Source organism: Pogona vitticeps, chromosome 4 (genome assembly GCF_051106095.1).
Source record: "Pogona vitticeps strain Pit_001003342236 chromosome 4, PviZW2.1, whole genome shotgun sequence".
Classification (NCBI taxonomy): Eukaryota; Metazoa; Chordata; class Lepidosauria; order Squamata; family Agamidae; genus Pogona; species Pogona vitticeps.
Window position 1 is genome coordinate 209,542,685 of NC_135786.1, and position 269,816 is coordinate 209,812,500.

At 40.0% G+C, this 269,816-nt stretch overlaps 1 protein-coding gene, 1 long non-coding RNA gene and 1 other non-coding gene across 5 annotated transcripts; 2 read left to right on the top strand and 1 right to left on the bottom strand.

Moving 5' to 3' along the window:
* Window positions 1–14,633: 14,633 nt before the first annotated feature.
* MMP16 (matrix metallopeptidase 16) lies at window positions 14,634–234,360 on the bottom strand. 3 transcript variants are annotated; one of them, XM_020804978.3, is made up of 11 exons: window positions 234,087–234,353; window positions 130,636–130,784; window positions 123,684–123,698; window positions 119,468–119,590; window positions 104,918–105,222; window positions 86,317–86,478; window positions 76,739–76,953; window positions 45,951–46,089; window positions 35,665–35,815; window positions 23,651–23,766; window positions 14,634–18,968 (listed from the first exon to the last, which is right to left on the bottom strand). In XM_020804978.3, the coding sequence occupies exons 1-11, from the start codon at window positions 234,219–234,221 to the stop codon at window positions 18,634–18,636; spliced, it is 1,845 nt and encodes a 614-aa protein (XP_020660637.2). In that variant the 5' UTR covers window positions 234,222–234,353; the 3' UTR covers window positions 14,634–18,633. The 3 variants fall into 3 exon arrangements, with proteins under 3 accessions (XP_020660637.2, XP_020660638.2, XP_078249708.1); XM_020804979.3 differs by lacking the exon at window positions 123,684–123,698; XM_078393582.1 differs by lacking the exons at window positions 123,684–123,698; window positions 130,636–130,784 and having other exon boundaries at window positions 234,087–234,360.
* LOC140707160 (U1 spliceosomal RNA) lies at window positions 133,599–133,765 on the top strand. Its single transcript, XR_012087111.2, has one exon. It is a non-coding gene; the product is annotated as a U1 spliceosomal RNA (small nuclear RNA).
* Window positions 234,361–235,142: 782 nt separating the features above from the next.
* On the top strand, window positions 235,143–239,686 carry LOC144589268 (uncharacterized). Its single transcript, XR_013545304.1, has 2 exons — window positions 235,143–235,412; window positions 239,600–239,686. It is a non-coding gene; the product is annotated as an uncharacterized LOC144589268 (long non-coding RNA).
* The last annotated feature ends 30,130 nt before the right edge of the window (window positions 239,687–269,816 follow it).

The following is a 269,816-nucleotide window of genomic DNA, read 5'->3' on the forward strand; positions in this document are numbered from 1 at the left end:
TCAAGGACAAGGCTGGTCCAAGCTGTTGTTGTTATTTGCTGAAGTGACAGTGGGACCCCCTCAAACATTGCACAAGAAAAGAAAATACATCACCCACTGAAAATAGGTGAAGAGCTAAAACACAGATTTGCATCAGATGCTCCTCTTCTCATCACTAATGCATAAGAGTAAATACAAATTTTGAAGTAAATATGGTATCTTGAAAAACTGTGGTCAAATGTGCCTTCTCAGTCTAAAAAACAGAAAAAGAATATACTGTCCCATAGCTCTCTGGGCAGTTTACAGTGTAATTATTCAGGCTAGATATTGCCCCCCTCACCAGTGACCTGGGTACTCAATTTACCGACCTTGGAAGGATGGAAAGCCTGAGTCAACCTGGGATTGAAAACAAGTCATGAGCAGAGTTTTGGCTGTGGCACTGCAATTTAACCAGTGCGCCTCAAGGTTGTCTAGTGCTATCAGGTGTTCAGTGCTGAAGGTCAGTTTCAGTGCCCCTGTTTTCCCTTCTTAACCTGAACATTACCATGATTGCTAAGATTTGATTATGTTGGCTGAGATTGATTTAAATTTTAAAACTGTAAGGTGTTGCAATCCATGATGCCTTGCCTCTCTTCTGGACACAGTCAATAACAAGTTAAAAGTTATTTTAGTAGTGAAAGGGTAACACATTGTGCAAATGGGCTCTCCAAACTACTGGAAGCAGAATCTCAGGCCCAAGCCAATAGTTAATACATAATGCACAGTTTAGTATGACCTAACGGATCAAAGAAATAATTACATCTTTAGAACTCCACATTTCTTACTCTACTCAGCTACTGAAACTGAAATGAAATTATTTTAATTAACATTTAAATGAGGTTATATTTCTCAGTTTGGATACCATCCCCACCCTGAGGCTGTTAGGTTACTGTTCCTCTTACTTTTTTTTTTATAACTCCTTTGAACAACATTAGCTAATATTTTTCATTATAGACACTGCTAAGGTAAACTATATATCGCAAAATATATGGCTTTCCTTCTTATCGTGTGGTTTCAGAAACAGTTCTCAGGACTATGGTACCAGGTATGCTCTTAGAGCACACACACAGATTCATGCATGTTTGAAGACACACCCATGAAGGATATCTGAACTATGGTAATAGTGCGTCTTGACACAGATTGGACTGAGTAAATCATACACTCACAGAGCTACTAAGAAGGGGGATTTTTACTGAATAATTAAAACATGGCACAAATTCACAATGAATTATATCACCAAAAGGGGAGAATAAAGGCTCAAAAGAAGCAAACTCATATGGCTAAAAGGTCACAAAGGAAGGATCTCTCTCTCTCTCTCTCTCTCTCACTCACTCTCACACACTCACACACACACACACAGAGGAAGGTATGGGGTTGATAGGTGAGCCACCAATGTGTGGGGAAAACACTCGGAGGAAACAGGTAAAGAGTGACCTCTCTTTAGTCTTGTTGGACTCTCTTGCAGCTAGGATGTGTTGGAACTCCAGTTGGTATAAACAGCTGGAGGGTTCAGGCAGATATAGACATAGAAAGAAGATTTACCTTAGCACCTCTCCCCACTGCTGCCAAACCTGAACAACTAATATGGCTGCTGTATGTCTTTTATGTGGTTTCTTGTCAGGCTGACTAGTGATCTGGCCCCTTGTTAGTCATGTCTCCTGTCTTGCTTTATCCTTATTTTCCTACCTGGCTAAACCTGGGACAATGGACATAGAATGGGTTGCTTGACTAAACAGGAAGACGAAAACAGGCAGACCATTATGGAATGCTTGTTTTCCCAGACCTCCAGACAATCGTTTTAGCATAAAAATAAATGAAAGTGATTTAATTTATCTAGCCTCCCTACAGGAGGGCTATTCTGAGACAACTCCTTGAACTGAGGCATTCATGCCTTCTATGTAATTTTGATTGGAGTCATTTAGACCTACATTGCTGTCATTTTCTCTTGGGGCCTTAGCTCACCTGGGGACCTGAGGCTATTTCTTCACCACTATTTTTAACCTAGACTTGTCTTGACAAGTATTTTAGTTGTTTAGTTTTAGTATTTTAGCACATATACATTTAGGCAGGCTAGACATTGCCCCTGTGAGTCTCTACAGGGGTGTTGCACAAACCTGGTGAGTTTGCTAACAACTCCAATGGAATATGTACATGAAGATGGGGGGAGGGGAATCAGTGTTATGCTTTCCTAATTTCAACACTCTCCCAATGCTTGGTTAGTGTAATTTGATTCAGATTCTGAACCCTTTTGCTCATATTCCCCTCATTTTCATTTCCACAATCAGCAGGCCCAGAAACAGTTCTGTCCCCCTTCCCAACCCTTGCTTATACCCACCTGTATGGTGTAACAAGAGCCCAGTTTGTGACACTCCAGTGGTATACTCCATGGTCTCAGGATTTTGCCCTAAAATATCAGGGAATGAGATACTGCTGAGAGTAGCAATCCTCTGTGGTACAGAACTGATCATAAGCATTTGCTTGAAATTTTCCAGTAAATTAATATGAAGATTAATGGACATAGCACAGGACAAGGTGGCATATTGAAATCCCGTCAGTATTTTTTCAAGATGCATTCAGTATCCTTTCAGGACACAGTGGTGTAATTACTCTGCTGTCACTTGTTGAAAGAGGTATTTAAAGAAATAGAATCAACAAATAAATATATATGCAACCAGTATACAGTATGCCCAAAATGATTTGTCTTCCAAACCAAGACAAGTTGTGGTCCTAGAAATCAGTATGAATGCATATATTACATGATAGTTTCAATGGTTTTTAAACTGCCTTGTGATTTTGGTCCAAATGAGACTTGGGCAAATGACTTAAATATGCTTTTATGTAAAGCTCAGGGAGTAGGCCTTGAATCAGCACATTCCCAAGACAGCCTTTTACTGGAATGTCCCATTCCACCTACTTCTCAAATTTGTTCTTTTTCTGTTGGATATTTAAAAGAGGTTCTAGTGTTCCACTATAACAGCCCACATTTACAAAGTTCTCATAAGGCTGAGCTGAATTTGATCTTGAATCTCCAGAATCTACATCTCTTGGCTTACAATGTTTTATCATGGTCAGCACTGCTGAACAAGCTCTTAACATACACAGAATGTGTGGTTATATCCAAGGTAATCTAATTTGCCTTAATGAAGGATGTTTTAACAAAGCACTATACAGTACTTGAAATAGGGCCAACCTATTTAAAAAACTGACCCACAAAGTCCCACCCTCCTTTCTCAATCTAAATTTTTGTTTAATTCATCATGTTTACCACTTTGGTACTAGAGGAATGGTACTACTGTAAATGTACTGATTTTTTTCCATTTAGCTTAGATGTGTTGATTCTTATGTATAAATTGTTTACACTCTTATTTCATTAAACCATTGCTGAATGAAGCTATCAGATCATCTTAAAGTTCATTTAAGTGTATTGTCTTCTTTCACTTGCGGGTAGGCATGTGAAGTAACCCCTCTACATCACCACTGAAGAGTATATCCAAGTAATTCAACATGGTAGGATAATATGGACACTTTCAGCATGGAAGTTCCTTGCTGAAACAAGCTAGTAGCCTCCAGTAGCTAGGAAACACAGTGAAGCCACTGTATCTTTGGCGGCAATCCTGTTTGCACAGCTAGAGACATGGAAGGTTGATAGTGTCATCAACAATGATGACGTTACTGGTGGCAGCAATTTTTAGTAATTAAAGTCTTCCTCCTCCAGTTCCATGGCTACCACAGGTTTCACATGATAAAGAGATTGCACAGGTGCCATGGGACTGAAATCACAAACATTTAATTTCCTTAAAAATCCCCCTTGCTGATGACATCATCAGCCCTTTATGGGCATAGCTACACAAATAGGATTTCAGCCTTTGTCTTTTAGAAATCCCCTTAATTTTTCTTTACCAGCATTTTTTTTTAAATGTACTTTGGACAATATATCTCTTCTGGGCTAGGAAAGCCCTTACAATGCAATATCACTCAGTCTCATCCCATCTTTCTATCTGTTTACCTTCTGTTGCCTTTCCAGACCAGAAATTGGCTCCTGACAGGTTCCTAACACATTCCATATCCCTGAGGAGCTACATTAAATTCTTGTCTGATTATCTTCTCTTCTGGGGGCCAGGCAGTTAAAAAAGGACAATCATTTCATAAAAGTTCAGTTGCTTTTATCTATTATCTCAGATTACCTCAAATGCCAACAGGGGCAAACTGTGGCATGGGGCCTGCCTGGGTCTCCCAGGCTCTTCTGTCTTTCTGACCATCATGAGAAAAATCCAGCAACAAAGGTGAAATTGTCATTCATAGATGCTCTTAAGAGTGGCAACTCGCATCTTAAATGAGTCACACAGTTCCTGTACACTACTTAACACTAAAATAATTTCTCGTCTTTCAAAACCAGAAACAAACCTCTGCCCAATTCTAATAGAGTTCTTTTTGTTTGTTTGGGGGATATTTTTTGAAATCTATGTGGGTTTGGAGAATATTGGCTCCTGGCCCATCAGAGTAGTTCTCCCTTCCCTTGATGGATTTTATATAGGGAAAAAATGATACATGGAATGAGAAAACAATGCGGCAGGAGTGGAGACTTTCGCTTTAGTAGGGATTCTGATATCCTGGGTAAATTCATTTGTTGTATTTCTGAGCTTTTTGCCATTTTTGACACCAGGATTCTAGGACAAACAACTTCCACCCCTCAGCAGTTCACCTTCGGGACAACTGTTATTCGTGAGAACACTAGAGAATATCTTGTTTGAAGATTTTATCTCAGCTGCCTGTCTGCTTCCTTATCTGCTTCCCATTCTGTTTGCTAGAGGTGGAAACGAGGTCTGAAAATCTGCTTCATCAGTGTTGTGCTCAGATAGTTCTGGTACTTTATTTCAAGATTTCCAGTTACCAAGATGGGTGTATGTGTGTTTCATAGCGTTATCCAGAAGGAAGAGTTAGAATAGTACAAGAGAGGGTGCAAAATCTTTTGAGACTACAAATAAATTCCTCGCCAGTTGGGCATAAAACACAAGTTTATAAGTTTCTCAAAGGGAGTCTGTATAAGACAGGAGCCCTGTGAGGACATTTGTATATTTCTCCATGGAATCTGACATCATTTTGTGTGTGTCTGTGTGGATGAGATTGTAGCCAAATAAAGCACAATTTGTTTTTTACACTGCAGTAATACCCTTGCTCAAGGATGTTATTTTGGGAAAGTTGTTTGTGTGTCTTAATGAGTTAAAGTGAGCCTTAAGCCAACTGTGTCAGTAGTAGCTTTTGGCCAGCAAGCACAACATTTTGCGGCTGCGTTCAATAAAGTTGAGTGGAGTAAAAAGATAGTTGAACATTGTCAAAAGTAGGTTCTATAATTCTAAAGAAGGAAAAAGATTCCTGCTATCCAAAGAGCATTCCTTGGTATCTGTAATCCTGTTGCAAGATTCTTCTACTGATTTATCTTTACTTCTTATTCAAATTCTCTTGCAAATCAATTAATGCTATGACTGAAAGTCTGGAAATGTCCATAGATGTAACACCTGAGGACATCTGTGTCATTTGGAAATCAACATTAATTTACAAGTAAGTGCAAGAAACATGGGACAGCATAAATCAATTTACTTACATGTCCAAGTATAGACACTGATCTTTCTACCTGAGATGTTAAGAGTCTGTCACCAGCAACCCTGATACGGAGAACAATTCTTCTGACATCCACTTGCAGAGCGGAATAGTGCATATTTATTCTGAAGTGTATGAACAGCTAAATTATAAATTGTGAAAAGATGTGTCTCAATATGCACAAACATCGTTGAAGAACTGATTTCTTCCCCTGAAAACCTGCTTTGGAGGTTTGGGGGGAACGTTGCAGAGGGAGATTCTCCCTTTCCTATTCCATTGAATGAAGCCTCCCATCCATGGAATGATATTACCTGAATATCACCTTATCATGTGCAGTGAAAATTACCACTTGCGAGCATGGCAGAGGTTCATCTGTAAGCATCACACCCACACACATCCACAAGCTCAGAGAGGTGAGGGCCAAAAGTAATGGCTTGTGGATTAAATGGTGTCCATCTGTCTGCCACACATTCAATAAAATCACCATCACTTTACGAAACTTTCTTTTTGCTCTCTTATTTATTGACAGGTTTGTTTTTGTTTTTGTTTTTTTAATTACAACACAGTGAAATGATGGTAAGTACATAAGATAGTATAAAAAAAGCCATTTTAACCCTTCCCTTGGTTAAGACACTTACAGCAGACAAGAACTGCCCTACCCCAACCCCCCTCCTCAAATGAAAGCAAAACAAAAATAAATAGTAATTAATAAATAGAAAACAAATCACTGCTCAGCCCTTAACTCTTTGATTGCCAGGACAAGAACCAAAAAGACGATTCTAGCATGTGACATTTTTATTTTGTGGTTAAAGGTTGCCGCAGCAGTCAAAGGGTTATTATACTATTGTAAACATAAGTATTTTGTTGAAAAAAAGAGTTCTGTCATGTAAATGATCTACAGCAATGAGATTAATATCATGACCCCTTGACCTTTAATTATGCAATGTTATAAGGAGTTAAACGATAATAGCTTGGTGAGCTGGTACATATATAATTAACCCATTCTCATTTAACAGTGTACTATGAGGCCTTACTTTTCTACTAAAAAGAATGCATGTATAATAAAACACTGTTAAATGCACTGATCAAGAAAAAAAAAAGTCTATGAAAAAAAATCTGTCTAAGCACCACAATATTTGCCTGATTATATCTGACGGTCATTATACACTTTAGCACCATTTAGTCAGCCTTGCTTTTGCACACAAACAAGCATTGTGTTTGTCCATAGAAATTACTTGAAATAATAAAATGCCACTTATTTAAAAATACTAATGCAGAGAATGTTGTGAGAGTTGTACAGTAACATAAAATGTAAGAAAAATACGTAGTGTAAAAGAAATAAGCTCTATGAAAACAGGTAAATGTTCTTGTCGCATTGCTTGCACGAAGCACTGCAATTCAAGCTCCGGAATAAAATATGTATGGGCACGAGTGGGAAAAGCACAGTTGTATGTCGAACTCACACTGTGGGACCACCATTTCAACTCCTGTTTGTGATAAAAATTATTATTCCTGTGGAATCATTTAGAAATAGTATTGCAACCCATGGTGGGGGTTACATACGTACCTCTAACTCCCTTTAGTTTCCATTTTGCCATGATTATGGGGTGCCATACAAGAAAAAGAAATTTGCAGGTGCCATATGGCTAAAGGCCCTTGTATTAATTCAGACGTGGGCAAAGCTGAGTGTAAATATTGTACATAGATAGGTTTAATGGGACCACCTTAATCCAAATGGAACAAGAAATTAGTTTCCCACAATTTATTGTATTGATTCATGACAACCATTAGCACAAAGCAGATATTAGAACTCTGTTTTGCAGTCCATGTTAAATATATTTTCATTTAAGCAGGTACAATCTTAAACATTGTAGTGTACCCCAAATGCAATTCATATACTATTGATGCAACCATGTGTCCAGAATGGTTCTTGATTGCATGTTGCACCTAACGGCCTAACACAATATTTCCTGGAAATATATGTAACAACAAAAAAGGAGAGGGGAAATATGTGTTTAGAGAAAGTCGATAGTGAGGAGGTGATGTGGGAGGGGAGAAAAAAAATCAGTCAGGTGAAAGGGAGCTTAACATCCTTCCATGTGCACTTATCCTCCAATCAAAATGAACCTCTGTTCTGACATATCCACCTTCAGACCTCAAATTTGTGGCTGTAAAGTTAACATGCATTTGGGACTACCCAGGGAAGAGGAATGACTATTATCTCTCCTTCAATTTACCCTTCCATTTTTAAACTCTTAAAAAAATGGCCATCAGTATCTTGTCCTTGTTTTTTGCTTGCAAAGTTAGGGTTGGTTCTCAAACGTGGAAGAAAGGAAATATCCTACTTCTCCAAAGTCCAGCTACAAAAATAAAGCGGTGAGTGGTGGAGTAAAAAACAGGTTTCTCGTCAATTCCTAGAAACAGTGAACACTGAAAAGCAAGAAGTCAACCGGAGATCAGAATACAAATCAATGCCTGGATCATTAATGGACAACTCAATGGAACAAACCAAATTTTGGTTGTGAGATGGGGGGAAAGGTCTGAAGCTAAAGCAGTATTTCATTTTAAAGAATGGGTCGTAGAAAACCTTTCTGAAGCGCACTGGAAAATATGCCCATGACCCTGAAATTCTTAAATACTGTACTCGAGTCAAGAAAAGCAATAAATAGGACACTTCCAGACAGCTTCCTTACACCCTGAACAGACATATTCCCTATCATAAACAGCTAATCTTTGAAAATTTGCAGAGGACTGAAGATTGCATACAGATGCTGTAAACTCACTATTGGCCATACAAAGACATTATGCAGTTGCAGGAGGCCTGGCAGAAATACTGATAAAATAGCAAAAGGGAAATGTCTCAGCAGCATAGAGAGCTCATTATACTACCCCAAGAATTTTACCTGCCAGGTGGAAAAGAAAAAGATAATCCCAGGCTTGACTGTATGTCTAAGTGATCCCACTTGCATGTGAACTCCAAGATGATGAAGCTGTGGAAGGCCCCCAAATGCTATCTGTGGAAAACTTTACAAACTAGCACAACATTTGGGAAGCAAAACGGGAACGGTGTGTATTTCATGACAAACATGAAAGTCAAATGAATGTGCAATGAATGCTATAATTGTTAGAACACAGGCTCCATCCAGGACACTGCTCCCTATAAAGTGGTACCACACGGTCAGTGCCTTCAAGATCACATGTGGGAAGGGGGAGAAATCAACCAAGTTACCATACTCTTATCACCAAGTTACCATAGTTAATGGTTTCTGGTGATACCATTTTTCTTTCCTTTATTTGGGTGTGAATATTGGGGCATGAAAGCTTGAAGATCTAATTTGGAGGCTTGATATTAAAAGGCAGGGTAGGCACTCAACTAATCTGTAAATGGGAAGGATTAAAATCTAGTTACACACTTCCAGTGGCCACAGAAAGTGCACAGCAAATTAGCAGCTTTAAGGTGTCTCATAAACTGGATTAAATGCATGTCGATGGAGGAATTTTTGTGCAGTGAGTTCCACTCCTCTTTGGTGGTCAGTTTCAGGAGTAAAGCAACACTTCTCCTCCCAAAAATCTATGAACAAATACAGGCTTTTGCTTCACTTCTGCTAGTTGAGATGATTGGATTCTCAAGCATTGATTCCCACTTAATTGGTTTACGAACTGGTCCGCAGCATGACTTGAAAAAACCTACACAATTCTCACCGGGGGTACAACGTCTGTGTTGCAATTTCAGTTGGTTGTCTAACAATCAGGGAAAGAATAACAGGTATACAAGTAACTGCATATCCATATCCAATAAAAGAAGAATTTACTGGAGATAAATTGTGATAGTATTAAACAATGACAAAAATGTAGACATGCTTACTTTTTGCTGACCTTTCTCATAAGGACAAAATGAAATAATTGTTAATTAAAAAATATATTTTCAGGCATGCTTTCCAATCCAAACATATCAAGTTGGTGGCTTTTTTATTTTATTTTTTAGCACGATGGTCAGTGTGGTTCTGAATGGAATTCTAGCCCTGTCAAAAACAACAAAGCATAGGAAACTATAATAAACTACTTCTATGAACGATTGCCTCGGACCTAATAACAGATACAAAGTTTTTCTGTTTGCTTTTTTGTTTGCATACACCCCACAGGCTGCTATGACAAGCAGCTATTCAAAATAGGGGGGGGGGTTCCACTGAATGTGCATGTTCATGTGGCTGACAGACTTATGTCCAAAACAGAATCATTCAACATGATTTGAAATAATAACACAGGAAATTCTTTGGCTTCACGCTAGCTTTGCACAAAGATCATTTTGGAGCACGGTAGCAATTACTTAAATGCATATTGATGCACTAAAATGCTATGTGTTAATGTTTTGCCTGCAGGAGCCTCCTTGCTCTAAAGATTTTTTTCAGGCAAATTTTCCATCTTGGTTTCTGTACAAATTATGTGGCCCATTACTGACCACTGTGTTGTGGTCATGCAATTTTACAGTTTGACAAGCAGCGGCATAATGCAGCCAAATCTCCTGGGGACTTTCTGATTAGCAAGATCAATGTCATCATGCATGCCATTCTCCCACAACCCCAGGTTTCCCTGCTCCTTCTAAGCTTAAATTCAGTTCTGAAGTAGCTGAGGGAGAAGTGATTTTTCCCCACAAAAAAGCCATATTGTTACAATTGATCTCTGTTATAACACAAAATGTTTGGGGTTAGTTTGGTCTTGAATGGGCAACTAAGATCTGTTTACTTTATAAAAGATCTACTGTTGATATGCAGGGATCCATCTACCTAACTTTTGGGTTTCTCCTTATAGGGTATGCTGTCTATGTTATGATGAGCACATCCACCTCCAAATTCGCCACATCCCTGTCTACAAGTAAAAAGTATAAGGCCAAAGGGATGACATGAGGATGTTTCCAATTGTCCTGCTGAATACACCTATATTCCCACCTTCCCCAACATCTTGATTTCCAAAGAGATATACAGTAAGACATAAAGGAGTAGCACTAGCAGGCCATTCATGAAATATTTTTCTTCCTATAAGGGATAACACAAAATGCCACCCTGACTGTGTATTAATCTGGTCTTGTTATTAGAGTCAATGATTATATTGTTGTGTTTGGTTGAGTTGGATAAACACTGGCTATATTAACCTAGTGAATTTACAACTTGAACATCAACTGATGACCATAAATGCAATTTTTTTCAAGGTGCAACTCGCATACCTAATTAGCTCTCATTCATAAGACATAAGACATAAGACATAAGAAATTTATTTGTCATTGCGCTCACAAGTGGGTGCAACGAAATGAGGTGCTCTTCCCCAAGGTAAAACTGGACAACACTACAAAAAAAAAAGTTAAAATATACACAACTTTCACCATCCAAATATAGATACCCCGTTTTCTCTCAGCAATTAAAATTCCATCAAAAACCTATGGCCCCGCATTTAAACTCAATACTGCAATTCAAAAAGGGCCTGAATTAAGGGTGCACCATGTGGGCTTCATGTGGCCCTACTAAGCAACTCTTGCAGGTCCCCAGCATCCCAGACCTCCCATATATTTCAAATAATTTTAAAAATAGAAAAAGTTTTCTTGCTCAAAATGTCCCCCTGTGTATCTAGGGTATGGGGATACTCTCATTTTTTTAAAAAAAAATCTGGCTGCTAGAGGGCACAGGGAGACTTTTCCATTTTTAAAAACATTTTTAAAAACTAAATTTGTTTTTCAATTAGCATAAACTCATCACAGGTCTTCAAAACATAACCACTGCAATAAAAGAAAAATTACCCATTCCAGCCAAATTCAATTGCTGCTCCACTCCCAGCTAGAGCAGAACCATTGGGGGGGGGGGGATGGGCTTAAATAAATATTCATATACCATCCAGCAATTATTCCCTTTATCTGCTCTAGTTGGCATAAGCAATTGGATTTAAGAGAAAAACAGGATTTTAAATTTTTATTTAGGTATTGAAACTGATACATAATAATAGGCTGAAGCTACAGGAAGCCAGATTTAGGCTGAATATCAGGAAAAACGTCTTAACTGTTGGAGCAGCATGGCAATGGAACCAGTTACCTCAGAAGGTGGTGAGTGCTCCAACACTGGAGCCATTCAAGAGAAATCTGGACAACCCTCTGTCAGATCTGCTTTGACATGAATTCCTGCATTGCGCAGGGAATTGGACTAAATAGCCTTATAACTCAATTATTCTATGATTCTATGATGTTTTAATACCATCAGCACCCAGGCATCAGGAAATAGGCAGGGGTATTCAACATTGGAAAGATGCTCATGTTGTGCTTTCCAGTTCTTAGACACAGGGTTAGGAAACCATTGCCAATGAGGCTGTTGCAGAGAAAATGAATCAAAACCCACCAACAATTTTATTAAGATTGCAGTCCTCTGTACTTTCAGTCTGGAATAAGCTCCATTGAATTGAGTGGATCTTCTAGATAAAAATACTATTTATATGATAACATATTTGGGGTGGATAGATCAAGAGAAAAAATACATAGGCTTGGAGAACACCAAGTAATTTAGTGACACAACACTGATGTGAGCAGCTGGTTAGTCATCTCCACAACTGCATAGAGGGTCTCAGTACTAACTTTAAAGGGTAAGTGTGCTTCATATATAGCTGTTCTATTTTAATTGCATTTTATGCTTCTTATACCATACTCCTGACTCCAAAATGGAACCAAGAAGTAATAAAATGCACATTATATTTCACATGAAAAAAGGCTCCTTCGGAGCAAGATCATATTCTTTCTCCTCCAGTCTGTCAAATACTTCCAGAGGTATTTACATACAATTCTATTTTTTTCCTAATAAATTCCACCCTATTACAGCTTATGGCAAATAATATTGTGCTATTTATCAATTTACACAACAAATCTAAATTATCTTGATAGATTGGCCACTGCACTGCATTGACCCAGCAGTGTGGATCGTGACAGTAATAATAAAGGTTTAATTAAAAAAAATTCTATCTACTGTTCCCATGTACAGTATTGCATATATAAACCCATTGTTTCCAATGTCTGCTTCATGCATCTGATGACGTAGGCTATTTTATAACACTGATTCTACTGTAAATTTGATAGCTTTTCAGGAGGACAGAACTCTGTTTCTTTTTTTAAAAAAAATCTAAAAATGATAGCCAGAATTCTACAGGCTAGTTACACTGGTATAAGTGCAAAGGTGTAAACTGCTGCTACAAATTGTTGCTATTCAACAAGTTACCATTTGTATTCCTTTTTATTTGATAGTTGCATGGCTTGGTGTGTAATGAGGAGTACAAGTATGAACTAGTGGCAATTTGATACTGTGATTTACAACTCTGCACTTATACCAGCACAAATGATCTATATATATGATTCTGGCTGGTATATAGTACTACATATGGAAAGGTCCCATTTATTCAAAATGCAATGTTTTTTAAAATTTCTTTTTACAAATACGAATATTGGAAATCCTGTTAAGGATCTCACCTAAAGCTCTCTGGTACAAGCAGATACTGTTATGTGGGGGTTTTTTAATGAATGGGTGGACTTTGGAACAAGGGCTAATTGCTTATAAATTTTACCCCAACATGACTTTAAAAAATCACGATATAATATTTGAGCTTTTGAAGATAAACACACACACATTTTTATGTTTAAGCTGAACATATGGGATACAGGATCCCAGGGGAAACTACCACATGACTTATTTCATAAAATAGAAAATTGCAATAGAAACACTGGCGCATCTTGTCATATGTGGCAAAAGTATGCCCAACCTTTTTTTTTCAAATCACTTTCTGTATATAATATATAATGCACTTTTAAATATATCAACTAATAAGTATCCATGTAATAATGATGTTTCTTTTATCAAGCACTATGCATCATCACACTTACCTTCTTTATAATTACTTTATGTTAACTGTTCTGAATATAAACACTTGTGTCTCCTTACAAAAAGAGCAAATGTCAACATGCTCGGATCCTTCACCACCTTCCAAGACGTTTTTTGTACTGGAAATCTGTGCTGCCATGAGACAGACTTTGAAAGGGAAGTATAAACTTTTCAAGTGAATGAAGAAATAAAAACAAATTAATGCCACATCCTCACAGTAATATGGAAGTCAAAGTGAAGATCTAATATGCAGTGAATGTTGAGATTCATTTATCACCTTTGTAAATGTCCAAAAATAGCTACCTGTTTTCCCACTTTTCAGATATACAGGGGTGGCTCGCATTATGAGTGCTCCGTTTTACGATGAAATCGCTTTACGTTGAAGGTTTTGTGATCACAAAAACCATCGCAAAACAATTTTTCCTATGGGGGAATTTCGCTTTGCGATGATCGGTTCCCTGCTTCGGGAACTGATTCTTGCAAAGCAATGATTTTCGGCCAGCTGATTGGCAGTTTCAAAATGGCCACCGAGTGAAAAAAAAAGCTCCCCGCTATTTTCTGGGATGGATTCCTCGCTGCGCAGGCAGTGAAAATGGCCACACTATGGAGGATCTTCGCTGGATGGTGAGTTTCAAGCCCCTAGGAATGCATTAATTGGGTTTTAATGCATTTCTATGGGCTTTTTAATTTTGCATTATGACGTTTTTGTAAGACAGCAATTTCGCTGGAACGAATTAACATCGTAATGTGAGGCACTACTGTATGTCATGAATAAAGTAAATGATGTTCCCCATTCGCTAATAGTTTACCTGAGTTTTTGGACATTTACAAAATGTGTCTAGGATTGTCATAATTTACATGTAAGTCAGCGTTTATCTTATTTTGGACTCTCTGAGTAACATAAATCTTACAGGTTGGATGTAATCTTAGTCATACTTAAGAATAGATCAACTGATCTTAGTGGTCTAAGTATGATTAAGTCCAGATCCAACTCATTGGCTAGAGTAAAACACAGCTAAAGCAGATTAATTAAATTTATCTAACTTTCATTTATCAAAGAATAATATTAGGGCAACGGGAGGGGAGCATTGCTTATAGCAGAATATACTTCCTAGATTTTTGTCTGAAAAAAATGATAGCTATAGCCATGTTTTAAGGTGAAGAAAAATGAAGAATTCCCAAATGATTCTATGTTCACAGATGTAGTAAGCTGCTGTATGTGTGTACTAATGGAAATGTATATACGAAGGTAATGTATTGATCTCATACCGGTGCAACTTTTAGCATACTCCATACAGTACCTCTGAGAGGCTTCAAAACATTGTTTGCATTGCATATGTGCTATTAAGCAATCCATGACTTCTAATCTTTGTTATCCATCCATATATCTGTTTATGCTTGAAAGAAACCCAGCCCCCTGCAATGCTGTATAGCATGCCTCACACAGTTATAAAATAAACCCTCAGTTCAAAATAAAACAAAACCCCAAATCATGTTTAATTGAATAAAAAGGCATACTAATCTTCATGCTATGCTCAATATAAATATAAATTCAAGGCAGTCGAGCTATTCATTACCAAAAAAATTAATATATGTATATATACTTACACTCTCTAAAAAATGATTCAGTAATGTGGATTAGGAAATCAGTAAGAAACTGTCTTGAGTCTAGTATAAAAAAAACTTTGACAGAAAGCCAATGAAGGCTGTTTTCAAGTATTTTTGCACATTTGTGTGTTTTTGAACATCACTATTTATAGCGAGTCATTTGTAGCAAGGGCAGGTTTTATACAGAAAATTGCACCAAAATTAAATAGAAATTTGCTTCCACTGCAGTTCATTTTTAGAGCGTGCATGTATACATAGCAACTTTTCCATTCTGCTACAAATACTAGGCACATTCCATTGGGAAATTCTCCTACAGCTCCCCCTAACTAATTAAATGCGAGCTGAGGAAGAAGGATGCCACACGCCTGCTATTTACCTCCATCCAACTTGGGAGGGGGACTTCCCAGTGCATTGAGCCCACTGTCTTCTCTAACAAAACATAGGCGACTATTTGGTCACCACATGAAATCGGCCTTTTGTTGTAGTTGTGAAAGCCTAGGCCGAATCCACATGGAACAGCAACACCGTATTTCCCATTGAGCTTGTGCCAGTTTGCATGTTAAAGGTCAAAGAGCAAAGACATCAAAAACAGTACACATAAGGTAATTCAGACAGCAAAGGGTTATTTTCCCCACAGAAGACAATGTTTAACTTAGTAATGACAATCAACAGATCAATAAAGTTCAAGGCAAGCTGTTCATTGTTTCAAAAGCTACTCCCCTGGAATCCTAGCTTTCATAAAAAGCCAGGTTTCTGACGTCTGGGGTGTATTTCTTTTTGAACACCTTTAATAAATTCACAGCCCAGTGACTGTAAAAAGCCTGTCACTGCAAGAAGCAGCTCCTAAAATCAATAGAAGAGGTCTGTCAGTTGCTGACTTTTCTCTAGGAAAAAATATTGATACATAACCTGCTCTGCAGGTCACATGAAAATGACAATACTGCTGTTAGCAAAAAGTTACATATGATGACACAATGCTTTGGTGGTCCCTTGCTTCTGTCAGTGACTGAATGCACAGCTAAATGCCAGAGGTTTCATTGACCCTTTGAGAACTAAGGCAAGTACCCAAATGGCAATACTTTGGGGACTGCAAGAACAGCACCTCTGCAGAATCAGAGTTGTTGCTTTCAAGTTCTCACGGAAACTGCTAATTACACCATTGTGTACCCATGTTCCAAAGGCAAATGCAATAACCACACTCAAAGCTTAATTAGAAGACAAAAAAAATTAAACAGTCTAGCAGAGCAAAATTTTAAAAATTAAGCCAATTCCTGGACAAAGGAGCTCCATCAATCCCATCATCAAACCCCAAGCTCTTGCTTCTTTCAGGCTGGAGAAAAAACAAATAAATGTTTTCGTGAGTGTTGAAAGTTGTACGACAGAATCGTCATCTCCCAGGGCATACGCACTCATTCCTTTTGTTCTGCTGTCATTTCTAGTAAACAGCTTCTGCAGTGCAACAAACAACTGCAAAACCGGTGAACAGAGACAATGTACTCCATAGGCAACGGAGCTTTCCAGATCATACTACTCTTTGATTTGCTGAAAAACACAACTGTCTGTCTCCAGTCTTAGCTGTTGCCAAGTCTTCAGGGCCAGGCAGTGTGGCTGGCAAATATACTGTGAATGCTCAGATAAGCACAGTACAAATAAAAATTCATGTGCATGCTGATAAACAGGGAGACACCCAAAGTGAATGCTGCCATGTTTGTTTGCATTCACTGATTTTTAAAAACAAACAAAAATATCACTGAGCACACATACTGCAAACAGCACAAGGGAAGTCGGTGTTTGTTGATGGGAGACTGGGAACTGATAGTGCATGAGGTCAATTGTGATGGGAGAAAAAGAGCAGCTGAGTCAGGGAAGGGCTGCTGGCATGAATTGGCACAAACCCACTGAGTATATGGAGGCTAAGCTATAAAACTGTACCCACTTAAAATCTGAACACAGTGAATTACTAGAAACTAGCCAGCAAATATATATCTTCAGTCACCTATAATGCAATCAATGCTTAACATTTTGCTCATTGTTATTCCAGATTTGTAGTGGGCCAACACACTTTCCCAGGCAGACCTATCAACTTTAACCACAACTATTCCATATACCTGCAAAACTACATGACTGATGGAGCACTGGTTACAGCTGCCATTTTGTTACGGTACGGTGTAGTGTCATAAGTGAGGCAGCCACAACTAGTGCATGCTCAGCCAAGAGAAGCAGCAGAGAGGGGTACAGAAGAAGGCAGTGATGCTGAGATGGAGGGAGCAAGAGGCTCTGCAGATCTGATATGGTTTTTCAGCCACCAATGGAATAGTAGCCCTTTTCTCAAATCACAAGATAAACTTCAGAAACTAAAACCTGTGCATTCCTGTCATTTTAGGCCAGCCCATATGAGCCGTCTGAGACCTGAAAAAACTGATCCCGTAGTTCTCAAAGGGTCACCCATAAAGTAAATTATACTAGCATTTTGTATACCTTCAACATTGCCACTTTAGTTGACTGCACTGTACTTAGGAACTTGCTGCTTTCAGCAAAACATTTCAAAATAAATGTTCCTGACAGACCTGTGGAAGGCCTGGGGCTTTTCGCCTGGTACAGCTCAGGGTGAAAATAAACAAAAGGAGGAGGCAAGAAACCAACAAAAAGTTAAACCAATCAATAAAAAAGATACTATCTGAATATAGTAATGAATATAAATGTGTTAAAACATTGAGGACATAGTCAGAACAGCTGTATAAAACACAAAATGAATGTTATCATTAAGGCTGTTACTATATTGCAGATATTTTGGCCCCTTGTTTGTTGGAAAATGGCTGTCCAAACAGTCTGAATTCCTGTGTGTCATCCTGTTCTCCCACTTGACAAAAATTGTGTGTAGGAGTATAGGACTTATATATCCATAGCTGACAGAAAGCAATCCTCTTTGGAGACAAAGCTGTTTTGGGTCTTCACACTTCCTGAAAGTTCCATTACGATTGTTGTGTTAAAGTTGTATCTTTTCACTTTTAAAAAAATTGATTACATCTTTCTTTTCTTCTTCTTTTTTTTTAAAACCTCGCGCAAAACTCTTTCAAAGGGGAGCAGGCTTTAAAGGGGACAGAAACAGCCCCAACAGAGACACTAGAGTGTCTTGCCCACATGACTGTTGTTGTTTCCTTGTTCCATTTCCTCTTCTTGATGAAAATCCTAATAGTTTTGCATTGGGTATTGAGCGTGCAGAAGAAAGGCTAGAACCGAATGGCAAAGAAAGACGAAGGACTGAAGGGACGGCAGATATCGTGTATGATGGAAGCTTCCCACTGGAGTGAATTCTCACTCATGTGCAGGGCAGGCAGCCTCCCGGGGTTTTAAATATCAGCCCTGGTTGAGGCAGACAGGTGCCTGCTTCTAGGTAGGAAACTGCATAACAGCTCTTTTGTTGATTCTCAAGTTACCACAAACTCCCGGGAGAGGGAGAGGAAGAAGAAGAAGAAGAAGAAGGGGGAAAAAAACCCAAAACCCTACATCACACCCACTCTTGCATAGAGCGTTTGCAGTACAGTATGTGGCGGGGTGTTCCTTTCCTCTTGAACTGGAACACAGTGTAAACCAAGACGAGGAGGCACAGGGCCAGAATGCAAGGAATGACAATGGCTATGGCTTTCACAGTACTAGCTGTGTTGTCCAATTTGATGACAATGTCTACGTCATCTTGAGGGCTGTGTCGGTCTTTGTCCCGGTCTGCTGGCCCATCACAACCCATAAAATCCTTGAGGATGGATCTGGGATATCCAGGTTCCACCCTGAGCATCTGGTTGTTGAATTTCCAGTATTCTTTGCCTTTATAGAAATACGTGAAGCCTGGGAAACAAAAAGGTAATTATTTTAATGAGTTATAATTAAGTTACTTCTAATGTAAACAAAATGATATGGAAAGTATGAAAATTTAGAACTAATTGGGAGAATTAAAAGTCAGGTGTCTGAACTAACACTGTGCCTTCCAATCTTGTCAAGGAGCCAGTCAACAGCTGCCCTCATCCTGAATCTATACCATAAAATCAGGATTAGAGATGGGCATGAAATAAACCGTGAACCAAAAAAACCCAACAAACCAACCTGGTTTGTTTCATGCTCCAGTCCAGGGATGCCAAAGCAAAACAAAATGCCAAACTTTTTTCCCTTTAGAGTTTTCTTTGCTTCGGTGAAAGGGGATGCTTGCTCAACCTCTTTCCACTGCCCATACCACCTCCACCTATCTGCTCCTGCTGCTGCTGCTCCCAACATAGGTGCCATCGTCAGAGGCAGCAGACTTGGCTTCCCTGCCAGGAGCCTGCCGCTGCCTCTGAGTATGTGCCTGCAGTGGCAGCAGGAGCAGGTAGGGACTTCTCCAGGCGTGAATCAGAGAAACAAACTGTGAATCAGTTCATTTTTCCAGGGGTTCGTGGTTAGCCTGAACAAAACACATTATGAACCGCTGTTTTTCCAGTTTGTGTCCCTCTCTAACCAGGATGAGTTGTTACAAAGCTCCTGCCCCATCATAATACAATTTTCCACAGAAGGGAATGCATTATAACTTCTAATACATACAATACTAGAAACCACATAGTTTACGTGTCTTGATAACAACAACAAAGTCTAGTCCGTCCAGCCAGAGTGAAGGGGAAATACATCCCATCTTCTAGACGAGAAGATTTTCTGCAGAGGTGGGTGGCAATTGGTATCAGTACTGACAACAATTCCGAGAAGCTATGTTGTCCATCTTTGATGTTGCACTCCCCACATTACAGGATATATTCCACCCCCAACTTTTTAGGGCACTTAGAAATTTCCATCCAAATGTTGGTCCCAACTATAGTAGATCTTGGTAACTGAACACTTATGTAAACAAACATTGTCCTTTTTCTTCCACTGGCAGACAAAGAACTTTCTTAGGTAGACTTTTAATTGATTTGGACAAGTAAGTATTATTTGGAATGTTGTATACCTTTTTACTCTACTGATCTGAGGTCTGTGTGTTTTTAAGGGCAGTTTTTTAGTATTCTTATCTGTTCAATTGCTCTGAATATATTATCTTCACTACATAATATTCCATTATGTTTTTATTTATGTCTTGATATTGTTTAAATTGTGAGTCAGCTTGAGTTCCTCTAATGGGGGAAAAGCAGCATATTAAATCAATCAATCAATCCCACAGATTCAATGAGTCTAATACAGTTGGAAGCAGCAATTAGGTCTAGGGCAGAAATTTGTGCATATTCGAAGTGCAGACAAAGGAACACAAGCATATTAAAGCAATCCTTATGTAAATGAAATCCTGCGGTCATAATCAAACGTCTGCTTTGCATTTTTAAGTCCAATAAAATTTCAGCAGACCAAAGTGTGTTGTGCACAAACAACCTTTTGTAATTCTCTGCCGATTCTGTCTATTCTCATGGTATGTTACGTTACGTTATGTTATGGCATTGTGGTAGCGGCAGTGGTGGCTGATGCAGTGATAGTAACAGGGGAGCAGCTTTTTGAAGGTGAATAAATTTGAGGACTAATTCTGCCAATTGACCTCTTCAGGGGATAAATTTCTGTCATGGCACCAGAGTGAATAATAATTTTGGTTGAATTATCCTCTATGTGTCTAAATTTTATTGAAGAAACAAGGCAAATATATTTAGAAACACAGAAAGATTTAAGGTTTTCAACTGACTCATGAACGGGATTACAAATTAAGCTCAATCTGAATCTCGTTTGCTCAAAGACCTCCTGCCAAACACAGAAACATTGGTCAATTATGACAAATTACAGCAGTGTTGGGCCTTATCAAAATTGCTCCCTTCTCTCTCTTGAACTGAGTGACTCTATTCTGTGTTATTTCGATGCCTTTGAGAGGAAACACTGAGTGACAGGCTGTGTGGATGGCAAACAGGTGTACACAGCTTCCTCTCTCTCTCTCTGTCCTGAAGGGAGCCAGAATTTGATCATTCAAATGCAATCCAGGGTAATTACAAGTTGTGCCTAATTGCAGAAATGCTGCCTCCCTGCCAAAACTCTCAAGTGTTTTACCGTTCCAGCTGAACAGTGGCACTGATCCAGCATGAAACAAACTTTCGCAACAGGGTAAACTACTTCCCACTGTTTCTGAACTGAACACAAGCAGCAGGAACATCTTCCATCTTCATCATCTTTTCCTTTGCCTCTAGGAGTATTCCCAATCTTTAGGAAAAATTCTGGGCTTCATTTGAGAGGCCAGAGTTACTAGCTGGGAAGGACAGCCCAGATACTAGCTTCAGTGACTTAACACACACAAAATAAACTTTCATATTTGAATGGAACAGAGGATAATTTTTTTTATTAGTATTCCTTTCCTATTCAAAATGCAAACATCAGTCTTACTGTTACAGATTTAGGATGTGGATCCAATGGGCTGAAAACTCACCATCCAGTGAAGATCCTCCATAGGGGCGGCGAGGAATCTGTCCTAAATCACAGTGGGGAGCCATTTTGTGCACCCAGTGACTATTTTTAAACCCGACAATCAGCTCTTTTTGGATCGTTATAATGCAAAAATCGGTTCCAGAGGCAGGGAACCGATCATCGTGAAGTGGATTTTTCCCATTTAAACCATCATTTTGCAATCGCTTTTGCGATCACAAAAACCTAATTGTTAAGTGATTTCTTCGTTAAGCGAGGCAATCGTTAAGCGAGGTGCCACTGTATTTTAATAGTTAGGAAATCTAGCCCTGTGCAAGATATTTGCCCATACTGGTTCTCTAGTATGAATAATTTTTAGAGGCACAAAAAGATCTGGGAATTTAGATTCATAGCTCCCCTTTGTGGTGTTTAGATCTAGCCACCCAAATGTCACCACCCCCCTGCAAAAGGAATGAAGCAGCTAAAAAGATTAGTGCTACATTAATAAAAGATGTTGTCCAATTGGAAGCAGCTCCTCTGAAATTTCTCTCCTAAAGCAATCTGGTACAATTTCAAGTCAAGTCTTCATCTAAACAATGGAAGAGAAATGGTTTCAGGCAAAATTTAATCAGGGTTTTCTGAAAGTGGGTTGCTGTGTTTCTTATTTGTCCCCTTGTTTGTTTCATTGTCTCTTGATACAATCACCATATCAGCCATGCAGCGATCTTGGCTTTCAGGAAAATATTACAGCACTATTCCTGCAGTCTTCAGCAGGTGAGTTCAGTACAGTAAAGTACTCATTTTTCCTTCTCAAAGGAGTGCCCATATGATTTCTTAATATATAGCTTTGAAGAAATATCACCACAAAGCCAAAAACTGATGCTGGTTTTAATGTTTTTGCTAGCCCATACCTCATCTTCTTTTTACAAATCTGTATAGTTCACTTTCACCCAAGAATGAGGATGTAACAAATATTTGCAATATTCATCATTCTCAGCAAAAAATAAAAATAAAAAATGCTGTCTCGACATACTGGAACATCCTGCCAAAAACAGTCAACCACGGTGAGATTGTTTTGTATTCCTGCAAAAGACTGAAAATACCAAGGCTTTTTTCCCCTTCACCTGCATTTTCATCAACACTAGCCAAAAAAATATAAAAAAATAAAACCAGGGTGGTTTTTTTTCCTTTTGCAAAAAATAAACTTTGCATTTTGGGCAAAATACTTTAAAAAAGAAAAAGTATGGTTTTTGCACAAAAATCATTTTGGGACTTTTTCACAAAGTCCCAAAATGCAGGGAGTGGAGAAAGATACATGTAGCCTTGTTTAGCAGGGACAAAAGTGTTCCATTTTTTCATTCTAACCAGCAAGAATGAATTAACTGAAGACTGACATCCCTACCCCAAAACCATTTCACACAATTAAAGAGAATTAATTTTTTAAAAAATCATCCCCAAAATACAGATTTATAAAAAGAACTATGGTTGTATCTGGCCATGAAGAAAACTAGCATTTTATGGGGATATATATGTGAATATTATGTTGTTTTTCAAGCTAAAATGCACAATTCAGGAAAGAACTTATGTTGATGGATGAAACAGGCCTCAAACAAGGAAGTGATTAAACATATCCCTGAGAAGAGCATGCACTGTGCAGCAATTTGTTATTGGAGCCAAAGGAAGGAATAGAAGCTCTCAGGAAGGGGGAAATGTCTCATATTTTTTATAGGGAAATGAAAATAGGATCACACTAGAGACATGTCATGAGGGAGAGAAAGGAAGAAAAGCTAGAGGCACATAGCAATTGACATTTTTATACCTTTATTTTGCTCTGAAAGGCACAAAAAATGTAAAGACCAGACTATCAAATTGCCATCCCTCCAAAGGCAACCACTGATGTGCCCACCATGATAATCCTTTAGAAGTTTTTGGACTTTCCAACGCCCACCATCATCATCTGGCATAGCCAACAGTGAAAGGTAACAGGGTAATGAACATTCAGATAGCAAAGCATACACTGCATATATGAGAAATTCAGGAAAAAGAGGAAGAAAGATAAAGGAGGAAAATGCAAGCGTGTACAACAGCAAGTGGCTTTGTTTTTCTGGAGACAACCATATTATTCACAATACACGACATACCATTTTCTTTGTGGACAAAGGCTCCCTGAGGTGATTCTGGGATACCTTTCCAGATTGTGATGGGTTTTGGGTAACCAGTATCCATAGTTCTTCTGTCTTCGCTATATCTCCAGTACCTAGGACAGAAAAATATAAGGTCATAATCTGCATTTATAAACAACTTCTTTTTTAATCAGAAAAGAAGCACTATGTCAAATGAATAAATTAAGAGAACTAGATTTTGTTTTTAACTGACAATATACTCCCAGGTAACAAAGACATTTAATCTGCTTGTTGGCTGGATGGCTGTTCTTAGTGTCCAAGAGATAAAAGCTCCATCTATCTTGAGACTCAAATCAGCAAGTGCCTTTTGCATAATCAGAACAATTCTAATACCTTGGAGTTCTACATAGTCAAGCAAGGAGATGTATTATATCTATGTATAGTAACCTTTCCATCAAGGTTTCACTCACACATGAGCCAATAAGCTCTGAGTTTAGTGCGCACATCTACTCGTGAGCAAGACCTATGGAAGAAAATGGAATTTATCTCTGGGTAAATTCGCACAACACTGATTGTAATTGTATTAAAACATCACTTAACCTCCTGGTGGCACTGCGGGCTAAACCGCAGAAGCCTGTGCTGCAGGGTCAGAAGACCAAGCAGTCGTAAGATCGAATCCACGCAACGGAGTGAGAACCCGTCGCTTGTCCCAGCTCCCGCCAACCTAGCGGTTCGAAAGCATGTAAAAATGTGAGTAGATAAATAGGGACCACTTCGGTGGGAAGGTAACAGCGTTCCGTGTCTAAGTCGCACTGGCCATGTGACCACGGAAGATTGTCTCCGGACAAAACACTGGCTCTATGGCTTGGAAACGGGGATGAGCACCACACCGTAGAGTCAAACATGACTGGACAAAAATTGTCAAGGGGAACCTTTACCTTTACCTTAACTTCCTGGAAATGAAAACTTCCTGGAAATGTTGTGGTTGTGTCTTGATACAAATATGAACCATGATTTAATGCATATGGTCTACTATTCCAAGAAGATGCCTAGATTCCCACCATGACTGTGTCTCCTCAGGTATGACTCACGAAGAAGACTAGAAGTTTTCTCTCCAATTTATCTAAATTTCTCTCCAATTTATCTAAATTTGTTTAGGTATAGCTTAGTATGTCACCCCAACCCTAAACTATGCGATTTTAACTATGTTTGACAAAAACAAGCCAACACCATAAACTGTGTTTCAAATTATCTTGTTACAGTTAAGACCGAGCACATTTTGTCTAGGTTCAGATGACACAGCGGCTGAAATTCTGTTTCCTGAAGTTATGCTGCATAAAGTTGCTGACATCATCAGCCATGGGGGGGAGGCTTTAATTTCCAAAAAGCTGCTGCTAGTGGGATGATTTTACTGGTGGCAGTGGTTTTTTGAAATTACAGGTTTGCCTGATCCCACAGTCCACAGTAGTTTCCCCACAATGAAAGGGATCCAAAGGTATTCCAGGGCCCTAAATTCCAAATTGCTAGCTGAAGAAGAGCCTTAAACCAACATGTATGTTGCAGCTTTTTTCATCTAAGAAGCTTGCCTGGCCTCTACACTATCAGCCATGTGAATTTGGGACATTAAAAACAGCACATAAGTTTGGAACTTCCCACAAGAACTTGATGCACAGCCTGTTACAGTGAGCAAAGGACAGAAGGGACCCCCTCACCAATGCAGAAGTATATCGGATACCTTGCAGTTGTGGACAGGTATATATTGGAAGCACAAAATGAAGCATCCACAACAGAATCAAAGAATATGAGAGACACTGCAGACTAAAACAACCAGAAAAATCTGCGGTAGCTGAACATGCCCTAAAACAAACTGGACATGAAATTCTATTTCAAAATACTAAAATACTGGACAACACCAGCAATCATTACATCAGACTGCACAGGGAAGCCATTGAAATCCACAAGCACCAGCAAAACTTCAACAAAAAAGAGTAAAGTTTGAAACTCAACAAAACTTGGCTCCCGGCTCTCAAAAATACAGCATGCAAAAGGTCAAAGAACTCTGCCCAGCCACAAGGACAGGGGATCACTACACACAAAAGACCAGTTAATGACACCCATCAATCACAGTGACAGATAATCTCTCCTCTTTATCACAACATCTCTCCTCTTAATCACCCATTGACAGAAAAAGACAAAAGCCCATCTCACAGCCATAAATACTCCACTCCCAAGTCAACTACACCAGAGCACAGAGTGCTGTCCTCTGAAGATGCCGGCCACAGAGACTGGCGAAACGTTAGGAAGAACAACCTTCAGAACACGGCCAAAGAGCCCGAAAAACCCACAACAACCAATACCCTCTTTCATTATTTTTACAATAACATAAATTACTGTAGATGAAAAAAAGGGCTTGATTAGCAATTAGATATCCATATTTCCCACAACATAGGTAGCAACAGCATTATAGATAGGCTAATCCATATACTGTTCCTAAATTTGACTCAGATATTCTGCTCTTAGTACATTACGCAAAGGACAACAAGTAATAACACAAGCTTTATCACTTATTTTAAGCCACATAGGCAACTAGGCTCAGAACATGACTTATTTCTATATCTCATATCTACTATGACTGAAGGCATCAGATTTAACAAAGATTTAACTATGACAATTTAACAAATTCTTTAAATAATAAGGTCGAACAAAGGGAGTGGAGGACAGATTCCTGTGCAATTGTATTGTTTTAGATAATGGAATAGCTATTCTATTCATCTGTAGGGAGACATCACGTCAATCAGTTCAGTCTCAAAAATCCATTAGTGAACTCTAAAATAAGTGTACAGTTCACTATATCTAAAGAAGCTGATAGCACCAATTTGGTGTTAAGAGAACTATAAATATTTGTGAAACTGGAGCTACTGTTCCTGTTTTTCTTCATGCAGAAACAAGACAGAAGGACTATAATCTAGAATGTGGAAGGATGGGGAGGTTACTAGTTGGAGGTTATAAAGATGCTCTGAACTAAATCTACACACCCTGTTAGAACTCTACATTGGTGATGAGCCGTATGTATTGGTGACAACATCACAGATAATGTATTGAATATGAAAGGCGAACATACTGTAATTTGAAAGGTAATGGGAGATGATGGGCAAACACCATGGTCTCTATTTATGCTGAACCAAGAAATATGGAAGATTCAGAAAAATGAAGGGCATATGAACAGCTTCACATCACAGGCACAAGCAACAGGCACAAATTATATGGGAGATCAGCAGAAACATACAGCTGGGACTGTCTCCTGAAAGTAACACTAAACAAAACTGTACATCCCATTTACTTCCATGGGATTCATTCAAGATATCTCCTTAGTGGCTTCTGTCAAGTACAAAAATCAACACAGATTAACTCAGTATAATTTTGCACATGCTATTTATATACTTCCTCTTGAATAATGTCTGCATTCTCATTGTGATTTCTCAAGTATACTTGTCATTGAAAATAACTGCAGTATCTTTTCATGGTCTTTGTAGTGAGACTATTTTCCTCTTTTGACTTTGACATAACCTTTTGCCTGTCTCTCTCATGTCTTCCAGCCTTGATGTTAATAAAGAAGTGACAATGGGCTGTCCTCAGTCCAGAAAGAAAACTGTAATAGGCTTATACATGCAATTAAAGTCAGCGGGAGAATTCAACTATAACATTACATTAAGAAAAAGAAAAAGGTGATATAAACAGTATGTACTGAGAAGCTTTGTGGAATATAGGCTTATTTTTTCTGGCGGTCAATATCCTGTAATAGCTCAATTATCTCTGCAAGGCTCATGTACTTCGATCTTCTCCTTACATACTGCATTGCATTTATGTCCTGCTGAGCTTCATTATGCTTATTATGGTTCTAAGTAGCAACCCTTATGACACCAGAATTTTTTTTTACTGGAGGTTATATATATGGGAGTATGTGTGTGTGTTTTGCTAAATACAATATGTTTGTCAAATGAAGATTATAGAAGGCGCAAATCACAAATGCATAGATGGAATGTCTCCTACTGAAATGATCCCTGGAAACCGCAGGTTGAAAATTGTTACCCAGGAATAAACTTAAAATAACAAACCTTCTAATCCAAAGGAGTAAAATTATAGGACAGGTTTTTGTTCACAGTGGGAGTTGATTGTGAGGTGGAAGAGAAAAAATGTGGAATGTAGAAATTATAAACATGTGTCTATAATTGGGCATTAGAGTGGATATGGAAGTTTGTATTCAGTGAGTCATGTAAAACAGAGGCAATATAATAGATAAAACATTTCCTGATCACATAGTCTAAACAGCCTATCAGAGAAAGCAGTCTTTGTTATAGTTGTTTTCCAGCAGTTATTTTTATTTTATGCATTCCTGCACATGCTCAGTTGTTTACTTTGGAAGTTTCCATGTCAGAGCTCATAAAAGAGTAATTTGATTATTTGGCAAAACCCACTTTACAGGTATACTATGTGTGAGTGACTTTCCGCTTTCAAAAGCAATAATATTTTATTCTTTTATTACTGAGATTCACTTCTGTCAACATGAACTGGGCTGAAGGGCTATCCTTCCCCAACAATTGCAATATGCTTGACATTAAATATACATTTCGGTTGTCAGGATGTTGTCTACATCCTTTTCCAAGGACAGTACAGAGACACAAATACTCAATTTGAAAAATTGGTTCTGGAGCTCTTCATTATATCATAAGGAAACATTAGCAGCACAATGGGGAGTGTGACCGATAATTACACAAGATCTGTGGTACTGCCACTGCCTATGGTGAGTGTGACAAACCCAGACCTACTGGGATCTATCACACAGTTACTAAGCTGCCACCAACCATTCCCTATAATAAGTCACACAGACCAGGGATGGATTTTTAAACAACAAAAGAATAAGGTTTATTTTAAATACAAACAGGGTAAATAAAACAATCAGGTGAATAAAATAAAGTAACGTGGCTTATTCTCACACACACAAGCATACAGTTTGGTTCACCTAGAACCTTTAACTTAAAGCACAGACCCTGAACCCATCAGTTCTGGCTAACCCACAGACACCTGAACTTATCAGGTTGGTACTCTGACACACAGTAGTACCCTGTCAGACACCCAGACTCCCACAACAGCTTCTTCTTCCCCAGCTGCTGCTTCGTCCCAACCCAGCGTCTCACAGTCTGTCTCAGCATCTACTCTTCACCACACAGGCATCACATATTTATACAGTACAGCCCCTCCTCCTGATGTCCCGCCTTCCACTCCCCATAGGATGGAACTTTCCCTCCAAACCCATGACAGACAGGTAACATCAGTGCTGTTATGTAACACCTCCCCTCTTTATAAGTTGTTTTGTAGGGGGAAAGCTAAGGTGCTTTTCACCAAAAAAACAACCTGTATAAAACATACAACAACAGTTATACATACCCTATAATACTTACATATACTTACACTCCAAGTTAAACATAGCAAATAGGCATTTCAAACATTTACCATATGCATTACATCAATTTTACCTTTATTAATACAAACCAATTTAAAACCAGGTACATTTTAACTTTTTGTCTTCATTATATACATATAGTCCATGTTCTTTCGCCGTCTTCAGTCTTCAGGTCTTCTTGATAAGGCGTCAGCAACACAGTTCACTGACCCTCTGACCACCTTCACTTCAAAGTCATAGTCCTGTAAGTTCAAAGCCCACCTCATAAGTTTGCTATTGTGGGTTTTCATCGTCTTTAACCATTGCAATGGTGAATGGTCAGTACACAGAACAAAATGTCTTCCCCAGATGTAAGGCTTGGCCTTCTGGATCGCGTAGACTATGGCCAAACACTCCTTCTCCACGGTTGCCAAATGTCTCTCACCTTTTTGAAGTTTCCTACTCAGGTAGGACACTGGATGCTGGTCACCATTCTCATCCTCCTGGCACAGAACTGCTCCTACCCCGCTGTTAGACGCATCGGTGTAGATGATGAACTCCCGGTCGAAGTCTGGAGCACGCAGGACAGGATAGTTGATTAACGCCTCCTTCAACCTCTGGAACGCCGCCTCACAGTCGCTGGTCCACGGGATGCGGTCATCAGCCTTCTTCCTCGTCAGATCGGTCAGCGGAGCCGCAATCTCGCTAAACCTCGGGATGAACTTTCTGTAGTAGCCCACCAACCCAAGAAATGATTTGACTTTTTTCTTGGTGTTGGGTCTAGGCCAATCACGAACAGCTTCTATTTTGGCCTTCAGGGGTTTTATCATTCCTCCCCCTACCATGTGACCCAAGTATTTTATTTCTGGGCTACCCAGCTGACACTTGCTGGCCTTTACTGTTAGCCCTGCTGCACTTAACCTCTGCAGCACTAACTCCAGGTGTATCAGGTGATCTTCCCAGGTATTACTGAAGATCCCTATGTCATCAATGTAGGCCACTGTAAAGTCACTGAGCCCTGCCAAGGTCTGGTCCATCAGCCTTTGGAATGTGGCTGGTGCATTTCTGAGACCAAAGCTCAGGACTCGAAATTCATAGAGACCAAAAGGGCTGCAAAAGGCAGTCTTTTCTTGATCCCTGGGATCAATTCTTAATTGCCAATATCCCTTTACCAGGTCCAATGATGAGATGAACCGACAACCCCCTATGGTTTCAATCAGGTTGTCTAGCCTGGGCATTGGGTAGGCATCAGGAGTGGTTACACGGTTTAATTTCCTGTAATCAACACAAAACCTAATGCTCCCATCAGGCTTGTCCACAAGGACTATCGGAGAGGACCAAGGACTAGAAGAGGGGACGATTATGTTCTCCCTTAGCATCTCGTCCAGCTCCTTCCGCACCTTGTCCCTATAGGGTCCCGTTACTCGGTATGGGGATACTGCCTGCGGGGGTGCATCCCCTGTGTGGATCCGATGCATCACTCCCTTCACTATCCCCGGCTTGTTGGAAAACACCTGTTGATATTTGCTAAGCAGCATTTTTAGTTCTTGCTGCTGGTCTTGGGTGAGTGCAGGACTGATCTTTACCTCCTCTGGGTTGTATTTTACTTCCCCTCTACCCTCCCAGAAGGGCAATTCCGCTTCCTCACTCTCAGCTGCTTTTATCGCGAATAAAACCCTCTGTTCCCCTCTGTAGTAGGGTTTTAGGGCATTCACATGAACCACCCTCCTTGCTTGGTTCTCCTCCTGCTCTATTAGGTAGTTCAGGTCTGACATCTTGGAAATGACCCTATATGGTCCTGCCCATTTGAGCTGCAGCTTATTCTCTCTGCAGGGCCTAAGCCAAAGCACTTCCTCCCCTGGGTCAAAGTGCCTCTCTCTAGCTTTGCGGTCATACCATGTTTTCTGTTTGATCTTCTGCGCTTGCAGGTTTTCTGCTGCCAGCTCTAGATTTCGCTTTAGGTCATTCATCAAGGTGTCTATGTAAGTCACAACGTCTTGTGGGTCATCCTGGGTGATCTGCTCCCAATTTTGTTTGATCAAATCAAGGGGCCCTTTCACCCTTCTCCCAAATAAAAGTTCGAATGGACTGAACCCGGTAGTGGCTTGTGGCACTGATCGATAAGCAAACAAAAGGGATTGCAGCTTCTGGTCCCAATTGTTTGGATTCTCTGCCAAGTAAGCCCTTATCATGCGCATCAGAGTCCCATTGAACTTCTCAGTTAACCCATTACTTTCCGGATGATAGGCAGTGGTTTCCTTGTGCTTAATTCCACAGATTTGCCATAAGCGTTTCATGAGCTTTGACGTGAACGATGTGCCCAAATCTGTGATTATCTCTGAGGCAAATCCCATCCTGGACATGTACCCCACCAAAGCATCGGCCACTGTGTTAGTTTCGATGTTTGTCAAGGGTATGGCTTCAGGATACCTTGTGGCATGGTCCACAATTGTTAGTATGAACCTATTCCCCCTCTTTGTGGCCTTGGGCAAAGGTCCCACAATATCCACCCCTATGCATTTGAACGGAGTGTCAATCACAGGCAAAGGGCACAACTTTGCTTTGGTCCTGTCGCGGTTATTCCCCTGCCTTTGACACACATCACATTGTTTACAGAACTCCCTGATCTGCTTCCCTATGTCAGGCCAGTAGAAATTCTGTGTGATTCTCTGCTGTGTTTTGTTCACTCCTAAGTGTGCAGCAAACATGTCAGAGTGACCCCTTTGTAAGATCATGGGGCGATACTTTTCAGGTACCACTAGCTGACTCCTGATCCCATCTCCCCCTTTTGAGATATTCCTTAGGGTCTCTCTATACAGAATCCCTTTTTTCTCCAGAAATCTCACTGGGGTTTCAGGTGCTAGCTGGGCGTCAGTCACCTGTTCAAAACACTTTTGGAGAGTGGCGTCTGCCTTCTGCTCCTGTCCAAATCTGCTGTCTGTGGTTAAGGTTTCCACCACAGCTTCTGAACTCCCCTCTGCTTCCGTCTCTGGCTCATCATTACCCCCCTGAACTGTCCCTGTGGTGGCTTGTGAGCGTGTAATCACTAGCACCCGTTTCACATGTTCAGCCAGGTCATTTCCCACGAGCACGGCTGCTGGCAGAGTCGATGAAATTGCTAGGCGCCAAGCTCCCCTCCAGCCTTGAAAGTTGACAGGTACCTCAGCTACTGGCAGAGAGATTACCTGCCCCTCAATCCCTGCCACCTTCATGCTCTCATTTGGGATTATAAACTCCCTAGGGATGATATCTGGATGGCACAGGGTTACCTGGGAACAAGTGTCCCGCAGCCCCCTATACTGACGGTCAAGTATTCCTACGTCCACCCCTGCTGTCTCAAACAACTGAGAATCTGTTTTTATCAGCAAGCAGCGCTTTACCTCTATAAGAGGACCATTTTCCTCAGCCTGATCAGCATAGGTAGCTGTTCCAGACTGAGTAGCTATGGCAACAGGCTCCCTCTGTGACACTGAGCCTTGCTCTTTCTGGACACAGAACACAGCTTTTGGCTTGGTCCCACTAGAATTCTGAGGCACCATTCCTTTTAGCTGCTTCAATTTCTCACACTCTGAGATCAGATGACCCTTTCCCTGACAGAAATAGCATTTTCTGGTGTATTTTGATTCTCTCTCCTCTTGTTTGGGTTTTCCCTCCAAATTCTGAGGGCTTGGTTTCATGTCTGAGGGCTTCCCTTCACCATGGGCCCCTCCCCCTTGCTGGCTTTTCCCTGGTCCCTGAGAGTACTTGCTGTAGGCTTCTTTGGGTTTACCCACAGATTTCCCCTCACCCAAGGGCTTTCTTATTTGGGAGATAAAATCCGCGATTTCTGCGGCTGCTGCCACAGATTTCGGTTTCCTTTCCCTCACCTGGAATTTCAATTCCCCATGCAGGACTGAATAGAACTGTTCCAGGGCTATCAAGTCTTTAAGCTGTTCATAGGTCTCTGTTCCCTCCTGCGACAGCCATTTCTCAAGCAGCCTCACCAATTGGGCCCCCACTTGGGTAAAAGTCTGTTCTGGCTTCTTGGTGAGGGACCTGAACCTTTGTCTCAGCTGCTCTGCATTTATCCCATGTCTTGCGAACACCAGTTTTTTAAACTCTGCAAAATCTTTCATCCGTTCCTCAGGCATCTCGGCATAAACCTCAGCCAGGCTACCACTGATTAAAGAACGCATGATGGTCATCTTCTCAGTTTCCCTCACTGAGAAGTCCACAAACGCTCTTTCCACTAAGGAAAAGAACACCTCAGGACAATCTCCCTTGTGGTACACAGGGAATTTCTTCAGGTCAGCTTTAGACAGTTGGCCTCCCTCAGAATCCCTATTGTTATTATTGTTCTGGTTCATCAGTTCCAGTTTTCTTAATTCAAACGCCATTTTCTCTCTCTCCAATCTTTCTTCTCTTTCCAATCTCTCTATTTCAAATTGCCTTTGTTTCTCTCTTTCCCTTTGCTCCATTTCAAATTGCCTTTCCCTTTCCTCCCTTCTTTCTCTCTCTAATCTTTCCTCCATTTCCCTCACCCTCAGCTCATGCTGTTGGGCTAGGAGTATTTTTCTGAGTTCTGGGTCCTGCTCTCCTGTGCTGTCACCTTGCACTGAGCCAAATTCCTCCTCAGAACCTTGGTCAATCTGGGGGTCTTTCACTTCACTCATTTCTGCTACTTGGCTTCGAGTCAAGGGCATAACCCCCCCCTCAGAACAGGCTGCTTTAAAAAGTCAAGCCTCAAAATAAAACGACCACTTTTTTCCTTTTTGCCTCAGAACCAGCTCTCCCCAGAGATTGCTGCTGTTCTTCAGCACTAAATTTGCAACAGTATCGAGTCAGAGCCTACCCCCCTCTGCTGGGCCTCTCAGCTGGCAAGCTAGCTCACTGTTGCTACGCAGTTTTGCCTCAGCGTTTTCCCGCCAAAATCAGGCTGCCTCAGAGCACCTTAATCTAAGTCTCCCCAGTTGGCACGTTCTTCTACTAGTGCACCTCCCCGTGAGGTACACCTAGAAGATTACCTACGCGCCTCAGACTGTCCCTGACTAGACCCCCCTTGCTCTGGGCACACTTGCCAAGGCTTTGCTGGACCGCTGGACAACTGGACCAGTCGTATCCCACACGCTGGACACCAATCAATGTGACAAACCCAGACCTACTGGGATCTATCACACAGTTACTAAGCTGCCACCAACCATTCCCTATAATAAGTCACACAGACCAGGGATGGATTTTTAAACAACAAAAGAATAAGGTTTATTTTAAATACAAACAGGGTAAATAAAACAATCAGGTGAATAAAATAAAGTAACGTGGCTTATTCTCACACACACAAGCATACAGTTTGGTTCACCTAGAACCTTTAACTTAAAGCACAGACCCTGAACCCATCAGTTCTGGCTAACCCACAGACACCTGAACTTATCAGGTTGGTACTCTGACACACAGTAGTACCCTGTCAGACACCCAGACTCCCACAACAGCTTCTTCTTCCCCAGCTGCTGCTTCGTCCCAACCCAGCGTCTCACAGTCTGTCTCAGCATCTACTCTTCACCACACAGGCATCACATATTTATACAGTACAGCCCCTCCTCCTGATGTCCCGCCTTCCACTCCCCATAGGATGGAACTTTCCCTCCAAACCCATGACAGACAGGTAACATCAGTGCTGTTATGTAACAGTGAGCACTGTGAGAGGCCAGGATATCTCTCTGTGCTATAGTTGAGAGTGGCAAGTCTGTCTACACACCCAAGGCTCAATCCCTGGATTGCAGAGACACACAAACATGGAACTGTGAGTTCCTATGATGCACTGATTTACATATCAGGGAATTAAAAATCTCAAGGAAAAGGTAAATATTCAGATTTCTAATGTACAGTTATCCAGTGACAATGAAGTAAATAAAAAGAGCCATTCCACACTTCGGACCTTTCAAAGCAAGTGACAGTGTAGTCTGAGCTACAACTTGATTCAAGGGCTAGAATGTTCACATACAGCTTTCACTTGAGTGTGAGACTACCCTTAGCACATGCCTACTGTGAAATATCTCAGTTATTTCAGCAGAACAATTCAGCAGAACAAGAATTTTGTCAGAGGTATGGGGGGGAATAGAGGAGTAAAGCAATTGAACAGGTAGCGCTAAAGAACGTGCACCACTTTTTACCACAGCCTGTTTGTTAGGCTGGTGTAAGCCCTCTGATAATTTAATTTCCAAGAGCTATGAGGTTTAACCAATACATAACAAAAACACAGTACAAAGAGCTGCTTCCCACAGCAACTCTAAGGGCAAGTTAATATTAGTGTTAGCACAGCCGTCACTCTCTATTTTACTTATCACTGCTGTTTATTAAGTAAAGAAAAAAAAAGGCTACACAAATGCACCTACAGCTTTGAACATCTGTTGTATATAACATAGTAGACTTACATTAGTTGGCCTTAATGTGAGCAGAGAGACATACACAAAGCACTGAAATAGCAATAAAAAATCACACAGAATGTTGAATGTTCCACATGAGCTGCATTGTCATGGAGCCAACTGAAGACAAAGGAACATAACCAGTCGTTGCAGTCAGGTTATTTCATCTGGGCAAAATATACTAATGCACTAACCTGTCTCCTTTGAAGAAGTAGGTTTTTCCGACATCTTCCCACCAAATGGCTGAATCAATACCATGGGGTGGAATCCCACCACCCAATGTTATCAGATCGTGTGGATACCCTGGTTGGAGAGTAGTGTCCTTGAAGACCCAAAACTTGTTACCTGAGAAAGGAAAAACAAAATTAAGTGAAAAGATCTGTATTAGCTTGCTAAACAGCTGTCAAACAGAGTGAGCTTGCTTAGCTCATGACTACAACTGAGCAGAATGCAACTTATTAACCATGGATAGTTGCTTGATGAAGGTAACAGCAGGAGGCGCCAAGGCATGATCCATGGCCACTGGGCTACATGTCAATTGGGAAGTCATGGATTGTTCAGAACTGCTGTGCTTGGAAAACCACAGTATATTAAGGAGTCCCTTGGTTTGAGAAACTTTATCTGTAGTAATTAAGGATGGGATTTTTTTGGACTACAAATCCCATAAATCTCTATTCTGGAAGTTCTACCTAATAGATAGAGACATTACAGACATCTAAATGTGGCTTACCTGGGAGAAGGGCTAGGTCACCCAAAGCTGCTTGTTCCTGCTTGGATGCTAGCTGGGACTTTTCTTTCTGAATAGGAAGTTAGGCCTAGCTTGTCTAGAAAGCCTTCCATTTTGGGTCAGGTGAGCTATATTTCGATATCTGTATAATGTCTGTCTGTCATTTCTGCCAGAATGGAGAATTGTGGGATTTATAATAATTTTTTTAAATATATATATTTAAAATATATATATCTCCCATTTTTAATAGTAAGCTCAGAAAATGCTGTTGACTTAAATACTCAGATTTACAACAGTAGCAATTCTCTGCTGATGCAGCAAGATGATATGTGATACATTTGTGACATATACATCATTTTGAATCTTCTGGGCATGGAAAACAATAGTTATTCATATGCAAGATTTTTGCAGATTGCAGGCTGAGGGAAGTAAGGAAATTAATGGGTATGAGATATGTTGACAATCTCGACAAAATGCTACGTAACATAATGCAATCTCTCTCATCTGTCCTATATCATCATTATTAATCCGCTCACCCAGCCATTAAAAAAGAGAGGCCACATTCAAAATTCATTTCTAAATACTAACATGATGGCTTTCACTATCTCTACAAAATAGCTCTAAGGTGATGCCAGTGCAACCAAGCAATATAACGCTACAGTGTGGAATGCTCCTGTTCAGAGTTCCAGGAATGACTTCCTCCATGATACTCCATTTGTTCCCTCCCAACTCCATCTTGAGTTTCCAATCCCCCCTCCCACACAGTGCCTCAGCATTCTACACCCAATGAACATGGTCAGTCCCCCACTGGACTGGTTTCAGAGTTTCCTGGACTTCTGCACCATTTTGTTGAGTTGTCCTGCTTCATGAGTTGTCAAAAGCTGATGACTCAGGAAGCACGAAGCTGCCCCCATGAACTGATAAAGCACGAATTTATTTGTTGATTCATGGGGGGTTATTAAAAATAACCCTGACCCCACCATGCTGCCGCCCCATGCCCCCCATGCTACTGTCACTGACACAACCCCCGCCGATGTTCCCCTGCCAGCCCCACCGATGCCCCCACTGTAACCACCGCCGTCGCCACCATCACCGTCTCCAGCTGGCCTCCACAGTCACGGCCTGTTGAAAGGGAAACTGACTGCCCTTTGCAAAGATGGTGGCTGCTGCTTCATTTAGGGCAGGGAAGCTGCAGCTCCCATATTTCCAAAGGGCAGCCTGGACTCCCTTAAGACAAGCTAAGGTAGGGAGAGGAAGGGGGCAATAGGCTGTAGGGGTGAGTGGCTGCCTATCATCCTACCAATCAAGCTGTTTGGCGGGCCGGTAGGTAGAATGGGAAAGCCATAGGAAGAGCTAGCCTTCCCTCTCTTTCTATGGGGGAATGAATAAAAATAGGCCAATATTCGTCCCTCCCTTCCTATTTGTTGGGGTCTCTGGAACCCACGATTATGAAGGGATGAATATTTAACAAATCAGTGATTTCTGACGAATATCGCAATCCATTTTTAAATTTGTCCCCATGTCTATTCTGCACTTATATAAACCTTAGGATTCACTGAAACCTCCCTCTTGTGCAAAAATGGTGCTGCTCTGTCTACATATCAGACAGGCGCTCAATGAATTAGTGTGTTTTCATGATGTAGTATGTGTTCATGAAGCGTATATCACAAAGAAACCCACTCAGGCATAGATTCTACAGTCATAATCTGTAGGTATACCAAAGTATGTTGGCCAAACGGGGCTCTTGTTCTGGAACATTAGAGCTTAGGAAGTCATAAAGCTATGCTTTTTAGAAGCCTGATAAAGGGACCTTCCATGTTCCAGATATTCTGCTGACTCTTAGGAAGCATACTGACCACCAGGACCTGTATGTTCAACTCTGTCTGCCAGTTGTTCTTCAGTGTTTCAGTTAAAATTCTTACTTAGCTTTCCAGGCCAATATGTCACAGGCACAGTATACATGTACATATACACAAATCAGAAGTCCTTCTGGGCAGACTTATTATGGCAGGGAGGTAACAGATCACCAGCAGGGCTGCTGAAGCTCACTGGATTTCACACTTAGGGAAAACTCTCTGAATTATCATAGATACATTCGGCTTTCTGTAAGCCCTTGTTCTTCTCTTGCCTCATTTAAAAAAAAAATCTTCTCCTCATTTTCTGTATCGGCAATATTACTTGCTGCTCAGCCATATGCTGTCAGTAAATTTTAGCTTTGAGAATGAAACTGTCAAGCAGCAGGATGAGAAGTGCTGAAAGTTATGGTAGGAGTACTGAGAATTTTACAACAACTTTCTTTTTGCTGCATGTGGTTTGGCACCGGTTTTAACACTGCAGATATCGTTGACAGTTAGCTTTTAGCACTGCTTATATTCCTTGTCAACTTAGAATCACTTTACAGTCTGTATCTCTGCTACTTAAAAGACAACAACACACATTTACACATCTCCCACATCTTATATATGTTGAAATCTTCCCCCCATAAGCTTATAGGGTAAAACATTAAGTCTCGCTAATGTGAAGGCTCTTCTGGTCTTTGTTGTCATTGTGCTAGTCAAATATGCAGATATGCAGAAAGGCATTATTAGTAACAACACTGTATTTGCCTGATTGGCTCATATGCTCTTGAAGTTCTATGTCCCAGGTTCTTTCTTTGAGTGCTGCTTTAGCACCAACATGCCCCATCGCCAAGAGAACGTTGGTGGAAAAACCCATTTGCCTTACTTCTTTTGTGAGTTGGAGTTTCCAGTCTGATTGAAAGGAATCAAAAAGTGACATCTGTGCCAAGCCTTCAGAAGAGAAGATAAGCTTTAGTGAGTAATTAAACATAAGGACGTTGGTATGTGCTCTTATGGTGATTAGGTCAGCCTCCAAAGGAAGGGCTACATTAGGTGTACAGGGGGGTACACGCAAAATAGATCTCAAAAATTTAGTTTGAACTATCTCAAGAGGACCAAGGTCAAATAAAGCAAACAACTGGCACCCATAGAGCATTTGAGCAACAACTTTAGCCTTGAAAACCTGAACGGCTGAGGGGATATGGTGACCCCCTTTAGTGTGAAAAAAAATCTTGTTAATGCTGCTGCACTTTTATGATTATCCAGTGCTGCATGCTTTATGCGAGGGGCTCAGGAAACTGAGGCATGAAAGATTATGCCCAAGTATTTGTAGCTGGAAACCTGCTCTATGGGATGACCACTGATAACCCAATTGTGCTTCACTTTTTCTCTACTGACCACCAGAACTTTGGTCTTCTGGTAATTACTTACTGCTCTCTATTACCTTCATGCAGGAAAATCAGCCTGGGACAAATGAAATGATGTTGCAATCTTTTAAAAGGCCGTTCATGTTCTCTATCACCTACCAGCAGCACCTCCATTCATTCTGACCTCTAAGACAGAAGGTTAAGTACACAGGAAAGAAAAAACCAAGATATTTGTTTTATTTTCAGCTACACTTTCAACCAGGTTGTTGACACTATTGGGATTTCTCACTCAAATTTCAATGCATAGTATGAGGTACAAGAATAAATACCACATTTGTACAATCAAAAGCCTTCCAAGCTTTTGAATGAAGTCAAGCCACAATTTCATAGGAAAAAGATATATTTGAAAGTAGGTATAAAACTTGTATCTGTTTAAGAGCTAAGATACAAAGTAAATTTATTGTAACATAAAAGACATTACCTAAAATTAATCTGTTCTACAATAGGAAATGTATTAAATACCATATTCAAACAATGTCCTGGTTGACTTGCTGTAGATTTCAGTTGCTGTGGGACTCAAAACAGGAGTTCTGTTGCAGACCATTATTCTTGGGCCACTGAGTTGCTGTGGAAACATCCCCAATGGAATATTTCACTGCAGAGCCAATAGGAAGCATTTTGTACAGTGGACCCTCGACTTACGGAATTAAATCCATATTAGAACGGTGGCTGCAGGTCGAAAAGTCTGTAGGTTGAGTCTCCATTGACCTACAATGCATTGAAAACCGATTAATCCTGAACCGGCCATTTTTGTTCCGTTTTTGTTCCATTTTGGTTTTTTTTTTTCCAGTCTGTAAGTCGATTCTTCGGCTGCAAGTCGAACCCTAAATGCTGCAGCCAGAGACGTCTGTAGCTTGAAAAGTCTGTAAGTGCAGCCGTCTGTAAGTCGAGGGTCCACTGTAGTCTAGAAAATCACGGGAGACCAAAGCTGCTTGTCAGGGAAAGGGTTGGAGATCAAGCCCTTTAGTTCCATACAAACTTCTAGATTTCTACCATCCCCTCAATCTGAGGAAATGTTACTGAGAAAGGTTAACAGTCCTTCCTGCTGTTAACAGACTACTTGCTTTCATACCTATATTAATTATGTGCCCTTGATTCCAACCCCCTGACAAGAAGTGGACCCTGTAGGTATCCTGGTGCACTAGTTGCTTCTTCATGGAATTTTGCTGCCTCAACAGTTTCTTATCCCATAGGATGGGGTTGGTGTTACATGCAAGGAGGTGTGAAAAAAACTGTTATTAAAACTCTGGTATTAGGCAAGAGATGAAAATTGCCCAATGTTTCAGATGTATTCACAGAAATCTGAAAATCTGGGTTTTCAGCAACAATAGTTTTATGTTGTACTTCATGGTGATCTACCACAGAAGACCTGTCTCAGCTAACTGTTTCCGATGGCGCTGAGAGAGCAACACTATTACAACTATGGGATGATCCTAGACATTTATTACTTAGCTTTGTTGGCTGACCCCTGACATATTTTGTAGTTTTTATAAGAAGGAATACATTATTTATGTAATAATACTGATGCTTGTTTAAACGTTGCTTAAGGGTTTGATGTAGCAACATTCTCCTGACAAGGGATTATAAGACAGTGTGCTTCTGGGAGGTGTAAAATAACTAGATAAACCTAAAAGAAAAATGGATCCACAGATTTATGTTACTCTGAAATTTGATTACATAGTAATAAACATGATTGAATTCCGTTTTCTCATATAGTATTATAAACATACAAGAAAAAAAGATATATGATTTCACACAGAATTTAAAATGTGATAATACTGTTGCAATGTGTATCTGCCACTTCTTAAAATAGATGCAAATGTCACAAAAGCAATATACCTGGTACAAAATTAGGCAGTGGTACACTCCATACATGATTATTGGGATGCAAATTTCATTGAGTTTAGTAGAGATTATTGCTAAGTAAGTGTTGATACGCCCAAAGTTGTTACCTATGCCAAGTGCTGTTCAAGAAAGGCCAGTCTTCTGCAGAAACATACATGGAACAGGGCTGCAAGGGAAGGGGTGAAATATCTGCCTGCCACAGTAACGGACAGTGCCTGGCAGGGGTTGTGGTTCTTCTGGATTCCAGGTCTCAAGGATGACAAGGTTCATGGGGAAGCATTTGCATCTTGTTTTCCTACAACCTGGTCTTTACTGAAGGGAAAAGGTGCTCTCCTTTCCTTCCCAGTTGCTCCCAGACAGCCTTGTCATGCATGCCAGATGAGGCTTGTCAGAGTGCTCTGGAGGCTGCGAAGAGGGCGCGGAAGCCCTTTTCCCGGAAGGCCTGGGTCAGGCGCTCCACCTGTCAGCTCCTCCAGGCTCGAGCAGGCCGCCATGGCAAAGCTGCCTCCCCTCCGCTCAAGGCCGGGCTCGCCCAAGTGGTGGGCGTGTGATGTACGAGCGCGAGGGGCATGTCACACTTGTGCGCAAGCTTGACGTGCCCCTCCGCAAGCATGAACACACCCACCTGCGAGCGTGACACTCCTACCATGAGTGCGGGGGTGCCCCTGCCCCCCAACCGGTCCATGCACGGAGCCCGCACGCCCCAACCAGTCCCTGGTCCGAAAAAGGTTGGGGACTGCTGGTTTAGAGCACTTCCACAACAGCTACATATCTGTTGTGCAAAGCATTCTGATTGCTAGAAAAATTAGAAAGCAGGACATAACTACAATTTACCACTGAACTATTTACATCAAAACTCTCCAAGCACTGTAGCAAAGAGAAAGGCAACCCAGCCAAGCTACTCAAGGAACAGATTACATTTATGAAGTGTTCTTTCACCACATGCTTGAACAAGTCCTACTTTAAAGGAATATGGGAAGCTGGCAATATCAGACCTCTACACACCTACAGAATGAAAACATTTTTTAACTACTGCTATTATAAATAGTTGAATTTTTTTATCCTGTAGGTATGTAGAAGTTTGATATTGCCATTTCTGTGTGTTCTCTAATTAGAAAACCCTGGAAAGGGTTGGCATAAGTTGGAATTGTCTTGATGGCACACACATACATTATAAATAGACTTCAAGGAAACAGAAGAAAAAAGAAAGAAAAAAAATACTCATGCTGTATTTGTCTTCCCAGCATGTGACTGTAGTGTGTCTTTTTACAAGGGCTTCTCTCCCAAATCAAAATATCTTCTCATTTTCAGAGTAACATTTCTTGCTAGATAAGCTTTAGTGGTTGTACTAATTGCCAAGGACATTTCTGTAACTGAACCACAAATAACTCACTTAAGCCCTATTTGGGTGTTACTCCATCAAGTGAACAAAGAAGTCGTTTCCCAGGGTTCTCATATATTGAGTCTGTGGATGAGTATGAGGTAAAGGTAAAGGTTCCCCTTGACATTTAGTCCAGTCGTGTCTGACTCTAGGGCGCGGTGCTCATCCCCGCCTCCAAGCCATAGAGCCAGCGTTTTTGTCTGAAGACAATCTTCCGTGGTCACATGGCCAGTGCGACTTAAACATGGAACGCTGTTACCTTCCCACCGAGGTGGTCCCTATTTATCTATTCACATTTTTATATGCTTTCGAACTGCTAGGTTTGCAGGAGCTGGGACAAGAGACGGGGGCTCACTCCATTGCGTGGATTCCATCTTACGACTGCTGGTATTTGACCTTGCAGCACAGAGACTTTTGCGGTTTAACCCGCAGCACCACCATGCCCCTAAGTATGAGCATGAACTTCTCCTCATATTCCTCTGCAGCCTCAGCTCTTTTCATGTGGAGAATGCAAGCAGGCACATGCAAGCAGGCACTCACGTGTTCTCAAGATGGATACAAATTAAGTACTGGGTGAATATAGCTTATATTAAGCAATGATCCACTTACACACGTACTGAGTAGAAAAAGGTAGTAGCCCATACAAGATCTCAGTTAAGTATGACCAGTTGTTACTTGATTCTACCACTGTGACTGCATCTCACCTAGAACCCTCACCATTACATAATGCCCTAGTTGAATATTGTCAAGCAAGGAGCTACTAGGATGGAAGGCAACAAAAAGAGAAGTGTGTGTTCTAGCTCCCTGTCAAGGAGGGACTGTAGGGAATCCACCTCCCAATGTCTAGCTTTGCAGCCAGATGCCTAAACCACTGACCTATCCAGCAGTTCTTCCATCTCTCATCCTAATGTTGTATTGCCTATCATCAAAAATCTTTAAGCTACAATGAACCAATCATTAGAATCCACATAGTTTAAATACCAAGTTTTAATGCAATCCCTTATTGTTGTCAATGTACAGTAAATAGTTTTTCTAACAAGACTGCTTTATAAATAATTATATCCCAAATAGGATTTCACTCCTAATGAACAGGTTATAATGGTAAACTAGTATTTATTCAACACACTGTATAAATTTCACATTAAGTTCAAATTAGATGCATATTTAAGGCTTCAATTTTAGGCAACATCTGATAGCTAGTGTAAAGAAAAATTACTTCAGGGTGGGGGACTGGAATGCCACTAAAAATAGTGAATTTCAGATGCCATATTGTCTGGGTTTTATGCAATTTTTAATTATGAAGGATATTTGCATGAAAAAAGAACTTTATTAATACATAATTCATTTCCCACCTGGAATTTCTAATGTCAACATGTTTGGAGAGAATAAATTGTTATATAGCACAAATTACATGGGAAGGAAGGCAAACACCTGATGTTCAAAATAGGTAACTCTGATTAAAAACACAGCAGACTGAAATATTAACATAGTAAGGCTGTGCATGAACTCATCTCCCACATTCATTGAACTTTACCCTCTAGACACTAGGTTCTTAACCTGTGATCCATGGACCCCCAAGGGACTGTGATGTCTTCACAGAGGGTCTGCGAGGGCTTGAAGAAATGTTATGATCTTTTGCAGTTAAAAGGGAGAGACAGAGACAGAGAGAGAGAGAGAAGAGGAAGGAAGGAAGGAAGGAAGGAAGGAAGGAAGGAAGGAAGGAAGGAAGGAAGGAAGGAAGGAAGGAAGGAAGGAAGGGAAAGGAAAGGAAAGGAAAGGAAAGGAAAAAGGAAAGGAAAGGAAATATTTTAATTTCCCTTGCTTGATTGTATGGGATTTGATTTTCTAACCTATCACCTCCTTTAAAAACAAACAAAAGTAAAAATTTAGGTGGATAAAGGTTCCCTTGACATTTTTAGTCCAGTTGTGTCCAACTTTAGGGCATGGTGCTCATCCCGTTTTCAAGCCATAGAGCCAGTGCTTGTCCGAAGACAGTTTCTATTGTCACGTGGCCAGCGTGACGAGGGAATGCCATTTTACCTTCCCACCTATTTATCTACTTGCATTTACATGCTTTAGAACTTCTAGGTTGGCAGGAGCTGGGACAAGCGATGAGAGCTCACTCCGTCGCGTGGATTTGATCTTACGACTGCTTGTCTTCTGACCCTGCAGCACCGGCTTCAGCGGTTTAGCCCTGACCAAGTGGCCAGGGACAGCAATCATTTTTCACCATGCCATGCCCTTGTGAAAGGGAATACCTCATCAAGTAGTGATATTCCCAGCATCATACTTAAAATGTTTTTAAAATGTGAGCCAGCCCAGTTGCTAAGCATAGAGCCTGCCTTTATTTAAAGTGTGAGCAGGTGGTTTTGCACTATTGGTCATTTTCAGTTTTGAAACTGGAAAAAATAGTCTGCCATGGGCATCAAAAGGTCCCACAAGAAATGTCACAAAGTGGCTAGTTGTGCCCCCAGAGGATATGACTAGTTAATTCTGCCCCCTCAAAATCTGGGGTTAGGAAAACATAGGTAGGAAGTGGTAGTTACCACTGGAAGCTACTTGCCCCTGTTTTACAGGGAGGGCAGATCGGTTATTGTGTGACTTTGTTATATTATCAAATATTTCCTCGCCACAATTTAAATGCCCACCATCCAATTTTCATTTTTTTTCATTCCTCCCTTGAAACCTTTGCATGTTCAGCACAGCTGAACTTTGAATTAGCCCAATATTACATGTTATATGATTTTTTAAAAAGCCTGTGACACAATACTGTGCATATTTACTCGTAAGTCATTTACAGGTCTGTGTCTTCAAAAGGTGCATTTCTTAGTATCATTTCCCCAATATTTATAAAACTGTCTACTGGCTACAATGCTCTATTTCTTCATGGAGAAAAGGACATTAATTGTGTATACCTTCTAGCACTTTGTTTGTGTTAGTAATTAATCAACTGCTTTCTATCCTAATGGAAATTTTTGAACCTTCAAGAGCAGCACCATGGTGAAAGCACTGGCGCTAGATAATTGGGCCCAGAGGTTACTCACAGCATTACTCCATATCTTCAGAAACTCCTCTTCAAACACTGCACCCTGGAAATTTCCTGGCAAATCAGTTGATCTACTATTAAATAAACAGACCACGGGCTGGAAATAGTTCATGGTGTTTGGCTGGTATTTCAGCTCAATGACTATCCAGAATGGGCACAAAATGTAATAGTTTTACAAGTTTCTTTACTGATTTCTTCCTTATTTAAATGTCTTACCTTTAAAGAATACGAAGTTCCCATCACTGTTTTCATAAACAGCATCAATACTTGGAGGTAGTCCCCTCCAGAAGTAGGTAATCTGCATGGGGTATCCATCCATCACTCTGTTGTTTCTGACACGCCAAAACCACTGATCCTGGAAACACACAAATTCACATGGTATTACATTTGGAGGTTTCCTATTGAGAAACGTTTTGAAGGTACAAAACACTATTTGGTCTCATGGTTGGACAACAGCATATTGTAATTCTTTATTACACTGTATATTGCATATTTTAAATTAGTGCAGGCATATAGATTTAATAAAGGCAAGTTGCAGACATAGCATGCCCAAAGTCATCACAAATTTGAATGCAATCAATCCTGGTTTGTATTAATAATGATATTGAAAATTAGGGATACAAAGAATACTTGCTAAATTCCTCACTGATTTAAGCTGTCTTGAATTGCTGAGACACCTTGATGTGAAATGTTCAAGCCCTTGGGATTCACTGTCACTGGCCATGCTTTGGTCCTCATATTTTGAACCAAATATATAGAAAAATGTGGCTCCCTAATTATATATCTCCAGCCTACAATGCAGAGAAATGACATAGCAATGTAAAATAATATACAGTGGTGCCCTGCACCACGACGATAATCCGTTCCCCTGAAATCGCTGTTAAGCGAAAACATCGTCCAGTGAAAACAGTTTCCCCACTGGAGTGCATTGAAACCCATTTAATGCGTCCCAATGGGGAAATTACCTCATTGTCCAGCGAAGATCGCCCATTGGGGAAGCCATTTTCTGAGTGCCGATCAGCTGTTAAAATGAGTCCAGAAAACACAGGGCAGCCATTTTGCGGAGCCGGAAAACATTGTCATCTTGCGAACAAATGGTTCGCAAAGCACGGACCTAATCATTGTCAAATGAAAATCCCCCATAGGAAACATCGTTTTGCGATCGCTATAGCAATCACAGAAAAGTCACCGTCCTGCAGATTCATCATACAGTGGGGTCATCGTCTAGCAAGGTACCACTGTATGGGTATTTTGATATACATCATGTTCCAGAAAGAAAATTAATCAAAAAGTGAAGATTTATGGCACCTTTAAGACTAATTTTAGTTTGAGCTTTTATCGACTACAATCCACTATACCCAATATAGAAGTAGTGGATTATAATCCATGAATGCTCATGCTATAATAAATGCATTAGTCTTAAAAGTGTCTCAAGACTCTGAAGTGTTTGTATATTTGGCTTTTTCTGTACAAGCTGAAACCAACCCAGCTAACTCTTGGAAAAGGACTTTTCAAATTGACTTGCATTTTATCTCAAATGAGTCAACTTGCCTCTTGTGATTTAGAGCATTTAAATATCTTGAGTTGTGTTAGTAAACTGACACTATGATCTCAACTGAGATCTGACTGGAAAGGTGGTATATCAGATTATTTTCCAAAATTTGCTGTAGTAAATTCCACACTGGATTCTGTCATGTCGATCTTGCATAATGGGTGGTTATGATAATCCACAGCACACATACACACTGAAAAAGCAGTTTCCCTTGGATGTTTTAATTTAAATAAATATAGCAATACTTCTAAATGCTGCTCTCTTAGATGCTTCTATATGACAGAATGATTAATCTTTTTATTGCCTGTTGAAATCAGTCATAACTACAATAAACAAAACCCAAAACACAATTTGAAAGTGAAACTTTTCATATTTCTTTGATAGCCCAGTTTTCTAACAGAAAATTAGACAGGCAGTCTAATATAGTGTGTGTGTGTGTGGGGGGGTGGAGTGGAGTCGAGTGCAGCTGGCCACAATGGAGGTACAAAACCCCTCTGTGGAATTCCATTATTCTCACTGAAAATGCTTTCTCTTTCCTTAAGAAAAAGTGAAAAGAATCCACATTTTGGTTAGGTGATGTCTGCTGACCGATAGAATTTTTATTCTTCCCAAGTGGAAACAAAAGAGTCAGCACAGTTCTCGTTATTCACAAACAAATGTCACAGTGCTTTTTCGGGGTTTCTTTGCCTGTTGAAAAATCACCTTTGCATATTCATGAAGAAATACCAACAATCAAGTAGTTCATCTTTGTAAGATAAAAAGAGCAAGAGAGAAAGAGAGGACGCTGTTTCCAAGATTTACAACAGTATCTTAAATCCAGCTAAATGTCTTCCACCTAAAACTAGGAAGACATTTCTTTTATATGGCTATTCTCTCCTTTGGTTTATTGCCATTTATCTTAGGTCTCCTTCTTTACTAAGTTACAGCAGCAGATTTAAAAAAGCACTTGACTTTGACAAAATATGCCAGGCCCTATTTAAGACAAAATCATTATATACTGTACTGTGTTTCATTCTTCTGCAAATTACTGCATTGTCTGATATCATTTTCAGAGACAACACAGGAACTTGCTTTATAATACAACAGGTCATTGCTGAATATGGTTCAGTGTATTTCTGCACAAGAGATATAGGATACATTTGTGCAGTTCACATCTTAATATGACCCACATTACTAATAATGACACTACCCAAACTATTATTTTTCAGCTTGTATCCTTTGAATTTTGAGATTTCTATGAGATTCTCTTATATGTGTGCATATTAGGGAAAACTGAACTGCTGGATAGCTCAGTGGTTTTAAGTATCTGGCTGCGGAGCCAGAGATTGGGACTTTGATTCCCCACTGTGCCTCATTGACAGGGCAGGACTCGATGATCCATAGGTTCACTTCCAGCTCTGCAGTTCTAAAATGATGATGAACGGCACACAAAAATGTATAGAGTGGAAAAATGGACAGCGATAATTTTCAGACCTCAAAGGTTTCCCAGTCCCCTGTTAAAGGCTTTGTAAAGCTTTTCAGGTTGAAAGGGATTCTCAGGGAGACTCAGAATGTGGGGTGTGTGTGTGTGTGTGTGTGTGTGTGTGTGTGTGTGTGTGTGTGTGTGTGTGTGTGTGTGTGTGTGTGTGTGTGTGTGTGTGTGTGTGTGTGTGTGTGTGTGTGTGTGTGTGTGAGAGAGAGAGAGAGAGAGAGAGAGAGAGAGAGAGAGAGAGAGAGAGAGACTGACAGCGAGAAAGAGAGAGAATAGGAGACTTTTAACTAAAGATTAAAATCTGTGGCTGAGGCCATCAGCCTTACACATTCATAGCTAGGTGAAGAGGATTCCAGTCATTTTACGTATCTTGCATACCTAAGATATTTGTAAAAAGATGCAAATTTGTAAAGAGATGCAAACTGAGCAAAGGACTTCAGTTTTCAATGAAAGGCCAGTATCTCTGGTAAGAAGGCAGCAACACAGGCCAACTGCACTTCTGGACTATAGAAATATTTCAGATTCCAGATAATTAGCATCAGGATTATAATCACAATTTCTCATCCACTTTGATGGATCTATATCTAGGTATGCCTCTGTATTGAAGGGAAAGGTAGTCAATTATAACTGTGTTATACACAGTTCTTCATGGGCTTCTCCTAATGTATCCCTTTTTGTACATGTACTGTATCTCTGAGGTATGCATTTAATGCAATGTATTCAGGAGGAACACATACAAAAATATGTATGAATTTGCACTTCAGAATTCAATAAGTGAAATAGACAGATTAATTCATTTTCAGCCATAACTCTTCAGATTTTCAGACAGGTCCTTCTAAAATGCAAGAAATGTGAACTTCTCTAGTGATATGATGAAGTGGACCTCAGCCTTCTGGATACAGAGTATGCACTCTCCCACTGAGCTCCCTTCCTAAAGATACTCAGCATTTTTATCTCCAACACCTAGGAGCTCTAGAAGAAGAGTGATAATAAGTTTTGAAAGTTCTTCAAACGTTAAGCCATTTATAAAATTTTCAGGAAATGAATTTTAGAGCATCTATGATGGGAAACGAGAAGAATGTCCAGGATTCTCAAGCTACAGACAACATTTTGTGAGTAGAGCTCAATTTATAGTGAAATATCCAGTTATGTGAGGAATTTCCTCTTCAAAGAATGATCTTGTCAGCCAAGTATATAAAAACCCAGCAATCTTCCTTCCACTGAACAATCATATTACATTTCTACATAGCACAGCTAATTGACTACCTTTCCCTTCGATACAGAGGCATACCTAGATATAGATCCATCAAGCTGGACGAGAAATTGTGATTATAATCCTGATCCTAACTATCTGGAATCTGAAATATTTCTATAGTCCAGAAGTGCAGTTGGCCTGCGTTGCTGCCTTCTTACCAGAGATGCCGGCCTTTCATCGAAAACTGAAGTCCTGTGCTGAGTTTGAACTCTCCTCTTCTGTTAGGTAAAATGAAACTTAACTTACTCGCATTCTGACATAATGACATCTGATTTGGGTCAGGGATGGAAAATGGCACATAGTCATGACAACAGGCCATGGTGTGCTACACATTATCAAGGAGAAGGGGAAAGCCGCATTAGATAAGCTCCTTTTTCATCTCTTGTAACAGAACATTGGGGGATATGAAAGGAGCCTCCCTGAAGAATGTGAGGACTGTGAAAGCACTTGAGTATCTCCTGGGCAATGGCAGCACCCTGTCAGCTGATCCTTTCCTTATGGAAACATCACTGGATTGTTTCTAACTCTAATGAAGGAGAAGATCACAAACTTATGTTCTTAAATGTGACTTATTAGTGACAGAAGCAGTGAAAAGGCAAGGAATTATTACAATTCTGAGTAGTGGTACCTCTGTTCTTTCTTTCTTTCTTTCGAGAAAAAGATGCCACACTTAAGAAAGTTGAATAAAACAATAATTAGGATTAATCACCTTCACTTCCAGGATGAGAAGAGAGCAATGGGAAAAATGAAATTCTCTTACAGAAACAAATATCTAGAAAAAACTAACTGAAGCATATTTCTCAAAGTCAGCACAAATGTCAGCAACCTAAAACTTTATTTAAGGGCAAAAGATGAGGCAAAGGACCTGGCCAAGAGTTAGACTTGTTGAAAACAAGCATTAGGAACCATTCTTTCAGTCTGACAGTAATAGATGCTTCAAACTGTTTTTCAGACTAGGGTTTTTAAGGCATCATCAATCAAAGGAGGACTAGGTGCTCCGTTGGGAAAAATGATGTAAAGATATGTCTCACAGGGCAAATGCCATTTTGTCATCCCTAAAGTTGGGGGTGTGGGTGAAAGAAAAAGATTAGTAAAAAAAAATTCTATTTGAAAATCTACTAGAAAGAAAATAGTTGGTATTGGCCATGTAACTGACAGATCTTTCCTATCTTTATTAGACCAGAATCTTCCTCAGTAAATTTCTGATTATGAAGAAGCAAGGGAGTCTATAATAGTCAGTTGAATGTTCAATTCATTAAAAGACTGTGAAAAAAAATCTGTTCTGTCAGTTTTGAATTAACTTATGTCTTTAGCATGCATGGAAAAGTTAGCTCTTTCAAGGCAAAATAGTGCTTTGTTTAAAATGAATCATAGAATAATTGAGTTGGAAGGGACCTATAAGATCATCGAGTCCAACCCCTGCTCAATGCAGGAATCCAAACTAAAGCATATCTGGCAGATGGTGGCCCAATTTTTCTCTTGAATGCTTCCAGTGTTGGAATGCTCACTACCTCCCAAGATAATTGGTTCCATTGTTCTACTGCTCAAACAGTTCAGGATTTTTTTTTTCTGATATTCAGCTGAAATCTGGCTTCCTACTACAGCTTGTGCCCATTATTATTGTGTCCTGCACTCTGAGTTAATTGAGAACAGATCCTGCCCATCCTCTGTATGATTACTTTCCAAGTACCGTATTTGCCGGCGTACAAGACGGCTTTTTTGGCCCAAAAACATGCCTCCAAGGGGGGATCATCTTATATGCTGGGTGCACTTCATTTGGGCCAGGAAGGAGCTGCTGCTGCCGCCGCCGCCGTTAAGTGAGTGATGAGGGACCGCACTGGCTGGGGCGGAAGGCAGGCAGGCAGGCAGTCGGTCCGGATGGAGGGAGGGAAGCAGAGCCAGCCATGCCTGAGCGGCCAGAGCCTGCCGCCGGGCTGCCTGCAGCCCCGCACCGCTGAGCCAGCGGCGCGCTCGCTCACCCACCACCCGCCCGCTTCCTCCTCCTCCTCCTCCTCCTGCCGCTGCCCACCGAGCCTCTTCCCCTCTTCCTTGCCCTCCTCCCTGCCGGCCATGAACTTCCAGGGTGGGCCCGGGCAGAGTGCCTGGCAGCTGCCACCGGCGCCACAGCAGAGCCGTCCACTCAATATTTTGAATGGAAATGTTGGGGGGGGGGGTCATCTTATACGGCCAGTCACCTTGTACACCGCCAAATACGGTATTTGAAAAGTACTATCATATCACTCCTCAGGCTTATTCAGTAAATAGTCAGTGAACAAGGAACTGCAAAACAATCCAAGTCTGAATAAACAGGGTTGTACAGTACAATTTAATTCTCTTGTATATGGAAGTCATATATCTTGTGGTTAACCAACCTGGGTGATGCCCATCAGGCAAAATAGGAACACCAATTTTGAGTTCATACAATGCAACTACACAGTGAATTCTTGGCCCTCAGATTGTGCTCAGTCCTCTGTTCCACCACCATTTTAAGACCACTGTCTGTACCCTAAACATACCTAGGGATAAATGTAATTGTTGGTCTTAACTAAAGCAGACCACTCCCCTCCCAAGTTAATCAAAATTTATTTATTCAATGGGCCCACTTTGGCTAGGTTTAGCTCCAGGTCTGAACAACCAGAATACATAGATCCTTTTATATTTTATCAGACTAAAAATACAAAGAACAGTAAAGAAAAATAACTAAAGAAAACTTTATAAAATGAAACCACACAAACAATACAATAATACATAATATGGTTCCCAAGATTGGGAACCACTGTTCTTCATCACTCTCTATGACAGGACTTGGCTCTCCCCAAAGCATTATTTTAAGATCATTAGTTTGATTTTAGGCACCCGGTATGGTGTAGTGGACAGAGTGACAGACTAGGACTCAGGAGACCTGGGTTTAAACTCCTGCACAGCCGTGAAAACTAGAGGGAGGATGACACTGGAAGAAGCATTCTTGAAACATCTCACTTATATTGAAACCACTTTTATAACAATCCAAATTCGCAATGCATCACTAAGGCATATGCTTTACAATAGCTTATATTTTTTCTACTTTTTTTTTTTAAAAAAAGTAAGAATGTTATTTTGTCCTTTCATTTGATTTAGGGGTAAAAACCTGCCACTTAGTACCTATTGTGCTATACAAATAATGTGTTTGTCCCTAGATTATTCCTATACCTCCTGACGTGGCTTCAAATAAACCATATGGAGAGGAAAAAAGTAACAAAGAGGCAAGCTAAAGGTTGGCATGTCCAAAAATATAGCTGGCACAAAGAGCCCCATATCCTAAAATGTGTAGTTAGTGAAGTCCCTAACATCCATGCTGGCAGCTCTGTTTTTTTAAAAAACCTATCTAACTACTTGTTACCTGTTGGGAAGCTACCTAATCTATCTTTCTGACATCCACCAATTCTGAATATAAGCCTCTGTACAGCAGAAAATCATAGAATTTGTGTGTTCCACTAAGCACTAAGTGGTTGTTGTTGTTTAGTCATTAAGTCGAGTCCGATTCTTCATGACACCATGGACCAGAGCACGCCAGGCTCTTCTGTCTTCTGCCGCGTCCTGGAGTTTGGTCAAATTTATGTTGGTAGCTTTGATGACACTGTCCAACCATCTCGTGCTCTGTTGTTCCCTTCTCCTCTTGCCTTCACACTTTCCCAACATCAAATCCTTTTCCAGAGAGTCTTCTCTTCTCATGTGATGGCCAAAGTATTAGAGCCTCAGCTTCAGGATCTGTCCTTCCAGTGAGCACTCAGGGTTGATTTCCTTCAAAATGGATAGGTTTGCTCTCCTTGCAGTCCAGGGGACTCTCAAGAGCCTCCTCCAGCACCACAATTCAAAAACATCAATTCTTCGGCGGTCAGCCTTCTTTATGGCCCAGCTCTCACTTCCATACATTAATGTTGGAAAAACCATAGCTTTGATGATGCAGAGCTTTGTCGGCAGCGGTGATGTCTCTGCTTTTTAAGATGCTGTCTAGGTTTGCCACCGCTTTCCTCCCAAGAAGCAGGCGTGGCTGGTGTCTCCATCTGCAGTGATCACGGAGCCCAAGAAAGTAAAATCTGTCACTATCTCCATATTTTCCCCTTCTATTTGCCAGGAGGTGATGGGGCCAGTGTCTATGAGTTTAGTTTTCTTCATGTTGAGCTTCAGACCATTTTTGGCGCTTTCAACTTTCACCCTCATTAAAAGGTTCTTTAAATCCTCCTCACATTCTGCCATCAGAGTGGTATCATCTGCATATCAGAGGTTGTTGATATTTCTTCCGGCAATTTTAATTCCGGCTTGGGATTCATCTAGTACCTGAATCCAATTTTATCATGCCAGGTATTTCTTTTTTTAATCACCACTGACAAAAAGATTTGTTCAAATGTTCTGGCAGCACGACCCTGAAAGCCTCTAATTTTCTATTCAAGGCACTGCATATACATCAGTGAGAGTGCTGCGGGAGAGACTTCACACTAATATAATGCTTCAAAGACCGGGTCTCTCATACATTTTCAAGAATAAAAACAGAGGGCAATTTTGCACAGCAGTTCTGTTTTGATGTGTGTATAGAGTATTTATTTTATTGTGACAATCTCTATTTTAGAAGCACTGCAAAAGACGCTGTTATATTTAATCTATCCTTTCTGACCTTAAACACTAAGAGCTGTGCCAAAATATATAATCATATAATGCTTCAAAGAGTCTTAATTTTCCCCCTCTCCTTTGCACTGAAAAGTAAGGACAAGCATATAGATTATGTTAGCAATGTGGAAGTCAGAAAGGATTTCAGGCAAACAAGTCTCCATGTTGCAGATACATTTGTGTTTTTGAATAAAAGTCCCACAACTGCTGGGATCTGGGAGATGTAGTCTAAAAAACAAACAATTCCCATCTCTGATACATATATCTATGAATCCAGTGATTGGCTTCTACATGTAGCTTGATAGCTGTATGAAGATGATGGATTAGTAAGATCTGGATTCAAATCCCACTCTGCCTGTAAGATTTTTGACCTCACAGAAATCTGAAATCTTCATTTTGTGATTGTGAGGAAAATATGATTACAAATATGGTTGCATATGTTTTTTGTGGAGTTGCTCGCCAAGTGGTAAAAGACATCTATCTGTCACAAGGATATAATAGATATTTGGAAATTTTGTAAACGCGAAGGCTTTCACGGCCGGAATCCAATGGTTGTTGTGGGTTTTTTGGGCTCTTTGGCCGTGTTCTGAAGGTTGTTCTTCCTTACATTTCACCAGTCTCTGTGGCCAGCATCTCCAGAGGACAGCAGAGCACAGAGTTCTGTCCTCTGAAGATGCCAGCCACAGAGACTGTCGAAACGTGAGGAAGAACAACCTTCAGAACACGGCCAAAGAGCCCGAAAAACCCACAACAACCTTTGGAAATTTTCTTGTCCTCAATGAAAAAAGGTCCTAAGATACCCCATCAAAAGAGCTTTCAACCACTGCAAAGTGTTTTGTTCCCTGACAAGAATGTAAAAACTAGCAGCAAAAATAGCGAAACTGTATTTTCCACAAAAAACAAAGTATTTTTCACAAAAAACTGTTGTATTTTGGCCTACATATCAAATTATAACTATATATACATAGCCAAATGCAATGGATTTTGTGCAATAGGCAGCATTTTTGTACAAAATATATTTGGATGAAAAACATTGCCTTAAATTTTTTTGCAAAAACTCCCAAAATAACAAACATACACATATATTCTTGCACTATAGTCCCAAGTGGAGAATATTTTCAATTTTTAAAATTCTAATCCAAGGGGACAAAGTAAGCAGAGATCATTATCTCTGTGTCATTTGTTTGTTGAGGTGTTTGAATTTAGGGTGCTATATTTTGTGACTGGTTACCAGAAGGCAAATAGGACCTTAATTTGGAAGTATGATGACTGGGGTGTATACCTCTGAGAAAACCTTGCTGTGTTGGTAAGCATGGATTAATTGTAGGGGATAACCATAACATATAATTTGATCTTGAGTCTAAACTGCAGATGCTGTGGCTACAACACAAGGCCTAATTTTGGATTTATTTATTTTTTGCTTTTTTCTCTCCATCTTTTTTGCTTTTTGGTACAAAACAGATCATTTCATGAACAGTTCCAAAGAACTCAAAAGCTTGCACATTTCTTGTGGCATTTCGTCTGGACTCAGTAAAGTTACTCCCCAGTCACAGATGTTGAACATCTTACCTCATGGATCAGTTTGTTTTCTACCTCACAGAGCCACTGAGAGTCAGAAATGACTGAGAGACTGAAGTGATATGATTATTTCACATCAAATTCTAGATTCAGGTTTGAGTCTGTCACAATTCATGGCACAGCTCTAACTAGTGATGATCAATGATGACTAGATGAACTGCTACTAAGGCACTTGAAGCTGTGCTGAATCGAAACCCACCCCAGCCAAGGAGTGTTGGACATTACTTAGGCATTCCTGTCCCTAACATAATTTTGTGCAAGCACAGTGATTGCAAATCTGGGCTGGGATTGTATTGGGATTACTCAGCTCCTCCCCTTCTTTGCCACTCTGTTGGCTCTTCTGCCAGCTAATCTTAGCCAACACAGCAATGGTGCTGGCAGTTCCATCTGTGCTTGGCATGTGTGAGATCTGTCAGCAAAAAAGACACCCCCCCCAACTGTAGGATCAGTAACTGTAGATTTACTTATCTGCTGTCTGAAAATATTAAATAAAAATGGATTCCTGCACGGAGCAGTGGGCTGGACTCGATGGCCTTTTAGGCACCTTCCAACTCAATTATTCTATGATTCTCCTATGGTGTATTTCAAGTGTTGCACAAAGGCCATTGCAACATACATCAGATAAAACAATATAAAACGGTATAAACAATATAATATACTGCATTAAAATATAGTACAATAAAATATTAAAAGCCATTTAGAATGAGGTTGATTTCTATTACAGCACAAAATTTTGACATCTAAGGAGAGGACAAAGACAGATGGAAAACATTAACCAATGCCAGCAGCAAGCACCTATCGTGGGGGGACTAACCCCAAAGATTTAGTTACAGTGGTGCCTCGCTTAACGATTGCCTCATTTAGCGATGAATCCGCATAACGATGTGTTTTTTAGAAAATAATATGCATCGCATAACGATGTTTCCTATGGGCGATTTTCGCTTAGCGAAGTTTGGGACCATGCTTCGCATAACGAATGCGATTTTAGGTCCCCTGCTTCACTTAACGATGTTTCTTTTTTCAATTAAAAAAGTGTCTTAGAAGGGTCAAAAACGGTTCTAAATGCTTGGATTCGTTAGAGGACCCCTTAAGTCATGTGCAAACCTGATTTGGCTTTGATCTGACTTTTCGTTAATTTGTTGTGAATTTCTTTTTTTGGCCCATAGGAACCAATGGACCTGTCAAAATCTGACAGCTCTATGCTTTCCTATGGGGGAGAAAACAATTCACAAAAAATTAACGAAAGTTCAGATCAAAGCCAAATCAGGTTTGCACACGACTTAGGGGGTCCTCTAACGAACCCAAGAATTTAGAACAGTTGCTGAGTCTTCATTAATTTTTTGTGAATTTTTTCTTCCCCCATAGGAAATAATGGAGCTGTCAGATTTTGACAGCTGTCAAAAGTTGGGGGAAAAAAATTCACCATTAATTAACGAAAAGTCAGATCAAAGCCAAATTAACTTTTGCATCCGTTTTAGAGGGTGCAGAAGCTAATCCAAGCATTTAAAACCATTTTTGACCCTTTTATGACACACTTAATTTTGCAAAAATTGACTTCGCAAAGCCCTTGAAATGTATTGAGTCAGCTTCAATACAGTCCAATGGAGGATACATTGTTTCGCTTAGCGATGTTTCCTATGGGTTTTTTCGCTTAGCAACGGCAATCCGTTCCAATTGGAACGGATTAACCAGTTCCCAATGCATTCCTATGGGAAATGGTGTTTCGCATAGCGATGGTTTCACATAGCGATGTTTTTTTTGGAACCAATTAACATCGCTATGCGAGGCACCACTGTACTTAAGTACTGACTTGATTGGTAGAGGCGAGGGATAGAGATTTCATTTTTATCAATATAGAGATAAGAGTGCCATTCGTGACAAATTTGTCTCTGTTGGAAAGTAGAATCTTGAGTTTTTCTTGTTCAGAATTACTAGAGTGTTTTTGTAAAATAGGGTTAAGGATTCTTTCGCGATAGGTGTCTAATAATGGACAACAGAGCACTACATGTGCCAAATTCTCCACTGATTTTTTATCAGAAGAGCAAACTCGCTCGTGATACGGAATTTGTGTATACCAATTGGCTAGTGGTAACATATCAAAACATGCCGGGATAAAAGCTTTTCCTATGGTGTATTTACCAGAAGTGGCCAGTAGAAGGAGAAAGAGACCATGCTCTGCATACCCTGTTTACCTGAAAATAAGACCTAACCTGAAAATAAATCCTGGTATGATTTTTCAGGGTGTTCGTAATATAAGCCCTACCCCCAAAAGAAGCCTCAGTTAAGTGAAACCCTGCCCTCCATTATTGTGCAATAACCAGAGGAAGATGACACTACTGTATTTGAATAAATGTAGATTGTTGTACATGAAAAAAATAATAATAAAACATCCCCTGAATATAAGCCCAATGCATTTTTGGAGCAAAAATTAATATAAGACCCTGTCTTGTTTTGGGGGAAACACAGTAGCATTCCCTGTTTCCACGTTTTTCAGCATCCATGGGAGGAAATGGCTTGGGATCAAACAGATACTATGATCCTACTGTAATGCTTTGGTCTTAAGCCATGTTACACTCATTTCTAATAAATGCAAGCTTTATCATTCATAATCTCTGAAAGATCTCCTGCAATTTTGGGGTCTGCTTCACTACCATGGCTAGTTTCAAGTAAAGGGGAAATCTAATCTATTATCTCCCTCTGACCACTGCAGATCAATACAATATTCTTTATGTCTATCAAAGCTTGGTGCTGTACTCACTTTCTGTTAATTGAATACCCATTTAATATGCTGACACATTTGCTCACAAAATATGAAATCCACAACCACTGACTCTCTTGCCACTGTCTCTGTGAAATGCATCATATTTTAATTCCACTTCAATTTAAAATATCAAAGACACAGAGGTACAGAATATAGGGTAGGTCTTCTTAGCACAAATAATTTACAACAAAACAACAACAAGAAGAAAAAGCCCACACAACTGAACTCTGAAAAACATAGGTATTCAAAGGTAATGAAATACAAGTGCATGTTTTAGGAAGATGTTATTAAAAGTACTGTATGTCAGTTCCCCCAAAAAATGAGAAAAAGAAAAACCAGTGGAGTAGACATCTCCACAAACAATATGTGTTATGTCTGAAACATTTGAGTTCTTTCTAATTACAACTAATCAACCTTGTACTAGGTCAACACGAAGGTCATGCAAGACCACCATGATGTTTGTTGATCTGACATGCAGCAAGATGAGTTGTAGTAAGTACTTGCCAAAATGCATTCTTGGAAAAAAGAAATAAAACCTTGACTCCCACTACTTTCAATCACCTATTTAACATATAAAATCACAGAATTGTACAGCTAGAAGGATGTGTCACTGGAGACAAAGACCAAAATCATTTACCACCTTGTATTTCTGACCATGTATGGGTGTGGAAGCTGGACAGTTAAGAAAGCTGACAGGAAAAAAATTATTAATTTAAAATGTGGTGCTGGAGCACAGTTTTGCAGATATTGCCAGAAATAACTTTATCTGGGAAAGCTGTGCTCAATAGGACAGGTTCCTTTCTGTTATTGTTTTTTAATTCACTTTTCTGCCTATGCCTGAGAGAGGCTAAAATAAATGACTTCCCCAAAGCCAGAAAGAATTCAACTATTCAGTGTAGATTCAATTCTTTTAAAAATCTCTTGTTTATCAATGGAGGATATTGGGATCTACATTCCATGATTTAAAACTCCATGAAATGATCCAATATTGCTGAACAATATTCTGCCTGTGTTCCCAGCAGAAAAAAGCTTTACATAGAAAAGGGCAGCGTGAATGTTGACAACACCAATGGTAGCATTCAAGACGGTCCACTCACTTGCGCTCACTACCATTCACAAAGTGGCACCAAGCAAGGGAGAATCTCAGAAACTGATTCCTGAGTCCAAAATCCATGCAAAGAATTGGGAGGTGGCTTGATATTCAATGGATAATTAAAAGCCATAAAAGGCCTACAGAAGACATTTATAATGGAGGGATTAACAAAGAGGGACATAACACAGCTGTATGGATTTTGAGACTCTTCCAAGTAGCATGGCCATTACAATGAGTGCCTGAACATCAACGTTTATCACTATGCCACTGTATGTATGTGGTGGGTTTGTCCACTTATTCAGGTGTTCTGGATTTAAATCAAGAGAGGCACTTAAAGGAAGACTGCTGACAAATTGAATAGGGATCTACCAACAATATATAATGAAGTGGTTTCCAATTTGCTACCAGCAGTTACATCTGATATACTTGTTTATAAATATCAGGCAAAAACAAAAGAAAAAGAAAATAAAGAACAAAGAAGACAAAAACATTGTGGCACCTTAAAGACTAACTGATATGGTTCAATGTGAGTTTTCGTGGACAATCCACTTTCTTGTCTGATGGGATTATGGCCAATAAAGCATGTTACACTTTGTGACTGATTGACTTATTGATTGACTGACTGATTGATTTGTCTCATTTCTATGAAAGCTCTTCCCTGGTGCAAGGCCTTATGGCCGCTCCTAAATCTCTCTCTATCTCAACATGTATGTTGATTTACCTCTATCTCTAGATATGTTTGTTAACATTTGTGTGGCATTTGTTATAATTACTTGGAATACATGTATATTTGCATCAATGGACATATTTTTTTTAAAAAAAATGAAGCAGAGAAATATAGTACCTGGCCATTCCTCCTATTTCCTTTGAAGACTAATCTTATACAGTAATTCATGGTACATTTCCGCATCTGTGAGCTGTAGATTTTAGGGCAGTGCTTCCAAACCTTGAGTTCCCAGGTGTTCTTGAACTACAGCTCCCAGAAAACCTGACCAGCACAGCTAGTAGTGAAGGCTTCCCAGAGTTTCAGTCCAAGAACACTTGGGGAACCATGATGGGGTTACCCTTGTTTTAAGGTTTCATAGATGCTCCACAGTGTTAAGCAGAAACTTTGCTTACAAAGTAGAGCCTTCGTAAATGCTATGAACATAAACTTATGAACCACTCTCACATTACAACATTCGAACAAATAACAGAGTAGAAAGTGATAAGGAGTCCTGAGGTTGGGTTTCAGAAAGGAAATTCTTGCGCTCTACCTCTGACCTACATGTCACACTGTTTCTCTTGCTGGCTGTGTCAGTGCCTTCTCATTTCCATCTTGCAGTGAACATTCATGGAAACCTGGAATATGCTGCTTATATATAACTGTACCTATGAACTAAGCCTAGGATTCAGTGAAGTATAGGATTAATAGGACTGCAGTGAGAGGGGGGTGTCATTTGCAGCCAAGCATGTTGGACAGTGCAAATTGTGCTTTTTAAAAAAAAACTATCTTATGCAATTAATCAAGCTTATGTTTTGTCAAACTGTGTTAATCTTCCATGATCGCCAAAAGCTTTAAACAGAAAAAATCCAGTTATCGGAACATTTGCTGCAAATTATGTAAGGGGTACTCTAATAAATTATTTTTCATTCAACAGACCTTTCCCATCTTCTGCAGAATATGATTAATTAACATAAGTATGGAAAACACCTCTTTTGCTGCAAACATTGCAGCTGTATATAAATACTCTTTGCACAAATATCTACATGGCCATATACATTGTTCAAATGTAAATGAAGCAGGAACTAGGGAAAGGTTCTGAAGAGAATGGAAGCAAAACTATTTAAAGACATTGTTGCAATGTTTGCAATATTTCAAAATATAACAAGACAAGCATAGCAGCTCAACACTCGTTAAAGGCCACTACGAATCCCTTGCCCCATCCACCACCCTAGCCACACAAAAGCCTCATGGCATCAGACATTGCACAGAAAAGAATATAGTACTAAATGCATTTTTGTGAGAAAAGGCAAATTAAACAGAATGATTTACATTATATAAAATAGCAGAGGTTACCCCAAAATAAGACCTAACCTGAAAATATGCCCTAGTATAATATTTCAGGATGCTCATAATATAAACCCTACCCCCAAAATAAGCCCCAGTTAAGTGAAACCCAACCCTCAATCATTGTGCATCAACCAGAAGATGACATGACATCCCCTGAAAATAAGCCCCAATGCGTTTTTTGGAGCAAAAATTTATATAAGACCCTGTCTTATTTTTGGGGAAACATGGTAACATAAGAAAATGAAATGAGTTGAAACAGAATAATGGTCTATGGTCCACCATTTGCTCCTATGGAGCCTATCCAGATGCATAGAAGAAGGCCACACACAGGAGAGAAATGATTTAGAAGCTTTTCTTTCAAACAGAGGTTGGCTGCTTGTAAAGAATTAGATAGATAGCCAAAAACCGGAAGTTCAAATCTCACTGTGCCTCCAGGACTGTCTGTGTGGCCTTGGGCAAGCTGCATAAAAGAAGGAAATGGTAAATAATTTCTGAGTACTTTGTACTTAGAAAACCCTGAGAAGTGTCACTGCAAGTTGGAATCAACTTGATGGCATGCTATTTTTGTTACTAAAGCACCAAGAAGACAACTTCCAGACATGAATTCAAGGAGCTAGCCCCTTTGAATTAAAAATAATAATCCAGTGCCCACTATGTTACAAAATAAAGGCTCTTATTTCATTGAAATTGTTAGTTAAAAACTAAGCCAGGTTTTCCGCCTTTGAGTTATATCAGTCAACTCCCACAAGGAGCAGTCTGTACACAGTACTGTCCAATTTAACATGAGAGGCAATGATTTGAAACCACCCTGAGTGTGAAAAGTGGAAGGATCGTATCGAGTCCCAGAAGTACTTTGATACAGGGCACATTGGAATCTGGATGCTTATGCAAACAAGGCTTTGAGCATAAGGCATAAACCCTATTCTGAGGGGATACTGTGTGTATACTACGTAGTTTCTTTTTTCTCTGCTTGGTCATGATGCACAATTCTCTTACATCACTGAATCAAGAATCGTTGATTCTGTCTCTGCATCACTGGCACTGAAGAAACAGGGTGGCCACTTACGCATTGCCAAGAAGTGGTGCAAATGATGAGAATGATTTGCATAAAATTGCAGGTGCTAATTTACATGAATAGATACAAAAATGAGAAATGATTTTACACACGCTTTCCCACTTTTCTGGAGAAGACTGTGATCACAGAAACAGTTGCCTGTTGAATCTGCTGTTCGGATGCTCATCATTGATGGGTGATATTGAGGTGCTTCTTTATCTTTAAGCCAGACATGAACTGGACAATCCTTCAAGCAAAATAAACCTTCAAAAGAAAAAATATCCTCTGGAAGCCCTTCAAATGGTGTCCAGCCATCCCTAAAAGAGGGCATTTGGCTACCCTGGTTATAAACCTCAATCTGAAAAGAAAATTAATTCATAAATACTAGGTAAGGGCAAATCCCTCTCAGACTGTATCTGCATGCTGCTTATTGAATGATTCAACTCAAAGGCTACTGTTTTGATGACAGTGGTCTTGGCATTTGCTGCTTACTACTTGTCTCAACCAAAGTCTGGAGATGGCACTGGTCCTGGGCATTGTGGGGAAAAACTAATGACTGCCAGGTGGTAGCAACACAATCTCCACAATACCTCCAAAAGACCTCTTGCTGCTTATATTTTAGGCTGCCGTAGAAATAGCAAAATATAGTACTGTATAAGTCTGATTTCACTACCACCAAAGGGAAATATCCCACAGAATCTTAGAAAAATGTCTGTATTCTCCAAAATCACCCCCCCAGTTCTGCACCCTAAGTTTATTCTTCTAATTAATAATAATTAATATAATTATGTACCATTAAGTCAGTTCTGACTTACATTGACTCCTTCCAGGGTCTTCTAGATATATGGTAATCAGAAGTAGTTTATCATTCCCTTCTTCTCGGAAAGCCATAGGACTTTACAGCTTGCCCAAGGCTACACAGGTTGGCTCTTCTCCTACAAAACACACTGTGGAATCGAACTCAATACCGAACTCACTGAGCTATGCAGCCCCATACAATCACTCTGTTACCCACTGAAATTTTGATTGAAATATTTCATTGGAGAACTTGAGACTCAGCTCTTATTCCTGGTAATACCTAGCTATGACTTGGAAACTGTTACGTAACTGAACTAAACCACTCCAGAAGAAGCAAGAAAATATGGCGGTTGCCCATGTAATTTTTAAAGTTAACTTGTAGAGGCTTCAAGGTTCCCCTTGACAATTTTTTTTTGTCCAGTCGTGTCGGACTCTAGGGGGCGGCACTCATCCCGCTCTTCAAGCCATAGAGCCAGCGTTTGTCCGAAGACAATCTTTCCGTGGTCACATGGCCAGTGTGATTTAGACACGGAACGCTGTAGAGTGTAGAGGCTACACTCACTATAAATTTTCTTTCCTTTTTATATCATATACTTAGCATGAAGACTTCATGCAAAAGCAATGGAGGAAACAGTCTCAAAAATTATTTATATCTGGCACAGTGTTTCCAAAGGCAATCCCTATTGTTTCTCAAAATGTCTACCTAAATTAGTTGAAAGGCTATCGTTTTGTAACGACAAGATTTTTTAAAATTAAGCCTTATGCTTCAAATGTTCTTGCAATTATTCCCCTTGGTTCTATTATAATGCTTTGCTAATACTATAAGATAACACTTGTTTGTGGTAAAACAACACAATACAAAACAAAAAATACAAAACCTGAAGAGATGTCTCAGTATTCTTTCAGATTACTCCTTGCTGTGAATTTTTGTAATTATTTTTGCCAATAATGTACTTTTTTTTTGTTCTCCAGCGAACAGAAAAATTTTAATCAGTTCATGCAGCACACAGATTTGAAAGCAACCTTTCCCTTAGCCCCCTCAGGCAACTTGATTCCAAAGAATATAGAATCTTTCTTGTGAGATCTACATTTGATCTGTATATAAACAATTTTGACTAACTAATTACAGAAGCCTTTGGGATGCAGGAAAACCACCACAGAATAAATTATTTGTGAACCCTTTGATCTGTACTAGGCTTCTGTATAATGACAGTGTGAGAAGATAATATTTTTAAAAAGATTTCTTGTCCCTTAATGATGGAGAGATTAATGGTTGAAACTCTTTACTGTGCGCATCACCATTCCATGATGGTAATATTTACTTTAATTCAATTCAAAGCTTCCTATCCCACCCCCACCTCTTTCAGGCTAAGAGGCTTTCTAGGACTTCTTTTTGACCTGAGGAAGTTTTGGTGTCCCCTGTTGGGCTTGGGATTGCCAGGGCTGATCCAGTGGCATGGTTTGGGAGTAGCTCTGTAGCAGACAAAAAAGCTCTACAGAGAACCATTAAAATTGCCCAGAATATCATCGGGCTCCAGCTACCAACCCTGGATGACATCTTCACATCCCGCTGTCTGAGGAAGTCACACAGCATTCTGAGAGACTCTTCCCATCCTGCTTATAATTTTTTTTTACTGTTACCGTCTGGCAGAAGATATAGAACAATTAAGACTCGGACCACACGTTTTCTAAATAGTTTTTATCCCAGAGCTATAATTGCAATTAATAATGAGCTTAAAGACCACCAGTAGTGAATAATTAGTTGGACTGTGCTACTTGGCCTGTGGTGTAGATGTTTGTATTTTTAGTGGGGGACTTTTAGTGCGTGGGGAGTGTTTGGGGAATTTTATGTGTGTGCATGTGTCTGGTCTCTGGATGTCTGTGAATTTTGTTGTATGGGTATACTGTGTATATACTTACAATGACAATAAATTATTATTATTATTATTATTATTATTATTATTATTATTATTATTATTATTATTATTATTATTATTATTATTATTATTTGGGGGTATTAAAGTCTCCCTTCACTTTCCCAAGGCTCTCAAAGACTTCCCTTGGCTGAACAGGATCCTTAGGGAGCCTCAGAAACTAAAGGAAGGAAGAGAAGCTTTCAAATGAATTCATATTTTTCCATGTATAAGACACCACCATGTATAAAACGTCCCCCCATTTTTCTAACCTAAAATTAAGTAATCAATATTTAAAACATAAAACAGAACAAATTTAATTTAGTAACTAGGTAACATTTACATACCAGTACTGTCACATTATGCATCACACTTTAACTTTATTCAGCCTCTGGGCTCAGAACGATCAGACATTAGGAGTCCCTGTTGCATCTGAGCACAGTTGCAATTGGTTTGTTTAGTATCAGCTGAAGTCAGTTACATAAAGCTCATAATTGGAGGAAGCCAAGCCTTCTGACTGTAGGAAGCCAAGCCTCATGATTGAAGGAAGCCTGTTTGCAGAGGCAAGGTATAGCCCGTTTTCTTCTCTCCTCAGCTTATTTCCGTGTATAAGATGACTCTTAATTTTCTGTCTAACCATTTTTGGAAAAACTAGTGTCTTATACATGGAACAAATACAGTAAATATTACTGTTGTGAGATTATGACCCTAATTCTGCAATGTAAAGCTGCACTACAGGATTCCAGATATTAAATAAGGGATTAGGAACAACATACACCTCAAGAGCACAACCCCCTTCTCTACTGATTGTGGTTTGTGCCCACCAATTCATTAAATATGGTCAATGCAAACCTGATCTGTATACCTGATAACTATTTCAATTCTTCTGCAGATCTGTTGCTCATGGCTCAGAATGGTATATTACGCTTTCTAGCACCTATGTGCAGCCTCTGGAGAATGTCATTTGGGGCCTAGCTTTCACCACTATATGGATGATACCCAGTTTTATTAATCCTTGTCTACTGACATCAAGGAAGCGGTGGAAATCCTGAATCAGCATCTGGATGCTGTGTGGTGAACAAGTTAACATTCAGTGCAGACAAGAAAACTGTTATTTTGGTCAACCAAAAGTCTGATCAGATATGGGGATTACAAGTTGTTCTGGATGGGGTTGTATTCTTCTTTACCAGGTTCCCAGTTGTTTACCAATCAAGCACTTTATCTGGAAAATCAAGTGGCTGCTTTGACCAAGAGTGATGGTTTTGACCAGAAGCGCTTTTGCCCAGTTTCAGATGTTCTTATCCCTTGGAGAGACAGTTTTGGCCACAGTGAACCTATATTAACTCCCAATTAACTAATATAACACATTCTACTGAAAATGTGCCAGCTGCCTTTGGATAATGCTTGAATGTTACAGCTAGTGGAAAGTGAAACAGCCAGGTAATCGTGTTATAAACAGATGCTTTTGTTTTATGTGCCATAAAGTTGTTTCAGACCTACAGTTGTTGTATGAATTAATGACCATACTTTAGAGCCCATATAACACTTGCTGTAACTCAACGGTACATACTGCAGACAAAATGTACTGGCTTCCAATTTGTTCCGATCTCAACTCAATGTGTTGGTGAGGATCTATAAATGCCCCAAATGGTCTGAGCCATTTCTTCTAATGTCTGTCTGCCCATAGCTTGAGGATCTCAACAGAGTTCCTTTTGCACAAGATGTGAAGTTAAGTGGGACATCAGATGGGAAATTCTCCATAGCAGCATCCTAAATGTGGAACTTCCTCAAGGGAAGTTAATTTGGTTCCATCTTTGTCGATGAGGAGTCAGGTTTACATTGTTCCAAAAGGATTTGACTACTAGAACTGTTTCTTAAAACTATTTTTAAAAAGAATGTTCCAGATCTGCTTTTAAAAATGTATGAAACCAGTTTTCAAAATGTTTAAATCCACTTCCAGTAATTTCATTATAACTCATATGGGATCCGTGTCAGACAGCAGAAAATAAATAAAATCCTTTGCCTAAATAAATGTGGTAGATAAATAATAGCAAACTAAGATAACCAGTGTGGTGTGGTGTAGTAGGTAGAGTGTTGGACCCTCTCAGACTCCCTCTGTCATTATTTATTTCTCATAAAATGGTACTGTTTTCCCCAAAATAAGACCTAACCTGAAAATAAGCCCTAGTATGATTTTTCAAGAGTCTCGTAATATAAGCCCTACCCACAAAATAAGCCCCAGTAAAGTGAAACCTCACCCTTCACCACTGTGCAGCAACCAGAAGATGACATGACTGTGTTTGAATAAATGTAGATAGTTGTACATGGAAAAAAAAATCCCCTAAAAATAAGTCCTAATGCATTTTTGGAGCAAAAATTAATACAAGACCCTGTCTTATTTTAAGGGAAACAACGTATCTCTAATGGGTACAATATTCACTCAAACATGACATGCATCTACACTTTCTTTTAGCTCTTCAAGGAGTTTTAGATTAGTACTTTTATTAATTATTCACTGAATAATATTACCCAGAATGCAAGAGAGTTCTTCTGTTGAAGGATGAGTTTCTATCAACAGCATTTGGTGGCAGCTTCCCCTCTGTATTTTGCAATCCTCTGAAGCTTGGTTTTAAGTGGTACAGAAGGCTGTAGAGGGGGATGTCGGAAAGTCCTGTAATGCCCACAGTTGAGTGCGAGCTTACTATTAGATTTTGTGAGCTATTTCTAAAGAGTAAACCCAAAATAGGTTGTGCACTTGGATGAGTGACTAAGAAAAAGAAGTATTTAAGTAAAATATTTTGCCTTCCACCTTCTTCAGTTGCTCTGGTAAAAGTATGCTGTTTCCCAGATAAGCAGTTATAAAAACCAGAGAATGGGATATTCCAGATCAGTTAGTAATGTTATACATTGTCCTTTATGTCCAAGCCATGAGGTGTTAAGGTAGTCAATTTTCCATTCCAGAAGGTTTCCCTCTTAATAAATAAATAAATAAATAAATAAATAAATAAATAAATAAATAAATAAATAAATAAATATTAAAAAGACAAAGTGTGATGCTTAAAGCACTCTCTGGATGGTTTACAGTTTTTAAATTATACAGGCTACACATTGCCGCTGCTACCACCACCCGTCAGCAAGCTGGGTACTCATTTTGCCAACCTTGGGAGGATTAAAGGCTGAGATATCGAACGCTGACCATAAGCAGAGTTTCGGCTGCAATACTACAGTTTAACCACTGTGCCACAAGGCTTACAAACCCAAAACATATTCCTATATTATTTATTTATTTTGTGTACTTGTATACTGCCCGATTGGTGACAAGAACTACTCTGGGCAGTTTACAATCACAGAGAAAATGCAACCAATAAACATAAATCTAACAACAAATCAACAGGAAACAACAGAACAAAAGAAAAAGAAAAAAAAACCCCTAAAATCTAATCCAGTAAAACCTAACCTAAAACCCTAAAAAGATGGTGAGACTGACTTAGATACTTTGTGACTCAAGAGAGGATTCCCTTAAAAGCTTTTTAAAACAGCATTTAAGGCCAGGAGTTAGGAGGCCTGGCAAAGCTCTAACAGGAGCCCATTCCAAAAGGATTGTGTCACAACCAAAAAGGCTTGATTTGTTGTAGAGGTCTTCTTCGCCTCTTGCGGTGTGGCAACCTGTAAGGACCAAGGTGTCTGAGGACTGAGTAGCACAGGCTGAAGTTCTTTGGGAAAGAAACTCCAGCAGGGTCCCAAACTGTTAAGGGTTTTATAGGTAAGAACCAAAACCTTAAACTTCACCTGGAATGGAACCAGTTTTGTTGTAAAGAATCTAGGGAATGTGAAGAAATGTTGGCAATGCTGCTTCTTGTCATGACAGATGTTTTCAACACAGCAGCACAGACTGATGATGATTCTCCAGCCTTTGAAAGAAATCTCACCTCTAGCCCTAGAGCAGGAGGGTCCAAGCTTTCCCCATCCCTTCTGTGTTTGCACAATTTTCACAATTTGTCAGTAGTGTTCTTTCCCTTCGTAAGGTTCACACACAACAAGCACAAAACAACAGGATGACTATTCAAACAGATGTGGAAAACTTGCCGAATGCTGCTACCGCTTCTTTTTCTTAATAATCCATGTGCAAAAATGGACATGTACAAATTCTTTCTCTAAGCACTATATCCTTCCTCCTCCACACATCTCAATCTTGCAGCAGGAATATAAAAAAAGTGCTCTTTTGCTTAATACAGAAGAACAAACCAGTTTACAACTAACATCCTGAAAAAGATCCCACATATTTTTTACATAGTGTATACAGTAACTCTCTTTTTGGTTATACATTAGCAGATCCAGCTGCTCCATTGAATTACTATTACAAAATAAAGATTACTCATTATTTCTTTCCTATAGGGATGCATACAGTATGTTCTGGATAACTTGGACCTCCTGCTCTGCCTCTTCACACAACTGAACAATAAAAATGTCCTTTTCCACTATTGGAACCTGATTATTTTATTTTCTCTTTTCACAGAAGAGCCTGCAAAAATTTCTCAGGCCATAATATTTGGTAGGCCAATGTTAACAGGGCCTTGAAGACCCAAAGCAGGTATAATTAAAACGACAAAGAACTTTAGAAAAGTAAATAAATATTACCTAGGATGCAGCAATCGTGCAATACACTGCTGCTTCACTCCTCACACCACACCTCTCTCCATTTTCCACCTTTAATTCCTGACTCCCTTGCTCCTATGTAGTGAAGTTACTAACCCACTAATGAAAAAATGGCATATTTATCAAAACCGATTAATGTCAAATGACTTTACTTATTTCCAGTGAGTCTCCCTCCCTTTCTCCCTCTTTAATAGGGCTGTTGCTGTAAATGCTGGGTTCTGAAATGGATTTTTAATTGCATGCTTAAGATTTTCATAGGAAAGATAGTGCTATATTAAACTAATGGGAAGAGGTAGTGACAGCTACCATTTCACTGCAATAAAGTCAACTTTGGCACGTCTTCTGCTGCAGAAAAAGACATTATGGTTTTTCCAGTTGCTGGAAAAGCTCTGCACCAGCTTTCAAATGTCTTGACAAAAAACTCCCATTGCTCACAACCAAAATGAGTTGAGGCTGGCATACACTACATATACCCATGGCATATTATATATAATATACACATATACACGATATATACCAATGGTAAGGCTGGAATACACTATAACTTTCAATGCACTTCAACTCTGAGAAATTTCAATATAGTAAGTAGAAAACAGTGCTTACGGAATAAAGAAATCCAAGACTATTTATACATATGTTTTTCCATCTAACATGGAAACATCGCTCCTTTCTTATTAGCTAAATGAATCTTGGACTGACTGGGTCCAATGCTCTACAACTCCTAAATGTATAGAATTCTGAACTGCAAGCTTAGGCATCCAATTCAGAGCATATCTGCTACTAGTATTTTGGCAAGTTCCCTCACAAAGCTATTTGCAATATAGTTCACAATTCTATGCACCTTAAATAAAGAAGTATCCTGAGATTGTCTACCTCTTTGGGGTCCTAAGCCTTAAAAGTCATACTTCAACTCTTAGGCTAGACCCCTACCCTTCTTGTCTAATAGTTCAAGCAGCACTTTGTAGTCAAGCAAGTTCATGTGAGATATGGAATCTGGGATTCATCACCCAGGGCTGAAATCCTCATGCACCCATTGAATCCAATGAGTTTCTGTGAACAAGTAATTCCTTCAGCTGATAGCACCAGGAAGAGTTTTTAAGATAAAGAAATGCACATGTATGCCACCCTAAATCTAGAGATATAAATCTTTGCTGAATTTGTTCTCATGTGAAAGAATTAGAAGCCACCACATTTTTCTCCTCATATTGTGAGATATTGTACTGAGATTTTTTTCGGTATTGACCCAATTTCTTCATTTATCAGAATTATTTTGATGCAATTTTAGTAATTTGCATTATTGCACAAAATTATCATTGTTACTGCCTTGTTGCATGAAATGAAAAATCAGGAGTACTGAATGGTTTGTATGTGTCTTTTTGATGTACCACCCTGTCTGTGCTTGTTGTAAATGCATGCACATGTGTATGTAAACACTTCATAAAAGGAAAAGACACTAGTTCTGCACAGATTTCTTATGAAGGTTGCAGAACCCTTGACCCAAAAAAAAAAAAAAACCCCACATACTTTGTCTTATTCTTGTACTTGAGGTAAGAAATATAACATTTCTTCTTATATCATTGACCCTTATGTGATTACAATTTTTTTACAGTCTGTCTCACTGAGAACAAATAATTTTTATGAGAATTCTTCATAACCTGTATATGGAAGAATGATGGGCTATAGCTATAATAGATAAGCACCTAAAGTAGGATTGTTTTATTACAGTGTGAGAAAAAAGTAATGCTTTTGATGTGTGTGTATACATAAGCCACAGACTTACCGACCCAAAATATATGTATTTGTGTGTTTGTCTGCACATACACCTGCTGTAAACCAAGTTGTATTTCAGAGATTTAAAATGCTTTTAAATCAAAACTTTTTTAGCATTATAACTTACGAGGGAATTTTCAATGGTTGCTTAGTGTAGTAAATTGCATCAGAATAGGCCCATTGACTCAATGGGGATTTGGTAAGTCAACCTCTTCCATACATTTCATTGATTCAAGTGGGCCTACTGTAACTGTGGTTTGCTTCAGCATAGTTGCAGCAGTCCCATTTGAATCAATGGAATTTACAGAGGAGTTGACTCATTAAATCCCCATTGATTCAGTGGGGCTACTCAAATGCAATTCACTGTAATACCGAACAGGATTTCTGCTAATGTTTAGAATAAGTTGCATAGAAAAGGTTTTGTTTGGTAAAACACTGGCTTTTTGAAAAAGAGGGGGAGGGAATATCTTCTACAAAAGGCAGGTGAAGTTTTTACTCTTAAAATACTGTCTTACCTTTTGAAAATATGAAAGAATCACAAAAATACAATTATCAAAGACGAAACACGCAGTGTGTACTACATTAACCATTTTAGGCTACCTATAAATAAATCTCACTGAATTCAATGAAGCTTAATTTTGAGTAGACATATATTTGATTGCACTGAAACACATCAGTGAAACTACCTCAATGTCAACACAACAGGCTTTACTTCATAATTAAAACACAGAACCTAGTAAATGATGTCTTATAATGACATCACTAGCTTAAGCTGAGAGTAAGACTACCATTAGTGATGCACTGAATAATGTAGCCGTGTGAAAAGCAAATTAGGACATATTCCATTGTTCAAAAGATGGATGATGCAACAAAGTATGGGTATTTTAATATCCTGCTTAATGTCGACTTAGAAAATGAGATTATTCCTTAACCTTTCTTGTATTATTAGAAAGATGAATGGCCATGGATCCTTACAGAAAAAGTCATACTAATACTTAAGCAGTTGATTTGAAGAACCAGAACTTTTCCAGGGGAAAGGGTTTGCTCTCTTTTTTTAAAAAAAATCAAATTTTACAGCAAGCAAATGTTTTTAATGGGCTCTGGTTTAATGTTTGAAAAGACTTACCTAGAAACTATGTATTTTTAAAGGGTGAATACAGGAAATGATGTCACACATTCTATTAAATAGCAATATTAGGTAATGCTCAGTTACTGAAGTTTAATAAACTTTAAAGTGCCTGTGTTTCAAGCACTACTTTAATAGTGAAATTTCCAGTTTTCCTCTACAGCTTTTACTACTGCAGTTCCACATTATGAGGAGTAGCAGAATCATCTGAGTGTTTCAATCTTCTTTCTATTGGCTCCAACATTCTCTTTTCATTGGTTACTAAGAGGGTTGATTCCATGTATGAGGACCCTAGGCAAAATACACTATAGTGCTACCCTTCTTATTGGTGGCCCTGGGAGGCTTCCTTGCAGCAGTGATGGCTGCCAGGAAGCCCTCCAGGGGTTCCCGGAGGTTTGCCATTTTTGTTTCTCACTACATGTCATAGTGCAGCTGAAGACCTAGAACCAGAAGGGTTAACTGAGGCTGAGGAGAATACTGAGCAATCAGAAACACCTGAATCGCCTCCAGATTCTCCCTCCCCAGCAGACAAGCTTTGGGTCAGGCTTCGGGGAAGACTTATGGCAAAAAGGTCAGAGGATCGCTCGAAGGCTGTCCACAGAAACATACGTTCAACTAGCCCTGAGTACCAACAGGATGGAAAGGTTTCCAGCAGCTCAAGGGGCTGTTTTACTATAAAAACAGCTCCTAGTCAGCTAGAATTTCATGGAAGCAACAAGTCAAAACCTCTGGCTGGCATCCACGCTCCTACAACCCTGAACCGTGTTTCCTGAACTCCTGACTCAGGACTCGGACTTTGGACTACGTTGTGTAGTACTCATATGGTTAGTCCAAAAAACAATAAAAGGGGGAGGAGTGCAAATGCCAATGGTGATCCTTATCAGACTTCTAGGTCCTAGAGGATTGCCCAAGGATGCCGGCACTGTTTACCAGATTCACAGTGGAAACTTAAGACAATTTCAGTACCTCATTTTGTGCAGTGTTAACACTCCCAGTGCAATGTTGGGAAAAACTATGGAGAAGAAGCAATTGAGCTTGAAACATAATGTACTGGCTTATATTTAGACTACAATTACAGTCATCATCATCCGAGAGAGATACTTTTGTTCATGCAAACATTAACAAAGCAGATTTCTGTCTCCAATACATGGAATATAACAATGTTCATAACGGAGAGACATACCTTCCCTATGAAAGAAAAGAAAATGAGCAATTTGTGGACTGAATAGGGATGACTTGTCCCCCAATTTTTGGTCAGGAGCTACTTATGATTTCATATACTTTGTGAATAATAAATTTTGTAATGGGAAATACATTTTTCAGAATAACTCTTACAGAAAGTGTAATTGTTGATTACTACTGTTTAAGTGAATAGACCTAGAAGATTATCCAGTATGTGAAGATGCAGTGAATTCAGTGTGAAAAGAACTGCTGGAACAAGAATCTTTTTGAATGGGGTCCTGTTTGTATAAACTATCTGCATCAGTAACCAGACAAGCCATCCATCAAATCAACTTTATAGTATGTATAACATATGAAATCACATGTCAAGTGTATTAACACTTATGGAATGTATCTATTAAAAAAATTAAAACCCCTTAACCTTTCTATTTCAAACATCCATATATTGAGGAATGGCTATTCCCATCATATCTCACTACAGGCAAGGCTGGCTAGGGAAGAGGGCTACTGAATTTCAACATCTGGAAGACCACAAACTCTACTGTATGTACAATAAGAATAAAAACACCAGATAGGTAAAAGCTGCTTTGAAAAAGCAGGAAACCTCACACAATATAACAAAAGTAGCACAATAAGGTCCACAGCACATGGTTTATCTGCAATTGTATGAATGTCACAGTGAATGTTCATATGTTATGCATGCTGATAGTTACATGTTGAAAATTCCAGACAAAGTTAACTAGTGCACATGAGTGTACATCTAGTTCTCCATAAGTGAGTGCCAACATTCACTTTGCTTCACACTTTCACTGTTCCTATACAGTGGTACATTGACTTACGAAGGCCTCTGTTAATGTAATTTTCGGTTTATGAATGAAAATCCATTGAAAATAATGCCTCAGTTTATGAATTTGTTTCACAATACTAAGCAAGTTTCCCCAGGATGCCTTGCACCTGGGAAGTTTATAGCACCGCCCTGTGTACGTATTCCTATGGAAAACCGCATTTCAGTTTGCAAATTTTTCGCAATATGAACGTCCCAGAGAATGCATTAAATTCGTAAACTGAGGTACCATTGTATATACAAACGCATATATAGATGTTCCTTGACTGTGAAACCTCCTCTGTTCAGAACAGAACATATTCCTGGTATGCACACAGAATTGTTTCCTTCCTCCTTCCTATACGCACGTAAGATTTGGGTTACAGACAAGCAATAGACTACTGAAAGCAGGCTATTAAAAGGGCACTGGACACACTAGACAACTATTAAAATATATTCATCTGCTTATCCTGACCCACATCCAACTTGCCCAAATGTATCTCTTTAAAACTGATAAATCAATTTAAAATATTCACTGAAGACACTGTTATAACACATTTTGGAAAGCATACAAAATGATGTACCAGATTACTATTCCATTTCATTAAATAGAATTGCTTTGATGTTTTTGGTCATCAGCTTCTTCTGAAGTCCTCCCACCAAGGAGGAGGGGGTAGGGTTGGGAGAAGACATTGTAGTCTGCATGATGTGTGCAGTACAGATGCATATCCTAACAAAACGATGACTGAACCAAGCAAACAACAGCAACAACAAAAAGCCCTCAACACCTGCAAAGGGACTCTTATAACACAAGCCGTCTCCTCTCAAAAATGCATCAAGGCAACCACTGCATGATGACAAATGCCCTACATAAAAGGACTGATCTAATTATAAAGTTAAATTACAGGGTCCTTATAAAGAAAACACAATAACAGCAATGAGCCTGGAAGTGGCTAAGTTCCCAACAAAATCATCCTTATTAGCTTCTATTCATGACTTGAATTATGCCCTTTTATCTCTGCAACACATCCAGCATTTACTTACTGTTAAATTTTTGAAGCACTGCAACTTTCTGACATTAATTTATTCCCAAAATAGAAGACTCTAGACTCTCCTTTTTAGTCATTTAAGCCGTTCAGATGTTTATTTTCTAGTTTCTTTCTTGAACTTTAAAGCAGCGAGAAAGCTCAATAGAGGCATGATGGCTGAGAACCGGTTTCTGAAAAAGCAGAGATGTAGCCTCTTGATCTAACAATAAAAATAGCAGTCTCCTACCTTGAAAACAAACATTTCCCTGCGAAGAATGGCTAGAGTGTTAAAATTTCCATCGCAGATGTTGGGTTTGGCTCCAGGGTAGGAAGGCTTGTCTCCGGTTGGTGGCCGGGGAGGCTTAGGTTTGTCATTCTTCTGTGGGTCTACTGCAGGGACAGAGCGATGAGGGGGCACTGTTGGCAGAGGTTTTGTTGGTGGTGAGATTTTGTCAGGTGGACCTGTGACAAACAACAATATGCCAATAAATTAATGTATAGGAGACTGTGCAGCATTTAGGTTATGTGACTGTAATCTAAATTGTGTAACAGCAGCAAAAAAATATGCATCAAAAGGACAATTTTCCATTGCTAAGCTGCTAGGTTAAAGCCACTGGTGTGGGTCCCAAAAATGCTTAAAAGGTGTTTAAGTACTGGAATGGAGATGCTCAAACATTAATCTATAGTTAAAGCTTAACTTAATTAATCATGCAGATTAGTTGATTAAAGCTACAGCCCAACAACATTTTCTGGCTTTCTTGGTCTTTCTAAAAATAATTGACTAGACTTCTTGATTGCAGAAATAAGTCTTAAGTCACTGTGGCCTGCACAATAATAATAATAATAATTAAAAAATGCTGATGCCAATGTATTTTGTTTTTTTACCAGCTGTGAAACTGTTAAACTGCAATCAATTGTTAGCTTCAATATCACACAACTCAGACTGGATTAATTATGACTAATCAAATTTTAAAAATAATTTCAAAGAGGCAACATGTGCAAATTTGGGATACTGAATTTTTACAACTCTGATCTGCTGTTAAGTCGCCAGTAGCTCTAGTTATTTTATGGTTTCAGTTTAAAAGAAGCCAAGTTACCCTTATGATTTGCCACCGCTTTTATTAGGAAACATCTGTAAAAGTGTGCTAGCTATATAAAGAAAACTCTGGCCAAGAAAACCAGAAAATGGAATGGAAGTGAGGGATGAAATGATGAAATTATAAGGAGACTAGAATGTACTCATTCATTTAAAGTAGTTTTGTGTCATTCTTTAACAAAACTGCATGGATGGCTTACAATAAAATATTAAATAAGAGAACCAAAGGACTTTGGTAAGTCATATGAAACAGTAGATGTTTCTGAAAATGGAGACAAAATAAAGAGTCTCTTGTAGCAACTCATATATAAAAATTCCTTGTATCTAATTTTTTAATCATTTGTTTTGTCTTCTATCAAAGAATTATATTATCCAAATTTTCACATTTCATACAAATAACTAAGTTTTGCTTAAAAGCTCCTTGCAGGCATACATTCAATGACACTGTTGTGTCTGATGACTGTAAGTGAAATCCTTGGGGCAGATCTATCTCAGCTTATGTGACACTGTTCGGAGAGCCTGCTTTCTCCCTTCCTATTGTGTCCTTTCTATTGTTTTCCATCTGGAAGCTCATCACACATCCTTACATCCCCCAGAGGAAATTCCTGGAACAATGTTGTTTCTCTGGTTGAATTTTGCTCCAGTTCACAACGCTATGTGCCATATTTGTCAAATACCGAGGAAAAATCTAGGATCTATGATTTTCCCACCTCTAGTGGCTGTGGTGGCGCTGTGGGCTAAACCGCAGAAGCCTGTGCTGCAGGGTCAGAAGACCAAGCAGTCGTAAGATCAAATCCACGCGATGGAGTAAGCACCCGTTGCTTGTCCCAGCTCCCGCCAACCTAGCGGTTCGAAAGCATGCAAATGCGAGTAGATAAATAGGTACCATCTCGGTGGGAAGGTAAACAGCGTTCCGTGTCTAAATCACACTGGCTATGTGACCACGGAAAGATTGTCTTCAGACAAACGCTGGCTCTATGGCTTGAAGAGCGGGATGAGCGCCGCCCCCTAGAGTCGGACACGACTGGACAAAAATTGTCAAGGGGAACCTTTACCTTTACCTTACCTAGTGGCTGCCAAAATCTCCAGTGTCCTCCATTTGCTTTTTAACATTCTAAATATGTAGATTTATGTATAATTATAAGTAATTAGCTGCTAAGGAAGGGCTTTTAATGGAAGAACTATTATCTTTTTAGTTTTTCAAATGTACTTTTTAAATGGATTTTACTTTGCAGTTAAAACATGTAGTATGTTTAGTTGTTTATGAAATACTGTAATTTATCATATTTTTAAGTTATTTAATTATATCAGGAAAACACAAAGAAAAATAAAACAATAAAGAAGATAAAACCATTGTAGTACCTTAAAGACTCTTATATTTTAATGTGACCTTTTCAGACATTCTTAGTATGACTGACTGACTGACACACTAATTGTGCCTGTGGGAGTGGACAGGAATATGGTACTATTATGGAAGTTCATGAAATGATGTGTGCTATAGAGGAACCATGGAGAATTCTATGTAGAGATATTTTTCCCTCTCTCAGCCAAAGCACTGAAATGTGGGCCCAAATGAAACAGAAGGGAAGAAAACTGAGAATGGGGAAAAATGTAACTCATAGAAAACACAATTCAGTTACACTTAGCTTGTGAAAAGGCAAACATCAGACTATGGAATACACCAATTTTTGTTTGCCAGTTGGGGCCCTCTGCAAAATGGCTAGTGGTGGTGAGCCACATATTCTTTAAGGAATTAAGGAACAAGGATGCTTCTGAGGCAAAAAGTTCAGACCAAGAATTTATTTTCAGTACAGGAACTGAGCTCCCAGTCCTTGAGAAAGACAGGCAGGCAGACAGATCAATTCTTGGTTCACCCAAGCTTCCTTCCAGTTCCACATCTGAATTCCGAAGTTGTTGTTGTTTTGTTTGTTTTTTTTCCTTTTATTTTTTTATTTTTTATTTTTACTGGTGATGGTTGTGGTGATATCGGGATCAGAATCCTTTGCTAATTTAATGCAAATCACTCAGAGACCTCTTAGTTCAGAGCCTGGAAAGTTACTTTTAAGAACAATGACTATAAAGACATGCTGAAGCTATGTGCAGCTGAGTAGTGGTAGGATGACTGAGGATGTAGCTATTGCTCCAATGAAAACACTGGCAACTACTGGGAGATTTTGAGCAAGGCAAGCGTCTTTCCTCATCAACAGCAAAAAAATATCTTGCATTGTGGATTAAAACCTTGTGTTTTGTGCAAAATACAACCCATTTCCTTTATTAATGTTGCTTTCTGTGGAAAAAAAAACACTTCCATAATGTTTTTTAGAAACATTCCAAAATGGAAAAAGGGTGCAAAACCCATTGTAATCACACTTGTCAGGGAGGAATGTGGAAATGTTGCTCTCACTGTAAAAATGAAATAAGTGAAGATTTAAATCTCGCAGAATGATATCCTGGCCTCTGAGGCGCTTCCTACTGCTCATCAGTTAGGGATGACTTCACAGCATGTCATTATATCCATTCTTCTTAAAAGCAGATTTCCAGGCTCTGCAGCAGATACTGATCTGTATCATGACCAGCCTTGGCTTAATGGTTTTAAACACTATTTATAGGTTCATGGAGGACAGGTGTATCAGTGGCTTTTAAATGTGTTAGCCAAATAAATTGAAGGTTCTGCACTGGCAGCTACAAGGGTGAAACATTTTCTTTACTTCCTGTTTTTTTGTTTTCTGGAAGCAAATGCCAGGTTACTGTTAGAAACACTGACATGCATGTATTTATGTGTACACATATATACATTTATATCCAGCATCAGCTTTAAATGTCAGCTAAGTAATCTATAGCTCAGAACACTTAAATACAGTAAAAACAAGCCCAATCCTTATATTTCATGTTTCACTTAATTGTTACAATTTTGGGTCCTGCTGTGCTGTCTCTTAGCTCTGACATAGCTTATGACGGAAGTTCCAAATATTTTTGGCCTCACAAGCTCTCATTTTCTGACCATTGGCCATAGCTCCTCTTGCTTGGAGGGGCCATCAGGACTCTCAGTGCCACCAGGAGCAGGACTTTCACCTCCCTCTCAGTCATCCCGTCTCCTCTCTCTCCCTCCATATTCCCAAAAGCCTACCCCCTTCTAGATTCTGACACAAGAAACTCCTGAGGCTACCCAGAGAGTACTTCCACTGGGGACCATAAAGATTTGGACAGGAGAAGCAGGCACACAGTCTTCACATCCTGTTCCGGTTAGACACAGAGCTATGAATGTGATAGAGGAACTGTTTATAGAGTAATGAACAGCTCCTCTATTCCTTTCATAGCTCTATGTTTCATAGCTCTATTTTCCCATGGCACCTCTGTCTGGGTTTCATGGTGCCACTTGGAACCATGACACACAATATGGGAATCCCTGGCTTATGATCTTAGGCTATCTTAACCTGGCACTACACAGGCATGAAGGTTGTGGGTGAAGTCTACAAAGCAGCACCAAACTGTTGGGCTTCTATCCTTTCAGCTTTATTTACAGAAATTAATGAGAGTGGTTGTTCCCCCCCCCCACAATGGAACATCACTATAGTGGTCCCTATGCACAAAAAAGGTGAACCAAGCAATCCAGCCAATTTTCATCATTTTGATGATGACATCCATCATAGGCATCCTTCAGTCTTGAGAGACTATGGTAACATGCTCTGAATTGAGGAGTGTCCCCTCCAGAGCATGAAGCCTGGGTAAAGTAATATAGAGGATAGGCTGCTACCCAAGCAGCAGATTCCCCCCTCTCCACGTTGCTGAAATGGTCCAATGGAAAGGCAAGAGCCAATACGACTGGTTCCGGCAACGTTGCAGGAGTTGGCAGAACGACACGAACTGCCTCCGGGACTCCAGCTCCGGATTTTGCCTCTAGGTTAACTCCTGAAGCCTTTTCCATGAATGGACATAGCCACAAGGCGGTGGAGGTTTGAAATTGGAGTTTTCCTTTTCCTAGATGGGCTGCCTTCCATGGCTGACGAGCCCCACCTACCCGGCTGATGACATCCACATCATCAAAAATATATACTAAATATCTGGCAAAATTTTTAACTTCTTGGCTTGAGTCTAGTGACATGATTGCAGAAAAGCAGGCAGGCTTTCAATGTAATCACTTAACAACAGATCACTGCTTTGTTTTGTCTCACTTATTATATAAGTATGTAAAACTAAAACATAAGTGTCTATATGTAGCATTTATTGATTTCACAGCAGCTTTTGATTCTACAAGCCAAGATCGTCTCTGGGGTAAATTAAGCAAAACCTCTATAGACAAAAGATAGTTGATGTTGATCCAAAAGCTACATTCTGATACTAAGATTCAGGTCAGGATGGGTACCTCAGGTTTGTTATCAGGTATAATATCAACTACACGAGGTGTCCGTCAAGGATGTTTGTTAGCTCCAGCTCTGTTTAATATTTACGTCAACTCATTAATTACTGAGTTGAGCAACAATGATAACTATGTACCTCCCAAACTGTTATCCAGAAAATTAACAGTACTTATGTATGCTAATGACACTATTTTATTATCACAGATACAACAAGGGGTTAGGAGGCTGCTGAAAGCTTTTAATCAACTAGCAGCACAAGAAAAACTGAAAATTAATTATGGAAAAACTAAAATACTAGTATTTGCCAATAGATTTAAAAATCATGTATGGCCGATTGATGGCCACCCTACAGAGTAAGTGAAGTCCTTTAAATATTAAGGACTAAACTTCTCCTCAACTGGCTCCTGGAAAAACCACATACAGAATAGCAATAAAACTGCCACCAACACTATTAACTCACTATTAAGGTTCTGTTGGGACAGAGGTAGCAGGCAGTTCCCACCTGCTCTTAAAAATCTACGAGGCCAAAGTTATATCACAGATAGGCTATTTCTGCCTGTCTGTCAAAATGTGCACCCTGGTATGCTAAGTTACCTATTCAAACACCTCACCCAGAGTATTTAACTAATATAGCACATTTTAAATGGAGAAACACTTTTACAGTGTTATATTGCCAGTCTATGAGTTCTGCAGTGGTTGAAAGACATTCCCACCGATTCCCTTGGAGGAAAGAGTTTGCCCATGTGGGATTAATGCATTTGAAGATCTAACCCACTATTTATTTGACTGCCCAATGTATAAAGATCAGAGTGTAGCTTTGTTCCAAGAGTTAGGTCTCACATTTGATAGATCTGGTGCATATTTGATAAATTTTCTATTGGGGGATAAAGTGCCATACATTTTGGAAAAGGCAACCGGCTTTGCTTTTAGAGGAAGTTCTGTGGTTATAATGATCATGTTTTAACTGAGGATTGAACTGTTTCACGTGATAATGTTGTGTTTAGATGGTTTTATTTGTATGCTATATTTGATATTTTATCCTATTCAAACTTCTTTTGTAATAGCTACAGCTATACACAAATAAACTTGCTTTACTTAAACATGCATGTGCATGCACACCAGCATCCACATAGAGAGATAATGTGAGAAGAAGCTGTTACATCACAGAAAAAAGAGAAGTGGAGAAATGCAGACACACAGGACAAACATACTCTGTGTGTGTGTGTGTGTGTGTGTGTGTGTGTGTGTGTGTGTGTGAGAGAGAGAGAGAGAGAGAGAGAGAGAGAGAGAGAGAGAGAGAGAGAGAGAGAGAGATTTAAAGAAAGATCCTTCCTTTGTGCCCTTTTAGCCATATGGGTTTGCTTCTTTTGAGCCTTTATTCTCCCCTTTTGGTGATATACCCGTATTTTTCGCTCCATAAGACGCACCTTTCCATAAGACGCACAAATTTTTTAGGAGAAGAAAACAGGAAAATATTATCTGTTTTCTTCGCTCCATAAGATGCATAGACTTTCCACCCCCCTGTTTTGTGGGGAAAAAGTGCATCTTATGGTGCGAAAAATACGGTAATTCATTGTGAATCTGTGCCATGTTTTAATTATTCAGTAAAAATTCCCCTTCTTACTAGCTCTGTGAGTGTATGATTTACTCAGTCCAATCTGTGTCAAGACGCACTATCAGATATCTTTCATGGGTGTGTCTTCAAACATGCATGAATTTGTGTGTGTGTGCTCTAAGAGCATACCTGGTACCATAGTCCTGATAACTGTTTCTGAAACCACCCGGTAAGAAGGAGAGCCATATATTTTGCGATATATAGTGAGAGTTATTTACAATGTCACACAGCGAGCTATGCAAGAAGTCTTCTTCTCGACATCTAAGCCATATTTAGACAATTCATCTGAACTGATGGATGAGGATGTAGGGATGGACATAAATCCTATGCTTTGTGTATCCACTCTATTCTGATGTCATGAAGATCTACACAGTTTTAATACAAAGATATGCAATACAGCCTGTAAGCATCATTATCTGAATACTCTTATAATGTTTCTCAAGAGTCCTGAAAAAGCAGAATTCCCAGTCATGATGAATGCACTTACAATCTCTTTCACAGACCACTGTATTAAACATGCAAAGGTCACTTTGACTTCCAAATGGCATTGTGTCCACTAGTTTTCTGTACACAATGAACATTTTTGAATGGTAAACTTAATCACATTAGCTTAGACTAACGAGGTACAATATGTTGACAGACTGAACACTTATCTACAAAAAATAGTAACAAGTGCTTTTAGTTCACAATTGTTGTTTAAAGTGACATCTACAATTTATAGTTACTGGGGGGGGGGGGAGCCTATAAAACCTCTCCACCTGAGGAATGTTCCACCCAAAAATTTCCAACAGCAGATGATATCTGGTTAAAAAATGCTAAATCCAAACAAAAAAATTTTCACATGCTGTTTGCTAGTGATGTCATGCCTAGCTTCCCAAGGGCAATAAAACTCATCAAAGTCAAGCTTACAGCTGCTAGAAACTAGTATTTAGTATAAAGGCAAAACAATCTTGTCTAGCCCTTCTGTCTAGACTACCAACTTATGAGGTCATGAGAAACACCTCCTTCCTAACCACACAGGATGAACCCAACTGTTTAATTTCCTCTGTAGAGCAGCCTGGGTGAGATAACACTTGCAATATGCAACAGAGCTGCAAATGGCTTACTATGTTATCTCGTATCAGCGCCCTTGATTGCCAACACTCTGTGCATCCATTATATCAACAAATAAAGGAAACACAAGTGTGGCCATGAAAATAGTAAGAAGCACTGCATCCTTGCCCAAGCAGCTTGTAAACTAAATACAAAGAAAAACAGAAGAAAAAAGAACCCAAAGGAACGATAAGCAAGAAGGAATGGTAGTCTCCAGTGTGCAAATAAAAGTCTGCTTAAATTCAAGGTTAAACATGGAATTTAAACAGTTCTGTGTTTAGATCAAACTTGAAAACATTATAATTCAATGATCTGCAGAATAGCGGAAATTAAAAAAAATCTTAAGAAGAAAAGGCAAACAGAAATGGATATGACTCATCTTAGATGATCTTGGAGCACAAACCTGCCTGCCCAAAGATGTATACAGCCTCCAATTGCTCCTACCCAGCCAGAAAGAAACACAGGGTTCAACATGGAACCAATATGGCTGTCACATACGCAGACAGGTCCATGCATTCCCTCCCATTCCTCTGTCTTTTTCCCACATACATCTGTCTCATGTTCCCTAAGCATAATCTACAGAGTAGTGAAGCCCTGGATGCCGAAGCTGCTAATCACAGCTCTGCACATGATCTAAACATTAAGGAAAGTCTGAATCTTTTGGGCTAAATTCAAAGGCTTCCATATGCAAAGGATTTTGTATGGTTTGTAGGTGTACTGATATAGTGGTATCAGCTCAGAGCAAATATCATATTCTACTTAGATTTATCTGGTACTGCTGGCATCTACTAAGAGGTGAGAGAGATCAAGGCATGTGTGTGTAGGGCTCTTGCATAAGTGTAGGTCAGAAGCAAGCTATTTATTAAAGCAGTATAATGGAAAGGAAGCAGAGAAGATCTGGAAAGTTGCCAGAAAGAAGACTGCACTTGCCTCAATATAAAGCAACTCCCTAAAACATGAATGAATCAGACACAGGTAATAGGACAGAAGAAGGAAGAGGAGGAGAGACAAAGAAAAAGGGAAGAGAACCATTGTTCCTATTCAATCTTAATTTCAATTAATTTAAGAGAAGCATTTGGTCAAATATGAGAGTCCTTGGCCTAGTCATTGTAAAAAATCAATGATCACTGTTCTACTAAAATTACCAAATGCAGAAAGGAAACTACAGATGCAGCTATACGTTGCAGTCATGTGTCTTGTGACAATTTCAGTATGTAACTACAAGGAATGGTTCATCTTTGTCACTTGGCATGTGTTTTCACAGCTGAGCAGAGATCTGAACTCAGGTCTCTTGAGTCACAGTTTCACACTCCACACGTTAAACCAAATTGTCCTCTTCAAAGCATCTACACATGCAGTGTTTTGGGGGTGGGGTGGTTTTTTTTCCTTTTCTTTTCCTGGAACAAGCAAATTTATACATGCACAAGGACACGTGCAACCTTCAGTGCACAGGCTGTCATTCAGTGGTCTTTAGAGCACTTCTGTGGAAGGGGAGGTTTTGTGCAGCCCCAGAAAGCCTTTGGAATCCCTTCCTTAAAACAAAAACAAAAAATAATAAAATAGCCCAGACGAAACAAGTATGCCTCCAGAGAGTGTCAAGGGAACTCTACACTGAATTGTCTTTTCATTAGACAGATAAAATAGATATATTTAAAATAGCATACCATATATCTTTTGGATCCCCTGTAAATCATCATTAGGTAGTTTGAAGTTGTCGGTTTCCATGTACTGGTAAAAAGGAGCCATGATGGCAGTAGGGTCATTGGAATGCTCCAAGCCTAGGGCATGTCCCAGTTCATGAACTGCAACTAAAAACAAATCATTTCCTGGTGGGAAGGAAGAAAAAGGAACATTTTATAATTGTATTACCATTATTTGACACCAAAAACCATTAAAGTGACTTTAAGTCATAGTTGGACAATATTTAATCAAAATTTTAACAACATTTTTGGGCTGGTCTGTGCATGCCAAGACTACCAGCTCACAACTCCAAGGCTTTCAAAGGAATCCTAGATTATCTACAGTTTTCTGTTGTTGTTGGTGGTGGTGGGAAGCAAAACTACATGAAGTGCAAGTTTAAAGAAGCTTGGGTTAATTCCTCCCAAAGCTCAAGATTTCTTTTTCCTACAGTTGTAGAAGCAGTTTTCAAAGGCTTCCCCGAGGTCTTCATATTTGATAATACATTTAGCATCATAAAACTCACAGAGAAATACACATATGCTTTTGCATATGCTTTTATTTACAAAGAGGGAAGAAGGCACAGCATATAATATGTGAACCTAACATGTCTTTGCAAAACAGCTCTGTGTTTAACAATCTGTAAAAACCTAGTAACGAAAGAAGAATTTGCCTTATACCAGGTGAGATCTTCAGAGATAATAGCTGCATTTTAATATTTTCCAGCTTGACCAGGAGTTGCAGGTACAGTACTGAACTTGCAACCTCCACTCAGTTCAAAGTATATCTCTGCTACTAAGCTATTTCTTGCCACAATCCATGTACTACTTCCACCTTCCTTGCACAACCTGTTTCTCTAATCCACCGGTTCTATTTCTTATTTCTTCTTGCTTCCACCATCATTCATTTCTTACTTGGAGTAGGCAGATCTAGAACATGTGGCAACCATAATCAATGGTATCAGTGGCAATAAATCAAACATGCAAATTGGTTAATAACTTGCACTGCACATTAAAAATACAATGGGCCAAATCATCTTGCACAGCTACTCAAATGATGTATGCATATTGTCCCAGATAAAGAAACAATCATAGATATTATTAGTTTCATGTTAAGTCTTACAACTGTAAGTAACAATGTATAATATCTGCAGTAATTTCTTAACATGGAGTAATTCACCTCCCAAAGTAATACCATTTGTACTACACCAGCATAATTATGTAAGAGGATTTGAGCCACTGACTAGAAAAATTCTTCAAGTGTGAAAGAATTGCTTCATTTTGTCTTCCTGTCTTGTTTCGATTTCTTAACAACAAACTAAAATAATAATCTTTGGCCTTTGAATTTCATTGAAATTCTCATACTCAAGAGGTGAGATTTAGCATTACTCCCACCCACTGCAGTCACTTAAATCAGTAATACATATGTTAAGTGGGAATTTACAAGCCCCATTCATTTCAATAGGTTTACTCTAACTGGGATTGACAATGAATTTAGCCCAAAAATTTTTCTAATGAAACATTGGAGAAGTGTTAGAAGGGCTGGGAGTCAAGCTCGTTGCATTCTTCAAAAATATTAAAATCCTATATGGGCTTGATCCATAATTCTGTCTGAAATTGTCCACCATATGGTTGGGGATATAAGAATGGGAATGAGTAGTGACTATTGAGTAATGGCAATGAATGAAGATCTGGTTGAATATGGATGGGTTGTCTTTCAATTGACCTATTTTAAAAGTAGCTCCCCATGAAACATGAAAGTGGGTGGTCCTCGCCTGACCAGATAGGCAGGATATTAAATAAATAAATAAATAAATAAATAAATAAATAAATAAATAAATAAATAAATAAATAAATAAATAAATAAATGAAACCAGCCAATTCCTCCTTATCATTTTAACTCAAATGGCCATCAACCATTTGAGTTAAGAAAAAAGTTTTTCTTTTCTGTTTATTAAAGGAAAAATAGGGAAGTTACAAATAAGTCAGAAGAATCTACTATTATGCTGAGGTAAAAAATCAATGAGAGCACGGAATAAAGGGGTACATCATCTTTCTAAAACACACCAACCACTCCTTTAAATCTATGTTCAAATATCTAGTTCTATTTTGCTCATAAAGAGTAAATTGGTTTACCAGATCAGTAATATCCCCCAAAATAAAAAAATAACAACCATCTATGAGAGGAAAGAAAATATTATTTATGAACCAATAAGTATTTGTACTACCCACAAGAAATGAATAGTTTAATTTTTCAAATCTTTCTTTTTAAAAAAGGGACTTTTTTATGCTAAATGGTTTACAAACTGCTACCTTTGCCAACAGTGAATGGTCATCCTCACAAGATGCTTTTACGTGAACTAAGGTATTTTCCTTACAAATTCCCCTCCCCTAGAATCTAAGCAGGACTTGCAAAATTCTAACAGTGGGCACATTATATTTTTGTACTGCAAAATGTACAAAATGTACTGTTGTAGTACAACATGCACAAAACTTTGTACATGTTGTGCTGCAACAGGTACAAAGCAGAGGGAGAAGACTTTACTGCACATATTTAATGACTGAGTTTACCAGTATATCCTTTAAAAGATGCTTTCCAGATACTGAATAGCTGAAGTTGCGTTTTACTTTTCAATTCTGTTTTATCTTATGAAACATTCTCTCAAAGCCCTATTTCATCTAAGAGTTCAAGGTTGTTTTTCCAAGTTATGTCTGAGAGCATATGGGTACACACTAAATTGATTGAGTGTTCACAATGATGAGAAAGTCAGTCAAGGGGAATTTCAATAAAAACCTGAATTGACATGTCCTTGCTTGGGAGTTTAGCTGGTCCGTTTCCTCCTGGAGCATCGTCTCAGAGCTATTTCATTGTCTAAATGAATCTACATAAAAGGCTTATATATAAGTCAAGCTTCTTCTACTTTACTTTGGTTCTGTCAACTGTAGATCTGAACAGTGCAAGTATTACCAGTTAATCTGGACCAAAGGAAAAGTATCATTTTCAGAGCCAAACCTTGGCTGAAATCCAGTAGTAAAATGCAACTAGATTCGTTGAATCAGTGAGGATTTTGTGAGTCAACTTTTCTATAAATTTCACTGATTCAATGGGCCTACACTAGTTACAACTGGATTTCAGTTTAAACACTAGAAGATAACATTCCTTAAGTGAGGATTGCGTATGGTTGTCACAATATGAGTTCTTCTTTCCTCCCAGAGATTGCAAATCAGCCAGTTTTTTTGCTATTTGTCTTTAGACTGCTATGTTCTCCTTTCATAAGCCTAACTTCTCTGACCCAACACTCTGTCTCAGTCACATCTTGGGATGAAGATGAGTGATTTCAGTTCAAAGGACAGGTTACCTGTAAGGTATTATTTGGCTTAGTCTACTTCATGTTGGTCACTATCACTCCACAGAGCATTTTTTACACCATGGTGGTCTTATTAAAATTTGGGGGTGGGACACTCCCCTGCCCTGGTCATAACCTGCTTGTGCCACACAGTGATAGCAGGCCAAAAATCTAATTAATTATGGGTTGATTGGTTATGATTGTAATAAATAAAAGTAAGGGAATATATGAACATTAACTTTTTAGTGACACTGCAGGCTGGGAGATTCCGGCAACCACAACATCAGTAACAACAACAATAGAGTAACTTTTCCATGCCCTAGTTCAGTGGAGGCAAACCTTTTTCAGCTCGAGTGCCCAAAATGAAGGGGTGGGGAAGAAATCAGTGGCTGCTGTGCCGCCCGGAAGACCAGAACCAGAACAGGAAGTGGCAGTTTCAGGGGGAATCATGGGGATGGACAGGAAGTTAAAGGGGGAATCATGGGGATGGACAGGAAGTTAAAGGACCCAGAACAGAAAGAGAAAGGGGGAATCCCAGCTGCAGCCACTTCAAAAGGTTCATTTCCACAAGGGTGGGTGGGTGAGCCACTCACTCGTGTGCCAGAAGAATGGGCTTCACTTGCCAGATGTGGCATGCGTGCCATAGGTTCGCCATCACTGCCTAGTTTACAGCAGAGAAAAACTCCATGGCTGGGCAGCCCAGACACTATCCACAAGAATGAGGACTTTCCTAGAAACGATGCTGGGTCGACTCTATCCAGACTCACAAGCTTACTTGCATCACTGCCATAACAGATATCAAGGAAGTGAATGCAGGACGTTAAAGCATCTCTAGCCTGGAGTCCTTCTCTCTCTTGTTATGTCTCAATGCCACATATGATACATCCACAACTGAGATGCTTGCTTCCCCCAGGAGATTCATTTCTGAGATTCCGCTGGTTCAGGTTCCTGCAGCACAGCTCGGGACCGCTGTGTCAACTGAACTGGCAGCAATGTGAAATTTACCAGAAGCTGATCTCTGCAGTTCAATAGAGGTTGGGGTTTTCATAAATTTCTCCTGGCTCACCATCCCAACGAGAAAAAGGACTGAGTTCAGCCTGCATAGATTTCAAGTGCATTTCATATGAGCTCTGTATTTCTATCACACTTGGAAACCAATTCAAGGATGATTAATAAATTGGGCCATGCATAAACTATGGAATTTAACCAACTTTTTAAGTTGGGGAGACTGCTGAAAAGGGCAGCTAAATAGATTGATATACAGTGGTGCCTTGCTTAACGACGATAATCCGTTCCAGAAAAATTGCCGTTAAGCGAATACATCGTAAAGCAAAAATACTCATCTATAACATGGAAAGATTACATATGCAAATATTCTAGCTCAGTGTCCGTGTGCACACGCACATACATTTGCTGCAGTTCTTAATTCCAACAGAACGAAGACAGGGGATATACAAGACTCTTAGATTGTTTTAAAATATGCATTAGTCAGGTGCCTGCAATAAAAGCATAATTTTGCCCTGAAAGCCAGGGTAGTTAACCTTGATTTTATTCTACTTTTGCTATCGACATGAATTGAATATTAAAAAATGAAGTGCATTGAAAACATGGAGGATTTTCACGCTGACATTTTCACTGTAAGACCCATTTGTACCTCAGCTGTGGGAACATCACAGGAGAGAGATGATTAGCTTTTATGCCCTGTGTTTTATAAGCCATTTGACAAGGCACAGAAATTGCCCTTCCCCAGATTGTTTACAAGGATTTGCCTCTAGTTAAATGTACTGATCTGTAACCTTCCTAGTTGCTTTCACATCCCTAATGTTGACTCATTCAATCTAATTTAATCCTTGATTAAATCAGATTAGCTAGATTTAGTGATTTACGGAGCAAATAGTTGAAAATAGATAAAGTACATCTGTGTAAGAGTCTAGGAGGGGCTCCTACAATTCTGAGATAAAAATTAGATGGTCAAAAAGAAGCAGTAACTCTGAAAAGGACACAGTCACTTGAAATTATTGAAGGAATCCAATTAACAATAGGAATATGATCTAATACTGTAATTGTGGAAACAGATACATTTTGATATCCCGAATCTTTTTCTCTCCGTATAGAAAATAGAAACAGAATATTGTTCTGTAATTTATCTCTGTGATTTATACTTTTATTACTAGACTTGCTATTTAAAGTGGTATTCAAAAACAAAGTCAATCTGTGGTGTGGTATTTTAATCTGATACAAATTACAAAACTGTACGAGTATCAGATTATGTATTTCTAGTGAAAATTCTGTACGATTATTTTGTTATTCTTGTTGTTTCCATGTTCATTCAATAAATATTTGTTTTTAAAAAGAAAAATACATTATGAAAACATCTTGTTTATGCATGTGTTTTCCCCCTTAAATATGTTTAACATTTCTGAAATGAGTATTCTGTACAGGGAGCCTTAAATCAGTGTTTTATTGGTAATTTTTTGTCCACATTTAGGATTTTAAGTTTTTACCTATCAATATTTTAAGGCAATAATTTATCACAAAAAGCCATCTGAAATCATATTGCAATATGGCTAAAGTTCATCAGTAAAATTTTTAAACACTTTAAAGATATACACATAAAAAAAAACAAAATGGATATGGAAAGGGAGAAATGGGAATAAGTAACAAGAAGCAATAAGACTGGTACACAATAAAAAGTTTTCTAATATAAACATATATTGCATACCTGCAATAGCATAATGAAAGAACAAATGGTAACAGTAGTAGTTTCACAGGCACTGAGTCTGGGTTGTTTTACTATTCTTTAAACATTGTCTCATCTGTGACAAATAATGAAATTAATAGAAACCAGTGCTGAAAAGTCTGTTCAAGCAGACTGACCACCCACAGAACCAAACACTTGAGCTGGGATTTTATGTTAAGCCATATTGTGGCAATGTAACTCAAGCCAAACCTATTATTTCCCCCTGTCCTTAGATTAGAGTTTTGGCTGTAGCAAAAAGAATACTGTACACAAATTTGCTAGAGTGGATCTAATGTTAATCCATCAAAATAATGTTAATAAAATAACACAATGGTTCATTATAACCTACTATGATGATACAACAATATTCTACCTTAAATCTAATATTAGGCAGGCAGATGTGTTAAATTAGGTTTGCCACTTCTTTCAATTGCAGGCTCCTTTGAATGCTTAGATATTAGAAATCTGGGCTTTAATCTCTGAGCGTTCAACCAGATTAGAAGTGTTGAATTAGGGTTGTTACCTCTTTTGATTGCACACTCCTTGCCATTAACACCTATACTCTATTGGTGTGTAATAAAAATGGATATAGAGATGTATTGCAATTCACTTTGAAAAGTTCTGCCTTTTGCATAAAAGCACAAAAGGATTTCAGTCATTCCCTCTCTTCAGTGTGAAGCCTTCACTAGAATAAACAGTAGGGATCAAAATAATTCTTTGTTTTATCCTCATGTGCAAGGAGAAGGAATAGCAAAATTCTTCCACATCCAACGAGAGAAAAAGGTATTTTAGGATGCTCTCAACAGGAAAAGAGAATGATAAAAGTTGTTTTTGCAAATTAAGCAAAATTGAACCAATACTGCATATAGTATTTAAATGCAACTTGTGCAAAATCCTGATGGCTTCTGCTTTGTTGCACAGACTTTTAAAAAACAGAAGCATAGGAAGGATTATTTTCATCTTCTTTTAACAATTAGCCAATCATTCTAAAATGTTTACACATATGTTTCCTTTGCTTTTCAAAGTGAGAAGGCAGGAGATTTGCACACGCTCTGAAGAGCATGATGAGAAAAATAGTGTTCCTTGTCTCCTTTTCAGCTGATGTTGAGGAATCTAATAAAATTTAAAATTTCCCCACTGAGGAAAAAGCAATGAGAACAAAGAATCTAGTGAGTATTATTTCTCTTCCAAAGCTAACAGTGGATTTGTGGAGGGAAGTGACTTTTTCCATAAGTATTGTAGTGTGTGTGGAGACTGGGATTATTCTGTTTTTCCTAAATGCTATAATCCCATTCCAGCTCATTCTCTTATGCCGACTATTTAAACTGGAACAGCATGTTAATTGTGCATGTAAAACTGGTGTTAGTTCTAACAAGCTTTTGGACAGGCGCAGAGGAATAGAGAACAACTGGTAAGAGGGCTACCAGTTCTATAGAACTAGACAGGGTGAGATGATGCACTGAAATTGAGCTACAGGCAGGAAATGTTTGCTTTAACAGACAGAGAAGCCAGGTTTGCCTAAAGCAACTTGCTCATCTTAACCATGGGGGAAAGATGTTTCTTTCACATAACAGAGGCAGAAGTGTGGTAAAATGTGGGGTAGAAAAGGATCAGCTGTATAGATACAGATAGAATTTGCTCTCAAGAAGTGGAATGTTATACAAGGAAAAGCATTTAGAAAGGAAATGTGCAGAATAGGTGGAATTACAGACCAAGTAATATGTTATGTTTAATCAACAGTTTAGTCTGGAGGTGGATGGAGGTAACCTTTAAATAGCAGCCACAGGGAGAGACATCACGTCTCCAGGGAAAAATGGGAAAGATTCTAAATCCTACACCTTTCAAAGCACATCATTGCAACAGTATTAGGCTAAGACAGAGTTCAATTTTCCTAGCCTCAGAAGCTGCCATTGTCATCCATGGAAATCTCACTACCACTCCAATGTCACTGGAGATAAAGACGTATGATTTTTATCAGCTCTGCTTCATGGGGCAATGGGATAAGGTGAAACATAAACAATGCAAAACAAACAAAACCCATACCTCATTCAAATCATAGTCATAATCTGGATTCAATAAATAAAACACAAGGCCAAATCGTCTATTGAATACAATGGTTCCTACCTTGGGTAATTCAGGTGTTTTTCTACTGCAATTTCCAGAAACCCTGGCCAGCACAGCTGGTGGTGAAGGCTTCTGGAAATTGAAGTCCAAGAATACCTGGGTTACCCAAGGTTGGGAACCACTAATTTAAGATACTGTATTTGCTGGCGTGTAAGACTATTTTTTTGCCCTGAAAAAACATGCCTCCAAGTGGGGGGAGGTCTTCTTATACGCCGGGCGCACTTCAGTTGAGATAGACATAGCTGCCCATAGTGGCCTTCCGATGCTTGCCTGGTGCCCATAGTAGCCTCCTGATGCCTGCCCACCTCATTCTACATACCGTCCAGTATCGCACAGTATCCAGCACAGCTGCAGCGAGCATCAGCAGCGAGACAGGGGTGCCAGACTTTTCAATGTGACTGGCCCATTCTGCTCAGTAGGAAGCAGCGGCGCTCTGGCCCACCTCTTGTCTATGCAGAGCTCACACATGCGCACTTGCGAACTAATGCCGGTCACAGAGAGATGCAGGGGTGGGCTGGAGACACTGCGGTTACACTGGTGTGTGGAAGGTGTGCGGAAGAGGGGGTAGTCTTATACAGCAAGTATATAACAAACTATATTTTGAGTGGAAATGTTGGGGGGGTCTTATACGTCGGCAAATACGGTAATGCGCAGTTTGGCCCTAAGTGTAGCCCAGGAGAACAGTTTCTCCCTGGTCCACAAGAAAGGTGCCACCCTGTGAATTAGAACCCAGTGAAAGTTCCATAAAGATCTTGATTTGCTGGGCTCAGAACCCTGTCTGAAGTCTTAGGGAAATGCCATGCTTCTCAGGATTTCTTGACAGGGACACTTACTTCAGATTGAGTGGTGGTTGTGGAGGAGGAGAGGGAACTTTGATTCTTGTGTGTAGGGCAGCTTTAAAACCTAGGCATCCATGCTCATCCATTCTCAGACAGCAGCAGGCCTCATGGGCTCACCACAAAGATATTTGTATGTGTGTTGAACTTGCAGAACATCAATGTACTAAAAAGCTAGAGACCTCTCAGTAGCAGTGCAAGGCCCTGGAAAAACTCTTCATGGGCTGCTGGTTAAGTTGTGTTCAGACATCAGTATAGTCTATAAAAAACTTCAGAAAAAAATCCATCCATGTTGTGTCTGCTACAGGTACAGCCACACAGGATGAAAGCATCAGCAGGAGCGCCAGCAACCATAAATGCCTGGAGCTTGGTAGATTTTGTTGTCTGTGCAACTGTCAAAAAAAAAGCTGCCCCCTCCCCAGCTCCAGGCTGCCATGTTACTTGGTTGGATGGTTTCTACCTGGACTTTGGGACCACGTATCCAGACTCCTCTTGTGTCCATTTCCCCTATAAGTTCTCCCAGAAATCGTTATGTAAACCTCTCCAACCCCTATTCTTATCTACTCATCACTGTGACTAAAAGAGTCAACTTCTGATCTCAGATTTTGAAATACCAATTTTTTGTGCAAATATCATTAAAATCATTATGTTGGAAAGCTTCTGGAAGCCATTTCAGTAAATCTACTGCTTAGCAAATGTCTTTGGAAGTTTAATCAAATTTTAAGGTACCAGATAGTTCATTTGTTAAAGTACTACTTGTCCTGGGCCATAAAGATGGGTTTAGGTTAGAAATAAAATAAAAAAAATTAAGGCTATTTCAAGACAATTGTTATCTGAAAATGACTTTCAGGATCTTTCCTTCAGATTCAGTTTTGTTTCCCCACAAAACTTTATTGCCCTTGTTGTTTGGGAATTAATATGAATGCTTTAAAAGCATGAGTAACTCTAACAAGATTTATAAAAACAGCAACAAGAATATATTAAGGTTTTACTGAGCACTCCAAAAAGTTGTTCATCTCTTTTGAGAAACACAGAATTCAAATTGCCTTCATTAGCAGAGCATTATAGTGTGGCAAATGAGCCCAATTCTTTTTCAAGGGGTTTGGTGATTTGCATTTTTGCTAAATAACCAAGCTGTTGTATTTTTACCAGCCTCTGGTAGGCCAGGCAACCTGAAAAGAAGGAACAATTGCTCAGCCAGTTAATCCTCTTGACACTTTGGAGTTCAATTTAGCTTCTAAACAATCTGTCACTGAAGTTCTCAACAGTTTTATCAAAAATGTTAAACGATAGCAGACTCCACAATGACTGTATTCCATCTTACAGAAACCACAGTTTACACAATGAATCTGAAAGAGGAGGAGGAGGGGGACAGAATGGAGGATGAAGTCTGACTCTAAGGAATGACTCATACCTTTAACTCAGTTAACTTATTTTGTTCCACTGTGTCTTTTGGTGGTCTAAGATACTGTCTTCATAAGGCATTTTGGCTTTGAATTTCAGCACCCCTGCTGAAACAAGACATCCTGAATTATACCAAAGACTGCTTGCTGACTGATGACACTGAGTTGTATCTAATAGCAATCCTATTCATCTCTGGAAGGGTTTCTGATCTAACGGGAGGCTTTGCTGATGGAAGGGAGTCAATTTTCTACTATTTTCCGTCCACCAGCAGCAGTTCAATGTCTGCACTTTTCTTAAGAAGCACACAATCCTCCGGATTAGATTTGTAGTAGGTGAGAGGCTGTCCAAGGGAAATGGTGGAAACTCTTTCCCCTCTTCCTCTATTAGTTAATTCTTTGGATGGATCCAAAAGTCCCCTTCTGAACAGAAGGACACCCTGAGTTAATAACATTTTTCAGTGCCAGCATAGAACTGATCTGATTCACAGTCAAAGTTGCTCATTAGACTACCATTGCTGCCTCCAAAATATGGACACCAGACCTAACTTTGTTCACTAAACTGTAGCCCACACCAGATTAAAAATGATTGTCCGCTGTCAAGTCAATTCTGACTTATGATGACCCTAGGTAGAGAGTGCTCAGAAATGGTTTACCACTCCCTTCTTCTGGGACTGCAGCTCACCCAAGGCCACACAAACTGGCTCTTCTGGGGTACACAGCAGGGAATCAAAGTCCAAATCTTTGGCTCCATGGCCAGATACCTAACTCTCTGGCTATCTAGTCAGCTCACACACTCCAAATTACCTGAAAACCAACAATATATTTTACAATCCACCATAATTCTATACCTTGCAAGAAATGGTTGTTGCCTTGCCCTAAAATATTTGCAATATACATTGTGACAATGAGGGGAAAGAAAGTAAGGAAGGGAGGAAAAGCCACAAAAGGTAAAGTACATACAAAATGCTACATGTGTAGAGACGAGGATAACTAGGGGACAGAGCCAAAGTCTTGGAATATTTTTACAAAATAAGACATAATCATAGACTTTTAAAGCTGAAAGGTTTCCTAAGGGTCATCTAGTCCAGTGGTTCTTAACCTTTGTTACTCGGATGTTTTTGAACTGCAACTCTCAGAAACCCCAGCCAGCACAATTGGTGGTGAAGGCTTCTGGGAGTTGCAGTCCAAAACTCCTGAATAACCCAAGGTTAAGAACCAGTGATCTAGTCTAACTCATACCAAATGCAAGAAATACACAGTGTGAGACATTCAACTTTTGTTTAGAAATCTCCAGAGGTTTTGAAAAGCAGTGCCTTCCTCCAACAAACAATTTTTACTATCAGAAAGTTTGTTCTAAATTTAGCTTAAATCTCCTATCTCCCCACTTTCTCTAACATCATCATACTTGACACAGAATTTTTTAACTCATAGTGCTGCACAGAGAGTTTTGTGCCTTTTTATTTGGACCCATAATTTAAAGGTGATCACCGCAGCATCAACTTGGGCCAATATGTTTTCTCTCTTCTGTTTGTTTATTTGGTAATATTTCTATACATCATCTAGGAACAGGGGGAAACTAAACTTTTCTAATGTAAAAAGTTGCTTTAACTGAAGACATGGTTAACTGATGACATCTAGATGATTCTACATAAATCAAACATCACAATATGTTTAGTAGGTTCATTCACATAGATATAAAGAGAAAAAGATAAGATGCACATTTTACTGATTTAAGTGCTTTGATCCATTGTTTTAGAATTTATATGGGTTTCATTGTACTGCAAACATTCTTTGAGAAGTTTTAATATAGCTGTTAGAGTAGGGAGACTAATTTTTCAGATCCCTAGATATGAATATCTACTCATGGCAGTACATCTGCCACACGTCCACTCAGCCCGCCTCTGGACTGACTGGTTCAGTGACCTGTTGTTGCATGCTACTGGGGGTCCTCTTGCTTCAGCAGCATGCCAATCCAGGCAGGAGCTCAGCTGTCCCAGCCCACCTCTCTGGCAGCTGACCACTCTGACAAGGAGGAGGGAAAGGGATTCTCCCTGAGCAGCCAACAAGTGGTTGGCTGCTGAGGTGACAGGCCAGGCTGGTTGAGCTCCTGTCCCGGGGAGGGCTAAGTGGACATGCAGGAGCTGTGCTGCTACATGGAGATATTCAGATCTAGGGATCCAAACTATTTGGGACCCTTCTCTAATAGCTATCTTTGTTAAAATACAGTGGTGCTTAACGAGCACACCGTTTAACGACGAATCCACATAGCGATGCAGATTTTGCGATCGTTTTAACGATTGCATTGCGATGTTTTATATGGCTAAACATCACATTGTGATGATGGGTAAGCGTTTCGCTTACCGATTATCGCACTGCGATGTTTTTTAAACAGCTGATCGGCAGTTCCAAAATGGCCACCACATCCACAAAATGGCCACCCGCAGCATTTTTGCGCCCTGCCCTCGCTTACTGGGCAGCGAAAATGACGGCCGGATGGGGGAATCTTCGCATAGCGGTGAGTTTTCGCCCCATAGGAACGCATTAAACAGAGTTTAATGCGTTCCTATGGGTTTTCCCCCCCGCATAGCGACGAATCCGATTAGCGATGTTAATCCTGGAATGGATTAACGTCGCTATGCGGGGCACCACTGTACTTTTTGAAAGCTACAGGCAAGTAAACAATCAAGTTAGGTATAATTGAGTTAGTGTTTGATGGCCAAAAACCTGTTGCTTGCTATACTAAATTGCACTTGAGTAGGTCCATTGTATCAATGTAACTTATTAAGTCAACCCCTTTGTAAGTTCCATTGATTCTAATGGGCTGACTCTAACTGCAGCTTACGATGCTAAAGTAAGTTGCAACTGTAGTAAAGCCATTTGAATTAGTGTCACTTATGAAGGAGTTAACTCACCAAATCCTCATTAGATCACTGAGCCTAATCTATTATGCTAAGCAACAGGATTTTGACCAGTGAAAATCAGCTGGAATCTGGAAAGAGTGAGGGGGAGACAATGCTACAAAAGCCCTGTTCCGTGCACAGAACTGTGGATACAGCTCATGCAGATTATGTAACCTTCATAGTTAGAGTCAAATAAAACTTTATGTTTTGTGCAAAACCTCTTGTGTTGTATACACCCTACAGAAGAGCCAACCTGTGTAACCTTAGGCAAGACACAAAACCCCAGAAGCTCCATCCCACCCCACCCCCACCCCCGAATAACGGAATGATAAACCACTCCTGAGTAGTCTCTTCCTGAAAACTTGAAAAAAGGGTTTTATCATTTTCCACGAAATCTTGCATTTTGCATTAAAAATCTGCATTATACAAAAAAAGACATGATTTGAATGTAAAATACAAGGGTTTGTGGTTTTTAACACAAAATACAAAGTTCATGTTTAAAAAAAACCTGGAAATTTTCTTGATGCAACTACTGACAGAAAAAGTGGTGGCATTTTCACTGTTGGGCAGAAATGAAAATCTCACAGTAGTTGACCATTCTTTCAAGGGGGTAACCTGATAACCCAAAACACACATTTTGATAAAGAGTGATAACATTTATGAATTTTTGTTTCTTCCTTATTGATTGAAGGCTAATTATGCAAGTCCATCATTTGAAAGCGGGGGAGGGGAATAAAATATGAGAAGGATAAGTGTTACAATAACCGAAGGCAGGACATCAGAGTAATTTCTGGGGAAAAGAAAATGGTACAAATGCCACCTTAATAAAGCACGTGACCTTGTAGAAGGGAAAGAGAGAGAGAGGGAGGGGTGATAGATCATTTTCCTCAGCAGATTGCACACCACCATACTGATTTGAACACTGCCTGGTACTGGGGCAACATCCAGCTTAACACCTAACGCTTTCTAGTCTGTTAATGATATCTCCCTACATAAACTGGCCATCTGTTAAACATTTTTTTTGGTGGTGGTGGGTAATTATACTCAAACGGATAAGTAGCACTAACTGGTCTGTAATTTGTACATGATACATTCAGTCCAGATTCTCAAGCATCAACTTGTATAAATGCAACATAAAGGATAACATTCTGCCATGTGATGATGACTCAGTAATGCCCCTAGTGCCATTAATGTCTGATCTGGAACTTTATGACACCAGCAAATAAAGGCTGAGGGAAGTACTCACCATCTGTGACACTGTGCTGGTATTGCAATGTTTCCAACCCAGCAGAGACTGCAAGTATAGCACACTAAGCATGAATATTTAGAACTGATCAATTACATGTTTAAAAGGTATGAACGTCTAATGTAATACAGCAACTCAAATACTCCATTTTTTTGTGTGTGTGTTGTGATGTCTGCCTCTAATGCAAAAGGGAGATTATTTACTCGTAGGCAGTCCAATATTATTAACTTGTGGTAACAGTCGCTTGTCCCAGCTCCTTGCCAACCTAGCAGTTTGAAAGCATGTAAATGCGAGTAGATAAATAGGTACCACCTCGGATGGAAGGTAACAGCATTCCGTGGCTAGTCGCACTGGCCACGTGACCACAGAAACTGTCTTTGGACAAACACTGGCTCTATGGCTTGGAGACGGGGATGAGCATCACACCCTAGAGTCGGACATGACTGGACTAAATGTCAAGGTGAACCTTTACCTTTAACAGTGGCTTGGTGAGCTGTCACTGCACAGATGCAACCCCTATAATAGGTTATGTGTGGTCAAAAAGCACAGAAAGATGCCTATCTTCGTTGAAAGTGCAATTTTGCCTTATTTCTGTTCTCAAAACCTAGGCTCAGATAAGTGTTGCCACCGTTGGCCCAGCACCTGTAACAGTTGTGCCCTTGAACCTGCCTGGTGAACCTGAACTTCGATTAAAAGTATTTAGCCTCAGAATACCAATCTTTACAGCAAAGCAGCAATATATACATAAATACATCTGTTTGCACACTTTATCTTTAGCGAGCACATGAAAGGAATCACACTGCTGGGGGCATTTTGCATGCTTCTCCAGTTAGATTTTCAATTAAAATGCTATCCTGTAACATATCCCTTCTGGTTCTTGGATTATTGAATGTTTCCTGCAATGCAAAGCTGAGATTTAAAGCTTGAAATGCACAGTAAACCACGAGCAACAGAGTTCATTTTGCTGTCAGGAAGGGAGGATTTCATTTGACAGAAGTGAGGCTGCTATAAGTTCCTGTGATAGTTAAGATCAATAAACTGCTGTCTTATTGAGCCTGCTACACTGAAAAAAAAATTGTACCATTTATACATGTTGCCACACTCCACTTATCCTACCTAATGTCTGATTAAATCCTTGTTTCAGACATTTAAATACAAACATTGATCAACAAGAGGCTGAGTGTTTAGAGAATTCTGCCCAAGGGAAATAAATTAAAAAATAAAGGAAGAGTATCTACACTCATTCCCAAGCCAGTCAATAACTTTCAATTGCCAGTATTCCATGGCTTAAATGCAAAGGGGAGGGACAATCATGTAAGCATCCCTACATGGCTCCTTCCCTCTACCCAAAACATGATTCTTCTTCCACAGTTTGCAAGACTGGTAGTGGAACGGGAAGACTGTCTTAGCTGGTAAGGGGGGATGCTGTTGCATTTGTTGTTTTGTTCCATGTTTAGGCAACAGGATACTGGCCAATATAGTAGTCAAAATCCTGTCGCTTAGTACAGTAAATCACACTGGAGTAGGCCCATTGAATCAAGGGAGGTTTCATGAGTCAACTCCTCCGTAAATTCCATTGACTGTGTTCTCTAACTGCGACTTACTTTAACATAGTTAAGTTGGACTTAGAGCAGGCTCATTTCAATCAATAGAACTTATAGCATCAGGATTTTGACCACTCTGTGTGCTTTTGAAACCTTAATTACATTTTTAGCTATTTCTTGTTGAGGGACCATCCAATTTCAGCCCAGAATATTGTTTCTTCTTGAAACAGATTATAAAGTTTTTCTCAGCCCACTGATTCAGCCTTGGACTGTATTATCCAAGACCAATTTTAAACTTAAACTTCATGTAGCAAGGTAATCTGGTTAATTAATGGATCACCAAGCCTTAACATGATGAGCTCACATAACTCATCAGACTGGTATTGAATACACCTACTTTCTAAAACACTTCGGAAGCACTTTCAATATGAACTCCTAAAAGAACACAATTACCTAACCTTAACCTTGGATAATGTTATATGCAAATATTTCAAAGGAATGTTCATGATGTTAAAAAATGCAATGTAGAAAGCTCTCAGAGACTGAAACTGTTTAACACATAGAACCAATTAACATATCCCAGAGACATTTAACCACTGAGACTTTTTAAAGAAAGAAAACAGAACAAGTAAACAGACTTATCCAAGGGGCAGAACTACCACCATAGATTCTGTTTGTCTAACCCTATCTGCCTTTATAAATCAGCTAGCACCTCCTAACATACAGGCAGAATCTTGGCATTGTCACAACACACTTTTTTCCCCCTGGAAAAATAAGAGTTTGCTAAAAAGGCCTCTTTTTTTGCCCTCTAAGGCAGTGGTCCCCAACCTTGGGCCTCCAGATGTTCTTGGACTTCAACTCCCAGAAATACTGGCCAGCAGAGGTGGTGGTGAAGGCTTCTGGGAGTTGTAGTCTAAGAACATCTGGAGGTCCAAGGTTGGGGACCACTGCTCTAAGGGGCATCAAGATAATTATTTCATATATTGACCCTATCCACCATGCCTCTCCCTCCCCCGAAGTCTCGCAAAATTTAAGTGAATGTTTTCTTATTAAAGAAATTATTATTTTTTCTTATTATTATTCAAGAAAAGTGTAATGCTGTTAAGTTCTTCTTCCGTTGTTTCTTTTGGTTATAACTGCTTGATTTTATATTGCTTGTGATGTTTCTAATCGTTGTACTCTACTGAATATCCCACTGGAAGATTTCAGAAAAAATGGCAATGAACAAATCATATGAGTAAATACAGTGATGCCTCACAAGACGAGCGCCCCGTTTATCGACGAAATCGCGTTACGACGAAGTTTTTGCGATTGCAAAAGCGATTGCAAAATGATGTTTACTATGGAGGAATTTCGCTTTGCGATGATCGGTTCCCTGCTTCGGGAACCGATTCTCACAAAATGACGATTTTCGGACAGCTGATTGGCGGTTTTAAAATGGCCGCCGGGTTAAAAAAATGGCTCCCCACTCTTTTCTGGGACAGATTCCTCACTCCACAGGCAGCGAAAATGGCCGCGCTATGGAGGATCTTCGCTGGACGGTGAGTTTCAAGCCCACAGGAACGCATTAATCGGGTTTTAATGCCTTTCTATGGGCTTTTTAATTTTGCTTTACGATGTTTTCATTCTACAGCGATTTCGCTGGAACGAATTAACATTGTAATGCGAGGCACCACTGTAATTGTTCCTTGTTTCTGTCTCATGGGGTCTTCAAGCCAGCTATGAGAAATGCCATCTTGACTGCACCCTTAAATGGTACTCTGCATGTAGAGGCCTCTCTACGATACATTCGTATGAACCCAAGCTTCCACAGTGATTGCACATCATCTTGTGTTAATTTAGGTCTACAGCAGATATCCAAAATTCTACTATCAGCGCAGAAAAGTGCTACTAGTTGGTTGCCCAGTACAACTGAGTAACCTGTCGCTTTATCAAGTTTATGATCACTACAAAAACAACTGCTTTCATTCACCCACTTTTTGTGGGCCAGTTACTTACGTTGGATGCTATTCATTCATTAATGGAACATGTCTGTGACATTGTTACCAAATATGCATAAAAGAATAATTACAAGAAACACCTTGAAGCCTAGGTTTATAGCCATATGGCAACAATTAACACAGGATATGTGTTACAGAAGTATCCATCCCACACCAATAATAATTGACATTCTAATTTAAAAAAAAGTCCTACCAGAGCTGATTCTTTCTGCTATCTTTCTGCTATCCTACAGTGCATACTTAAAATTATAGCCATTTGAACAACGCCTTTTATAATGTTTTTTACACTTCATTTAAAAGTTAAATCTAGGTGTCCCACGTCTTGTGGTTCAAGAAGCTATTCTGGTGCATTGGCAGCACATGTAAATACAGCATAATCTTATGGTCTTATAAATGCACCATACGTTAAAAGAGAAACAGAGGCTGCTTAAAGAGAACAGTGTGCTTACCATCATGATTAGGGTTTCCCAAAGTCCATGGTTCATCAGAATCAAAATGAGTGTCTCCTCCAATTCCTGGCCCCGGAAAATACGCATGAGCCAAAAATCCTCCCTCCCCATCAAAGGGAGAACTGTCTCCATGAAAACCTGATGCAAAAATGATAGTGATATCCACATCCCGTTTGCCATTCTCTAGTTCAATGTAAGGAACTTCCTCAAACGTCAAAGGAGTTACATTCTGCCACACGTCAAAGGCACGGCGAATTGCTTTACGGGTTTCAGCATCTCCTACTTTGGGAGTGACGTTCTTTATGCTGCAAAGACATGCACACAAAGAAAATTAAATAAATAAGATGATGTTGCTTATATCAGCTTTAATAACACAAATAACTGCATAGTTATTCTTTCAGCTGATCAGAGAAGGACATGTAAGGAGCCTCCCCAAAGAATATAAGGACTGTGAACGTACTGGGGCATCCCCTGCACCTTCTACATAGATCACATTTTGAGCACCTAGGGCAGTGGTGCTGAAACATTTTGCTTCACAGCTCCCTTTACTTACTGATCATGGGCCACAGCTCCCTCTGCTAGGAGATGCCATCAGGGGTCTCTCTCCCACCAAGGGCAGGATCTTGATCCCCCCACAAGCATCCCATCTTCTCCCCCAACCGCAAATATCCCCAAGGGCCCACCTCCTTCCACGTCTTGTTGCAGAAAACCCACGAGGCCACCAGGCAAACACTTCTATCATGGAAATGGACAGGCAAGCATTTGACTTCTCCTTCCAGTTCCTGTTTAACATGGAGCTATGAAGGCTATAGGGAAGGTTTTTATAGAGCTGTGAACGGTTCCTCTATAGCAGTGGTCTCCAACCTTGAGCCTCCAGATGTTCTTGGACTTCAACTCCCAGAAAACCTGGCCAGCAGAGGTGATGGTGAAGGCTTCTGGGAGATGTAGTCCAAGAATATCTGAAGGCCCAAGGTTGGAGACCACTGCTCTATAGCCTTCATAGCTTCATGTTCCATCCATTTTCTCCTGGCTCCCCTGGCTGGGTTTCATGGCACCTCATTGAGCTGCGGCGAACAGTTTGGGAACCCCTGACCTAGAGTATTAGAATAATGTGAATGATTAAGCAGTAGACATATAAATCCTTTCTTCTCATTGTCACATGTGAGAACTAAGGAAATGCAATATTATGTTCACCACACTGTGTGAAAATAATGTATTGTGTATACCCTCTCAACAAGAGAAGGAGAAAAATTACTATTGTCTGCACAAATTAAGCAAATTTGATCAAGTAACATGTTAACACAAAGATCACTTTAATGTGGATAATGCAAGTTCAACAGAATGGCTTTATTGCATAGTATTTAAGAATGAGAAGGATTCCCAAGAGCCAGTCCTTCTGTTCCTACTGCATGTATGTTCTTTGTTTCTCAAAATGAAAGGATATTACTTTTGCAGACACTTTGCACAAATCACACAGATAACTGATTTAAAAAATAGTGACTAATTATTCCATGTCTGAAAGAGCTTGAAAAATCCTTTCATTGAGTTGAGAAAGTCTATAACTAATGCAAATGAAGATTTAAATGAGCAGGCTTTTGCATCCTTAGTATGTAATGCTAACATTATGTACCTTGAGAATAAAGTGTACAATACTTAATATAATTGTTATTCTATCTTAATATAATATACCATAATCACAACAAAAATAATAACTGGAAACTGAGCAGTAAAGTCACAATACTAATATCTATTTCAATTTTGTCCACATCTGAATGTTATAATCCTCAGCTTCTTTCTGTCATGAGTTTGCAATGTGATAATTCTTCAAATTCTTTGAAATTTCATTCTCATTCATTTGCATTAGCCAAATTTCCAGGAGCAACTAGACTATAGTGCACCTGACTGCCATACAATATGTAAAGAAGAGCAGTAGGAATGTGCATGGTGAAATGTTGACATGATATGTTTCAGATTCTTTTGAGAGTGCAATTTTCATTTTTTAAAATGTTTTTCATGCCTCAGTGCTTTCATTTTACACAAAAGGGAATGCTTCTTTCAGGTCATTATTTTTGGTTTGCCCCATGCATGCTTCCCTCATACTCCAAAAGCCCTAAAACCCATTAAACTTACTTTTTAAAGCCAGAGAGTTGAGGGAAGAGAGAATCAATCTACTCTAGCAGTACATGATAAGGAAAAGTACCATTAGACCTATACAGGCAATCATTTGTATCACCACATTTACACAGCCCAGTGGTACATTGGCACTGTTGACGTCCACCCCCGGCCCTTCCAACAACAACAAACTATGGTTCCAACCTCCAATTCCCACCAGAATATAAACCTTCAACAGAATAAGCACACAGTGGATTAAACAAATAGCAGCTGATTTAAATTAATCAAACAGGAAAAGCACCTCCATGGGAAAAGAAATAGCAAGATAAGAAACATTCCCTCCAAAAAAAAAAAATTCAAGAAGAGGAAGCAAGCGAAAAAGGCAAAAATACCAGCCCCCTGCAACCAAAACTACAAGAATACGGGGAAATGTTGGTTTCCTGTATCACTTGATGCTTTCACTTAGCTCCTCTGAAATTAGCAGGTGTCAGAAAGCAGGTGGCAGCTAAAATAATTCAAGAAATTGGTAGCAGTAGCGTTTACCCCCAAAATGGAAAAAAATATACCCAACAATCAAGAAAAAGAAGCAAGAAAGGTAAAGGGATCCAAGATAGAGGCACAGTGGCAGGTAAGTAGGAATACAGGCAGAATAATCCAAGATGGAGGGCACCAGCAATTTAGCAACACACAGTAATCTCACCCACATGGAACGACCGACGCAAAGAGCACTCTTCACTGATTTCCACCCACCCACCCACCCATCCATCCATCCATCCATCCATCCATCCATCTATCTATCTGTCTATCTGTCCGTCCGTCCGTCCGTCCGTCTAACTTGTACTTTCTTGCAGTTAAGAGATCTAAAGTGGCTCCAATTCAGTCCCTTTTACATATTCAAGATTCCTACTCTCCGCTCCTGGACATTGTGACTGGCTGCCGACAGCAGCTCTTACAATGATATCAAATGAAAAACTTCTCCAGAAATTCAACAGATAAAGGGTGAAGGAAAGCTTAGTGTTTCTTTTCAGTTTCCCTTTTTTCAATTCTTGTTGTAGGGACTCTCTTTCAGCAATGCAAAGAAAGAAAGAAAGAAAGAAAGAAAGAAAGAAAGAAAGAAAGAAAGAAAGAAAGAAAGAAAGAAAGAAAGAAAGAAAGAAAGAAAGAAAGAAAGAAAGAAAGAAAGAAAGAAAGAAAGAAAGAAAGAAAGAAAGAAAGAAAGAAAGAAAGAGCCTCTTTCAAGTTTTGGGTTAAAAACATTAAAATTTTGAAGTCCCATACTTACTGAGGACCCTCTCAAGGGAAAAAGAAATAGGAAGCAACCCAAATTCAATACCACAAACACGGTCAGTCTGCTTGAATAAAAAAGTGTTTCTGTCACTTCACAAGTCTTAAATCAGTTACAGACCACTTAGTCCTTCAACAAATGATTTGAATTTGACACCACACACACAAGAAAAAGTCCACTGCAACCAACACCAACAATCCTGTTAAGCTTCTCATTTGTTAAACAGAAGCACTGCTCTTATGGTCATATTCAAGACAGAGGTGTAGTATGTATTGAATGCTGCAATACTGCCGCTTCCCATACCATCTCATGTGCAAAAGGAAATCCAGACCGGGGGAAAGACTCAATCCTACATCAGTTCAAAACTCATAATAATAACAACAACTTGCTCTAACTGGCACAAAGATGGTAAGGCTTCATAAGAGAGGCAGCATCTGCATTGCCTGTGGAAACTCACATTAGTGGTATATATATAATTAGCACGATCAAAGCTTTAGCACTCATGGATATATTTGTATTTCAAACCTAACATTACCATTTTATCAGTTTTTCTGTGTTCAAATTGGTATTTGAGGAAGAGCATACAGTATAGATTTCAAAGTATGAAACAAATAAAAATGTAACCAAGGCTTCCAAGCAATATTCTAAAAAGATTTCTAAAGGAAAAGTTCCAGAGTTCACCACGTTACATAACAGTTATATAAATTTCCTCCAAATGTGATGTATTGTCAGAGTGGAAAATTTTCAAGAATAAAAACTTGGATGATTCATTCATGCAATGTTATAAAACATCATTGATTATAAGGCACTGCATATTCCTTAAAAAGCATAAAAATTCTTGCAGTGCATTTCTATTTAAATCCACAGTACCCACTCTAAATCATTAACTCTACTTAATGATATAGAGTAGGCATGTAAATCTAATGATGATCTCAATAAAAAATCAGGGATCAACTAAGACTCTTGATTACAATATGCCACTATATATCAACAAATTGGAAACTGGTGCACTTAAGAATTGATTGATATATAAATTGAATGGCTTAAATCCAGCTGTAATCCGAACCACGGCAGGCCCAATGAATTGGTTACTAAATGGTAATTCAACACTGACACACTTTAATTCAACAGGTCTACTCTAATTCAGACTACCAACTGGATTCTGGCAAGGGCAATTTTCAGAATCTTAATCAAGTTCTAAGTTCTAAGTAGGCCTATGAGTCACAAACACAGTCCTTCTCAGTCAGTCCAAAACAATAATTAGATGTCTGAAGTCAACTGCTGTGGGAGTAATGGCTGGTGCTGTGTTGCTATGTGTACAAACAACAGGCTACTCTACTCCTTTTCACTAATCCTGTGCCATCATAAACAGCAGAGAAGATACTATCAGTCCACATGTCGAAGTCACCACATGCAATTTGGCTTTTAGCTCACCTTTGACCTCACATAACGATGTAGGAGCTCCAGGCAGAAAATAGATAGGCAACTTTTATTCACCTCAATATCAACTGTCATTTCTAGAGAGCACTGTATTCTAGACTCCTTCTATTGTGTGAAGTGTTTTTGAACAAAAACAGTTGGTGAAGAAGGGGAAAATAATGGTAGAAACCTCACAGTCAAATCAGGTGCTAAAGTTAGTGCAAAGCAGAAAGCAAAAACAAGTGTGCTGCTTATATACTGCCCCATAGTGCTTAAAGCATTCTCTGGGCAGCTTAAAATTTTAATTATACAGGCTACACATTGCACACACACCCCTCAGCAAGCTGGGTACTCATTTTACCAACCTCGGAAGGATGGAAGCCTGAGTGAACCTCAAGATGGCTGTCAGAATCCGCTGGGATCAAATGCTGACTGTGAGCAGAGTTTTGACTGTAATACAGTGGTGCCTCACTCAGCTATGTTAATCGGTGCAGCAAAAATTGCTGCTAAGCGATTTCATCGCTAAGCGATTTTAAAAATCCCATAGAAATGCATTTAATGCGTTTCTATGGGCTTAAAAACTAACTTTATGTGAAAATCCTCCATTGCAGCGGCCATTTTCAGTGCCTCTAAAGCGAGGCAAAACAGCGGGCAGCCATTTTGTTTACCCGGCAGCCATTTTGGAACCGCCGATCAGCTGGCTGAAAATGGGGCTTTGTGATGATCGCTTCCCTGCAATCATTGCAAAGCGAAATTTCCCCATAGGGGCCATCACAAAGCGATCGCTCTTGCGATGGCAAAAAGTCCATCACAAAGCGATTTCATCGCTATACGGAGCGATCGCTATGCGAGGCACCACTGTACTATAGTTTAACCACTGCACCATGAATGCACAATTAGAACCAGAAAATATGTACTTCAGCCATGTAAACCTTTCTGAGCAACTGGAATGCAAACTAAGCCAGTGTTTAATTTCTGATACAATACACAAAAAGACCTTACCAGGCAGTCCAAAGCCTCCTCCAAACGCACACTCCCTAACCGCCAGGGCAAAACAGCTACAAGAAAGCAGCCTCTTCGCCACCAACAGTTAGCAGTTTGAATTCCCTACCTTTTTCCCTGCCTTTTTTCCAATTGTAATTCGAAGCTCCAGGCGCAAGTGGAAGCAAAATTTAGCAACCGGAGTTGGTCATAACTCAAACTGGTCATAAGCTAGGACGTTCGTAAAGTAGGTTCAACTGAATCAAGGGAACTTATACAAGAGTTTACTCACTAAATCCCTACTGGTCCAATGAGCCTACTCTAATTCCAATTTAGTATGCTAGGCACCAGGACTTTAGCTGTGGTGTGAATACGAACAATTTTATAGGACAATAGTAACAAAGATTAGTTTTCGAAACAAAAAGATTTTCAAAACACTCGAAGCAAGTGCCCCTTCTTCTAGTATCTGATTTCTTGTCTTTTGACTAAATATTCTGTCCTTGAACAGAGGACATTTTCCAACCATAAAAAGAAGCAAAAATGTGACATTTTGATACATGAACTCTAACAGTCATAACACAAGACCACAATTTTAAGCATATACACAATTCTGTGTGATAGATGAGTCTGCCTTGCTGATGACAGATACTGGGAAGGCTGCATTGGAGAAATACATAGTTTTGTGCCGTTTTCAATAAACAGGTAACTTGTTAAGTAGTCCCTTTCTGTCGATTCTGCCCTTCTGTCTGAAATGCAGTTGTTCCTGGACATGTATCTAATCTGTCATATATCTAAAATATAATAAATGCATTTTGTGACAACAATCACTATTTTCAATTTGGTAACTGCTTTGGACTTTTGAATTTTTTAGAGTGATTCTTCTCATATGGGGAGACAGTAAAATTTCCTTCACGGCAGATATTTTCTGTTATAGATATTGTACAGATAGCATATAAAATGCCAAGATGCTAACCGTTCTTAGTATGAGTAACTGAGGTATATGTAATGAAAAGTGTTGTACTTCCTTGTCCTTGACCCATCAACTACCTCCAATATTCAGACACATTCATAAGAGATTAAAAGTTGGCTGAGACTTAGAAGGGCAGTTATAACTGGTGAAAAAGCCATTCCCTTTCTTTGTCCTTAACCTCTCAACATTTATTGGATAGCCTCAGTTTCTAGTATTACTTGAAGAGAAAAGCTTATCCTATCCACTTTTTCCTTGCAAGGCATAACTTTATACTTCTCTGTCCAGTCCTCTCTCATCTGTATTAATAAAGGAGAAGGAATAAAAGCCAACCCAAGCATCTATACAATTTTGGAAAGGGAAAAGAGGTCCACAAGGGTAAATGGTAAGACAGTTATTCCCTAATGGTCCCAGGGGTGGGGTGCACTATGTAGATAGGTTTTATTTTAGTTTCGTTTTATTAGATGTTTAAATGTTCTTGCTTTAGACATGCTATTTTTTTGTTAAGGAAACTAAAATAAACAAATTCTCTCTGGTCAAGCATTATCAGCTACAACGTGTAGGTTTTGTCTCCAGCTATTTCACCAACTTGACTATTTTAAATATTATTTACAGGCATAATACTCACTAACTAGGACGTAAGGACAAAACTCATTATCTTAGTCTAAAGCCTAGCATAGCAAATCTATCTTCCATTGTACTTTCATCAATCCTCTTTAAAAAGAGGAGGATCTTCAAAAGGATTTACTACTGTTTGTCTCACTAAATGTTCAACTCAGTATATTATGAATTCAAAATCACCATGGCTCAGATTGCAACAATGAGTTGAATTTGCATGTTTTGATTCAATTTGATGGGGGGGGGGTGAGAAGTGATTTAGCTATCTTGCTATAGAGCCAGGAGCTGGGAGTTTGATTCCCTGCTGGGTGTCCCAGGACAAGTAACAGACTCTGGAGCTTTGAGTAAGCTGCATAGTCTCATGGTGCTTCCAGAAGAAGAGAATGGTAAACCATTTCTAAGTACTCTTTACCCAAGAAATGTTGGAAACAGTTGCAATTAAGTCACAATCAACTTGACAAGACACATTGATGATGATGAATGGACTCATGCTTGTACCTTTTTAAGCACTGGTGTTCTCATTCTGCAAGATTCCAAAAAAATATCAAGGCACATTAATTTGCCCAGAAGCCACAGCCAAGCCTTCCCAATTTAGTTGCAGAAGACAGATAGACACTGAAGGCTCTATCCTGAAGAATGTTATAAGTATTATAAACCTTTGACTACAGAGCTAAAAGGGACCCTATGATCATCAAGCCCAGCCTCTGTCGAGGAGGCACAGTGGGGAATTGAACTCCCAACATCTGGTTCCACAACTAGATACCTAAAACACTGAGCTATAATGTAATCTTAAGCGGTGACAGCTCAGGAGCACCGGATGCATCCTTCAATATCTATCTAATTTTGTTAAAATAATCCAATTAAGTCAGCATGACTCCTTCTGTAATTCAAAATTTCAAGTGAAAAATATCCCTTTTAATTTTTATCCTTCTTTATCCATTTTGGATAACATCACCTCTCACAATGGATTCAGGTGAATGCAAAAGCTTGCTGAACACTCTGCAGGATCTTGGTTGATGCTATTAAAAGTTATTAGGATAACTGTTGCACTTTTTCAAAATCTGTCTGAAGACATATAAAATAATGTGTCCCAGCACTTTGAGAGACTATTTTTATTTATTTTTTATTTATTTATTTTATATCCCGCCTATCTGGTCAAGCGAGGACCACTCTAGGCGGCTATAACTGCCACACTGACATTTCAGATGTTCTACTTCTAACATGAGACCTGGGACCAGTATATAAGAAGATATGAACATGTGTATAATGGATACAGAGAAAGAGAGAGAAAGAAAGCAGACATAACCACATAAATAACAATGAATGCAACCAAATCCATTATACCAAGGCCCATCAGAACAAGTGCTACAGGGACAACTCTTAAATAAAGGACTGATATCTTTTGGCAATGACCAGACTTGCCCTGAATATAGGAGCAAATAGTTCTTAATGAAAACATACTCATCTGACCCTGCTGACTTTATAAATCTTTCAGGCAGCCACTCATGCTGACAATAGAGGGGATGAGATAACAACTAATTTCTGCATTGTGCTGACTGAACAACAGGTTTCCTTCATGGCCCAATCAGAAACACACTAGGAAATCAAAAACTCTGCAGAGCAGCTTTTAAACTGGCATGTAGGAGAAAGCTGGCAAGAATCATGAAGCATCTGGTTCAGGAGAACTCGGCCCTTAAAAGAGGAAGAACTGAATTGCCCTCAAACTGAGTACAGGATAGAAATTGACAACATGCATGCAGAGACAACTGAGAGCCAATCCGTTTGAGACACCAAAGTACAAATTACATGGGCAATGTGAAGGAAAAAAGATATATGAAGAGGAAAAGATGTAGATAGAGGTGTTTGTGTGACAATTCCAGAAGCCTTAAAGCCACAATGAGTAACTTGCAGTTTCTCAAATTAGAAGGGACGAAAATGCAGCTAAGATAAAATCACTGAGTATAAAACTATTACAGATGAATTCTAAGTATGTCTACTCAGATGTAATCATTCAATAAGATTTATTCACAAGCCAATGTGATGGAGTGGATAGAGTAGCAGACTGGGACTTAAACATGAAAGGCCTATTAAGGTTGCTCTAAGTCAGTTGTGACTTGAAGGCATATAACAACAGCAATACTAAATCTATTACTGAACAATTCACATACCTAAAAACTCTAATAGGACCACCATATGTGAGAAACAAATCATCAACAACAGACGAATGTACAAGATTGCAATGTTAGAAACCACTATTAGTCATGGAGTCAAAATTAAGCTTCCATGTACAGAAGTGGAAGACAGAAAGCAGGAAACCACTTTTTAAAGGGCCAAGACCATTGGTCAATCTAGTTATGTATTCTGAACTGGTAGAAGCTTTCCAGGGTTTCAGTCAGGATTTGGTTCTGGACCTACTTGAAGATGTACGATACTCTCTCATGGTTGCCCATCCAGTAGTAACCAGGCATGACCCTGCTTAGTTTCTGAAACCAGACAAGATTGGCGTATTCAGCATGTCTCTGAATGATGGTTGCTGAGTGATATACACAAGAGGCTAATGCATGGCTAAATGCATGGAGGCTAATGACTGGCTAATGCATGGAAAAATGAAGGTAGACTACATAAAGTCATTTTCTGATCCAAAAGAATTGTCAAAGTTTTCTTATTCACAAATGTAAATACAGTTGACCCTTGACTTACAGACAACTTGACTTACAGACTTTTTGAGTTACAGACTTCTCTGGCCGCAAAATTTAGGTTTGACTTGCATCCTGAGAATTGACTTACAGACCAGAAAAAAACCAAAATGGAACAAAAACGGCCTGTTACGGGATTAATGGGTTTTCAATGCACTGTAGGTCAATGGAAACTTGACTTACAGACTTTTTGACTTAAGAACCGCTTTCCAATACGGATTAAGTTCTCAAGTCAAGACCCCACTGTATGTAAATCATTAAGTTATGGCTTGTCCAAGCAGGAAGAACTGTTTAGAATTCATGAAATATGTGTCACGTTTTTCTTCTTTCTTTACAAATAAGATGATGCCTGGGCGTCTCACTAAAACTCTTTTCCTCTTGACTCTGATGGAGAAATACTTTAAGTTTGAAGAAGAAATACATTCATTCATTTATTCATTCATTCTTTATTATACAATCACAGACCCAAGTCAAAACAACACAACAATAAGAACAAGATAAAAATAACTATTAAAATGTCCACATATTTAGAAAAGTAGCTAGATTAATAAGGCCTCTTTATGGGATTTTACAACAGGAAACAAGAACTTAGCTACATACTCTGTGACTGGTTTATACCTGTCGAAAATACTCCAAATACTATGTGAATGGTCAAGGATTTCTCAGTTGGAAATCATATGAAAAGTGATCATTTACCACTAACTCTAATCCTGTCAGCTCTCTCTGCAGTATGTAGGGCTTTAGAATATATGTATCGAGATGGAGAAATACTTCAAGGGAGACAAATGAATTGGGTACACACAGATGTCTTAAAGTACAATTAGTACCCTATAATCTGACTCAATAACAGTCCATAATTTATAAGACAAGACTGCTTCATGCTTTGAGAACCACTACTGGACTCTCAAAATTGTTCTTCAATAATCATTCAAACCCATTAAGAAAACAATTCTGTACAAAGCAAATTCAAGACATGGGTCAATGTTACCGATCAGAATAGAGGATGAAGACAAGAAATAAATACATATATCAGGCAATAAAAAGAAGAAATGCACAGAAATATGGTCCAAGAGTCTGTGCCATTAATCACATTAATTCATTAACTGGCAAAAAGGTGTCGGTTTTCCAGATCTGCTGACGATACAATGTAATTCAAGATGTAATCTACGGATGGTGGTGAAATCTGTAGCACTTTATCTCAAAGAAAAAGTGACTGCTAATAAAATGGAAGATGGAATCCAATGCTGGTAAGTGCACACTGGGAACAAATCCTAACTTGGTTCTAAATCACTTAGGGAACATAAATCAGCAGAATAATTCCAGGTATGTCCTCAGAGCAGAACCAAATGGAAAAAGAGAGTGATTGCTACTATAGAAGGGGGGAGGGGAATACGGATTTAATATTAATATAGTTTAATTCATTATGAATACTGTAGAAATATAAATGCTAGATCTTTCTTCATTAAACGTCTTACTAAAATGGCCAGAATCCATTCGACTTAAAGCTATGTAAGCAAAATTGTATAAGTAGTACTGTTAGTTTTTAACACTTAACAGGTTGCATATTTAACTCTTAATTGCATTGCTTCTCTAGGCATGGACACGTTATGCAAAACTGATTGATACCAGATGATGGATTTACCACAGTCATGCCCATATAAGAATGAGATAATCATGTGCCATCAAGTCATTTCTGACTTGTGGTAACTGCTTTCCAGGGTTATCTAGATAGAAAATACTTAGAAGTGGCTTACTATTCCCTTCTTCTGGGGGCACCCTGGGACTCGTCTGAGGCCACAAAGTCCAGCTCTTAGGAGGCAGGGTCGGAAATCAAATTCCTGGCCTCTGGATATGCAGCCAGATACCTAAACCACTGAGCTATCCAGTCCGCTCTCTATATACAGTACGGCTATATTTGTTAAGTTGTGTCCGACTCTTCATGACCCCATGGACCAGAGCACGCCAGGCCCTCCTGTCTTCCACTGCTTCCCGGTGGTCAAATTTGGTCAAATTCATGTTGGTCGCTTCAATGACACTGTCCAACCACCTCACCTTCTGTCATCCCCTTCTCCTCTTGCCTTCACACTTTCCCAACATCAGGGTCTTTTCCAGGGAGCCTTCTCTTCTCATGAGATTGCCAAAATATTGGAGCCTCAGCTTCAGGATCTGTCCTTCCAGTAAACACTCAGGGTTCATTTCCTTCAGAATGGATAGGTTTCTTCTCCTTGCAGTCCAAGGGACTCTCAAGCGTCTCCCCCAACGCCACAATTCAAAAGCATCAATTTTTCGGCGGTCAGCCTTCTTTATGGTCCAGCTATCACTTCCATACATCGCTAATGGAAAAAACCATAGCTTTGACTATGCAGACCTTTGTCAGCAAGGTGATGCCTCTGCTTTTTAAGATGCTGTCTAGGTTTGTCATCACTTTCCTCCCAAGAAGCAAGTATCTTTTAATTTCATGGCTGCTGTCACCAGCTGCAGTGATCATGGAGCCCAAGAAAGTAAAATGGCTATAATGAGCCGTTCTTCTTGAAATATACAATGTATGATCTTGGCATCCTAACTTCTCTTGCTACTTTGGAGAAACTTCTAATAAAATGCCTGAGTAATGATGTTTAAAAATCATGTGAGTTTAGAAAATTTCCAGATTAATCTGTACTGAAGAACAACAATGCTTATCCCTTAACGTTTGTTTTTGGATGCATACAGTTACTTCTTAAAATCAATGTTGCAGTTTCTGATTATATACAGTATGTGGTACAGATATAGTATGACCAGAGTAATGAAGAAGGTGGAAGCTGAAATGTTTTGCATAAATGCTTCTGTTAGCCACGCATAATTTTTTCTGGCTACCCCCCACCCTTTGCAATGCACATATGCTGGCATCAACAAATTTATGTTTACTGCTATATTTAAACATATGTCTCACATTCTACTTCTTATGTGCTTAGGTTCAAGTGAAATTAATGAAATTCACTACTGGATCTTGGGCTGGTCACTATGTATGTCAATCTAAAATGCAGGTTTCCTATGAAAGTTAAAGGCAAAAGACAGCACATACATTACTTGGATGAGAAGAGGAATATAAACACAATAGCAAAGTTTAAACAAAATAAATTTAATGTCCAGCCTTTAATGTTGTGGGGCCAGGCTACCTAGCAGCCTTCAAATATTTGATCTGAAAGATGACCACTGATCCCAATTAAATGGCTGTCCTTGCTCTAGAGAGGGATATTCCAGACTAAGGGAAGCAACTGATTGCACATCATTTGTTCCTCTAAAGAGGAAGGAATAGTTTTAATTATCTAAACTTCTGCATGTCTCTACAAAGGGCAACGTGACTGGCTTGAGTGCACTGAACAACATTGTGGATTTATCCATCTATAAACTAAATCAGAAAGAAGAGCCTGTGTTTTTATGAGACCCATCCTTCTGCCCTAAGAAATCCATATATAAAGTAAAATCCTGCAGTTACCTGAAGGCCTTCTTCCAATAAGAACAACTGAAGAAGAAGTACTTCTACTACATTACCAACTAATGGACTATCTCACTGCTACCAACTCCCCTACACACTGATATACATCTTCCCAGTCCTACAGGAAAAATTCTGCACTGACCCCTTCAAATAGTCTAAACACTTCAAAGAATTTTTACACAGCATTGTTCCATCATCAAGACTAAGCTGAGCTACTCAGCAAACAAATGCATATATTAGAAATGTGACAAAGTAGGCAAGAGTCCACAAAAGCTTATGCCAAATAAAACTTATTAATATATGCCACAAGAATCCTTGTGTTTGATGTAACAGACCAATATGCTATTCCCCCTTCAAATTACAGGAACAGAATTTCAAAACTTCTGGAGGATACCAAATTGTCAACCCTGCCTTAACAGAATTCAGTTATCAATTATAACCATGTGGCATTATAATTGCCTATATTATGCATTATAAAAGTTGTAAGACAAATACATACAGGAAGCCAAGAAAACATTTCTCAGCAGCTTGCCAGTTTTTAATCCATCTAAAAGCTATTTTGGAATAGACCTGAAAACACCAGAATGCATAAAATTCTTCCCCCCCCCCCCAATCAACCTAATAAGTGTATACAAATTAGCACCTTGTCCCTCCCCCCACCCCCGCAAAGCAATTGACCCAGAAAAGGTCTGACTCTGCACAAGGGGGCTGAATGATATTTTAAAAGTTTTATAAGGATGCACAAGGTCAATTTGCCATTGAGAGCATAAATGAACCTTTTATATAATCACAGATCATTTGAACGTCAGAAAATCATTTGTTGCCTTTGCAATATATGATTATTATTTTTCCCCAAGATACTTGAATCAATATTTTCAGGCTTATGTACCCACATCTTGATGTTGATAAAGAATGTCTATTGTTTTTTTCTTTCTATAAAAAATGAATTTCAAGAATTTCCACATGAAAGGAGCACAGTTTTGCCTTCATTACCTACCTGTAAGTGATATGTTTGTGTTGCCATTTCTGTCCTGTTAATGCATATCGTTTTCGACGAATATTAAATCTAGAGTTGCCTCTTGTCTGATCAGGCACACCACAACGAGGCTTCTTCATCCAACTTTAAACAAACAAACAAACAAATCAGTACCAGACAGCAGTAATAATGTCTCAGTATTTTTTTTACAATGTACCTAACAAACAAGTGAATACATTTCTCTCTCTCTCTCTTCATAAAATACATCTTTTTCATATCTCCACATAATCCCTGTTTAACACAGATGAACAGAAAACAAATGTAGGATTGCCACGTGTTCACATTCCAGGAAATCTGTGTAAAGTAAATTGTAAGTCTATAGATAATGAAGTTTGATGGCATTATTGCTAAGGGAGGACTGGGTTACCAAACAATGTTCCACAAAGCCTTCCTTCAATTTCCAAGTTACTGGCCAAATTCTTGTTTAGTAACTCTTCTGGCTTGATGGGAATGGCATCTCTGGCAGCAGCAGATTGCCACAAATGAGAGTCCCTTCTTCAATTTCAAGTTGTGCGCAGCTTCATCTCATTGTATTCAAGTTACAGACAACTTAAAGTCAAAGCAGGAGTTCTTTCATTAGCAGCAATCTGTTCCTGACAGTGGCGTCATTCCCACTACATTTGTAGACCTATGCAACAGGATATGGGATTATGTGTCTGACGGCAGCAGAGGGTCCTAGCAAAAAATGATTTCAGAATCTGGTTTCTTGAGTCACATGTAAAACCTACAGAGAAGAACTTCAGACTCAGCACTGGAAACAAGAAGAAAGCAACAGCAAAGGAAGGCAAGTTTAAGCACTCATCCTTTTTTTATTATTATGACTACCGATGTGTAGCAGTACACTGACTGAAATACCACGTCCGTGAGAGAACGAGGTATCTTAATCTAACTCTCCAGTCCCTTTTGCAATCTTTCTTGTACTCTGCTATTATCCCTGCATGCTGATAACAGGACCTGGGAGGGCAGGGACTGCACTGAGAACCATGCAAATAGGCAGTCATCTAATGTTGCATAAAGACGGAAGAATGGCAGATCAGGTAATGTGGTGGATCAGGTAAAGAAATACAGATATGCAGAATCTCTACTCTGAAAAATCTAACAGCTGTGTAAGATAATATCAGGCTTTAATTACCATCAAATACCAATGTTTCCACCTGCTGGTTTATTACTTTATAAACACCACCGTTACTAGGGACCCACATTTAACCTGCTGACAATAATGTCCCACTGAAACAACCCATGGTTACACTGTCTGTATTTTCCCATGAGAAACTGTGGTGAAAAGGTGGCAGCCCCAGTTCTAGGAGGCTGTTCTCAATTTCCAATGTGCACTAGTAAACTGCAAGAACATTCACATGCAAACAAACAACTATTGATTTAATTAGTCTAATTTTACACTTTGGATATAATCCAATGCAGAGCTAGGACACCAAATTGATTTCCATTGGCTGAAATGTGCTGAACTTTTTGCTGGATTCTGGCCATTGAGTACAGGTGCCATTCTCTTTTTCAAGCCATTCCGCCTGAATATGATCCACTTCATTTCCTCAGACATCCAGAAATGTTCTAACGTAATTGAGCTCCACATTAATTTCAATTTAGAGCAAGAACCCTAATTAGTAAATTATAGTTTCCCAGAGGAACAGTGATGCTGCAGGAATAGTTTTCTCTGCAGCATGAAAAGTGGGGTGGCATCTTCAGGAAAGAACCAAGTGATCAGTTCTAGCCATACCATTCATATGGAGTGTGCCTTGTTAAAGTGGTGGTTGTGTGGTGAAACATATTTGCAAATCAGACATAAGTGGCTCACAACTAGAGGAAAGTAAATGAGTGCCACAGGAAGATTTCAAGTACTGTAAAGAGAGCATGAGGGCTGCAAAAGATTAAATAAAACTGGGCAACGTCTGATTTAACTTGCAAGGTAATTTTAGCAGGCAAAATTCCCTCAGATGTTATGTATTGCCCTGTTAGTTTATGGAAAAGCTCATTTGCTTTTATATTCAACTGGAGTAAATTTATACAATCACTCGTCTAGAAAGGCTAAAAAGTTATCAAGTCGTGGAATTAAGGATCCTGTTTCAATGCAGGCCAGAGAGCCATGTTAAATATTCAAATATCTATGCTATGTGGGGAAAATAGCAAAGTTCAATGAATCTAAACTAATCAGGGGGTGCCTGTCTAACTTCTAAGACAAGTCCCTATCCAGGTGATCACTTTTAAATACTGTCTGAAATAAAAATATGACAATCTGCATGCAAAGACCAGAATGCATAGAATTAGAAAACCAGACCCAAACACCCAAGGGTGTGCACGGACACACACACAGATATATGCACCACACCTCCAAAATTGGCAGTCCATCATGCTACAAAGCAAACCACAGAAAAGGATGGAAATCGCTTATCAAAGAAAAATGTCATCAATCTAACTGGGCATATGTAAGTTCTTACAATGAACCCTCTGGATTGTGGCTTATTATGTCAAACTGTCACTTAACACTACAAATTCTGGTATACAGAGTACAGAGGTAACTATCTTTTCTCCTGCCCAACAGAAGCTTTGAGCTCAATAACTAGTGAAAAAGATTTTTTTTAAAAAAAGTCTTTGGCCGATGTCACAATGGAAACCATGTATGCTTACTGTGATAAGAGCAGGCTCTGAATTTAAAATGAATGTTCCAACGAAACCATTAATGTGCTAAAGAAACAGATCCTTTCTTTAACAAACAATAGTGAGCAGATTTACAGAAACACCAATGCAAGGGTTTGATCAAAATCAAGAAATCTTAGGTGTGCATTCAAATTGCTAATTCTGTAAATAGATACCTCATGGAGCAGGTTTACTAAATGTTTAGAGAACACATAATGCTGCTTTGCTTATGTGTCTTTAAAATATTGCCTCCATCCTATTGTGTGTGTATATATACACTATGTACTCCACCTTGAAATGTAAATCTTCTTATGAGCTTTAGGAAAATCAGCTCTTTTCAAATCAAGGGGAGGTCTCATGTTTTTACCCAAATATTCAAAAAATGCCATTTCAGGAATTGCAGAGCCCTCTTTAAGAAAAGGACCCATGCAAATTATTTTAAAGTTCATTTCCAGGAAACTCCAGTTAAAAAGAGGCTGTCAACCAGGAGAGTTAAGGAAGACCTTTGTCTCAGACCTGTTTAGCAGTGCCAGTTAAGAACTGAAGTTCATGGGGAGATGGAAGAGTGATCCAACAATATAGAGTAACCTCTTTTTTTTCCCCAAAACATAACCCTGCCCACTATGGCCAATTATATCATGGGGATGCACCCTTAGGGCCAGAACGAACAGAATTAGAGCAAATCCACTCCCAATATATAGTGGTGAAAATGTGGTGTCTCCAACATCATACTGCTGGTGAATTTGAGCAGTTTTGTAATTTCTGAATAGAAGGCTTGTGTTCGGATAGGCACAGGGCTGCAACATAAGCAATCGCCCTATGCTGTCACCACTTTACCTCCATGATGGAGTTAAGCAATGAATGAAAGAGGTCATGGCCTTCTGATATTTAGTCAATTGTGCAATCGCTTTTAGCTCCTATGTGCACTGCAGGAAGGCCAAATAATCTGAAACACCTTGCTTTATGGTTATCTCCATAATGCTGTATAAGCACATCTGTCAAAATCTGGCAGCTATCCTTTGGCACATAAAGCTCTGAATAAGAAGTACATTAATCACCTGTCTTGAATGGGCTTAGCAAATCAACTTCAGTTAAAATTACCAGGTATATATTTAGATATTTTATTCTAGGAAAATGCAATCGGAAAATTTTGGATGTGGCTTAAACCCACTGTTACAAATGCATTAAAAATTAATTACAGATCATGTTCAGTGCAGACAATTTTGGTAATCCTGGAACAGTAGGTGATGCAGCACTTCCTCTCCTCTTGCAGTCTCCATAAAACCTTCAGATCTTTCCCTCCTATGTGTAAATATGATTCCATTTGTCTGCTCATTTAAAATAGGTGTGATTTATATTTTTAAAACAAACATACATATCTACAGTCTGCTAAGAGTTGAGCATCTAGTCTGAACGAATGTTAAGATAGCATGCAATTTTCATGCATTTAAACTATTCATACATCACATCGAGAAGAAGCACTCAAACACATTGCAGTAATCAAATAACAAAAAACAGATGCTCTCACCTTAAGGTGATATCACTACATCAAATGAAAGAGGCAAGGAATAAAGCAAAAACAGAACTATTATCCTGTGTTAGAAATACTCTGCACATACACAGAAAATGTGAATAATTTGTAATTTGAGCACAGCAAGAAATCATTCCAAAATGGAAGTTGGGTGCTTAATTTTAAAATAAGTTATATATCAACTTTTCACCTATAAAGGTCCCCAGGGTGGCTCAAAAATGTTAAAGTACTATTATAGAAAACCCTGAGATAATTAAAGCAAACCATTGTCAAAATGCAGAGATACGTATGCAGTAACTAAAATAAGTCAAAAGCCAGGCAAAGTTGCTTCTATATTTTTACTAAAAACATAAAGATATGTAAACACTAATTTCAGCTATATGTGTCAAAAGATCTCAGTCAATGTATTTTAGCATTTTACAGTACTTTACACAGGGACAGGCATCTTCTCATCAGGAAGAGTGAAGTACAGTAGCTACTTCAGTTGCAGATGCTGATGGTCAGAAAAAGGCAGTGTGGTTTTGGAATGGAGAGCTGTACTTCCTATTCTTGCCTGACACTCTCAGGTGTATTAGATACCACTGTTTCGTCACAAGTCTTTTGGGTTTTTTGCTTATCTGTTTTAAATATGGAATAGATGACCCTCTTCTCCAGGCAGAAAAATGTGCTCAGCCATGCTTGCAAAGAAACTTTCCCTCTTCCTCCCCCTAAAAAAAACAACCCACCAAAGTAAGTTGCCTTATTGTGAGTTAGCCCACTACAGTAGTTAGTCTAGTTTGGCATTGTTAACACTGACTGGTGGTGGCTCTTCTGGTTTTCAGGTTGGTATTTTTACCATCCTACCTAGAGATCCTGGGGGGTTGAAACTTGGACCTCTGGCATCCAAAGTATGTGTTCTATCACAGTACTAGGGCTCCATACCAAGTAAGGAATGGGGAGGATTAAGGGTTAAATTGCCAAAATCAGTAACTACTGTATATCAAAAACTAATCAGCATTTAATTAATGCTGGAAATCATAGTCTGAATTCCAGTTACAGTACAGTGGTAAACCTGATCAACTCTAGAAGAAGAGGAAGAATACTTGATTACAGTCAACGACCAGTAAATCAACCCTACTGCTGCTAAAACCTCTACCAAATCTTCTCAGTAAAGGAAAATTAGGGAGAGGGAGATAAATTCATGAACACATGGTCACCACCCAACTTCTCTAGTTAAGGTAATTTACATCTTCAATAGCCCTTAATGGGAGACTGAAAATATAAAAGAATGGTATCTGTAGACTCCCACTGTGGTTTCCTGCATGACCAAAAAGGCTGTTGTGGGATATTCTGTATGTCCAACTAACTACCTATGTGTAGCACAAGCCATAAAATGAAATCTATTTTACGTTTAAGATATTTCCTGTGCTCTCAATTGTATACTACAAATTTCATCTAGGTAAGCAGAAAATTTCCGTTTGAACAAGTCCTCTATGAGTAAGTCAGTGGGATCCATATTAAACTATAACATTTTGCTGTTACAGGTAATATGCAGATAAAGCCTCCAGATAATCCAAATGTCCTATTTCAACCCTTAGCTTCAAAGGTATGGTGGAAAATTGCTCCAGGACTTTGTAAAGTATTTGATATTTTTGTAGAGAACACTATTTGGATCATAAAGGGCTTTGTGCTCATGGAAAAGATTTAGCACAGAAGAAAGAATCCACAGGTAGGCAATCAATATTCAAGTTCTATTCAATACCCTTTCATCTTATTGTAAGTATTTATCTTCTAAAGAACTTCTAAAACCAACTTCAATTACTCTTAAATGCAAAGACTTATGTCTCCCCTACCCTTCTACACACTGGAAAAAAGCTTGTCTGTCTGTTCCAGTGGCCAAAGTATCACCTCAGGAATTGTACTAAATACTTTACTACTGTTAGATTTAAGTAAGCAGTTATAACACAGACTCTCTGTCTGAGGTATATCAATGCTACTGCATGTGCAGACATACACTCATACAAAGCATTGCATACTAATACACAGTAGACTATATATGTTGGCACTGATGAGGTAAGAAAAGTGGGGATCCCAAGAGCAAATCATAGACGTTAATCCTCAAAGTAGGGTGCCTAGACCCTAAAGTTCACAAGCTGAAAAGTATCCAACAAATGATGGGCAGCTAGAGTTCCAGATGCATCCATCTCTAATCTGACCAAACATTCAAACTGGAATGAATGAGAGTTACCTTATCTGAAAAATGCAATGCAAACTGGTCACAGGCCTTTGAAGCCTTTATTAACTGATTATGCTGGTTAATATGGAGAAGAATTTTCACTATTGGGGGGGAAAAAAGTCTGCTGGTTACCACAGAGAACTATGGTAGTGAAATTACTATGTGTTCATTATACTTGCCACAAATCTGTCACCACCTACCTATGTTCTAGCTGTTGACTCATTGCCTGCAGCTTTCCAGAAAACCATTGGGTAAAATACCTTCCGATGTGACTCTATTAAGGGCCTTAGTTATTTCCCTATTCTTGACAGAAACAGAGGCATCAGCAGGACCACCAGCTGAGCGTGCACCATCTCCCTTTGGATGCACCAGTACCTGTCAGTGGATATCAGAACAGCTCCATCCTCCTTGAGCCTTTATATATCCTATATAAGGACACACCCACATATATCCAAACAGGGTGGTCATGAGTCACGAAATCAATCTGAATCAGATAATAAATTGTTTGTGGTTACACAATCTGTACAGGTTATTTTACCAACAGACCATTATATCATATGCCACCAGTACATATGACAAGGTCAAACATCCATCTGGTGAGCCAAATCTAATCCCACAATTATCATGGAAACTATGGCATTCAAAACCACGCTAGACATGCTAGCCTTCTTGTGTACAATGAAGTCCTCCGTAACCAAATCCTTGAAGGTTATTCATACTGTCTCTGAGACCATCTTCACCAGCTCAGACACAGAGCCTATGGGATCGATGTACATCAGCAGAACCCCTACTTCCTCTCAAGTTCTCCAGATCAGGTACAAGAACACAAGCCCTGCCTATTTCTGGACAGAGGAGAAGATGCTGTATTTTGAACAGGATGGGGGAGCAGCTGACCTGCAAGCAGGCCAATTCCAGCATCTGGAGGTTCTGCACAAGGCCTCTTTCTTTCCCAATTGAGTTTCCTAGTGAAAACTTGGGAATTGTAGTTATAGAAAAGTCCATTCTTAAGCCATTTCAGGTAACACAATGCCTTTCAATTTAACATGTGATGATAAACACCTATGAGACACCTATGTTCATGCAAGTCCTTAAATGCCAGAAAATAGCAGTTGTTGAGGGCCATATACTAAAGGACTGTTACTGTATTTATGGTATGTAATTCAGAGATGGCCACAAAATACGGTTTGGCCCAGTTCAGTGCAATGCCTGCACAGGTGTTCTGCAGGTGCTGTGCGCTTCTCCCTCACCTCCTCCGCACAATTGTCCACTCACCAGCTGCTGCACATTTCCCTTCCCTGCCTTCTCTGCACACTGCCAACTCACGGACTGCAACATACTTCCCTCCTCTGCCTTCCCTGCATAGCTGTCCACTCGCTGGCAGTGTCATGGGTTTCCCTGACCCACCTCCTCGCCTGAGTGGACGATGACGTGGGCAAGGAAGAGGAAAGTGAGCTGCAGGCAATGAATGGGTGATCACATGGAGAAGGCAAGGGAGGGAAGCATGATGCATCCAGCGAGTGGGCAATCACATGGAGGAGGTGAGGGGAGGAAATGTGTGGTGCCCACAGAACACCTGTGTGGGCACTGCACCAAACTGGGCCAAACCATGCCCATCTCTAGTATCTATCCTATATTCTATGGTGACTTCAGCTTTAGTTAGATAGTTTATCAATATCTTGGAGCTGGATGGCTGCAAAAACAAGTAATTGCTACCCAGTCTTTCATATGCCATTAAGTTTCTTTGAAGGCCAGTTGCTCTAAACCAGTTGCTCTAAACTACTAGGCTGTGTAAGAACTCTGATGTGCACTGCAAAATCACCGAAATATGTGTTAACCTTGACTTTACATGAATGGAAATTTTTCTTTTGTTCACTTCATTGCAAGGGTCAGCCCTGCACACACTTCACAATGTGTGAACAGATCCATCACAACACAGAAAACCCAGTTGCACAAAATTGGAAGTGGAAGGAGTGGATTTTCATTCAGTTTTTTTGAGAGAATAGCACAGCAGTATTCCTACCCTCAGCAGCAACCAACTTCAGTTATTTTTGTTGTTGTTGTTGTTTAATATATTTTGGGGGATTGGAAAAGTGGCAGCTAACTCTCTGTGCATAAAGATGGGAATGTACTATAGTAGCATCAAGAGTCCATTAGGGATACTTGATTTCCAAAGCCTGGTAAGAACTGAAGGGAACTTCCATCCAAATACAACTATTCAGATTTCACAGTTTTCCAAATGTTATGATGAAGTTGTTTGTTCAAAAATATACTAAAATACTGTGAGGAAAAAATCCAGGTTAAAATGCACATTGAAATACATGCTGAGAGACATGCATTTTGTGTCAATTACATGAACACTTCTACAGGTTAATATGGAAATGTCACAGAAGGGATTTGTGAAGGGTTGACAAGATTAACCCCCTTTGAGTATAAAAACATTACAAATGAGAATTCAGCCTGGGTAAATAATTCATATGCTACCACAATGTTATTCATGACAGAAAAGAGGAAAAATAAAAACAAAGAAAAATGTTAGATAGCATCCCCTGAGTTGCCTTCAGAAGACTACAGTCTTGAAAAGGCAGCTAAGTAATGGATCAAAGAAATGCTAGCGGATTTCTATTGTTCATTACATTAAAAACATTACATATGTGATTCCGAAAACTCAGCAAAAAGAGCAGTGAAAATGAATTCTCGCTCCTTCCTTTCTGTTTCCAAAACGGATTCAAAGTGCTACTTTGTTTTTGGAAGGCCTAATGGTGTTTTTCCTCCTTCTTCTCCAACTCAGCAGTTCAGAAAACACAGATCCGAAACTGCTGATGCCAATCTCAGATTGGAAAAATCATTTCATTGCACGCGTTCATGCATTATTGCACTGAAAAGCAATAAAGGGAAGCAGCCCTCATGGATACCCCAAGGGAAGGTGAATGGGTCAGAGACATCCTTGAACTTTAGGAATTTAGACAATCCAGCAACAGGGATTACCCTCAGCTTAATTAGAAAGTACTGGCTGCATTTTAAGAAAGGGAGATGTTAGTAATACATTTTAAGCTTTAATGAACAGAAGAGGCATTAGAGACTGCTATCTTCAGACTAAGGCAAATGAGCTCTTGGTGGGAGAATGCATTATAAACGCCTCACATTAAATGTCACACTTCAGTGGTAGGTTCGGAGAAAGCTGTTTAATTCAGCAAAGGAAGCTGATTGGAAGTTGACAGTATAGGAAGTTCTAAATGATGGAAAAGACTGTAGGAAGCAAGTATAAAGAAGGTTGAAAGGTATAAAGTCAAGCCATGTGGAAGACTATGGAAATGTTATTTGAATTTAATAAACAGGGATCATTAAATAGTTAATTGGTGATATATGACACTGCTGTATCAAACTGTTTGATGGAGGCATAGATTTTAAAACAGGATCTATACAGGTACAGCTCTTGGCATTAAGGTAACAGTGCAACATTTACCATTTAAAATTTGTTGAAAATTGTACTATAAATCAATATAGAACCTGATCCTCAGTGACATTTCACATGTAATAATGAAAAAGGTGGTAAATTAGATAATCTGTTGGTTTGACCCAGTGGCATTGTATTTATTTATCAGAAACAAGTAGAATTTTGCTATATACCCTGTGTGTGTGCTTATTTGTTTTAGCCGCCCCAAGTAGACGTTGTCTAGAGGGGCGGGGTAAAAATCGAATGAATGAATGAATGAATGAATAAATGAATGAATAAATAAATAAATAAATAAAATAAAATAAATTAAATAAATTAAATAAATAAATAAATAAATAAATAAATAAATAAATAAAATAGGTGCAGTGAACAACATTAGTGAATATTTTGCCTATAATTCTGACTGCAATATAAATCTCACTGAGTTCAATGGAACTGGCTTCCAAGTTTTCAGATAATTCTGTGCCCAATTACATTCCACTGAAATCAACAAATATAAGCCATGTCTTATTACTTGCATTTATCTTTATGATATCAGTAGCCATTCTGTATTTGAATATAAAGAACGAGGAGACAAAAAAGAATTTCTTCCAAGGAGCATATAATCTAGATGTTGACAACGTGGAAGAAAGCAAAGCTGTAAGAAAGATGGAGAAAGAAAGCAAAATGAAAGAGGCATCAACTTGTCTCCACCTTCCATCAGCCTGAGGGGACTGGTATTGACAAGGACAATGCAAAGGACTGGTACTAACTGGAAATAAATGACTGACAACCTACTTGGGAATAACGCGAATGAATTCTACATAACTTGTATCATTTAGAATTTTTTTCTTTGCATACTTCATGATCTATCACAAACATTTACTGTTCTGTACAGCTAAATAACTTTTACCAGTGATCTTCATTTTCACTTCCAGAAGGAGCAGCAAGTTGTTGTTTTTGGTTGGCAGGATGCTAGTTCCTACTTTACATTTATTTTCAGACAAAAGTATCTAGGACTTGGTGGTTTATTGTTTCAAGACCTGTTTCCCATCATATTTTGCCTGAATCCTTGTTATGAAATGGACTCTCACTGAAGCATTCAGTGCACATCTATAGCTACTTGTCCCCTCCCCAATACATGCTAACCATACCATTATCAAGAGAAAAGATATCCTAGTTGTTATGTACATTTAAGACTGTTGAGTTCTGGTTAGTTGTCCATTGGTAGGCCTCAAGCAATTCTAGCATACATCCCAGCTGCTTCAAAGGTCAGGAGTGATTTAGTAATGTTTACTTACTCAATTGTGTTCCTGTCCACTTTTCCTGTCATGTTAATGCCATAAAACTGCTGCATAGCAGCTATAGCAGATTTCATTGTCTCTGCAGTGCGTAGCACGGACATTCTAGGGTCAGTTGGTGGAAGATAGCCGTACTTTTGTAACCACACCTACAACAACAAGCAGAATTTGTATTAGAAAGGATTTATACACTACAATTCCCTAACAGTCAACTACCTAAGCTTTTAATTCAAACATGAGAGGTGCTATCTAGAAATACACAATGTTTGCTTAAATCCTTTTGAAACCAAGGAGAATTGAAAAACTCAGCCCGGTGCTTACAGACAAACAGAGGGTGCGCCTGTTCAGATGGCACACTGCATCCATAAATGGCAGGCATAAAGATATGTACTTCTGCAAACCTTTGCAAAGCAGTGGCGTGATGCAGAAGGTAGGACCACATATTTTTATAATGCTTGTATTAAGAGAAAAATGACAAAAAGATGCATTTTACAATCAGATACTCCTGTTAAACACCAATGAATATCTGGCCTTTTTCCATTTACTGTGGTTACTTATGATGGGCCCTATACAGCCACCATCTTATTTTCCCCAACACAGAATATTCCTTCCATTTCATTGTTTTGAACCTTTGTCAACAGAAGAAACTGAGTTATTGTGGCTTCTGTTTTGTTTTGCCTTGTCTACCCACAATGACCTGAAAGAATTTTTGGAGTATGCAATTTGGGAAAATTATAATGATAGCAGAATTTGCAAATCCTAGGATCCCACCAGTCCTGGTGGTGGCTCAGTAGCTCTTTATAGTGAAATCAAAGAGACCCACATGGGCAATACAAAATACAAATGCAAGAGTAGGTGAAAGCTTTATAGACCACTTTAAAAAATCATTATACAATCAGTGAGCTTTATTCGATCAGGACCATCCACTTTGTCAGGTATGTACCAGTGTGAAGAACTGAAAGTCCAAAAGTTCATAGCAAGATGAATTTTTGCCAGGAAAGTTGTAAAGTACAAAAGTTCTTGGCAAGATGGTGAGGTGATACATTCAGCAGCTGAACGGTTTGTTTCAATATTTCATTCAAACCCTCCTGCAGAGTTTTAAGCAACAAAACTTAAAAACAATAGAGATAAATAGGGTTCAAAGCACACAAGGATCTTGCAGAAAGATCTGCCATCTTTTTCCCAAATAAAAGTGTGGTGCAATAGATAGTGTGCCAGATTAGGATTTGGAAGACGCAAGTTCAAACCCCCAATCACTCATAGAAAGCAGGGAGGACAGTGATAAAACCACTCGTTGAACAAGAAATGCTGAACAGCTCAGTGACCCAGGCCTCTGGCTACAGAACCAGAGGCTGGAAGTTTGATTCACTACTTTGCTTATTTGACAAGGCCTGGATTTGATGATCCATAGGGTCTCTTCCAACTCTGCTATTCTAAGAAGATGATAACGGTAAAGGCCCTAAGTCAAACATGAGTTCAAAAAAGTGATGTGAGGTGCCAAGATGTTGCCCTAAAAATGAAAACTGCCTTTTAAAAGATGCCTCAAAGAGGTGCGTTAAAAGTGAAAGTATTGTTGAAAAACTACAGCTGGGGAAAATTGTTTACCGAACAGCCAGTTTGTTTTCAGAACACAAAGTAACTGATAAGAGAACAAGGCAGAAATAGCCCGTTCAGTTCATGCCAGTTTTCACAGTGAAAAAAGTAAGCAATTGAGTGTTTACGTTATGTGAATCAGAGAGAAGAGGGGGGAAATGAAATGCATTCTATTTTGCTGCTTGAGTTATGTTTACCTATAACGTAAACTGATAAAGTGATGCCACAAAATTGATGTGGAAACCTATGTTAAATAAATGAGAATAACAATATATTGTAAAACAGAAGTGTTTTCAAAATAGCACATAAGGAAAAAAGGATGAATGCCATTTTAAGGAGCTTGCTAAATGATAAGCAAGTAGAGAAGAAAAAGAAAGGTGTCATTTGATTTATAAAGCTAGAGCCTCATGATTAACAGTGTTTTGAAGAAGGTATAAATGAGTATCTATTCTGGAGTATTTATGAATGAATAGGCATTAGTATCGCACTGGACTATACTCAACATACTGCACTGTCAGGAAATCATGTCATTCAAGGGAGGGGGATTTCACTCTGACCTTGATGGCCAGGAGCAAGCCAAGCCAGGCACTGGGCTCTCAAGGAGCTTGACAGGCCAAGCCTTGGTGATGCCAGGAGCTGAACTCATCTCAGTCTGGGAGGAGAAAGATTTGAGATAAGAAGCCTCTGACCTTAAACATGTAGGCTTCTACAGTGGTGCCTCGCAAGACGATTTTAATTCATTCCATGGAAATCGCTGTCTTGTGAAAACATCGTCTTGTAAAACCCAGTTCCCCATTGGAATGCATTGAAATTCATTTAATGTGTTCCAATCGGGGGGAAAATCACTGTCTTGCGAAAATTGTCCATAGAAAACATCGTCTTGCAAAACACAGTTCCCCATACCATCTTGGAGAAAAGCAATCTCCCTCACCTGCACTGCCTTTGGAAATTCAATGGGTCTCAAATAGCCTTCTCCCTCTCTCTCTCTCCAGCAACAAAGAAACTGTCTCTTTGTTGCTGGAGAGAGAAAGAGGGTAAAAGGAGTCAAACCCCCTTCTGTCCCCTGACCCCCCAAGTCATGGTGACCCCCTGGCTGCACCTCCCACTCAGTACAGGGCTGCACAGCCCCAGTCCTGCCAGAGGCCAAGAGAGCTCCTCAGTGTTTTGGGGTGCCCTGCGGGACCCCCATCAGGGGCTAGGTGTTCCTCCCACAATCCTCTAGTGCACCCAAAAACACTGAATAGCTCTCTTGGCCTCTGGCAGGACTGGGGCTGTGCAGCCCTGTACTGAGTGGGAGGTGCAGCCAGGGGGTCACCATAACTTGGGGGGTTAGGGGACAGAAGGGGGTAGGAGATGCAAGGGCCATTCTAACTCATACCTTGTAGAGGAAATACCATGTTGTAAAAATGGTTTTCCCAAGGAGAGGCTTATCCATTGCACTTTGGGTGTGCTGTTGACCCCTGTGATTTCCTTAAATGTGAAGAACTCAACTACATAATTTGTGTTAATGGTGGCATTATGTTTTTGATTTCTGGTTTCTTTTTTTTAACAATCTCTTTACCCTTTGGTTCTTGGCTGTTTTCACCATCCTCTACCATTTAAATTTGCAGCCATAGCCCCATTGGTGATGCTTTGCAAGATGTTTTTTTTTTCCCCATTGAAGCACATTAATTACATAAGACCTACTTTTGGGGGATAAAAAAGTAGGTCTTATGTAATTAATGTGTTCCAATTGGGGGGGAACCATCTTGTGAAACAGGGTAAAAAAACCCAACTTGCGAGGCAAGGACCCAAACATCGTCCAACAAAAATTGCCCATAGGAACAATCATTTTGTGAAGCACAACATTGCTCAAAAAAAGTTATTGTCTAGCAAATTTCTCATTTTACAGAGCAATCGTCTAGCAAGGCACCACTGTAATTGGTTGAAAAGTATAAACAAATGACGCAGCATTAGGCTATACAATGGAGAGGCATTCTATCTGAAGGAAGTGGAAGATACAGACGGCCTGAGAGCGGCCAGGAAATGACCACAGGAATAACATACCCATTTATTTCAACTGGTGAAGGCTTGGTGAGAAAATTTTTTCTCTCTTATCTGTTAATTTCATGCTTAGAGCTTAATAATGCTTTTTTACTTTGTAATTTTTTTTACATTTAAAAGTTTAGATACTTTCTCATGCCTTTCACTGAAACTTACAAGGCTTTTTGCTTGTTATAATTTTATTATTAAGAACTTCGAAGTGTTCTAAAGATGAATTATCTGCCTTTGTAGGCTATGAGCTCCTATGCTTTACTGCTTTTTATAATTTTGATTCAACTGAAGTTGTTGTCTGGACTGCGTGTAGTTACAAGCTTCCAGCTGACATGTATTCGGACTTCAGTATTTATTCAAAGCTTAAGTTCAGTTTTTATGGCTTTTTAAGTACTGTATTTTAAGCCTACAGTCTAGGCTGTAGGCATAACTGTATGCTTTTGGATTTCAGCACATGTGTCTATATAGTTTTTTTTCTTCACAACTGTTAGATTATCTTCAATGTTTTTTGGATTTGCTACTTTTAAGTATGGAACCCAGAAGTGATGAAAATAAACATAGCTTGTACTGTACAGAATTAACAAGTTCCGGAGTTGCCTGAAATAATTGCAACAATGAAGATACATAATGAGATGCCCATATGTTTGAAGATGCTTATACTGATTACTGATTTAATTCTTGTATTAACCCTTTACTGGGATAATGTCAGGTACAATGAATCATAGAATCTGTTCTCTTTGCTTGGGTCTATAAATCTTTGTGGGACACCTAGGAGAGTCAGTAACCCTAATCAGGTTCTGATGATACAAAACAACAATAAAATATATCTGCCATTTCTGCGAAACACCCCAAGTTACCCAATTCTATATAGTGTGGTGGTCTCACTTGAAGCCTACAGTTCCACAGACAGACAGACAGTTTTGTCTGCTTGTACCATTTCTCTATTGTAGACTTTTTACTTGGGGCCTTGAAACATACTCTATTCCTGTCACAGACAAACCACTCCATTCTTTGTGTTCTTTACCAAAAACAATGTCTCTGTGGAGGAAACAATTGCATCTTTGGTTTTTAGTTTGTTTGTTTTATTTTGCCATTAAAACCTGCTCTACTGTATGTTTTCTGTCTCAGGAATAAAGAACAACAGTAGAAGACATTTTTAGTTAAGGACAAAAAATGACCTTCTCACTGTTTCACTGTCTCAACATGAGGACAATTTAACAAGGGATTTTAAGACCCCACAAGTCTCCTTGCCTCCAACCAAGGTGGGATTATAGAACTCCCTCCCCCTTCTGAAGATGTCTGCAATTCATGCATTATGTCTCTATAGTTTCATACACACACACACACACACACACACACACACACACACACACACACACACACACACAGAGCGGAGAAACAAAATAGTTAAGAAAGGCACAAACAACCCATCCAGTGCTTTCAATTCCAACAGACAAGAGCAGTCATCCTATTTTTGAGAAATTTAAGCACTTGTATGAATTGTGCAACTAGTCACAAAAATTCTCCAAATATCTTTCCCTTTGTGCATTTTTGCTTAATGTAACATCTAGCCTGGAGCGTCTTACAAAAGCTGTTAATTATTTAGCATTTTCTTTGGATATTATCTCATATATTACTGTCTTATTTTCTTTTTGATCTGTCAGACCAAGAAGGCTGCAAGCATTTATAACATGACCAGTTCATTTTAAAGTTGCATTTTTCTGACCAAGGTTAATTTCTCTGGCATATTCACATGTAACAGACAAAGCATATGGGTGGGTTTCAGTTCTTTCAGTTCCCTTCTTGTTCAACCATCTTATTTTTCTAGCTATTTCATTTGTACAGATTGCCAGAGGCAGAAGTATGGAATGTTGCTGGTTATGTTGGTTATGCTGGTTAACTGCCTACTACTGCATATGTTTTAGAGAAATGTGGCAGCCAGGCTCCTTAGTGGGGTGAGGAAATATCAGAATATCTCCCCCACCCTGGCTGCTTTGCATTGGTTGCCCATTCATTTCCGCATTGATTTCAAAGTATTAATGATGACATATGAAGCCCTAAACAGTTTGGGACCTTGATACCTGGCAGATCGCCTTCTCCCACCCAGGTCTACCCAAATCACTCGACAAAGCCAGCAGAGACGGCTTAGGGGCCTTACACCGAGAGAGGCCCGGAAGGAAAGAACAAGAAACCGGGCCTTCTCAGCAGTGGCCCCTCGGTTGTGGAACACTCTCCCAATGGAAATCCGCCTGGCTCCCTCGCTGGGCGTTTTTAAAAGCCATTTAAAAACTTGGCTCTTTAGGCAGGCCTTCCCTCCAGTCAATTAATTGATCTTTCTTTCTCAATTATCTCATCTTGATAATCTATATATGATCTGTTAGTAGGTTTTATTATTACGTATCTTATTGTATCATATTTTATTGTATTTTATTACTCCTGTAAGCTGCCCCGAGTAGACTTTGTCTAGAGGGGCGGGGTATAAGTCCAAATAAAGTAAAATACAGTAAAAAGATGGGCCCAAGGCAACAAATCACTGCTCAGATCATTGCTTGCTCTGCTCTAGCACTGCTTCTTACTGGTTCCAAAAAAAAGTCACAAGTTTGGGAAAACAGATATATGGATATCAGGGAGATACGTTTCTCTATACGTTCTTTGGCATGAATTACACATTAGCCTAAATTCTCCCCTCTCCACTGCAATGAAGCTGAAGAAGACTCAACCAGGGGGGCCCCAGATATCTAGCCCCAATGACATTGTAGTTATATGTCCCAGTGATAGGGACCTTATAAAGGATTCGCAAATGTTGGATTGAAACCCACATTTATGAACATTGATCAATGGAAGAAGTCAGAATATAAACATTACTATCCTCTAGAGTTAAATAAGCATTTAAAATGGCAGTGAAGCCAAGGAAAAGCATAGCTGTGTGCAAGAGCACCTTCAATACAATGAAGGTAGGGCCAAGCCCTTCAAACTGAGGTTGGCACTGGGCAAGGGAATATAAGCCTTTTCAAACTGGCATACTATGTTTTGGAAGTTCTCCATGAAATTACAAAGAACAATGAAACATGGAGGGACTTCAGTTCTTTTCTTCAACACAAAGCTGAGGAAGGTGCATAGTTGCTTTAACCACATTACATTATACCCTGCCTCACATTCAGCCCCAACCTACTGCATGGATCACTAAACAAGGTTGTAACAAAGGGGAAGGGATGAAGAATACTCCTGCCTGGGTGGATTTGATTTAAATCAAGTCGATTTAAATCATGATTTCTAAATGTAAAGACTCATTCTTGCTGGTAGTTGTAATCTTTAAAATTTGCAACCAGATGAAGATTTCATATTTAGAATAATAACTTGTCAGATTAGTAAAACAGCTATAACTGATTTTAGTTTAATACATTAATCACTCATATTCGAAGAATTATTTAAATAATTTTATTTAACAAAAATAATAACATTATATAGCATATAAATTCTTTTATTTTCCTAAGTATCAATGCTTATTAACTGAAGTGGTTAAACAAAATATATTTCTTAAAAGCAAGCTATCTTCCAAACAATCTTCAAACCTACCATTTAAGGTACAGTAGGAACCTCCCTATCCACCTAATAAGAATCCGCTGATTCACTTATCTGCTGCCTGAAAATACTAAATGTTCTCCCACCCGAAATACATTTTTCTGTATCTGTATTTCTAGTGTTTATTTTCCAGAACTGGGCACTAGAGGGATCCAGAGCCCATGCAATGTATAGCACACACCACATCCGCGTTTTTCAGCATCAACAGGAAGGCTCCAAATCGATCCCTTACAGACACTGTGGTCTTTCTGTAACGTGTTATTGCTTGTACATAGATTTGCAGAACAACAATGGGGGCTTTTCTTGAACTTTGTTTATTTTATACTAGAGGTGGAGAGGAAAAGATATATAAAGGAGGAACGAAAGATAAGGGGGCAGAGGATGAAGTGTAAAAAAGAACAAAAAGTATTACCTGAAAGGTGGAAATGGAGTCTTAGAGAATCCATGGACTGGGGAATGGGAAAAAATTATGGTGCCAATGGAGGAAGCAGAGGGGAGACACTGGTCTCAACACCCAAAGAAACCTACTTATTGGGGAGAGGGAATGGCATGAGAGACAGAAGAAGGAGAGAGAGAGCTAGCAGTAAGAACAGAACAGGGAGACGGAGGGGGGAAGTGTGGGAAACCTCCAAACCAGGTTGGACCAAGCCTCTCCCTGGGATATCTAGTTGGTGTGTTGATCAGAAGGCAGAGGTGGAGTGAAGGGAGAAAGAATCCATGGCAGTGTTGTCAATGTTGCTGCCATCAGGATCCATTCCAGAATTCATGTGGACCACTGGAGCCTTTGGGCAGAAGCACTGGACAGAGAAAGACCTCTTGGCAGGAAGCCCCATGGAGGGGAGAAAGAAGAGTTGATAACTGAGACTGCCAGCATTTGGGGGGGGGGGTTAATACTAGGCCCAAAAATGTTCTTTTAAAAATCACAAAACAAAGTATTCATATGTTCAGTTTTGATTTTTCATGATGTTTCCAGATTTATAAAGGTAGTCTCCCCAACCTATTTTATACGAAAGCTATTGTTCCTGAAAACCTCCAGAACCTGGGGGGGGGGGACCACAACTCACAAAACATAATTTTAAAATTGGTGAGTACAGGGTTTCCACAGAGATGTGAGGGCTACAAAAACATCCTTGATGGGCAGCATAACAGGTTGCATTTTGCCAAGTACCACTCTAATGTATCAAACCACGGTATCAAGCTGTGAACCTACTACTTCAGGGGAATGTCTCTCTGCCTCACACAGGATGAACACCGTCCACTTGAGCAAACAAAGTAACTATCAAAGTAGCATGTCTGTACTGAACATCAGTGTATAATCCTCATCCAGTCTCTTACTACAGCACATCACTGATTTACCATGTCCACCATGTCACCGAAATTTGATTAGGAGAAAAATAAAGTAGTGTGTGTGAGAGAGGGGACATCTGCATATTATTAACACCTAAAACCATACATAATCGACCTGTCAGCACAATGATGGGTAAAGTGTTCCTTAGGGCTGCACATACTTGCCAGGCTGTATGGTCCCCAGTCCTCCCTCTGGAGTTGTCTTTTCTTGGCAAAACTAGAACAGTAGGCCCTGAAAACTTCCAGGAGTGGCAATTCACTTTTTAATAAGTCACTAGAGATGTGATTTTTGTTTTACAATAAATGGAAAAAACACATAAAAGAGAGTCTTACTTTTGTTTTCAGGTCCATTTGTAAATTCCCAAATGAGAGCCTTTTAAACACGAAGGATTTGATGTAAACAAAAGAGGGGCACACAAAACATGGGCTTTATTTGTGTTTCTCTGTTTTGTTAATTTTTTTCTTCAGTATTTGGGGACGTGGTGGCGCTGTGGGCTAAACCGCAGAAGCCTGTGCTGCAGGGTCAGAAGACCAAGCAGTCGTAAGATCGAATCCACGCGACGGAGTGAGCGCCCGTCACTTGTCCCAGCTCCTGCCAACCTAGCAGTTCGAAAGCATGCAAATACGAGTAGATTAATAGGGACCACCTCGGTGGGAAGGTAACAGCATTCCGTGTCTAAGTCGCACTGGCCACGTGACCACGGAAGATTGTCTTCGGACAAACATTGGCTCTGTGGCTTGGAAACGGGGATGAGCACCGCCCCCTAGAGTCGAACACGACTGGACAAAAAAAAATTGTCAAGGGGAACCTTTACCTTTACCTTATTTGTCCGCCAAACTGCCCAAGATATTTTTCAGCCAGTAATAAATATTGTGTGGGCCGTGGCTGAGGAGAATGTGGAGAGATTGGAAACAGCTGAGCAGCCTCCAGGTTTTCCCTCCACAGCAGACAGGCTTCGGGGCAGGCTTCGGAAAAGACTCAGGGCAAGAAGAGCAGAGGATCGCTCTAAGGCTTTCCACAGGGACCTGCGTTCACCTAGCCCTGAGTACTAGCAGAATAGAGAGCTTTCCAACAGCTCAAGGAGCTGCTTTAGGATAAAACAAGCTTCAGCGAAGCCAGAAACTTCGTGGAAGCAGGGAGTCAACATCTTGGCTGGCATCCACGTCTCTTGTTCCTGAACTCTGGACCTTGACCCTGGACCTGTGCTGGTATAGAACTTTGGACCTTGGCCCTGGACTACGTACTCTGAACTCTGGACTCTGACTGTGTATCTGACTCTGGACTTTGACTTTGGACTGCACTCTGTAAGTTTGTTTCAGAACTCTGGTTTGCATTCTTGGTATCTCTGACCTTGGACTGGTTTATTGGACTTTGGCTATTGTAACCCCCAGGAACGTGACAGGGTGTTTTAGCTCAGTTCTACCACATTCACAGCTGATCCCTGCCCTGCCAACCTATACAAGGCTTCAGTTGAGCTCTGGGTCAAAACTCAGTCCGGTGTTCCTCCAGCTCCGCAGCAATTCTCTCTCGGGAGAGACACCAGGCTCTTCCTTGAAAGGTGTTCATGATCTCAGGTCCAAAGAACTTAAAATTTGTCCAACAAGATATGACCCTATGATCTGAACAGGACTCTGTGATATGGATTGGTCATTGGTTCTGCTTCTCCATTTAGAGTTTAAGATTCTTCCCAGAGCCCTAACCATGGAAGGACCAGTTCTGAAAATCACCCAGAAACTGTAAGAATTCAACAGGGTTAGAAAAAAAAAATCCTACATTGGCTGTGTTTTGTGAAAAAAGGTGGAAAAGAAATACAGCAAATTAATAAATAAATGTAAATAAACATGGTAAATACTACCACTTTTTGATAGTAACACTTTATCTTAATAATGTGCATATAGTTTATATTTGGCAAGTCACAAAAAGCCATGATGGCTCTTTTCAGTGACCTGCAGTTTTCTGTTTCATCCAAAATAGGTGTTAATGCTTTGAAAGGCCCATAATAAACCCGGCTCTTAGACCAGAATCTGAAGCTGTTTAAGATCCTGCCCATTCACCAACACCCCGACCTCTTACAGTATTTATCAGTACTTTCAACTAAACACAATCATGGATTTTGACATAGCTTACTATTAAAAAGGATGGAAACATTTGAATGTGGATTTATCATAGGATATTAACAATTTTTTGGACCGAGAGGACAACCAATAAATAATTACTATGGCAGATTTAAAAAAGAAAGGCCACAAAGACATCTAAAATGCAGAAAGCAGAGTAGTTTGGACATGTAATGGCATATTAGAAAATCAGATTGTTACAACTTTCTGAAAATTGCTTCATCAGTATGTCATTACACTCCAGATTTAACCGTCCTCTGAACAGAAAAGGTCTATTGCACTATTCAAGAATCACTTGTTCTTTTTGCATAATCACTTGATTAAGGAAGTCGTCTTGCAAGGACAGAATTAATACCCTTTTTCTCAATAGGATTTCCTTTTTACATAAAATATATTATCTTAAGTTATAGGGAAAAACATCCCTGACATGTGATTTCTTGAACAGAATGGACTCTGGCATGCTGATGTCCTGCTATGTATTATAAATACAAGATTTTTCAAAAATTGAAAAGGGCATTTCCCTATATCCTCCAAAACATAGAAAAAAGATCTTTATATTTGTTTCAAAACCATGAAATATAGCACATGGTGGTGTGCTAGTTTGCAAAGACTAAGAGCAGAACAGCCTATAGAAATAAAATCAAAAGGTCAAACTTCACAGTTCCTTTTCAAAAACTATTATTTGAATGCAGTCTGACATTTGGTTTTCCAATCTATTTCACCAAATAACTCCACTTTTACTGTTTTCACTGCTTCATCTGCATCACCAAATTTGAACCACTGCTCTCAAATTTTGTATCAGACATTTCTGTGCTCCATTGCCTACAATAGCAACACTCTTTTTAAATGAAATGATATTTCATTTATTTAGTTTGCTGCCTTATTAACTTATTTGTTAATAATCTTATCCTTATTCCCATTAAGTGTATCCTTTACAAATGGTGGAGAAACGTTAATAAAAACATTTTAATTAATATAGGTCAATTAAAAATCAATTAAAATAACAATGCATTTATAATGTAAAAACACAACTGAATGCATGCCAGTATTAGAAAGCCACTCATTGAAAAACAATTTTAAATCAGTTTTTTTTTAAAATCCTAGAGCACTACAGTGTACTGCACCCTGATCCCCCCAAACCTCCTTTTTCACTAGTCAATTCAGTTCCCAAAGGGTGCCTGAAAGGAAAAGTTTTAGCTTGACAGCAGAATGTCCAGAGGGAGGGAAGCAACTAGTCTTGCATGGGAAAGATTTCCATAGTTTGGCAGCAGCCACCAAAAATGCTCTCTTCTGTATCCTCGCCAGATGTGCCCGAGAGGGTGGCAGAATGAAGAGAAGGCCCTTAGGTCTTAACCAGCACTTTGAATTTGACTTACCAATGGACTGGTAGCCATTGAAGCTGTTGTAATACAGTATTAGAATTATATGATTCCTGGAAGCAATGTTGGAAAGCAGCTGAAGCTTCTAAATTAGTTTTTATGGCAATCCAACAAGGACAGTGTCTTTGTTGGATTATAACTAAGGCATATGTCCCCATAGTCAAATTTCTAAGAATGACTGCAGCTGGCACACCAAACATGACTACATTTAATTTTGCAACTGCACTCCAGACCCCCAACAAGACCTGGGCATCAGAAATGAATTCAGAGCAAACACAAGCTGCAGATGTGAATTCTGAGAAGAAGTATAACTCTATCCAACACTGGTTGACTCCCTATTCCTTGTTCTTCCTTTAGACTGACCAATTCTGTCTTGTCTAGGTTACGTTTCAATTAGTTCATTCTTTATATATACAAACCAGAGCAGGCTGATGCAATATTTAGAAATAAAAAGATGAAATCTTCTTCTCACGTAGCCTTGACCAGGGAGCAAAAGAAAGCCTTCAGATTCTCACAATTGTTCAGCAGCTTAAGCAAAGTACAGAGGAGACTGAAAGAGACCAAAACAAAACAAACAAACAAAAAAACCAAAAAAACCAAACCAAAACAAAACCAACCTTCTTGTTTTTTTTAAAAAAATCCTTATTTTTTCCCCTTTTAAAGGGAACAATTCTGATGAATTTAAAGTCTACATAAAGGACAGATTTGTACTACTAAGTTCAATTGACCATGAACCAGAAGAACCATGGATTGAAACCAGATATATTATCAGAGAAGAAAGCAAAAAGACAATTCCTTTAGTAAAAAGAAAAATATAGATGAATGATGGAATAAACACTTAAAATTGCAAAAGACAGATGAGAAGCAAAAGTAAAAGGTGACAGAAGCAGGGTGAGAACCTTAAATGCAATTTTTCAGCAACTGTCTCATACAGACAAAGAGAACTACTACAACAAAGAAATAGAGGAGAACAACAAGAAGGGAAAACAAGGGATCTCTTCCACAAGATCCAAGAAATCAAAGGGAATTTTAAGTCTAGTTTAGAAATGTCAAGAAGGAAGTACACTATTTTATTAGAAGAAAATGAAGAGAAGCTGGAAACTATATATTGAAGACCTATACAGAAGGGACAAAAGGATTACAGACTCCTTTGAAGAGGAAGCCTATGATGAAGAATCTGCAGTTCTAGAAAGTGTAGAGAAAGCTGCTCTGAAAATATTGGGAAGTAATAAATCACAAGGAGCAGATGGAATACCACTATATCTGTTTCAAGCCACAGAGAATAAATTTGTCAAAATCCTAACAAGAATATATCAACAAATATGGAGAATAAAACAATGGCCCATAGACTGGAAACACTCAATATACATTCCAATCTCTAAGAAAGGAGATGACAAGGACTGCAGTAACTATAGGACCATGGTTTTAATTTCTCATGCAAACAAAGTGATGTACAAGGTGTTGTAACAAAGCTTTTACCATATATAGAGTGAGAAATGCTTGATTTTGAAAGGGAAGAGGCACTCATGATCACATTGAAAATGTCCACTGGTTGTTGGAGTGCACTAAAGAATATCAGAAGAAGATCAGTCTATCCTTTATGGACTAGAGCAAAGCCTTTGACTGTGTGGACCATGAGAAGCTATGGGTTGTTCTGAAAGAAATGTGTGTACCTCTACTCTATAATTGATTCAGATGAAGAAGGAGTGAAAACTGGTAGAAGAAACATACTATGCAGATAACACCATCCTGCTGGCAGAAAGTAGCAATGACTTGAAACGACTTTTAGGGAAAGTGAAAGAAGAAAGTGCCAAAGCAACGCTGCAGATAAATGTTAAGAAAGCAAAAATCATGACTATAGAAGAATATAGAAGCAACGTTCCTGTCGCCGGGGGAGTCGCTGGTAACATCTGCCGTCCCCAGGCACTGGGTGAGAGACAGTGCCTGGGAGTATTTCTGGCCTGCACTCCCCTACCCTTCAGGACCGGGACCCTGCTGCTGCTGGTGCTGCTGCTGCTTTGGGCAACCCCACCCCTTCCTCAACACCAGCCACCTGGCTGGGAGGAGAGGGAAGCTAGAAAAGCAAGAAGCCGGTGCCAGGGCCCTCTGAGAGCAACGTTCCTGTCGCCGGGGGAGTCGCTGGTAACATCTGCCGTCCCCAGGCACTGGGTGAGAGACAGTGCCTGGGAGTATTTCTGGCCTGCACTCCCCTACCCTTCAGGACCGGGACCCTGCTGCTGCTGGTGCTGCTGCTGCTTTGGGCAACCCTACCCCTTCCTCAACACCAGCCACCTGGCTGGGCGGGGAGGGAAGCTATAAAAGCAAGAAGCCGGTGCCAGGGCCCTCTGAGAGCAACGTTCCTGTCGCCGGGGGAGTCGCTGGTAACATCTGCCGTCCCCAGGCACTGGGTGAGAGACAGTGCCTGGGAGTATTTCTGGCCTGCACTCCCCTACCCTTCAGGACCGGGACCCTGCTGCTGCTGGTGCTGCTGCTGCTTTGGGCAACCCCACCCCTTCCTCAACACCAGCCACCTGGCTGGGAGGAGAGGGAAGCTAGAAAAGCAAGAAGCCGGTGCCAGGGCCCTCTGAGAGCAACGTTCCTGTCGCCGGGGGAGTCGCTGGTAACATCTGCCGTCCCCAGGCACTGGGTGAGAGACAGTGCCTGGGAGTATTTCTGGCCTGCACTCCCCTGCCCTTCAGGACCGGGACCCTGCTGCTGCTGCTGCTGCTGCTGCTTTGGGCAACCCCACCCCTTCCTCAACACCAGCCACCTGGCTGGGAGGGGAGGGAAGCTAGAAAAGCAAGAAGCCGGTGCCAGGGCCCTCTGAGAGCAACGTTCCTGTCGCCGGGGGAGTCGCTGGTAACATCTGCCGTCCCCAGGCACTGGGTGAGAGACAGTGCCTGGGAGTATTTCTGGCCTGCACTCCCCTGCCTTTCAGGACCGGGACCCTGCTGCTGCTGCTGCTGCTGCTTTGGGCAACCCCACCCCTTCTGCAACACCAGCCATCTGGCTGGGAGGGAAGAAGGGGCATTAGAAGGGTGTGTGGGCTTGTTTTGTTTGTTTTTAACTGTTATTGAGTTGCATAGAGACCCACAGTGGACCTGATGGAACAGGAAGGGGGGAGGGCGTTGGAGGGGGCAGCCATTGAGGTGGTGCTGGGTAGGGGAATGAATGGTGGTGGGGGTAGAACATGCCCGCGTAGGAGAAGAGAGGTTAGATATCTTACATCTATCCCCTCTTCTAGTTCTACCCCCAACCAAATGGTATCAGGCGACCATATCAGCAAACCCTCGAGCCACACGGTGCTGTTGATGAACGCCAGGTCAGTACAAAACAAAACTGCCCTCATCCATGATGTAATTCTGGATGAGGGGGCTGACCTGGCGTGCATTACTGAGACCTGGGTGGGAGAGGAAGGTGGTGTCCCCCTCTCCCAGCTGTGTCCTCCTGGGTACTCAGTCCAGCACCAGTGTCGCTCAGAGGGTCGGGGAGGGGGAGTTGCTATAGTCTATAGGAGTTCTATCTCCTTGACCAGGCTTCCTATCCCTTTGAGAGGAGGTCTTGAGGGCCTGTATTGTGTGTTGGGCTCACGAGACAGATTAGGGATTCTGTTGGTGTACTGCCCACCCTGCTGCGTACCAACAGTCTCCCTACCTGAGCTGACGGAGGCAGTCTCGGACCTGGTGTTGAGGACTCCCAGGCTGCTGGTGCTGGGGGACCTCAACATCCATGCTGAGGCTGCCTTGACTGGGGCAGCTCAGGACTTCATGGCCGCCATGACAACCATGGGGCTGTCTCAATGTGTCATCGGCCCGACACATGAGAAGGGCCACACCTTGGACCTGGTTTTCACAACGGGACTGGAAGGTGGTGGTTTGGATGTGGAGGGGCTGGTCGTGACCCCATTGTCATGGTCAGACCACTTCCTGGTCAAGTTCAGTCTATTAGCGTCTTCTTCCCTCTGCAAGGGTGGGGGATCGATTAAGATGATCCGCCCCCGGAGACTAATGGATCCGGATGGTTTCCTGAATGCTCTGGGGGAGTATCCGTCTGATATGGTTGGCGCTCCTGTCGAAGCTCAGGTCACCCTATGGAATAGGGAGATGACCCGGGCGGTTGACACGATTGCGCCTAAGCGCCCTCTCCCTGCTCGCCGAGCCCAGACAGCTCCCTGGTATACTTCTGAACTGCGGGCGATGAAGCAAGAGGGGAGACGGCTAGAGCGCAGGTGGAGGAAGTCCTGCTGGGAATCCGATCGAACACGACTTAGAGCCCATTATCGGGCCTATTTCGTGGCAATACGGCTGGCGAAACGGCAATATTTCTCCAGCCGTATTGCTTCCTCAGAATGTCGTCCAGCAGAGCTGTTTCGGGTGGTCCGGGATCTTCTTCAACCGGGAAACCCGGTGGAGGTCCCGGACTGCTCATCAGCTCACTGTGATGAGTTTGCTATTCATTTTGAGGAAAAAATCGCTCAGATTCGCAGTGGGCTGGACTCCACTGTTACCGCAAAATCGGAAGATGTGTCCAGTGTGCCGTGCTTAGGTCAAACTTTAATGGATGAGTTTCAATTGTTGAGACCCGAGGATGTGGACAGGGTGCTTGGATCTGTCCGTTCTACCACCACGCCGCTCGACCCTTGCCCATCTTGGCTAATTGGAAGATCTGCCAGGGGGGTTCGCACTTGGGCCCAGGAGGCCGTGAACGCCTCTCTGAGAGAGGGAGTGGTCCCTACCGCCTTGAAAGAGGCGGTAATTCGACCACTCCTTAAAAAGCCTAACCTGGACCCAAGGCTGGTGGTCAACTACCGACCAGTGGCGAACCTCCCTTATTTGGGCAAGGTGTTGGAGCGGGTTGTGGCCGGGCAACTCCAGGCGCTGCTGGATGAAACGGATTTTCTGGATCCATTTCAATCGGGTTTCAGGCCGGGTTTTGGTACAGAGACAGCCTTGGTCGCCCTGTATGATGACCTTTGCCGGGAGAGAGACAGGGGGAGTGTGACCCTGTTGATACTCCTGGACCTCTCAGCGGCTTTCGACACCATCGACCATGGTGTCCTTCTGGATAGGCTGGCTGGGTTAGGAGTTGGGGGCACTGTTTTACGGTGGTTCCGCTCCTTCCTAGCTGACCGTATCCAGAGGGTGGTGCTGGGGGACAGTTGCTCTGCCCCATGGCATTTATGTCATGGGGTTCCTCAGGGCTCGATACTGTCCCCCATGCTGTTTAACATCTACATGAAACCGCTGGGAGAGGTCATCAGGAGGTTTGGGCTGAGGAGTCAGCAATATGCTGACGACACTCAGCTCTACCTCTCGTTTTCCACCAATCCAGGTGAGGCGGTTTCTGTGCTGAACTCGTGTCTGGACCTGATAATGGACTGGATGAGGGTTAATAAATTGAAACTCAATCCAGACAAGACGGAAGTGCTGTTAGTGGGTGCTTCGCCGGACAGGTTGGAGGGCCACTTCCCTGTCCTGAATGGGGTTACACTCCCCCTAAGGGACAGGGTCCGCAGCTTGGGGGTGCTCCTGGACCCCAGTCTAACACTGGAAGCCCAGGTGGACTCGGTGGCCAGGGGCGCCTTCCTCCAGCTGCGGAAACTATACCAGCTACGGCCCTACCTGGACGAGCGGAGTCTCATGACAGTTACACATGCACTGGTAACATCTCGTATTGATTATTGCAATGCGCTCTACGTGGGGCTGCCTTTGAAGACGGTCCGGCGACTGCAACTGGTCCAGAATCGAGCTGCGCGGCTGGTGAGTGGTGGGGCCGCCAGAGAGCACATCAAGCCGATTCTGTATAATTTACACTGGTTACCAGTTGCTGTCCGGGCCCAATTCAAAGTGCTTGTTTTGACATATAAAGCCCTAAACGGCTTGGGCCCTGGATACTTGAAGGACCGCCTCCTTCCATATGAGCCTACCCGGCTGTTAAGATCTAGCCAGGGGGCCCTTTTGAAAGAGCCATCCCTCAAGGAGGTAAGAGGGATGGCTTGTAGACAAAGGGCCTTCTCGGCAGCTGCCCCCAGACTATGGAACGCCCTCCCAACTGAAATTCGCCTGGCGCCGACACTGATGATATTTCGGCGCCAGGTCAAAACCTTCCTGTTCCAGAAGGCTTTTAATTGAAATAACATTAACTGTGGGTCTTAATGATGGCAATTTTAATTTTAATTGTATTTTTAATTGTATTTTAATTGTATTTTAACTGTATTTTGATCATTTTATTTTATCGCATTGAATTTTAATTGTTGTAAGCCGCCCAGAGACCTTTGGGTAGAGTGGGCGGCATATAAATTAAATAAATAAATAAATAAATAAATAAATAAATAAGAATGACACAACTTTAACGGTGACAATGAAATAAAGTAGTTAAGAGATTTTGCATAACTTGGCTCAATTATCGATCCAAATGGAGACTGCAGCCAAGAAATTAGAAAAACACTCAGACTAGGAAGGCAGCAATGAAGAAAGTCAAAAAGACCATAAAGTGTCAGGACTAGAGATAGGGATATTTGTATTCAGATACAAATATGAATATCTACCCACAGGTGCAGAAAATGAGGGTCCGCCCCCCTGGGGTCAGACCGACCATTCACAATTCTGCCGCTGCCTCCAGACTCCCTTCCTATCACTCTGGAGCTCACAATGGATTAGCCACTCCTGGCAGAAGGCGGGACGACGAGTCTCTCTGCCAGGTCGACAAGTGGCTAATCCATCACGAGCTCCAGGGCGATAGGATGGGAGTCCGGAATCTGCAGCAGCAACAGAATTGTGAGTGGTTGGTCTGGCCCCAGGAGGCCGGATCCTTATTATCTGCGCCTGTGGGGAGATATTCGTATTTGTATATAAATACAAATACCCCCATTTCTAGTAAGGATGTGTCATTGGAGAGGAAAACCAAGTTCATCTATACTCTTGTATTTCTGATCCCCATATATGAGTGTGAAAGTTGGAAAGTTAAGAAACCCGACAGGAAAGCAATTGATTCATTTGAAATATGCTGCTGGATGAGAGCTTTGTGGAAACCCTGGACTGTCAGAAAGACAAACAAATGGGTCCTAGACCAAATCAAGCCTGATCCTGTTCTGGGTGCAAAAATGTTGAAACTGAGGTTGCCCTGCTTATCATGAGAAGACAGGATTCTCTGGAAAAGACAGTAATGGTGAGAAAAAGAGAAGGTAGCAGGAAAAGGGGAAGAGAGCCACAGGCTTCAGTCTACAAGAGATGAGCAGGACAGCTGAGGACATTTTGGAGAGCACTCACTCATGGGCTCGCCATGAGTCAGAGTCAACTTGACAGCACCTCACAACAACAACAAAGGGAACAAAGGGACAAGTGATGCTTAAGTTGCAGTGTGATCAGTCCTCACATATGGATGCAAGGACTGCCCTAAATGACATACCATTCCTCAAAGTTAAACCCAATCCAGCCTGATCCAGGTCAGGATAATTGGGTCATCTACTTGCACCCTCAGTGGGTACGTGCATGCATATGTAATCTATGGGAGTTCAAAGATGGGGCAAAGTAGAGGGGCTATGGCAGCCAGACAGCACTGATCCCATTATGATCTTGATTTGGCTTCAATTATATTGTGTGTTATGTGTCATCAAGTCACTTGCAACTTGTGTCAACCCTATAGATGACATATGGGGTGTTCAAGGAGTGGGATGCCATTGTTGCCTTCCCACATGTTTCCCTGGCTGAGCAAGAATTTGAACCAAAATCTCCTGAGTCCAGTTCCCATACACTATACATAAGGGCTCTATGATTATATTACTCACCGGACAGTACACACAGCTCTGCTTCCTCAAAAGAGAAATTTGGAAATACAAATGTCTGTTTTTAGAGTCATTGATCTGTCTTAAAAGCACCAAAATTCCACATGAATGCACTGTTTAGAAATGAGAAACTAATTTAAAAACAAAGATAGATTATCATATGTACACAAGTAATTTGGGAAATTTTGTAACGTAAAATGAAGCACACACACACACACATGCACACACACACATGCTTTCATTCAGACCGGTGGCTCAGCGCCCACTGGCTTCAACGGAAATAGAAATGAGTGCCAAAGTAAGTGAATGAAACAGAGGTAGTCTTTATGCAACCAAGATTATTGCTGCTCCCCTCCCTTTCACACCTTTTCAAAAACTAATCATACCACTGCTCCCCCAACATATAAATCCACTATGTCTAACTTAAATTTTCATCCCTCCATTTTGGTAAACAAAGTGAATGAAAGGTTTTATTCAACCATTTAAAACATATGCAAACATTTCCAGCTTTTGCAAAACACATACGAGTATTCACACACACACCAGCAATCCAGAGTAGAGTACTTGGACATAAGTCCAGAAACCGGATAAAAAAATGATAATGCTCACTTCTTTTATCAGAACAGCCCCTCAAATGTACTTGCTATTACTAAGAAACAATTTTTAATTCAGCACCCTGTGTCATAAAAAGGCCAGATTACAAGTACTGTATATATTTTGGCAGCAACAAGCATGTAGGGGTTTACGTTTGATTTGTATGAAAATTATGTGCAAGTACCTCAACAATGTCTTGTTCAGTGCTTATTTGCATTCAATTTAAAATAAGCTATTTCATTCCAAATTGCAGTAAATAAGACATGCGTCTACTGTGTCAAGTAGCAGCCAAGCACTGAAGTATACAAATAGCTGTAGCCCAGCACCATCTTCAGCACTGTTGTGTTAAATGGCAACTTGTAGCAATGTACACAAAATGCTAGGTATGCATTTTATCTAATTTTATTCTGTGCACCCCTCCTGTTTAATTTCTACACACATTTGCTTACTCCACCTCTTAGCCATTTTTCTAGAGCACAGTCTTCCCATGGTTAACATACAATACATACATGAGTTGATTGTAATGATATAGAGAGGAGTATCTATGTGTATCTGCTTGCTTGCCAGTCTGTTTTGGCACACCTCCAAAACTGTGAAGGCTAGACACCTGCAACATAGCATGGATATTAAGGGAACCATCGGGTTCTGCAACTCAGGGTTATTTGGGTTTTAAAATGCATTAATTAATTTTAATCAATTTCAATCTGTCTGCAGGAAGGAACATTTCTCCTGAGAATCTGCATATTTGCAAGGCTTACATTTTGTGTGTGTGTGTGTGTGTGTGTGAAGAAATAAGCTGAACTCATTTTAAAATGTGAACAGTTTAAATGCATACAATTAAACATAGAAAGACTTGTTTTGGCAATGGAAAAACGTGTAAATTAGATAAAATGCATATATGTTCTGGTGGCTCACCAGAAGGTTGCTTAGAGATCTGAGAATCCAATTTCTAGCCCTGGTGTGTCCCAAGTTACCTAAACAGGCACAGTTCCATACAGAAGCTAAGATACTTAACTGATACTGTATCTCCTTTAAACACTTCTACTTTAGCATCCTTAGAAAAGATATGCCAACATTTATTTTAGTATTTTTTTTCTTCAACTTCTAAGCTTATACATATGGCTTACAAATCCACAACCTCCAGACACTCAAGCTATATCTACTTACCGCGCTCCCAAAATGTCCCTATTTTTTGGAAGTATCAAACTTCACTGACCCTGACAAGCCTGTTAAGAAGGAGAGAAAAGAGAAGATTCTGCAGAATAGATTGCAAAAGCATCAGGCTAATGCACAGAGACAAGAACCTGTTAACTACATAGTGATCAATGGATCTAATTAACATGTGTGTGTTAAGCTCTATAATGAGAGAAACCGTACTTTGAGTAAAAACCTGTGGAGAGAAAGTCTCAATAGAAAACTATATTAAGTGCTGTAAATAAAATCCGAATTTGGATAAGCAAATTCCAAATATGCATGTTATATGATACAAATGCAATGTGAAAGCAAGACATTAAATCACTTTTTACTATTGCAATTATTTTTACTTTGGTAAATGTAATCTTAAGTCCTTTAGTTTTCAAAGACAAGCTTCCTTGGTGCATTTGAGTGCCTTGTTTTGCCATGCTTTTCAGCTGACATACACAAGGAATGAAATATATAGGGTTCACCCATTGTGGGGAGTAGCAATGAATACATTAGTATCCAAAAGTATCCAAAAATTCAGTGTTCACTGGCTAAAATCCTATTAATCACACCTACTGGTAGAACTCCACTGGTGTAAAATGTATATATCAGCATCGGCATCTGCCGTTCCATACCAGGCACACAACACGGTACAGAACAGCAAAAACCTACGGTATACTGTACTAACTTTTCAGCTTGTGGTAATTACATAGGTGTAATTCTTGAACTTGATTTCAGCCAACTTCGAATAAATATCAGGAATCAATATTCAAAGTCTACCTTCCTGTTCAGTTTTGCTACTTTTACTATCTTAAGATTCACATTTTTCCGTTGAAAAAAATGTGCTTACATTTACATCCCACTCACAGACACTTGTATAAAATGCTGCTGTACTTGGAAAAGATATTTTCACTCTTTCCAAAGTATGTCAAAGTCACCTCCTTAAGTGTTTACAGTTTATTTAGAAAGCAATAGAGTTGGTTAAGAAGTGGAAATTATTCCCTCTAGCATGTCAATATGAAACTTTTGACACCACTAATAATGAAATGTCACCTACTTCTTTCAAGGCTCTCTAGACATTTCACCATAATGATAAGTGAAGTTATCTTACCAAGGAAGAAACATCCTTATGTGAACGGCAGGCTCTAAATCTATGATGGCAGGTAGACTTCACATTGTTTCTAGCAATACGAGACTTATGTGAGCAGGTAAGATTCACCACACATGGAACCAGTCTTTCATTGTATGCATCTAAGCTCCAGATATAATTTTTTTGTTTCTTTTGGCCTTACAGGGTAGAACAAAGTTTTCTGAACACTTTTGTTTTCTCCACTGAACAAGACTGTGAGAGCTTTTATGCATTTTTTACATTTTGGTGTGTAACGGAACCCAAAGTATGACGTCATTCCTGCGTGTCAATCAGGGGATGGAACAGGAGGGGCGGAGTCAGAATGACAGTTGGAACAGCTGGGTGAGACAGTGAGGGGTTGGAATCAGAGAGGGAGAGAGGTTCAGGCAGAGCTAGGGACCAGAAGTTATTAAGAGAGTGCTAGGATTTAGTAATAACAAAAAGGGTTAAGGAAAGAAATTGAAAGAGTTAAAATATAGTGAACGAGCAGGAATGAATGTCTAAGTATAACAAGAAAAATATTGACATGATCTGATATACGTTAACACCTGATTTATTATACATGAACATATGAAACAGTTATATTTGATTCTCCTTATGATTTGTTCAATAATAAAAGAATATTTATTCAAAAACCCTTGATTCCTGAAACTGTATGACCTTTTGGGGAAAGCTCCTGAGTGTGTGGGATTTGATTTGGTATTAGTATAATACCTGGTGGCAGCGAAGAGGGCGTAGTTACCTTTGTGGAGCCCAGAGGTATAAAGGGCACTAAGGGGGATCGCCACATGGTGCTTCTCTTTGGAAAAAAAAAAATCTTGAAAGTGTTTTTTGTCCCAAACCCTGTATTTTGCATTCAACCTGCATTTCATACAGGGAAACTGGGTTCTACATTACAAGTCTTTACAAAATGCAAGGCTGTTTGTGCAAATAATAAGGGTTTTCTTTTTAAATTCTCCTGTATGGAGAATTAGTGCAGGGAAAGCGCCCCAGAGGGAGACCACAGCTGCGATACAAGGATATCTGCAAGCAGGCTCTGAAGGTCTTAGAATGGCCCTCAAAAGATGGGAAACCCTGACATCTGAGCATTCAGCCTGGAGGCAGGCAGCGCATTACGGCCTCTCCCAATTTGAAGAGACCCTTGTCCAGCAGGCTGAGGCAAAGAGGCAGTCACGTAAGCAGCAAAATCAGGGAGCTGGACATGGGACAGATTGTATTTGTCTTCAGTGTGGAAGGGATTGTCACTCTCGAATTGGCCTTCTCAGCCACACTAGACGCTGCTCCATACAGAGCACGTTACCGTAGTCTCTCGAAACTGAAGGATGCCTAATCTAATCTTTTTAAAAACATAAAGTGCAAGTCTGTTGTACAAAAATAGCAACATTTTGTTTTTGCTTATGCTCCTGTTGCTAATAAGAATGCTGTTTCTGCCCTAAAGATTTCACAACAAAGACCATTTTGTTGATGGGGGTGTCATGCTGCATCCAGACACCTTACTTGTCCAAAAAAGGAGAAAATCTGTGAGTATCTGTTACATCCTTAATCCATATGTCAAGTCAGAAAAGCACTAATAACTAATCCCTGTCAGTTCTGAGAATCTGCAGAGTCTTGTCTGTTCTGTCCAAATCCACCAAGGGAAAGCATCTAAGTGTATACCTATCCAGAGGACACCTAGGGATACAAAACACCTGTACACCTTAATTTTATTTGTTGAGGATTTTGCCCAGGTAGGGGCATCATGGCAGCAATGGGAAACATTAACTTTTCTCATTACTTCTTTGGACCATGACTCCCAAAACTTGACCCAGCACAGTCACTGCTCATGCTGGCCTAGAGCATTTTGGAATTTGTAGTTTGAAAATGCCCAATATGAAAACAGCTGCTACACATGCAAAGTAAAATAGTATATGATTGTGGTACTGTACCTTGCAAACATATGATAAATGAATTACAACTGAAAGTGACTTTTAACAAATCTGATTCAAAAAAGCTTTGTGTCTAAAATGTCTATCTTGGTTTTGTTTCCCCTGTAGGATATCTAGAAATTACTAAAATGTCAATGCTACCCATTTAATTAGTATGCTCCAAATATCCAAATCAATCTTGTGTTTTGTTTTGAACATTTCATATGAAGGTCAGGGAAGCTGGAGAATCTACTGCTTGTTTGTAGTCTGTTGAAAGGAGTTGCTTATGTATCGGCAAATAGAAAAAAATCTGTTAAATTCAACCTTGAGGCAATTTAAAATATATTATTCAAAAATACCAGACACAGTCAGTCAAAATTATAAAAACATTGAGTGGCATTATTATTATTATTATTATTATTATTATTATTATTATTATTATTATTATTATTATTATTATTATTATTATTATTATTATTATTATTATTATTATTATTATTATTATTATTATTATTATTGAAGAACACCAGGCATAATCAAAATTATAAAAACATTGACTGATATTATATAACAGATACAAGTTTTAACTGAAAAGCTAAGCATCTGTTAAATGTTGGCACTGTATGTACGTATGTACGTATGTACGTATGTACGTATGTATGTATGTATGTATGTATGTATGTATGTATGTATGTATGTATGTATTAATTCACTCTCTGGGTGGTATATAACATAATTATGCAAGGAAGACTTTGCTCTCTGGTCTTCATTGCATAATTACTGCTTGGCTTCAGTTCTGTAGTTTAACCACTGCATCATGGGACTCTTTTAACAAGAGACATACCCCTACATTTTCACTGCAGATTGATCCTTTTCAGACAATCTTCATGGAAATGCTATGAAGTTGTTGGCCAGCATCCTCTTGTTGAAAACTGGACATGTGACCACAGACACAAGTGGTTTTTCACACTTTGCCCATCCACAACAGATTGTACAATTAATTGTCAAAAGGCTCCCTGTTGTTTGTGCAATTTACCTCAGAATATTGTGTAAGCAAGCAACGAGATTCTGGTCATTTAGTTCTGCCAACCTGCAGCTAGGTCCAGTCCACACTTGTTCAAATGAAGGTTAGGCAAACCATAACTATATCTACATGACACCATAATATCAGTTTGCCATCCCTTTAACTACCAGAACTCCATCCTACAGAATCTTAGGATCTACAATTTTTGAGGTACTGTACTTAGAATCGCCTACTGTACTTCTTGTGTGTGTGTGTATTTTCTTAAGAGCTCTCTGGCATAGAATTCGACATGCACCACCAATTCAATCCTGGCTAAGCATTGTACAATGAACCTAGGCTGAGAAGATGCCAATGTTTCTGCTAAACCAAGAAAAAAACATTACAAATTGCCAGCACAATATATTGTGAGGAATCATATTGTTTTTGCAAATGGATTGCACTGAATATTTATAACCACAAAATATAATGTATTTCAGAGTACAATGTAGCATTTTGTTCTAAATAATTAAATCAAAGTCTATTTTCAAAACAGCTGCACACAGTACATCCATGATGACCTCTTAAGAATTGTACAACTATCAGACCACAAAATCAGCTCATTTCCAACTGATTAAAAAAAAACTTCATGAGGAAGTTTTTACACCTTCATAGTCTGTTCGCCTATACACCTGAACACTTTCTTACTGAAATACTCAGTACAATCTATCTGTTACTAATTTAACTACTACTATTACTACTAATACTTATTTGTTAAATTTCAGATGAAATTATTAAATAAATAAATAAATAAATAAATAAATAAATAAATAAATAAATAAATAAATAAATAAATAAATAAATAATCAGATAAACCCCAGAATCATGTGTGAACTATTATTTCCCTTAGCAGGACACCATGTCTAAAAAAGCATAATGAACCATAGCCAAAACACAGAGACAGAAATAGAATCACATCAGAGAAGAGGGTCAGTGGTGTCATGTCAATAGTAGTAACAAGAGATGAGTACAAACCACCAGTTTGTGCCAGTTCAGCCAATAGCCACAGAACTGTTAATGGTTCAGTGTCCCAGAAGTTTGTGCATGCTGTATCTCTACTAGTAACCATCAAGTCATCAAGTCAATTTCAGTTCATGCCAATTATCCCAGGGTCTTCTAGATGTAATCAGAGGTGGTTCATCAGTCCTAGTTTCTGGTGACACTCTGGGATCCTGCAGCTGACCCATAGCCATAAGAATGGCAGAGCTTCTAACCCCATCAGTCACACATGCTTGGGGTGATCTTAACTGGCCCATCTTCCAGGAGAGGGTTCAAACTCCTACCCCATGGATCCGCAGGCAGGCACTTGAACCCACTGAACTACACCAGTCACATTTTTGCTACACACAAATATTTAAAAGCTCTATAGCGTATACATCCCATAGTGCTGACTAGCATGTTTGACTTTTTTCTTTTTTTTTCATAGAACAAAAACACTGTATTTGTATTGGCTGAGATCCTATTTGCTGAATGCCTGCAAAACTCTCTTTGAAGCTGAGATTTATCTGTAAGTAAATCCAAGGTTGGTAGTCCCACCATCCATGTACGGATAATAAAAATATATAAAACGACTCCTCAGGATAAGACCAAAGGTGTACTAGTTCAGCATTTTGTTCTCACACTTGCCAAATGGATGCTGATGAGAAACCCTGAAGCAGGACTCAAGCCCTGCTTTAGGGTTTCTCATGCCTGCTTGAGGGCATTCTTACAAATATCAATGACATTTGCTATTGAGAGGCATTCTTCCTCTGATACTGCAAGCAATACATAGCCCTCAGTAATAGTCATCTAATTCTCCATCCACTGGAAGATGTATGCAAGCAACAAAAATCTGTAGACAGAGCCAAAACGAGCCACTTTGGCTCCTGGGGCTTCACTGTCCTATAGGCTAAACTGAGGTCATGTGACAATAGAATAGATGGGGGGGAAATGAAGGAATTGGGAAGAACATCTAGGTCTGAGAATGTAACAGCTATCCTGATTCCACATCAAGCCTGCATGTTTTGAGTTTTGCCCAGGAAGAATTGCTCTATGTGCTCTAGGGCAAGAATATTTTCATTCTTCCAGGAACAGGTACTAACAGGTTGGGCCATGCCCTTTCAACAGTGTTTTTTATTTCTCCCTCTTGCAGGTCAAAGCCCCACCTTAGTTACTGCTCTGCCTATAGGTGTGGTAGCAAAAAGGAAGAAACATCAGATACATCTTGAAAGTGTTATACTTCCTGTAGGGTGGACATATGCCTTCTTTTAGGAAGGATGGTACTCCTGTTCAAGATATCCTTAATTGGAAAAGATTTCCAATCCAGGTTGGATTTAAAAATGAAGAATTATACAGGGAAATCAGTGCTCTTAAGAATCTGGACAGCAGACTCAGCTGTTAGACAGGTTTCTTGGTCACACTTTTCCTGTTATGTCAAGACACCTTATGTCATTCTACTTAAGTTATAAAAATAATTTCTAATCATGTATCTGTATATTTAAATTAAACCTAGACAGCATCTTAAAAAGCAGATACATCACCTTGCCGACAAAGGTTCACATAGTCAAAGCTACGGTTTTTCCAGTAGCGATGTATGGAAGTGAGAGCTGGACCATAAAGAAGGCTGACCGCCAAAGAATTTATGCTTTTGAATTGTGGTGCTGGAGGAGACTCCTGAGAGTCACCTGGACTGCAAGGAGATCTAACTTATCCATTCTGAAGGAAATCAACCCTGAGTGCTCACTGGAAGGACAGATCTTGAAGCTGAGGCTCCTATACTTTGGCCATCTCATGAGAAGAGAAGACTCCCTGGAAAAGACCCTGATGTTGGGAAAGTGTGAAGGCAGGAGGAGAAGGGGACGACAGAGGATGAGATGGTTGGACAGTGTCATTGAAGCTAACAACATGAATTAGACCAAACTCCGGAAGGCAGTGGAAGACAGGAGGGTCTGGCGTGCTCTGGCCCATAGGGTCACAAATAGTTGGACATGACTTAATGACTAAACAACAAAACAACATATCTAAATTAACATTTGCACCTTTATCCATTGGATTCTGGAGTCTATTTTATCTAGACAGTGATCAGAGTTCTTTTTTTAACAGATAAGGTAAATAAAATTAAACGAGAACAAATGAGTACCAGTAGTTAAGGAGGAAAAAAGAACCACTGATCCGGTTTTTCCCACCGCCTTCCCTAAAGCAAACAGGGGAACACTTTTCTAATGATGGACCAGCCTTGGGAATACATGCTCACTCACTCTCTCTCCTTCCTATTCAGAGGCACCTTCCCTCTCTCCTCCAACATTAACTACATGGTGTTAATACTGGAGGGAGAGGGGAAATAGTTTTGAAGTAATATATACACATTCATGAAAATGGTAACTGACAAGTCTTCTGGCCATCACTGGCAAACCATTCTGTCTTAATCAGGGCCTTGGACCATAAGAACACCCAATTGTTATTTAAAAAGTCAGTAGTACAAGCCAAAAAAGGCAAGGGAGCTAAACACTGATGCCAAACCCAAATGCAAAAGCCTTGGATTCTTTGAGCCAGAGTGGCTGTGTAATATTTTTGCAACAATTTTTTTTTATCACAGTGCCAAAGGGGAACTTGAACTTTCCAGTGAACTGCACTTAGTGGGAACTAAGATGCATGTGATCATGGACACTTTCCGAAAAGGCAAGATTCACTGGAAAGGAGAAAAATAATAGGAAAAGCTGAAGACAGTGGAAAAAGAAGAAAGCCAAATATGATGGACTTACTCTATAAAAGAACCAGAGTTGAGTTTACAAGAGTTGAGCATGGCTGCTGAGAACAAGGTCTTATGGTGGTCACTCTTTTGCAGAGTCAGCATATGTTGGAGGCAACCTGATGGCATCTAACAACAGAATTCTCCAGATCACCACACAATCTTTCCCATAATAGTATGATCTGGCACCCGTCCATTCTAAAATATTTCAATCCCTGTCCCACAGATCAGTCACTGCAGGAAAGGTCCCCATTTTTGCTTTAAAGTCTTTCACAGAGCAGGTGGAGAGCGGAGTCTCAATATTCAAGATGTGGGAGAAGATAAGGACCGAATGGGCTCCTCTGTGCAGAACTCTGATCAGTTCAGCACTTCAGGATTAAACCCATCCCAGCAAGAAAGGTGTGTTTGCTTGTTCTAGAAAAGGTTTTGGTTTGTTTTTTTTTGAGGGTGGGGCAGTAGAAGGCTCTACTGGAAATCTGCCTGCATGTTTTCTTTTCTGGCAGCTGGTTCTGTCATGATGAAGGGATTGGACCACCATTGAATGCCCTGGCAACAGCAACAATCAGGTGGACAAGATGGATATCTGCCAGGGTGTGCCAACCAGGATATGTTCATCTTGGGACAGCATATAGGTCTCAACCAGTTACTGAAGAAATAAAGAGAAAATTTTAAAAAATGTACTTGGTGCACAACTTGCCAAAAGATGAAGGAAAGTCAGGAAATAAAACATAAGAAATAAATAACAGTTTTACCTCCTGTGGAATATGGTACTATAACCCCTCTTCCCATTAGTGTGTGTGTGTGGGCGGGTTGTCTTGCAGTTGTACTGTACTACAGAGTTGCCCAGACAGCCTCAGAAACACAGCACAAGTACGAAGAAAATTCCTCAGCTCTCCAATTCAAAAAAGGAAGTCAAAGGTTCTTTAGATTCTTACACAGAGGTGCAGTGCAAAGACAGAAGCAAGAGCCAATGTGGGGGCAACCCATGGTTCTGAGTTGGCTATTGTAGTGTACAAAAGTAACATTCCCCATCTCTAGCAGTACCTCCTTTCCCAAGCAAATGCCTTGTAAGATCAAGAGATGGAGTAGATTCATATTTGTATTCCCGTATCCTTAAATGCTACAATTTTCAGCCCGGCAGACAAAACTCTACAGATTCTGAGAGGTAGCAGAGATGAGCTGTTAGGGAGATCTGCTGGGGTGTTTTTGGAACCCTGAGTGAAGCCACAATTATCTCCGTGATGGAAAGGGTGGGAGAAACATATCCACAACAAGGAGAGATGGAGAGTATATACCTATATATATTCCTAAATTCAACTCCTAACTTAAAAGCAGTTGTTTGCATGGATACATGATACATAAGTAAACTCACACTTGACATAACCCAGCTTGAGGCATTACTGACAGCAATAAAATGGTTCTGGTGAAGAACATTTGACCCTTAAACACCTTTAAAATGACAACTGTTATCTATCCAACCTCAGTTAAATCATTTACAGTCTGATCAACAACCCACTTAAGCTCAGATACTTAAGTTTTAAACCAATTTAAACCCATTGAGACCCAACAGATGAAATCCAATTACTCTAGTTCGTGATGACTGCAAAGATATTATGAATCAAGCTCTCATCACAGTCCAGTCTGCCTCCCTTTGTTATTTCACAAAATGAGGTAAAGAAGGAGGATCCCTATGCATGTGTATCATTATGATAATATGACATTTTAAAGTTGCTGCAAGAGGGAAGAACACATTATCTAAGCATTCTCTAAGGGATGTTCCTGAAGAATGTACTATATAGATGTGTTCAAAAGAGCTTAGACACTACAATCACAACAAGAACAAACTTAAAGATTTCTAAACCAACTGACAACATGTTTACTTAAAGTAAAGCAAAGCAATCATGTACTAATATAAATGTTTGACAGTGTCTAAAAGCTGTGTGTTTTGATGTTTTAAAAAGCTGTTGGCTTTCCAGGCAAAATACATTTTACAGTCTTATTTCTAAAGTAAAAGGGAAAAGAATTCAGATCACAGGCACAGGTGTCCAGTACATAAGAAGTAAAAGTGCAGGCTAGGCACACCCCTCCATCCTAACTTGTAACACACAGACAGCTAAATCTGCAGAGGGCAGCAATCTGTATCTGTGACAACTCTTCATGGGATCAGAAAGCCTGAACAATCAGGGTTCCCACTTATATGGATATATTCTACACATAAAGGCTACACAGAATACACATTTTAATGCAAAACATAAGAGCATTTTCTTACTAATGTTGACACTAACAGCAAGGTGGGTGGGTGGACTTCTTGAGTTTGTATAGAAGCAAAACCATTTTGCTACAGTTGTCTGATAAAGTATCTTGATGTGTCGGGACACGTTTTAGCTGAGGGCAAGAACAAGTGCCAGTATTTGTTACAACTAATGTTAGACAATACAGTGGTGCCTCGCTTTACGATTGCCCTGTATCACGACGAAACTGCATTACAACAATCTTTTTGCGATCGCAATTGCGATCGCAAAACGATGGTCTAAATGGGGTTTTTTCGCTTTGTAATGATCGGTTCCCTGCTTCGGGAACCGATTCTTTGCAAAACGATGATTTTAAAACAGCTGATCGGTGGTTTCAAAATTGACGCCAGGTAAACAAAATGGCTCTCCGCTGTTTTCTGGGATGGATTCCTCGCAAGTCAGGCAGCGAAAATGGCTGCCCTATGGAGGATGTCTGCTGGACAGTGAGTTTTGACCCCACTGGAACACATTGAAGGGGTTTCAATGCATTTTTTTTTTTTTTGCTTTACGATGTTTTCGCTTAACTGCGATTTTCCTGGAACAGATTATCGCCGTTAAGCAAGGCACCACTGTACTGAGCCAACTGGATCAAAGCTCTAACTTTGAAGACTCCCTGTCAGCTCTCTGCATCTGAAGAAGCAGGCCTGTTGCCTATGAAAAATCATGCCACAACAACCATGTGAGCCTTAAATAACTTGAAAAGATAGCACAGTGCTTAGCAGACATTGCTTCCTTGGTTCCAAGCCCACAGATTCATATGATACTGTAAACACTATCATTTTACTGTAACTGATCTCAGGAACAATGCCTTTGGTTCTTATTTCACAAGGTCCTTGCTGTATTTCACTTCCATGTCTGCAAACACTTAAAATTTTGGGTTTTGCATGACTGAATATCAAAGCAATGATATTACTATTACTAGAGGGATCTTTGCTCCATGGGATAAACTGCTTCAATTAACAAAATGAACAGCCCACACATTGGGCTTTACAAAATCTTAAAAGTGAGTCTGGCTTTTTCGCCCTTCATCACCACTCAGCTTGGAATTAAATCCAGATATGTGTCCTCCCATGTGTATTACAAATTCCTGCTGTCTTCCACATGAGGAAAGGTTTAGGTCTATTGCTCACAAAAGTCAGCAGTTTATTATCTGAACTGGATATTATTAAAATTAACAATGAAAGCAGCTCTACAGATGTTGTACCATCCTAAAACTTGTTTGAATGAAGTGATGCTAAGAAAAGGAATGTTCATTTTTTTTAGTTTTCATCAAAATATGACAATCCCTTGATTATTTTTTTAAGTCAGGGAATATATGTTTTGGCAATGCAGATCTGTAACATGACACTAATTGCTAGCATATTATAATTGCTAACATATTATTATGACAATAACAGCATCCCATTAGGTGGTAATTTTTTTTGTTAGCAGAATTTCATCATACAGATGAAACTGATTTACTGCCTTAAAAGTCAAGCAGAGGTACTTATAAGAGCTTCATGGCTCAGTGGTTAAACTGCAGAAATGCAGACAAACAATCTGCTCATGATCTACGTTCCATCCCAACAGGCTCAGGTAACTGGCTCAAGGCTGACTCAGACTTCCATCCTTCTGAGCTCAATAAATTGAGTACCAAGCTTGCTGGGGTGGTGTGTGTGTGAATATGTAGCCTGCATAATTAAACTTTAAACCACCCAGAGGGTGCTTTTAGCACTATGGGGAGGTATATAAGCAGCACACTTTGTTTTACCTGTTGATGTAAAAGAAAACAAGAAACAATTAAAACTATTTCCCCTTTTAGGTAAAGGTAAAGGTTCCCCTTGACATTTAGTCCAGTCGTGTCCAACTCTAGGGCGCGGTGCTTATCCCTGTTTCTAAGTCGTAGAGCCAGCATTTTGTCTGTAGACAGTTTCTGTGGTCAAGTGGCCAGCGCGACTAGACACGGAGCGCCTTCCCACTGAGATGGTGCCTATTTTTCTACTCACATTTACATGTTTTCGAACCGCTAGGTTGGCAGGAGCTGGGACAAGCGACGGGAACTCACTCCGTCGCATGGATTCGATCTTACAACTGCTGGTCTTCTGACCCTGCAGTACAGAGGCTTCTGCGGTTTAACCCGCAGCACCACCATGTCATTTCCTCTTTTACATTCTATCAAAACAAACATGTAGATAAGCAAAGTAGGGAACCAAGAAGTCCCTTTAATTTCAAGAATGGACTGAACTTATTTCCCCTCTTTTCATCTTGAGTTCAACAGTCAATTTATCATTTAATACAATGTCCCATACATCACCCTACCAATCTTCTAATTTTATATCATTTTTGTCTTTCTAAAACCTAGCTATTAATATTCTAGCACTTGTCATAAAGTTAGTAATCAATTCCTTTGAATAATAATTAAGAACTATCTTAAAAATTGACAACAAAGCAATTTTAGAGTTAAATTCAATATTTTTACCAAATATATTTCCTTAAAAATCAGTTTCCAAAATTTCTTAACCAATTTACAATCCCACCACATATGATAATACGTGCCAATTTCTTCATCACATTTCCAACAAGCTTTAGAGTAATCTGATTATATTCAATTTCACAGGACTCAAATACCATCTTAAACAGATTTTTAAACATTTTTCCTTTATTCTTGTTGACATTAACCTTAAAACTCTCATCCTGCACATCTTTATCCAATCCTCTATTTTAATTTCTGTCTTCAAATCATTTTCCCAAATTAATTACAAACCTTCTATTCCCCTCTCTTTTTCCTCTTGTTCTGAAATTTTATTATATATTCTACTTACTACTCCCTTCATCAAAGCATCTTTCTGCATATCTTCATGTGATAATAGAAATTGTTCGTACTTAGTGCATTCTCTACATTTACCATTAGTTTCTAGCCATTCATTTGCCCAAGTGTCTAACTGAATACAATTATTCCAGGATAGTTTATTAGTTTGAAGTTTAACCATAATCAACTCCTTCAATCTCATTTTACTCATCCAATCCTTCAATTTTACAACACTTTTATCCTTAAACAAATCTACTAAACCCTTTAGATTTTTAGGAATATTTTCTATTTTAGTCACTAATTTTTATGGTGAAGCTGAGGGACATAGCTTCTTTCTATATCTATTCCATATATTTAACATATTTCTTTAAAAGGTTTTTTTTTCATCTGATTTATTGTATTTCTTTTTACTACATTAAACAAGTATTTTTCAACATTCCCATTTATTTCTGAGGATTCCATAACACACCAAATTAATTTTTCTTTATTGTATATGATCTCTCCAATAAATCTTAATTGATTTGCTATATAATAATTTACATTAGGCATACCTAAACCTCCTTTTTTGGGGGGCCTTATACCAATATCTTTTATTTATTCTAGATTTTTTACCTTGCTTACACAATCCATTAACTAATCCCTGCCAATACTTGAAATCTTCTAATTGTATTGGGAGCATCCTCAATAAAAAGGTAATTTTTGTAATACTTTCATTTTAATCATAGCGATTCTCCCAAATCATGATAATTTCAATTTACAATACTCTTGCAATCTATCTTTAATATCACTTTTCAGTTTATTGAAATTTTTCTCCTTTACTACAGTATATTTATACCTACATATTTAATATGATTACACATTTTAAAACTATGCTTATTCTTAAACATTTCTTGTTCCTGTATTTTATGATTAATAAAAAGAATTTAAATGCAACTAATTTACATCCTATGTTTATGTACTTGGAAAGTAGTCTCATTATGTTCAATTAGGCCTTCCTCTAGATCCTCACTTCCAAGAAGACTATGATGGAGGATTCATGCTATCCCCCTGTCTTTTAAAATTATAATATTTTAATAATAAAATATGATCCTGCTTGCTCGGCCACCCACCCTCTTGAGGATGTAGGAGCCTGGAAAGATCTCTTTGGAAATCTAAACCGCCATACCTGAGCATACTTGCTTGGACCACGACTCTCCGATTCCCACTAGTTACATCTTCCCTCACTCTGGCTCAGTTACAGATGGCTTTGGCATATCATGACATTAATTTGTTATAAAAATACATTCGCAGCATCTACATGATTTGACCCATGTGTTTTGTTTAAACAACCATACTGCACTTAAGCACTGGTTAGTACTTTAATGAGACACCATCAGTGAATGCTAACATCTTGAAGCATGGCTAAGAAAGAATCCTTGCTGGAAGCTGCTGTCAGTCAAGAGTTGATAGTACAGGACACGATGGGCCAATGGACTGATTCTATGCGAAGGAGCTTAATATCTTCCTATCTTACTCTTTGGTTTTGATTTTACATAAAGATCAAAATGTACCTAGTTGCTGGTCAATAAAATGTATTCTGTCATTTAATATGTGAACAGGCTACAATTATCTGAAAACATGTAGCTCTTTTAGACAGAACCAAGAATGGGTATGGCTTCCTGTCCCATGTGCATGATATGACTATGTGTGGTCCTAATTTTAAACATTGTATCAGTTCTGTGCAATTTTAACAGAAAGAAGAATGTAGTTAACTATCATGGCACAATGCAATGATCAACAACTGAAAAAATTAGTATTGTGGCTTTACTTTATCTCCTCACTTTTTTCTTTTTAAGAGAAGGCCTACTTGCAGGAGTGTTCCCAGCAAGAGTATTAAACATTATTATGAATTAACAATACTTTTTGTTTGCAGCTAAACACGCTTACTGATGAAAAATGAAAAAAGAACAGCATTAAAATGTGCCTCCTCTATCTGTTCTATTAGGACAGGATAGATTTAATTAAAGATAAAGAAATACCAAACAAATAAATGATCACAACAACTGAATTGTTCTTTTATTTTACATACACTGATCTTAAGCTCATTCTCTGTGAGTATAAATGTGCGTTTGGGGAGAAAGGAAGGAAGGGTGTGTGATAGAGGCAGGAGAAGATAGATGACATGTGAGTAAGAATGAAAAAGAATATAGGATGGTCTACCAGTGATCATTATATGTTCCCCCTCATTTAAGATCATCAAAGAGAAAGACGGTGGAATAATTCTGACTCTCTCTAACAGCAACCATTCCCAAGGAAATAATCTAGGTTTTTTACCCATGCTCTGGGTTTTCATCATTATTTGACACCTTCACAAAGAAGCGCAGGCCAATCACACCACCTCTGCTGGTACTCCTTCTGCAGCAAAACACTACTTCTATCATTTTCTTTTGTCTGATGTAGCCCTGGCTGGTATTTTTCTTACATTTTCCCTGTCAGAAGTCCACAATGCACAGGCATTCTGGGTTGTTTGTTGTAAGAGTTAAAACAACAATACAGTGCTCCGATTTCAGTTATACAAATATCGAAAAAAAATCTTTGCTTTGAATCACATCTCAAAATTACTCAACACACACAAACACACACACACAGGGAGGGAGAGAGAGAGAGAGAGAGAGAGAGTTTGGGCATCATTAATAGACTGACTTGAGTAGATAAACTCAGAATAGTTACTTAATAGGTGATACACTCCAATAATTATCTTCCATTCCTATTCCATCCCATCATTGCGTAGAGTCAGCATGATTTAGTTGTCGGAGTCCTAGACTGAAACCAGTGAGGATCCAGGTTCAAATATTCATCCAGCTGCAAAGCTTACTGGGTGACCTTGGACTATTCCCATCTCCCAAAACTCCTGCCTCAGGAGGATTTTTTTTAAAAGGCATAAACCCATATGCACTGCCCTGAATAAGTTAGAAAAGAGGCCAGGTGTGTGTGTATGTTTGTTTAAATGTACTAATACAATTAGACTGCCATATGTTCAGAATTCCAAAAAAAAAAAGGGGGGGGGATCCCTTCATGTACAAACCTTATCTTTTATTCACAGAAAGTGCTTTTTACACCTTACCCTTGAGGGCTGTGTAGGAAAAACTAATTAAAACCAGGAGGCTGAATGGCAAGATTTCAAGACAAATGAAAGGAAGGACCGGTTCACACACCACATAGCTAAACTGTGGAATTCAGTGTCAAAGGAGATAGTGTTTGCTGCCAACTTAGAAAGCATTTAAAAAAAATAAACCTAGACAAATTCATACAGGACAGGAATATATACTCTCCCCATTTCAAAATAGATTTATAGTACCCCCCCCCCATTTCCAGGGACATCTCCATATAGTCCAGAGGTGCTAAACTCAATTATTCTTGGGCCACATTGGCATTATGGTTGCCCTCAAAGGGCTGGTTGTATTTGTAAGACTATATAAATGTATCTACTCTTTATCATATTAAATATAATCCTCCTCATTCAATTATCACTTTCTGACTCTCGGCTGCTTGGAATGCTGGGATTAGAAGCCCCGCTGTGCAGATTCGCAGTATCCTTGTGGAACATTATGGGTGACCAAGTAAGCGCCTGCATACTGTATACTGCACAGTAGCAGGCAACATTGTGAGGGCCATATGAAACAGGCCAGCAGGCCGAATTCGGCCTGTGGGCCTTGAGTTTGACATGCTATATAGTGTGTGGAGGAAGCCTCCATTGGACCTCACCTCCCACGAACCTCTGCAAGTCACAGGGAATCTCCATGACTCACATACTCCAGCAGGTGCTTTTCTTCCTGCTCAATAGAAATGGTGTGGGAGTGGCAGGGAGATGAAAGGACTGTCCTACCTTCTGCCAATCTGCGGGCTTTTACTCTCTTAATTTGACCTGGGAGTTTTCACTGAATTATGGGAGTATGATTTCTTCCGCTCCACACACACCACTACAATCCCATTTCTAAAGATCAATTTCCAATCAATGTGTGTTGCCAATACTATAGATATAGAATCTACCCAAATCCATGATGGAAAAGCTTGTAAAAATCAAGGAGCAAGGGAAAGACAGACACTAAATATCAGGTGAATGGAAACCAGGAAATTCAACACAAGACAAAAACAAGAGAAAAGAAGAAACAGCATCATTAAAAATAAAGATAGCTGCCCCTCGCCATGAAACAACTAGATGGTCAATGGAGAAAGGAAATACATCAATGGCAACCTTGGATTAGAAGAATGAATAGGAGAAGATTCCAGAGTAGATTAAAAGGTTAGTAAGACTGGCATGGATTAGAAAAGTGCAAAAGTGTGGAAGCAAAAAAGAGTGGCTTCCATCTTTTACTAGAGGCTAACGGGATTAGTGATGAAGAGAAATATGAAGACTACAGCTATCACTTGCTTTTGTCCCTCGTAAGTGACTGGGCATTTGTGTAAAAAGCAGTGCTAGCAGTTTACCCTTTTATGGATGAACTTCACTGATGTGGACAAGTCCTGAATCTATGAAATAATGAAATAATGAACACCTGAACAACTTACAGGTTTGTTTTGGCATAAGCTCTTCTGGACCATGTCTGTGTTCCAAGAAAGACTGTACATTAATAAACATGTTAGTGCTTAAGGTGCTGTGAGAATTTTTGATGTTTCTGCTTCTGCAATCTAATACGGTTACTCCTCCAGAAATTGGATCTATAAAATTTCACATATACAAGTTTACTGCTCGGGGACTGAGAATTTAAGCACCCCAGCACAGAAGGCTTGTCTCTTTAAAATACATGATTTAGAAATCAGCAATTCCAATAATATAAGACACGTCGGGATAACAGCTTCTTGCTGCTCAGCAAAGTGCCAAAGCAATTCAGGGACATTTATTGTCAATACCGCACCTGTAGTTGCTCAGTTTTATTGTGACAGTATTTCCATTATATCAAATGTCTGATTTACATGTAACCGTTATAATAGATGGGTTTTACTGAGGAGAAGAAGATTCTGAGCATTCTGCTACTTCATATATTCTATTCATACTGTCCAAAAGAGACACCCAGTTTTAAGATACACAGCCATCTGAGAGATAATACATTAATAATATAAGGTGCCTTTTTCAGGAGCTACTTTTCATTCCATTAGTGAATAACAGATAGGAATTTAACAATGTAACTGAAGAATAAATACTTGAAGTGTCAGTTGTCATGCTGCTTTAATGCTGAAAATATGTTTAAAACATCCCTGAAATTTGTAAATTCAATTCCCTTGCTTAGTCATGAGCTATTCTCATTGATTCTTATTAGAATTTTTCACCTGTTGTGATTTTATCATAACAATAACAGAAAAGAATATTACACTGCAGCCCGGAGTCACTACTCCAGCATATGTGCCTCTGTTCCTCATCTTTCATGGAAGGAAACATACTGGTTGAGCACGTACTTGCAGGCAAAAATTCCCGGCTTCAAACCCCAGCATCTCCATTGAAGTATGGGAAATATTCCTCTATAAAACTCTGGTGAGTTGCTGAGTCTTCCTCAGGCTGGCAGCTTCTGAATGTTTTGGATGACAATTCCCATAAGCCATAATCAGTAAATGCAATAGCCAGGAATTATGCTTGTCATAAATCAAAACATCTGCAGAATGCCATATAGTGGAAGGCTGGTCTACCTTTGTACATAACAGTTTTCTATGCTCTTTTGCCTTATTATAGTTAAGTGACTCAAATTCCATAGGGTTTCCCTTCTTCTGAGCCACATTAGCACTATTCTTTGCCCTTCAAGTGTGTGCTCTCCACATGTGATGTGGGAAGCACGGTGGCCCAGAATCCTCTGTCATAGTGTTCAAGAAGCAAAAGTCTACAGAAGGAGCGACTGTGGTTTCCATGTATGCTCTCCCCAAACCCTGATTTATTAAAATGTTCTGCATCACAAGGAGAACCTACAAGGATACAGTAGTCTCCCTCCTGTTCAGACTGTCACTTTCAACAACAGAAGGGACAGGCCTACCAGAGTGTCCATATCAATTGTGTAGAACACATACTTTAAGGACAACTGAACAGAGTTTTTGTATCATTAGATATTACATGTGGCAGAATGAAAATGACATGGGCCTTTTTATTTCTTGTTTTTTTTGTTCTGTAAAGTCCATGTCAGTCACTACATCTAGCCTTGACCTGAAGTGACATCTAAAATACAATTCAAGTGTCTTTCTTTCTTTTTGTGTCTTACAAGAGTTTAGAAGCCCTTACTTTTCTATCCTTGCAGAATCCCCACCTGTTATCCTCACTTGTGAGGAAGCTTGGTTGCATTCCATGCAGGTCAGGAAGTGCAGGCAGTCTGTGCAATATGGAATGTGACAGTCCCAGGATACTGTGTGGCATGCCAGAACCGACTCCAGTCCAATCAGCTCTGTCCAGGGCTGAAGATTCTGGGTAGGAAATTAAGCATGGAGAATCCTCTCTCTGGTCTGTTCTCAGGGTATAAATAAGGGCTCTAAAGGAAAACGGGAAATATAAACTGCTCCCTTTATGTATAAAACACAGAGATCCTATGTTTTTCAAGCCCTGCTTCACTGCACTTCAGGACAGCACATTTCCAAATTTTAAAATAACACTAACTATAATGCCCTAGAGAAGCTGCAAGGAAAACACTGGTCACAAAGTTATAAATTATTACAAGATACAGCTCTTCATTGTTGCCAGACATATTAGGGCAGTAGTCGCCAACCTTGGGCCTCCAGATGTTCTTGGACTACAACTCCCAGAAGCCTTCACCACCATCTCTGCTCACCAGGATTTCTGGGAGTTGAAGTCCAAGAACATCTGAAGGCCCAAGGTTGGGGACCACTGTATTAGAGTACAGTACTGTTTTATGTACAAGAATAAAGGGCCTCTCAAAGTGCTACACTTCCATACAAGATCAGATAACAAGTGTCCAGTGGAGCCCTAGTTTGGCTTGGGTAGGGAAGTACAAGAAAAGCTCCTAGCATGAACAAACTACCTCTGGCAAAGTAAGAATGAAAGTAGGTGTAATGAGTAAGCAGCAATTCCAGCTTTGCGCAGGGATCCAGAAAATCAGGCTAAATGCCACATGTGGCCCTTCCAGCCTGAGAATAGGCTTTGGAAGAGAGAGCACTCGTGGCGCAGTGGTTAAACCGCTGTACTGCAGCTAAAACTGTGCTCATGACTTGGGGTTCAAATCCCAGGTAGCCGGCTCAAGGCTGACTCAGCCTTCTATCCTTCCGAGGTCAGTAAAATGAGTACCCAGCTTGCTGGGGGGGCAATGTGTAGCCTGCATAATTAAATTGTAAACCGCCCAGAGAGTGCTTGAAGCGCTATGGGGCGGTATATAAGCAGCACGCTTTGCTTTTTATTTATTTATTTATTTCCTTAGACTGGAATACCCTTCAGGCCTACTTGATCCATTTGAGAATTCTGAGTAAATCAGTGATAAGCAGAAGAAAAGGAAGCAGCTGTACTAGTATTTCAGTTTTAAGTTAGGGTACTTCTGAACAGATAAGCTGGCAACTCTGCATCTATTGCTTCCCCTCTCTCCATACCTCCAAGCAATACAGTTTATGCTGAGCAATGGCAAGAAGGAAGTTGGGAGAGATAGCTGAGACAGGACATAGAAGGAGATGTTATTTGGCAAGCAGCAGAGATCTCCCTATCATCAGGAGAACCACAGAGTGCAAGATCAGCCTTCCACTCCTTACCCTATTAATAGAAGAATTTAGCTTGTTATCTTCTTAAAAATTAAAGAGGGGTTGGGGCTCCACTTTAATGAAAAGGATGTGCATGCCTATCACTTCCGAACTTCAATTAATTCGCTGCTCGCCTCATGTTCCCAAGGTTCATATTGGATTAATTCTGTGACTAGTTTGCACCTTTGTATTCTGTCAAGACTGAAGAGTTATATTTAGCAATTTAATTTGGCCTTTCTCTCAAGTTGTCAGGGCAAAAGAAAGCCTTCAGAAGACCAAGGACAAAATATATGTCATAGTTTTTATTCATCGCATAGAGCACAAGAATCATATATAAGCTCGCTGGCTCTCTCTTTCTCTCTCCAAAAATACAAACACATTCTATTTGTAGGGCTTGTTTTGTTTTGCTGTTTTCAGAGCATTCCCTTTGATATTTCCCTTTGATAAAGTCAACCTAAATGGATAAAACCAATTAACAACAAGCCTTACCTTATAAAATCCTCATAGACTAACAACAGGACTGTGCCACCAACCAATACATCAATATTTCCAAGTAAATATCTCAAAATTAATAGTATTAATTTCACACACAAATGACTTTATACTGCCTTCATAAATCCCTGCATCCCTCTTCTACTAGTCCTATTAACTAACCTAAAACAAACTTGACAGGCATTTTACCAACTCTATTCTAACCTAGCATTGCTGTTATATTTGATGAAGATTTTCATTTAGCATAGCACTTTATAAATGTTCTTTGAATAATGGTGAGACTTGCTATGTACCGCATCGGCTTAAGCACAGATAAACCTATTTTGTTCCTTTAAGGCGGCGGGGGGGAATTCCTCTGTGACAATAAAGTCTTGTGTATCAGGTATGATTATTTCTTCAGTACTTTGGGGGGATGCAAGTTATTGTTTTATTTGCTTTCATCCCTCACATAGGATTTCTTCATTAACAGGCAACCTATCGAAGCTACTTATCAAAATGTGAGCTGAGCATATTCAGAAAAGGGCTTAAAGAAGATTGCTCCACCTCCAACATTTATACTTCTTGCTAGAAGCCAGGAAAGCCAGAAAGAATAATTTTGCTAATGCAGTGAAACAAGCATAAAGAAAACAGGTGCTATGATGAAATCTTGAGTAAAATAATTCTTTGGTCTTGCATCTGTAAGAAATAAGATCATTGCGTAATGAGTGTTTCAACAAGTCATTTCAGCACAACACTGGATTTCTGTGTGAAAATTAAGGATGTAGACCTTCCCTTGTTTTGTTCTCATAGGTGAGGATGAACAATTTTCTGCTCACCAAGGAAGATGATGAGAGTTGTTGTGTATTTTTTTTTGTACTTAGATTTTTTGTGAAACAAGTGTGGAGATCTTTTCCATGTATAATCCTTGTATTTTTTGTGAAACCCCTTCTTACAGAAATTGGCCGGCGAGTTAGGACCTAATTATGCTGCTGATGAAAAACAAATCCCTGATGTTTTTATTTTAATGCAGGAATGAAAAATCTCAGTGCTTGACATTTTTTTAAATTGAGCATTTGGACACATAGAGACAGCATAGAGCCACCATTTTTCACTGAGAATAGGATATATTATGAGTGTTCACTAAACCAGTGAAACTTTTAGTCATTTCAAAACAGTGCATTTGAAGGGCAGCCTCATTTTCATCCCATTACTACAGCATCAATCTTTTGCCTACTACAAAAGAAGATCCGCTAATCCTGTGCTATTCCTTCATCTCCATCTGTAAAGCACTGTGACGATGAACTATGTAGCCTAGACAGCGAGTACCTTTGCATGCCCTCCAAACCACCCACTGATTTCCAAGTTGTTCTCTACAGTGGCAAGGACCAAACACACCCACCTCTTGTCAAAAAGAAAGCTCACATTCTCACTACATTCAGTGTAATTCACAAAAAGTTAGAATATTTTTAATTCTGTCTGTATCACTACAGTTAAATACTTTGAAATTCTACTGGAGGTGAATGTACAGAAGACATAGGGCATGCAAGGTGAAGGGCATAAATCAAATTAAAACACAATTTTGGAAGAATGATATATAAACTTCTGACAACTTTCATTTTATCAAAATCAGTTCAGTTATAGAGCTAAAATATAGATTGAAAGTATGTTAACAAAAAGTCAACAGAAATCTGCTTTATATAGTTATTTAAACTTATAAAATATATTAAAATACTTTTAATTCTAAACTTTTATATCAGCCTATCTACTCACAGCCCCAATATAAACATATCAAATACAAATGCAAGGCTCAAAAAACATTTAGCATAGTTTCATAAGACATTTTTGCTACTATAGCCAGGACCTGACTTTTAGGAAGTTTCCAAATCTCTTGGCATATCCTTCAATACCCTTAGCTTCTAAATTGGCAAGAGTCCACCCTACCCTAACTTCTGAAACTTACCTCGTTTTATCTGTACTGATGACTTACTTCTACATCTCTACTATCATCAGAATTCTTGCTCCCTAAATAAGTCTATCCACTCTATACTGTTATTCCTATCCCTGAAACTCTCTCATCTCTTGAGAAAGTGCATGGGTCTTCCTTCCTACCCACCCCATTCTCCTGGGACTGTTGGCTTAGCTCTTTAATCTTCATTAATTACTGCAATAAAATTTACTTGACTGTTGTGATATTTGCTCACATTCACCAGTTATTATGATTCTCTTTCTGTCACTAATTGATATTCTTTGTTACCATTTGTTTTCAACAGTATGTACAGTAGGACAGAACTGTTTATATGTGCCTATGGAACACTGAAAGATCAGTGTACATTGAAAGATCAATACGGTATAAGTATTGACTCCATCCAGCATTTGCATTTAGGTCCTCATATTTCCAATTCCATTTCATCCAGTCTACATATCACATTAGAAGCAGTGATGATGCAAACTAAATGTATTTCCATACTATTTTTCCCTTGACCTGTTTTATGAAAGAAAAGGGGTTAGCATGCCTACTCTTACAGATATTGTTTTGTTGTGGTTACATCCTCTTGGCACTTCTGGAAGTTCTAGGGAGGCATGGGATGGTTGGTTCTTTAAGAGGCTCTCTCTATAGAGGCTAATAGGCAGTGAGAATTACCCACCCCACGTTCCCTTGAGATACCAGTGAATCCTTGCCCCACTCATAGTAACAAGTAGGAACAGTTTCCTTCTTCTTCAAAGGCTGATATAACAGCAACAGGGGCAAGTGAGAAAAGTTCTTCTTTGAACTACTGTTTTTTGGACTGCAGCTCCCTGCATTCTGTCTGGGGGAATTCTTAGCAAATTCTGGGAGAGATAGTCCAGAAGGAACAACAGCTCCATGCCTTTCTGGACGTTTGGACAGCAGTAGTAAGAATACTCCAGTGTGCATGTGATTTTGAAGATTTTTTGGTTCTTAAAGAATGAGAAAAGGCTGGAAATGAATAGAATTACATGAAGATGCTATTTCTTAAGCGTAAAACTATCTAATATGCTGCGGATGCCAGTAGTTAGGTATTGAGTAACTCATCAATGACAGATCAACTGAAGTGCCTTCATGCTTGAATGTGACCCTAAGAAATGCTGTCCAGCAAAACATAAATGCTAATTGCTTTTATGAGGTGGCAATAAATTTCTGCTGGGCTTAATAGCCTGCCCGAATCGGTTTATTTTATTTATTTTATTTTTATACCACCCATCTGGCTGCCAAGGCCACTCTGGGTAATGTACAAATAGGATAAAACAATGACATGGGAACAAGGATACTCAACATCAATCAAACAAAATATAAAAGCTACTAAACAAATTACACTAAAAACCACATAATAAGACATAATAAAAATGTGCAAAGAACTCTGTCAACAAGCTGAAGACCTTATTGTTTTGGACTACTGTATCATTTTGAAAGAGGCAGCTATGTCAGTCCATTTTGGCACGTACTACTACTACTGCTACTACTGCTACTACTACGAGGACTATGAGGACTATGCCACCTTTAAGACTCACAAATTTATTTCAGTGCAAGTCCATCTTATAAAATGTTACAATACTTTTGTTTTATTTTGGTTCTATAACACATTTTTTACTACACCTATTACAGCTGGGTGGGGAACTCTAAATACTGTAGTCCGGAAAAGTAACTTTTTGAAACTCTGTTTTATTTCTACAATAAAAATAAGCCCATACTGAAAACTGCAGATAACAGTGAACACTATACTGTATGTAGCATGGTAAAAGGGAAAAAATACAGAAAAAAGTATATTCACATGTATTACCAGAACTAGCTACCAGAAGGGGCCAGTGAATACATCAAATATATATTTCTAGCTTTTTCTTTTGATATTTTTGGACCACGGATAAGTGAAGCTGTGGAGACCGATCTCATAAATACAGAGGAAGTACTATACTGTCACTGCTCTCTAGAAGAACATAGGAAGATATTTTTTTTAGCCAAATATCTCAAAAGCTCCCACCCAAATAACTACTGTTTGTGTTCAAAATACTAAATCTTCCATCTTCTGCTCTCTGGATGTCATCAATATCAAACTGCTTGGGAAAGTCCTCACCTTCCTCTACAGTCTCCACTTCACTTTGCTTGCACCAGATGTAAACAGAAATCCAAGATTTCCTTTTGACACTTCCTGTATTTAATTTGATTTTAAAATGATAATGAGAAGTTACATGCTCTTAAAATTTTAAATGACACTTTATATAATGGACTTTGATGCTGTTGCATGAAAGCAATTCAGAATCAATTTCTCAGAGTCGCAAGGACTCTGAACACTTTTAAACATCACCAAAACTAAGAACTGATGGTTGTCAGAATCAAGATACGGTACTCTTGGACTACCACAGAAGTAGCAGAAGGTATGCCTGAGGCCCCAAAATTGTGCCAGCATGCCAAGCCCCACCTCCATTGGCCATCTTAATTTTTTTGTAAATTGGTGATCAGTATAAAGTTGAACTGATGTGTATTGACAGTGGTATAAGGTAAAGGTAAAGGTTCCCCTTGACAATTGTTGTCCAGTCGTGTCCGACTCTAGGGGGCGGTGCTCATCCCCGTTTCCAAGCCATAGAGCCAGCGTTTTGTCCGAAGACAATCTACCGTGGTCACATGGCCAGTGCGACTTAGACACGGAACGCTGTTTCCTTCCCACCGAGGTGGTCCCTATTTATCTACTTGCATTTGCATGCTTTCGAACTGCTAGGTTGGCAGGAGTGACAACGGTATATGCTATGCTTATTATATGATCATAAAGTGAGATAAAAGTTCCTTTATAATCCTTTATCAAAAATCATACTTTCAGGCTGGCTACCAAGGCCAGTTAGATCCTGTACATCCGTGGATATATTTAGCTGTGGTATCTTTCAGAAAAGTCTTGAAAAAAAGCAAATTAAGTTGTGAAACTCTGAAGGCAAAATACACAAAATATGGACAGGATTTTGTCTCTCTGTAGACTCAGTGGAACATGACGACTACTTCCAACAATCTCATTCAAGCAATGAAACTGTGTCAAGGGTTCAACCACCTGAGATTTGTTTTTACAAAGGCTATACACTGGTAGTGTACTTCTTGTATATGCTGGAATTATTAGCTTCTCAGTTTTATTTCAGATTAAGAGAAATACATAACTATGAAGCAAATTTCAGAGTCATTGCCTATAAAGGAACTCAGAAAAGATCCAAGATAAATTTGTTCCCTTGCTGAGATTGTATTAAGCATGTTTTCAGTAAGCCACATTAGATAATAATTCAATATGATTCTATTCCTCTAAAATTAAATTTTAAAAGAGCAACTTTTCAGAGGATCAAATATATCATAAAGAGATTAACAAGCAGTAGTTTCCATATTTCTCACTTTCTGCAAGTATGTAAATATACAACAGCACAGAACTGTTATTTCTTAAATTAATGTGAGTAATTACACTCAGGGATACTGTAGAATCATTTTTCAAGAAAAAGAAACAACAATCCAGACTAATATGTCAGGAAACAGAACTTTAAAATATCAGTGTACAAAGAATCATACGGATAACTCTGCCCTAAGTACGCATCAGTTAAGATAGGAGGCATGGAGTGCTTCACTGAGATGCAGATGTCTTCACTCAGGTGGTGTACTGATAAATTTGAAACTGCAGGTATTCATCATGACAGTCTCTAATAACCAGGCCCATTCCCTGAAGGCAAGCCAAAACAGGCAGACAGATCAATACATATCAACAAATCATATAATGTGTTTCTATAACAACTTCAGGGGGCTGGTTTTAACTTATAAAGCCCTAAATGATTTGGGACCTCAGTACTTCCAACTAGTACTACCCGTCCTACTCACATAACACAGGCAGGACAGCTGAGCATGCTAACCCCAAGGGATGTTAGAAGGGAGAGAACAAGGAAACAGCCCTTCTTGACAGTTGCCCCACAAAACACTCTTATTTTGGCAGACTTTCCAACACATTTTATCTCAAAAGACCGCTGCATCTACCAGCTATTACCGTATTTTTTCCATGTATAAAACAACACTTTTTCCTTAAATAATTACACAAAAATTTGAGGGTCATTTTATACACGGAAGGCAGCCACTTTTCTCTGCCTTTTGCGAAGCCACGGGGCTTTGCAAAAACGAAGGGAAGGCTCCCTTTGGGCAAAGCAGCTTTGAAAGGGCGGCAGGACTGCATCCCTTTGATCCTAAAGCCCTTTCATGGCTGCATTATCCACGGCTTAGGAAGTGGATAATGCAGCCATGAAAGGGCTGTACAATTGTAATCCTTTGATCCTGAAGCCCTTTCATGGCTGCTTTACCCAAAGGGAGCCCATGAAAGGGCTTCAGGCTCAAAGGACTGCGATCGTGCAGCCTTTACCCGAAGGGAGCCTTCCCTTCCTTTTTGCTTCACAAAAGTCAAGGAAAAGCAGTGGTCAAAGGGATCCCTTTGATCCCTGCTTTTCCCTTCCTTTTGCTAAGTTCAGTGGCTTAGCAAAAGGAAGGGAAAAACAGGGATCAAATTTTCTAATTTGGGGTTAAAAGGGGGGGCTGGTCTTATACATTGGGTCATCTTATAAACGAGAAAATACAGTAAATTGTTTTAACTACCACCTACCTCCTAATGCTGTTTAATATATTTAATTGCACTGTCAATTTTGTTTTTATTTAAAATTTTGGTTGTTGCCTTCATGTGTCATTGTCGCTATGGTTCTTCTATTACTCTAACTATCCAGAGTGGCCTCTGGCCGCATGGGCAACATAGAAATGAAACCAATGAGAGCCAAATGTTTTGTAAAGATAATGGTTCTTGGTTAAATATTCAAGGTTGAAGTACCCTCAGCTGGTAGATACAGAGGCACCTTGAAACAGTAAACAGATGCTGGGAAAATTCATTCCACTCCTAACTAATATGATGACTGCAGCTAAGTCATAAGGACCAGAAAATCCTGAAGGGGGATGGCAAATACTGTCACGGTCCCAGTACTCAAACAGTCCTTCTACCCGACTCACTGCCCACATCACTGCCTTGAGATCACTGTGCGGCAAGCCTCTTCCTTGCTTTCATTTCTGGCAAGTGACACAAGTTAGTGGGGGTGCCCATTGTCTATCCCTTGTCATCCAGCAGCAGCCTCTTCTCAGCTTCACATACCAGACTGCTCCTAGACACACATCCTTGTACAGGTGTGACTTGGCACTTGAGGTTGAGGAGAATTATTTCACAGACTTCTGTGCCAGTTAATTAGCATGGAGCCCCTTCAGTGTAGCCTTTTCAAAGAGGACTTGAAAACTGAAAACTTCTTTCTTGACTACAACGTCTCTCAAAGCAAATAGACGGCTTGTGTGAATGACAACAGTTTCTCTCCTAGCATCCCTATCAGATGTCTGTAATTATATCTTGCAACAGTCCTTATTGTACATTATGCTTTGTGAGAGCCTGGCCCTAATAGCATAAAAACAGCTTAAAAACTCTATGAATAAATAAATTTATTATAAATGGAAAGCACTGAGTGATTTGTGTTTTTGTACCATCATATCCAAAGACCAAAATGAAAAACAAAAAAAAACAAATGCCATTGACAAGTGACATTAATTTATTAGCACTAATTGCACTTACTGTAGCTTGCTGATGAATGTACAAAAGCAAACCCTATGATACAACTATTTCACAGTCACCAGTTTAAGCTGCACCGTCTTCTGTAAAACATTACACATATTCCTAAAAAGAAGACCGCCATATCATACTTTCATCATACATCACCATGTTTTAATTATGGTTCAATGTTATTTTGTGATTTATTCTAAATGAAAATATTCTCGCAACATTTGCAATCCACGTGGAACACCACAGATTACCCGACACATTAATCCTGCTTGCAAGTCACAGTGTTCACATATAGAAATATCTCAATTTTTCATGAAATTTTATGCAGGCAGTGGTTAAACATTAGGTGGCATAATGAAACAACTGTGTTTTGTGGTTGCTGGCTGCGTAATGAAAGTGTATCTTCAGGCTACAATATTCAGGGTCAAGTACTGAGGAGAGAATCAATCATTTACATAATAAGTCCTGTCTCCTGTTCCTAAAAACCTCCTATTTGCCAGGGAAGTGTTTTGGGTTTGTTTGTTTTCCCCTTGTTTTTTACATAAATCAAGAGTGTGACAAGGTTAAAAGGAATTTGGATTTGGCACTGTCAAAGCTATTCCAAAATTTTAATTAGTAAGTAGTCTTGAAACATCCCAGGATAATGGAGTTATTAAAGACCTCATATAAGTATAATTGTGTATGACTACTGTTCATTTAAATGTGGCACTTAAATCTGCCTTGCCTGTCCAATCCATGAGACATCTTGGAAACTTACATTTCTTTTTTCAGCTGTTAAATACAATGCTTCAGTCATTTTCAAACTGTGTTCTGTAAAACTCTGCATTTCCTCAGAAACATATTGTGCACTCTCACAAAGAATGTTAGAACTGAAAGATGAGAGTTTTAAAATATATCTTCCCTATTATTACTGGTCTTTTGTAACAGGGAACGCTAAAAGATTCCTGCCAGGCAATAGTAAGAGGCCTGGTGGATCCTCTGGTGACCTGAGTTACATGATTCCGGGTCCCTCACAACTATCTCCAGAATCCTCTGCCTCACATAGGAGTTTCTCCAAAGAAGCAAGGACTCCTAGAGGATTGAAAACCACTACAGATTTGGAGGAAGGTTTATCAGTTTTATATCTGAACCTTACTCAGTGTAAGAAATCCATAACCAAAGTATCCCCAACAAATGGCTGTCTAGTCTCCTCTTTCAGAAACAAGACACTGCTGCCAACCCTGAGGCCTATTAGATTTAGTCGTGGTTTCTGTGGTAGCACAGATTGAGTCTTTGACCTCTCTGATGTGACAGACCTTCAGGCATCTGAACAGTGTTTATTCTAGGGCCTAGACTCATAGAGTCTCCCAGCTATGCCGTTCAAAGATGATGATTTAATCTTTATCTCTTCAGGCTCCTTAAAATATCCAGCTCTTTCAACCTTTGATAGAATCATACTATAATGGAGTTGGAAGGAGCTTATAGGGCCATCGAGTTCAACCCCTGGCTCAATGAAAATCAAAATCCAAAACAAAATACATCTGACAGATGCTGGAGCTCTCATCACCTCCTGAAGTAACTGGTTCTATTGTTATACTGCTCTAACAGTTAGAAAGTTTTTCCTGATAGTCAACCAAAATCTGGCTTCTTGTAACTTGACTGCATAATTATACATGCATTCTGGAATGATTGTGAACAGATCCTGTCTCTATGACAATGTTTCAAGTATTTGGAAAGTGCTAACATCTCTCCCCTCAGTCTTCTTTGCTCAAGGCTAAACACACCCAGATCTTTCCTTATAAGGCTGTTTTCAGTCCCGTAATCATCCTTGTTGCCCTCCTCTGTTGATCCAGTCTGTCTGCATCCTTCTTACAATGCAGTGTCCAGAACATCTTAAATGAGTTTTATTTTTCCATTCTACGTGGCCTCTCTTTGCCTTCCTCCTCCAAACTCAATCCACTTTGTATACATTATTCTTCAAACTGTAGCATGCAAAACTGGACACAGACCTTCAGATAGGGTGTAACTACCACAATACTTGAACAGCTTTCACCCACCTACCTTTAACAATTTAGAAAGCCAATCTATTTCAATAATGACTTCTCAAAAGCTTAAGTATGAGCACACTCCTCACAGAATTTTAATCAGTGTTCACTTTTAACTGTCTTCAACCTTTTGGAATCAAAATCTGAAGATTCACTGGTGCTGAACATATGAATTAGAATGGGGATGGAAGAAGTAAGGACTTAAGGGTAAAAGATACATAGAACATTCATTTCAGACAAATATTCCTGGAGGTCCTTCAGCATAGGATCAGACATCTGTAATAAAATTGCAGAGGCAACTCACATAATCCACATATACTTTACACAGAGGACTCTCATAAATACAACATAAAGCATCAACACAGTATTCTTTGCAAGCACCATAAAGCAGTTATGTGGGCTACTTTATGCAGATGATATTGCGACTACTGTTGCATTATACCCTACCTGAAACAAACCCATTATCAGAAGTGAATACTGCATAAAGATTGATGTATCATTGCTATCTTTTGCAACACAAACAGTAAAACTGTAAAAAAAACAAGACAAAACTCAGATTGTTTATAGCCTACGTAATGGGAATGCCTTCTGTTAAGGGTCTAAAAAAACTTTTTACAGTAAGAAAGTAAGTTAGTGGATCTCTTTTATGACCCAAGTATAATAAGCTGTCATAAAAAAACTTACTGCTTTGTTTAAACTTTAGATAACTATCCTATAACCACTCATCTAGAAGTAAGATTCACTTAATTCAGTAAAACTTACTTCTAAATCAAAATGCATGAGACTATATTGTTGAAATTCTAATTTAGACTTAAACCCAGATATCTTGATGAATGCCTTTTCCCACCAAACAAGTATGCCCTTGTCTTAAGATCTGCCTCAGAAGGGATGACAAGTAACAGTCAATGACAGGGCCTTTTCAATGGTGGCACTCCAGCCTTAGAATAAACTTCCTGAGATGGTTTGCCCCCACACCAAGCACATCTTTAATGTTACTATTTAATTGATTGGGTTTTTGTACATTTGAAATATTGTTAAGCCTCCCTGATAATCTTCTGGTAGCACAAGCTAAAAATGACACACAAGCACACTGTTCCAGGAAACAAATTTCACACAAGTCAGATAGAATGGGCAAAATGCCTAATAGATAAATGCAAGCAGAGAAGGCACGCAACCTCTTCAGGGAAATTTTCCTACATAGGACGCAGCTGATATGACATGGTATTATGTCCGATGATTTTATTTTGTGGCACACTAATCTGGATTATGTAAGCAGATCTGTCCATGTTTAGGCGGTCAGAGACCAGATGACCTTTACTTTTCTTTGAGCTCAATAATGCAATGAACTCTTTGACTCTGCAAACTGAAAAATGCCTTCATTGAGAATAAGACGACTTTTACGATACAGTTCCATTGACGGAATCACATAGTAAATAGACTAAATTGCACAGCATAAAATACCTTTTTTGGAAGGACTACTTATTCTTTTCTGACAAGTTTTTGAGAGGCTTCCCCCTTCTATAAAATAATTGTCCATCCTCCCCAGTGATACAGCTAATTATATAAGAGAGTGAGACACAACTTCGAAAGGTCAATAGAGATGGGCATAAACCCAAAAAATAAACCAGGAAGTTAGTAAAAAAATTGCTGTTTTATTAGTTTGTGTCGGTTTGGGTTCGTTAAAATGAATGAAGCAAAATGAAATGAACCAATGAACATTTTTAGTGATTTCTGGTTAATTTGGTTAATTTGCCCATTTTCTCCACCTCCCCCGACAGCCTGCTCCTGTCAATCAGAAGCATTAGGCAATGCTGGGAGGGACCTAGAGACTACTGAATTGGCAGATCAGGCAGCCAAATACATGGTTCAAGGGCTCTGTGGGAGTTGCTTGTTCTTATTTATAAGACTGACTCACAGGAGCGATTTTTCACCTCAGAGGCACTTCTGCTAGGAAGATGAACTCTTCCACTTAATAACCAGGTTAGCTCAGATCTCCAGCAGCATGTTGCTTCCCTTGTAAGGCATGTTGCTTCCCTTGTCCACAGGGATTGAGGAAAGAGCATTGCCCCTCCCCAATTCACCTCCAGATGAGCAAAACCCTGTGTCAAGTTCCGTGGCATGAACCACTGCTGGAGTTTTCCCCAAGCCAGCTGCCAAAGGACACTTTCCTGGGGAACCTGCTTTGAGGGTGTATAACTTGGATGTCAGAAATACAAAATTCACAAAACTTGGAGAGGGTATAGAGGACAGTCAGGCAAAGCTTCTCTGTGATTTTTGGTGTATCTAGGTTGCTAAGGGATATTCTGGGGCTCCTGAACTGCCAAAGCAAACCAATTTGCGGTTCGTTTTTCCAAAACTTTGGAAGTTCGTGGTTCATGGACTTCAACAAACCATGAACCACCATTTTGCTGTTTCATGTCCATCTCTACAAGCCAGGAACCATTTTTGCCCTACTCAGTTCTTCCAAGCATTCTGCCCATCTGAAAGTAAACCCCCATATTTTCAAATACAGATTGGGAGGGTGACGTGCACTACAGTATATACCTCATTTTGATTTCTGGAGCTTTTTTTTAGTATTTACTAGTCATTCCCACCACCAACAAAGAAACAAGAGGTGATCACCACTAGAGAACACTTGAACAGGCTGCAAGGCTTCCTGCTCTGTTTAACACACCAAAATAATTTTTAATTTGTCAAAACCACCAACAAGCTGTTTTTTTTCCTGGGTCACTTGGAGGTTTTTAGCATGTTTGTCAATGTGGCCCCTGAAAAGTCCTGAGTACATAAGAGTGTTTCCACACTCACTAAAGCTGTCCATTCCACTGCTTAAAAGCAAACAGACAGACAGAAGATCCACAACTTGTGTAGCCACCTCCATGTGAGCCAAAGCAATAAGATCCCAACAAGACAGAGCTTTAAAAAAAAGTCTAGCTTGTTGTGACATCCAAAGACATCTAGTATCACGGAGGTTTTCCAGAACCTATCACTTCATCATACATGATCAATAACCTATATGAAAGTTGGCTTCCCACTCCAATGCAGAATACACCTCCACATTTTAGCCTACATGATATCCTACAGGATAACGATTTATGAAATTATCAAACCTTGTGTACTTTCTCCATATTTATCGGGTGCCCTCCCAGAAAAACTAACTAGAAGGCTAAATATTGACTTCTCTGGGGGTGGAGGGAAAGAAAGTCCACAGTATGAACAAAACTGTGTACAGAATCATCTCCGAGTTCTGCTCAGACCTTTGAAGATTTCTCAAGTGCTTAAGATAATAATTAATGGCACAATTTACTAAGTGCGGTAAAGAGAGCTGGAAGAGAGTAAACACCCCTCTTGCTATGGTGTTCCTTCCCTAAGAGTCTTCTTCCTCAAATATGTCCTTGCTCTGTAAGATGTCATCTCTTGCGGAAGAAATATGAAAGCAGAAACCTCACCCCAAAACCACTAGAAAAATTTAGTCAGGGCTGTGGGAAAAAAAACAGGGTGGGCTAAAAAGAAAGGTTACTTACCTGTAACGATGGTTCTTCAAGTGGTCATTCTGTGAATTCACACAAAGGGTTAATACCAGCGCCAGCGTTGGGCCTCTCGGAACGTTTTCTAGCTGCAAGAGAAAAGTAACAATGTTTAGGACTACCCCTACTGCGCACGCCCAGCCTAACCGTCCCTCAGTTCCATTTGTCCGCCATAGGCCCTCGAGTCAGAGAGATGCCAGTGACAGACAGACAGAGGGGAGGCCGGGCGGGATTGTGTGAATTCACAGAATGACCACTTGAAGAACCATCGTTACAGGTAAGTAACCTTTCTTTCTTCATCGTGGTCTTCTGTGAATGCACACAAAGGGTGATTAGCACGCTTACTAACCGGATGGTGGGCTGTCACTGAAGAGCCGATGCTAGCACTGCCCTCCCGAATTTGGTCTCCTCTTTTGCCCTCACGTCCAATCTGTAGTGGGTTATGAAGGTAGAGGCATTAGACCACGTAGCGGACCGGCAGATGTCGGGCAGGTCGACGCCACGAAGTAAGGCAGTGGAGGAGGCAACAGCCCGGGTGGAATGGGCTTTAAGTCCCTGTGGAGGATCTCTGTGGTTGAGCTCGTAGGCAAGGGCGATGGTAGACACGAGCCACCGAGAGAGCGTGGACGGCGAGGCCGGGCAACCCTTCTTAGGGCCAAAGTGGCAAAGGAAGAGTCTGTTGGCCAGGCGAAAGTCTTTGGTCCTGGATACGTAAAAAGCTAAGGACCGTCGAACATCGAGCATGTGGAGCATGCGTTCAACATCAGTCGTCGGAGACGGAAACAAAGTCGGCAGAATAAGTGGCTGGTTGACGTGGAAGTCGGAGACCACCTTAGGAAGAAAGGAGACGTCCAGGTAAAGCATAACCTTGTCCTTAAAGAACTGAAGAAAAGGTTGGTCATGGCGGAGAGCTGCCAACTCGCTAGCTCGACGAGCAGAGGTAATAGCCACTAGGAATAGCGTTTTTAAAGAGAGCATTTTGAGGTCACAGGTAGCCATAGGTTCAAATGGGGGTCTGGATAGGGCATGCAGAACCAAATGGAGGGACCACTGAGGGAGTGGAGGACGAACGGGAGGTCGGAGGTTAGAGAGACCCCTCAAAAACATCCTGACGGTAGGATGGGAGAAAAAGCGGGATGAGGGAGAAGCTCTGGGCTGAAAGAAGACAACCGCAGCCAGGTACACCTTGATAGTAGAGATAGACAGGTGGAAATCAAACAGGTAACGGAGATACTGCAGAAGTGTGGAAAGAGACACAGGTGAGGAGGTGAGATCCCTCTGCTGGGTAAATTTCAGAAAGCTGTTCCATTTGTAGGCATACAAGCGAGACGTGGAGGGTTTGATGGCATTGGTCAAGACCTCCTGAATTTCTGGACGATCCTCCACGCCGTCAGATGGAGCGTGTCGAGGTCGGGGTGAAGGACTTTGCCTGCTTCCTGGGTCAGTAGGTCTGGCCACATTGGAAGGGTTACTGAGTCCACAGCCATGCTGACTAGAGTGGGAAACCACACTTGGCGAGGCCAAAAGGGTGCGATGAAGATGGCCGGAGTCATCGAGCGTCGGAGTTTGATCAAGGATCTCTGTATTAACGGGATCGGTGGAAACATGTACAAGAGACCCTGGTTCCATGGAATCATGAATGCGTCGCCGAGCGAGTGGTGACCGAGACCTGCCCGGGAGGCATAGCGGGAGCATTTTGCGTTGTGAGGGGATGCGAACACGTCCAGCACTGGGGTCCCCCACTGGTTGCAAAGGTCCTGGAAGACCAGAGGGTTCAACTCCCATTCGTGAGTCTGATAGTGAAGCCTGCTCAGAGTGTCGGCAAGTGTGTTGTCCTCCGTGGCTACATGGATGGCCACCGGGTAGATATGATGACGGTAACACCATTCCCAAAGGAGGATGGAGAGATACAGGAGTGAATGAGAGCGGGTTCCTCCCTGCTTGTTGACATAGTGCATTGTGGTAGTGTTGTCCGTCACTAGCTGAACTCCGCGGCCGCGGAGGAGAGGGAGGAAGGACTTGAAGGCCTTGATAACCGCCAGCAGTTCCAGGTAATTGATGTGGAACATGGCTTCTTGAGGCGTCCAGAGGGCGTGAATGGTGCGGCGCCCGCAGTGCGCCCCCCAGCCGGACGGACTGGCGTCCGTTGTAACTTGAACGGTGAGACGGAGTGGACGAAAGGGCCGGCCAACCGTGAGATGGGGTGTGTACATCCACCACTGGAGTTGTCTGGTGAGCTCCGGGGTGACACGAAGGCGTTTCCTTTGACTGTCGATCATGGGGTCGAAAAGGGTGAGAAACCAAGATTGGAGCGACCGGAGTTTGAGGCGAGCGTGCGCTAGCGCCGGCGTCGTAGAAGACATCAGGCCGAGGAGGTGCTGGGCATGGTGGGCTGTCACCCGAGCACCGGGGAAAAATTTCCTGATGGCTCGTCGAATCTTGTGTATTCTTTCCGGGGGAAGAAAGACTCGACCCTTTACAGCGTCCAAGCAGACCCCTATGTATTGAACTGTCTTGGAGGGAATGAGCCGGGATTTCTGATTGTTGACAGTGAGACCGAGATTGGAAAGAAGATACAGAATGAATCTTGTGTCTTTCAGGGATTGCCTTCTCGAGGTGGAGACTACGAGCCAATCGTCCAGGTAAGGGTAAACGTGAATGCCCCTGAGACGAAGGTAAGCCGCCACCGGAGCCATAACCTTGGTGAAGGTCCGGGGAGCTGTGGACAGACCGAATGGCAGGGCCTGGAATTCGTAGACCGTGTCCTGAAAGATGAACCGAAGGAACCTGCGGTGGTCGGGGTGAATAGTGACGTGAAAGTATGCGTCCTTTAGATCTATAAGGACGAACCAGTTGCTCTTTTTCAGCAAGTGCATGATGGACTCTAAGGTAAGCATCCGAAACCGTCTGGGTCGCAGGTAAGTATTGAGGAGTCTTAGATCGAGGATGGGTCTTATGCCTCCTCCGCTTTTTGAGACGGCGAAGTAGCGGGAGTAAAACCCGCATTGTACGTCGTGAGGTGGTACTGTAGAGATGGCCTCTTTTTCTAAGAGAGATGATATTTCTTCCTCTAGCGAGGAGTCGAAGGGAGAATGAGTTATGAAACCTAGCGGAGGAGATCTTATAAACTCCAGCTGGTAACCGTGCTGAATAATTTTTAGAGCCCAAGTGTCGTTTGTGATGACAGACCAGTTGTGAAGAAACGGTTGAAGGCGGGTGGTAGGTGGTGAGTGGGTGAAAACGGGGGGCCGAAAGTCAAAGATACTGTTTTTGTTTTCTGCCAGGTGGCTTAAAAGGTTGGCGGCGATGGGGCGGACGAGGGCGGTATCCCTGATAGCCCTGGACAGAAGAAGAGGACTGGCCAGAGCGCTGCTGAGGAAGGTGTTTGTAAGGACGGTATTGTTGGGAAGATTGATACTGTCCATAAGATTTACGCCATTGAGGGCGTCGCTGTCTAGATTGAGACTGAACAGAATAAGACTTAGCAGTTCTCTTAGCCTTATGAAGGTCCTCCAAATGGGAGTCGGTCTTTTCGTTGAACAGCCCGGTAGCGTCGAAGGCGAGGCTTTCAACTTTTGATTTGACGTCCTCCATTATGTCCGCAGAACGGAGCCAAGCATGGCGCCGGATAGAGATGGCAGACATGAGGACTCTGGCAGAGATTTCTGCTGCATGTCTGATGGAAAGACGTTCATACTTGGATACCGTCTGAGCTTCCTCATATGAGTTGAGAAAAGCTTGCCTGGTGTCTTCAGGTATCATTTTCAACCCAGGCAAAAGTTTGAGCCACAATTGTTTGTGATAAGCTCCCAAAACAGTTTGATAATTTATGACTCGAAGTAGCAAGGTGACAAGGGAGTAGATTTTCCTGCCGATGAGTTCCAGCTTTTTACCCTCCTTGTCGACTGGAGTAACATGAGCCTTGGCCGAAGGCCTTGAACAGCTTGTTTCAACAATGAGTGAGTTTGGAATGGGATGCTTGAGCAGAAAATGAGTATCGGCCCCATGAATCTTGTAGAAGTGTTCTGTGCGACGAGGGACATTAGGTGTAGCCGCAGGCTGAGCCCAGAATTCCTTGATGGCCTCCATAACTACAGGCACAAAGGCTATACTGGGGGGAGCGGTACTGTCTCGTTTTATGTCTCCAAAGAACAAGTCCTCTCCCGGAGGGGAAGGGAGATTCAAGTCCAATTTAAGCGTCTTGGCAAGCCTGGACATCATCTGAGAGTAAGAAGAAAAATCCTCAGATGGAGAAGGAGCGTGAGTATCGCCAGTATCGGAAAGCACCAGATCACCCGGAGGTAAATCATGCGGTGGTAAGGGTGGGGGTGGCTCCTGATCGGAGTCAGAAGACCGCTCCGTGGACACCTCATCTGGATCAGAGGAGAAGACGTCCCTCTTCTTCCTTGGAGGGGGCTTCTCGACGTCGACCTGCGTTGTCGGGGGTCGAACGGGGACCACGGTCGGTGCCGAGGTGGGAGGGGCCGGTTGCGGTGGAGGGGCAACCGGTACCGGAAGAGGGTGGTCTTTGGCTCGAATGGCCCGGCGTCGGCGTCGAGGTCGGGTCGACTCCGAAGAAGAAGAGACATATATGTACCGGATCTTTTTGCGGTACCGGTCTCGAGAGGCGGATGTCGACGACGAAGGAGGAGACCGCGAACGGCCGCGTCGACGTCGATGGTGCTTACGACGCTTAGGGCGGTCGGAATCCGCCGAACGGGAAGAAGAGGACCGACGTCGGTGCTTGGTACGACGTCGATGAGAATGGTGCTTCTTCTTAGAGCGTTTACGCTTAGAGGATTTCGAGTCCGAGCGATCGCTAGAGTCGGACTGAGTGGAAGCTCGATGCCTCTTCTTCGATCGTTTCTGTCGAGGAGACTTCGACCTCGAGCGGCCGGAGGACGGGGACCGACTCGGGGAGCCATGCTTCTCCGTGCGAGAACGTTTGCCTCGAGGAGATTTAGACCTCGAGCGCACAGGTGATCGAGGTATCTTCTCTCGAGGAGATCTCGAGTCCGAGTGTACGGACGAGATCGACACGGGAGGCGACCCCTGGCCCGCAGGAAAAGGGCTATGTGGGGCAGAAGCGAGGCCAGTAGTGACGGCGACTAACTGGCTCGGCGTCGGGGAAGACCTTCCCGAAGGCGGTATCACTTCAGTACGTCGAGCAGGAGAAGGTGCGGGTGCCTCGGCCGAGGCCCCGAAGCGCCTCGACAACTCCTCAAGAATTGGCGATGGGATGGAACCCGAGCTCGGAGAAAGTGGAATAGATGTCATTTTAAGCTGGGCAGCCGCCTTAGCTTTGGACGATTTCGACGGCTTAGCTTTCGGAGCCGGAGGCTCGGGTGAAGCAGGAGCGGCCGATTTCGACGACGCGGATTTCTTCGACATTTTGGAAACTTTGGAGACGACTGAGTGAACAGGAGCTGCTCGAGAGGTGGAAGCCATTTCCCCCTCAGAGGGCGCCGTGGAAGACAACGTTGACTCCCACAGATGAAGTTTAAGGCGCTGTTGGCGAGCCTTGAGAGCGGCCTTAGTGAAGGCTTTGCAGTGTGGGCAAGCTTTGGGATTGTGCGACTCGCCCAAACAATACAGGCAAGTATCGTGGCCGTCTTGATGGGGGATTTTGCGGTCGCACACCACACACCTGCTGAACGGCCCTGAAGGGGACATAGGGTAGTAAGGAAACCGAAACGACAAGTCCAAGGATAAGGCAGAGCAGTCCAAACACAGTCCGAGTAAGCCAGAATATACACCGGGTCGTCAAGTTGAAGGGAAAAAGCGCTAGGGTAGTCCGTGAGCGAAGCAAAGGTCAAAGCCAAAAATCAGATAGATCGCAATAACGCAGCAATAAACGCAGCTAAGACGAGAGGCTCCAAACCGCTAGGCGGAAAAATGGAACTGAGGGACGGTTAGGCTGGGCGTGCGCAGTAGGGGTAGTCCTAAACATTGTTACTTTTCTCTTGCAGCTAGAAAACGTTCCGAGAGGCCCAACGCTGGCGCTGGTATTAACCCTTTGTGTGCATTCACAGAAGACCACGATGAAGAACCTCCGGTTTCACAGCAGCATCGAGGCAGCCAGAACCTCAGGCCCTTTCAGGATAGTTGCAAGCTCTATCTTTCGACAACCAAAGACTAGCTTTCAGAGGACTACGTTTTCTCTCATTTTTTCCTCCTGCCTAGGGAAATTTCACAAAGCAGTCTGCCTGGGGTTTCTTCAGCCTTGAACAACAATTAGTTATGAAAACTTTAGCTAATTAGTAAATATAGTAGGCTATAGCCCCCCAAAAGGAAGGATTACCAGAAGTCATTCACTCATTCATTCAATTTATATCCCACTTTCTCCCCAGCTACGGACCCCCAGCTGGTTCCACAAACAAAGAAGGAAATACTGTGAATACAAATAAAGGAGGATAAAATTGTGTGGCTCTAAGGGAGTGCAAGCACTAAACAGCTATGTAGGCAAATGCTGACAGATCAGAGTGTATGACTTGTGAGGTCAAAGATGGAAGGTTTCATCATAATTCACCATAGTATTCCTGGGCCTTTAATCATCCTGAGGCACCTGTAAAATGGACATTATGGCCTAAATGTGGAATGGAATGGCAATCATATAAGTGCCCCCTGCTCTGGCAGGCTTCCTGTTTTCTGGCTTCCTAACTAGATGTACAACTAGCATCACAAACAGTACAAGAATGAGAACATGACAAGGAGCCTGTCAGAGTTGGAGGATGTATATCCATTTTCCCTTCTGCTCTACATTAAGGCAACAGGATACTGGTTAATAAAAGAATACTCAGACGTTGTTCACCATTCCTTCCTTCTCGGGGCATTCTGGGACTGTGCAGATTCCCCAAGGCCACAGAGGCTGGCTCTTCTGGGATGCACAGCAGGGAACTGAACTGGCTGGCTCCACTGAGCCATCAAGTCAACTAGGTAGAACACTGCCTGCATTCTTTTCCTTGTTTCCCCACAAGGAAAGCAGTTTTGTTGTTGTTTAGTCATTATGTCATGTCCGACTCTTAGTGACCCCATGGACCAGAGCACGCCAGGCCCTCCTGTCCTCCACTGCCTCCCGGAGTTTGGTCAAATTCATGTTGGTAGCTTCGATGACACTGTCCAACCATCTTGTTCTCTGTCCTTCCCTTCTCCTCTTGCCATCACACTTTCCCAACATCAGGGTCTTTTCCAGGAAGTCTTCTTTTCTCATGAGATGGCCAAAGTATTGGAGCCTCAGCTTCAAGATCTGTCCTTCCAGTGAGCACTCAGGGTTGATTTCCTTCAGAAGGGATAGGTTTGTTCTCTCTTCTGCAGCACCACAATTCAAAAGCATCACTTCTTCAGCGGTCATGCCATCACCTCCACTGGCCTGTTAATCATGCTTTCTAAGGCCCTCTTGACTTCACTCTTCAGGATGTCTGGCTCAAGGTCAGCAACCACACTATATGGGTTGTCTGGAACATCTAAATCTTTGTAGTATAATTCCTCTGTGTATTCTTGCAACCTCTTCTTGATGTCTTCTGCTTCTCTTAGGTCCTTACTATTTTTGCCCTTTATCATGTCCATCTTTATACAAAAGGTTCCTTAAACATCTCCAATTTTCTTGAACAGATCTCTGGTTTTTCCCTTTCTACTCTTTTCCTCTATTTCTTTGCACTGTTCATTTAAGAAGGCCCTCTTGTCTCTCCTTCCTATTTTTTGGAAGTCTGCATTCCATTTTCTCTAACTTTCCCTATCCCCCTTGCATGTTGTTTCACTTCTTTTCTCTGCTATTTGCAAGGCTTCGTTGGACAACCACTTTGCTTTCTTGCATTTCCTTTTTTGGGGGATTGTTTTTGTTGCTGCCTCCTGGGCAATGTTATGAGTCTTCATCCATAGTTGTTCAGGCACTCTGTCCACCAAATCTAGTTCCTTCAATCTGTTCTTCACTTCCACTGTGTAATCATAAGGGATTTGGTTTAGATTATACCTGACTAGCCCAGTAGTTTTTCCTACTTTCTTCAGTTTAAACTTGAGTTTTGCTATCAGAAGTTGATGATCAGAGCCACAATCAGCTCCGGGTCTTGTTTTTCCTGACTGTATAGAACTTTTCCATCTTTTGTTAAAGAGAACATAATCAATCTGATTTCGGTATTGCCCATCTGGTGATGTCCATGTGTACAGTCGCCTCTTGTGTTGTTGGAAAAGAGTGTTTGTGATGACCAGCTTGTTCTCTTGACAAAACTCTTATTAGCTTTTGCCCCACTTTGTTTTGAACTCCAAGGCTAAATTTACCTGTTGTTCCTTTTATCTCCTGACTCCCTACTTTAGCGTTCCAGTCCCCTATCATGAGAAGAACATCTTTCTTCATTGTCTGTTCTAGAAGGGGTTGTAAATCTTCATAAAATTGGTCAATTTCAGCCATTGCAGCATCGGTGGTTGGTGCATAAACTTGGATTACTGTGAGGTTGAAGGGTGTGCCTTGGATTCATATAGAAAGCATTCTATCATTTTTGAGATTGTACCCCAGTACAGCTTTTCCCACTCTTTTGTTGACTATGAGGGCTACTCCATTTCTTCTACAGGGTTCTTGCCAACAATAGTAGATATGATAATCGTCTGAATTGAATTCACCCATTCCCGTCCATTTTAGTTCACTGACGACCAGGATGTCAATGCTAATTCTTGCCATCTCCTGTTTGACCACATCCAGCTTACCAAGGCTCATAGATCTTACATATCAGGTTCCTATGCAGTATTTTTTTTTTTTTTTTTGCAGCATCGGACTTTCCTTTCACTTCCAGGCACGTCCACAGCTGGGCGTCCTTTTGGGTTTGGACCAACCACTTCATTAGCTCTGGAGCTATACTTGTCCTTGTCTTCCACTCTTCCTCAGTAGCATGTTGGACACCTTCTCACCTGAGGGGCTCATCTTCCAGCATCATATCTTTTAGCCTTTTGTTTCTGTTCATGGAGTTTTCTTGGCAAAGATACTGGAGTGGCTTGCCAGTTCCTGCTCCAGGTGTGTCGCATTTACTCTTCACTATCACCTGTCTGTCTTGGGTGTCCCTGCATGGCATAGCCCATAGCTTCTCTGAATTACTCAAGCCCCTTTGCCACGAGAAGGCAGCAATCCATGAAGGGAGAAAGAAGCTTACTATTACTTTATTTAATTTAGAACAAAAGCTGACAATTCTGGTGAAGGCATATGGAATGGTCTCAAGCTTCCTAATGGATGTAATGCTGCCTGGGACAATGTCTTCAACAGGACAATGCCTAGTTCTGCCGTAGGTTACAATAACATGGCTTACATGCAGGAAAAACAGGTACCGAATTTCTAATGAAAAATGCAACTTATGTGGTCAGATGCAATAGACTGCTGGATCTATGAAGCTGCCAGGGCAGATGCTTGCTTCTAAGCAGTATTTCTCTCTCTTTGTTTTCTCCTGACAGCTAAGGATGCAATCAATACTTTTTTAATACTTCCCATGGAACTGTCAGCACTACAATGTTTGAAAACGGAACATTTTCTTTTCATATTTAGTTTCCTTTCATACATTGATTTTTCTCCCTGTGCTTGGAACAGAGCTGAAAATTTACATGCTTTCATTTCTTTAAGCACACAAACAACTTCAGGTAGATAGATGCTGAAGGTAGTAGCATATCCAAGTTGTGCATCTTACTGCCTGACATTGGCCCAGGCTTAGGTATGCCTTGTAAATGTTGCACAAAAGTAAGTAAGTGGAGGAATACTCCTCCAATACAATGTAAATGGGTCAATGGGGATGCTTCTTTTTCAATATCTATTACCATGAGAACTTCAACAGTGATGGATAAGAGATTTGTTTTCTTATACATAAACTTCAATAGGCTACTTACTGAAAGAGAATCAATCATGGAAAAATGCTTGAGTGAAAAAGAAACCAGTATTGTCTGGTTATAGTGAGGGACTGGTTTGCCTCAAATACATGGCAGTATATACATGGTGTGTGTGTGTGTGTGTGTGTATACACATGCTTCTTTGACCAATGTTTATTTATTTAAAAGCAATTAAACTCTTAAACAGAGCACTTTCAGATTTAACATGAAGTAATTTTCTATATTTCAAAAGTAAGGACTGATACGAGATTATTTGCATGGGGAATCGTTGTTCCCAGAATCTGGGGATAATTTCTACAGTAGTCAGAACTAGTCTTTTATCTTCAACAAAGGAAGAGAATGTAGACTTGAGAACTTGATTTTCACTGAATTTGCAACTTGCAAGTCAATCTGCCCACAAGAATCATGGCCATTACTTTACATCTAGCCAGATCTTATCTTTTTTCTTTGTTCTACATTATCCAAATGTGGCACCACCTGAAGCTTGTGCTGCCTGCAACATTTTAGTGATCCAATACATGTATTAGCTTAACCAGAATTTTGCTTCTACTTATGGATCTCTCTTCAGATAGAAAGAATCTCATTCACTAAATTCCTCATTCTCATTGAATTAATCTGTCACAAAATACTTCAAGGAAAAATGTTAAAGCCCTGTGAGACTCCTTACCTCCATCTGAAAGCAAAACACAATGCATTCTCCCCCCTAAAGAACTACGTAATTTGCAGTAAACTGTTTTTACCAAAGCACAAATAAACACAGAGGGAGAAATGGAGGGGCCCCGAACAAGGCCAGAAGAACTAGGTGATCATTAAGAAAAATGCTAACAAACACCTACTGCTCAAATTATGAAATAAAATGGCAGTCAATGGAAATCTCACAAGTTGAATACCTGCACATTTTTTGTGAATTGTAGGATTTTGCAAAAAAAAGGCCATTTTTTAATGAATTTTTTTTTGTGCAAAACATCAGCCAATAAAACAACTCAATGAAAGCATGTGATAAAATTCCTTACTATTCTCTATAAGGAAAAACGCTTGCAACACCTTGTTCTTGCAAGCAAGGATGGCACAAGGAAGGATTTGATCCCAAGATCACACAGCCAATTTTGTACTTTCAAGGGAGATAGTAGGACTGGTCTTCAGGCCTCCACTGAAGTTCTGAGCTCTAAGCCTCCTATTCCACAGCCCTATCTTCACATCCTCCAGAAATTATATCAATTCTCAGTTCCTCTATATCATCTTCACAGGATAGTCCTCCTGAAAGTGATCTTAGTGGCTCCTAACCTGAGATGCAACTTTCTCCTTTTTTGCCACCTTAAGTAGGTTGCTTTCCTGGTTCCCAGCCTTCCCTTCTTACCAGTGATGTTTTGCAGGCATGGCATTTTCATTTTTTTAACCACAAATCACATAATTCTCTTTCTGAGTGTTCCACCTGGCGGACCCACACCTATAGACACCAATATGTAGCTCACCTGGATGAAAGGCTTAGCCGGGAAGGCTTTACTATTAGTGCATGCCTAGCTCCACTTTCATGATCACAAACAAAGCTGCTTCACTCCTAGCTGAGAATCCTTTCTGACCAGGAAGCTAAGGTGCAGCCACAAAGCCCTGGGTGTGATTTGATGGCACACAGCAACAACATAGTGACACAAAGTAGATCAAAATAGGAAGAGTAGATCAACCAAAAATACCTAATCACAATGGCCAAAATCCCATTGCACAACCACACAGGTGCAACTCAATGTTGCACTTGCAGTATTTGTACAATGACTGCAGCACAGGTGTGATCCCAGAGGTACTTCCACTGGCACACTGTACCATTTGTCATGCTGACAATATGTAGATCTCCTTTAAACTCTTGGGTTCTTGTGAAAATAAAAATGGAGAAGGCCGAGTGTCTTAGGCCTACTGGAGGAAAGGATGGACATAAATGACAACAAATAAATAAAATAAAAAGATGTAAGGCTCTTGAAAATGACTAGAAAATGATAGCATTCACTGACCACGCTCTCTGTGTGCACATACATGTGGGTGTGAGTGCATGCACTCAGATCCTGAAGACGGAGGATCAGAATTTACGGATTTACAGACAACATTTCTTATACATTTCATAAGTTTCAGTCAGTAAAATGAAAAACCAAAATGATAGGACAAAACTGGTACTCAGAAACAACTTACTACAAAAAAGATCTTGAATTGATAATGACCTACCGCTCCCTTTGATATCACACGAAGTTATCATCAACAATCTACAGCTTACTCTTTCCTCTCTAGGTTCCCACAAAGATTTACATTGAAATAAATCTGTTAGTCTTAGATGTATGATAACACTTTTGTTTTGTATTTTGACAGGGTGTGTGTGTATGTGTGCATGCACGTGCACACACACACACAAACACGCATACACACACACACTTTTTCAATTTTCTATCAGGAAGCTGCAGTTGATCCAAAATTATGCAGTGAAGCAGTTTACAAAATCTCAGCCCTCTAGCTGTATTCCTCATACCTGTTAGTCACAGATAGAAAAAAAGCACGTTCTCCTCAAAAATTGTGAATCTTACAGTAGCTTTAGCGACCAAGTGCAGTAAGATTAAGTTCCTTCAGTAGCTCATCAGCCACAGTTTAGCTCAGTCAAGTTAAATTAAGGTCAGAGGTTCAAGTACAGCTTCCCTTTTAGCCGAGAATCTCTGGAATAAGCATGGCTGATTCTATATTGCTGCTGCAGTTGTCCCAGAAATATGTGGGTAAAGCTTGTTTCTGTTTCAGCTTATTTCTATGTACAGTAAGTCTTATCGTAATAGCTTGGAAATTGATCTTTGCTGAAGCTTACCTATTTGGAGCTTTAAGCAAATTATGTTTTAATTCCACCTATGAGGTAAGTCAGTCCCATACATTCATCTTACCATTTTGTTTCCTGTTCTCTAAACTGCTTAAAATATGTCTGTGATAGATTTTTGCCATAGTTAAGAGAAATTCAATTCGGTTTCAGAAGCTTATTTCTAATTTGACAAGAACCCTTGACATTTTTAGAATGTGATGATTAACATCATGCATTGTCCATGGTTCAAATGGCATCCCAAGGAAGTCCTCCCCTACCTTAGCTCTCCCAATGATAATGGACTTGTAATACAGTGGGGTCTCTACTTAAGAACTTAATCCGTATTGGAAGGTGGTTCTCAAGTTGAAAAGTTCTTATGTTGAATCTGCATTTCCCATAGGAATGCATTGAAAACCATTTAATCCGTATGTGCTCTTTTCCGTCCATAGAAACTACAGTGGAACCTCTACTTAAGAACTTAATCCGTTTTGGAATGGTGTTCTTAAGTTGAAACATTCTTAAGTTGAAGCAAAATTTCCCATAGGAATGGACTGAATACCAATTAATCCGTTCTGGCTGTTTTTTTGTTATGTAGAGGTGCGTTTGTACATTGAAGCATTCGTTCCCATGCTGGCTAATACGTACTCTACCACTAGGGGGAGAATTTTTTTTAACCTAAGATGACCTAAGGTTAAAAAAAGAGCAGGAAAGGTTTTTTTTCCTGTTCTTTTCTTGGATTTCTGTTCTCAAGTAGAAGCAAAATTTAGCAAATGGAGCTGTTCTTAAGTTGGATTGTTCTTAAGTAGGGATGTTCTTAAGTAGAGACCCCACTGTAGTGACCAACATTAGATGATGGTTTTAATTATTTCCAAGAGACTGCATATGAAAGGCTTCAAATATTCAATAATTATAATCCAGATTCTAAGTACGGGAGTGTTTCTCACAAGGAATAGGTACTGGAGCAGAAGAAAGGGCAGAAGAGGTACAACATTTTCAGTAACTGAATATCTGTTTAAAATAGCTGTAAAAAGGAAGTCCCGTAGGGATAATTTTCAAGAGAAAAACATTTATTTATTTAAAATATTTTTATCCCGCCTTTCTCTTTAAAAATGACCCAAGGCAGTTTACAAAATTAAAAAGAAAACATTTACATGTTAGATGTTACAGATGTGTCAAAGGAAGGAGCATAGAGGGCTCCAAAGCTTGTACAGTACTTTAATGAAAGTACTGGTCTTTAAGGTGCTATACGAGGACTCCTTGACATTTTGGATGCTTCGAGATTTGTAACTTTTAAATAGTGTCTTCTATCAGATTGTGGCAAAAGCTAGTGAGTCACACTGTGAAATCTTTCAAGAGTTTGTAGAATAATGACTGTGCTAATTCGATTTATGTACCTGTCGCGTCCACTCAGTGTCCCTTGTTTGTTCTCCCCAAACACAGGTCCACCCCCTGGATGTGTTTCCTCTATTTGCGTTGCCACCAGTGGATCTAGCCCACACTATCCCAAATATATGTATCTCAGACACATGCTGTCAATACAACAGGTTTACTGATCTTTAATCACAGATGTAAATCACAGTTGTTGAGGATCATTCATTCAATAGGATCTGATTACACGTTAGCTTGTATGTGCTTTTACAGTGGGGTCTTGACTTGAGAACTTAATCCGTATTGGAAGGCGGTTCTCAAGTCAAAAAGTTCTCAGGTCAAATCTGCATTTCCCATAGGAATGCATTGAAAACCATTTGATATGTATCTGCTCTTTTCCGTCCATAGAAACTAATGGGAAGCTGCTATTCCGCCTTCGACCACTAGAGGGGGATATTTTGTTTCCTTTTTTTCTTAGGTCAAGAAAGGTTCAGGGAAGGCAGGGAAAATACAGTCCAGGCAGTACAGTACCAGGCAGTCCAAAGACTGTCTCCCAATCGACTCTCTAAACGCTGGGAGGAGTGAGGAAGCAGACAGGCACCCTTTTCACTGGCCAACAGTTAACTGAAAGTTCACATTTTGCACTTTCCCTGCCTCCCACATGGTTTTTTTCAGTTCTTAACTCAAATCTAAGTATGTAAGTCAAGTCAATATTTTCCTATGAGAGTGGTTCTTAAGTCAAAATGTTCTTAACTCAAGCCGTTCCTAAGTCAAGACCCCACTGTATTCACAATAACTACTTTAACAATATTCTTTGACCTATCTATTCTCTTTCCTATTCTCTATAACACTCCAACTTTCCAATCGCTGTCTTATCTCTCTCAATTCACTGTCCTAACTCTCTCACTTCCATTCCCTATCTCTCCCTTTCTTTCTAACTGTCTAACTGTCCCCCTAACTCTGCCCCTCCTGTCCTATCATAGGCTCCTGCAGTTGAGCTCCATATGATGGACAGGAGTGACGTGGGCATTCTGCCACAGCACCTTTCCATGGAAAAGAAGGAAGATATTCTTCGAATACATTGTTACGATAGATGCTTTATTATATCTTTGCTGGCAAGCACAGTAGTTCTTGAGTACAACCCATCAGAATGCTTCTAAAATAAGAGCAAAGAAGCAGCAGAAATGATGGATGAAACAAAGTCATGTCTACCTGCTATGAGAAATAACCCCTATTATACACTTTCACCTACAAACAGTGTTAGCACATTCTGAAAAGCTTGCCAAGTAAAGAAACTATTATGAAACAACCCAGCACACTCCTGAATCAAAACCGTCACAACAAACATTTTGCCATGGATTGCTTTTGGCCTACGAAAGAGGTGAACAATATAAGCAGTGGCATTAATCAATAACATTTATAGCAAATGGCCACTTTTTTTGCTGGGTTAGGCAATACAGACCATACTCACATGAAATGATAAACATCTGCATATGCATTAGAGTGCAATACAGCTTTGAACTACAGCCACACTGCATAAAGCAATGTACTATAGCTGGATTAAGCAAGCAAAAAGTCACGTTTTTCAAATAAAAGCAAATTCCAGGAAATCATTTTTGATAACATTTTCTCAGTTTTGACATTCCTTCCAACTTAAAATTACAATAATGAATTAAAGTTAAGTACCTCCATGTTGTTATTTTACTATAATTACTAATATTATACATATATTTCTAATCTCAGAATATACCAAAACATAACACAACTCTGCTCTCTAATGCCAAAGCTTCTAAAATTCTAGTTTTAAAAACGTATTTTGTTTTCTTACAAATGAAAAGAACAATATATTGCATATCACCTGCAAATATAAGAGAACTGCCTAGCTCCAAGCCCATTAACAAAAATACTTTCTCACAACATATAACAAGAGAAATACCTACATTGTTCTCACCATCAGCACAGTTATGAACACTCACATTACAGACCAAGACCGAGTGCACCAAAAACTTAAATGGGTCATAACTTTATTCACTGACCCATCAAGTTAGTCACCCATCTTCAAACCATAACACTAACCTTTCCCATTCAAAGCCACTGGATATAGATGATACTTTTATCTCATCTTCATAACACTTATAATTGATTTATAATGTTTAGCATATATCTATTCTATATAATTTGATGTTATTTTATTCTAATTTATTATTGTTGATTATTGTCCCATTTTCTTTTGTGAACCACCCAGAGTGCCCTTGGTAGCCAGATGGGCAGTATAGAAATCAATCAATCAATCAATCAACCAATCAACCAACCAATCAATCAATCAATCTTTTTCAGAACCTCAGCACGTATGTTCCAAAGCCATTGACAGCAACATTCATGACTCATTCACAACAAGCACATTAACTTGACAACTGAGTTGGATAATTCAGTCTTACTGGGTGGAAAAATAGATCATTCTAATTTTCTGTTCGCATGGATTAATTAAAACTATTTGGTGGCATCTCTTGCTAAAGGCATGATTAACTGAGTGGGTCTGTCTATTGTCGGATTGCGAATCACATTAGCCCTAAAGAGCACAGCCAAGGACACACAACACATAGAAAGCCACATCTATCCCCACCACCACCACCACCAAGTTTCAGTTTTAGATTTCAGTAAGTCACCACTTCTATGCCTGGGCTGGACTGGAGGTAAGGCATCACTGGACTGTATACTTTTTCACTACCTCCATGCCTAGAAAAATCAAAACATGTTTTCACAATGCAAACCCTGATCAAATTCATTTCACCCACAATGTGAGCACGGGGAATTCACTGTCTTGCAGCTTCAACATGCAGCAATAGGCCTTCTGATCAATTTGACACCATGAGTGGGAGAAAGACCAACAACAGCCTGCTCGGGCTGAAATGCTAACATTTAATAGAACTGCTGGATAGTTCAGGTATCTGGCTATGGAACCAGAGACTGGGATTTCAATTCCCCACTGTGCCTCCTTGATAGGGCTGGACTTGGTGATCCATAGGATCCCTTCTAAGGTCGGCAGCTCCAAGATTATTGAGAACTGCTCAGTGGTTTAGGTATTTGGCTGCAGAGCCCAAGGTTGGGAGATCAATTCCCCTATGTGCTTCCCTGGCAGGAGCTAAATTCAATGATCAATAGGTCTCTTCTAACTCTGCAATTCTAAGATTATTATTACAACTGCCAGAGAGAGGATAAAGAGGTTCATGCTCTTCTGCTTAATGTCCTTCCCTCCCTCCTTCCTTCTCTTTCTTCTTAATGTCTTTCCTTCCTTCTCAGAGGAAATCTTAAATCAGGGTGGCCAGTTTTCAATAGAAATGTGATAATTCCTTTGAGCAAAAAGACCTTCAGGTACTTGGAGCTCCTTCATAATATAGGTCACTGCAGCAGCAACATACAGACAGGTTGGGTACTTGTCTTGCATAAACTCCATGGGGGGAAATGCTAACTGCCAGAAAAAAAAATCAGGCAGGCTATTTTTGCCTCCCTAATTATAATGTCTCACTTTGACAGGGGATGGGGTGAAGGAATAGGATCAAAGCTAATGCTCATATTCTGTTTTCTTAAAAAAAATAATTCCTAGAGTGGAGCGGTATGACCCAGAAGAACTTAATGATATTCTGTAGCCCTATATCATCACAAGATTTCAACAAAGCCAGATAGAGAAAATAACAATTAGTGTTACATTTGGAATGTGTTAAGCTTGCACAAGTGTAGGGGAAAAAAAACAGGTATCATGGAATACTCTTTCCTCCCAGCAATACATACACTGTAAATTTTTATGGATGTGTGAAAATGCAATTATAAAACAGATCAAAATCCAAAGTTGAGACAGTCATTTCAGAGTAATAAATTGTAAATCTGTAATAAATGATTAATTAGGCCTTCCTAGCCTGCAGTTACATTCCAAGTTTGGGAAAATAAAGAATACATTGCACATAAACATCTACCAAGGGTTTATCTTTCTTCAAGACCAAATGGAGAACTGTCCCCATAGAATCTGTATCCTGTAATGGCATAACACCTGCTGTGCATAGCCATGCTTATCTGATATAATAAGGCCCTCTGCTCTCAGGCATTATGAGTCATCAATCATTCATTTTTCACTCAGTGCAGGTTTATCACATACTCCATTTAAGGTGGGTTGCATGCAGATAGAGCTTTGGTACATATGATTTTTTTTTTAAATCCAATTTGACACCTTTAGAATCTCAGGATCTACAAAAAAAATGTGAATGGCCTTAGAACTCCAAATACTGGAGTAAAGTGCTGCTGCAAGCAGGATGCTGGGGAAAAGGTTACGGGCCCAGACAGGTTCCCAAACTCCAAACGGTCTCCAAGTTAGCCAATTAGCCTTGTGACACTGCACACATTTCAATATGCCTCAGCCAATATGCTGGATGATTTCTAATCTTCCTTTGTGAAGACTGATAATTCCAGATAAATGTTGTGAAATCAAGAGATACACTGCACCTAAATGTGACCACCAGCATTTACCCAAGTATATTGTAAAATGAGCACACATTTATTTTGAATGTTTACAAAAGTTGTAGATTCTGGGTTAACAGTCCTTGATGCATTTTCATCCAATTATATTTTGCCTGAACAAGAACTTGTTTACAGAAGTCAGCGCAACAGCAAGTCAGCTTAATTACCAACAATTCATAGCACTCTTTAAACACCATTTCAAAGAGGTCCTAGCAATATAATCAGCCCAAAGTTCTCCCAGAACTTTGTAATTTACTGGAAGACCTGAAGGGGGGAAATAGTTGCATATTTCTCCAGCACAGCCACTTAACTGTATTCTTGTTGAAGTGGCAAGAATCAGAGATGGCTGAAGTCACACCCCCAGCATAATTCAGAAAGAATTCATGGAAAAGAAATTTTCAAAATAAATCAAAAACTCAATTATTTCCAATTCCAGCTTAATCAGAAGTTCAGGCCACCATACTCCAGAAAAATTCTCAGCAAGCAGGGTACACTCCTTCAACCCTCAAACTCAACCTACATATCCATCTTTTATCCAAACATCCACATGCCACCTATATTTAGGACCTTAAAACTGTAACTAATTCATATTTGTACCTTTGTCCTACAGTGTGCTAGAAGATTATTCTTAGGGAGGGACAAATTATCCCATGTTCGTTTCATATTTGGAGCTTGTTTTGCACCAGGCGAGACTGAGTTCTTTCATAATGGTCTGGTCTCTTTCAAGCACCAAGCTTCACCATCCTACAGATTACGGTATGTCCTCAGGAACTAGATCATCCCCTGCTCAAGCCCCTTATGCCTATGGGACATAACTAGTGTCTCCCAAATATCCTTCAGACTGCCCTGCATCATTCTTCACATTCTCTCAAAACTCAACCAACAGTGGGACAAATAATGGCTACTGCAACAGACATGATTTTGACTTTAAAAGTGCAGAAATGCATCCCCAAGGCCCTGAAGAGCTAAATTTCCCACTCTTGTATCACATGTAGTAGTAGGTGTTCTCTGAGGCCAGATTTCACCGGGAAAGAGAAGGGAATCACTGTGGCTGCAGAAAGCACTAGCGCAAGGACCAGTGTCAAACTAAATATGAATTGAACATAAAGAAGTCTAAACTCTGCTTATAATTATCCCATTCACTTCAAATTTCCCTAGTTCTTCCATTGTGTGTTGAACTCAGATAATGCACCATTGCTGGCTGGCTTGGCAACTCTGCATAAACCACACAGCATGCTAAGCAAGAGGTGCTTCCCCCTCCCAGATAAGGGCTCAATGTTCATAATTCAGGAATTAATTCCAATGTAAATGGAAATATAAAAGACCTCAAGATGCTACAGAGGCACATGAAGTTTCAAGGGACAGGATTTATGTTCTGTTATATATGAACAAGTGAACAAAACTTTATTGCTCAGTACCATAGGTCATCACCATGCATCGTCAACAACAGAACATATATAACACTGACACTGCATATTTACACATAAATGCATTCATAGTTGGGTGCATAAAGTGACATTGCCTCCTCATATCTTTTGACATAAGGCATATATCTTCTTTGATGCCAAAGCAAAATTTGCTACTTGATAGATAGTGGTTATGTCACTAGGTATAATTAACTTACATAACTGTTCCAGTTCCAGGCACAATTCAAAGTTCTTGTTTTATCCTATAAAGCCCTAAACGGCTTGAGACCAAGCTATCCCAAGGACCATGTCTCCCTTTATGAGCCTGTCCAGGTGTTAAGATCATCAGGGAAGGCCTTTCTCTTGGTTCCACTTCATCTTTGTTGAGGACACAGGAGACGGCCTTCTCCGTCGCTGCACCAAGACCTTGCATCTCCTTCCGAGAGGAGGCTAGGCTGGCCCATCTTTGCTATCCTCCTGCAAGCAGGCAGAGACCTCTTTCTCCAGACATGCTTTTCCTTAGGGACTGGCTATCCGAAGGGAGGGGGGTTTAGATGGTTATGTCTTGATGCTTTGAATCTGGTTTTGGTGTTGATTTTATTTACCATGTTTAGTATGAGATTTATTTGATTCTTTTTAAATAATTGCATACTTACAGGTTTTTTTTATTTTAAATATATTTTTTAATTATGTAAGCCACTTTGGGTCACTTTTAAGAAGAAAGGCAAGGTAAAAATATTTTACACAAATAAAACTGAAGCAAGGGGGTCTATAATGCAAAGATCTGAGAATGCCAGAAAGGAACTGGTGTCTAGGCGTCTCATATAACAGGAACATTTCATAAATAATGGGAAACATATTCAGTCTCCTCAGATGCACAGGTGCAAAATCTTTGATACATTGGGATGTTGTCATATCTCGCTTCCAAAATGGATAATGGCATACACTGAAAGCATGGAATGGTGGATAATTTTCTTAAAGGAGTTCAGTAATACTGACAAAATAATTATCCAAATCAAACAGTATTTTGTATTGTAGGTACCAGAGGAAATAGGACAGTAGATGTTACACAATTCAAGCGACTTACAAGAAAGACAGATTTTTTTCTTCTTCCACCAGCTGTTTAATTCCATTAGAGACAAAAAGTGGGCAATTACTTTCTGTCGATCCTATAGCTGTGCAAGATGGCTGCGTTTACCCAGAATTCTCAGGATAAACTTTGAAGTTTTTCTTTAAAGAGCTTTTTTGGAATGTGAGAATCACCCAGTAAATAGCAAGTATGATATGGGAATGTTTTTCAGCAGAGACTACAGTAATCCCACTTCAACTTCAAATTTCACTTCAGCCATAAATAACAATAAACATGCTCTGTGGCCTAGGAAAAGCCACTCTCTCTCACCCTCAACGGTCCCATCTGCCCTTGGGACAAAACCTACCTGACATGGTCCTGTAAACACTCTTGAAATAATGTGTGCAAAGCTTCTCAAACATTCTAAATTACAATTATTCTAAAAACTATTTTAATTTCAAAAAAACTGAATGCACCTGCCTTTAACAAGACTGAGGAAATAAAAATTCTGACTAACCACAAACTTCAGATGCAGCTTAGCTCCCTTCCACTTGCCTCCTAATGAATTGTCAGGGTAAACCACCACTTGCCTTAAAACACAGTTCTGCCACTATATGCAAGGCTGTATCCTGTTTACTTGAATTGGCTACTTCAGCTGTTCAACCAATAGCAAAGCAAATTATAAACATACCATGAAATACTTCATTCTGATGCTTCACAAGAAGGATAATAAATCCAAGCTCCATATATATGAAGCAAACAAGAGGGGGGAAAATCAATGAATACAGACCACATAGCACAGTAATGCCATTCATTTTTCTTCTCTTCTTTTTAAATAAAGTGCAGTAGGCTAATAGGCCATTAGGACAAACCACCTACAGAGTTTATAGAATACTGCTGAGGATTTTCAAAGAGGATATCCGCTCTTTGGGTGGAGTGTGGACTGGATATTCCACTGGATCTCTTCCAGTTCTTTGACTGTATCATAACTCTCTTGCTCTCCGAGATTCGTAACATGCGATATATATAATATTTCATGCATTCACAGGTCACAGTACAAATCACAGACTGTAAAATACAGATTGAGTATAAATGAATGCAAATAGCAAGGAGGCAACAGGTGTTCCATGTGCTTTTGTAGTTTCCCAAAGAAAATTTGGAAATGCTCATTTTCTGTACTAGAATATCCAGAATTCCCCAGCCAGCATAGCCACTGGAACTCTGGAATCTGCATTCAAGGAAGCATGCTTTTCAAGTTCTGCTCTCATGGGAATCTGTTGCCTAAAAGTCCTTTCCAAGTTAAAATTCTATCTTTGTAAGAAAAGGTAGAACGTTGAAAGGGGCTGGAGAGGGAAGGGCAGAGGCTGTACCACATGCCCTAGAAGAAAACAACATGGGGAAATGAATAGTAACTAAAATGTTGCCGGCACTGTAATCATCTCACATACAACCCTAGAGCACTGGTCTTCTAGAAAGCCTATTTAAATAAGCACACACTCTTTTTAACACTGAAACCCTCTTATCTCGAGTCAAATGATAACAAAATGGCTCCTATCCCTGAAGAACAGTTCAAACATTGCATTTACCTACCAATGTAATTTAATATTTTATGGAAACAAAATAAGCTCTTTAACTGCATCAGCCTAAATATTTTATATATGTTTTGAACATTGCAAGAAAAATTGAAGGGAAGCCATATTATTCTTGTGCCAAACACATACTGTTAAGAAAGAAAAAAGGTACCTTCAGTGATAAAGTCAAGTATCTTTCAGGAAAGAAAATTGCAGCAATGATTATTTCCAACTGGGAGATTGCTCCTCATGATAGTCAATTTTTTACCAAAGGAAATATCCTACACCAAGAAAAGTAGAACAGTCTGGGTTGCATCTAACAAAGTCAAATAAGAAATCAGAATGAGGACACATAGGCCTTGAGAAGAATGTTTTACAGTACTGGTGCTTTGCACTACAGCTCTTATGGCAACTGAAAAGTCTCCCCTCAAAAACAGTTCACCTTAAATAGCACTGCATGCAGCCTGAAGAGATCTGACTGGACATTTTCTGAGAGCTTTGAGAATTACAGAGCTGGAAGGGACCCTATGGATCATCAAGTCCAGCCCCTATCAAGGAGGAGCAGTGGGGTATCAAACTCCCAACCTCTGGCTCCACAGCCAGAGACCTAAACCACTGAGTTATCATATGTTCATGTGTGTGTACAGAAACTTTGGGGACTCTGGTTCTAGCTTATATTCAAAGCTATCCCCACAGATGGCTGTCCTCTGAAGATGCCGGCCACAGAGACTGGCGAAACATTAGGAAGAACAACCTTCAGAACATGGCCAAGGAGCCCGAAAAAACCACAACAACCGATACAGGCTATATTACACAGTAAGGATATGACAATAACTTTGAAATCAAGGTGACTCCATAATGACAGGTTCGATATGAAACAAGCTTCAGATTTTGAGTTTGCTGTAAAATAAATAAATAAATAAATAAATAAATAAATAAATAAATAAATAAATAAATAAATAAATAAAAATCAGTAACTAAGGTCTCACACAGAATTGTAACAACTCAGAATCAAGCAGTAAATTAATCTGACTAGAATGCCAACTGCCGAGTCAAAATTTATCTAGACTCTTTATTCCCTCTGGAATTGTTCTGCATGAAGTGTGAATTAAATATGATACTAATCCACATTTCTATTTACTGACACAAATATCCACTCAATCTGATGGAGAAAGCTGAAGGATTAAAGTAATCAGAATGTCAAGGGGACATGCTCCATTACATTCTAAATCACTTTCAAATGCTTTATTGGAATGCTCAAGAATACACTCCTACCTGCCATCACATGTAAAGCTGATTGGAAAAGTAAATACAAATTACATCTGGGTACTTTTTAAAATTGCTGACTCTTTTATCAAGGAACATTTCATTCCACTGAAGGCCTTCTAAGAGACATAGTTTTGAAGTTTCTAAGTAAGAAGTGGGAAACTGAAGGCTGTATAGGAGTAAAAAATTGTGTCATCTCTAAAACAAGGCTACAGGATTATTTTCTGGCCATAGAACCCGATTAAACTTTCTGCTTTTATACCTTGACCTTATATACTAAGACCCCATAGGTCTTAAAGAATCCTGTGGGAGATTTACAAATTTGTAATTATGCAGGTTGAACATTGCTGCTGCCACCCCCCCCCCAGGCTGGGTACTCAATTTACCAACCACAGAAGGAAGGAAGGCTAAGGCCTGGGATCAAATTCAGGTTGTGAGCAGAGACCTTGACTGCAATACTGCAGTTTAACCATTGAATCGTGAGACAGGAACATCATAAGGCAGGAAAAGGTCAGCTCTAGCAACAAATTGCACCCCACCCCACATGAGAACAGTGGCTGAAATTCTGTTGCTTAGTAAAATAAGTCACAATTAGAGTAGATCCACTAAAGCAGTGGAAATTACATAGGATATGATTTACCAAATCCTGACAGTTTCAGTAGGCATACTCTAGTTGTATCAGCTACTGATAGAAGAAGAAGTAGAAGAAGAAGAAGAAGAAGAAGAAGAAGAAGAAGAAGAAGAAGAAGAAGAAGAAGAAGAAGAAGAAGAAGAAGAAGAAGAAAAGGAAGGAAGGAAGGAAGGAAGGAAGGAAGAAAGAGAAAAGTCAATAGCAAAAAAGAGGTAATGTTTCTCTCATTAACACCTCAAATCCATCATTGCATTTTGCTTTGAATACAACCACTGCATTTAATAGAAATCTACCAAATGTTGTTGTCTCTATTGTGTGTGTGTGTAAGGAGTTTTTTCATATACCAGTGCAAGCAGCAAAGCCCTAGGGTCTGATGAAAGAAAACCTGGTCTGAAATTGACATGCAAGTTTTTGGTGTTCGCATATGTGCATATGTACATTATATATTCAACATTTTATACAAAGCTTAATTAAACACTAGTTACAAAAAAAATCCACAAAGTTTTAACTCATTTCACCATTGTTTATACCTTTCATCAGAATTTTTTTCTGTTACATGAGAAATGCACTTGGTGTTTTTGAAGTTTGCAGTATTTTCTCAATCTTCAAGTAATACAAAATTGGATCTGCTATGGTAAAAAGGAGTGTTGTACGTCTTACAGTAACTGTTCATTAAACTTTAATTGAAATCTAAAGATGTACAAGCCTTACATATTTCATCTCATTACCGTACTCTGTTCTTGTTCCAAGCTATTTTGGTTTTGAATAGTGGAAGAAAACAAACAAAAAGGATATATACAGAAAGTCAGCAGTACTAGCCTTCATTACTAGTAGATTAGTATTTTAAGGGTATTCACCAGGTTCTTAAGGAGAAACTCCAACACTTTTGGCTTTTCAGCGCCAGGCAAAGACCTTTCTGTTTAGCCAGCATTTTAATTAAACAGTATTCTCTAGCTGGCCACATGAGCAGCAGGACTTATTAATATTAATGTTTTAAGAATTGTTTTAATATAGGATATTTTATATTGTATTTTTAATGTTTTTAACGTTTTTAAGTTTTAATACTGTTGTACGCCACCCAGAAGCCACTGGTAATGGTGCGGCTAAAAAAATACTGTAAATAAATAAATAAATAAACTCTCCATTATGACCTGTCCATCTTGGGTGTCCCTGCACAGCATAGCCCATAGCTTCTCTGAATTACTCGAGCCCTTTGCCATGACAAGGCAGCAATCCATGAAGGGGTGGGACATATTACTGTATCAAAAAACTCACTGGATGGCCAATCAGTTTCTCAACTAGAAGCAGCTCACGGGGTTGCTGAAGAAAAGAGGAGAAATCACGTATACCACCTGCATCTCACTTAGAAAACACAGAACATAAATATAACTAATAAACACAACTCAGTGTTAAGAACATATTATGGGTACCATTCCACATGGGAAGCAATTGTGTGAGGTGACCCTCTATGCAACTCAACACCCTCACACAGCCTTCTGAGACATGGCTCTCTTAAATTGGTGTGGTTCCTACAGGTCAAACCATTTATTTCTTTACAGAAAGTATATCCTCACCTTCAGAATTTCTGCTCCTATATTGGTTTTCCATACAGAATAGCAACTGTGTAAATATTTATATATTTATTTCAAGCATTTATGCCTACCACTGGCACTATATATTGAAACTTCCCTTCAAGAACCTGTGGTTGCAATCAACGTCTCTCTAGCTTCAGTTCTGTTTGCCTCAGTGCATCATAATAAAGCCTCTAGCACATGCAGGGAGGGCATAACTCTATCGCTAGTCCAGCCTTCATTGTACAGTGCACAGCATTCCTGTCATCTCTATTTAGTATAATCACTGCTTACAGAAATGCATAAAAAAGTTAAACAAAAAGAAAATCACTGAAATTGTTTCAGGATAATTATAGGGCTCCAAAGGCAAAGTGACTGACAAGTCGCTGGATGACTATTATGTGGCCTTCTGGTCATCCTCACAGGCACAAGTGAGGAGCTTCTGTGCAGTTTAAAAGATGGGAAAGAAAGAAAAATGAGACCACAGCAGAAGCAAACCGATCTGCTGGCTAGCTGGCAAGAACCCCTGGATGCCTCTGTCTGAGGTACTGATGTCACCTTACGGCTCTCCTCAGCCACTCAGTGGGAGCCTGTTGATATATTCTCCTTCAGGGGTGCTAAATAATTCATCAGGGCATGGTGCTTTGTGAATAGGCCAGATTGCAGGCATCAGGCCATCATCAAGGTCGCTATGGAGACATGCAAGCGCTCTCATCCTCCTTCTTTTCCCTTGCTAATAGGAGGCCCTGTAAAATATAACTGCATGTCACCAACACAAACAGGTATTTTAAGGCCATGGGATACAGACTGTTGCTTCCGTGCCAGAAAAGGGCATACCTCCAAATATTCAACATGGGGAATGTTTGTGTTCGAACTGAGATTGTACGTAGTTTGCACGTAGAGCAAAGTATTTAAAGACACACCAGAGTAGGTATGTAAAGTATTTAAAGTACACACTGCATCAAAAAGGTACTACTGTATCAGGTCAATGTATCATTCCCCTCACAAATTCCTTTTCAAAAGTATTTCACTAAGCCACTCTCTTCAAAATTTTAGGCATTACACCGTCTCATAAAGTGCTAAAGAAATATTTCAGAAAAGGTGCCAGATTAAACTCCTGAATTCTTTGCAGAGAGGTGCCTATAATTTTTTCAAGTCATACATGAGAGAATGGTCTCTTCATGACAGAAAATGGAACAAAAGCATTGTGGAAATCTGCATAGAGCTGTTCACCTTCCCTGAGGGAAAATAAAGTCAGTGATCATTTGCATTTTTAGTTACTGATTGCTTAGCATAATGGTTACTTCTTTCTTTGCTTGCTTTTTTAAAAAAAAATGTGTTTCAGAAAGAAAGAACACAAACTACTTGGGTCATTACAACTCAACCTATGTATGATTTAATTCAGCAAGCAGCCTGTGGAATGAGTGGGAAGAGGTGTGCTTGCAACTGTTTCCCCTATTTGGTTGCAAGCTGCTGCTAATTCAATTGGTTGCAAGCTGCTGTACATTCAATGCATGTATCCCAAGAACACTGATATTTTGATAAAGCAACCATTTCCCCTATTTGGAAGCAAATAGTGAGTAGTTCAGGTATAGTATTCAATACATGTAGTCCAAGAACACTGACATTTTTTCTGTATCCATTTGCTTACCATCCTTCCTTTCCACAGTACAGAAGACACAACTTCTCTCAACATGATTTTAAAAACAGATACAGTTACAAAAACTACGTTATAATATCAGTACACATTGTCATATTTAAAACAAGGACCAAATTAAAGCTATTTAAAAATACAAGGGGGGGAGTACCAAAAAAACTCTTCCACATAAAACAATTAGGCACAAATGTCTACCCTTCCTGGGAACGTGGTCCCACTGTCTGTGAGGAGCCACCAAGCATTCCATGATTGTCACTATCCCATCCTAAAATGTATCTAAATATGTTTCTAAATGTGTTAAGAATCCTGATTAAATCCACTTTCCTTTTAACCCAGTGTGATCAGGATTCTCTATGAATGCAGGAGGGTGGACAGAAGGGTGAGGTTGTCTACCTTCTTAGACCTCTATATGGCGATTAGTTGTCTGCTTCTCAATAATATAATTAAAGAGGACCACACAGCCCCTCCCCTCCCCTCCCCATTGCCACTTCCCCCTTGCAGAGAGTGCCATGTCAGAAGAAAAAGGTTCAGTTCACATAAAACTCTCCAGCAAGCAAGTACCACAAATTTCAATGGCTGTTGCTCATGTAAGTGCTGCCAAATGTGCTAAGATTTTACACACACATTTCATCCATAAGCAGGATTCTTCTCCTAAAAATACATGAGTCCCCAGATAGGGAAAAATAAGAATGGAAAGTGGAGGGACTAGGTTCATCTCTCTAAGTGTTAGTGGTCCAGCCGCCTAGAGTGGTCCTGAGTTGACTAGATAGGCGGGATATAAATTAAATAAATAAATAAATCAACAAACAAACAAACAAACAAACAAGAAGCAAATAAAATAAGAGCCGATTCTTAAATTTGCTTATATATTTTGTGTTGTAAGCTACCTAGAGTGGTCGCAATGACCAGATAGGTGGGGTATAAATAAAATAAATAAATAAAATTAATAAATAAAATAGAAATGTATCACTGAAGCCACATATCTGATTTAAGAATTAAGGAGTTAAAATCAACAAGTGGTCAACAGAGCACCAAGAAACAGTCTGGAGAGAACAGAACCTTCTTATAAATGGAGTCTCTCCATATGACAAGAACTCTGTTGTGTTGGGATGTCCGATTACACAGACTGTCTTTTCTTTAGAATATAACTCACACAGAGAGAGCAGGCTCACAGCTCCCCTCTCTGCATATCTATTTTGACGGGTTTCCTGAATATCTAAATAGGGCTACAGAATTACCTTACACTGAGTCTAGCCCAGTATTCTCAATACTGACTGGCTGCAATTCTCTCCTAGGTTTCAGGTGGGATTTTTCACTGCCATATCTGAAGCCTGCAACAGTCTCCAGGGGCCTTCTACAAATACAACACTATCCTACTACCATGCTTACAATAGTGTAAAGTGTTGGGCTATGTATTTGGGTGTGTGTGTGTGTGTGTGTGTGTGTCTCACAGAAACAATGAATAAGTATTACGCTTATGTTTTTAAAATCTTAAATACACAATTGTTTATTTTTTACAATATGCATCAAGTAACTTTAATGAGAGTTGTATCATTGCAAGTGTTTATACACTTGAACTTTGCTTTCTAGTGGTGGAGGAAGGATTGATAAAAACCAAGAAAAATGGAAAGCGTAGCTGCCAAATGTGTTAAGATTTTACACAGACATTTCGTTTTATTTCTGCAGACAGCATAGGTGTCCCCACACTCCATATATTTTCCAAGCACTGCTATAAATGCTTCTTCTGAAGTATCTATGGTTGATGAAATTTCAACCTTACTTTTAACCTTGCAGCCTTTTATTTTAAAATAGGTGTTATTTTCTTTACTCTCTAGACCCCCCACCATCCTTTCAAAAAAGTTCAAAATCAAGTTCCCTCTACCAAAAATGAAGCTATCATCTGTGCATTATGTCTGGGCACTATCCACTAATCAACCACACAATAATATTAACAAGCAACTTTCAGAGTTTCTGAACTATTGAATTAACTACTGCAAAGATGGAATCTCCATGTCTGAACCCAAGCAAGACAGCAAATCTCACTCAATGTATTTAAGAAACCGATATGCACACCTAAGATCAAAGAAGAGTCAAATGATAAGGAAGATGTCTATCAAATACTATAACTGTACAATCATTCTAGCTGGCTGGATAGCTCAGCTGTTTAGATATCGGTCAGGAGTTCGATTCCTCACTTTGCCTGCATGGCTTTGGTTGAGCTACAAAGAAGAAAGGAATGGAAAACCAATTCTATGTATTCTCTACTAGAAAATCCTGAAAAGGGTTACCATACATCGGAACTGTCTTGATGACATACTATTACATGTTTCCCTGAAAATAAGACAGTGTCTTATATTAATTTTTGCTCCAAAAAAAAATGCATCATTTATTTTATTATTTATTTATTTATTGCACTTATATGCAGCCCATCTAGACATGGTCTACTCTGGGTGGCTCACAACATACAAATAGAAACAATTTAAAATATACACAATTTACATAGATAAAACAGAGAAATATAAAATCAAAGAACTTACAATTTTAACAATTAATTTAAAAGTAAAGAGTCCCAAGATGGCACAAGTTAAAAGGAAAGAAATAAGAAATAAGCATCACTTAATTGACTGGGCTTATTTTCAGGGGATGCTTTATTTTTTCATGTACAACAATCTACATTTATTCAAATACAGTCATGCCATCTTCTTCTGGTTGCTGCACGATGTTGCACAATGGTGGAGGGCAGGGTTTCACTTAACTGGGGCTTATTTTGGGGGTAGGGCTTATATTACGAACATCCTGAAAAATCATACTAGGTCTTATTTTCAGGTTAGGTCTTATTTTGGGGAAACAGAGAGATGGTGGTGTTGGTGTTATACCACTTTGACCCAATCAAAACTTAGTTTTAGCAAGAGGAGACCCACTGAATCCATGACATTTAGTTAGCAATTTAGCAAGTTTCCACTAATTTAATGGATCTACTTAAATTTGGACTAATAATTAAATTTAGGCCCCCATTTGCCTAATAGTACAAGTTATTATTGACACTAATGTGGTCAATACATACCTAAATTTAAAAAGTTCAGTTCCCATAATTTCTAGAATTCCTTCCACACTGGATTTGTGTTCTAAGACAGGCATGTTTGACCTTGATCTTCCAAAAAGGTTATATTTCAACTCCCAGAAAATGCATCTAGCCTGGACAAATCTGAGGTCCTCTCAAGCTTGCAGGGGCCTCACCACTGCCTGACTGCTTAGAAGCCTGGCTAAATACACTTGCATACATCTGACACATCTTTGCAGGTGTACACTAAAAGGAAATATTGCTGCTCATGGGCAAGCAGTCTTCAGGGAAGCTCATCCACTGTTACACACTAGTATGGCTATTAAACCATGGTAACCATACTGGAAAACACTGCCCATAAGAAAGCTGATGTTTTAGGCATAGTGTCACAGAGTTCAAGCAAACTCCTCCTCTTCCTCCCTTAGGCTTTAAGCATGTCCCATAGCAGCACCATGGTCTTCTTACTTTGGGGCTCAGGGAATCATCTTAACTACAAGAAATGATTCACATATCTTAATTACCAACTTCCTACATTCCTTCCAGTTGTGTCCTGACTACCATTTATTTAAAAAGTTCATAGAAAGTTTAGTCTTATAAAAGGAAGTAACAAACAAATAATAACAGTGCAGTTCCTTGTTCCTCATGATAGAAGAAACACTTTTCTTATGATTTTGCAGTTTGAGATTCCACAAATCTCTTACAATGGATTGCTGTCAATGATATTACAGAAGCAAGAGTCATGTTACAGTTTCCAATATGCAGTGTTCTAAATGGAACAAACAAGCCTAGAAGCCAAATCTATCACTCTTTGTAGCTGTTTGCAAACCAAAAGACCTCCCTCTTCTTTCCTTCCTAAACCAGGATATTTTGCACAGCTGGAAGCAGAACAGGAAATATCAGAGAACAGCAAATATGCAGTAATGGTTCTTTGAGAAGGTAAAAGTCTTGGCTTCCTACACACACACACTTTGCTTGCTGGTTTGTAGGTCTGATGCTTTCTGAAGATAATTTCAGGATTTTTCAGAACAGCAGAAAAATCAGGGCACATACTGAAGATTGGGTAAAAAAGATAATCAATTAAGTACAAAGGGAACAAAGTATGATGTGGAAAATTATAGCTCAATACTTCTGACTTTGTTTCAGAAAAGAAATATCAGAAACACTTTTAATGTGCTTGATTATTACCGAATATTTTAAAGACACATCTGTACAGAAAAATACAGAGCAAGTTCATAAATGCAATCAGACTTCACAGGCCTGTTTAAATTTCTTGCACATTACTGATATAATGGGCAAGAAAGAAACTATGAGCATAATGGAAATTTTAAGATTATTGACTATTTTGCTACATAACAAATCACTTTACAATGGTCAACTTACCATATATGGCAGACAAAATAATTCACAGAAAGTAAAAACATTGTTTAAAGAAACTATAGGAGGGGAGATTTTCAAATGAGGAACACAATTCTCATAGCTCGTAATTCAAAGCAGAATGACATCTACCACCTATACTGGCAAGAGGCAATAGTGTAAATTATTATTTCTGACTGGTGGCAATAGTAACAGGTTCAGAATCCAAATGAATCAATCAAAATGTATAGCCAGCTCACACTAACATGTAAATATGGTGACCTTTCAGGTTGGTAGTACCATGAACTAAACCACTCATGTGCATTCTAACATTAGCCTGATTAAGATACAACACTAAATCACAGCAGCCAGTTGCTGTCATGTTATGCAAGTCAAATTGATTTAAATAATCAATGGATTTAAATAAAAATGGATTTTTGATGATTTAAATTTTTTTAAAATTGAATTTTAAAAAATGTTCAATCAATTTGATTTTTGAAAATCATTTATTTTTATCCACCGTATCACCTTATTTATCTCTAAGTAGTCAACATTGGCAAATTTTAAAAACTGCCCCCTCACAAACATACTTCAACTAAGCCATCCTCAGGTTGTGTTTGCACTGGTTTCTACTTCTTTATGGGAGTTTTTCAGGCAGCTTTTGCCTCAGGTGTGTCTTTCCAAGCTGCTTTGATACGCAGCTTGGTGTGCTTGGTATGCTATGCTGCTTGGCATAAAACATTATGGAAGGAAAAAAATCTACTGAAACCACCCCCCAAAAAAGGCTTTCAAGTAGTCTCGCAAATGATATAATGGCAGTCTTTCTAAAAAGTCAGCCCTGTGAAAAGCAGCATGTGATAGCACTCAAAATGGGACCTTTGACCTTTCCAAAGTAGTAACTTTTAATAGCAGCAGGAACAGTACACTAGGAGAACAAAGCACAGTGTATTGATAAAGGCAACAGAGATGACTGCTGTTGAGAGCCAGGAATGAGAACAGGCTTCTTTTCTCATTTAACTTAATTTAATTATATATGTTAGTTTTGTTATTTTATGGTAAGAAAGTTTCACTGTCCTTGTGCCATTCTTTGATTCTACACCAGAGTCTGACCCAAGTACAATACCAAGAACCTAACCATGGTTTACTGAATTAATCTTGGAAAAAGCCATGGTTTAGCAGGGAAATGTGCTCAGTACTTTGCAGTCAAAGTGCCTAAAGAGGTGAGAGGAAGATCCCTGTCAGATGAAACAAAAGGGTAATCTAGTCCAGCATCCTGTTTCCCCACATTAGCCAAGTGCTTATGGAAAGAACAGCAGAGGACATGAATGGAACAGCCCTCTCCGGCTGTTGTTCCCAAGCAGCTACAGTGGTACCTTGACTAACAAACTTAATCCGTATTGGAATGGCGTTCGTATGTCAAAAAGTTTGTTAAGTCGAGGCAAACCTTTCCACAGGAATGCACTGAAAACCATTTAATCTGTACCCGCTGTTTTTTGTTTGTATGTCGAGGTGCTGTTCGTAGGTAGAGGCATTAGTTCCCACAGGAACTAATGCAAAGCTGGTTAATCCATACTCTACCACTGGGGGGGGGGGATTTTTTTTATTTTTTCTTCTTTGACCTAAGATGAACTTAGGTCAAAAAAGGGCAGGAAAGTTTTTTTTTCTTTTTGGTTCGTAAGTTGAGGCTCCGTTCGCAAGCTGAAGCAACTTTTTGCAAATGGAGCCGTTCGTAACTCGAATAGTTCGCAAGTGGAGACATTTGTAAGTCAAGGTACCACTGTAGTATTCATGATATGCTGTCTCAGACATGGTAGACAGTTTAGAACTATCGTGATTAGAAACCACTGATATTCTTATCTTCCATGAATAAGTTTTCCTTTAAAACATTTAATATTATGCAGGTGAAATAGTTCAAACAGATCATCATCATCTCAGAACTGCTTAGTTGGAAGGGACCCTATGGATCATTGAGTCCAGCCTCTGTCAAGGAGGCCCAGTGGGGAATCAAACTTTCAACCATGCCTAAAGCACTGAGCTATCCAGCAGATAAAGCAACTATGCTATAATCAAAACCTAAAATGCAGATGATCCTTTTCATTTGACACCAACCCTATATAACAGTACAAAAAGGACTGATGATTTAAAGATAATTAACAATTCTACCAGTTATCTTATTCCTGACAGATTTGATTTCTGCCATGTCTCCAAGTTTTTGTCATATATATAGCTACACTCAGGAAAATCAATGACTTTATGAATGCATAACTAGATGCAGTGTTACAACCAAAGTTTCTCAGCAAAATAATTAGCTGCTGTAGATACAGATAGCTATTACAAGTGTAGCAAATGCCTGCAGTCTGTCTTCCATGCCTTCGCTCTTCTTCCCCAAACCACAGATGTGAATACATTATAAACATTGAAGGGATATGGCATGCCTAGGAGACATGGCAGGGACTGAAGTAGTGAATATAGTGAGAATCAGTGAGGGGAATTCAGACTGTGCTTTCCAGAGGCCATATCCCATTCCTGAACTGGTGAAATATAAAATATGTACAGAGAAACTTGATGATCAGCAGATGTTGTTACAAACTATGATGGAGGCTACAGTGGAGACAGCCTTTTACAAATGCAAAAGATGGGAAGAATTCTTTATTAAAAATCTGTTTACTCCAACATTTAAGGGGCAATGGTGCAATCCAATGGAAGTATTATGTTTATGTGCAGTAAGGGCTAGGCTGCATCCTTAGGCAAAAAGAGTTACAAAAAAAGTAGTCATCAGAGTCCATGGCTCAAGCCAAAAATGGTGCAGCTCATTGATCCACTTAAATTGCAGGGAGCGGAAAGAAGGTCATCAGATGGTCAGTTCTGCAGAGGCTAGAGAAAGAGGGCACATGCAAGAAGTGGTTTAATGAGTTGTCTCCCACAAACTAACTGCCTGAGCTCACACCATTTATAACTCCCAGCATGCCCACATGTCCAACTGTTTCCAATTAACTATCAAGGAACCTTGAAACTGCTCTAGCTTTTACTTGAATCTTCTGATTCTTTGCCTTTGTATTAGGCAAATAGGCCTCACACCAAGCGGCTAGCCCTGCAGTGCTCTGGAACAATTGGGAGGAAAAGAGGGACCGCCACAGCCAGAGGTGAGAGTGGACAGTCCGGCCCTAGGAGCTGGACCTTCATTAACTCTAGCTGCGCGAGGATATTCGTATTCTTATATGAATACATGCATCTCTACTTGTGACCTTACAGAGGCATTTGGACTACAACTCTCATAATCCCTCCTTATTTAGTAAGCTGGGCTGCAGCAAACTCTAGAAGGCCAGTTATGTAGTATATTGCACAATCAAACATCTCTTTCAATTATTTCTTGACTTTTGTGCCCAAAACATGGATCTCTCACAAAACATGGATCTCTCACAAAACTAGACAACTGCTGTAGCTGAGGAACAACCACTGCAGCAGCAGTTGTCTGCAGGCTTTCCTGAAATTAAGTCCTACTTACAATGGCATTTACATCTGAGGAAAAATTGAGCAAGACACCCTGTGTGCTGTAGTGTACAGAGTGATAAACTAAAGATGCATAGATTCAAATCCTCACTGCCTCATGGAAGCTCACTGGGTGAGTGTAACTGGTAGAACTATTTAAATATATCACTTACTTTAAAAGTCCTATTTGGATCCCTATAAGTCAGTTCTGACTTGATGGCACATAATAAGTATAAAAAAATAGATAGCTTTGCACTGCAAACTGGACTGAACAACAATAGTATGCATTGAAAGACCAACAGTAAAACAATTATCATTTCACAGATGGCTTCTATTCCTTCTGTACAGTTTCATTCTTAACAAGAAGGCCAGGAAACAAATTCACTAATCATACTACTCAGAGCCTTGTTATGTATCTAAGAAATCCATTTTAGGAAATGACTCACAAAGCAAGTACTTTAGAAAAACGGGCAAAGTGGAATTTGGTTTAACTGAATGGCTATAGTAATAGTTAAAGAAAAAAACATTTTGTACTTTAGCTGCAATTTTCAAGTCATTTTTTAATGACTTGCTGATGATTGGAGGAGATTCTGTACAGAGCATCCATTGTGCTTGGTAATCCCTACAGAAATCTCGACAATTAAAATCTGAGATTTCAAGGACCAATCTCTTACAGATTTGGAGCAGAAACCATCACTGAGTACACAGGCACAGGTCTTCCCAATATACTATGTATTAACCTTCAGGTCACCAATTCCTAGAATCACTATTAAGTCAGAAGCAATTTGATGGCACATAGGAACAAATGCACTGAGATCATCATCATCATCTTAGAACTGCAGAGTTGGAAGGGACCCTATGGATCATCCAGTCCAGCTCCTGTCAAGGAGGCACAGTGGAGAATTGAACTCTCAACCTCTGGTTCTGCATCCAGATACCTAATACACTGAGCTATGATTGAATACATTCACAAAAACACAGAAATATTTGTTGTGCAAGAAGTGAAATTGCACTTCAAAATGTTTTTATTGATTATATACATAATAATTTGGATTCTTCACAGACCAAGTCATATCTTAAATACTCATGCATTAAAATATGCTAACAGTGAATAGCCATATGCAAGAGTATGATGTGAATGGTTGCCAGGCAACCAAATAATTGAAATAAAGGTCTCCCAAACAGCATATAACTCCTATTTGGTAGAGAGAAAAAAGAGAAAGCTTTAAGTAAGTGCAATTCATTAAAAGCAATTCATTTCAATTTGAAATCAAATCTGTTTGGTAGGAAACAGTCTACTTTTCTGCAAACAGCTGATGTGATGCTTGTCTGAAAGAAGTTCTGTGGAATGTCTCACTACTTTAAAGGAATTCAAGCATCCAGGGCCAGGTGAACTGCAAGCCAATAGTGTTAAAGGAATTTGCAGAAGTAATCTCAGGCCCATGGTCTGTAATCTTTTAGAATTCTTAGAGAACAGGCGAGGTCCATAAAGACTGGAAGTGGACAAATGCTATTTCCATCTCCAGAAGAGATCAAAGATCTGGGCAACAACCAAGCAGCCAACTTCACATCAATACCAGAGAAGCTTCTAGAACTGATAATAAAAAATGTGATGATTATTTGGAACCAGCAGGGGTTTTCCAGCAGTAAGTCAAGCCACACTGACCTCATCAATCTCTCACTTTTTAAACAGAGTTCCAAGATTTTTGTGGATTTAGCATATCTTGATTTCAGCAAGTCACTTAGCAAGGTCCCCCCAACAATATGCTTGTGGACAAGCTGATAGAATGTGGACTAGACAATGCTGCTGTTAAGTGCATCTACAATTGACTGAATGAGTATTCCAAAACAGTGGACAACATATTGAAGAGTTGTCACCAAGTAGACCAAGCAAATTTCTTTTCTATCATTCCAGAGGACAGGGCTCAAATCCATGAATACAATTTAAAAGAAAGACAAATTTGCCTAAACATTAAGAATAACTTGAAGAGCTGTTCTGTGCTGGAATGGCCTGCTTCACAAGACAGCGTACTCTCCTTTGCTGGAGGTTTTTAGATATTTTTTTTTACTCCACCTTTCTCCTTAAAAAGGGACCCAAGGTGGTTTACATTCTTAAAAGACAAGATTTAAAAGAAAAAAGGAAGCATACAAATATTAAAAAATAATCAAAGATATAATAAATACGGTAAACAAAATCAACACAAAAAATGCAAACCAACAAGTCATACCACTCAATTTAGAACCCCTCTCAAACAGCCAATCCCTAATGGAAAGCCTGTCTGAAGAGAAAGGTCTTTGCCCACTTGCAGAAGGACAGGAAAGATGGGGCCAGCCTGGCCTGTTATAGGAAGGATCTCCAGAGTCTGGGTGCAGGGACAGAGAAAGCCTTCTTCCATGTCTCCACCAAGCACACCTGTGAGAGTGGTGGGACTGAGAGAGAGGCCTCCTTTGATAACCTTAACACCCAAGCAGCCTAATAAAGGGAGATACTGTTCTTGAGATACTTGGGACACAGGCTATTCAGGGCTTTATAAGTTAAAACCATCACTTCAGATTGTGCCCAAAATTGGATCTGTAGACAGTGGAGCTGCTGCTGTAACAGTGAGGTTATGTGATATCTGTAACCAGCCCCAGTTAACCAGCCCTTGCTGAAACTTCTGGACACTTTCCAAAGACAACCCCTCATAGAGCGTGTTACAGTAACTAAGGCATGTGTCACCACAGTCAGATCAGACCTCTCTAGGAACGGATGCAACTGGCACACCAGTTTTAACTGTGCAAATGCTCTCCTGGCTACTACTGAAACCTGGGTATCCAGGCTCAGAGACAAATCCAGAAGCACCCACAAGCTGTGCACCTGTGTTTTCAGAAGCAGCGTAACCCCATTCAGCACTAGCTGAATCCTTACGTATACATTTATCTGCCTTTCAGCTGAACAGGAATACCTCTGTCTTGTCTTGATTACTTTTCTGTTTATTCACCCTCATTCAGTCGATTACTGACACCGACACTGATCTAGAGCCAAAGTTGGAATGCCATATGTCAGGGAAGCTTTAACTAGGGATTTCCTATATTTGGGGGGGGGGGTTGAGTCACTGAATTCCTTCAATGCCACTATTTTATTATTTTCTGGTTCTATGCAATTATAATATGTGCCTCGGTGCTGGAAGCAACACAGGAGTTATATCCAGACATTCTGACAGTAGCCCAGCAAACACATAAAAGAAGGTTGGCATCATAGTGGTACACTATACATAGACAAACTCTGTATCTATGTGTTTATTATTTCTTTGGAAATAGCATCCACAGAGCTCTCCACCAGACATTCGTGGTGGCAAGAAATTGTTGCCACTTTCAATCAAAAGCAAGTACCTGCTCCACAATTATTGCTAAATTCTTCCTTCTTACCAAGGCAGCTCACAACAAACACTATCTAAACAGAAAGCAGGTTCAGAGTTTGGCATATCATACAAACCTTTCTGGATACTCCAAGCCATTTTTTAGGCCCATGAAGGAACACTCCATGAATAGGCAGAGGATTTGAGGAACACTGGTTTGAAAAGGCTTCCTTCAGTATAAAACACTCCCTTGAGGACAAACTTAATGTGAATCTGGCTGGATCAGACCAGACTAAAGGTATATAGCAGCTGTTCACTCTTCTCTCCCCTCATTTCTCATAAACTCTGCAGATGATTGCTACTATTTTGTAGTCAAGCTTTTTGGACCCATTGAATGTATAGATGAAGGAAGTTCTTTGCATCAAAAATCTATTCTAATGCAAGGATGGATGGTCAGAAGGCACTACTAAGGAGTGGTGTGTGGAAAAAGAAATGCAGTCCCAAAATCTCTGTTGACCTAATTTGCCCCTTTGCACAGGTAACGTAGGAAGCATTCTAACATCTATGCTGCATCTGATGACATAATAGCATGGTTCAGTTGGCACTGGCCGCCCGATTATAGGGAGCAAGCAATATGGGGGGGGGGGCAATAATTCTAGGCCTCATTTATACAGGTAGCCATGTAAGCATGACAAATATTAAGCACCAAAAAAAAGAAAGGTAGCCTCAAATGATCCTTCTATCCCCTTGCTTCTCATACCTAAAAAGGCCCCATGCTAGGTTGCTACAGCACATGAGGTATTGGTTGAAGAGCCTCTCAATTCAGTGAGTAATAACAAAGAACATTTTAGGGAACGGTTCTCCAGAAAGGCAAAATCAGACACACTACCAACAGAAGCATATTTAGATTATTAAAAATGGTATGCTATTCAATAGATAGTCAAAATTAATATTGATCCAGCCATCAATAGACTTCCAAACTTGATAAAACTTTGATTATATTAAAATATAGTGCATGACATAGCATTTTTATTATTGTGAAGGCTTCCTTAAAAAAAATCTTGTAACTCTTTTTAAAAAACAGTTTTAATAAACTATTATTACTTTCACAGTTCATGAACTGCCACTCAGCTGCAGCTGCCAGCTGCCAAAGTAGGCTGTACAACTGAGGCACATTAAAGTTTTTGTCCAAAAGACTTCTAGGGTGCTTGGGCTTGGGAGCTGCATATAAAGTGTGTTGCTTATCAACTGCCTCATGGAGCTTAAATCACTCTCTCAGTGATTTACAATTTAACTATGCAGGCTACACATTATCCCCACCCTCCAGCAAGCTGGATACTCAGTTTACTGACCTCAGAAGGATGGAAGGCTGAGGTGGCTACATGAGCTTTTCATGATCAAACTCAGGTTGTGAGCAGTCTTGACTGTAGTAGTGCAATTTAACCACTGTGTCACAAGGCGGTAACATATCACTATAACATACTGTAAATTGCCATGACAATCATCTAATTAAAAGGCAGGTTATAAATATTGTAAACTAATTAATAATCATACGCCTTTTCTCCTCCAAAGAGTCTCTTTACTATGTAGATATACAACCCACATCCACCAAAATGAAGTTATTGAAATGAATGCTGCTTTGCGGTCAAAGCTGATAATTCAGATATCATGGGGGCGGTGAATACACTCCTGGTTTTAGTTATAAGATCTCTCCATGGTGCTGAACCCCATCACCCAAATATGTTCAGGACCTTGAAGAGCATCTGTAAAGGTCAAACTGAAATCCAGGGCAGATTATATATATATAATTAGTTGTAATTTATATTTCTTTGTCACTTATCAAGTTTTGTCAGCCACTACCACAGTCTCAGGGTGGAGTGGATACCTCACACTGCACCGTCAGTTAATACAGTATACTCTAAAAATGACACAAACAAGAAGTCATCCACTTCTTGTTTAGAGTTTTCCAGATCTTTTTAAATTGCTTCCATTAGGATATTTGAGATCCCAACCACTAATTAAGAACACTATCTAAATGAGAAAAATAGCCCAATTTTGCCAGACTTATCACTAACAGCTTACTCACTGCTTTGTACCATTTATTTAGAATTAAGTTCCATTTCATTCAAGGAAACTTAGTTTTAATCACTCATGCTTAAAATTCCTTGCTTGAAAAGAAGTTGAATTTTAAAATATACACTTATTTCCAAACAAATGTGTTTAGCTATGAAGTTACTAAACAGAGAAAGCTAAAAAGGTAATATGTAACAATTCCATGACAGCATACGACTAATTGTAAAAATCTGTCCATTATTAAAATCTGCAGTTTTGTCTTTGCTTTGTGCTATGAAAAAGAAAACTGTACATTTTTGCAATATTTCTCAGGGCTTTTGATTCAGGTGTGCTTTGTTACATAAGAAGCAATTTAACTTCCATATTTATTTAAAAGAGTAGTTTAAACCATGAAAGGATCTGAGTATAATAAAGCAACACCAGATAAAAAAGTCTCCCTAGATTGCTCTCAATAAAGTATTTCACAATGAGAGACAACGTTAATGGAAAGTAGGTTTTACTGACTAGCACCCAAAATAGGTGCTCCTCCACTCCAACATCTATTAGATTCCACTGGCCACTGACATTTTATTCACTCAATTAATACAGCTCGACTGGATTTTCAGTTGTTATTAACTTGTATGATTGATGATAGGGATTATATTGATTCTTGTTGATCAGCAACAAAACCCAATGTAATGTTCACTTTTACAGATCCAGCATTTCATATGTATTAGCTGAAATCCAATACCAAATTGCAACTAGAACAGGCCCACCGAATCAGTGGAACTTACAGAGGCATTGACTCACCAAGTCCCGACTGATTTAATGGACCCATTCTAGTGTAGACCTACTATTGGATTCCATCATTTGCTTTCAATAGTGATGAAATTCTACAATCACCTGGCTTAAAGATAGCCAGTCATCTGCAGTACATTATGTGCCATCAAGTCGGTTTCAACCCAAACATACTTTTCAAATTATGTGAAATTTTCATGGAACAGTATACCCCTGCCACACTGAGTGAATTTTCATGACTGAGAAGGAATTTGAACCCAGGTCTCCTGGATCTCAATCCAACAATCTATCTATTACACCAACGGTTCCCAACTTTGGTTCCCCAACTTTGGGTCCCCTTCAACTCACAGAAATCCTGGCCAGCACAGTTAGTGATGAAGGCTTCTAGGAATTTTAGTTTGAGAATATTTGGAACCCAAGGCTGGGAACCACTACACTACACCACATTGTCTCTCTATTCATCTGTGGTGAGTAGCAGTTGACTCCAGGCAACCAAGAAGGGAAAAATTTTATTGAGTCTGATTCGTTTTCTCTTAGTGCCACAAAAAAGTTATGTGGAAGACATACTAATAACTTGTGTTTCTGCAGTTTGTGGACGCATTACTATGAAACATTCTTGCTGTCAAGTGTTACTCAGGTTAAGAATATTATTGAAGTCAGACTATATGACATCTGCCTACTCATATGTAGGTCCTATTATCAATAGTATTCTAGATCATCCCATCTATGAACAACAGACATATAAGACAGATGGTCCTATGCCAGCAATATGCACCTCCTTGTTCATATGCTTCATGCCATTTTAATTCACTGTTCAAACTATATTCCATGCATATTAAAAGCAACTTTTCTAGTTTAGAAAGAATCCACAACTGTTCCATGCAACAGAAATGGCCAACTGGTGGTCAAAAGGCAGCATCGGCCTCTTGACAGGCTTTTGTCTCATATCCACCCGAGACTCAGAACAGCACAGAATAATGTTGGACCAAGATGTTGTTTCCTTTGCCTTCTTTTTCTGACCATCATCAGCCAGGAAGAAAGTGCACCAGTATCTTGGGTTTTTGTCCCCACTTCTTACATAGTTAAGAACCATTAACTTTTGAGTGCTAATGTAAAAAACAATGAGGCACTTCCATCCTCATGAAAACTAGATAGAAGGACATGAAACCTTCTGCTCTTTTGGCATCCTCCCGAGTACTCTTTAGGAGGCAATTATGTCACTGCTGGAAAATGATCTGGCTCACAGCAGTCTGCTTCATCATCCTCTCCAAAATTAAGAAGCTGACTGTCTTTGGCCTTCAATGCTACTCTTTTTTTCCTCCAGCTCTCCAATAAGTTCCTGTTTGCCACATCTCATGATACAATCAGATAACATTTTAGATGAGGGGAGGACTTGTGATTTTCTTTTTTTGCAGTAAATGCATGTGATCCACAGAGATCTCAAGTCTACCACTTGAAACTGGATTTCCTGCTGTTTCAGCTAGATTCGAGGCCAATTGGAGAACATGTCCAAATGAAACACAAAAAGATGACAGGACTCAACCATTTTCAACACTACACCCCCAGATTAACACTATGTAACAGGGATATTGTATTATATGGCCTTCAGTCAGGAGTCTGCTTCCACTGTTTGGCACATATACAGCTACTGGCCACACAAAACAGACATCCCATTCATCACAGATCTGTGCATGCAATCAAATGAACACAGGAATCTAATGAATTGAAATACATGAAACAGCATCTTTGAGCATGGAAGTTTGCATACAGATTAATAGTTTCTTGCTTGTGACACCAGACTGTGATCAAGGCGAAGACTGCTAACTGTTCTGACCTCTGTCCTCTGAAGATGCTGGCCATAGGGACTGGAGAAACGTTAGGAAGAAAAACCTTAAGAACATGGCCAAATAGCCTGGAAAACCCACAACAACCATCAGATCCCAGTCGTGAAAGCCTTCGAGAATACAGTGCCAACTGTGCTCACTCCGTTCTGATCTTCTGCAGTGCTTAGATTCTACTGAACATAATTCATACTGGCTACTCTACAGCCTTCTCATCTGGATAACAGTACAGCAGTATGGCAAAGTACACTGTAGCTATTGTCACATCTATATTATTCAGTACTGTTCCCTCAACAGGGCTCAACAAGTACCAGATGTCACTGAATACTGGTATTTAAAGGGCTCTTGTCTATCAATTACTATGTCTATTACATTAGCAAGATATACAAAGCAACATAGTGAAGCTCATATAGACCTAGACATAGATATAGAAAATTTGAGCTTTGGTCATTTCGTAATAGCATGCTACCAAAATATTCTGAATACATAATTAGGTTTCAGTATTAGAATTACAGCATTGTACCCAACTGTGTTATGTTGCAAAAATAATAATAATAATAATCAGAGCTTATGTAGGTGTCTCCTTCTCCTCAGTCCGTCACACTACAGTTCAGCCCAAACACAAAGGGTCCAGTTTTTTAAGTGCTTTCTGCCGCTACAGTGTTGTATGGAATCAAAGAAACCAAAATAATACAGTACTTCCCCACCAGATAAAGTTCTTAATTCCTTTGTGTAAAATAATGTAAGCCTGTTTAAAAAAAAAAAAAAAAACAGATGGCTACCAGAAACCAGACTTACATTCATCTGTAACAGGTGTCATGTTGGCATTTTCTATTTCAGTATTGTTAAGGTGACAAAAATGGTCAACAAATATTTGAATAAATAATTCCCAACTATGTTAAAGAATAATCACCATGAAATTAGAATGTATTTCCCAGATTATCAGCAAGATGTGTTAAGCAGCCATAAATAGAAGACAATGGATTCTTGGTGTGTATTAGCAACCCCCCCAGTTTCTCTGCTTATTTAAATTACTCCTGGAACAAAATCTGTTGCGTTCAAGTAGGGATGACTTCTTTGTGATTTATTGTCCTGCAACAGTGCTTTATGGGCCTGATGCTGACACAGAAAAATCCATGGCACCGTGTCACCAGAATGCTGCCAAGTCCTTAGCCTCATATTCCCCCAGCACTGTAACCACGGCTGCTCCGTTTTACAACAAATGGTACTTGAAAAGCTCTCAGGCTTATACTCAAAGATAAATGGAAATTAATTTTCCTTCAACCTGGCAGCAGAACGAAGTAGCTGATTTCAAGGAGGCAAATGAAGATAAGCAGAACACCACTGTTTGCTCTAAGACAGCAACAAAATCATTCTAAGACCCAGGGAAAAAAATCCCTGGTTCTCTGGAAATTAAGTTCACTAACACCAGCACCTAAGCATTTAAAATTTCTTCCTAGGTCTGGGTTACCCTTTGTAAGATTCTGAAAAGGTTCAGAAACATTACACAGCAGGGTCTACCTATCACAGGTAGTATCAATATGTTTTGGACTACAACTCCCATCAACCCTGAGCCAGATGGCAGGTTGAGAGACTTGTAGTAGTTTGGGGGAAGCCTGCTGTAGAACAAAGAAATACACATGCTATGAACTACATTCTGCACATGTGCATACCCCTTTATAGGCACTGGTATCACTATGGTGAGATGCCTCATCATACAGTAAATTAGCAGCAAGAAGAGTAATAATTGTAACACCAGTAATAATGATGGTGACAGTTAAACAAAATGCTGCTTGGAAGAACAGAACACTGAATGCCCTTTTCTCACTTTTCCTCACTGATAAGCCTTCTTCACACATCACTGCTAAATTTGAGTTGACTTTTCCCCTTTCCCCTCTTGGCTGCTCCTTGCCTCTTCCCAGATTCCCAACAGACAAAACCACCTTCTTCTTCTCCTCTGCCTTTTAGTACCATCTCCTGCTGGCCAGTTTCCTGCAGAGCAGACTGCTAGCCCCTCAACTAGCTGTGACGGGAGGGAAATGGTTCCAGAGTTGGACCAGCTTTCTTACGCCTTTAATGGGTGGCATTACCAAGACAAGGCATTACTGAGAGGCTTTTTCTCCTCAGCACTACCCTGACACTTCTCACTGGAATAAGAGGAATCAAGACTGACATAAAGGAGGCTATCAAAAGGGAGAGCCAGCCCAGCTGACTGGCCCTCACAGTGTGTTCAACTTCAAGGATCCTTATCAGGGTTGGGCCAAAATGTGGGGCAGATAGGGGTTGGTGGAGAGGCTCATCATACTAATGCGTGGGATGACCCTTTCCCATCGAGCATTCAGCCTAGATGTAAAAGAATGGGGGGGGGTGTAATTAATTGGGAGAGGGACAATAATTGCTAATTGGGGAAAGGGGGGGGTGAGGTGAGGCCATTGAACATGAAGAAGACAAGATGGGATGCTCCATAAATGTTTTAAGGATAAAATAAAGCCAATAGGAAGCAGGCAGAAGCTTTATCTAACAATGACATATCCTTAGAAGAGCCAAGTAATACACAGGACAATATGGTGGAAATTCTTTGCTCAAAATTTGGGAGCATGAATCATGTATTTTTAAAAAGGGGCATCCAGTCCTAGGTTATGAAATCTCTAAAACCAAAGGAATGACAGTCAGAGAAGACAACAGATGTACACAAGTAGGGGTGGGGTGGAGAGATAGACAGCAGATTCAAAAGTGGTAACGGGATCAGAAAGGGGAGACCTGGAGGTGTGTAATCAGTGAAACACAATAAGTGTCAGGCAACATGGGAACTGTGAGGGATGTGTGGTCTCTGTGAAGTTTCGTACCAAAAAGGTGAAAGGGAGATGTGTATAAGCATGGGAATACCATGGAGAAACTAGAGGAAATGAACTTGTACACATACATATGCACTTGCACCTAAATTGATGTCAGATGCATTCAAACACACAATAAAAGTGAGGCCAATGTGAACACCTGACAGTATGTCACTGACAGCAGTGAACTGGAATAAATTGAAGCTCCATTCCTATGTAAGTCAGTATGGCTTACTTCTGAGTAGGCATGCACAAGACTGGGTTGTCATATCCTGACCTAGCAAAGACCCACTAAACCTAAATGATCTCAGGCTGGGACATAAAAATATAAGCACACCTTGGGGGAAAAAAACTGAGGAGAGGGAGAGAGAGAGAGAGAGAGAGAGAGAGAGAGAGAGATGAAACCAGCACAAATCCTATCCGGATGTTGTTCACATTTGAACCAGGTTCTGCTCCACCTCCTGACTCATTCAATCACACACTAACCCGGAGGTGGGGGGGGCATCCGTTTGAGCCCAACTTCTGGAAGCCCAGTAGAGAAGCTCACAGGAAGGTTTTTTTAAAAGGACACAAAAGCAGCCTTGGTCCGCTTAGGAACAATAAGCGATTTCCTTTCTCACACACGAAGGTTTGTCCTTTTAAAGGCGAGAGGGGGAGAATTAGCCATATAAAGTCCTGATCTCCCTTAAGCCCCTTGAAACGGTCTCGTGCGCCTCCGTCCAGCCGGCCGCGGGTTTTATTTTGGTGGGTGCGCGTGTGGGTCGGCGGGTGGGTGGGTGCGCGCACGCTTTGCGAGTTGCGCGTCCCAGCCACCCCTTCTCTATTTGCAAAAAAAAAAAGAGGGGGGGGGACCCTCCGGGCACAATCGTAGCTTTCCTGGGACAACGGGATCGCCAGGCTAAAGAGACCTTCGCTGGAGACAGGAAACTCTCTGAACTGTACGTAGGAAGCAAAAGCATCCTGGCTCTCCTCTCGGAAGCTGGACAGTCTGTTTTTCTCTCCCACCCATTCTTAAAGAAACAAAAAGAATTAGCTCGAACATTGGGGTAAGGGGGGGAGAGAAACAGCAGCCAAAATCCACCCCCCCACACACACACACACACACATATATACACACACCTGATCTTACCTCTACATTGAAATACTGCTCCCCTCTGCACCCAGTAGTAGCGCATAAAATCCAAAGCAAGGCTTGCAAGAAAAACACCCTGGAATGATGCACGAAATCCCCCCGGGTTGCAGTGCTGAAGGCGGGTAGGATCATAGTGGACTGTGCTTCCGTGGAGAAGGCAGACGGAGGAAAGCTCTGGCGCTCTCGGTTCGGCGCTGCCCCCGCTCCTCCTTCGCCGCCCCGCTTTTTCTTCCCTTCCGGACACCCCCCCCCTCAAAAAAACACAAAAAAACAGGGCGCGCGCACCAAAGGTTTTAAAGATATCGGTGTAGGTGTGTGTGTGGGGGGATTGTTGTTGTTCTTGTTTTGAAATCTGCCAATGTTGATGAGGAGGAAAAGCTGAAGACAGGTTCACCTATACAGGAGGGGAGGGAAAGGGAGGAAGGCAACCGAGCCGGGGAGAGGCGAGAGAGAGAGAGACCCTTCTCACTCCAAAATGCGCGGCGGCGGCGGCGGCATGGAGCGGGGTCAGCTTTTTCTCCTCCTCATCGCTCGTCCCAGTCCAGCCGCGGCTCCGGAGAGGCGCCTCGCTTGCCCAGCAGCCGCCTCTGCCTGCCTCTGGGTGAGTGTGTATATGTGTGCGCGCGTCGTCGTTGCCCTTCTTCCCTCCTCCTCCTCTTCCTCCTCCTCCTCCTGCTGCCGCCGCCGCCCCTCGTCCTCCTCCTGCTGCTGCTCGCCAAGGCCTGGGCTGCCTGGCCGCCCGCTCCCGCTCTCCGCCTCTTCAGCCGCGGCTCCGGGCTCGTCTCGCGCCCCTCCGCTCCCGACTGTGCATCTCGCGTCCGCCTAACTCCTCCTCTCGAGTCAGCCGGATCTTAAAGGAGACCGCCCTGAAAAGGCTCCTCCTGGAACCTCGAGGAAAAAAAAATAGAGAGAAAGAGAAAGAGAGAGACGGGGGGGGAGGGTCGCGCCACCGGGGTGGATCGCCCTCCTCTGGGCTCCAGCCAGCCGAGCCGAGCCCGGCCGAGCGAGGGGAGGGGCGAAGGGAGGCCAGTCCCTCGTGCCCGAAGCGAGCTGGGAGGGCTCCAGAAGTGGACGGGGCTGGGGGTCGAGAAAGGGATCCCTGAGGAGGACCCTTGGGGAAACACCCACCGACCCAAATCGGGGCGGGAGGAAGAAGCGAAAGGCAGGGGACGATCCCCTCTTGCGCGGCCAGGGGTTCCCTGGCAGTCTCCAAAATCAACATTGCGAATTCTTCCTCAATCATAACACAGACCCGGTGTTCTGATTGGGCACCCCAAATTACACGCAATTTTACGCTTCCCTTTGGTCACGCCAACGCTACAGGTAAGATCTCCCCCCCCCCCCGAAAACAAAATGTATACAAACACACGCTGCCTTTCAGGATTCGGTTGGGGAAGGAACTGAAGCTCCAGAGAAATAAATGTTACGGGCACGAAGGGTGCGTTTAAAGAGAGTGAATGGGGGAGCATCGTCTTAGGAAGTAACCTTGGGAGGGAAGATGAAAAAGGCGAGTGCGCTTTCCCGTCAGCTGGATCGAGATCGGGGCTGCGGAGAGCATCCTTGGACTCCGGGGAACTTACTCCTGAGTAAACATGCGTAAGACTCAAGCTGCAGGCAAAAGGCTTCAATAGAGCGTTACAAAGGAAGTCATGATTCAGGTTGCCCGCTGAGATTTGTTAAAAGGAGCATTGGGTTAAACTAACACTTGGAGGAAGACAAGAACTTCCTCTAGCAAGGGGAAAAATGCCTTCTGAGGGGGCGGAAACACCACCCTCTTCAGAAATTTGTTGGAACTGGATACAGGTATGCTCAACGAAGTATAAATTGGTCATATTTTCAGATTTGCTGACTCCTTTCAGCTGTACTCTTCCTCTAAATGTTTGAGGAGATGTGTACATTATGTGGACTATGTGAAGAGTATGGAAACATTACCTCCTCTGGGCTACAATTCCCAGAATTCCCCAGCCAGTAAAATTTCCAAACTCACTGCATTCATAGGGGCCCTTTTTGCATGTTGTACTGGGCATGTTGGCATAGGGGTATGGCTCATTGACATGCCTCTGCACAAGTTGACTGAGTACAGGAATGTTTCACATGAGAGGCATAATGTTGGTTATAGTATAGCACAGATCCTAGCCAATGTGATGTATTCTTTTAGCAGAGGGATGATCAAAGTGTAGTCCCCTACCTGTTGCTGGACAGCAGCACCCCTATTAGATTCTTGGACCAACTAGACTGCCGCTAATTAGAGTCTCTGTTTCAGTTCTGGGTCATGTGCAAAGCTACCTGACTCATGCAATTAGATTGTATCTAAGCAATGAGGAATCCAAGCAGAGACTCTTTAATTATTGGCATGTTGCTGCTGTAAATTATGTCATTTCTTTTATGCCGCCATAAGTTACACAAGAGGATTTTGGCCATTAGTTCAAATCCCTTCTCAACCATGGGTACTTACTGGGGGATTGCAATGTTAAACTATTCCTTGAATGTCTCTTGTGCCTCAAAAACCCTCTTAGGGTTGCCATAAATCAGAAGCAACATGATGACAGATAAAAACAAGTTTCCAATGTATAATCTATAAAGGTTTTGAAGGCCAGTTTCTGTTTTCTGGGAAATTGTCAATCATTTTGGTTGAATTCTAGCTTAGAGTGTTGTACTGACAGATATTTCAAGAACACAAAGCAGCATGATGTTTTTCTCAAAATGACAAGCAATGAATTTCTCAGGCCAATCAGTGTATCAAAATGTCCCATTTACTGCATAAGCCAGTAAAGATTCAAGATCCAGTTCTGGGGCAGGTGTATCCAGCAGGATATTGTGAGGGGAAAAACAAAACAAAGACTTTTTTTAAAATCTGCATACAGAGCTACAGTATAACAAATTCTTGTTTAAAAAAATCTCTTCAACCTAGTATATGTATCGCATGGCACATGTTTGTATCTGTTATACATTTTAGGGAGCATTTTACAAGCCATTTCAGAAGGAACATAATCTGATTGGAGCCTTTTCCCTATACAAGTTATACAGTCCCGTAGCTCCATTTTAAAGAAAAATGACACAGATGATTTTGCGTGCTGAAGCACAGATGGAATGGGAGAGGGGAAGCAAAGGGAAGCAGGTTTGGAAACAAGTGTTCTGGCCTTTTAACAAGTGTAAAATGAACACACTGTCTAGCTTACTTGATGTTACCTGAGCCCATGGCAATGAACAATGAAACAGTATGTCAAAAGCCTAGATGTATCCCTTTTATTGACCTAACTGTAGAAAACAAGCAGTCCTTCATATTTTCTATCTGTAGGATCTGCTGCTTGAGGCCTCAAGTCTGTGTAACCTTTTTGCTTTACATGTGTTTAGCTGAATCCTGTCTTTCCCACTAAGATATTTTGTTGCTATGGTGATCAAAAAATATTTCCGTTGTGCTCAATTTCACACACTAGTCAGTCCCAGTTATTATTTCAAAGGTGATAAAATGAAGGAAGGTGATCTGGAAAACCCATGAGAATCTTTTTTCGAACTCATTTTCCCCCAACACACGTGTACGTTTCCCCTTTCTTGACAGAACTAACAATGACTTTTAATGACATCACTATCTTAAATGCATATGGTTGACCTATATAAAGCTGTATAATTTTTAGGTTCTTCCACACTAGAGGGAGATATACATTTGTTTTATTTCTATTCTTTAATGTTACTATTTACTATGATTTCAGCTGGGTTTGAGTGATTTTTTATGTGTCTGCTTTACTTTGAATGAAAAGAGCTACTTACTCTGGGTAGCACTGTGGTTCTTTTCACTGAAGAGAACTCATGTTTCCATGTGATCAAAACCTGAAACAGTTTTCCCCCTCTTCCTTCACAAGCAGCTATCTAGTGAATAAGCTGCTTGTTCGCAACCGGAATGAAATGGTTTATTTCATAACGTGGTTCAAAATGTACAAAACTGAAGTTATGTGGAGCGTTAGGACCAAGAATGCTACTCTTTTAGTAGGATTGCTTAGAGAAGAACATAGGTAGAGAGGCACAGTTTAAAAGGTCCCGTTAAGGTGGATCACATGTGGTTTATTACTATACCATTGTAAAATATGCAAGGGAATCAAACCAAATTTTCTGGAAAATTCTTGGAATTTCTTCTGGAAAATCAGTGCAGCAACAGAATGAAGTGAGAGAAAATATATAGGATCAATCATGAAAGATTATGCTAATTTCAGAGGAGGAAATGAGTGATAACCAAGCTGAATCCTGGCCACTGCTATTGCGATGGAGTTAGAGAAGACCAGTTATTCTGCACTGCCTTCATCTAGCATTTTAACTTGTGCTGGCACACATTAGCAGGAAATATTAGAATCTAAAATGAAAGAATGGAATAAAGTGGCACGTATGCTCACTGAACACATCTGTATATCACAAGAGCCACTTGCATACCATCGTCTAACCTGATTTTGAAAGCTAAACATGGTCATTGTTTATATGGGAAAACATCAGACAATCTTCAGGTAGGGCTAGGAAAGAATCCTTTGTGGCACCCTGCAGAGCCACTAAAAGTCAGAGCAGCCAACACCGAGTTAGATGGACCACTGATCTGACTCAATATAAATGCAGCTTCCTATGTTCCCTTTCTTTAAGAAGTAGAAAGAAGATATTCTGGCATTTGTTTTTTTTAAAATATCATTTGTGGATCCAAGCATTGCAGAAATCATCAGAGGACCAAGCAAGACTTTACAGCCTCACCATAATATAGCAAATATAGGACAAAAAAGTCAGCATATTTTATAGGCTATTTGCATGGTATATGCCAACAAGTAACTTCTAATTTAGCTTCTCCTTCCATTTTGCTAATAGATGTTCTTTTATTCCTGTGGGTGAGGCATCAATCCCTGGAGTTGGTTTTTATTTGGGGGGGGGGGGTGTTGGTGATGGGGACCATGTGATTCTTTTGCAGCAAAAAAATAGAAGTCTTGTGGCACCTTAAAGACTAACATGTTTTGTTTATCATAGAATTTTCCGGACTGCAGTCCACTTCATCAGATGTAGGGAATGTATGGCTTCAAGAGGCAGACATTTGGACAGATAGGACAGAAAGAATGTGATATGCGATAGGAACATAACTGTAACAACAAATGTGGAATCATAGCAAGTACATGTACATCCAACTATAGATAAAGAGATTCATACATGTATGGTGAAGAAAAGTCTTTGTTCACATCAAGTATAAGATAGAGTTTTAACTTCTAGATACAGGTTTTTACAGTGATCCCCAAATTTGGAGGCCCAAATGTTCTTGGGCTATAGCTTCCAAAAGCGTTGACCATTGTCTGTCTTAACTAGGGCTTCTGGAAACTGTAGTCCAATAATACTTTGGGCACTAAGCTTGGTAACCAGTGGGTGAGGGATTAAAATTAGAGGGAGCAGAGGGAATGATTATTTCAGCCAAGCAATTTAGTTTAAGCAAAGAAGAAACGAAGGCCAATGAAACACATATTGAAATATGGGTTACCACTCTCCTTTCCTAGGAGTGCTGTGGGACTGTGAAGCTTGCCCAAGGCCATACAGGCTGGCTCATCACCCAGGAGGCACCGTGTGGAATAAAATGTCCAACCTCTGGCTCTGCGGCCACTAAACCACTGATGAAGGAACAATAGGAGGACACAACATCTTGCCAACCAGCAGTGCAGAAAGCATGACTAACAGCACCATTCCGGGTATTGGTTCTCTTGCTCTCTCTTTTTCTGATTCAGTCTGAAATTCATATCAACATTTCCCTGAAATACCCTTTTGAATGATATGACACTCAAGAATATTTCTCCAAAGAGACCTCATCACCAGTGCTTGGTCCTGCAATCACATCATGGTGATTTTTTTTGACTATTCTATTACCTCATCCCAGTTTTCTCAGAATAGCATCACCTCCCTTCTGTCCTAATTGAGTTGATGTCCTGTCACTTGATGTATGTTTATCAGGACTGTTTCCACCATGGAATGGCCTGACTCGCCATCCCATTAGCACCTTTCCCCTGCATTTTACACTGTAAATTCCATCTCAGTCCCCCCCTCCCTCAATAGCAACTTTGAACATGCCAACATTTAACAACTGTCTTCAGTTCCTGCACTAAAGAAAACCTAGTATGCCACTTGGATTGGAAAGCTTTCCATATTGTCACTGCTTGTAAAGCAATCAGGAGGCAAATATATAGTAAAAAGATTTTTGATACTGAATTGAAAAGCATTTGCTTGATTTTGGTCCAGAAATAGCTGCATAGAAAAGGGCACTGTGAATTGCTGGCACTATACGTACATGGTGTGCAGTGTTCTGATGGATTCAGATGGATACAGATGGATTCAGGATATAAGCACAGGAAAGTCCTCAATGAAAAAGTTCCCCATTTGCTCCCCAATGGCTCGTTGGAGGCTTGTGGTCTGAACCTGGAAGGAATGTCACCTCCAGTCCAGTGAATTACAACTGCTTGTGTGCTGACTGCTTCCCATTAATCTCTGTTTCAAGCCACAGGGTCCAGTACCAAACTGTCATGGGTCTACAGGCACATCATCATTTTGGGGATACACAGCCACTCCCTAACATCTGGCCAGGGAATCTACTTCAGGCTGCATGAGCTGCTCTGCAACAGATACACTTGTTAATAGTCCTCCAACCTGCAGAAGGGTATAGGCTACTCTTTGTACTGTATTGGCAAAAGAAAAGAAAAGAGAAAAACATGTAGCACTTTAAAGATTACAGGAACATTTCTTCACTGTTAAGGTATAGTAGTGGTTCCTTGCTTGCCTTTAATATGCTTTGGAATCCTGTAGCAATTGTGTACATGAAGCTGCTATACTTGTGGATGTTGTATATATGGGGAGTGGGGCGAGGGATCACAAGATTGGGACATTTAATTTCTGTCTGAAACGGGCTGGAATCCTGTTGCTTAGAGTAGCCAGTCACAACTAGAGTTTAGATTAGGCATCCTTTAGTCTTGAGAGACTATGGTAATGTTACCAACTAGAGTAGACCCATTTGAATCAATGGTACTTACAAAAGAATTGCTGATTGATTTGGATTTGTTCTGATTTTATTTTTATACCACTCATCTGGCTACTAAGGCCACTCCAGGCAGTTCACAGATTCCAACATTATAAAACAACAATACAAAGAATAACCAAGTAACAACTTAAAGCGAAATGGAAGAAAAATGACAACTAAAATAATTAAAATAATAAAAAGGCATGGCAGAGGAGTATAAGGTGTAATTATTAAACGCACCGCTGTATTAAGATGTTCTAAAGTCCGGGAAGGCCTGTCTAAACAACCCTGTTTTTAGTAGTCTTTTGAAAGTTTCCAGTGAAGGGGCCAGGCGAATTTTGGGCAGGGTTCCTGAGTGACTGCCAAGAAGGACCGATTTGTACTCATCATTTTCTGGGACTCTCTCAGGGTTAAAACTCTCAGTCATCTGGCCTGAGAGGATCTTACAGAATGGGAGATCTAGTTGGAAGGAGGTGTCTGCCAGATATTGAGGTCCCAAACTATTTAGGGCCTTTTAATTAACTTACCAAATCCCCACTGATTGATTCAATGGGCCTACTCTTCTATGATGGACTATGCTAAGCAACAGGATATCAGCCATTGCTTTTTTTCAGATTATGTGAGGGCTTCCCCCCTCCCACTTTGTTTTAATTTCCAAACTGTACTTCATGCACACGTTTTATTCCCTGTCATCAAAACAATCCTAGCAAGTCTGACAGGCCAACACATCTGGAAAACTTAACCAAGTTTTTAAGGTTCTGCAAAACTTGAATAATGGCTGAGGATGATTGAGTTTAATTAATGCACAAACAGTAGCATTCAAGTGACAATCACACACTGGGTTTAATTGCATGGTTTGAGAGTTATGAAATCTCATTAGGTTTGCTCAGCTGCAGTGTCACTATCGGGCGGATTCTGAAGTCACATACACCATAGACCTCTTCATTATCTTAAGACCACAGATAACTTATGTCTTCAAAAACACTGTGATATGATCACAGAGATAACCATCTTTTAAGAAGAAAGCATGAAATCTCAAAAGGAAGGATATCTCCTGTTTAATGTAGTGAAGTATTTATTTTGAAGAATCAGATCATTGTTTCTGGATCAAAAGTAGTACAATTGCCTATAAATGAACCCACTAGAGGGCAATAACACTGCTAATCGGATGTTTCTATCTTACTCTTTCTCCGTGAAATACAAACAAAGCAGGGTGGTTTTTTCACCCCATTTGCAAGTTCCTCTGTTTCTAAGATTTATGGCTTATGGCCTGCAGGCACCCAAGATGACTTGCAACACTTAAGTAAAGTAGATTAGTATTAATTTAAATACAATAAAATTCAGATTCAAAATGGATATAAATGCTTACAGCCAGTTTAAGAAACTGTAACTGACAAAATGCAAGGACATATTCTTCTTCTTCTTCTTCTTCTTCTTCTTCTTCTTCTTCTTCTTCTTCTTCTTCTTCTTCTTCTTCTTCTTCTTCTTCTTCTTCTTCTTCTTCTTCTTCTTGTGCTCAGCTAACATACAGAATCAATGAACAACAGGGCTTGAGAATGCCTGCCTGCCTAGGTTTATTTCAGTTCAGCTAGGGACAATTTCAGCACCATGGATGATGGTTATGGGTTCAAGTGAAAGGAGGTTGTATTTCACAACCTTTTTTTGTTTGTTTGTTTTTGCCTCCCCTAGAGGGACGTGGTGGTGCTGTGGGCTAAACCGCAGAAACCTGTGCTGCAGGGTCAGAAGACCAAGCAGTCATAAGATTGAATCCACGTGACGGAGTGAGCTCCCGTCGCTTTGTCCCAGCTCCCGCCAACCTAGCGGTTCGAAAGCATGCAAATGCAAGTAGATCAATAGGGACCACCTTGGTGGGAAGGTAACAGCGTTCCGTGTCTAAGTCGCACTGGCCATGTGACCACGGAAGATTGTCTTTGGACAAAGCTCTGGCTCAATGGCTTGGAAACGAGGATGAGCACCGCCCCCTAGAGTCGAACACGACTGGACAAAAATTGTCAAGGGGAACCTTTACCTTTACCTTTTGCCTCCCCTTATGACATGATACATGTCCCTCAACTGGCAGCATTTCTACCTTTTTGCTAAAGGTCATAGAACTATTTTCAGGCATGCATAAACCAGTGGACGGGGGCAGGGGGACATATGTTTCATGCTGAGCTGACTGAGGGTTTCTCCATTCCATCTGACTAGGTGTGGCAGACTGTCAATGGGAACATACACTCAGCAATACATCTGAATGCGGTATTAAAAGTAGGCACCAAACATAGGCAAGATCCAGCTCACCTCTAATGTAAATAATAATCCACATGAAATTAATCTCAATGAGAAAAGGGATTTAGACACTTATTTCAATTCCCTTTTTGCCCTAGGGATTCATGCAGTTAATCTGTAAGTGTTAGGACTCTTGGGAACATGAGAACTCTCTGGCTTCTGTGGGTGGGACAGCATCAGGTCTCTCCTCCTTGCTGTTGGCTGTCCTCTCATGTTCGTGCCAGCCTGAGATCTGTGGTCTTCTCCATGTGTTCCAGAAGACAAATGATGAGGGCAGATGGCCCACCAAGGGTGCTTCAGGAAAGGAAAGGGAAAGCAAAAAATTATGAACCTTTCCCATGATCATGTGTAGTCACTGCTCTTCCTCTGCCAAAATTCTTTAGGAAATCTTGTAAATACAGACTGGCTACACCTGTGTTAGGATTGGATGCTCCATGACTTAAATTCACAGAATGATGAGCATCAGGCTGAAGTCACCCTTAGCAGTAAATCTAAGAAAGATATTTAATCAGTCCTTTAGGAGCTGGAAAAGTGAGGTCAGCAATGTCCTAATTTAGATGATGCTGAGATCATATCATAACAAACAACAGTTGGACTGGAATAGGCTGCATTTGTAACAGTTATCAGTGCAATAGGAAAGAGACAGTGGAAGTAAATATCAGAAAGATATGCACAAATCATCATTTGTGAAACCAATGTGGGGGGGGAGCAATTAGTTTAGGTATAAAGATTCCCATATAAATGGGTTTGTTTAAAAAGCTAATTGCAACGAAGGAAGCAATAAAATTCTGATAAATGAAAGCATAACTTGTCCTTGGGTTTAAGTCTCACATTTTGTAATAAATAATGTGTTGAAACTAGAAATACTAGCATTTTAAAAAAGTTCTAACAATAGCTTTAACTGCTCAATCTTGTCTAGTTTTACTTAAAAGTAAGTCCGTGGTTTATATCCCCATAGATGTGCACAGAATTACAGTCTTAAAAGATTATAATCTTATGAGCAATCACATCAAACTAAGCCATATTGAACATTGGGTGATTTATTTGTAAACATGTATGGAGTTTTTGTATGAAATGTATACACGTATTAAACATAGGTATGCATGTACGTACACTGAACTGATACTCAGGAGGCCTGAGTTCAAATCCTTGCTTACCCATAGAAACTCTCTGAGGATGTAAAACAAAACATGAGAATATACAGTAAAACTCAAAAAGATACTTAATCCGTGTTTCTGTGAAATGCTGTGACTAGAATCAGAATATCAACAATATTTTTTAAAAAGAAAATCTAAAGGGTTCACTGGAACTTTTCTAGTTTTAGGTTGCTTTTCCCTTTTGAGAGAAGTGCTCTTTTAGTGTTGCTTTGGACTAGATTCTGCATGCCTTTCAAAACCCCAAACTCTGAACAAGATATTTTTGGGATGACAGAATGCAGAAGTTGTTCTTTCTCCAAACGGCCAAACTTATATTTGTGTGTGGTGTTGCATAGCTTGATGATGATATTTTCAAGAAGCAATTTCTTTGGAAGTGCAATGTTCATTCATGTTGAGTACACTGTGATCTGTGTACCATTCCCCCAGGGCTGCCCCTCCTATTTGATTGAGGCACCTGCCTCAGAGAGCGGGGGGGGGGGGTGGAGTCCCGTGCCACCCCCTCCATGTCAGGACTTAGAGAGATGACTTCCCTGCTTTGCAAAACTTCACTGGCTGTAGTAATATGATCCACTGGCGAATGCTTTCCTAATTTTAGGTAGTGGAAGGGCTAGGACTGCTACTGGTTTGCCATTCTTCAGTATCATGTGCAAAGCTAGCTTCCATGAAATCTTTAACTGCCGTGTCATTATGACATGGAACCATCCCTGGCCTCTCTCCCTCTGCCTTTAATAATTTATTAAAAGTACAAATAAGGGGAAACCCAACAGTACATACCAAAACAAGCGGAGGATAACAGTTGCAAGAGTATTAAATTTCATGGGATTACATGGATCATATCAAGATTTCACAGATTCATCATCATATTTTGAATCTGTCTCAGTTCCATTTAATTTCACTTTTGAAATATAGAATGTTACTATTTCTTACCAGCAAGTCCCTCCATAAAATGTCATGTGATGCTGGAGGGCAGTAACGAACATTATTATCTCCCTGTTCTATAAAAGGATACCAAATATTATAAAATTTCAGTTTGTAAATGAGTGTACCTTAACTCACAGTTATTTAGAATCCATTTTCCCAGTAAAGTTAATGACCAAATTCTGCATTTTCATTGAGATAAGGACATGTTAGGAGCACATTTCCAGTGCAAGGTTGTTTCCAGTTTCACAGGTAGAGAAAGATTAACTATCAAGTCTTTACAAAGAGATTTATGATCTGTACAAAATTACATCCTTTATTTCTGCAAAAATTAATAATCAAAAACTTTATATGTGCAGGCAAGCCCATAGCATATGTACCGATATCCCTATTTCCATCTGACATCTGCAGCTTTCATCACTGATATTACTTCATATGCAGTGTATTATACCTGGAGTATAATCCCAATTATCTTTAAATAGTGCTCCTTTATCTTATCAGAAACCGACTACACTGGACTCTTACTCCATATCTTTTTCTACATAGGGTCATCAGTAGTTAGTGCTATGTCTCGTTCCAGACTTTTTAAGGGCCAGATTTGTCCTTTTGCTGAATTTCAATAAGGCTGTGATAGATTTCAGATGCTCCTCCCTGAATCTGTTCAGAAAACGTTATGACAAGCTGCTGAAAGTGTTTGGGGTATTTGAAATTCAACTTCTGGGTGAGACACAAAAGGAACCACATGAAAAATTTGTGGCCAGTTAGATGAAACTTCACCCAGTTGATCACACAGCTGTCCACGAGATTTGGCATTGGGGACTCTGGGTGTGTACAAAAGTATGTCAATGGAGGGTCAGCTCTGAAAATTGTGGTGCACTGTGTAGCTGCTATGCATGAGCCAGCCCGCCAAGCATATAATTGCTCGTTGCCAGAAAGTTGACAATCAGGTAAAGAATTGATCACAACTATTTCACAATGACAGCGTGAAATAGTTATGATCAGCATCAGTAGAGAAACTGCCTGCCTCCCTGAAATCATAGACTTTCAAGGTCAAGGTGGTGACCTGATTTAGGAAGATTATTCCTGGCAGCCGTGAAAAGGAATGCTGAAGCCCCAGTCCTGTGAAATAACCAAGTTCTATTTAAAGGTTTGCTTCTGAAGTGATAGCAATATGCTGCCCATGTTAATTGAACTCTTAGCTTGTACTTGGGATCAGCCAAGCACTCAGCAAGATCCCTGATTCATTTGACAGTGACCCAGCAACAAACTATAATGATAACATAGTCAGCCAGTTAGACACACAAGTGTGGTGATCTTGGGTTGAAAAGTTCTGCATCCATCTTTCAGAGCCATTTAATCATGGTTCTAGGTGTTATGTACAAATGACTGCTATGTTTTCATTTAGACCATGGCTAAAATGGAAAAAAAAAAGGACGTGGTGGCACTGCGAGTTAAATCGCAGAAGCCTTTGTGTGCTGCAAAGTCAGAAGACCAGCAGTCGTAAGATCGAATCCACGAGACAAAGTGAGCTCCCGTCGCTTGTCCCAGCTCCTGCCAACCTAGCAGTTTGAAAGCATGTTTAAAAAATGTGAGTAGATAAATAGGTACCGCCTCAATGGGAAGGTAACGGCCTTCCGTGTCTAGTCATGCTGGCCACATGACCACGGAAACTGTCTTTGGACAAACGCTAGCTCTACGGCTTGGAAACGGGGATGAGCACCGTGCCCTAGAGTCAGACACGACTGGACTAAATGTCAAGGGGAACCTTTACTTTTACCTAAAATGAAAAATAAGACCTTTTAATGTTTCTGTAATTGTGGCTTCAAGCATCCAGTGTCTCATTTGTAAACTATAGATAAATGCTCATGGTGAAAGAATTAACTCAAGAGCAGTACAGTAGTTGTGCATTCTGCCCATTGGATAACAAATAAACATACAGAACACTGCTGCATAAGACTGGCATTTTGTCATTTTCATCCCATTAAACTCCCAATAACCCTGGATTTAACACACTTATTGCTATGGCTGTCTATTAAAAGTGTAGGAAAAGATGCACCCTGTTGAAGTAACTGAGTGCTTGTGGAAGCCTCTCAAGTAATTTCATCTGTGACACTAACAGATCCTCACATTCCTTTGCAGCATGCTTCTTTCTAGTGCCACAATTTGAATAATTTGAAAAGCTGTAGGACACATGGAAGCAATGCAGTGGAGAAAAAATGGTATACTTACAATTCTATATACTGTTGCCACCACTTACCCAGGCCCATTATGTTCAAAACATGGTCTAGGTATGTCTGCTTCCTCAAATTGTGCACAACCTTTTCTTCTTGTTTATGCTTTCTGAGAAAATATTTAGAAATACTTTTGACATTTTCTTTAATATTCTCAGAAATGGGGGGGGGGTAGGATCAGTTGATCACTGTTTTCTGATATTCCTTCCATCCCTTTTCCAAGACAAAAATAAGCAAGCACATAAAAAGAACAAAACACGTACAAACACACATTTGAGGTTGTTTCCAGCCTTGGTTTAGATGCAGCTAGAAGAAGACATGACTTACTTAGGTCTAATTCATTTTGCTAGTTCTTTAAATCTTAACTAAGTCTGGATCCAACCTCTTCTTTTTGAGAAGGAAAAAACAGGATGAACGATGAGAAGACAGTATTAGAGATGATGGAGGCCTTTTCCAACATCTTCCTGTCCGGAAATAATGTTCATGAACATTCCCACCCACCTTGCAGTACAAGGTAATAGATTCCATCCAGTAGGCAAAGAGAACTGCTAGTTTCAGCCATGGTTTTGCATATTGATAGCAAAAAACTGAAGGTAGCAATTATTATGTGGGAGGAACCAAAGAAATGGGGTCAGTTGGCAAAAGCATTTCTTACATACAGCAGATAAATCTCTGGGTTCACTGCAGTATATGTTTATTTGGGTATAAAGAGGCACTCTGGAAACTCATAAAATTGTTAATCTTATGAGCAGTGTTGGATAGAGAATGCAAAAGCTTTCAACTGAAGCAAAAGGATGTACAAAGGGACACCATGACATTTAACAGAGTTTGCATAAGTACAGGGGTGAACCAAATAATTTGCCAGGGTGTTGCAGCCAACTGTGGATCTAACACATACAGTTTGGAAAAGTGTCCCATGGACACTTTACTCCTTTGATGGACCACTGTATTATTAATACAACTCCAAGAATTCTGGCAAGAGAGTTCATTTCTTTCAGAAGAGAAATTTCCCTCCCCCTGTTTAAATACAACCCAGCTATTCTGCACCATTTTGTGTGATGGCTGCCATTTTCTGCCAACCATGATGTGGAATAATGTTACACACAAACATACAAAAAGATAGCAAGGCTATCGAAAGATTAGTGCTGCAGCTTTAGACAGCAACAGAAATAAACATAGGAGCTGCCACTGCTACTAGAAGCTAATAAACTCCATTTCACACAAATGTGAAGAATATTCTAGAAAATGGGCATCTTATTTTGCTGCCTTCGAGTAAGGTGGAACGTTCCAGAATGCCTTTGTCAATTTTATGGGACAGAAGAGTGAGTATTTGCTCAATGCAATCCTACACAGTTTTATTCACAAGTAGACATATGCTGAAATAAGGGCACACAGATTAGAACCCACCCCACACTGTGGTCTTTACAGATATTCCAACCAAATCTTCTCCATGCTAGTATTTGTGCATTTCAGGGTTTCTTTGAATAACCCACATGTCATGAATGAGGTACCATACATAGCTATGACTTGGGGTGGGGTGTGGGTTACACAATGCCATCAGGATTATTACTGGCAGAATTATTTGCCCCTCTTCGACACAGGGAAGACAAGACAAAGAGATACAAGTGGTGGCTGTCATTAACATTGGTGCTGACATCACCACACTGATAAGAAAAGAGGAACCAAGAAGAGGAGAAATAAAAACAGACCTACAGTAATATCTTGAATTGAAGGTCTAATCTAGGCACAAGAATGGAGACACTGATCCTCTCTCCCTTTCCCTCTCCTTTTAGTGTAACTAATAAAGTTTTTTAAACAGAAGAGGGGAGAGGCAAAACTTACACAAGATGATAAAGCAATGGAAGTCCATTGCTTAACACTGAAAGGTTTTAAAAAAATACAGAGAACCATGACTGCCACTTGGTGCCATTAGTGATTGGATTGTCCAGGAGAAGCCCTCGGCATTACTGCATAGGAAATTCAGATGTCCATTTTGTTTCTCCTTCGGTTCCAGATCAGTCTTACTGCTATTGAGTATTAGTTTTAGTGTTACTTTGCTTCTGCACTTTGCCTTTATTTTTTTCCTCATTTTTGCCCAGAGAACGTCAGATTAAACATGAGGGATTGTGTGGGGTGCTGCTCCACCCTGTGAGCAATCAAGGGCTAATTGCTCCACATTGTGGTTACCACAGTACCATACCACTAACTTTGATTGGTGAGGTGGGGTATGGCTTTTTTTTTTCAGATTTGTCCAAAGACAGTGCTTATCCCTATTAAAATTTTGTTCCAAAGAGGTTGGGATTTCAAATGTATTTGCAAAGGATTGCAGCCTCCTTCCTGCTTTCATCAAACAATTGATCAATCAGAAATGGAAAAAGTTACTCTGTGGATGACAATTCCCACAATATCCTAGCCATGGAGTATTGTCCATGTTGTCTGGGTTATTTTGAGAGTTGCCCTCCTAAAGAGTAACTTTCACCATGATGAAGGTTACCAATGAGTACTATCAAAGATCTCCAAGAATAATAAGAATTTTTCACCAACAAAGAATTGGAATAGCTCTATTAGACCCAAACTGGAGCTCCGCTATCCAGCAGCATTGTACTATTTCTAACTTTCCACTGGTAGCTAGGAAAAAAAAAATACTCAACAGCAATGCTAGAAGGTTTCACTTTAAATGTAATTTATATGGTGAGGATTTAAGCTGGCTTTTACTCTTATCTCCACCTCCTAGCTCTGGAGGAAGAACTTCAATAGGATAAACAGAGAAGCAGGAATTTAATGGGAAATAGACAGCATGGATTTAGAAGGGCAATATCATCTTTAACCTTCTTGACTCTTTCAAAGAGGTTACAGCACAGGGTGACTGTGGCTGTGCATATTTCATACTTTATCAGTATTTTCAAGAATCTTTTGCTCAAAATGGCATGAGCTGTGCTTCCCATAGTGAAAAGCCATCATGAAGGATACTGAATAAATGCACAGAGAAGGGCAGCTGAATATTGCATCAATCATGGTATGTTTAACTGAACTTATGCATGTGCATGAAATAGCTGGAGACTTTTTTGCAGGGGAAAGGTTGCAGTCCACTGGATATTTGTTAAGTAGTCAAGTAGTCAAAAGCACACACACTCAGATGCTTTCAGATATGTAGAACATTATGTTATTGCAAAAATAATGTAAATAATACTGTAACTGTTGTTACACCAATATGAACAGCATGGCACTTCACAAGATATCAGGTAGATTATCAGTTCTGTTAGATTTAACATTTGCAACAGATTGTCCAAATAATTATTCAGAAGTATCTACTAAAAATGCAAGCCATGCTTTGTATGGAAATTCTAAGTGTGCCACATTCCTAATGCTACTGAGTCTCTCTGTATTCACATAAATACTGTTTTTGTATTACCTGCTATGAAGGAGGCTGGTTTGAGAGAAGAGGGAATTGAGACAGCTGAAATGACACTTGAGTCCCATAACAGCCAGTGATCTAGAGAAATGGGGTGGGGGAGGCATTGAAGGAGCCTCCTCAAAGAGTGGAAAGTGTTGTGATTATGCATCGGCATCTCCTGCAATGGTGTACAGCCGGCCAATCCTTCACTGCCAGAAATGCTGCACTACAAACTTTCTGATGAGCAAAATGACCCAACAGTCCTTTCAGGACCAAAATTTCTAACATTTTATTTGTTTTTAATGTTTACCTATATTTCATATATGTCCATAACATCAAATTGTGCAATGCTCTGATCCAAATAAAGAAAAAATTAGAGAAGTAATGTATTACTTGAAAACTTCAGAGGTGTCAGTACAAATGTCACATGAAGGATTTTGCTTCTAATATGAGTACTAATGTTTTGTGACTCCACCTGTGGTCAGCTTGCATATCTCTAAAAGCCACAGATGAAAATTCAATGTAACCAAATATTGCTCACCCTAAATACTGTTATTTTCCAGTACTCTGTGTAAATTCTAAATGGGTGGTATCAGTTGCCAACTGGAATGGTATAGTTGTAATGTGGAATAGTAGCTTCAGTTGCATGGATTTCTTGTGTCTGTCCAATGAACAAATAAGTTTAGGTCCACCATTTAGGCCCACCATTCTGCCAATGCCAGCCATTGTCTCTATTGTTTTATTCTGACCAGATCCGTGAGTAGCAGGCACCGATACAGGTAGGTAAGCTAGCAGTTTCAACTCCATGGACATTTTCAACTAGCAGAATACCCGGACAAAAGCTGAAGGTGATCAGAGACTTTATGAGTGCCTCATCATCATGCTTGGCCATCTCAAGCTCTCCCCCTCTACCTGAAGGAATGTGAATCTTTAAAAGTCCGGTCCCCTCTTTGAAAGTGAGCACTTCTTTCTCTCTACCCTTCCAGTATATGTACTAATTGAACCATAAGGCAGTCATTGTAAAGTAGGGCTCTTCAGGGGAATTGGGCTCAGGAGAAGACATACATGCATATGATCATGTATATATGTATATGTGAATCTTTCCAGTTCTTTTGGTGCAGAACGCTCAAACATGTCTGATTCATCCTTCTCTGACAGCTCTCCTTTTCTCCTCCATAAATGCTGCTCAGTACATTGTACAAATTGTCACATCACTCTTCCACATGATTAAGATAGCATCAGAATGCACATTGCAGACAAACTGGAACAAGTTCAGAGGAGGGCAACAAGGATGATCAAGGTAGTGGAACAAGCCCTATGAGGAAAGATCTTGGCATGTTCAACCTTGAGAAAAAAAGACTGAGGGGAGATATGATAGCATTCTTCAAATACTTGAAAGGTCGTCATATGAAGTAGGGGCAGGATCTATTCTCAATTGTTCCAGAGTGCAGGACACTTAATAACAGATTCAAGCTGTTGAAAGTCAGATTTTGGCTGAATATCAGGAAAAATATGCTAAATGTCAGAGAAGTGCAACAATGGAACCAATTACCTCAAGAGGTGGTAAGCTCTCCAACACTTGAGGCATTAAAGAGGCAGTGGACAGCCATCTGTCAGATATATTTTACCTTGGATTCTTGCCTTGAACGGGAGGTTTGGTGGCCTCCTATATAATATTATTCTTATTATAAAACTTGTGAGCAGCCCATCTCTGATACCACACAAATCTGCCCTATTTCTAAATATGTACATATTCATACTGTTACATTGATAAGCAACTGGAAGAATACAGATCACTTTGGAAGATTATATTAAGAGCTAGCAAATCAGTAACAGAGAAGAACCAAGTGTGAGTCCTTATGTGGTTTGAAACTCATGCCACACAGGAGCTGCAGTTGATGTTGGAGCTCCTAAGAACCAACTTCATTGAATTCTTTCCATCTCTGCTTTGTAGCTCTGCAGCTTAAGTAATCAGGTTTTGAAACAAACCCCAGTGGGTATGTTCAGTGAGACATATGAAGCTGCCTTATATGCAGCCAGAACACTGGTTCATTTAGCTCAGAGTAGTCAAAAAGACAACTTTCAGGAAGGTTTCTTCCCCACTCCTATCCCGTGATGCTGGAAATTGAACTTGGGACCTTCTGCATGCGAAGCATGTGCTCTGCTGCTAAGGCAGAGCCCTATTTATTGTTGTTCTTCATTAGCTTTGTGTTCTGCATTTCTGACGAGAAATAGTGCTCAAGGCAGCTTATGGATATAATTAGAAGCCAATTTCAGTTAAAAACAAATTGAATGTTATGACCATTAAAATATCATAGCAGTCATACCATCAAAATCAATACAATACTGAGTAAACATCAAACAGTTTAAAAGGCTAGTTTGAAGAGCCTTCACAGACTTTCTAAAAGCACTGAGGGTGGAAACTGACTGCAGTGAGCATTGCACAGTAAAAGCCCTCGGGTTTTTTTGCCCATTACATGAGCTTCCACAGGACTTCTCAAGAAATCTTCTATTGAAGATCCTAACATCCAGACAAATTAATACAAGTGGTGCCTGAAATAGCCAGGTCCCAAACCATTTAGGGCATTAAAGTTTAAAGCCAACACCTTTAATTGGACTGTAAAAATCAACTGGCAACTGGCATAGGTCTTTCAGTGTTAGGCAATCATAACACCATGAAGACTGGCTGTTGCATGCTCTACTGACTGAGGATCTCAGATACTCATCTGAGCCCCAGAGAGAACCTATTGAAGTAGTTAAAATAAATGACTTTTCACATGTCAGCACAGGGAAACTCACAGCTGGCATACCAAACAGAGTTGTGAAAAAGCACTTATGACTGTTGCCCAATGGAAATCCAGGGAAAGTGCAGAGTCAAGGAGCGCTTCCAGATGGCAAAGCTGACTGTCCTTTCAAGAATAGTTTGAATTAAAGCCCCCAAAATCAGATTTTCCACTAACCAGCAGCAGCTTTGCATTGTCTGATCCCAAGAGTATCGTTTCTTTCCTTAGTATTAAGTGACCAGAAGGAATAGAGCTTGAGGTCATGTCCAGATCAGTTATACTCCACATCTCCTCATGACCTCTTCCAGTGGCCCCATATAAATGTTGAACTGCAAAGGGGACAGAATAGAGCCGCGTGGATTATCACAGGTCAAAGACCATGATACCATGCACTGAACCTCTAGCACTGCTTTCTGGGTATTCCCAACAAGAAAGAAAGCCACTGCAATACAGTGTTCCCAATGTCCAATGCAGCTGAGTGGTCTTGAAGGATATTTATTTATTTATTTATTTATTTATTTATTTATTTATTTATTTATTTATTTATTTATTTATTTATTTATTTATTTATTTATTTATTTATTTATTTATTTATTTATTTATTTATAGGTCACATGTCTTCCGATAAGGGGACTCAAGGGATACCATGGTCAGTACCATGGTACTGAACGTTTTCAAGAGAGCTAAGAGAGCTAATATTACAGGACATCTGGAGGAGGGCTGTGATGTTAGAGGGTGGCAGAGGATTATAAAATAGGTAGCATCCTGCTACCCCCAGGGTTTGTCATAATTGCCGCCACTGCCTTTTTTTGAAGAGGGACATGGAGAAACAGGGCTAATGTGATGCTGTGGAGATAAAGAGGGCCCTACAATGAGCAGGATCTTCTTTCATCCAGCATTACAATAAGCAGCAATCCTCTTCAAAATAAGGGCATGTAGGGTTTCACACATGGAACTGAGGGCTGTGGTGGTTGTGAGGAAGATGCAGCAAGGATGAAAAAATGGATATAAAGCAGTGAATATTCATCCTCCATTCCTTTTCACCTCTGGAGATCATCATCAATATGCAGGAACTACTTGGAAGAACAAAGGAATTCCCTGGCAACAGTCATTGTCAAGATTGTTAGAAAGAAAGAAAGAAAGAAAGAAAGAAAGAAAGAAAGAAAGAAAGAAAGAAAGAAAGAAAGAAAGAAAGAAAGAAAGAAAGAAAGAAAGAAAGAAAGAAAGAAAGAAAGAAAGAAAGAAAGAAAGAAAGAAAGAAAGAAGAGCCAAGATTCAGAAATGTTTCAGTCAGAAAATCAGAGCCACAGTGAAAAATAGCAGACCTAAGGAATCCTTGTTCCTCAGGCAAGATCCCAAACTAACTAGGAAGACTTTGATAACCTCCAAGTAAAGTGTTTACCATAAACAGCACCTTGACCCCTTTAGGGGCATGGGCAACTTTGCCAGGTTCCTGCTTCCATCTCTATCAGCTATTTTAAGCCTGGGGAATGTTTTTTAAAGGTGAAGGTGAAAAAAGGCCTTTTCTGGGCCTCATCGTCATTTAGTCGTCAAGTCATGTCTGACTCTTCGTGATCCCATGGACCAGAGCACGCCAGGTCCTCCTATCTTCCACTGCCTCCCGGAGTTGTGTCAAATTCATTCTGGTAGCTTCGATGAGGAGTTCAAAGGATGAAAAACTGCCAACATTTCTCCCCTTGGCCACTAAACAGTGTGATGGAGCATTGTTGTTGTTGTTGTTGATGATGATGATGAGAGAAAAAAGATCAAAATGTGGGCATGGAGATGAGTGTAGTACTGCAAGGTCCAGGTATGGGCTGAAGTAGGCCCTTAAACTCTGTGAGAAGCCCACTTCAGCTTAAAGTGGTCAGTCATGCCATTCCAGTGACACCGCCAGAAAAATCAAAGAATTTTACAAAGCATAATAACATAAGTTCCATGTCTGAAAAGCCTTCCTGGTGATATACTGGTATTTCCTGCAATACCAGTCAGAAGAGGAAAGATCAAGCCACTTAAACTGGGGAGCACCCCAGAATCCCTGATCATCTTGAGCTTTTAACCTAAATTCTATTGCCAGCCCCACTGATAGTTCTCCAAGACCTTATTCAAAATCTTATGTATCATGCACACATTTATTTATTTATTCATATGCATTATAGTTTCTTGAAATTTATATTGTTTGCCATCAAAAAGACTTTACATAATTTTGTCTCCATTAGTATCGGGTACTTAAATTCAACATTTATAGGAAGAAAATAGGTTTTCCCTATTCTTGATTCATTTTACAGCTTAATACATTTAATCTCCATCTGCCTCTTTGAAGAACTAAGCTTTCTTCAGTTCTGATCCTGAAGATCTTGATTTGATCTTGGTTGCTTCTTTCTGCTGTTCACCTAATTGCAACCTATAGGTCTGTGACTAAAGACTAAAGAGAATAAAATTAAATGCAGGCATTTCTTGCCACGGGGCAAACACATGGCAAGATAAATTCATCCCAGACAGAATTTGAAATCTAACAAGCAGTGGAGTTAACATGAAGTTTCATTGCTCAGTTGAGTTATTACATGTCACAGTGAAAGTCACTGGACATAGGCATCAGAGACTAGAAGCAGCTTAAAATGAATCCTGCAAAGACTGGGAAAGAATAAAATGGTTTGTTCTTAGCCCTGCAAATCATATCTTATCCACTCTTCTCAGTGTACTGTAGTTATGTTCATTGGACTGCTTTCGTCCAACTGCTCTGAGAGATCATGGTAAGATAGCTGGCTCTCTTCCATTAACTTCAATATGAATATTTTAACATACACTACCTTTTAAAAATTAGCATAATATTATGATGCTTTAAAGCAAAGACTGGGAACCTCTTTCAGTCCTCCTGGGAATAAATTCTGTTACAGAGAGATTTGAGGGGTGAGTCACATTCCAGCGATGACTGGGGCCACAGGAAAAAAAAGATGGGATCACAAATACCAGTATATCTTATGTTATAGTTCTTCCTTTCATTTAAAAAAAAATTAAATAAAAAAGAAAAGCATATAAAAAATCTACCATTTTATAAAACACTACATTATCACATGACTCCTTTTCTTCACCGTGTGCAGCCCACCTACCACTTGGGACTAGTTCCATGTTCTTCACTCTTACATTTCAAATCACCACATTTCAATCCAGTAATAGATTGATTCGTCTCCCAGTGTCTACGCCTTCCCTTTCTGGAACATCTTACAGTTCTTCTTTTCCACCCCTTCTTTTTTGGGGGAGCACAGGAAACCCCAACGGGGTATGGAATTCATCTGAAGTTCAACTGTTTCTTTGCAACAGATCTGCTCTACTAGCTTTCTCTACACGTTCTCACCAATGGGACTGCAGAGTCATCACTGTGCCAGCACAGATATTTCAAGTCTCCCAGTTCTTGGTAGATCTGTATGCTTGGGGGGATCAGTTTGGGCTCAGCGTGGAAATTCAGAAAGACTGCTGCAGGGTTCCACATAATCTCCTTTACTCTTAGGAAATGGGAAAGGCTCTAAACACCCTGGAGTCCCCAACAGAGCAAGTTGACAGCTCCTGAAATAACAAAATAATTAGATGTCAATAAACAACCACTTACCATTTGGAAAACCACATTGCAAGAAAAGAACTATCAATATCCCACTGCAGGACAATAAAGAGATTAGCACTCTGAGCAGGAAATGTTGTCTGTAGCTGGGGCATCAATGTAATAGGTTTAGGAAATGAATGCACTAGACCATTGACTGTTCCTGAAGCGGAGCACAAGACAAGTTGAAGTGAGGATTGTACTATCTCTAGATAGTATATGCTCAGTTAGTTCATCCAGTTATAACAAGAGCAAAGAAGTTAAGGCTAGAAATGATTTGGTGTTTATAGTCAGATTGAGGATGGAGGTAGGTTTCACTCTACCTACGTGTGGGGTTGGGTATAAGAAACAGATTGAGAACAGAAAGCATTTAAGGGGTGAACCTCATCCTCTGCGAAGTGTTTATAGAATGCAGTTCTTCTGCTCCATTCTATTGATGGAGATTGACCTCTACATGGGGTAGGAAGGGGGGGGGGGACAGTTATCACAGCCGTTTGGCTGATAGCAGTCTGTCTTATATCTGATTCATTTGGCTACGTTTGATCCCTCATGAGGTGCCCATGTGAGGCTGGTGTCAGGCTTTGGACTGCAGTTGGATGCCTCACTTAAAATCCTTCTCCTTCCCACATAGTCGCATGTTGTTTCTTGCTTTGTGAACAGATGGGGAGAAAAACCAAACCTAATATTTCAGAATTACTCAGTTACTAATTTTTTATATTAATTTTTTATATATAGTAAACTGTGTTGTTTTGCATTCTATAAACTTTGTTATCTGAAGTCCAATAGTGGCTGGAATCCAATTATTTATGCATGTCCGTATAACACCAGCAGCATAATCTGAGTAGCAGATTACCACAAATTAAGAAGGTGGTGCAGATATATTCTGTCACACACCAATCGTGTGACATAGTATGCAGTAGGAGATACTTACTGTGACTTCTCGTTGTACTTATGTGCTATCAAGTTGCCTCTGACCTACAGCCTCTTAACCTGTGACAATTCCACACTGAAGGTTACACTACTGGTTTATGGTGGTGGAAATATACAACAAGATTCCAACCAGTTTTTGGTCGGCAGTGAATTCTGCAAGCCATCAGTCCCTACCATTCCACAACTTCCATTAAGCTAAAATCAGCTTGGTGACTGTACCCTGTGCAGCAGTGCTATTACAGTTTGGTGCTAGCATAGCACTGGTAGCAAGGGGTGTTAAGAATCCTGAATAGAAGTACACCACTACTGCAACAGTTTATTGTAGGTGCTCCTTGTAGACTTTCAAATCTGTTTGTTTCAGGTTGTTGTTTCTTTTTAAGTGCTGAGGGTAGCCATCCATGAGGTATCCATCCATGGGCGCATCTTCGTCATGAGAACACTTTTCAAAGACATACAGAGAGAAGGGGAGAGGGAGAGTACCATTCTTCAGCTTTGCTGCTATAATGATAATCTCTTTATTGACTGACTGCTGTCCAGGAGGATGTTCATAACCCGGTGACTGGAAAACATTTCTCCCACATTCTTTTGCTGCCTCGTTTCTTTCAATTTTTTATAGTTTAGGGAATTTTACACAAGATAAGTGTGCTTCCACCTGACTCAGGCATTAATATTCACTCCTAGAGACATGATTATCTCTGCTCATGTGTGACTTTGGAGAATAATTTTTCATTTCAACCAAGGTAATTCTGGGTCACATTTTCTAAATTTTATGGTTAAGTTCCTCTTTGAGGTGTAAGTTGGAATTTGTATTGTCTGCTTCTCTCTTTTTTGTTCCAGTTTTTTATTCTTTTCAATGGGGATAGGGTTATAAGTAAGAGAATTTAGACTTGTGGGGGTAGGTATGGATAAAGAAAGAGTAAAATTCCAGAGAGTGAGATAGTACATTTACATCAACTTGTACACTTATACTACAAAGAAAGATTTTAAAACCCAGCAGATTTTCCCTGTATTGCTATAGTTACTAATCTATCTAGTCCCTAATTGCACCTTCACATTCTTCTTTAATCTATGCTTTTCAAGCTATCTTTCAAGTCTAATTATGGAATTATTACTCCATTATAATAATGGAATTATTACTCCAAGTCTGCTTCTATTTTACCTGCCAATCTAAACAAAACAAAAACGCACTATTAATTGGTAATCCTAACAGGACTAGCAAAGGAGATCCTACTTTCTGAGGTAATTAACTGTCTGAGGAAGTAGACTGAATCTGTGTCCCCTCCCCATGTGAAAAAAAAACCTTCTAGATTGGCAATTGGATCTTACTTCAATATTTACCAGTGCTTACAATGGTGCTGGGCAGCTTCCAGAGATCCATACCCTTTCTCCATACACTTTACTTTAAATGGTCACATTTGTTTACACATTCTGCCCACTCCCAAAATATTTTTCTGTCTTTTCCTCCCCCCCCCATTTACCAAAGAAGACCCTCCATCGTCTTCCCCAAAACTGCAAATGTTAGGGAGTGTTTAGGGCCTCAGAGCATATAAAAATTGCTTCCCACAGTCTCTAGAGGGCCCAAGGGAATGTTTAGAGACATTTTTGAAAAAAAAAATCCTAGCCATGAGGGAGAAGTGCCGGGGGGGGCCTTCATACAGGCCCACAGAGACAATAGGAGGCCTACCATATGTGACCTGGCACTTTGTCCACTTCTGATGTGCAGCAACAAATTAGCTTAGGAGTTTGAAGAGACAGCTATTTCCTCCAACACCTTGCTGCTACTCTCCAGCCTCCAACATCTAATATTTCAAGGCAATGGACCTATCTGCCCTCTTTAGCAGTAGAGCTGATCCTGGCTCTTAAACATGTTGCAGAAGACAATTTGTGTTGTTCTGCCAACTCCTGCGACGTTGCTGGAACCAGTTGTATTGGCTCTTGGCTTTCCATGGGACCATTTCAGCAGCGTGGAGAGGGGGGATTTGCTGCTTTGGTAACAGCCTATCCTCCATATTACTTTACCCAGGCTTCATGCTCTGGAAAGGACACTCCTCGATTCAGAGCATGTTACCATAGTCTCTCGAGACTGAAGGATGCCTATGGCTATGGTAGATAACTATGGCTCCTTTTATGCTGAAAGCAACAGTGGAAGTGAGTCACAGCTACCAGAAACATGTTTGCTGGACAGGACCAACCCTACTTTATAGTATGGATCATCCAATGATTTGAGGAATGGGATAGCCTCTTCCTTCTGTACTGTTGCATTGTCCAAGTAAAAAGCAATATTTAGGTTCTCTACCCAAACAATGACACCTGTTTTCTAAGGTTCCTCCTCATGTGGGGAGCTCACATGGAGGTAGAATCCTCTTCTCTGCAGATATATCACTTTCCATATACGCAACATGATGATGGAAAGGAGAGGGCTTAGGCAGTTCCTTCAGACAGTGGTGAGTGTATTAAAGAAGGTGGTAGCCAAATAGGGCTAGTGGGTGAAGCAAATGCATGAGTATTTTAAATCTAATTGGCACCCTCATATGAGAAAGCACATGAAAAGAGCACCTGGGCCATAAAAAGCTTTGAAGTTAGCATATAATGGTTAAAGATCTCTTCCTTGTTTACATTATCTAAACAAAACACCCAGGCTATTGTTAGATTGCTTACCTAACAAGGTTCTTCAGTAACAGGTTTTAAAAACATTGTAAAGATAAAACATTTTGGGGGATTTGTCATTGATATAGTTATCAGATAAAATGCAATTGTTGAAAATGCAATATTTTGTTCCTGCCTACTTCACATGAAGGCTGATAATACTTTACAATAATGCTGTTTGGCTTTATTAAAATCCAAATGCTGAAGTAAAAGCATGCCGGGAAAAGAAAGAAAGAAAAAAACTATGTCTGATACCGGGGGGGGGGGGGGATTTCTTTTCTCCTTGTATGGTCATTACCATTTTAGGGGTTTCTCAACATTCAAAATGTGATGGCAAATATACATATTAGAAAATGAGGACCAGGGATGACATATGCCCAGGTCTGGTAAAGAGAGGAAAATGCATGGGTTAGTAGACAGAGTGAGAATTCCTGCTGTGGGACTGTTATCACACAAGACTGTATTTTAATTCCCAGGTATATGAGGCTAAGAAACTTGCTTTTAAAAAAAGAACCTGACATCTTTGTATTGGCAAACTATATGTACGTCATAGGTTTCTAACTGAATCAAATTCAAGATCAGACCAGCCAGAGACAAATTAGTATAGCGATGAGTAATTATTTCCTTGAGCAAGAATGCATCATTTATGTCAAAGAAAACTAAAAGAAGGGGGGGGGGGGACCCTTCACTCAGCTAAATGGAATCACTTTGTTCAAAAAAATGCTAATGGCCATCTGTTTTGATGCAAGATAACAAAAGTTATATATTACCATTATAATAGTATAATGCAAAATGCTGGAGGTTGCATCTTTTTTTCCCCTCTTCTACATCTTTTTCAAAGATGGGTAACAAGTTAGATCGCTGTAAGAGTTAATGATTTTAGTTTATAATTGACATTATCCAGGGAAAGAATGCAAAAATTTTTTTCTTGTACTTACACATGAGAAAACTCTTTTTGTGGTATCAGTCTTGCTCAAAGAGGAAAATAATGAACAACAGCAGGATTCAGTGAACTATATTTTATACCTGGCAGTCCTAGGTCCTAGGCCTTGATTAGACATGGGGACAAATATAAAAATGAATCAGGATATTCAACTAACATCCTTGATTCATCAGATATTCGTTGCTTCGTATTCTTGAGGTCCAGAGACCCTGATGAATATGAAGCAATAATTCTAGCCCTTTTATTATGCGTCCCTTCGTCTATCCCTACCTGCTTATGCCCCCGTGGATCAGCTGTTCACTCTGCATAAGCAGAGAGGGGTTCTACCTTTGGCCAGGTTGCTAACATGCCTGCTCAAGCATAGAAAGATGGGGGAAAACATGACTGAAGTGGTCCCCCACCCCAATGTCTGACAGTGGGGGGGAATTACCTCAGTCAGCTGTCCTCACTGCTTCTAGCAAAAGCTAGGCTGATGGAACTGATTTGAAACCACAGTTCAAGCACTCTGGCTTCTGTTTCGGTGGAAGTTGCCACGGAGCAGTAGGAGGCAGCCTGGCCAGGTAAGTGACGGTGGGAAGGGGGGGCTTTTTTTCCCCTAGATAGCCTTACGGGCTAGCTAACCCCCCCCCGATGAACTGACAAATTGATTCGTGGTTTGTTGGGCCATTGGGAGGCAATTTGTGGGTTGTGGGTTGTCAACCTACCATGAACCAACATGAAGCATGGTTTTGACGCTTTGTTCCCATCTCTAGATAGAATAAATGGTTGTGCAATGAATCAAATACAGTATTCAGATGCACAACAGACATTGTATTGTGAGCTCTCTATATGTCTTGCTCCATAGGCTTTACAGTTTAGAGACATATATGAAGATGGTTGTTTATGGAAGTTCTTATGATCGGAAACTCCTTTTGGGAATTTTTAAGGACAAAACACAAGACAATGTCCTGTTGCATTTTTTTTTTACTTTGTGATGTGGTTTGCTGGCTGTTTGTCATATGATTTCTTGTACAGCCAGACCTTGAGCCTGGGTACATTATAAATCATTATCAAAACCAGGTAGCCTTAGTAATTTGATTGCCCTTCTGCATGCACATAACCCAACAGTATTCTTGCCATGGCTATAGTGGGAGTCGGTCAATCACCATCAAGCACTTTGAAATAGCATTATGTGCAGTGCTGAAGCAACTGCATAATCTTCACCTCCTGAAATCTTTGGGGGGTTGGAATGCCTGATGAACACACAGACATATGTGTGCACACACAGAGAAGGAAGTGTGTTATGGTGAAGTGTAATAGTCACTCCCCTATATGAGGAGAGACTGTGCCTTAAAACGTCCTTCCTGTCCTGGAGTCTTTGAGAAGGATTGAACTATGATTGCTATCTTTCCTAACCATTGTGACTATTAGTCACACTGTCTAGAGTTTTTGGGTTTATACTCCAACATGGGGAAAAAGTGCTGAGTCAAAGAAGATTGTGTTGTAATCTTCTGCAGGTTGCAAAGCTCCTTGTCAAAAAGGTTAATGAGAAAGTGTTCCCTGAGGGTTAGAAAGTTGGAAAATCACTGAGGCAGACTATCACTATTTAATAAATTCTATACTAAGAGCAGGGAAAAGGGAGTAGCTTCGTTTCTAACCTTCATACTCAATGATCTGGCCTGCTGTCCATTTAACAGTTCATGCTGAAGTCACTGGGGCTTAAACATGTGTAACTATGTGCTGAAGTTCCATTTAATTTTATTATACAATCATAGAGCCTGAGATTAAATTGTGTTATCTGCCTGCATATATCACCCCCCCCACTCAAACACCTCCACACAAATATTCAATTTGTATTAAAACACAAGCATACAAAACCTAAAAAAAATCTGTCCTATTTTCAGTTGCGCTTTACTTTGGGTCTGCTAACACACTTTCAGAAAGAAAACAGAGTGTGTTAACCTCCTTTATATGCTCTCTTCTCTCCCCCTCCCTCTATTTTCAGCTGGTTCCAGAGATAAAATTTATTATGTTTATGAAGTTCACCAGGATGTTCACAAAACTTTCCTTTAACTGGAAGAAAAGATGCTTTATGTTGCATACTGGTGCATTGTTTTTCCAAGTTTGATATAAAGTAATTTGAGCAATAAGAAGGGAATGTATTTCTTTGGCATTTTAGGACAAAACTGCAGTACCTTGTACATACCAGACAGCTCCTTCCCCTGTCTGAATTAATGAAAACAAACCAAATTCCAGTCCTAGTAACTGATGGTTAGAGCTTCTCTTATGTTAAACTATCTACCCAGTTGTACACTCTTAAGAAAATACATAAAACATAAATCCAGATCCTGAGTAGTATATTTTTGAAAGCTCTCCACAAAAAGGCTGTTCCGTTGTAATGACAACCTTCTTCACATGAGGAAAAGGAATCTGATTTCTCTAAAGATCATTCTTTGGCTTAAAGGTTTGTCTTCCAAGATTTAGTAAGATCTTCTGAAAATGTCTCAATTACATACACATAATCCTACAAATTGTGTGTTTTGGATGGAATGGTTGGAGACCACCCGTATTACCATATTACTGAATGTTTATGTTTCATCACCACCTCTCCATCACATATATGTGGGTATCTTCTTTTTTAAATATGGGCTATACTATAAAGTCTATATCAATGCTGTCTTCTTTTTGCCTGGTGTGTGCATGGTTCCATCATTGTTGTTGTCTTTTTAATGAAGCATGATCTATTCCTTTCTCTGTGTTTAATCTGTTTTAAATGGGAGATGTGTACTGGAACCCCAACCCAGCCTGTGTCTGAATAAGTCTAGACTGGCTGGTAACTGATACACCCCAATCCCAAAGAAGGGCAGTGCCAAAGAATGCTCCAAGTACCGTACAATTGCACTCATTTCACACGCTAGCAAGGATATGCTAGCGTGTGAAACAACAATGACCATTCAACAACAATGACCCTTCAGAAATACTCCAAGCCGAGCCTTCTCTGCATTCATGCCAATATTTGTACATCTCTAAATCCCTGTGAAAAACAGCATTTTTATGAATGGGGAAATACAAGTGGATATAACTTGGAATGGTGGGGGGTTACATAGCCCCATCACCATTATTTCTGGAATAACTACTTGCTCATTTCCAGGACAGAGCACAAGAAAAAGAAGAGCAGGAGTTGGCTATTATAAATGGCACTACAATACCACCAAAAGAAGAGAAGTCAAAGGGGAGACAGACCTTAGCATCCTAAAGTGAAGTTCTCACCTAATCATAAGAATGGGGACACTCACTCAATTCTAGTTGAAGGTTTTAGAATGGGAGCAGAGCTGAGGCATCATGGTACAAGGATAGAAGTCTCTCACTTCTCACTGCAAATTTTTTAAAATGTAGAGAATAGTTGCCATAGCTGGTTAATTCACTCAGACAGCATCTCCAGAGCTTCAGCAATTGGTCTTCATTAATAATAATAATAATAATAATAATAATAATAATAATAATAATAATAATAATAATAATAATAATAATAATAATAATAATAATAATAATAATAATAATAATTTATTGTCATTATAAGTATATACACAATTGAAGGGGTGATACTGGCAGTCTCCTTCTCTTTTGGTGCTGGCTCAGTGTCATTCTTATAAAGCATAGACACTTCTAATATTCTTTTCTACACTTTTAATCATATTGCATCTTTTTTTTATTTTACCATCTTAAACTTCACAAATGCCAGAGTTAACAGAAGGAAATCTGTTGGGGGCATCACTCTACACCTCGAACATCTCTGATCTCTTTCCTGTATGCTATGGTGATCACACAGACATCAAACATGCAGCTGTGATCTGGATATTTCTGCATTCAGAGAAATATAGAGCACATCTCTATTTTAAACCATATGTATTGCTTTAAGAATTTTACTGACGAAAAGCATTTTAAAGCACCATTTAGAACACATTATACATATGAACATTTTTTTTCAATGTGCATGCCTCAAATGTGTATGTAGGCTTGCATAGACGTGTAGATCCCCTTGTCGGAATTTGAGAGTGCAAACTGCAGGCAGTCTGCAAATGATCTAAGAAAAGAGATTTGAGCCAGCACTTTGAGTCTCAGACTTAATTTGAGTTCCTCACATACCTTTAATCTTGCCAATTAAAAAAAAATAAAACAATTGATTAACTACAGCACAGGTCAATCTATTACACCATTTTTCCCCCAATGGTTGCCAGCATTGTGAATACTGTGAATTGTGTCTTGTGAATTTTGCAAGCTGGGCATCAAGTAATAAAAATGACTTGTTAATATCCTTACCACACATCTTTCAGAAATACATGGATATTAATAACACCTGGACCTTGTCAAACGCCTTGCTGAAATCAAGATACACTATAGCCACAGCATTTCCCACATCTACCAAGCTCATGACTCTGTTAAGAGAGAGAGAGAGAGAGAGAGAGAGAGAGTTATATCTAGGATGGCACGTTTTTGAAAAATGTATGTTGGTTCTTTTTGGATGTCCAGGACAACTCAGATAGTGTGGTTGCTGATCTTGAGCCAGACATCCTGGAGAGTGAAGTCTAGTGGACCTTAGAAAGCAAGGCTAACAACAAGGCCAGGTGAGATGATGGCATTCCAGTTGAACTATTTAAAATATTAAAAGATGACATTGTTAAGGTGCTACACTCAATATGCCAGCAAGTTTGGAAAACTCAGCAGTGGCCAGAGGATTGGAAAAGATCAGTCTACATCACAATCCTGAAGAAGGGCAGTGCCAAAGAATGCTCCAACTACCGTACAATTACACTCATTTCCCACACTAGCAGGGTTATGTTCAAAATCGTACAAGGTAGGTTTCAGCAGTATGTGGACCGAGAACTCCCAGAAGTACAAGCTGGATTTCAAAGGGGCAGAGGAACTAGAGACCAAATTGCTAACATGTGCTGGATTATGGAGAAAGCCAGAGAGTTCTAGAAAAACATCTACTTCTGCTTCATGGACTACGCAAAAGCCTTTGACTGTGTGGACCACAGCAAACTATGGCAAGTCCTTAAAGAAATGGGAGTGCCTGACCACCTTATCTATCTCCTGAGAAATCTAAATGTGGGACAGGAAGCAACAGTTAGAACTGGATATGGGACAACTGACTGGTTCGAAATTGGGAAAGGAGTACAACAAGGTTGTATATTGTCCCCCTGCTTACAGTGGACCCTTGACTTACAGACGGCTTGACTTACAGACTTTTTGAGTTACAGACTTCTCTGGCTGCAAAATTTAGGTTTGACTTGCATCCTGAGAATTGACTTACAGACCAGAAAAAAACCAAAATGGAACAAAAACGGCCTGTTACGGGATTAATCGGTTTTCAATGCACTGTAGGTCAATGGAGACTTGACTTACAGACTTTTTGACTTGAGAACCGCCTTCCAATACGGATTAAGTTCTCAAGTCAAGACCCCACTGTATTTAACTTATAAGCAGAATACATCATGAGAAAAGCTGTACTGGACTTAATCCCAAACTGGAATTAAGACTGCTGGAAGAAATATCAACAACCTCCAATATGCAGATGATACCACTCTGATGGCGAAAGTGAGGAGGAATTAAAGAACCTCTTAATGAGGGTGAAAGAAGAGAATGCAAATAATGGTCTGAAGCTCAACATAAAAACAAAAAAAAACCAAAAAACCAAGATCATGGCCACAGGTCCCATTACCTCCTGGCAAATAGAAGGGGAAGATATGGAGGCAGTGACAGATTTTACTTTCTTGGGCTCCATGATCACTGCAGATGGTGACAGTAGCCCCGAAATTAAAAGACGCTTTCTTCTTGGGAGGAAACCGATGACAAACCTAGACAGCATCTTAAAAAGCAGAGGCATCAGCTTGCTGACAAATAACCACATAGTGAAAGCTATGGTTTTTCCAGTAGTGATGTATGGAATGAGAGTTGGACCATAAAGAAGGCTGGCCACTGAAGAATTGATGCTTTTGAATTGTGGTGCTGGAGGAGACTCTTGAGAGTCTCCTGGACTGCAACGAGGACAAACCTATTAATTCTGAAGGAAATCAACCCTCAGTGCTCACTAGAAGGACAGATCCAGAAGATGAGGCTCGAATACTTTGGCCATCTCATGAGAAGAGAAGACTCCCTGGAAAAGACGCTGATGTTAGGAAAATCTGAATGCAAGAGGAGAAGGGGATGCCAGAGGACGAGATGGTTGGACAGTGTCATCAAAGCTACTAACATGAATTTGACCAAACGCCAGGAGGCAGTGGAAGACAGGAGAGCCTGGTGTGCTCTGGTCCATGGGGTCACTAAGAGTCGGACACAACTTAATGACTAAACAACAACATGTTCATTCTTAGAAAACACAGCATCTTTTTCTAAGTGCTTGCAGACTGACAATTTAATGATCTGTTCTAAATCGTTCCTGGTAGTGATGTGACTGGTCAGTAGTTTTCTGGATTTTCTTTTTTCCCCTTTTTGAAGTTACAACATTGCTGGATGTTTTTATTCTTTTTATCATGGCTGCCCAAGGCGAAGAGCTTCAAATTGCTGATCTATAAAATTATTTCTCATTATATGTCCTGTGTTTAATTCTAATAAACTTTAACTTATGTCTACAGTTTTATGCAAAAGGAAGAGAGACAGTTCCCTCCACACCACGCATGATCAGCTACAGGAACATTTTTAGCATGTCCACCCATAACCTTAGATGTCAACTTCTTTGAGCACAAACTCTTCATTACAGAAAAATGCCCTGTAGAAAATGAGCTACTTGCCCTTTGATAGAAAAAGAAGTCCCACTATGCATATTTTTAAAAGAATGGCTACTCTGATGCTGCATTTTCACATGCCACTTAGTCCTTCATGTTATGTTCCTTGAAGAAAATGCATTTTAGAAGGTAATAAATATGATTTTTTTTTAAAAAAAAATCCACATTCTTGTATGGATACATGGATATTCATCAAATACTTTAATTGCAGGACTGGCCCTACCATTAAGCAGAGTATGTGCAGTGCCTCAGGCAGCAGATACTGGGAAGATAAATCCTTTTGGCCTTTCATTCCCAGTCTTCCTACCATCCTCTTATCCTGGCAGAGAGACGTACATTTGTCTGGAAGCCTCCAAACTAGACCTTCTGTTTTGGGGTGTGGTCGAAGACACTTTAGAAGGATTTCATTCCTCATTTTGAAGTCATGGGAGTCCTGTTCAGGTATTTATTAGAGCATGAGTTAAGACTGGAGCCCATATGCACACCAGCACTGCCCTCTTCATCTTTCTTCCCCTCTCCTTTAACTCATGGGAAAACTACTGTTTGAAAAATGGTTCAGAATCCCAGTTTGAGGGGTTTGGCTCACATGGAGAAGGTACATGGGGACAATAGCATCCAGCTTTTCAAATAGTTAACTTTCCATGGTTAGTGATCATGGCTAGCAGAGTTTATATACTTAAGAACAGTGGTCCCCAACTGTTTTAATACCAGGGACCGGTTTTGTTGAAGACCATTCTTCCAAGGACCGGGGGGGGGGGGGCGCCACCGGCATCTGTGAATGGGGGGGGTGAGGGGGCGTCTGTGCATGGGGTTACTTGCTATAAGAATATAACTGAATAGGACTAGGGTTCAAAGAACATAGCTCTGGTTGAAGCAATACAGCTAAGTAGCATCCCATTATTCTTTCTGGGCTCTACATAGCTTGAAAATGTAACTTTTTTTGGACTACAGATCTCAGGAAGCCTCGGTCAGCATCCTTCAGATTCTGTCATAAACTTTTCTGCTTGGCTGGAATGCAATGCTTCTGAATTTTTTTTAAGCATAGGGTAGATACGTTGAAATAAA

Coding starts and splice junctions, on each gene's coding strand:
- MMP16 (XM_020804978.3), bottom strand. CDS start 234,221: ATGATCCTACCCGCCTTCAGCACTGCAACCCGGGGGGATTTCGTGCAT. Junction 35,816..45,950: donor GAACTTCGTATTCTTTAAAG/GTAAGACATTTA, acceptor TTCCTTTCTCAG/GTAACAAGTTTTGGGTCTTC. Junction 23,767..35,664: donor TACTTCTTCAAAGGAGACAG/GTTAGTGCATTA, acceptor TTTCTGTCCTAG/GTACTGGAGATATAGCGAAG.